General features: G+C 35.6%; 2 protein-coding genes and 1 non-coding gene across 6 annotated transcripts in view; 2 read left to right on the forward strand and 1 right to left on the reverse strand.

Annotated features, from left to right (window-relative positions):
• The window catches only part of LOC126758887 (uncharacterized), a 4,413-nt gene extending 2,614 nt beyond the window's left edge, over positions 1-1,799 (forward strand). The window contains exon 3 of the mRNA XM_050473318.1: positions 1,409-1,799. Coding sequence (XP_050329275.1) covers positions 1,409-1,458 — 50 coding nt within the window. The 3' untranslated portion in view covers positions 1,459-1,799. The remainder of the gene's footprint in view (positions 1-1,408) is intronic.
• A 43,396-nt stretch (positions 1,800-45,195) lies between these two features.
• LOC126758870 (glutamate receptor ionotropic, NMDA 2B) lies at positions 45,196-243,488 on the forward strand. Of its 4 annotated transcripts, none has more exons than XM_050473285.1 (11): positions 45,196-45,504; positions 89,956-92,312; positions 211,957-212,728; positions 212,795-212,945; positions 213,227-213,820; positions 213,894-214,183; positions 214,272-214,424; positions 214,522-214,673; positions 214,785-215,292; positions 215,367-215,471; positions 240,439-243,488. In XM_050473285.1, exons 2-11 carry the CDS (start codon positions 91,301-91,303, stop codon positions 240,479-240,481), a joined length of 3,780 nt encoding a protein of 1,259 aa, XP_050329242.1. In that variant the 5' UTR covers positions 45,196-45,504; positions 89,956-91,300; the 3' UTR covers positions 240,482-243,488. The 4 variants fall into 4 exon arrangements, with proteins under 4 accessions (XP_050329242.1, XP_050329244.1, XP_050329243.1 ...); XM_050473287.1 differs by having other exon boundaries at positions 215,367-215,468; XM_050473286.1 differs by lacking the exon at positions 45,196-45,504 and adding an exon at positions 49,585-49,655.
• Positions 156,500-156,571, reverse strand: Trnac-gca (transfer RNA cysteine (anticodon GCA)). The gene has a single exon. It is a non-coding gene; the product is annotated as a tRNA-Cys (tRNA).
• Positions 243,489-243,793: the final 305 nt, after the last annotated feature.

The raw sequence follows: 243,793 nt of genomic DNA on the forward strand, positions 1-243,793 counted from the left end.
GACCCGCCGCCAGGGCGTATGCGTGACATTCAAATGCCTACACTTGTGTGAACAATTTGCAAGCCTACGCGCCGCGCCTGCTCATGATTGGCACACAAGCAAAAAAATACAAAGAAAAATTGTAGAAATAAAAAATAGAAAATGTAAAAGTGCTGATTGCAAATAGTTGAAGTCAAGCGTTAGAAATGAATTAAATAAAGCAATAAGTCGCACTGCCGACGGCCTCAAGACAGAAGGTTAAATAAGTTTGGCGCTGCGGCTCTCCGAAATTGTTTTGCCAATAAAATTTGGCGTAGGATGGCTTGAATTTATGTCTATTTGAGACGCCAGTTCTAGTATTTGAATTGAAGTCTTTATGAAGTTCACTTGCTTTGATTATCGGCGCTTTTTTATTTTATGTTTTACGGCTTTTTATACCCTGAATAGGATATATTAGGTTGACACAAAATATATATTAAACAGAAGTAAACTTCGGAGAATATTAATTAAAATATATACATAGTATGTATGTATATATATAAATGTTCAGTATGTGGAGCTGAGTCGATTAAGCCATTTTCGTCGGCTTGTCGTCTGTTGGTGAATCCACAAACCAGCACTTCAGTTTCTGAGATATCGATCTGAAATTTCGCTCAGTTTATTTTCTCTCCAAGAAGCTGCTCATTTGTCGAAATCGCCGATATCGGCGAACTATAGCATATAGCCGCCATTCCAACTTATCCAACCGAATCAAGTTCTTCTAAGGAAAACTTTTTTATTTGATGAAATATCTCCAAGAAATTTGATATGGATTGTTATCCAACACAGCTACCATCTCCGAACAAATTATTCAGGTCGAACTATTAAAACATATACATACATAGCTGCCATACAAACTGATAGATTCAAATTAAGTTCTTGTATAGAGACATACTTTATTTGTCGAGATATCTTCATGAAATTTGTAGTGGATTATTCTCCGTAGTTGCGGTGTAAACTCTGCAAAAATTTCACGGATCGAAGCACTTATAACATATAGCTGTTATACAAACTGATTGAGAAAAATCAAGATAAAGATTATTTTATACCTTCTATGCTATAAAAATTGCGCCTGTGCAGGGTATATAGCTTCAGTTCAGCCATAGTTAACGGTTTTTCTTGTTTTCTTATTATTTATTTTATTTGTCTTGCTCACAGAGTTTATGACTTTGACGTTAAAGTTTGCACAAGTTGCATTTAAGCGCTTTCATGCTTGTTGTTAGTGTGTTTTTGTTTGTGCAAGTGTGCGAGTGTACGCTAGAAACTCGCTTTTCGGAGCCAACATGCTCGTTTCTTCTAATTCATTGATGGTCTTTTTCGTTTTTCATATTCTGCTTTCGCAATGGTTATGCGCGCGCTACACTTTGACATATTTTTTCCTACTTTCCAGTAAAAAAGAAACATAACGACACCAATAAAGCCAAAGTCAAGGGCATCTAAAGCAATTGCAGATGACAACGATGACACGGCGGCAGCGAGCAACGAGCAGCGTTATATGTACAGCGTGGCGACGACATTAAACTACATCAGCAAAACACAATAATAATAACAAAACGCCAAAACAGCGCAGACAACCGAGATGGCAGTGGGAAGATTTGAGAGTAAGCTTGCTAGCTAGCTATACTGAAGTGAGCACTTAGCTGATGACGGCCAGTGTTTTAGATGGTGTATGCTGTTTGACTGTTTTTTGTTGTTTTACTTTTTATGTTTTTTATATATACATATATATTTTTTTTTAATTTTTTGGTTTTTTTAAATATTGTTTTGTGTTTCTTCCTTATTTTTTTGGTCGTTTTTTTATTTCTATCTTTTTTTACATCTTATGGAGTGTTCCTCCGTTTTATTTTTAATTTTTTTAGGTCTTTCTTTAAATTGTTTGGTTACTCTTTTAACTTTTTTAAATTTAAAATTTTTTTTTAATGTTTAAAATTTTTTATTTTTATTTCTTTCTTTAAATTTTTTTAAATTTTATTTTTTAATTTTTAAATTGTTTTTTTTTTTAATTATTTAATTTTTTTATTTTTTTTAATTATTTAATTTTTTATTTTTTTTAATTATTTAATTTTTTTATTTTTTTTTTAATTATTTTTTTTTTTTTTAATTTTTTTATTTTTTTTAAATTTTTTTATTTTTTTTATTAATTTTTTTTATTTTATTTTATTTTTTTTTTGTGGGTGCTCCTCCATCTCTTAAGTGCATTGCTGGCTGTCTGTCGCACAATCTGTTTTCAGCTGCAATCATCGATGATGTCACTAAGCTTTGACACCGTTCACGTTTGTGTTTGCGCGCTCAGTGTATAAAAAATAATATTGGTTTTTGTTTTTGCCCCTCGGACTTCGCCGGCCATCAAATGCTCGCGCGCCCCCGCCATACTCAAATTTATATCAACAACTCTTAGCTGTTTTTACTAACTTGCCTTTCTGTTTTGGTTCAATCTCGGTTTAACTAACCTTTTTGCTGTGTGCTGCCGTTACCGTTAGTTGCACACACACGCATAATCATACTTTTGTACATACTAACCGCCATATTCATAAAATTCGAAATTTATTGAAATTAGCTTGACTGCATTCGAACGCCGTGAAACTGTAAAATTTATGTATATTTATATATATGTAAATATGTTATATATAATTTTATGCATTAAATATATATGTATATGTATATAGAATACTAAAAATCTGGTGACAAATAAAATATCGAAGCATTAAAATTCGTAAATCAATGCAGATCCATTATTTTCTGACACTTGTGAAATTCTACACTAGTTTTAGTTATACAGTTATAAAGCCATTATACTCCATGTACATGCATATATGGTACATATATGCCCAAATTAAACTTATATATTCGTATATTTGTAACTATTATAACATACACATACATAAAAATCTATTTTTTGTTTACGCAATAAATATGTTCACACACACACACAAACATATACTTACAAATAAAGAAAATATATTTATTTTTGGCATTCCTTCCGATTGTGTGTCATTTTTGCCACATCTGCGACATTGATGCATGGGTTATTTGCCCAAAATGGGAGTACTCAACTACATATGTATATGTATATATTTACATACTCTTTTTATGTGCGAATATGTATGTACATATATACATATATGTATGTATGTATATTTGTATTTGAGGCATGTAAAAACATATATGTGAGTCTGTGGCAGCTCCTCCTTTTTCGACATTTCTTTGCTTAATCAGTCATTTAGTAATTGTGTTGGACGTTGACTGCTTTTTTCTACTTTTTATTCTTTTGCTGGTCATCTCTCAAATGGTAAATGACCTTAAAGAGAAGTTTGACTAGTGTCGGATTTCGCCATTTTAGTGATTTTGTGAGACAAGCTTCCATATTCATTACTTAAATTTAGTTTAATGCCCAAATTCGTTTCGAAAGCTGCAAAGCCAAATTTTGAAATTTGCATAAGTCGATAAAAATAATACTGATGAGTCATTTTTTTTCAAATGTTAGGCGAAATGAGAATTAAGAACATGCTTTAAAGTCGACTTTATATATTGGCTATTTGTTAGCGCAAATAAAGCCAGTGAAAAAGTTGAGTTTATATTCTTATACATACTCGAACAATCTAAAAGTTTTAAGGGGTTATATACAGTTAGAAGATTCTATAAAATATATATACATATATATTCTTAAATATCTGCACATTAAGAAAATGGTATTAAAAAATCAATTTTTCGAAAATTCTAACTGTATGTACATATATACATATATATATATGAAGGTCCTAAGTTTGACTTCGATCGGCTTGTTTGAATTGCAGTTATATGCTGTGGTAATCCGATTTAAAACGGTGATTCCAGCGTTGCCTTGGACAATAATCTAAGCCAAATTACGTGAAGATATCTTTCAAATAAACAAATTTTCTTAGGGTGACTTGAGTTTTACCTATTAATTTGTATGACAATTACAGCGATTACGGCAAGTGGGCAAGTGGTTTTTGGGAAAAAAACCGTGGGCAAAATTTCAGTTCCATATCTAAACAAGAAAAAACGTTAAGCTGCACCGAAGCTGATATACCCTTCACAGGTGCATTTCTTTGTATATGCTATAGTAATCCGATCTGAACAATCTTTTCGGAGATTATATTATTACCTTAAGCAGTAATCCATGTCAAATTTCGTGAATATACTACGTTTCCATACAAGCCCTTGATTCCGATCGTTCGTTTTGTATGGCAGCTATATGCTATAGTAAGCCGATCTGAACAATCTCTTCGGAGATTACATTGCAGCCCTAAAAAAAAACCTGTGCCAACTTTTGTGAAGATATATGTATGTTATAGTGGTCCGATATCGGCAGTTCCGACAAATGAGCAGCTTCTTGAAGAGAAAATGACGTTTGCAAACGATATCTTAAAAACGGAGGGACTAGTTCCTATATGTATATACAGACGGGCGGACGGACAGACAGACAGACGGACATCGACTCAGCTCAATATACTGATCATTTATGTATGTATATACTTTATAGGGTCTCCGACGCTTCCTTCTGGGTGTTACAAACTTCGTGACAAACTTAATATACCCTGTTCAGGGTATAAAAACTTAGGGATTTACAACCGGCCAGATAGAAGAACATGACTAAATCGACTAAGCTAGCCACGCTGATCTTTTATATATTTTGTTTTTTTTTTTGGCAATCGCTCGTTTCAATTTGAGGAGTTGTTTTGAAAGCTTGTAATGACGTCATGGCTTTTCAGCTTTGTCATTGATTTGGCTGTTTGGGCAAGTTTCACATATGATTTTTAAGGTTTAAAGTTGTTAAAATGGATCCGTTTTTCATCACCACACACAATCCGATGTACAAACGGCTGTTTGTCGTACCGTTAAAGCAGCATTTCTGTCATCTATAATTGCCTTTCCAAGTCCCTTGGCTTCAATTCATAAGTATATCACTCAATTTTCTTGCATTTAATCATGTATTGAATGCATCCGAGTCATTATTATTATTTTTTATTTGCTAATCATTATTTCTAGGTATTACATTAGAGGTGACATTGTTCTAGACATTCCTTTCTTTCGTTTTTGACTGCTTGCATGCAATTTTTTGTAAATTTTATAGAAACTGTATACATAGTGAAACAGTACAGATTAAACATCAAGTTTGCTTAACTTTAGTAGTTTTGAAAGTCCAAAGCAGCGTATTGTGGGATTATTTTTGGATAACATAGTACCGAATCACAACTTTCAAGTTTTCGTCAGGCAAGGTTGTTTATCTGAAATGGTTAACCAAAGTGTCCAAATTATCCTTCTACCTTCTTTTCAACTGTAAGTGACAGCTGATAAAGCAGTATAATATTGAATGTCTTCATTTATAGCAGTCATTATTTATAAAGTCAACTTCATAAGCTTGTCAAATTGGAGTTTCCTTTTTGATTAAGTTCATCAAGAAATTGAATAAATTGGAAAAGTTTCGCAACGAATCCCGCAGACATTTCTATATTGTTGTTTACAGGATTACATTTCAACTACTGATTTTTGCTATATATATGTACCAGGTTTTCCAATAGGGATGATATGATTTGCTTTACATAAGTATTCGAGTGCGAATAAGATAAAAAACCGCTCGAGGTATGAAAATATTGCTGCCGTTCAAGGAAGTGTTGCGTTCTCAAGAATTTATCGATAATGCGTTTTACATTCAGAACTTAAATTCATCGAAAAATAAATAAATAAAAAAAATTAATTTCTTAACAATTGAAGTCGATTTTTTCTTGAAAAGAAATCATCTCACTCTTATTGGAAACCCCTGTACAAGTGTGTCTGTAATGGTGGCGCTCATACTTTTTTATTGCGACATTAAAAATCTACTTCTTGAAGTATTTTCCTTCTTATTATATGCTTCTCCTGTAATAAGAAGGAAATAAAATCGGCATAAATAACTTCTGAAGAAGATTTTCCACAAAGAAAATAAAATAAAATATGGTCTACACTCAAGCATGTCACTGACCTTGAATGCTTTACAGGCCGCCATATTTACTTGATAAATGTTTGACCGTGTACAAATTTTGATTTTGATATATGCGATTTTACGGAAACCCAGCAGCGTTAGCGCCCGGTTTATAGCCGGCATAAAGATTACGGATGAATTATAATAATTTTGTTGTTGTGTGGCTTTTATCTGCAGGGGAGTTGTAGATATGTATGCCTTCTTTTGCTGGATATGAGTTATGACCAATTGTATGTGCAGTAAATGTCAGCAATTGCCAGCTGTAAGAAGGTGCTTATATTTGAAAGGTCTGCTGCTCGTGCCTACAAATGAGCGAAAACTGAAAAACTTTGTTTAGTTGCTTTATATAAAGTTTTTTCATTATATTTGAATGTGAATTGTTGAAATATGCTGCCTTTTTGACATGTCAATAATTTTTCTCTATAATAAACCTTTAAACTCAGTAACGGTGTTTTGCTCATAATCACTTTTCCGCTTACTGCCGGGGACAATATGCTTAAAAGCTGCATGTCACTCATTTTATGCTTTTGTTTATATGTACTATGTACGGATGTCAAATAAATATATACATATAGGGTGATCCATTTCGAGGTTCCCTGCTTTTCTTTAAAGAAAAAACAAAGAAACTTAAAATTTAATGGAGAATTTTTATTATCATTCGAAATAACATTCTTTGGCATATATTTTTTGCCACGGATACGTCTCAGATGGTCCATCCGTTGAGCCAATTTTCGATGACTCGTTCGAGATTGCGAGATCGACTTAAGATTTTACATATCCCATATCCCAACATTGAAATTGTCTGAAAAGTGGCACCGTCTTGTTGAAAACAAATGTCGCCGAGATCACGAACTTCAATTTCAGGCATCAAATAGTCAGTTATTCATAGCGCGATAACGATCGCCATTAACGGTTACGTTCTTACCGACATATTTTTTGAAGAAATATGGACCGATGATTCCACCGGCCCACAAACCACATCAATCCGTGGTTTTTTCTGGATGAAATGGCAGCCCTCGAATCTCTTCAACTTGCTTCTCGTCCCAAATGCGCCAATTTTGCTTGTTTACATACCCATTGAGCCAGAAATTGCAAAAAAAAATTGGCTGGAAAACATTGGATCTGCTTGGAACATTTCAAAAGCCCATAGGGAAGGTCAAGCGCCTTAAGTTCTTAAACAAGCTGTATTTTGTTTACTTTTAATTTAAGTTCTCGACTTAAAATGCGGCAAGTGGTTCCATACGTTAATCCGAGTTGCTGGGAATGGCGACGAATCGACTCTCCACGATCTTCGTGTGCACTCTTAGCTACGGCTGCTATACTTTCTTCATTGCCTGCTGGACGTAGTCTATTCGGCTTGCTACGACTCACACGTGCTCTGTCAAAAAGACTATTGACAAAAATACCTCTGCTTGGATCACCCCTTCTATATGTATGTATGGATGTCATATAAATATATATATACTATATATACATACATATGTATTTGTTTATTTCAACTTTTAGCACCACCGAGATTATAAAAAATCGCTAGGACAAATGTGTGACATAAATTTTATTTCACACTTTTATTTTACTTCCTTCGCCCGTAGCAATTTCGACTTTCTTGAAGTAGCGTCCGCGATTTCGCTCGTATTTTAACATTGCTTTTGCCCCTCCGCCCACTTTTCTGCAGCATTTGTGACACTTGAACGGTTCTTCCCTTTCATTTGACTTATTGCAGTTCGAGTTGTCATAAACTTGTATGCGTTTGGTGTGTTGTTATTGTAATTGAGGTAATTTTATGGCCACTTATCGTCGTCCTCCTTGTGATTCTCAATCATCCTTAAGTGGCCATCAATGCCACAATTGATATGCTCGATTCCGTTAAAAGTTTCAACGCTAAATGTTTTGTAGGTGACGAAAACTATTTAAAGTTGCATTATCCGCGCGAAGGAGGAGAGAGGTGTTGGGTGTTGAGTGTATTATTTGTGGTTAGGTTTATGTCACTGTAATGAACTTGCTTTCATAAATGTGCTGACAGTTTTTGTTGAGTGAGTGAATGCTTTTGTGTTATACACACACATACCTATCGGCATATGCCGTAGAGAAAATTATTTAAAATATATGTAATAAAAAATATTCTTTCTTTGGTTTTAGCGGCAAATTGTTTCCATTAATCAACATTTCAATTACACTTTATGAGCTTAATTAATTGCACTGTTGTAGTTAAGGTAATGAACTCTATTGAATATATAATTTGAAATATGTTTAAGGAAGGATATAATAGTAATTATGTAAAAAGCCAGTGGCTTCGCAACTAACGTGTTGTGGTTGCTAGATTACTCAATTCAGTTAAATATACGACCAAGACAATTTTTTTTATAACTGCTACTCGCAAGTTTAGTAGTTTTAGAAGTGACTATGCCAGCTGTTTTACTTTCTGAAATTTCCTCTCTGTGGAATTGCGTTTGGATAACATTTTCTCAATGATTAAATAAACGATTTTTTTAAGAAAATCGTTTTATCCGATGAGAATCCCATTCATCTATAACAGTTTAGTGTGGTTTTTGGTTCGATAGAATCATCGATCTTCTTTCGAAATGAAGCTGTGGCACACTTTGTGGAAAACCCTGGCATATATTGAAGTATACAAGTATGTATACTATAAAATTGCTGAAGTTTATGTTTAGCGACCCCATAAAATGAAAGAGCATTTAAGTCTCAAAAAATGAGCAGCGTCTCGAAGAGAGAAGGGTGTATGCAAAATTTCAGTTCGGTATATCAAAAATTAGGAACTATTTCGCGTATATACAGACAGACAAAGATACTAAGAGACAGACGAACATAACTAAATTGACAAATTCTATGACATTTTCCTGTGGGTGTTACAAACTTCGTGGCAAATTTAAGGGGGAACACTGCTTTAGAGACAACGAAATCGATTTTTTTGACAAGTTTTTTGGGAGGGAAAGAAATAATTGATTAAAGCGAAATTTCTAGGACTTATAGTTATATATTTAAACATCATTTGCAATTTTTTTGGATACTTTTATATTCTGCCTTTGAGAAGCAATTGCCCGAAGCATCCTTCATGTGCTTTTTTTGGACGGATTCAAAGAGATTCATATTTATTATTAACTTATTTTCTATGTAGTTAAACTAAGAAATTTCGAAAAATAGTGAAAAATTCTACAATTTATTAAAAATTAAAAAAACTGGTTTTTGACCAAAATTTTACATTATGTTGTAACTTGACTTTTCCTAGTTAGAAGATAATTTAATGCCAAAGATAATAAACTTTGCCCCACTTCCATACGACGTTTAGTTTTTTTTCCTATCCTGCCCTCCAATTAAGGAAAGTCGTAAAAATGAAAAACCGAGAAATCGCACAGCAAAGTTTTCGCTTTCTGCCCAAGCGCATATACATATGTATTTGCTAGACGCTCGGTCACTATTTCCCTTCTAGCTTCGACAATGTTTCGAATCCCCATTTATAACTTTGGGGACATATTCTTAGATAGTTTTTAAAGAGATTTAAACAAAAAAAAATCGATTTTTTAGTCTAAGAAAAAAAAACATGATTTTTTTTTGCCAATATTTACACTTTTTGCGGAAAATAAATACTTTAAATGATGACCATATGGGTATATAGGTATTATAGGTTCATACAATGAAGGCGGAATTACTGTCAATTAAAAAAAAGACGATTGGTTGATAAAATTTTGAACTAGGATCTGTCGCAAGTTCACAAAAATCGTTATTCAGAGCTTAAAGAAAGGTCCTTACTTTAATAGCCTAGAACAATAATATGAATCTGGATTTTTTTCAGCATGTGTGGTACATATTTTCACTACTTTTACCAATAAATTTTGAAGAAAAAACATTATTTCTACCATTTAACCCTATTTTCCCCGATTTCGCTATGTTATATGTCATGAGGCATGGAGTCATTAGGTGCATTATTCGGGTACACTTTAGGTAGGAAATTAATCCGTATGATTTTACGATATGGTTTTTGTATATTTATGTATGTTATTTTCCTTCCTTGGGCAACAACAACAGCAAAAGGTGTTTGAACTCATATGTACTTTATATTTTTTAGTTTCAAGTAAAATATTTATCACAACGTTTTGTAAGAGCTTTAATATACATATTTTGACTTTTATTTCTAAGTGAACGGGAAATATCTAGGTATTAATCAAATACATTAGCCAATATTTCCAAAAAAGAAAAAATTAAACACACACACACAACGTTGCATACTTGTAGACATATTTTATGCAATTTGACAAATATCGCATGGTTTATGCATAAGATAAATATGGAAGTGGTAGATAATTCGAAATGGACTTCCTTTCCATAACTCGCAGTTTAGTTGTGTTTGCATCGCTTGAGATATTATTTAAGTAAAATAAAAATTTAGTGACGTGATCTTTTTTAATTTATTATTAAATAAGTGCATATTTTATTTAATAACGCTTAAAATTTGTTTTGGGGTAAAAGTATAGTCAAGTTGTTTAACTCTGATAAATTTGCAAGCTGGCCACTCGCCGTGGAACCGCAAGTGCCTTGCACAGCAAGAAATGTGCGAATGCCACAACCGTCAGATGAGCCGCGCAGCCATATTGTTTACTACTCGTTATTTTTACTCATTTGAATTACTTTGCGTACGTATATACATATGTATTTATATATTTTTCATATTAAACTCCTATTATTATTTATTATCATATTGCAAGTTTCAACATACATATAAGAAAACTGAATGATTTTTAATGCGCGACTCTACTATTACTGCCGCTGAAGTTGATATTTGTTGTTGTTGAATTTGCCTTATACTTCGGAACTTAACTAAGAGGAAAATTGTACGCGCGATAAATATTTCATTTATGATTGAGCTATTTTCCAATTTTTTTATTTAAGTTATTAATCTAGGCAGGCCATTGAAGAGCTATAAAACTGAAAACAATTGCTTGTGACAGCTTTCAATTTAACAAATTTAAACAATTTAACTTTAATCTCATTCAAAACAGTAATTCCATGCATGTAAAAACTACAAAATATAACAATTTTTAATTTGAATCCAAAAAGTTGGGAAGGTTTTATTCGGCATAATTAGAATGATCAGATTAAGGTGAAATATGTACCGTTTTGTTCGTTGCCATTTTGTATGTAAATTCTTAATGCCACTCTCATAGAAGCTCTCCTTCTTATTGGCAAAAAATTGGGGCATTCGATTTTCTCAAGCTTCTCTTGAGCCGAATTTTTATCCAGGCAAATCATTCACCTTAGTTAGGAACTGGTTGCCAAATCCGAAAAATGAGGGGGATACGTATGGTCTACTCAACCAAGCTCATGGGCTTCTCGCGTGTCACTATCCCGGTGTGTGGCCTTACGTTGTCCTGATGAAACACAATTCTTCGATATTAACTAAAGCTGGTCACTTTTGTACGATTGCTTCCTTCAGACGGTCCCATTGTTGACATTACAGGTCCGAATTAAGTCCGGATTAAGAGTTTCGCCATCTGTGCCAAATGTCACATAAAAATAATCGTTAGTGTTTGGTATAAACTTGTTGTTCTGAAGTACATATAGTTCAATCGGCGATTTTTACAATGAGTGAAATTATTAAAAGGCCTTCGGTGATAATTGTTTGTTAAAGTCAACCGAAAAAACCAAGATCCATGTGATTAAATTTCCCTCAGACTGATCCGCTTCGATATTTTTTTGTCCACGTTTTTTATGAAAAGCTTGTCTGGCGAGTTTTACCAGGAAAACATAAATTGAACCACGAGTTTGCTTGAAATTTTGTGTCACGGCTACGGATTCATTGAAAATATTACTGAAGTAACATCGAAAAAGTTAAGGAAACAGTGCTTGAAAGTCATCATGTTGGGATCGACCCATAAAAAATCCATAACGTATAAATATAAAATATAAATTGATCAGGTCCACGATCATCATTCTCAAATGAAAGCATCTACGTCAAATTTTTTACTAAGTTTCTCATTGCTCGAACGGACAAACCTCGTGTTTCATTAGTCTTTTCTCATTGATGTACATTTAGGGATTTATTTTATAAATTGCATAAAAACTCTTGTTCAACATATGTATGTATGTACATATGTATATAATAATACATATTAATTGCCCTCGAAAATCTGTGTCTACTTTTTGCTATTATTTTTAATTCAACATGAATAATGAGAAGTTATTATTTCCAAAGTTGCTGCACGATTATACCAATAATATTCCAGTGATTAAAGATTACACTGGGGACGAAAAAAACATGCACATTTTGTTGCCTCCCCAATTTTGAAATCCGTTTGCGTGGCAACGTGTGTACTCGCATGGTTGTGTGGCTTTGTTCGAGTACTGTCAGGAAACAATTACCTCCACCCGGCAACTTTGCAATGTTATCGGCTTTCTGTAAGTGTGGGCAATAAAGTTGTATTACAAGCACTTCCTCTTTAAATTTCCACGAAAGGTAAAAGAGCAAGCCGACAATGCTGATAATAAAGTTTACGTGAAGATGAAGAAGACAAATGTGAAGCATTTAAACCTCCACACACACTCTTATGTATACCCATACATACGAAATATATGTACTTGGATGCAGGAATAAACGAATTTCAAATTTCTGAATGTATGTTTGACTTCAAATTCTCATGAAGCACTTTTGGTATATGTAGCCCCACTCTAAAACAGATTCATTCAAACAAATACTAATGCATATCTGGAAAAATGATTGAACGTCCGCACTGTGAGACATTATGTCGAATGCAGACACATATTAAAAAACCCCAAGGACAAATATGCGAGTCAAACCAGAGCTAACCACAGGAAACCATTTTGATTGCAAGCTCACACTCACTTACAGCCGAACAAACTGAAGCAAAGACAACAGAAATACCGAATCTTCAACCAAAATAGCCAAAGCGTTTGACAAGCACTTTCACTACATCCCTTAGCAATACATATAATATGTATATATATAATACTTATATCAGAAATTTTTCTGATAATGACAATAGCGACGAAGCGCACATCAAACGCGGCATATACAGAACGGATGTGTCAATAAAAGTGAAATGAAATTGAAATGAAAACGAAATCAAATCAAAATAAATATATATATATATATACCAACAAATAAATGGCTAGCAAGGACTCGGCAAGGACGAGAATATTCTGTGCTCACTTTGAAGAAAGCGACAGCAAAAAATGCTATCAAATACTGAGGCGGCAAAGCGAAATAAGTGAAATGCAATGAAAGAGAATTGTCCATAAAAAGTTCATGCAAGTGTGAAGATAGAGAAACTCATACGTACATAGTTAGTGAACTTGATAAATGTATTTATTCATAGAAAAACTATAAATGGGCAAGCATAGACGATAGATTTTTAATTATCGGTGATGTTTAGACATATAAAATAAAAAGTTATTTCAGTTCAAGGTCATTATCTCAAGAAAGCGCTGTTGGATAGCTTCAAGTTCAAGAACATCAGAAAATGAAACTTAGAAAACAGATGATTACATTTTTATTAAATATACTATACAATATAATCCAATACCATAATCCAGAATGTCAGAAATTAATATGCTTGATTATTAACTTAAATACCTAGCGATTTTTTCTGCTGAGATTGATTGTGAAATTACAACCATAAAAGAAAATATGTCCCTCATCTCAATATGAAGCTTATTTTTTTCTAGTACTTTACCATCTGATCAAATTTGCCTCAGACTGCGCTAACGGAGTCGTACATCGAAACACATCATTACTGGTGATGAAACGTTGTTTACAAATGTGCCGATTAAACTGTCCAAGAATCTATCGAATGTCACTGCAAAAATTTGCCCAAACAGAAAATTTCAACTCAAAGTCGGCCAAAAATCAAGGTTATGCTAACCATTTTCTTTGATTACCGGGGTGTAGTTCACCATCAATTCTTTCCATCGGGACAAACAAAACAATAAATTGTGATATATGTGAACACCGGCAGTTGATGGCCTAACCTGTCAGTGCATAATAGCACATCGATCAAAACAATGCGTTGATCAGCGCCACAAATAATACATGCTTTTTGCAAGTATTGGGTAGTCGAAAAAGTCTTTTCGTATTTCTAATCAAACTTCAACTTTTTGAATTTATAATTATTATTTTTTATATATTTTTTTATATTTATAATGAACTTTAATGAACCAAATATGTGCCATTATGGTCGACCACTTTTTGCCATTTTTCCGCTAGAGACATTATTCCATCAGTGTAAAACTTTTCTGATTTCTCGGCGAAAAACTGCGACAAGCAATTTTCACACGTTTCTCTTGTAGCCAACTTTACTCCATTAAGGGAGTTCTGCATTGACTGAAACAAATGGTTGATCGATGGTGCAAGGTCAGGGCTAAATGGTAGATGCATTAAATCTAGCCCAGCCAAGCTCTCCCAGTTTTTGAAGAGCCGTCAAAGATGTGTGTGGTCTAGCGTTGTCCTGATGGAAGACGAAGCCCTTTCTGTTGATCTGTTCGGGCCGTTTTTTTCGATTGCTTCCTTCAATCTCATCAGTTGTTGACAGTAAAATGTGGAATCAATCGTTCCACCAGTAGGCTCATAGTGGATGATTCCTTTCCAATCCCCCTAAATACTCAGCATAACATTTCGAGGAGTCAATCCTTAGCGACCATTTGTTGAGCCACGCTTGGATCATGATTTCTTTCACACATTATTGTTGTATTTGATCCACTATTCGTCTCCTGTTACCATTTGCTTCGGAAATGGTTCGACTTCATTTCGTTTCAGCACAGAATCGCAAATGTTAATTTGGTCACAGACAATTCATGTGGTACCCAAATATCGAGCTTCTTTTTGTAACCAACCTTTTTTAAATGGTTCAAAACCGTTTGATAATGAATGTTAAGTTCCTTGGCGCTATCATGGCTGCTAATGTGGCAGTCCTGGTCAATTTTTCCATAATTTCATCGACTTTTTCAACGAAAGGTCGACCAGAGCGATGTGTATCTTTTACATCGAAATTTGAAAAATAAAGCTTAAAATCTCACCTTTCCAACACTACATATATGGTATGACACAATGTGGTTGGTAGCTCTGAAGATGTTACAGTGCTATATTCATCTATTGACAAAATACGAAAATACTTTTTCGACTACCCAATATTGGTTCCAATTAGTCGGGTGGAAGGAACACCTTTTCCACCTTTGTCGGGTTCGAGGCCGATCTAAAACCTTTGCCGTGCTGTGGGTTCTCCCGCAGTGCGACTCCATACTGAATTATCAATCCTACCTACCACAGCCACCACGAATCTTCAAAAGGGTCAAACCCATTCAATAGATTGGAAGGAACTTCAAGGGCTAACTGCTCCCAGTGGTACCAGATTTAAGTCTCCGGTGACACCTTGTAGCTTTTGCTACTACCAGTTGAGCACCCATCAAACTCAATTACTGGTGACATTTGTCGCTTGAACTTCAAATGTCTTTTCATTAAAAGGAGACTCACTCAAAGTCTATAATATCAGTTCAAGCTGAGCATTATAGCTCTATTTCTGACATGGCTATGCTGAAATTCATTCTAGCTGGACAGTGACTGACTTTTTGGCCAAACACGAAACTGTAACTTTTTGCTATTTTCGAAAGTGTAAAATACGCTTCAGAGAACGCGCCAAGAGTCTATTGAATCCCCTCCGAGGCTTCTAACAAGTGCATAGAAAATTGGATTAAAAATTGGCATGTTAGTATTGGGCATAAGCCTACTTTGAAGTCGATAATTAAGATTTTCATTAAAAGTCCTGAAAATTTTATTTCGTAAGTTCTGATCAAATTTGATCATATGGTATTCCTCATATTTATAGTATATGAAGTTCAGTTACTCTACTCCCAATCACTATTTTCATATAAAAACTGCTTTAAATCTAATGCGAGATCAGTATCCAAGACGATTGATCTACTTTTAGTAATCACTTTAGTAACTTGTGATAAAGTTCTCGATATTTGTTTACTAAATAAATAAGTGAACATAAATAAAATTTCACTGTGCATTTCCCTTTGTTAAAGAGAGAACAATAACAGCAATGACTTTAATACATTGATAATAAGCTATTAGATATATTTATTATTTAAGTATTGGCATTTTAGGCTATACAATCGCATTTTCGCATAATTTTCTAAGCAATCCAACAGCTAATTACTTTGCAACATGCTGCATGAAGCACACAAGTTTTGTTTAGCTAACAACTGTTGCTAAATACCTAAAATAATCGAGATAAATATGAAGTAATATGTATCCAAATTCACTGAACGAAGGCAGCTCGGTTTCGCCACACATTTGATTATTTAATAATTGTGCTAAGGAGGGAAAACTGGTGTTGCACTCACTCAGGATCTTACCCATTTCGATTCTGAGAGTACTGGTTATGTAGTGGCAAATTCAGTGTCGTTTGATTATTGGTCACCGCATTGTTTTGGACTTTACTAATCAAATGCTCAGTCAGATTTCGTTTTACGGCCTCTAATCCAGACTTTCTAGCACTGAAATGCTTCACACAGATTATTTCAGAGAAATTAGATGTTTTATAAATGTCTCTCAAATTATGGCAAATATAGAGAATTACTTAATATTGTTTATTGCTATTAGTTTCAAGCATCTTAAGAGCTTAGATCAGTCTAGAATTTTCAAAAAATCATAATTTTCTTTTTTTTTAACTTAAAGTAGATTTTATGGTCCTAAAAACAATACTCAAGTGGTAGAATAGTCCAGCATTTGTTTTCCTGATTTAATTCACTGTAGTAGGTCAGTCGTTTCAAACCTAAAATACAGGATTTCGATTAATTTTTCCTTATTTCCATAATAAATTTTGGAAGTTAGGCATCTTTAGGTATCTAAGGCGGATTAATCCCTTATTTTCAGTTCCGCACGAACTTATAACTCTCTCACTTGTTCAGCTTTAATGCAAAGTTCAGTAAAAGCGATTTCGAGTTCCAATATAAAACATCTTAAAGTTGGAAAATTTTCTTATATGTCATGTTTGCTTTTGTTGTTAAATCTTTAACCTTAAATTCCATAACTAACGTCTGATCAAAATTTGTATACATACATAACCATAAGGACGGATTACTCCAATATTACCCAGACATCCCGCCAAATATAAACAGGCTCAGAATAGGTTCGCAAATATGTTTTGTCACAATGGAATTGTGTTTATTCAAGAGATTACTACGGGATATACGAGGAGTACATATATTATGAATCAATAATAAAAACGTACAGGGCGCACTGCTCGCATTCACCACCCCCCACTTAGCAACTAATCGCCAATTTATTTAATGATTTTTGCGCATTTTCACGCCAAACACCAGACGGCGCACAAAAAATATACACACATACATTTATGAACAGACATTCTTAACGGTTTTTATACCCTGAACAGGATATCTTCTGTTTGTCACAAAGTTTGAGAGACCCAAAAGAAAACGTCGTAGAGCATATCAATTGAATTTAGTTATATGCGTATGTGCGTAGGTATGTATTTAATTTTGAGATATCGATCTGACATTTTCGTCCTTTCCTCCCCAAAAATCTGTTGCTTTGTAGGAATCATATATGTCGGAACATTATAACTTAACAGGTCAATTGAAAAGTCCCCGACCTACCATACTAAAACGCATTTTTTATTGCAGTCTTTTTTTTTATTCAACATAGCTCTTTTCAAGGATAATACACTGATTTTTGCGACACTCCAGCTTTTCGATACCATTTTTGTATTACTATTTTTCCTTTGCTAATAGGCCTCAGTTTCGGCGATCATCTCTTCATTCGATGAAAATTTCTTACCAGCGAGCATTTTTTTGGAGATCTGAGGACAGGAAATAGTCGCTGGGGCTAGATCTGAAGAGTAGGGTGGATGCGAAAGCAATTCGAAGCCCAATCCATGGAGTTTTGCCATCATTCTTCCTGACCCTTGTGACACGGTGCATTGCCCTGGCGAAACAGCACTTTCCTTTACTTCAAATGCGGCAGTTTTTCAGCAAATCGTCTTTCAAACATTCCAATAATGTTATGCAATAGTCGCTGTTGACGGTCCTTCCTTTCTCAAGGTAGTCAATAAAAATTACATATAAAAATAACCTACCAACTCGTCGTTGTTTTTTACAGAGCTTACTCATACCCAAATATTCGTGAAGAATATGATGTACAGCTTCTGTTGATATCTTTAGAGTGTCTGCTATCTCGAACAACTTCACTTTACGGTCATCCCAAATTATTTTCTGAATTTTTTTGTGTTTCCGTCGGTAATAACCTCTTTTGGGCGTCCAGAGCGTTCACCGTCTTTGGTGCTTATTTCACCACGTCTAAACTCAGCACACCAATCCTTCATGGTTGATTTTCCTGGGGTAATGGCCGGAAACTGATGATGAGTTTTTGCTTCAACTGTATTTTTTTTATCAACAAGTGAAATTCGTTCTTATTCTTTTTTTCCTTTTGAAGGTTAGGGCTAACTAAAAATCATATGGATTTAATTCTAGTAGAGCCTTGTATGTAGTGTATGTGTCAGGTCGCGACTTTTCAATTGACCTTATTGCTACCATTTAACTGACCAATCAAATCAAGTTCTTGTATGGAAAACTTTTTTAATTGACACTAGGCAACACTACAATGTTCGAACATATTGTTCAGATCGGACCATAGCATGTATAGCATGTAGCTGTCTTACAAAATAACAAATCTAGATAATATAACATAAAAAACCCTTTTACTCTATAAATTTTACCTGTAAAGGGTATTTTAGCTGCATTGAAGTTAAGGTTTGTTTGTTATTTCTTTTTGTTGCTCGCATATCTACATCTATCTGCACTTATATGAACTCATACGCGTAGAAATGGTGCGATAGGGAAATAAAAGGCGATCAAGGAGTGTGGTGCAAGGTAAACACGGCTGTCTGTCGCAATATGAGTATCAACACGACAGCCCTGTAACAGTACCAAGGAAATGCCTGCTCAGTGCGTTTGTGTTTGCAAAAAAAAGTATTATTAACTCAATTTAAAATTGATGACATTCCAACATGAACGGCCGACCAGACAAGCTGTGGAGGCTTGCAAGCACACACACTTTTGTATAGGTGTGTAAGTACATGTTTAGCTGTATGTGCGTTTATATCCCCAGACAAACTAAAGCATTTACTTAGTTTAGATGATGATAGCTATTGAATTAACCACATGCTATTGCGGTTACACACGAGTATGTGGACGGTTACACACACACCAGCAAGCATTTGTAGATTTCGAAGAGACAAGAGACTAGCGCGCCAGGGAGAAGATAGCATCTTATACATATTTATGTATATATGTGTGTATATATTTAATATGCATGTCCTTACAGCCTAACCGTTAAACGCAGCGTCAGCTCTGAATCCTTAAGACAAATAGACAGCCATTCAAGCAGATAGACACATATTCATACTTACATACCCACAGACCCAGATAAACACCCAGCTATACATAAATATGTATGTATGTATTAGTAAGTCACATTGATAGTTCTTCAAGCAGTCCATTCAGTTAGTCCGTGCGTCTTCCCATTGACACACTTACTTGCTCAGGCAGCGTCGCACTTAAAGAGTCAACGATTACCTTGTTGAGTGGAGTGTCTGTATGCTGCCTTATGGCTTGTAGTTGTTTATACCCTTTCATAAGCAAACCCACTTACTTGCTTGAAAACATAAATATTAGTCTGTTTGTAAGCGTGTGCGCCAATTTAGTTAGCTTCTTGTAAATGTGCCAATGAATGGAAAATACACTCGTTATATATGAAGGGGTGCATATGTGTGTGTGTGTGTGCGTGTATTGCTAAGTGAATAATGTAAGCGTAAAGTGAGTGACTGTAAGTGCAGCCAATGTGTTGCCAATAATGTAATTATTCAAATATGCTTAGCTACACTTTTTTGTGCCGGAATGCTTATGCGTGTTAAGTATCGATTGAAGGCACTCAACTGCAGACAGACGAGATAAACGCGTCCACTTAACGGGTTTGGGAAAAATGTTATCAGCCAATATAATTATATAGGCGTTAGGTATAGAATTGTATATACATATTTATATGTACACATATATATTTCGTAAGCTGATTTTATACACTGTTGAAGTATCCAGTGGCTTTATTAGTTAAAAAATTATCAAATAAAGTAAATTAGAATTAATTCGACGCTTTCTTTTTTGAAATGAATTCAGTGAGTGGATGGCGAAGTTAAGATTGAATTTTCAAATTTAAGTTAAGCAAGATTTTGGTTGCAATTTTATGATGTAAGATTAACACTAAACCTATAAAATTTATCGATTTTATTATTCATTGCGGATAATTGTTGATTTATTGCTAAATGTGTGTAAAATAAAACTAGATTTTTATCTTGTTAATCTTCGTTACATTGTTTACAAATTATTTTAGTCTGGAATATGGATTTTCGGCAAAAAAATTTTTCGCACTTCGAACAAATTTTTGTTGTTTTATAACCTTTACAAAAATTGATTTGAAAAGTTTTTCGTACAGTCAAATCGTAGCTTGAGGACGGCGTAGATAAAAGCTTTTTTTATTGAAATCAACGTCTAATGTCTTAAAAGGTCAATCTTTGATAAATTTATTATGTAGACCATTGACGTCAAGAAAAAGAACTTTAATTTGCCTGGTTTGTTTGGCATATGTTGTGTAAACCTACACCTAGTCTTCGACGAAAACAACTGTTCATCAACAGCAATATATGTAACAGGTTTATAACAATATTGTGAATTTTCATATTGTAGACATCATGGCAAATTTATTAGTTTGTAAACGCTGACTTCTTTCGCTCTTCTTATCAAATCGTATAAGCTTCAGAATTTCAGTAACGTCGTTTCGGCTCATTGGTTTTGAAAAAAAGCGGGTCCCCAATTTTTATTTCACAAATATGAGATATCCAAATTTTTTGTCTCATATGCGCCACGAGCAAACAACAAAGCAATGAATGCATCTATTTTTGCAGCATTTAGCTCCCACTCTGATCAATGATAAGAGCAAATGCCGTATTGGCTTGTCCTTTCATTATATGCCGTTTAGCATATCCTATTGGCCCTGACGTACATAGCTGTTTCGATAGGTTGATCCTCTAAATCTGTCTCACTTTCGGATGTCAATAAAATAATGGACACTTATTTATAATATTCTCTTCTTCACTACCGCTTTCTGTTTCCAATTCTCTTGTTGTAAATATCTCTGTTTCCATGTTTTTTTTTTCATTTCGAAAAGTTTCTTGTTCATCATATTCTGAATCCTTTTCTTCTATTTCCGTTATATTTCTTAGGAAATTTGTAATTTTCCAAGCTTTGACATTTGTAAGTTTATTATCTACAACAAATTCATTACAATATGTAAGGAATATATTTACATCCAAGTATTGATGCTTTACATTATCTCCTTCAAATAAATAGTTGTAAAAAATTGCAAAAGAAACTCTTTAGAAGTGCACTACTTGACACTGTAATCAATAATATTTATTGTCTACTACTTTCTATTGAAACCCGCGCTGAGATAATTATAAAACAATTTATTCTGAGATGTAGGTTGGCCACATAACAAATTTTTCTTGGAAAATATAACAAATAACTGATAACTATATAAGAAAATATTATATGCATATTCTAAGAATTATGATACAGTTTGGTATTATAACGTTTAAGAATTATCGTTTGAAAACGGTTTTGACCGGCACTGGTAATGTTAAGCGATTTATTAAAGATTTACAGGTCAAACCTATGCTTAAAAATATGTTCCAAAAAACAAAAAAATAATGTCAAGCCTTGATGTATTATTCAAAACATTCTTCAAAAATTGTTTGAGACTATACCAGATAAAATTCCAACAACAGCAAGATCTCTTTTCTAACTGTCAATTGGTTTTCAAGCCTTTGCATTTTTGGACCTGGCCCTTGTCTTCAACGTGTTCTAGACCCGCTTTGAACTCTTTGCACCAATTATAACACTTATAAACATTTTTTGTGTCATAGTTTGATCACGAAGAGCCTTCCGCAGTATTTTCAGCATATTCCCACAAAAATATTTGTAACGCATATCAAATTCGTGTTTCCTGAATAAAATCAATTAAAAATTGGAGAATAATAATATAGGTAGGGTCTTCTAAAAAACTTCATTATTTTTGCATAAAATTAATGGTTTTATTTAGAGTGGTTAGAATCGGGCCAAATATGCACCGTTTTGTTTACTAACTTGTTGCCAATGTAAAGATACTTCATAACGCCACTCTTAAAGAATCTTTCGTCATTATTGGCTAAGAACTGGGACCAGTGGTTTTCACAAGATTCTCTGGAAAAGAATTTTTCATCAGCAGAATCATTCGCCAGTAGTAATAACTTAGTGCCAGGTCCGTAATAGAAGGTGGATGCATAAGAACCTCCCAACTAAGCTACCGGAGCTTCCTGGTTCGAAAGTTGTATTGCTTCTGGCAAACGCCTTCGATGTGTGTGGCCTTGTTTTTTCCTGATAGAACAAATTCACTTTCTATTGCCTAAATCTCGCCGCTTCTGAGCAAATGCTTCCTTCGCAGGGGCGCAGATACTTTTCTGCCAATCCCATCAAACACATTTCCGACCTGAGCTACTATCTATGGAAAGAATTTAGGATTTCTTTTTACTAAAAATGGATTTTTTTTAACTATGCATGAAGGAGAGCCTGTTACAAAACTATCCAGAGAAACTGTGTCACACAAATATTAAGCGAAATCATAAATCAAATGTGTCGGTAATGTTGATTAATTTCATTTTAGTGTCATGTAAAATAATTATACTTAATCTAGTGAAGCCTTCTACTTTATTTGCCTTTTTTTTTCAAGAAAACTATAGTTCAAATCTTGTCGAATGCTAGTCGCCCAATCTGAATAGAGGAAGATGAGATGGAATCATCTAGGCACTTACTGCGCTACTGTCCTGACTGTTTGATATCACTATGGACCAACTTTCACAGCTATCAAAATGGGATTGGGGATCTACCTACCTTTGGTGAAATGATGCGTCACACGACCTAATCTAACCATAATAGCAAATGCTTAAATGTTTAGCAACGGTCTTTTTTCCCCTTAGATTAAGTTTTGAGCATCCTTTTTTTTACGGGGAAGCATCAAAAGCCGAAATGCGAAACTTCAATCCGCTAAACCTAACCTACTTCAATAAACAACTTCAATACATTTAAGTCTCCTATATGGCACGGACTGACGGACACCTAATCTGCTCTATATATCTCAGTTTTTTCATGATTGAGGCTACCGCTTAGCTGACAGTTTTCAAATTCTCAGTGGACTGACACATCGTGGCAAATTTTCCACCGCAAAACTACCACCGAGTGTAGTTTTAAGTTTTTCCCTTGTACTTAAAAAGCGAGAGCAATAAAATAATATATTCTCTGAGTGCTTAAAGCACTCTGAACACGTCGGACAATTCAGACTAATGTCGTGCTGGAATCTGTACAGATATGTCATCTGTCGGTCTACGAATGGTATCAGTATGTGATTCCACCGTCATTAGAGTGAGGTCTGCCACCGCTGCTGCCATATTGTTAAGCTTTGGACACTCTCTTCTCTTTTGGCTTCTATAGACGGCTCTGATAACTTGTTTACCCGATCGTATTCGTCACCCTGGATGTCAATGGGCATCATTCTAGATATTACTTCACCAGCATCGCTGATAACTTTTAGTGCCGACATCCTGTGCACTATGCTTATTTGTTTGGCATTTGCTTTAATGCCTAGCGCCTGGATCCATATTGGAGCCGCATATAATACAACCAATCTCATTTTGCGAGTAAAAAATCGCCGGCTGAAACACACGCATCCTTTATTTGCCTTTATTCGCTTTACCTGCAGTGTATTCTAGGTGAAATTTAAGCATTGAGCCTATTCAGATACTTTAGTTATGGCTGTGAATGAATCTCACACTCCCCTGTTGCGAAAGATATACTTTCCTCCATTTTTCTAGTATTTATGAGCAAGACTTCTGTACTATGCTTAACCTGTTCCAAACTTAACTTATTGAGAAAAACCATTTGCGCGGACCAAATGCAATGAGTACATAAACACTCATTGCATTTGCTCTGGAGGTCGTCTGAGGGTTTAGCCACTGTTACTAAAATAAGGTCGTCTGCGTATGCAATTATTTTAACAGCTTTTGGTTCGTGTCTCCTTAGCACCCCATTATACATTAAGTTCCATGAAAGGAGACCTAGAATCGAGCCTTGCGGTACTCCACTCGAAATAGAGTAGCTCCTGGTGCCTTTATCAGTATCGAATAATAGTCGCCTGTCTTCAAAATAATTTATAATAATTTTCATAAGCTATCTAAGCTAAGCAGTGTTAATCATTATCTCCATTTTGTTGGGATGTTTCTCCTTAAATCAAGAACTTCTGCATTTCGAAAAATAAATATTTACAAGTAGAATTTTCAATAGATTTGTGTACAACGTTGAAACATCTAAACAAGCTTATGTGCTCGAAAAAGTTATTTCAGTGGCATTTCAGCGAAAGTTGTGCTGCGAAGGACACATACATTAGTGCAGCAAAGTGACCAAAGCAGCACGGTGTGTGGCTGACAACAGTAGCGAAAGCGTTGCATTTCAACATATTCAACATATCAAATGCCTCACACATTCTCCTTTATACTATACATATCCACATATACAATAAGCACATAACTGTATGTATTACATATGCCTGCTAAATGCTTAAACCACTCGTCTTCACCCACAAACGCTTATGCGCAGTCAAGCTTACACTTGGCTGTGCTTGCGCCTGGCTGCCTTGCCGCTTAACTGGCCACTTTGATTGTAGCAAATTCATGTCGGTGTGTCAAAATCAAAATGTCCTGCAATCAGTAGATATCATCATCAACGTCATTCACCAACATTCCAGGTATGACAACTTTATTGTTTGTTGGTGCTATCGTCGTGTTCTTGTTGTGACGGTGACGGGTAAATGTGCTGCTGCCATTATTGTTGTTATTACCGCCAGCGTCGGCTCCAAGTAGCGCTATTTTTGTACTTATATATTTGTATTTATTTGTATGTGTTCATCGCGTCGTAAATGTCACTTTGCTTGGTTTTGCTTGGTTTCTCACTCTTCCAGTATTTCGTTTTTCAGCTAAGTTTTTTTGTTGTTGCATTTATAAATGACTATAAGCGTTATCATTTTCTGCTGGTTTGTTGACAGCATTTTTGCTGAAACCAACATTTGTGGTGTAACTGTCAAACTTAGAAATCACTGAAGCGCTTCAACTTGCTTTAAGGACACGGACGTCGTGGAAGAAAAATTTTAAATTTCGGTCCTTGATTGACCAATATAATGTGATATCTCATGTATATTAATACATTGAGATGGTTTGAAATATATTTAATTTTGTATATTTGGAGGTAATATTTGTGAGATAGCTAAAACTCTTAGAGATCAGCTGGCTTTTTTACGTTGACCACCCTTTTTTCTTTTATCAAACATTTGTAATTTTTATTTATTAGCCTCTACAAGCATTCACTTTTGGTTGTGATATTTTTTAATCGCCTGAAATTTGGCAGTAACCGTCAATGAGAATGTACTACAAGGTTATAACTAAAGGGGATCCATTTTGAGGTTCCCTACTTTTTCAAAGAAAAAACACAGAAACTTCAAATTTAAGGGACAATGTTTACTATCATTCGAGAAAACATTCTTTGGCATTTATTTTTTGAAGATAATCTCTTTCGAATGTTGGCCGCGGCTACGTCACAGATGATTCATTCATTGAGTCCAATTTTCGAAACTAGCGAATGGCAAAGCCTGAACCGAAGCGAGATTGTCCCCATAGACTTTAGACTTTACATATCCTCACAGGAAAACGGTGTGATGTCACACCATCTTGATGGCCAATCGTTTGGCCCAAAAATTTTCTGTTCAAAGAAGTGTTCCCTCAATAAATCCATTGATTGATGGGATCTGTGGGAAGTGGCGCCGTCTTGTTGAAATCAAATGTTGCCGAGGTCACGAGTTTACAATTTCACGCATCAAATAGTCGGTTATCATGGCGCGATAACGATCGCCATTGACAGTAACATTTTCATCTTCATCATTTTTGAAGAAAAATTTACCCATGATTTCACCGACCCACAAACCACTCCAAATTGTTGTTTTTTCTGGATGAACCATCGCTAAACAAAATTGGTTTCGAAAACGTCGGATTTTTTTGGTTTTTTTCAAGGCCGCATAGAGCAAAGCGATGTCGCTTGAGAAGGTCGAGTGGCTTCAGTTCTTGCACAAGGTTTATTCTGTACGCTTTTAATTTAAAATTTCGACATAAAATGCGCCAAGTCGTTCCGTACATCAGTCCGTGTTGCTGCGAACGGCGCCGAATCGACTCTCCACGGTCTTAATATGAAGTACAATTGATACAATTAAGTTCCGAATATAACATCATTCAAATAACCTCCACGACTTCTTTTGTAGAAACAAATTCGATGAACTCAATTTTCGAGTTTTTTTTTTTTACTAAATCAAGTCGTATGTCATGAATAGCATGTTCAATATTGACATCTAAATCTTGAAGAGAGTCTTGTTTATTGCTAAATAAAAAATACTTTAAATAACTCCATAAGAAGTAGTCTAATGGTCACAATTTTTTGGAGGCCATTCAATGTCACAATTTCTTGAAATAATCGAATCTTCAAACTTTTCTCGCAATAATTTGGTTGTTGCACATGCTGCGGGGCCCGTAATTTCGTCTTATTGAAATCAGCTGTTGTTCAGATCAATTTGGCTTGGTTTTGAAAAAAAAAACATAAAATAATTTATCAATTGCGTTGTGGGAAATGTTTCGTTAAAATCTATGTGTCGGTTAGATCTTAGTACTTCGAGAATTTTTCGTTGATTCTATCTTAAAGTGTTTGTTAAAAATACCTTTTTATATTCTGAACAGGGCATATTAAGTTTGCAACACCCAGAAAGAAACGTCGGAGACCCTTTGGAATATATAAAGAATCGAGATCAAATTTCACTCGGACTGATCCATATAAGCTGTGCGCGCAAACCTGATCACTAAAAAATATTCTTCCATTGTTGCAACCTTTTTTATGTATATCCGTGTGGGGTTGCTGTCCACATGTTAACTATCGTGTGTTTGGTAGCAATTTGCTTTTGACGGGAAAAGCTTGCCTGCCGATTTTTACGATAAAAAAATTTAAAAACGAGTTTCCTTGAATATTTGTGCTTCCAATCTTGGCTACCAAAGCGTTGAAAATATTGCGGAGTTGCTTTGGGGAGTCTACTTTATCAATATCTCTAATGGATCCATAAAACATTTGGGCTCATATTTTGATTTAGAAAAAAATATTTATCGATTCTGATCTATTGATCGTACTTCCCTTCTTGTTGTATGGATATATTTTTTATTAGATAAGGTATTTTCACAAAATTTAGCATGGATTATTATTTTATACAGTCCTACAATCTCCGAACAAATTGTTCAGATCGATCCACTCTACCATATAGCTGCCATATAAGCTGACTATTCAATATTAAAATTTTCATATTCTTTTTACTTTGCTAAAAGCAATGCACCTGTAAAGGGTATTTTAGTTTCTGTGTAGCCGAAATTAAAATTGTTTCTTGTTTTTACACGACATATTCACTAACTTAAACATCTTTCATTAGAAAACGATTTTGTATCAGGGTAACAACAACCATTGTTATGATATGAGTGTACTATATTTAGTTAGGTGAAGTTTTAAGATTGACCGATTAATTCCTAACAGTTAAAAACAACTTCCTTCTGATTTCAAAAACTCCTGAATTTGATTTTTAACCCTCTTATATCCAGAAAGCGCTTTGAGCTTAGGAGATTGATTTCGGTTCGTGCTGATCACTGTGCCTAGGCCTAAGGAACACACCTATTAGGCCCGACCGCGTTAAAAAAGGGCCTCCACTGCTGAAGTGGTTCCAGCCTTATCCGTGAACGGAAATTAAAAAAAAAAAATTTAACTTACAGTCGAAGAAAATTGAGAAACTGGCGACGCTTATAACAAAAAGATGAAGTTGACCCAAAATTTTGGTCGCTTTTACCTCCCAAAATCGACTTTTCATTATATCAAAATCATGTGTCGATTTGTCAATTCTCTTCGAATAATTACATCAGGAAATTTGGAAAATTCTGTTAAAAAAAACGCGTTTATAGATGAACTGATAGAGCGGATTAAACAGAGCGACTGCACTGTAGAAGCCTGAAATTCAAAAAATATTTAAAATTTTAAGTTTTACTGAGGTATTTTTACATACTGCTGTTGAAATATGAAAATAATATAAAATTTATTTCAAAAATTCACTATATGTGTGACCTTAATTAAAGGATTATATACAATTAGAAGGCCCAAAAAAGTGAATTTTCCAGAATTTTTTCTAAGAAAACTTTTAAATTTATTGATCCAAAAATTTGTACACATGTTATGGTATCTTTTAACTGTCTTTTAAGACTTAGTATTGGTAAAAATATTTATTTGTAAAAGAACTACAGCTGATCTCCGGGAGCTCCTCTCAGATGACGTTTTGCGGTGACCACTATATCTCTGAACTGGATCCTCTTAAATTTAAAAAACAAATAGATTTCGTTAAAGTAATGTTAAATCTAGTAAAGCAAATCGAAGGAATAAGCAGAATCAAGTTTTTTGACAAAATCTCGGTTCCTAAAAAAAATCGATTTTTGACGAAAACTTCGGCGTTAAATAGTTTATAAAAAAAAAAATTTATCGGTGCGAAAAAATCTTCAATTAATTAATAAAAAATATATTTAGAAGCTCGTTTTAAAATTGGATTCTTATCGGTCTAGCCATTTTCGCGTAATGTTGGTCACCGATTTCAAAAACACCATTTTGCGTATAAAGTGTGGAGTGCACTTCTAAGCGCTCTGAGACGTTCTTTTTAACTTCACCGGAACGATATGTAATTTTCTGTGAGTTCTCTTAAAAAAAGGAAATAAAAAAAAATTGATTTTTTGAAAATACTAACTGTATATAACCCCTTAAGGCAAGCAGCCCACTAGATCTCTTATGATTTACTGCGAGTAAAAAGAGAATTTTGAAAGGAAGTTAAGCGGGTATTGCTCAGTTATGATAATTATAATTGAGTCAGATAATGTATATTTTGAAACTCACGCCACAACATTCAAGGGACACCGGGCATTTGGGGAGCATACATACATACATATAGAATGTAAATATGTAAAGCGCAGCCATAAATGGGACAAAAATACGTGATGGACGGTTGACTTAACAACCCTTAATGCACTGCGTTTACTTTTTATATTCCCACTTGTAATAAAACTACACTCTATTTGACCAATGTTGAAGCTTTAAGCAGGAAAAAGGAATAACCTCAATACAGGGTTATATCGTATGCACATATGTTAAATAAAAAACTCTCTCCGTAGTTTAAGTACCAATGCATTTGACTTTTTCTTAACAGCAAGTTTGCGTTAAAATATAAATCAAATTTAGTTAGCTGAGTCCTGCTATTTGGAAACTACTGAGCTGCTTTTCTCAACAATACTGAAAACTCACCATTCTGCACCCTGTAGATAACGTCATACCCACTTTTTTATTGCTGCCAAAAAAGGCGAAAAGAGTTTTATTTCTTGACTTAAATCCCTTTGACAACACTATGCGTCATTTAGACAACCAACTAAGCTAAAGATGCTTAGAACGCACTCACGCGCAGACACACACGATACATATATGCACACGATACTCATCCTCACACGATACGCGTATACTCAGACATGCACGCACACAAACTTAAGCAGCACAACAGAACATAATACTTGTCCAATAGCTCAGAGCATATCGCAGCGCTGACAACGACGACTAACTCGCACACTTGACTAACTTCACATCGATACTTTGCGCGCACGAATACTTTCCCTTATATTGCCATTTTTCAATTCCTCAAACTCACACCACAGCTCGCACAACTACATGCACGCCTGCCCGCCTGCTCGCCTGCTCATATGTGTATGTGTTATGTAAAAGTGCGTTTTATCGTTTCCGCTGTTATAAGAAGCTGTCAAGTTTTCTATTTTTTGACATCACTTACAAGGACTATGCCTGTGTCTACCCAACTCAAGTTGCAGGGTCTCAGCGGCGGCGGGAGGGAATTTCCAATCCACTCACTGCCGGTGTGGCTGTTGATAGCGAACTGGTGACAGTGTTAGTTGTCTGATTGCCAACATAAAGCAGTTTGTATGCATGTTCGTCTCTACATATGTACATATGTGTGTGTATATGTGTTTGTCGAGAAAGTCGCACAGTTTGGCACGCTTGATGACGCATGATGCACGCACTGCCTTCACATTTGCCATGCACTCGATTTTTCAATTTCTCAATTCCCCGGCAGAAGTGCTTGTCTGCTGAATATGCATGCTTAGGCGGGGATGTGTTGCCTCAACAACTTTCCTACAGTTATCAGATAGGTATATGCACATTGTCGCTTAAGTGCGCTTATAATATTTCTATTAGCATTTGCATCTAATCTATATCTACGTGTTTATAGTTTGCTGCTTACTTACTTTCATATTTTACTTTCTCAGTATTACTTCTCAGTATTTTCTTATATTTTCTGATCAATTTTTAGTATTATTAGCATAGACTATCGTTTGTCAGGATTAATTTAGATACTAATAAGTAGCGCTAGTTTGGATTAGATATTAATACTAACAACTTTTTTGGGGAATATAAAAATTATTTGATCAATTCTTTTGTTCAACTTTTGTGGTATTTTTTTTAGTAAGAGTTACCTTTGACCTTTGAATTGGTCGCAGCTTCGAAAATTACCGCTTCGTTGCCACAAAATTGTTTTCCATTGATCATTTTCTTCACATTTGAGGATTATGTCGCTGAGGACCGGATTCTGTTTTCTAGCATCTTTTGGACATCCACTTGTTTCCTACGGTGGTCATATAGCATATACTGGATTTAGTAAACCACTTACAAATGGCTGCTTTGGTGGGGTAGAGTCTGTACAAAATCACTTTCTTTCCACATACTTATAAACTGATCGATCAAAATCGAGTACTTGTATGGAAATATTTTATGTGACAATATAGGTTAGGTTAGGTTAATCTGGTAGGCTAATAAGCCATGCATAATCACAGTTTGGTCCTTTGCGGTAGCAGATGGAGTTCACTTGGTAAATTCAAGAAAAGTAGTCGCCCTTTAGGATACCTGCGCTTGAATTTAACAGCCTCTGCGACCTCACTGTCGATACTTCCTCCAGTGTATAATACCGTGGGGACCCCAGATGCGTTCAGCGTAGTCTTGCCAATGCGAGGACAAGAGCACAAGAGATGCTCATTGTTTCCCTGGTTCCTCGGTTCTAGACATTTCTGCAGTCTTCTCGATCTGTCAGCGCCATGACCAGTTAGCGGGCACATCATGTTCCTACAACTCTTCTATCGAGTGTCATCGTGATTTACTTCACAATGCTTCTGTCGAGATCGTCGTATAGGCAATGCATGGGTTTCCCTATGTTGTTACGGATGTAAACCGTACACCATTCTTAGCAATGTAGATATTGACTCTTCAATTGCCGGCAGGTGCATTAGAGGCCAGCTCCGTGGATAACAAAGACCTCAGCTTGAAATATACTGTGCAGTGGTACGGCAACTTAATAGGTTGCGTTATGCCTAACTCTGGACACTACTATAGCTTAGAGTTTTGCGCAAAGCTAACTTACCTTTACGCCAGCCATCTTTTTCTATGTTTACTTTGAACCTTCTTTCCCAGTTGAAAAGTGCGGTCATGTAGTAAGTGTTTACCCACCGAGCTATGCCCGAATAAATTAAAATAAAATTTACTTATTTGAGGGCAGAGTGCAAAGGGACTCCAGTGCAAGGTCCATGCCTTCCCACATACTAGAAGACTTAGTAAAAACATCCATTATTTAAGCTTTTACTTAGCATGGTTAAAATAATCTGATATTAGTTCCGCACTACAAGGAGGATGTATAAGAAACTCCCAACTAGACTATCTGGCGAGCCACTACCGAAGAGTGTTGTTTGGTTTTGTCCTTATGGAACACAATTCTTCTTATAATGACCAAATGTGACTGCTTGTGGAAATTGCTTCCTACTTTATTCGCGTAGAAACTCGTTTCTTTTTCGTTTTTTTATTCATAGTTCTCTTCAAGGGTTCTTCTCAAAGTTGCACTTATAGCAACTCTGCAACTTTTCGATACCATTTTTGTAGTACGATTTGTAATTTTTTTCACCCTTTGGAGTGGGTTCACTCGGATGACCGATTGAGCTGTGGAGTGAAATGATGTAGCTATATTTCATCCATTATCACATAACGACAAAGTCTCAGGCTTATTACTCTTGACCATCTCCAAACACTGCTCCGAGTCATCAACTCGTCGTGCTTTTTGGTCAAAAGTGAGCTCGCACAGCTACCACTTTTTTCAGAGCTTCCTCATACCCAATATTCGTGAATGATATGATGCAGGCATTCAGTTGATATCTCTAGAGTGTATGCTATCTCAAACAGCATCACTTTACGGTCATCCAAATCTATTTTATAAACTTTTGTTACTTTGCTTTACACTCTGTGCTCATTTTAACACGTCTAAACTTAGCACTCCAAACCTTGATGGTTGATTTTCCTGGGGCAGTATCCGGAAACTGGTCATCAAGTCAAGTTCTTGCTTTAACTGCATTTTGCTTATTCAAAAAGCAATATTTTATCAACACGCGAGATTCCTTTTTAACCCTTTTTTATTTCACAAAAGTTGTTGCACTCAGAATGATATAATTAATAAGAACAACTCGAATGTTGAACTATTAGCGTTTTTTTCGCTGTTTGACTAAATGCCTTCTCATCGTATGAACTCGCGTCTTTGTATCCTTTACCCCTCATGAAAACAAACGATTGCTGTTTGTATGCGTGATACAAATTACTGCATAATTACCATGACTGACGCATTTTTCCACTTATAAATGCATATTTAACTGTGTTTACATTTGATGTGAATGTGCTCACTCTTTTATTGCAGCATAGTTCAAGTGTTCTACGCTTGCACTTCGCAGTTTGCTACTTTGCTACGCGTTCGTGCCGCCAGCATAAGTATTAGTTGAGCTTTGCTTTGCTACGGCGACCTCGCGCACATACAACTATTCATACACACACACACTCAAACGAATATATGTTAGATATCAGCTATTCATGGAAAATTGCTCGATTTTGTTGCACAGTCAAGCGTTTTGCAGCACATTTATGGTTGTGTCGGCGGCGCTTTGCATGGCTTCGCCGCTGCTCGCTTTGTGTGCTTTTGCAACGCCTTTAAGGCGTTAATGTGCAATAATAGAGTTTATTTTTAAACAATCTTCAGCGACCCATAAAACAACACCTCGCACGCCGGGCTAAACGTAAACGCTCATGCGCTTAAAAGTATGCTTCAGTCGCGGCTTCTTTCAGCATCGTCGGCTGCGGCATTATCATTCGCCTCCATAGAAGATGGAGAAGTAGGGGAAAATGATGTCAATGTTTGTATGTTGTCATGAATGTGCGCGCTTTTAATTGATAATTTAAATTTCATGAAATCTCTTCTCTTCTGTTGCGGCACAAAAAGGTTCTTTGTGTTTCGCCGGCATTTTAACGAACAGCGTTGTATTAATTAAAACTTTTTAAAGACACACATTTTTGGGTACATTATAGTGTAGCCATACACTTACGAGTATATAACTAGTACACTTTGAGAGACAAAATCTTTAGACGCTTATATACATACATATGTATGTATTTTGAGAGTTTTGCGCACTGATTATATAGCCGGCAGCGTTCCATTAACCCAGTCTCGGCGTGTACTCTTAATTTGACTTGAGAAATAATTAAGTAACCTCTTTTCTTGCAAAATTTTTATAATCTTTTCTTATTAGTCATTAAGTGTTGCATAATTTATTCAGTTGAATTTGCGTTTATGACACTTTAAGCGGAGCTCTTTGCTCTCAAATTAGTCGGGAAAAAACTCTAATGAAATCCAAATAAAAGTCTATGCAAAGATTTGCCTCATTAGTAGTTAAACAAGCAGAACTAAATGAATAAAAGATAGCACTACTACATACTATTTGATTGATGCATTGTCGAAGAACACAAATATTTACCGTAATGCCCTTCAAAAATACAAACGATTTTTTGAAAGAAATTGCATTGTTGCAAATTTGGTGAATAAAAAAGAAATAGTTCTCACAAGCGCTTGATTCCGATCGTTCAGTTTCTATGGCAACTACATACTATAGTGGTCGTTTATCAGAGTTTCCAAAGGAACAAACAGCTTCTAAAGGAGAAAAGAACGTGTGCAAAATAACAAATCAATATCTCAAAAACTCGTCGTTCGTCGTGTATATATAGACGGACATACACTCCTTACTAAATCAAGTCATGCTTTTGTTTTATAGTAGGGGGAAACATCGAGAGCCGAACTTTTAATATTTAACGCGCTAAACTTAACCTACTCCCAAATCAAGACTTCCACGGAACCACCAGATAAGGTCTTACTTCTTGGGAGTGACAAAACATTACACTACATTACACATTAAACTACCACCTAGTGCAGTTTCTAACTTTTTCCTTATGTTTAGATGCTGAAGACAATGGACTCCATACACATCGAAAAATACGGACTGACTGGTCATTTTGAAATTTGTATAGATAGTGCTCTTTCAATTTCAGTTTGGGATCCAATATTACCCCTAAATACTTAAATTGTGGCTGTAAAGTAATTGCAACCTTTCAAATAGTGAGAGTTATTTTTCCTCAATTTTCCTGGTGCTTATGAGCAATAGTACCTCTTTTTTGTGCTCACTCAGTTCCAAAATCATGGAAGAAAACGATTGGCCCAGACCATTTATGCATTCATTATTTTGGAGGTCATCAAGTTGTTTAGCTGCTGTTACCGCTATAAAGTCGTCCGCGTATGCGATTACCTTTACGTTTTTTGTTGTTGTATTCTCTTAAACACACCATCTGTTATAAAAGAGGGCCTCCGTCGAATAGGTTCTAAGCCGTATTGTCTTTCTGTTAATTCGTCGACTTTCTAGATTGCAAACGCCAAGCGGTTTCTTATTATGCTTTCGTAAACTTTGCCACACTTTGTGTGGAACATACATAAAGGTCGATACGATGAAGGTTGACCTGGTGTTTTTTTTTTGTTTTGGGATTAAAACCAGGCGCGTGACTTTTCAGAGATCGTGGAACACCCCTTCTTTTATACATGCCATGTACATTTTTGTGAAAAGAGTAGGCTTTGAAATTATAGCTACCTTTATGTAGAGCTCTGTTTGGTACGCCATCGATTCCAGGCGCTTTGTTGTTGTTGATTTTTTTTTAGCTGTGGCCAATTGTTCTTCTTCTGTAGCCAGCAGAGGTGATTCTTATATATGTACAAGAAAGTATCGGGAATTTATAAATACTTGTATACAAATATTTTGAAAGTAAGAAAAAAGAAATAGGATTTCTAACTTTTAGGCTCAAGTATTTGAGTATGGAAAACATTTATATCCTTATTTTGATAAATAATGGCGACTACTGGGCCTTCCTTCGGAGTACACAAACAGAAGAATAAAATAGAAATGAACGGTTTTTGCTTTGAAACTGCAATTAAAAATTGAATCGAATGCTTGCCATAGTATCAGAGTACCGTCGTCGGCCAATTTGTTTTACGAGCTTAAGTCAGTTCGATACCACAGCCAATTGATCAGGGAAAGAATTTGTTTTTTTTACTATTTTACGAAGTTCTTTTTCATAAATGCTAGACTGGCCTAGTCCCTTAAGTAAAGGTTCGAAGTTAATATTAACTTTCAAACAATCAAGCCGAGTATAAGCTGAAGTGCAGATAAACTCAACTATATGTGATTGCTTTCTTCTCAGTGAATAGATTGAATAGATTGAATTTTGCTTAGAAGCCAACTTTAAAGAGCTGCATTAGAACACAATTTTCTCGATTGAAAAATTTTGTATAACTTTATTTTGAAAGAGATATTTAGTAGATTGTTTCTCCATCCGCACTCTAACAGCACAATTTAGCGGAAAGTACTTTTTGTCTACGTATTCCCTAATCGTTAGCTCACTTTTCTGTTTGCTGGGTTGCTACTTCCTCAGTACAGTTCACTACACATTTATCTTAAAATGATTGATGTGGTGTCGTTTTTTGTTTAGAATGAAATTTTCCCAAAAAAATAAATAAAATTGGCGTGAAATTGTTTACCGATTTTTTCTTTATCCAATTTGAAAGTTGCTTGCAAATACATTTTTATTGATTGGCCATTGTTTTTGTTTACGTTTTTTAGTTCTGTTATGTTTTGCTTCCACTGACTTAGATAAGAGGACTAACCAAATGAGTTGCCTGTTTTTCACATGAAGTTGATCATACGCCCCTGCGTGCGACACACAACAGCGCTTTATCATTCATAATAAATGGCAAATTAGTGAAGCCGTATATTACTACACCGCTAATGTTGCATAACTCGTTTCAAGCGATTATATAATAATTGCCAATTAATTACTGCTTATTAACATAAACAGACAGACAATGGCGCAAGCTCGAAGCCAACTTTTTTATGCAACATTTAATGCTAATAATGTGCATTATGCGTGAACATTTTTAAGTATTAATAATTTGAAGCTAAATTCATGCAGTTTATAGATTTAAAGTGAATATGTTGACAATTTAAATTTGAAAGGCATTTTAGAAATTCAAGCTTATGTAAATACATATATAATAAATAATAAACAAACAATCAATGCATTCGAGAAACAACAAAAAATAACTAAAATTAAATAAATACTGGTTATATTACATAATATCCCTTAATTACTTGCTTTGTCATGTTTTCAATATTTTTGTTATTTTTTTTCATATTTAATTTTTATATATTTGTTTTTTTTCACATTTGTTTCATTTTTTGTTATTTTTTCATTTTTTTACATTTTAATCAGTGAAATCATTACGTTCATTCCACCAAAAATTCTGTTGACAACTCAACCGTTTCTATTTGCTTACTCATGTAAGTGCAAAAATATTTTCGAATTTAATATAGTTAATCTCATGTTAGCCTTTGTGTAAAACTAAAACATGTAAATAACGCATAACGGCACAAATGAAAACAATTTTAATGAACTGGCCACAAAATTAGAATTTGTCCGCCGTTATTTAATTATGTGGCGAAATAGCGGCTCTTAATTGCAATAAAAAGTGCAGTTATGCATAGGCTGATAAGCAAGTTAATTTTATGTACCGTTAAAATAAACAATGACGTTAATCTATGAGTGTTAATTGCGTCAGTAAAACTATTATATTAATTTCCATAATTTTTAATACTTTTTTTACCACAAATCGTTAATTTGAAGTAGACAGAAAATTTAATAAATTCCAGTTTTTCGAGTGATCGCGTAATTAAGTGTGATAAGTTGAGTTAAAATTGATTTTATTATTGATTCTTTAATGTACTTGTGTATGTTAAAACATTTTGGCTCTCCTTCATATTGTAGCTGATTACCAGAAGAGCCTTCGAAAAGTTGTCTGGCTAAGAGGGAAAATTTTCTGCTTAAAATTACTTCAAATCTATAAACCAAAAAATATAATTATTACTTTAGATGAATAGAAGTAATCGTCAAGATCATGATTTTTAAAAACTGGCGGCTTCGCCAAAAAGAATTAATTTGTATGTGGAAAAATTTACACTTCGTAGTGACTTAAAAAATCGAAATTATCATAAAAATCCTATTCGTTCGGTCGTTATCTGACAAATATATTTAAGAAAGTTGTACAACCATTTCAGCATAGTTATCTTCACCTAATCTGTAAATAGCTTTCCAAGAAAAATGTTTTCATACTTTAAAATTTAGGACCCGATTACACTAAATTGAAATTGAAAAATTTAAAAAATCCGGACATTTTGCCGGACGAGCTTCAAATTTGTGAAACCTATGTAAGCTAAAAATATAATAACTTCAGTGTTTTGAAATTTAAAAGTAGATACAAAACCTTAAATAATGTTTGAAGCTTAAAAAAATATTTATTGGAAAATACCTCACGGTTTATAAATATACATTCTTCTATAAGGCAACGAAGACAGCACTAAGAGTGAGGAAATCTTCCTATTAGTCGCCTGTAATAAGATCAGCCTAAGCTAACAGATCAATTGAAAAGTCCACGGCCTAACACATAGAGTCCAAACCTTCAAAAGACGCTCGTATAAATTTGACAGCTCTCGAAACATTAATTTGTGAATTATATCATTTTAAGAGAAGCAACTTTCGTTATTTTGAAAAAAATGGGTGAATAGAAATATCGCGAGTTGATAAAATATTGAGTTTTGAAGGCAAAAAATACATTTGAAGCAAAAACTTGGCTTGTTGACAATTTTCGGACACTGCCCGAGGAAAAACAGCCAGCAAGGATGCAAAGTTTAGACGTGGTGAAATGAGCACCAAAGACGATGAACGCAGTGGAAACCCACGAATATTTTCATATGAGAATGCTATGCAAAGCGCGAGATTACTTTAAATCAAAAACAACGACGAATGGATGATTCGGAGCAGCGTTTTGGGATGACCAAGTCTAATAAACACGAGTTTTGCGTCGATATTTTATAATGGATGAAACGTAGCTGCATCATTTTACACTGAAGCCCATTCGACAATCATCCGAATGCACTCGATAAACCCGCTCCAAAGCGCGGGAAAACACAACAGTCGGCTGGCAAGGTTATAGCGCATGGAATAATTTTCATTGATGATCTTAAAAAGATAGGACCATCAAAAGCGACTATCACACTACACTATTGGGCCGTTTAAAGGACGAAAAACTAACGCACTTAAAGAAACATAAAGTGTTGTTTCTCCAAGACAATTAACCGTGTTACAAGTCAGTGAAAACGATGGCAAAAATCTATGAATTGGAATTGAATCGATCCAAAAACTTGGATTTTCGTAGTCTTATAGAATTGAAATTTACTTCCCAATATTGTTTTCCAAGAATTTATACGGATGTGTCCAAACTAGATAACCCAGTAAGAGGTGGAGGTGCCTATTCTGGTTTTGTTTTTTGTTGTATTTTCAGAAAACTTAGACTCCAAAATCTAAAAGACAACTGCACAGTCTTTCAAGCAAGAATCACAGTAATAATATAGCCAAACGGCTTTAAAATCACTAAAGCCTCTTAGAGTTTCGTCAAAGATTGTGAAGGAATGCCTTGATACCAGAGAAACTAGAAAGAATGAACTAGAATGAACAGGACATTAGACTCCGGAAAGGGGAAATTTATAGGGCTCTGGCTACTTGTAGATATTTACTTGACAAACATGTTATGTTTCGGTGGCGTCAACCCTTAATTTACTCAACAAAGCCGACAAACGTAGCGTGAATGGAATATGAGCGGTCTATTAAAATTCAAAGAGAATAACATAAGAACTCTTGTAAGAGCGCTAACAGGTCACTGTCAAATAGGCCGATATGCCAGCAGACAAGGAACATCATATAATGGTTATTGTAGAATCTGTCAGAAGGTAGAAGAAGCGGAAACTATAAAACATCTACTGTGCGAATGTAAAGCTCTGTAGTGGAAAGAATCGCAACTATCGGCCTGTGGTTTCTTAGCGATTTTTCAGATGTTGCAGATATACAACTTTTTTTACTGATGAACTTCATCACAACCATTGGCCTCCTAATGGCTCCTAAAGCCACTCTGCCAACTTACATATCTATCTTTTAAATATAAAAATAAAAAAATATAAAAATTTGGCTCACACATACGTACTTCTAGATAAATTAATAACTGTACTAAAATAAGTTTTATTGGCAATTTCATGCATGAAATTTAATTGTTTAATTCTCAGCACACTATTTACTCGCAGCACAATGTCTGCAATCACATGTGACTTTTACGACAGAAAGACAGAGCTACAACAACTACAACAAAAAGACAAGTTCCTTGAACTTTTATACTCGTATAAATATTGAATTAACCTACTGCTCTTTTGCGTTTGTTTGTAAGAGAGCATGTTCTTCTACACATACATACAAAGTTACAAATGTAGCAGTATTAATATAAATCCCTACAGGACATTATTTGATATTGCCTCTCTGCACTGGTACTTATAAATAATTACCTTATATATTTCTATCGAAATTTTCTATGGTTGATACAGTGTTTCCCAAATTTTTTTTTTTTTTTGTTTAATTTTAATCGATTTTCAAGCACTTTTATCTAACCTTTCAAATCACTAGTATCCCTACTGGGCATGAAATTTTTCATCCGCCACTCAAACTCGCAGCGGACAATGTGTTTTGCATAATTGAATTGAAATTATTTAAATTTAGCATTTTGAGAGTCACTTCATTATTGGCTAAGTGCAACGAAAGAGTGCTGCTAGACAAAAACAGTACAATCAAATGCTATACAAAGGCGCTTAGATTGTAAGCAAGCAAAAAACAACAGAATTTACGAAAACAACTAAATATAAAACAACAACAACTACATCAGTCATTTCTTATAAGAGCAAACAAAACGCAGCTGTGCTCAAGTAAACAATAAATGGTGGCATCATTGAGTTCGCCATAAAATCAGAGCAAATAAAGAAGTTTCTTGAAATTGAAAATAAAGAAGAAGAAGAAGAACTTAATTTAATGGCACTAACTCCGCAGTGTACACGCGATGATATGTTAAGTTTTGTTTAGTATCTACTATAGTATACTTGTATAAGTGGGTCACAGGAAAATAATGCTGAAATATGCACCGAAAATATTTCTTCTTCTTTATTGGCGTAGACACCGCTTACGCGATTATAACCGATTATAACCTTCTCCACTTGATTTTTACAACGCAGTCGAGGTCTTTCTCTTCCTCTGCTTCAGACGGGTACTGCGTCGAATACTCTCAGAGATGGAGTGTTTTCATCCATTTGGACGACGTAGCCGCTGTCTCTTAATTCGCTTCCATCAACTGACTTATTAACCGCTTCTTTGTCCAACCTTGAGAAAGCAGAGCTATCGATGTGATCCGCGTACGGCAGCAGTTGTACACTCTTGTAGAAGATTGTACCGTCTCTCTTCAGCTCTGCAGCTCGAAATATTTTCTTCAGGAGTAGATTCAAGAAATCGTACGATAGGGATTTGCCTTGATTCCTTCCCGAACTTGACGGAGCTTTCGATATAGCTCAACGTCAATTTACAAAGACGTATTCGTTTTGCGGGGATAGAAAGTTCAGGCATAGCGGCATAAAGGCATTTTTTTCGTATTGTCAAAAGCAGCTTTACAATCGACGAAGAAGTGATCGATCCTTTTTTCACAGGTATTTTCCAAGATTTGGCGCATAGTGAATATCTGGTCAGTTGTTGATTTTCCAGGCGGTAAGCTTAATCTTTCACCTCGATATAACCTTATATGCGATGTTGAGGATGCTTATCATTTGATATTTATCGATTGGGGTATCGGGTTCGCCTTCTCCTGACGTTATGCTTTCACTGCCATTCAGCAGGCTGGAGAAGTGTTCCCTCCATTATTTCAGTATGCCCTGGGTATCAGTCATTAGATCACCTCTGGGTGTTCTACAAGAACCGGTCTTAAAACTTTCTGTTAGTCGCCGCATTTTTCGCACTTTGGAAAGTAGAAGCCATTTTCTCAAAACAAAATTTTTTTCCTAGTTTTTGATGATTATCATCTCATCTATTGTAGCAATATCTGTCCTTTCCGCCAAATAACTTCTTTGTTTCGCGGTCCTTCTGGAGGTCGGCTTCGGTCTCAACAATAATCCAAAATTTTTCAAAATAAATCACCGATTATTAAAATACATTAAATGAGAAATACGGTCAGAACTTCGCTCTCTCCAACGAAAGCGTATCTTTGATTTCAATATCACATTCAACGCGAACATGATACATTTGTCTTATCTGGACATTATATTGCATTGTATATTATCGTTCAGGCAGTAAAGACAGAAAGAGCAGATTTCAAATTTCAGATCGATATCTCAAAACCTGAGAAGTTCTCATATATACAGGCAGACAGAGCAGCGGACATGATCAAATCGATTTAGCTCGGTCTACGACGTTTTTTTTTCTGGATGTTACAAATTTTGTGACAAACTCGATATACCTTGTTCCGGGTATAAAAAATATAAATGTATTCAAGAGTGGTGTGTTTTACTCCTTCGAAAAAAAAAACAATCAAAATTTTTCATATTTCATCCCGCAAACTTTAATTTATTCATGTTTTTCATTTCTCCGCATAAAAACAGAGAAAACCATATTTTTTGTATATCAAAAACAAACGAAAACGACAAAAAACTAAAACAAAAAATATCCATTTCGTAATTATTTACGGCCAAAATATGTAAATACCAGAGATGGGACACAACGAAGTCTAAACTTTCTTAAGTCATCGAACCACAACAGCAATTTTTCAATAATATTTGAGCAGCTGTGCAGCGTTTACGTCATACAACCATTAACAGCAGGCAGCACTGGAAGCAGTGCAGCATCAATAGCAGTGCAGTCGGCTGCGCAGCAAACGCCAAGGCAGCATTAGCATTTTGTGAATGTCAAGCATTTGTTTATTTCGAGTCACACTCGAGAGAGCGTACTAACAGCTGGTGATACACAAGTGCGTGAATGAGAGGCAGAAGGCTGAGCGCCGAAATGTATGCTGGCCTGCTGACGCCTGCGCGCCTACTATGGGTGTGTTAATTAATAACACTCAATTTAGTACAAACAGCATGTGTGGAGTACTAAAACTAAAAACTTCGGAGCACTCATTATTGCAGCGAGCTAAGATAGACGCAACGCGTGTTCTGTCATACTCTCTCTTGTTTTGTGCTGCTCGTTAGAACACTTCGTGTTTGAATCTGCTGCCGAATCTAAAGTTGCAATACTGCGCAAAATCAAAACAAATCAACACGTGGTTTTTCACAAGCTACAAAAAAACAGTGATGCTGTGAAATGAAGTCTAGCGAAGACTAAGTAGTGCCTTCGTCAACGCAATCTCTCGAACAATTTCAAGTAAACAGCTTTCGACGAACATTTATTTGTTTTGTTTCTGCGCTTTTCATATTTTTTTTTTGTATGTGGTTTTCTTGTTTCTCGCTTCCTTCGTGGTTTCTCACAGAGCGCGCTCGCACAAGTCTGCTGCGTTATTCCTCTGTCTCACTGCCTCACTTCAACGCTGTGATGACCGAACTTTGTTTACACAACATTTACTTTTGTGATTATCTCTCTTCGTTGTTGTTTGCTATTACCAGTTGTTGTTGCTGTTGTTGTGCAGAACTTTATGCTGTGCTAAGCATGAAAGTACTAACTGTCAAATCTGACACTTGCGGCAACTGCTCGTGCCATTAAAGTGAGAAAGGGATGCAATTAGTAGTTGGGGAGTAAATAAGGTTCAAGAAAAGTGGCAAACTGATAAAGCAAGAAAACACAGCGCAGAAAAGTAATAGAAAAGCAATCGTCACTTTGCTGTGGTTTTGTAGAAGACGGCGCTGCTAACCATAACCATAGAGTTAATGATCATTAGAGTGTGGAAGAGAGCTAAATTTGTTGCTTTTGTTGTTGACCTTCTGTGTTGTTATTTGTTTTACATCGTCCTTTTTTTTTAGGTCAGCAGTGACAACGCCGCACGCCCGTTTTGTAGCATTTATGGATTACCCAAAAAGAAAGTAAAAACAAATATGTACATATATAGAAGTAGTATATAGAATACTGTTATCAGTGGAGTCAGGCGCAGCGCAATCCCAGCTGCTGCGTTCGTGTGCTAAGAAATGGAGCACGCAGCGCGCAATATCTAACTGATGCTACTGAAATGTGTTGTTTCTTTCTTGGGCGTGTGTCTTTGAATTTTGTATTATGTATTGATAAGTTGTGATGCTTGGCATGTTAAACATGCTAAGGTTTTATTGCAGTAGACAGTGGTTCAATTGCATGAAAATCGAAATTACAGTTTTTCTCGTATTATTTTTAGATATCGGAGGTGTGCTATTCATAAAATTATTATTCTTTTTTATGCTCTTGCAACATGTTGAGTACAGAGTACGTATCACCTAAAATATGATCGAGACAGATATAATATGGTAGTCGAAAAAGTCTTTTCGTATTTTGTCAATAGATGTCGTTGCAGTCGTATATCGCCAGTGCTACCAATCACATTGTGTCATACCATATAGTGTTGGAAAGGTGAGATTTTAAGTTTTATTTAACAAAAAAAATTAAATTCGGGGAAGTTGAAAAAAGTGCTACAGCTGTTAAAAAATGAGTGAAAAAATAATGAAGAAATTCGCTTTATTTTGAAATTTTTGTATAAAAAAGGGAAGAATGCCACGCAAGCCACCAATGAAATTTGTGAAGTTTACAGAGACGATGCTGTATCAGTTCGTGTAGCACAACAATGGTTCGCTCGCTTCCGTTCTGGAAATTTCGAAATTTCGCTTTGCACTGATGGAATAATGTCTGTAGCGAAAAAATTGTACATATTTGTTTATTTATTTATAATTACACATAAAATTAAAAAAATAAGTTAAAATTTGATTAGAAATACGAAAATACTTTTTCGACTACTCAAAATTTTTCAAAAGACTTTCTTGTTTATATTTTGATGTTTTCAGTCTTCAACAATCTATTCGTATCAGTTTTCACTCAAAGCATACATATTTTTTGGAATATTTCTTAAACTTAAAAAGAAAGCAAAACAGCTGATTTTGACTTTATGAGTGTTAGGATTAATATAAAATTATTTTTTTTTGTTAGCGTCGCAATTTTATGTTATTAATGTTATGTTTTATAATTATAAAAATATATATCTGTATTTTATAAACTTAAATTTTATTATTTATTCTATTTTACGAAAATATTTCAATCTTCCACTGAAAATTCACTACCCCTTTCTTTTTTTTTTAATTTAGGTATCATAACGAAAAAAAAATCGAACCAAAAATCATCAAACATACAAAGAACCTCGAATCAACTATAATTACGGTAAATTAAATTAAATAAATATTAAAATAAATTATTGTAAATTATAAATCAAAATAAATATGTGCCTGCATCGGTGAAATAGTTTTTGTCGAAATATAAAAGCATAAAAAAGTATCAAAACGTGTCTGAAACCACAATAAAATATTAATTAAAGTGCTGAAAGTGTTTTCGAAAAGTAAATTGTGAAATTTTTTTGCTTGTGATATTTAAAAACAACAATTCAATATGAGTGATCCACATTATGAAAGTGCTAATAATCTACAAACAGCAACAAATTTTAACTCTGCACTACCTCGTCGCTTTTCTTTAACAAGTTTAGTGGTGTTTTGCTGCATCTTTTCGCACATTCATTCAATCTGGAGAATCGTTTGCCAATAGTCACGTATGGACCACATGCGAATGCATATTTTAGCTATTTCATAGCAACACGAATACAATTAGAATAACATAAAATGGTGAGTGAAAATTGAGATATATAATTTTTTAAAGAATATTAGATATATCCTAGTATAATTGGTATGTTCTAAACTGTCAGCGTGTTGGTGCTTCCTAATGAGAAATTCAATGGAACTTGTCTAGTTGGATTTTTATTTAGACGACTGACCAGTTTTTAAGTACTAAGCAGGGGAACGTAGTTTGATTAACTTATTTGAGACTGAACTTTATTTGTCTAAATATGTACTTCAAAATCGATTGCTTAAATTTACCTTAAAGTACAAATAAGCAAAATGTCAGTAGTTTTTGTGTAAGTCCACTTAAATGTCTCAAATTTAATCGAAAGAAATATTATCCTGAATACATAGTATGTACTATTTTGTCCATTTCATCTCCTTCAAAGTAATCCTCTCCCGCTGCAATACACTTATGCCAACGAATTTTCCAGTCATCGTAGCACTTAAAAATCCTCGTCGTGATGGCCATCAGAGCCTTCTTCGATTCAGCTTTTATATCCTCAATTGAGTCTAAACGGTGACTTCAGAGTAGTCATGTGAATTTGCTGAACAGCCAAAGTACCCCAGTACCTATAGTTAATTTTTGACCTAAAATATTAGTCAATGTATGGAATATACAATTAAAATTGAGAGATAATCCATTCCTGACAATACTAACTCTGTGTATTAAAAATTGGTTGAATCGGGTTAGTACTTCCCTAAGCCTCCATATAATTAATATGAAGATTTTCGAACTTCCGGGTGACTTTATACCGCATATATCGGCCAACATGTGAGTTATCTGAATGAAAATACAGAGCTTGATTTGCTCATAACAGTGTATCTTTGTGCTTAAAATGGACAAAATGGGGCGAAGACGATCTAGCTTCCATATAACTAATATCAGGATTTTCGAACATGCAGTTGAATTTACTCCATATGATTGGTGATTGTATATGGGGTACCTTAATGAATCTCATGATTTAACTGAGAAGATTTAAATAATATTTTGAATATCTTCCTTAACATGAAACATATGTATATTATTTATTAATATGCTAATATTTATTGTGGACTGCTAACAGATAAGCTTTCGCTAATTAGGCAACCTTGAGCTAACCAAAACATGACCTCATTTCTCTTATCGACAGTGTCCATAATCTTGATTTCCTGTTTTGACTTTTCTTTAACTCAATGAAAATAACTTTTATACCCTAATAGGGTATGTTATATTTACGTTGTAGTTTTTTTACACCCAAAAGGAGACGTCTGAGACCCCATCTTCTTCTTCTTTGACACTACAGCCGTGGATCGGTCTGGCCAGAGACCTTGCTTCCGTTGTCTACCCATGGATTTCGAGTCGAACGAGTTTTTTGCTGGAGCGTCATTTTCCATATGTACTGCCATTAGGACATTCTGCGCATAACTACATATATCCATGTCCCCGTAGAGCATAAACAGTTCGTGGTTCCATCTTCTTCGATATTCAGCGCTCACACGTACGGTTCCAAAGATCTTGCAGATAATAGTTTTTTCGAAAGCGCCAATTGCTTTCGTCGGTTCGGCATCGTCCATGTTTCTGCGCCGTATAATAGAATGGAAATATGGAGAGACTTATGTATATAACATAATTTTTGTTCGTCGAGAGTATGAGAGAGGTCTGTTTCTCAACCTGTTGGAAAGACTTATTCTGTGCTTGATCTTCAGGGTTAGATTTAAGCTGACTTCGTGATATACAATGTCCTTAACTTTTTCAAACTTAGAGCTGACGACAGTGACTCAGTTTGAAAGACTCTATGGAATCCTTGTGTGTGACGTCCAACTTTGACTTGTTCTCGTTCACACCAAGACCAACCTCTTTCGTTTATTTTTCAAGGCTGGAAAAGGCTACACTGACGACTCGCTTGATAGGGCCTAGGTTGTCAATTTCATCTGCGAACCCCAGTAGCATCGTATTTTTAAGTAGATAGTGCCACTAAGGTTCACATATTACTTTTATTATTATACTGACTTATACATTATATTGAAAAAGAGTTATCACAAAAGAGAATCACCCTGACTGGTGTCGAACGGCTGTGAGAGGACCTTTCCGATTTTGACGGAGCTGGTAGTTGTGCTCAAAGTCATTCTTCACAAAATTTATTTATTTTTGTCCAACAAAATTATATACATAATATCCGGATATACATATGTACATCCGAATTTTCATATAGCAATATACAGACTTTTTCGACTCTTTTATGCTATAGGCAACGCACCTATGAAGGGTATTACTTCTTCGGTGTTGTTTAAAATAACTTCATTACAGTAGTTTAAAAAATAACAGTAAAATAAGAATCTGAGAAACAAAATAATATTTTCTACGGTTCACTAAAAATATTTCATTTGTCCTTCAAATTCTATAATTTCCTGATGATGCATCATGCCACACTGTGCTGTAATGTGCATAAGAATTTTTTCAAACATTACAATGAATAATATTTCAATGCTACAGCAGCTAAAACATGAGGTATGTCAAGGGCGCACAGGGTGAAAGGACACAACTCACTCATTTACGAGAGTTAAATTGAAGAAAAAAAAAACAAAAGCAACCAGAAAGCGGGCAGAGAGGCCGAGCGTAATAATGCTGGAAACAAAAGTTACGTATACGCAGTGGAGCAGCGACACAGCATGAAACTGATTTCAACAGCAGAAGTGCTAACAGCAAACGAAGCGGCAACAGAGATGAGCAGAGAGATGCTGTAACAGCGCTGTACAACCAACTCGTGCAGTGAAGTGACGACACAGCAGCCGAGCATAGGCTGTGGCCACTTGCAACGTTAGTAGGCAACCGAAGTCGCAGTCAGTCATTCGCAGACGCACAGCGTTGGTGCAACATTTGCCACTGTCGCGGAAAACGCCTCTTGCAAGCGATTTAAGCGCGAGTTCAAAACATTGTAATTGACAGCTATGTTGCAAGGCAAAAGTGTGTTTGCACAGCTAGTAATGTGGTTTTCAGAGTGAAAAGTGAGAGTGAACGGTAATTGGAAAGTGAAAGTAGAAAATTTTCTTTGAGCTAAACTAAAAGTGAGTTTATTGTGACGCAGCATTTTTGTTTAATATAATATTTTTTTTTTTATTTTAATATTTTTATATAACTTTAAAACCACTCACTTTGCTTTCATTTCTTGTTTGCACAAATTTTTGCAAATACTCTCACACACACACACACGTATACACGCGTCGTACAAACATTTATTTGTATGTGCGCCAGTTTGTGTATGCGTATGTGTACTTTTGGGTGTGGACTTTCTTTATTGCTTTTTTTCGCAGCACACTTTCTTGCGCTAGTCTCAAATGATTCTACACATCTTCGTGGCTAGACGTGCTCGTAAATGTCGCAGTCGTCGTTGTCGTCGTCGTCGTCGGCGCTGTTATCCTCATCGTTCCCGCGTCGGGTTATTGTTTTTATTGCTCTTTTTTCGCCTGCTACTCGTTTGCTTGTTGTTATTGTCGCTTTGTTCGCGTCATCGGCCGCGCGTTCGCGTACACGTCGCCTCAGCATCGCAATGTCAGCAACTACATACACACGTACATGCAGACATACATACATATGTCTATATTTATATATATTTGCATTAGTTTGTGTGTTTATGAGACATTCCAGCATGCTAGTAGCAGCATCGTCATCATCGGCTACTGTTGCCGCTTCGGCTGCTGCAGCTGCTGTTGCTGTTGCTCCCATTGCGGCTGTTTGTGTACGCAATGCCATTGCCACAGCTGGATTCGCCAAGCAGCCAGCCAGCGCCGTTATCGTAATCGTTGACTCGCCCTGCATGCGTGCGTTCGTCAGTCGTGTGTGGCGCTGTGCCGTGGCGGTTGTTAACCAAAATTTTTGCTTACGCTCTGAAACGAAATATGCAACAAAGTTTTTAAAAAAATTATTATGTAAGCAACGCGCTGTGACAACAAACGGTATTCGCAGTGCTATGTGTAGTACTCTACACAATTATAGTTTCATTTAAAGCTAATTTCCATATTTCCCCAATCCGTTTGTGTATTTTGCTAAAATGTGCGCTTGCCTGGCCAACCAAAGCCTGTGATTACGAAAGTCCAGTGGCGTTGTAAGGAAAAACGCGAAAAGAGTCTGAAACCTTAAAAGCAGCAGCATTTCGAATTGAATGCGCAAATTAAATGTGAGCAAATAGCCAAAATCACCGTTAAATCCCACTTAAATGCTATCGAATGCTTTTAAAGCCTGAAAGTAGGCAACGATTTTGTTTACTCCCGTTTTTTTGTTCTTTTTTTTGCAAAATTTAATTGCAGCTTAAGCTTTTTGAGCAAACACAGTCAAGCATGCTGGCGTGTGTCATTGTATATATGTATATATATATGTATATATATGTATCTGTATGTATATTTTTGCATTTATCGTGTGCACATAAATTAAACTCTTCGTTATTTATGCATGCGTGCAATTTATGCGCTTTTACGCAAACAGCCAAGCAAATAAAAAATAATAAAAAATTTAAAAGCAAAAAGCGAAATGTGTGCGAAATAAAGTAGCAAACACGACAGCTAATAAAACAGCGCAGATATAAAATTTAAAATCAAAAATCACAAAAAAAAAATTTTTAACTGTGTAAATTGCAATAAACGAGTACGTGCTGAACAATAACAACAACAAAATACAAAACGCAAAGCAGAAAAGTAAAAGTGAACACACGACAACGACCACGAAAGTCAAACCGAAAGCAGCGGCAGCAGCATAAGCGCGACTAGTCCTTGAAATCTTTTAAGCGTCCTCGCCGCCGCGGTTGCCGTTCGTCACAGTTAAACGGGCCATATGAGTTAGATGGGGCGTGTTAGTGCGTCGTCAGCTATTGTCGTGCATTAAGCTTGGCCAAACAAGCAGCAGCAAAGAAAAAAGAAACACGCGCAAAAGAGTGAAACAAATAAGTAAAAGCAAAAAATTTGTTATTACATATCATGTACAAGCTGTAGCACAAGCAGCGCGCCCATGTAAGCATATCCATAACAGCAGCAATGCCAGCAACAGCAGCGAATGCGTAAGAAATTGCCGGAGCAGCAGACAGCAGCAAGGCATACGAATCAGTGCACACAGATCAGTCGCAGCGTGGTAGACAAAATAATGGAAAATGTGTGTGTGTGTTTGTGCGTGTGTCTGCTGAGGCTGTGAAAGCGAAACGCTTCCAAGAAATTTCGCAAAAAAAAACAAAAATTGCCAAATCAGCAAAGTGTATGATTGTGTGTGTGTGTGTATGACTGTGCTGAAAAGTGGCACTGAAAATGTAGCAAGAATAGCAACATTTACTTTGAACACTTTACCTGCGTTCACTTTAGTGTAAAAACAAGAAAAAAAACATTAGTTTCTACTGCACCGAAGCTATAATGCCCTACACAGGTGCATTTCCTATAGCATAAAAGGGTATAAAAAGTTCTTTAACTTGATGTTGATCAGTCTATGAAAGCTGTTTACTACAGTGATCCGATCGGCTACTTTATACCGTAGCCTTGGAGAATAATCCATGCCAAATTTTTTGAAGATATCTCGTCAAATAAAATAATTTTCTAAGAGCTTGATTTGGATCTATCAGTTTGTCTGGCGGCTTTTGACTATAGTGATCCGATCTGTACAATTTGTTTGGTGATTGTACCGTAGCCCTGAATAATAATGCTCGCGAAATTTCGTAAAGATATTTTGTCAAATAATTTATTTATCCATTCAAGCACTTGATTTTAATCAAACACTTTGTAAAGCAGCTATATGCTGTAGTGATCCGATTCTAACGAAATCCAATGAGATTATAGCTTGGCCTCGGAAAAAGTTCTCTGCAAAATTATGTGAAGCTATCTTGTCAAGAATTAAATTTTTCGAAATCAAGAAAATTGAAAGGCTTTTTATCATGAAAAGAATATGTATAAAATTTCAAATTGTTATCTCAAAAACTGAATGTCCACAGCTGTTGACAGTTAATTAGAAACGAAACTTCTTCTGAAGTAAATGATGTTATTTAACAATAACACATATATGTATTGTATTTTCACTTATTTCATTGAAAGCTTTGTTAAACTTAAACTCCAATAGTAAATTTTTTTTAATTCGTTTTTGTTTTGAAGATTTTAACAAAAACATATGGAATCAACGATTTGAGTGCGACAACTAATTAGAAACGAAAATATTTTAACAACAAAAAATAATTATATTACACAAACTTGCTTACTTTCAGTTAGTATTTTGTTGGTTATCTCGTTTACTTTAATATTGCTTTACATCCATTCCAAATTTACGTTATAAGACTCTGATAGCGCACCAATGGTGAAGCTTGCCATGCCGTTCTAATTTCATCACAACGAACATCCATATTTGAGACATGTATTTTTAGTGCATATGGCTCTTTTGACATCACCCAGAGATGTTCTATAGGGTTTAGGTCTGGGCTGGACGATTCCCACTCCAAAACATTGATAGAATTTTCATTAAAAAAAAACTTAGACGTATGCTTTAAATTGTTATCTTTGTTATCTTCCTTATAACAAGCAAACTTTCCTCAGCCCATGGCAACATGACATTTTTAATGATGTCGACGTATTTCTCCTTGTTTGAAATTCCATCATTCTTATGGAGTGGACCTACACCGTTCCAAATAAAACATTCCCATACCATGATTGATCCTCCACCATACTCAACTACGCGTGGAACATAGCGAGAATCAAATTCTTGAATTATTGAACGGCGAACATACCTTCGACCATCAGGACCAAAGTGATTAATTTTTGTCACATCGTTCCAAACGACGTACCTCCGTTGATTTGTTGTCTTAGACCAATAAGAGTTGGCAAAGTTACACGTCGTTTCTACGAATTTTAGTCAGAAGTGGGTTCCTATGTACTGCCCAGCCGTCAAGTCCAGATTCGACCAAACAATATTTCTCTTGGATATTTGGGTATTGTATTCGCCTTCAATTTCATATAGAATGTCAGTGGAACTCTTTTTTGGGTCTCTTCGCTAGATACTATTAATTCTGCGGTCTATTTCTGTTGCAGTTTTTCGAGTTTTTTCTTTGCGTGCACATTGGAAATAGTTTTAAAATTCTGTATATGCTTAAAGGCAATGAAATTTTTGTTGAGCATTTGATCTGATTCACAATTTTTACGTCTTTCCAGACTGACAAAAGTCAAAAATGTAACTACATAGGGCAGATGTACATCTGCAGCTTTTTTTCATTAAAAAAACTTGTGAATATGTCTCGAACGTTCGACGAGTCACTCGCGGACGATGCGTCGATCGTTGAGAATATGAAACAGGAAAAAGGGAGTGTATTAGTAAATGAAACCACAAAGTTTGTGTTTAATATAGCAAATTAAAGTGTTGGTTCTTTATTAAATCGTGATTACCAAAAATTACTTACTGGTTTGTGCTTGTGGTGAAGCTGGTTGTGGTGGCCGGTGGACGACGTCTTACTTCCTTCGCTCTCTAGAAAAAAGTAAAAGTGCGCGACTAGCAGGATCGCTTGCTAAGCGGGAGTTTTCAACGAAACCATTGCCAGTTGAGTGAAAGTTATTAACAGTTGAGTGAAAACTATTAACAGCTAACTGGCAATGGTTTGTTATATACTCACTAGGGGTGGTAAAAAGAAATTAGGCGCTGGCCTAAACAACTTGAATAATACATTTTAATATATTTTAAACCACAACTTTGACACACGCTTACTATAAATCAGTAATATTATTACTAAATATTAACACCTTGAGGAATTTTAATTCTTTAAACAACTGTTTCTAATTAGCTGTCGCACTTAATTCGCCTTCTACTCGTAACGCATTTACTATTTGGGGAAAAAATTAACAGAACTTTAACTCCACATCTACAAAACAGAGCGAATTTAGTAGTAAATAGAGTAACATGAACAATGCAAGACTTTTAGGAATATAAATAACGGTATATCAAACATTTTTATCATTATACTCATCAGCCACCTACAGAAAAAGGGAGCGTTTCTAATTAGTCAACAGCTGTATATGTATGTATATAGACATACTACCAGTCGGACAGAAAGATGTTAATGTATAAAGAAATGATTTTTCGCTGTATTTTATAGTGTGCGTTTAGGAGCTTACTTTTTAGAATTTATTGCAACGAAATTTTGGTAAAAGTTGTTGTTCATACTCCTGAGCTGAACGTTTGTCGGTGCATCTGCTCCTGTTTGTGTTGTGCTCTTTAATTATAGCCCCCTAATTAAGAGTACCAGAGGTCTAAGGCCAATTTCTAGTCACTGATCGATGTCTTGAGGGAATGATCAAAAAAAAAGGACGACTTGGCAATGCCTGCCAAAAACTGATCGGAAGATTTTTTAAAGAAAAATATTTTTATTTTATTTTCAAAGTTGAAGCCAAGAGCTTTTGAATCGATTAGTTTTTGGACTGCAAATGTCCAAATTATATTTTTTATACCTTAATCATATAATTTGTGCCAAAGGCAGTTGGTTCGCCGAAACCTACGTAATTTGCTTTCATCTGAAAAAAGTTCGGTCAAAGGATGTTTCATAGGTAACAAGACCAACTCCAACCATTTAGTCTGACAAAGTCTAATATTGCTGCAAACAATGGATCACTAACAGCAGCGTCAATAGTATCACGAACTTTTGAAAAAAAGTTAAATTATCAGCAGTCAGATCAATATTTGGCATTCTGACATTAGTCGCATGTCGCTTAAACCATTTTTGCTTTCAGTTCAGTGCTGAGGTTCGTTGCTGGATGGTACGTTTCATTATGAAAAATTGTCTTCAGATATTTATAAAAGAGCGAGAAAATTAACAGTTCGGTGTTGTTGTTGTTATTGTAATAGCAGCAAAAAAAATGTAATAATTTAGAAAACTTCTGTCTTGTTGACAGTCTGTAGTATGATACAAATCCGGCTTTACTATAGATCATGTTTACCAAATTTTTCGGATATGCTTGTAGGGTCCAAGATTTTTAAGTGAGTTAAAAAGCTCCTTAATTATAAAGTGCAGAATGAAGAATACTACTAATTTCGAAATGAAAAATATTTCTCAAAATTCTTTAAACATTTTTTTTTTCCATTCCCACCTCAATCTTTTGAAGAAATTGTTCAACTGTAAAATTATTGCTGGCAATTTATTTAACACTCAGTTTTCAAGATGTTTTTTACTTCACCTATTTTCATAAGATAAATTCTAAAATATCGACAAACGAATCTTAAATTTTCTATATATCAAAGAAGCAACCACATCATATTTTGAATGTCGCTCCACCTTCCAACAGACACCAAAGTGTCAGCGATTGGCTCCAAAGCCCGACATTTTCTTTGATCCATCTGCCAGCATCGTCACCTAAACACTTACAAACGAGCAATCTGCAATTTAGCTAAATCATCTCTTATCGCCAGACTAGCTCGCCAGCATTTTTTTTTTCATTTTTTTATTTGCACTTTCTTGTTTTGTTTTTCCATTTTTTTGTTTTGTTTTTCCATTTTTTTGTTTTGTTTTTCCATTTTTTTTCATTTTTTGTTTTTCCATTTTTTTTGTTTTCAGTTTTCTTTCTTGTTCCCCCGCTTGGCCTCAAGCGCGCCATTTTCTTCGCTAAGCAATTCCCCCAACATGCACAAAATATCGCGCAGACAGTCTCAGCAGTTGGTTGCAAGGCTATTTCTTTCCAATTCCGTATACATACCCAACACTGACAAATACACGCTCTGTATGTTGCTTAGAGTGTGTGTGTGTGTGCATGGCAGTAGAAAATAGCTACTGACGACACCAAGGATAATAGGGCGGTGGCACTCTAAGGCATTACACATGCCCGCACACATACACACACACATGTACACCAGCAGTTTGCTCGAACTGATAATGAGTTGCCATTAAATTTTAATGTTTGTCAGTTACCATCACAATTTCTATTCTCTCTCTTTAATATTCTTAATGCAGAGTATAAATAAATTAAAGTTCAGCATTGTTTTTGACATTCGTGTCTCCTTGCTGACGAATTGCTTAAGTGTGGGTGTGCTTGGTTTGCAGCGTGTGTATGTAAAAGTTTTCTAAACCTCTTAGTGAAATATCAATTGTTATTAATAGCCTTGACAAATTGCATGAAACTTTTTCCAACTTCAGTCGCTCTTAAGTAATAATTACTCTTCATTTATTCACAACAGTTTAAAGTGGCAGAACTTTGTTGATATACAAATTTATTATTAATTTATATAAGTAAAAGCTCCAGTGTTCGAAAGTTTGGTATCACAGGTGTGTTACTAAGTAACTGATAATTGCAGCTGAACTCTAGTTTTCTTTCTATAATACATATTAAAGAACTGGTTCTGTTTCTGTTCACGCGTCTGCTAGTCTATATGTAAGCGATCGAAATATGTATATCTCACCTACTACACAACATTCTTTATTATTAATTAATTATTTTAAATAAATTATTTTACTTTTTTCATGTATTTAATATTGAATTTTTTGATATTTTGCATTAAATTTTTTATCTCCAAAGCAAATAAACTTACAACTTTGATAAAATTATATTATAATAAAAAAAACTTAGCGACCCACAAAAATAATAAATTTGGTCATAAAGGATTCCTTTTAAATATACGCAGTTAAAGTTATACATCTAGTGTACTGCATTTATACGTACACCATGTCGTATGAGCAATACAGCATTTCCAAGGCACTTGTATGAATGCACATTTTGCATGAGCTTCTCTTAGTTTACAATTAATAAATGAAGTTTCAGGGGCAGTAGGGTAATCTTTTCTGAAAAAAATTATTTTTATACTCTGAACAGGGTATATTAAGTTTGTCACGTAGTTTGTAACACCCAGAAGGAAGCGTCGTAGTATATTTATAAATGATCAGTATGTGTATGGTATGGAAAAGTTTTGCATTTGACAAGACATATTCACGAAATTTAGTATAGATTATTTTCTAAGGCAACAATGTAATATCCAAAAAAATTGTTCAGATCGGATTACTATAGCATATAGCTTCCAAAAAAACTGGGCACATAGTTATTTTCCCTTAGAATTAATGTAGAAACACACTTTACCATTGGAAGGTTTCGAAAAAAGCCCAAAAATAATAATACCGCTTGACGTTCGGAGCGCTCGGAGTGCACACCTCAAACTTCAAACGCTTTTTCTCAAAACACACTGTTTTAAACTGGCGGACATGATTCCGGTCAAACTACTCAACCGATTTGCTTAATTTTTTTTTAAATGTTTGCAAGACGCCTGGCTCTCGTCTCTATAATTTTTTAGAATTTATTGACAATGTTATGAAAAAATTTGTGTAAAAACATGGGGAAAAATTAACAAAAAAAAAAACGTGAATTACTTTTTTATTTGTCAACATTTTTTCATGATTTTAGTAGAGACGATAACCATTCACGTACTTTTTAAGAATAAATTGGGTTTTTGTGTTTCAGATGATCCAAACGTGAGAAATCGTGTCCGCCAGTGAAAAAACGCATCTCATTCACTCAGCCATTTCTCCGACAGATGTTATCAAAAAATTCCGAAAAATTTGTTTATACACTCCACGACATACATACCTCATGATATGTGAAAAAAGTTCTATTGTAAAATAAAAATTTCTATGAAAAAAAATTTCAAAAAAACAAGCCAGATTACCCTACTGACCCCTTAAATGAGAAGTCGAAACAAAGTTCGTGCTTATTTTGTAATTTTTGTCGTATTAAATAGCACAATATGTGTAAAATATCCTCCCAAAATTTTAAATCGATCCGAGTCGAATTCTAAGAGATAGACCCTCCGGAAGTTCCGCTCATCAGGCCACGTCGATGTAGCGTAAAACTAAATGCTCTTTTCTCAAAACTCCATTTTTGAAGCCGTTGGACACAATTTTTCAAAAGTTATGAACCGATTTAGTTCGAATTGTGTACACATCTTTAAAATAACATTATCTAGCTATTAAACGAAGGATTTTTTTCATTACATTTTATTTTGTAAGCCAATAAATGGCGAAAAATTTACCAAAAAATTAGTCTGAGAAAAATTAAAATTTTAATTTTTTTCTTTACTTCGTTCGAACACGAGATTTATATATCTATGTATGTACTAACGAAATAGTTTTGGTTTTTTTTTTTTAATTTTAAATGAACCAATAATAAGTTATACTATACACGGCGGGAGTACTTTTTTTGTGAGACACCCAGGGAGTTGAGGCCTCAACGCCTGAATTTTCGACATTATTATATCAAAATTTCTGGAGACATTGCTCAAATATGTACCGTTGAGATGTCATATTATATTTTGGAAATATTATATGATTGTTTATATTGAAAAAAAAAAATCGTAAAAATACCTTTTTTTATCTCTGAAACCCACCTCCCTTTAATGAAACTAAGTATTCATATAAATTTGTGCCCAGAACATATTGATTCCAGCGTCTGTTTCCCCATGTCTCAAGGTATGTATATAAGGTATATTTTTTTGAGCGAAAATTGAAGGAAATCGATCCATTTTTAGAAATATGTATGTATATCTTCGGTTTTTTCAAATTTCGATTATAACTATTGTTCGACTGTAGTCGCACTTAGGTATTCTGCACTTTATTTTAATTTCTTTAATTTATTTCTAATTTGTGTTAAGTCTCTCAAAGTTTATTTCTCAACTTGAAGTGTGCACTTGATCATAAGATCTTTTGTTTGAAGGAATGTTTTTTTTTTCAAAAATAAGTTAAATTTTTTTGTAGGCAATTTCCGTATTTGAGTTAGTTTTGACGTGAACTGAAGCCATCGCGCGTAGGAAACTATTTCTTCTTTTATTACCTATCTACCATTTCTTTTAATGAACTTTGGGTTCTCGGCCAATGTAATTGGTACCTCAAGCTCCATGATTAAGACCAGCCTTTCAGAAACTTGCAAAATAAGATATTTATTTATTTAAAAGAAGAATGATGATTATTCGAAATAGTATACCACCATACAGATTTGTTAACGATTAAATATCCTGTCGCCTTATATTCGATTTTCTACATTTGATTGATATATATAGTATAGTATGTAGGCGTGACCATGCTCTCTATTTGTCTGTTCCTCACGCAGAGGTAGTGACACTTAATATAACAAGACACTCGAGTCTAGAATCCAGAATGTTGAGTGTTGATATTAATATTATTGTTTCATAATTTTTTTTATTTATTTATATTTCATGAGTACCCGAAATACATTTCTTTCAAAATTCTTTCGCTTGTACTTTTTGCAAAACTCAATGACGAATTGCTCGAAAATAAGGACCGATTTTTTCATACATTTGTTTCTTACTCGATATTATTAAAAATATTACAAATTACATTCGGTTTTTGCTAGTTCATAAAATGGAGTAATATTTTAAATATATGCATACCAAATTTTAAATTAATCTGCTGCTAAGAATTTGAAATATTGTGACTACTATATCGAAAAAAGTAGTTTCGAGAAAAATGCGTCGTCCCCTATTCGCTCTAATCACCGACATGACATCATTAGACATTAAAACGGCTATCATTAAGTATTTAATATGAGTTTTAAAACACTCCTTTTAAATAATTTTTGAAGATCTAAACTACCAAAAACCGGAAAAATTACTTGACTAGAATTCTCCCATAAGAAGTTATATACAGTAAAAGCCGAAAAACCCGAATTTTCCTGAACTTTTTTTGCGAAAATTTTTAAATTTATTGAGCCAAAAATTTGTACACATATTATGGCATGTTTTAGCTGTATTTTAAGCTCAGCATTAATAAAAATATTTATTTGGAAAGGAAGTACATCTGATTTCCGAGAGCTCCTCTCTCTGAACTGGATCTTTTGAAATTAAAAAACAAAACAGATTTCGTTAAAGAAATATTAAATCTAGTAATCAATCGAAGGAAAAAGCAGAAAAAAATTTTGGACAAAATGACGGTTCAATGTTTTACTAAAATTTCGGCCTTAAATTGTTTATAAAAAAATTTAGCAGTGAAAAAAAAAATCTTCGATTAACTACTCAAAAATGTAATTAAGCAGCTCGTGTTAAAATTTGATACTAATCGGTCTAGCCGTTTTCCAGTAACTTTGGTCATCGAAGAAAAACGCGTTTAAAGTTTGGTCTTGTACTTTCAAGCACTCTGAAACGCCATTTCAAATTTTGCGTGTAACTTCGAAAATATACCCGGAACGATATGAAATTTTCTGTGCGTATTCTTAAATATATATGCACTAAGTTAAAATTAATTTTAAGTTTAAAATAAATAAAAAAATCGATTTTTTGAAAATTTTAACTGTATATAACCTCTTAAGAAAATAATTTTAGTTTAAAAAAAAAACCTTTTAAATATTTAAAACATTATTTTTCAAAATTACTAGACAAGAGTCCTCCTTTAGTTTCATTTACAGACAAAACAATTCATTTTTATACTCTCGCAACAAAGTTGCTAAGGAGAGTATTATAGTTTTGTTGTTTGTAAGTCCTAAAACTAAAAGAGTCAGATATTGGGTTATATATGTATACCAAAGTGATCAGGGTGACGAGTAGAGTTGAAATCCGGATGTCTGTCTGTCCGTCCGTCCGTCTCACTGTGTTGCGGCTAGTGGAAAAGTAACTTTTCTGAGATTATTTTTTTCAGTGTTTTTAATGATGCAATTTTGTCACAGACATTCCAAGTAAACAAAAAACACATAAAGCTTATTTTTATGTTGGCCCGTTGATTTTTAATTGATTTTAGAAGTCAAATATACAAAATTTCCACGAAAAGAGGGGATTTCAGGGCTGTATTCAAAATGATCTCATTTGATTTTGGTGACATATATTTTGATTCGGAAAAAAAATCTGCCTTCGGACAAGTATCTTCTGAATAACAAAGGAATGTTGTTCGAGACATTTTCATATGCACCTTTTTTAGAGCGAAAACCCGACTAAAGGTCCATTTTTCCTTTAAATTTGGGTTAGGTAAGCAATATCTAAAAAGTCCCAGAGAGTCCCAGTTCCAATCCACTACAGAAATGTTACATAATTTGTTTTCAACGAACTGTGAAAAAATCAGCTGCCCATACCTGCCCTCCTGAGAGTTATAGCGATTTTAGTATATCACTCTCAGTATTTATTCCATAGAAATAGAACGGAAATTCTCGGAATCACTTATTGAATAATTTAATCACATTGGTTTTCGGGTAACTTTCCGTCATCCCACGTCAAATTTTTATTTTTTTCAGACCGGTTTCGGCTAATCGCCATCTTTTCTTTTTTGTCACTAATTAGTCCGCATGTGTGTCCGTCTTTATATAGTGTTTTCTTTTAGCTTGTGGTGGTACCTTTCTCTCTCTCTGTTGTTTTACTATTTTATTCTCTCTCTTTCGCTCTCTCTTTCTCCCTCTTTGTTTTTACGTCTAGGTAGGTGAGTGAAATAATCCGTTATTGCGCGCTTATTTTTATTATCAAAGGAAACAATGAACTTATTGGTAGATGACTGATAATTTGAAATTTTTCTGTAGAATGCAATAAAAAATCCCTGTGTTATAAAATAGTATCTTCAAATTTTTTTTTTATTCTACATCTAGCACTCCACAAAAATGAGCATAACTCTCTTAAAACTGAAGCTATTGACTTCAAAGCGGTATCAAATTAAAGCTTTTATTGCCACCTTTCATGAAAATATTCAATAAGAAATTAAATAGATTTTGGTTTTATATAAAATTTCGGAGTTTTTCAACAAATATCGAAAAATCATGAAAATTTGACGTTTATAATTCTTGTTCGGACCACCCTATACTTTATTTAAAAAACTAATCATAGGGTATTTATCAGAAATAAAAGAAGAATTAAAATAAATTTTTTTTATAAATTTTTCGAACAACTTTTTTTTTTTGACTTTTGTTGAAAATTTGACCCAACAATTTTTTTCGGTGTAAATTTTTTTTTCACTCATTCTGTTTGGGATTTCATTCTGACCAATCTGTAGAAGTTTCCCATCGATACATTAAAAATTACAGTTTAGGCAATATGATTTCCAAAAAATTCCGGTTTCGCAACACTGTGCGTCTGTCCGTGCAAGCTGTAACTTGAGTAAAAATTGAGATATCGTCATGAAACTTGGTACACGTATTTATTGGCTCCATTGGTTAAGTTCGAAGATGGGCAAAATCGGCCCACTGCCACGCCCACAAAATTGAGGAAACCGAAAACCTATAAAGCGTCATAACTAAGCCATAAATAAAGATATTAAAGTGAAATTTGGCACAAAGGATCGCATTAGGGAGCGGCATATTTGGACGTAATTTTTTTGGCGTGGCTCCGCCCCCTACTAAGTTTTTTGTACATATCTCGGAAACTACTATAGCTATGTCAACCAAACTCTACAGAGTCGTTTTCTTCAGGCATTTTCATATACAGTTCAAAAAAGAAATCGGATAATAACCACGCCCACCTTCCATACAAAGGTTATGTTGAAAATCACTAAAAGTGCGTTAACCGACTAACAAAAAACGTCAGAAACACCAAATTTTACGGAAGAAATGGCAGAAGGAAGCTGCACTCAGGCTTTTTTTTTAAATTGAAAATGGGCGTGGCGTCGCCCACTTATGGACAAAAAACCATATCTCAGGAACTACTAGACCGATTTCAATGAAATTCGGGATATAATATTTTCTTAACACCCTGATGACACGTACGAAATATGGGTGAAATCGGTTCACAACCACGCCTTCTTCCAATATAACGCTATTTTAAATTCCATCTGATGCCTTCTCTGTATAATACGAGTATATACATTAGGAACTAATGATGATAGCGGAATAAAACTTTACACAAATACGGTATTTAAAAAATATGTAAATGATGGATAATGGAATCTCGATTATCACTTTATCATGCGAGAGTATAAAATGTTCGGTGACACCCAAACTTAGCCCTTCCTTACTTGTTTTTTTTAATTTTGGTTTTAGAATAAGTAACACTAGGTAAATAAGTATACAGTTATTTTAAAAGGTATATTTTAGATTATATCTGAAAGTTTTTTAAACGGTGGCATACCCTTTTGCTATCCCGACTCTTTTTGATTATGCCAGTTTCAAGCTAGTTGTGTGTTCTATTCGCCACTAGTGCAAAAATACTCTTAAATACTTTTTACTAATGTTGTTAAGTAAATTAACATCGGTCCAAAAACTTGTGTCCTAGACCTTTATGGCCTATAAAAATTTCGGTAATAACGACAGATTGAAATATTTCTGTTAATAAAAGTCCAAGCAATAAGCTCTACTACAAATTATTTTTGTGTTATGGTGATGACGAGGATTTCAGCTTTAAACATTTTCTCCAAATACATTTTATATCTTCATCGATTCGATTCAACTCACATTTGCCATACGCACTTGCTTGCTTTCCTCTGCGGCTATGTTGGAATCCAATTCAATTGACAATTGCACTTTTATGGCGGCATAAAAACCTGAAAACGATTCGCTTGGCTTTACTTGAGTGCCCAAAAGACACTTTGCACTTAAATTCAAATTAAACGCGTTGACCAGAAAATACAATTTATAGCGACAAAACGCCGTAACAACACCAACACAACCGACACAACAACAGAAAGAAACAATGAAATTTATAGTTGAGCTGAGAAAGAGCAGTGCACAGCTATTTAAATGGCGATTTTCACGCATTTTCAATAACATAAACTCTAATTTAACCGCTGCCCGCCTGCCACAGGCAGCAAATAATTATGACAACGCCAACGAAAACAAAAACAAAGCGGGTTAGCACGCGCATTGACGCGCAAGTAGCAAGGGAAGCGGAAGGGAGGTAGAAGGGCAGGCGGAAGTGAGGCAGTAGAAATGCAAGGGCTGAAGTAGAATTCGTAGGAGCAACATAATAACAACTAAGCTAGCAAACAATAAATGTGGCAGAAATTGCTGGCAACAAAAATTTGTGATTTTACCAAACAAACATACCACTACATAAATGTGTATATATGTATATGTGTGTGTCAGTACATTGCGTGTTTGCCTTGCCATCTGCGGCTGCTGTGCGTGAGCATAGCGAATGAAACAACAAACCCGAAAATGTAATAAAATTACAAACTAAAGTCGCAACAAAACTCGGCCAAGTGGTCCGTCCGGCTGGCGGAACCCGAAGCAGAACATTGCTAGAACAAGCCACATCAGCACAGACACACGTACACTCATACACACATACACATATTGAAGGGAGTAATAAAATTACTCGTTGAGCTTTTATGCTTATGGCGGAGAATATGGAAAAGTAATTTCGGTGTATTTATGTGTGTGAACATATAAAAGTGTGTGTGTTTGTGTGTGCGCTTGTGTTCGTCGCTGGTAGCCAGTGGGTGTGTAGCTGGTGTACGCTGGGTGTACAACCTCACTATCGGCCGTAGAGCAATGTGCGCTTATATATACATACATACAAATATATATTTGTGTGTGTGCATGTTTGTTGGGCAACATTAACCGAAATACCGTTATGCAACTGACACAATAACCGTAACGAACATAAACAATGTCAATGGCAGTCGACAGCAGTTGAATAATATAATAATAAAAACAAATAATATAAATAAGGAGTTGCCAAAAACAACAATGCCAGTTCGGCAGGCTGAATAAATTGCACTTGGAAATATTAATTTTGATAAAAGTCTATGAATTTGATGTAAACTCGTTTCGAGCAAATGTATTTGGCATAATATTTAATATTTTAATACACATACACACACACTCTCACACATACAGAAATTGTGGTGGATGGCAGCCGGCGTGCCGAACTTAAACATTAAATAGTAAATACTAAAATTTCAGTCGTAATCCCGATGAAGAATAGGTGGTCTGTTTGCTCAGCAAGTGCTACATAATCTAAATCCATGAAGCCAGCAAGCCGAAAAAAGTAGAATGGAATTTGATTGTGAAAAAAATATTTTATATGCCTGTACATTTTGCGCTCCAGCATTAATATCTCAAAATGTGTGCATACATTATATACATATTTACAAATAAATTAATATTTCTTTTCGTAGTAAATTTTTGCAATTCTGGAAATTGTTCATAAAGTCGTTCATGCTCCCACTCTCTCTCATTCCTCTTCGTGTTTTTGTGCGCCAAAAGTTCATTGCGGCTTCAGTTGCAAATATTTTGCCATTTGTCTTCTTACTTTCTATTATGATTTTGTTCTACGGAAAATAGGAATTGGAATTAGTTAAGCTTAATAGTACAGCTAGCAATGCCTCTTGCTACATATGCCGATTATAATGAACTTACTACTCACACAATGACAAATTTGGCATTTTAATATCTTACTTGTTTTTTACCTTCCTTCCATATTTGTGTACATTCTATATACTTAAAATAGTAGTAAACAAATATTCTAATGAAATCAAATAATTCCACTGAATGAACGAACGATATTTTTATTTTTTTATTAGGTCGAGAAAAATTTAACCATAAAGGTAAAGAATGTAGCAAATGTAGAAATGAAACCTTTAAGCGGTATACTGTGGGCAAAAAATAGTAAGACTTTTTTTCTGGGTTAATATGACTGTTAGTTATATCTTTGCCAAATGTCACATCAAAATAATCATTAGTGCTTGCCATACGCCTGTCTTTCTGAAGTACATAAAGTGCATACGGCAATTTTTACGATGAGTGAAATTATTCAAAAAAGAAGTTCCATTAAATTTTGTGAGCACAATCAAATTTCTGGTGCCGAAATGTTTAGGATATTGGAAAAGGTCTTCGCTGTTAATTCTTTATCGCGAGCAAGTGTTTTTGATTGGTGCAAATTATTCACAGAGGGTCGAGAACGCGTAGACGACGAACTAAGTCCAGGAAGGTCATCAGCATCAACTGATGATCAACACGTCAATAAAATGAAAGAATTGGTGCTTGAGAATCGACGATTAGCAATCAGAGATCTTATTGGCATCTTAGGAATATCAAAAAGATCAGTGAAAACCATACTGAAAGATCATTTAGACTTGAAAAAAGTGAAAGCACAGTTGGCTCCAAAGTCACTAAATTTTTTCGAAAAACAGCGATGAAATGACATGATGTCATAGGCGATGAGTATTGGATCTATGCTTACGACCCCGGAAACAGACTATCAATCAGCCGTGCCAACGGTGAGTCGAAGCCGAAATAACTACGTTAAAGCAAATCAAAAAACAAGGTTGTCTTGACAGTTTTCTTCGATTATCGAGATGTGGTGCACTCCAATTCCTTCCGACCGGCCAAACTGTCAACAAGGAATGTTATAAGTCGCTTGCGCGAAGATATTCATACAAAGAGGCGGGAATTACGAGCCGACAAATCTTGATTTTTGCACCACCATAATGCACCGATTCTTCGTGAGATTTTCACCAAATTTTGAACCAATATCGCATCGCACCAACCAATTTAGCTCCCTGTGCCTTCTGGCGATATTCAACTCCAACGATCGGTCCCTGAAAACTGTTTTGCGTCAACTGAAAACATTAAAGACATTGAGGGCTATTCCGGAAATTGACTTTAACAACTGTTTTGGGGATTGTAAGAAACGTTGGCACAAGTGTATGTATTAGGGACAAGGGAGATTACACTCAAGGGGACGACATAGATTTTTTAGAATAAATTGGGAATTTTAAAATTATGGACAAAGTTTTCCTATTTTTTGCTCATAGTAGTAAGCTTACAGAAAATGTTTCACAAGTAAACGAATTTCAGGAATTTATGACTTTTTTACTTTCAATGCGTAATCTTCTTGGAACTGAGTGAATGTTTTATAGTTTTGTTTGTGATTTTATTTAGCTTAAAACATTTGTCTTTCTTCCTTTAAGTCACACGATATTCCTTAATATTGACATACATGCAGTATAAGTAGTACTTATATGCCCTAGTATACACGTATGAATGAGTGTCCATTTTGTCCCTTTATAATAACTATTTGCTATTAAATATAAAAATAAAATTATTATGATACAAACTTCAGAAAACTTGAAAGAAAACTTTTTATACTTAGTAAGCTAATTTATTTAGTATTTGCTAATATATCGTCAAAATAGCTAACATAGCAGACTAAGATTTCAAATTAATCACTATATTCTTTAACAAATCAGCACCAATATGCCATCTTTAGTAAACAAATCGAAGCTTGACTTTTGACTCCGGCACAAATTCAATGCATTTCGTTCGGAATTCTGAAAGGTAGTGATAAATGACAGCTATTTTTCCGAGCATATAACATGCCAGCCCTTTTTTGTAGCACATGTATCGACACTCCCATTCATTATTTACACATTTATCCTCTTTTACACATGTGCTATTGGATTCTGGCATCAACATAACCGTTGCTCATAGCTAATGATAGAAGTGTAATAAAATTAAGCAGCATGAAAATTCAACATCTATTTTGGCCTATGCACTTTAAGCTTCGAAAGTATCGGTAACTATTTCCGTTATTTGAAATCGGAGTTTCTAGTAAGGGGTGTCAGTGTGAATCGAACAAACTATATCAGTTGTCCAAATAGACTGGTAGCACTCTCCATCCTATTAATTGTGCTCCTTTTTTAGCGGAGAAGAACTTCTTTCATAATAATACTCTAGTGTGATACTAAGTAATTTAACTTTTTTTTTAAACTTCGCCATTTTATCATTTTTTGAACTTTTCGGCCTTAGGTCATCTTACAGACAATACTACTCCTTATTATAAAAACACGCTCTCGTAATTTTATTAAAAATAACTCAGACATTTGATTATTTCGTATAGAGATGTTCGAAAATCTTTATACCATGTTAGGTATATTTTTGACAATACAGGCATAAAATTATTAGCAGAGGATTTTTTTCGAATTTCCATAATATATCACACAGATTGATCGATATTTTCGATAAAGAGTTCACAAACGAAGTTTTGACCCACATATTCGGTATCTAGGGACTTGAATAGTTTTAACCCGATTTTGATACTTTTTGGACATAAGGCGGCCTATCATAAGCGCACTATTCGGGCAAAGTTGTTTCCCGATGCATTTATTGCTGTTTGATTCGCATTTTGGAAAATGAAAGAATCAGATGGAATTAACAATTTCGTTATATAGGAAGTATACCTGGTTGTAGTTCGATTTTGTTTTCGCACTGGAACATACGTAGAAATGACAAGATAACATTATATACCAAATTTTGTCGATATTGGTTGAGTAGTTGCAGAGATATGACTTTTCACAGAAATGTGAACGGTGCCACGCCCATCATTTTTGACCCCGGCTGCTATAAAATCCTCTTTTAACATCACAGGTGTAAAATTTAATGTCTCTGACTTGTTTTGTTATTGATTTATCACGATTTTTGTAGTTTTAAGAGTGCCGTTATATGAGGGGTTTCGCACTGTAAGCGTTTCTGTCAAAATACATCCCAGTTTAGTGCTTAGTTATGGTACTTTATAGGTTCCCGTTTAATGAAGTTTTTCGAGTGTTACAACGGTCCGATTAGGCCCATCTACGAACTCGTCTTATCTTTTTTGCCAAGGAAACCGTATACAAGGTTTCATTACAATATCTCAATTTTAAGTTATCGCTTGCTCAGACATACAGACGGTAACTAAAACTCAAAAGCTATTAGATTCTTCTTAAAAAATTTTACTGTTATTTCTTAAAGTATCTATAAATATACGCTAAGCGTGTTTCTTAAAATCAATACCAAAAAACATCTTTGTACTTCTTTAGCAAAAGTTATCATTGAAACATTCACAATAGTAAAATATAAGAAAAAAATTGTACAACAGAGCTTGGTAACAATGAAAGAACCGCTTTCTTCATACCGCATACTCCTTTGTGTCGAATTAAACTCGTTATCTTTTTTGTTGCTTTTTCTTGAATTTGTTTGTTACAAAAAAAGCAGCGAATAGAGACATGGTGAATCGATGATGGCTAAAATTATTAGATCTGGTTGGTTGTTGCTTTACTGTAATTTTGGAAAAATTGTGAGTCAGTAAGAAGAATAAGACAATGTCTTGATAAAATGTGTTAATTGAATTTAGTGAATGAGTCGCAAATAAGAAAAAATCCAAAATTTTTAAGCTTAACTTTGATTAAGATTTGAACTCAAATAACCCTGTTTAAGAGAGTTACCTACCTTGATCCCATCCAACCTCAAACAGCTATTCATATACACAAATTCTTGATTGAAAAAGAAACTTATACATGGCTGCACTGCTAAACTGACAAAGCTCAAAACATTTTTAATCAAATTATTATATTTCCAACACTTTTCTAGCTATAAGCTATAATAATTCCGACCACAAAGGGATAACGCTTCGAATGCTATGCTAATACTTTGACACTTTACTATAATTTCCGAGCCAACAAAGTAAATAGCGAACCTTTACTGCCAATTTTAATATGCTTCACAAAGAAGCATGTAATTTTTGAGTGGAATCATGTTCTCCATAATTCAAATTGCCAACCCTTTCTTCTCAAAATGCAGATTTCATTTAAGGCCACTCAGAATTTGGAAATCTGATTACATTTCTGTGTGTTTTATTCGGCCATTTTTTTATTTTTTACTACACCTGAGCTGCTTAGAAGAATTTCCAAAGGTGAACTGCATCATCTGTGCTCTTGGCGCTGCTTAGGCAAGCAGCAATTTTAAATTTCCTTTAACTGCCACCTGCGCACCAAGCGAAGGACACAACGAAAATGGCTACAACAGCAAAAGCAATAAAAACAACAACGACATGGTTGTAGAATGCATGGCCAACTGTTGTTGTGCTTTCTGCTCGGTTGGGTAATTGGCATTTCCAAGTGAAAAGATCGAGGCGAAGCCTTAACGCTCTACATAACTATGAGTACTCTATGGCACGGCATTGCAATCAACAGTACAACCAACGGCAGAGAAATGACAATAATGGCAGAAACAAAATTACATTAACAAAAGCAACAACAAAAACAAAACATACACCGTGTTCCATATGAGTTAGTGCCACGCTAGATCTACTTATATATACCTTTATGTGTGTGAGTGTGGCTGCGTTGCCTAAACACCGCATGCCCATTAAGTTGAAGGGTCAAAAAAGGCAGAAACAAAAACAACAAAAAACGGTGCTGCTGTGTGGCAACAAATTTGAGTGGCGAACGAATGGACCTACACAATTTCGTATGTGTGTGTTTATGTTTGTATGTATTTAAGCGCTTATGTTGACGCATGTGGAAGTAAAGTCAGGCATACGAGCGTGTGATAAGCGCATTACAGGTTAAGTTGGACTCCACTATGAAGCGAAGTGGAGTGGTGTGAAGTGGCGTAGAGTAGAGTGCGGTGAAGGGCAATGCGTTAGCGCGTGTGCTGCGTGTGTTGCTGCCATAAGCATGACTACGTTTTCAATCAAAAGTTTAATAAAGCGTGGAATCATTTCCGCACACACGCACACATACATTTGTGTACTTAAACATACATATATGTATATACAAGTGTGCATATGTAAGTGTGTGCTCTTATCTATGTTTGTATATACATATATAAATAAGTTTGAAGAGGCATTTATGATGTAAACATAAACTAACAAATGAACACGCAAGCTAATATGACACGGCGTATACGCAACCAACCCAACCGCACTACAGATCACACACAAACACAACAACATATTTGCATGCTCGCACCAACACACTGTCGCTCCAGCATTAAATGCATGCGTGTAACCGAATGAAAATGTCAGCCAATACGCCATAACTTCATTCGCCGCCACCCGCTTCGGTGATTGCGTGCGTACGCCTGTTTGCTTTTTACAAGATAAAATTTATCGCCACAAAGTGACATAAAAAGTATACAACGGAAACCGAATTCAACGCAAAAGTAAACGCAACACATAAGCCATAACCGTACCAGCAGCATCCTGTATATCGGTGATGACTGTGTGGCAGGTACGGTTGCTACAGCGTTGTTGGGTTGGGTGGAAGGTGTAGAGGTTGTGGTGGTGGTGGTGGTGTAAGGTCAGCGTACAAGTTCAACAAAAGCGAAAACTATAGACTATTGGCTTGTGTAAGCACCCCCACACACATATATACACACACATATTCGCTATACATATGTATATGCGCAAACACACACACACACATACATTCTACCACAACCACATGACAACCCGAAAACTTGTGTGCTGGCATGCGTTGGCTTGTTGGCTCTAGTTGGTGTGCTTGTTTATGCATTTTTATTTATATGTGTTTAAGTATGCCGTGGCATTAGTCAAAATTCCACGCTTGGTTTGCTGGCATTTTTATGTTGTTTCATTGTTCATAGTTTCATAGCTACACATATACAAATATATAGATAGACCCTGAACAGCATATATCAAAATTTGTAAAATCCAGAAGGAAATGTGGGAGGCATTATAAAATATATATCTAAGTGATCAGCTGATGATCTAAGTCGGTTTAGCCATGTCCATTCGTTTGTCTGTCTCCCTGTATATACGCGAACTGCTCCCTCAGTTCTTGTGGTATCAAACAGAACTTTACCACACGTCCTTTTCTCAAGAAAGAGCTGTTCATTTGTCGAAACCGCCGTTATCGGATCACTATAGCATATAGCTGCCATACAAACTGGTCGATCAAAGTCCAGTTCTTGTAAGAAAAACGTTTTTATTTGACGAGATATCTTCACGAAATTTAGTACAGAGTACTGTTGTTGACAACGGTACAATCTCCGAAGAAATTGCTTAGATCAGAAAACTATTGCTTATAGCTGCCATACAAACTGACCGATTAAAATCCAGTGCTTGTAGGAAAAAATTTTTCATTTGGCGAAATATCTATTAAATATTTGGCGAGAATTATTCTCAAAAGTAATAGTACAATCCCTGAGGAAACTGTTCAGATCGCACCACTCTAACATATAGCTGCCATACAAAACGATATCAAAATCCACTCCTTGTATTATAAAAATGCAACATTTTGATTTGTGAAGGGTATTATAGTTTCGGTGCAATCGTAGTTATTATTATTTTTTGTTGTTTTTTCCACATACTCTGCTCATTTTGTTTCGTTTCGCTACCTTAATATAGTGGTCGCTTCCGGGTTTTTGTTGTTATCTCAACGTACTCACTTATACGCTATTTCACACGGTTTGTTGCTACATATACTACTACATAGTATATATTATATGTACATAATATATGTTATGTACCATAAACGTATGTATGTATGTATGTATGCATGTCTGTCGATATATTTCCCAAATATAGTGCTGTCCACCGAGTCAGCGGAAAAAGTTGTCACAAAACCATAAATATGTCGCGTTTATGAGAATATTTATATGTTGTTATGTATGTGTGTACATGTCTGAATAGCGTAACAAATTACATAATGTTATTCGAAAAGTTTCGTAAACTTTTTTGACCTGTCACAATTTGCTGAGCACAAGTGATACTAATTTTTGACAAAATATTTGCGTTAAATACTTTATCTGATGAAGTTGTTTAGTTAGTAATGAAGTACGTATGCTATAAGCTCGGCCTCAGGTTGTTCCAACGTTATTTTTACATTTATATCATTTTAATTGGAATTTTAAATAATTCTTTCCATTTTCATTTTTCCATTGACCCTCATACTAAAATCCCTGCTGTAATTATAATATATATAAAATATCGGTTCTTTATTTGAAACGTTAGATTGGTTCATGACATTTACTTTTTGAAGATAATTTCATTTAAATGTTGACCGCGGCTGTGTCTTAGGTGGTCCATTCGGAAAGTCAAATTTTGGGCAACTTTTTCGAGCATTTCGGCCGGAATAGCCCGAATTTCTTCGGAAATGTTGTCTTTCAAAGCTGGAATAGCTGGCTTATTTTTAGACTTTAGAGACGTAGCCCCACAAAAAATAGTCTAAAGGCGTTAAATCGCATGATCTTGGTGGCCAACTTACGGGTCCATTTCTTGAGATGAATTGATCTCCGAAGTTTTCCCTCAAAATGGCCATAGAATCGCGAGCTGTGTGGCATGTAGCGCCATCTTGTTGAAACCACATGTCAACCACGTTCAGTTCTTCCATTTTTGGCAACCAAAAGTTTGTTAGCATCGACCGATAGCGATCGCCATTCACCGTAACGTTGCGTCCAACAGCATCTTTGAAAAAATACGGTCCAATGATTCCACCAGCGTACAAACCACACCAAACAGTGCATTTTTCGGGATGCATGGGCAGTTCTTGAACGGCTTCTGTTGCTCTTCACCCCAAATGCGGCAATTTTGCTTATTTACGTAGCCATTCAACCAGAAATGAGCCTCATCGCTGAACAAAATTTGTCGATAAAAAAGCGGATTTTCTGCCAACTTTTCTAGGGCCCATTCACTGAAAATTCGACGTTGTGGCAGATCGTTCGGCTTCAGTTCTTGCACGAGCTGTATTTTATACGGTTTTACACCAAGATCTTTGCGTAAAATCTTCCATGTGGTCGAATAACACAATGACGCAATATTCTCTTCTGTACGCACTGTACGCATTCGTGTGGTTGGTTTAATGTCCAATAGAGTAAACTGAGTGCGAAACTTGGTCACAATCGCATTAATTGTTTGCTCACTTGGTCGATTATGTAGACCATAAATCGGACGTAAAGCGCGAAACACATTTCGAACCGAACACTGATTTTGGTAATAAAATTCATGATTTGCAAGCGTTGCTCGTTAGTAAGTCTATTCATGATGAAATGTCAAAGCATACTGAGCATCTTTCTCTTTGACACCATGTCTGAAATCCCACGTGATCTGTCAAATACTAATGCATGAAAATCCTAACCTCAAAAAAATCACCCGATATAAAATATTGTCAGGAACTCTCTATCAACTTCAGTTTCACACCCTCTAACTACTGTAGCATTTTTTAAGCAGCCACGGAGTGCAGCCACCTTTAGAGATCCACTCTTATAGCCAGCTCTCCAGTAATCGAACACAGGAGGAGAGTGAACCAACCCATTCCCATTCTACTGATAGCGGTGCTAGGCTACCGCACTGACGCACGCTCAAGGCTGGTTAAGAAATGTCGTTGTCAATGGCATCAAGCCTCTTTGAGATAAGACGAATATGGGTGCTAAGCCACAGCGGAATCATAGGTAACCGTAAAGCGGATGAGATGGCAAGGAAAGGTACGCTAACATCGGTATCAGTAGACTCCAATATCCTCCTGTGTTCTATTACTGAATATCTGGCCTTCCTGAGAACTTAACCAGTGTTAGGCTACACTCGGTTCATAAGCTTTCACAACATCCTTTTGGCTCCAGATGGATTATAAATATCAAGTGAGCTCTTTGCCCTCAGTAAAACTAGCATCTCCCTAGTTGTGAGGGCCATTGCCATATCGGTGTTCTCTCTGTAAAGTTCAGAATCCTAATGGATGTAGAAGCTGAATGGAAGAAGCAGAGATGGAAACATCTCAGACTACCTTCTAGATTGACCCGCCTTTACGAAATCAAATCTTAAACATTTGGGAGCTCATACTTATAAATATCCCACCGAACTGATGGGAATAAAACTCAAACAACTAAGCAAATTTTTATTGGTCACAAGACGCTTCGCCAACTTATAAGATCGCATACGGAAGTCAATTTTTATGCCTTCACAAAAGACAGTGCGATCTCTGGATCAGCCATCGAACCTAACCTACATATGTACATATATAAAATATTCTTTGCATTCCATATTCGACGTCGTAATTATCGGTATATCCTTGACATATCCAAATCATCTAAATGTTTAGTTCTCTCTTTTTTAACATACATCAACTAATACTAAAACAATTAGAAAGATTAGAGAAGATTGTTTTTCATCACTATATAATCTGCTTCTAAAGTAGTCCCGCAAGGGAAGGCATTTCAGAGTTCTGTTGATGACCTTTTTGCTATTAGTCAGCATATTTGTCAATCCAGATAATACTGGGCCTCTCCTCGAGATGAAAATTAGTACTTGGAATAATTTTCTTTTTCACCTATCAGTCCTGGAATTAAACCATCTGCTTTCGAGTATTAATGAAATGGTAGTAATGTTCCACGCAGAGACAGATTTGATCAACTTTTCGAAGCACCTCAAGCCAACCCTTCGCCTAGATATTATGTAGAGCATTGTTGAGCCTTTAAAAAGTTCTATTGCTGGTCTTTATAACAACCTCTGTACCGTTGATTATGACATATTTAAAAATTTGAGTCATTTTGATGTAAGACCGATCATTTTTCTCGAACTCGATATATGTAGATCTATGCGCAAATTTGGTAATAAGTTAGAACTGGTAATCCATTATAGATGTACTGAAATATTTCGACGAATGTTTTTTCACGCGAAATTTAAATTAAAAAGTCTGACCAATTTTTACAGTATTTTCTTAAGAAGCTTATAAAACTTTTACGAAAGGAGACTGAAAAATCACATATTTCTTTATGATGATTAAAAAGAAGAACAAGAAGGCTTTTCCACTTACATGTTTTCAGCTATTATATTTTGGCAAAATATTGGGAACGAAAACCACTCCAAACCGACAAGCATAATAAAAGCACGCACACACACAGCTAATACTTGTGCACTCGCACACATATAAATATGAACATTCTTCGGCATACGAAGTTCAAAATCCTCTAGCAGGCTCATAAATTCAAATCAAATTTGTTTGCTTAGTTCTTAGGCTGACAAAAACAGTCTCGCTTGCTAGTAATTAAATTACATTATTACTTAATACCCTTTGGCCTCAATTAAATCATGACCTTTTTTGTGCTTAAGATTAATATACACACATACATATATTACGAGTATCAAATACAGCACACCCAGTTTTATTCGACTAAGAAGTTAATTAAATTAACAATAGCTTCAAAAAAGATTTACCCGAAAAAGGAATTATTGCGCCTTCATAGAAATTCAACCGCTTATTTGATTATGATATTTTATTCTATTAGCCTTTTATTGTGCAGTTTTGGGACATACAGCGTTTTTAATTGGAAGATATTTCAACTGGGAAAAATAGGAAACCCGCTTTTTTGGAAACTCTCAGTATGTAGAAGTGGGGAAACGCAGAACATTATATCACAAAAGTAAAAATAAATTGAAGTTTGGCTGCCATTAATAAAACGAAGCTCTGATATTTATCGATAGCTAAGAAGTGTTAGCATATAGGGTGCGAAATCGTCATGGATTATGTAAATATTAGCTTTCGCATTTACAAACTGATTGAGTTGGTTAGACGGGTTTTGCATCTAGTTTCAATTACAGTTGACTTCTAACTTATCTTAAGTTTCTGAAATCTCTATCTAGTTTAGTTCTAACTAGGAATAGCTTCATACTTTAGCAATTTGATGAAATACTGATCATTTTTTCTTTCGATGAGCCAAAAAGTCCAGTTTACACTTCCGACCGTTTTTTTTTTCAAAAAGGATCTCTAAAAGATTCTGTGTAAACTTTCGCTCGATATAAATCAGATATGATTCAAACCACCGATATAACGCAGAAAATATAGTTGTATCGCCTTTTATAGAGTCTTTAAGGTTATGTTAGGTTAATAATTGACGTAAAATTCCTTTAATAAAAATTGGTGTCACATAAAGCCAGTTTATGTATGTACATATATATATTGAATTGAAAAAAACGTGTTTGATTTCCGAAGTGGAGATTTTTTTTATTGGAAAAAGGTTTTAGTAACAGAAAATACATTGGTTTGTTATAGATGACGTTTATTCAATACTTACTCCAATCTTCTTCTTCATATTTTGGATTTAATAAAAGTCCAAACATTTGCTATTGGATTGGCGTCTAATGGCTGTGATGGCCAATCTAAATTAACAATATGGTTTTCTTGTCTCCACTGAGTACAGAGTCTGCTTCTATGCTTCCGATCCTTGTCTTCTTGCAGTACTCAATAGTGGTTATTATGTATTTCCGTTAAGTATTTTCACTGTCGGCAGTAAACATTTCTAATACATTTAGTGATTCTAAGAACATACAGATTTCCTTTGAAGCACCTCCACGAGTAGAGTGAATGCTTCCTTTCGAGAGTGCTTAAATCACCTTTGAATAAATGTTTGTTCTTTTCTTAGCTACACACAAACTGCCATACTAACCGAACGATCGGATTCAATGTCTTGTATGGAAAACTTTGACATTTGACGTGGTATTTTCAAGAAATTTGAGATGGATAACTGCTTAAGATAATAATATAATCTCCGAAAAAATTGTTCAGATCGGATTACTATAGCATATAGCTTACATTCAAACTGACACATAGTTACTAAAAGAAATGCACCTGTGAAGGGTATATTAGCTTCCGCGCAGCCGAAATTAACGTTTTTTTTGTTAAGAAAAATTTTCGGCATTTTTTGAGGTAGTTCCGCCAATTGGCGACGAACAGTTTCGACAAATTCGTTATGGATGACTTTGGTTCATACGCCAGTTGAATACAAAAAAATTAATTAAAATTTAATACTGCCATTATTTTATGCATTACTGTACCTTGCCTTGCTCACACTTCTGGCTTAATTGAATGTTCCAAGAAACAGAAGAAACAATTTCATCAGAAAATTCAAATATAGCAATACTACTAAAATGTTTGAGTAAATCACTACCGTTAGTGCATGCATTTGCATACCCTTCCGAGAAAAGTCTTAATCTAATTATGGCAAAAACCAGCAAACTACATTTCTTTTCTGAGAAGAAATCGTGCAAAAAATCGCAGTTCTTTTCTTGTTTAATAAACAAGCGAAAATAAGTAATTAATTATTTTCAATTGCTTTTTGTTGTATTCTTCTTTTCGTGATATGCACTAATTAATTAATGTATTTTTCTTGCTCTACGTTCCTTTTTTTTGTTTTTTTTTTATATACTATTGTACATGCTTAATTTTTTCTGTTGACGACTTAAAGCGCTATCAATTTTCGCACATTTTTTTCTCATGCGACCTTTGTCACTTCAGCTTCCTCATCCCAGGCCACTTTATGTCGGCTGCGTGAATTTTATGCCGAAATGCGACAACAAAAAAGAAGAGGCTAGCAAACAACCAAACAAGCGACACATTGCTTATCTCCATCAATGTTGACGGCTGTCACATATTCGCAAACACATAAAATTTGTCGCTATCACACTATTGACACTTTCTCATTAAGCATGTGACCTTTTTAGCCCGCACAAAGCAGTAACCGTAACAACAAAAAACCAAAAACAGAACGAAATAAGTGGATACATCGTGCCTACTAAGTAATGCAATAATAACAGCACTAAGCGAATGAGCGTAACGAGTTCGAACCGAATGTTTAGTGAAGTGCAAACGAAAAGCAAATAAAGTGTAGCCTACGAAAGTGCAAACGGAGAGCACAAGAAAAATATGAGATGGAAAATTTTTGTGAATTGTAACGAGTGGGTGTGCACATACACACACACATGCAAGAAATATGTGTTTAAGTTTATGCGCATAGCAAATGAAGGACAAATACTTGCAAAGCTCATTTGTTGCAAGTACATTGCGAACAGCGGCTGCTGGAGTATTTCATGATGTGCTATACAAGTGGATGTGTATGTGTATAGTGTTTGCGAGTAGCGTGTGTGTGTTGGTGTATGCATTTCCTGTGTCTTCATTTGAAGGGGTTAACATAGCGACACAAAGCAACGGCAATTACGTAAACCGTAAGCGAAATATTGCGGACTTTCTGCCACAAAATGGTTGAGAATGTGCTGACAATAGCAAATACTAAAACAATTTCAATTTAAAATTCAATTTCAATTGTGCTATATGACAGCCAATCGAAAGCAATTGGAATTTTCAACGAAATCAGTGAACATATACATACGTATAAATGTATGTTTATATACATATATGTGTATTTGTATACATGCATTTCATATCTCTAATCAAGCAACGGCATGCAGTTTGTAGGTAACGAGCATCCTTCGAATATCACTTAAAAATCCCACAAATGCGAGTAACTAGAACCCAATACAGCCGTCGCGGCGACCTTCACGCTGTGTGGCAGTGGATCTCGGTAAAAGGTCAATATGCAGCACATTCATGCACACCCACCCATACATACAAAAGGCAATAAAGTCATTGTGAGCACTAAGCAAGAAGAAACGTTAACTGCATGGAAAATATAATACCCTACACAAATAAAAAAGTTGACTCGCGAAAACTTTAGTTTGATCGTTCAGTTTGTATGGCAGCTGTATGATATAGTAGTGCGATCTGAACATTTTTTTCGGAGATTGTACTGTTGCTTTTTCCCCCTGCGGGTACGGGGGGACCCCTCCGGGTTCGAGGGGAAACCGAATATACCCGCGGTAAGGCATGCCTGTCGTAAGAGGCGACTAAGATCCTGGCCACCAGTCCAGGGCTGTATGGAAGCTCAACTGGTCGTAGCTTCGGCTACAAGGTCAATACCAAAGACTTTAACCTGGTACCACGGGGAGCAGTAGCCCCTGGAGTTCGCTCCAGTCTGCTCATTGGGTTTGGCCCTTTGTGGAGATTCGTGGTGGCTGTGGTTAAAACCCAAATCGCGGGAAGAACTGACTTTGTCAGTCGAATGTGGAGTTGCGTTGCAACCGGGTGCCGGACCCAAAGTACGGCAGAGGTTTTAGATGGGCCTCGAGCCCTACCAAGGTGGTTAGTGTGTCCATGCCACACTGCCGATTGGTCCTGAAAATCGTTACCCAATTTTCTGGGCGCTGATCGACGCATTGTATTGATCCGTTGTGCTTTTGAGCACCGTGGAGTTAAGCTGTCGCCAGTAGGATCCCACGTTAAACACTGTCACATTGTTGTCACATTGTTGCTTTGTACAATAATCTGGGGAGAATTTCGCGTAGAAATCTTTTCGAATGAAAAAGTTTTCCATACAAAGACATGATTTTGACCGATCAGTTTGTATGACAGCTATATGCTATAGGAGTGCGATTTTAATCATTTGCTTGGAGATTGTGCCGTTGTCATGTACAATAGTCTATGGTGAATTTCGTGAAGAAATCTTGTCAAATAAAAAAATTGTCCATATAAGAACTTGATTTTGAACGATCGGTTCATATGACAGCTATATGTTTTAGTTGTCCGATCCAATTAAAATGTTCAGAGATTGTAGCCTTTCCTTGAAAAATAATCTATGCTATATTACCTGTAGATATCTGCTCAAATTAAGAAAAATTTTAATGCCGCTGGTTTCGACAAATGACAGCTTTTTTGGGATCTAAAAGACGTTTACTAGATTTAAGGTCGATATCGCAAAGAATTAGGTGCCTACTTTGACTATCTACAGACAGACTGACATGGCTAAAACAACTCAGCTCCTCAACTGTTCATTTATATACAAAACAATAATATATATGGTCTCTGGCGTTTCTTTGTGGGTTTTACAAACCGCGGCAAACTTAACATACCCTACACAGGGTATAAGAAGCACATGGTTAGCGCTGAATAGTCGAGCATGTGTGATTGTGCAGGCATTTGAAACGTTAGCAACGCCATTGCCGACATCAGCAACACCGTTATCATTAAGGGTAGCCGCAGCAACGTAAATGAAAAAGTGAAAACACCCATAGCATTTAATAGCTATCTCTTTATGCCTCTGTATGCGGGTGTGTCTGTGTGGCAACTCAATGACAAAACGAGGCAGCCGCACATAGCCGTGCACATAGTATGTAGAAATAAGCGACCAGCCATCCACCAGTCGAACAATGTTGCATGCACTAATGCGCACATCAGCAATGTCCATTGTGTCCAATGGCAATGCCAACAACAAAAAACACAACAACCACAATTCCAATGCCACAAAAAAAGTTTAATAAGAATTAAAGCAAAAATAGCAACAACGCTTGTAATGCAACAAAATCCACACACACACACACACGCACACACACACATGTACATATGCATATATGTATATACCAAGTTAACAAACGTCTATATAAGTCCAGTCCCTTAGTTTTGTTGTGCTATAAGGCATCAGCCAATATATAGCCAACGGCAATCGAAGATAATTTTATGTTTGCTAGCCTTCAAGCAACGGCCACGTTGCACAAGCTTCAGCGAATTAATGAAAAAGTTGATATGAAGCGCATGCACCCATATACCCATAATATGTACTGTTGTTACTATATACATACAGGGATATGAGCGCAGCAAGTGTTTAAAGCTCAGCACTTGCCGTTGCCGCCATGAATTCGCTGTGATATATAAATGCCAATAACGGCTTTGAGTGGACACTAACAATTGAAGGTTTAAAATTCCCACACTTTTTATATTGAGCGCTCCGCCGGGTGTTGAAACACAATATCGATAGCTGGTTGTATGGCATGTTTGGCTGCTCCCAAGCGCCAGTAAATCCTCGTTGTATTGAGACTTTATTTTATTTTATTTTTTGTGTGCTTGAAGCAGAAGGTGTATCGGGTGCATGAGGTGTACGGCAGCTGAAATTGTACGTGATATTTCGCTGGTATTGAATTTCAGTCTAAAGCGCCAAAGAAAAAACGGGCAACAAAAAAAAAAAAAAACTGTAAGCTTTCAATAACAATATCGGCAACCACAAACGCTTCTATTGTAAACTCAAATTGATTGTCTAAACATTTTACTAGGGAGCAGCGCTGTGTTATGAAATTAGTACTCGAGACAATAGACTACAAAAGCAGAGTATTATAGCTTAGAATACAGTAGTCATATTCTTATAATTAATTAAGAACTGGATATATGATATATGAGCTACACAAATGGATGAGACTTTAAATCCGCGATTATTGTTACACAAACGAGCTGAAGAAGCTCTGTGTTCTTAAAATTAATAGTGTCTAAATTAAGGGTTTACATGGGTTTCCTCGGGTAAAAAACAGTATTTTTTCAATTTTTTCTCATATAAAAAATTAAGTATTTTATGAGAATTTTTATCATTACAAACATACACTATTAACAAAGAAATTCTAAAATTTTTGAAAACAAATTTAAACTCGGCCATTGCGACGCCATTTCCAGTGATCTCTCAGAAAAAGATGCGCCCGCTTTCGTAAAATACCTCCTTCTCCTTACAGGACCATTTAAAGTGAAAAATGCGTTTTTTAGTTAAAACCTTAACTTAAAACACGGACGAAGGAAAAAAAATTTAATTAGATTTTTGGCAGACATTTTTACAAAAAAAAAAAAAAATTTCAGCGAAAATTTCACTTTTCGAGATTTTTTTTTCAAATATGTAGTTGTAATTGAAAAAAATCCTTTGAGGTTTCCGCGATTTTATCTCATTTCAATATTTTTATATCTGGTTTGATCGCCCGAGCAACTAGTTTCGATATGAGTTATTCCACATAAACTAAACTTTCATTATTATTTTAATTATTTTAAAAAATATAGCCGATAAATTACTAATTTAACCGATTTAAATCTCACCGATATAGTGGATCTGCTGTTGAAATTTTTAATATCGTAAGTTGTCTATACCTATAAAATCTCGGTAACTTCTTTATCAAAGATAATTTAATTTTCAAAAACCGTTAGGAAATATGAATTGGACTTTAGTTTTTCTTAGTTAAACAGCAGGTCGAGATTAATCGTTATATTTGTTCCACTTCTTTGTATTAATTTCACAATTTTAATATTGTTTTAACTTTTTTTAAAGTTATATATAATAAAAAAGTTTAGTTTTTTCGATCCTAAATTTTTATTTTTTTTTTAAGTTGTCCGAACGTTATATTTAAACGAAATTCGGTAAAAGGCAACGGTACATCTCCGAACAAATGGTTCAGACCGCACTACTATAGCATATATGTATTTAGGTGCCATACAAACTGAACAATCAAACAAAAGTTCTTGCAAGTCAACTTTTTTATTTGTGAAGGGTATTATAGCTTCAGTGCAGCCCAAATTTCTTCTTGTTTGGTGCTCACAACGCCTTTGTTGCCTTTTGTATATGATCGCGGATTTTACAGCGAACTACTGCCGGACAGGCACCAATTGGAGAGTTCAAATGTAGCCAGGTCCTTCTCCACTTGGTCCACTTCCTCTGTGTGTTTTCATCCATTCGGACGACATGACTTAGCCAGCGTAGCCGATGTCTCTTAATTTGCTGAACTATGCCAATGTTGTTGTATACTTCGTACAGCTCATCGTTACATCCAATGCTATATTCGCCGTGGCCAATGCGCAAAGGTCCATAAATCTTCCACAGAACCTTTCTCTCGAAAACTTGTAACGTCGACTTATCAGATGTTGTCATCATCTGCCTTTGCACCATATAGTAGGACGGGAATATTAAGTGACTTATAAACTTTGGTTTTCATTCATCGAGAGTTAATCTGCTTTGGATTTCGAGCCTGACGTTGTTGTTGGTGTTTATGCTGTTTCAAAGATAGACGGAATTAACTACGACTTCGAAGTTATGACTGTCAACGTCAGTTTACACAGCCGTATTAGTTTTGTGGGGATACAAAATTCAGACATCACGGCATAAAGGCAGCTCCTTTTCGTGCTGTCAAAAGTAGCTTTGAAATCGACGACGGGGTGGTGTGTGTCGATCCTCTTTCCCGGTTTTTATACTCTCGCAACAAAGTTGCTAAGGAGAGTATTATAGTTTTGTTCACATAACGGTTGTTTGTAAGTCCTAAAACTAATAGAGTCAGATATAGGGTTATATATACCAAAGTGATCAGAGTGACGAGTAGAGTTGAAATCCGGATATCTGTCTGTCCGTCCGTCCTGTCCGTCCGTCCGTGCAAGCTGTAACTTGAGTAAAAATTGAGATATCATGATGAAATTTGGTACACGTATTTCTTGGCTGCATAAGAATGTTCAGTTCGAAGATGGGCAAAATCGGCCCACTGCCACGCCACAAAATGGCGAAAACCGAAAACCCATAAAGTGTCATAACTAAGCATAAATAAATAATGAAATTTGGCACAAAGGATCGCATTTCGGAGGGGCATATTTGGACGTAATTTTTTTTGGAAAAGTGGGCGTGGCCCCGCCCCCTACTAAGTTTTTTGTACATATCTCGGAAACAACTCTAGCTATGTCAACCAAACTCTATAGAGTCGCTTTCTTCAGACATTTTCATATACAGTTCAAAAATGGAAGAAATCGGATAATAACCACGCCCACCTCCCATACAAAGGTTATGTTGAAAATTACTAAAAGTGCGTTAACCGACTAACAAAAAACTCAGAAACACTAAATTTTACGGTAGAAATGGCAAAAGGAAGCTGCACCCAGGCTTTTTTTAAAAATTGAAAATGGGCGTTGCGTCGCCCACTTATGGACCAAAAACCATATCTCAGAAACTACTACACCGATTTCAATGAAATTCGGTAGATAATATTTTCTTAAAACCCTGATGACATGTACGAAATATGAGTAAAATCGGTTCACAACCACGCCTTCTTCCAATATAACGCTATTTTGAATTCCATCTGATGCCTTCTCTGTATAATATATATGTACATTAGGAACCAATGATGATAGCGGAATAAAACTTTACACAAATACGTTGTTTGAAAAATATGTAAATGACTGATAATGAAATCTCGATTATCACTTTATCGCGAGAGTATAAAATGTTCGGTGACACCCGAACTTAGCCCTTCCTTACTTGTTTTTCCAAGATTTGATGCATGGTGAAAATCTGGTCGATTGTAGATTTTCCACACTGCTAAGGTCCAATCATAAGGTTATATGCGACGTTCAGGAGGCTTGTCCCACGGAAGTTGGTTATCGCCGTACTTGAATAGCTCGGCCGGCAAACCATCGGCCCCGCCATTTTGTTGTTGTTCAGTTAGGTAATAGCTATTCGAATTTCTTCATGATCGGGTAATGAAACGTCCGTTCCAACGTCATGGATTGGAAAGTCGGGTTCACCATCTCCTGGTTTTCTGCTTTTACTGACATTCAGCAGGCTGGAGCAGTGTTCCCTCCATACTTTCAATATGCTCTGGACATCAGTCTCTAGATCTCCTCTGGGGATTCTACACGAGTATGCTCTGGTCTTAAAACCTTATGTTAGTCGCCGCTTCTTTTCGTATGATTTTCGAGCATTACCCCTGTCGGCCAGCTTGTTAAGCTCTTCAAACTCACGCATTTCGTTCTCTCTCTCTTTTTTGTCAAGTGCGTATCGCTTACCACTCCTTATCGTACCACATGGTTACCTACTTACTAAATTTCAATAAAATAATCTTTTATCCTCTCTTGGTATCATCGCACTAGAATTTCTTAAAATATCTACCTCTGGAAATTCTTTCAGTGAAAAGAATTCGCATATTAAAAAATCTGTTGAAAAGAAAACCGATTTGACTGAACCTAATATTTACTCCAATAGCTTTCACTCATTCGTTTTAGGCTGTGTTTTTCGCTACTTCCACTTTCACTATGTTCCTTTGTCAAACTTAAGCGCTACATACTTTTAAGGAATTAGAGTGAATAAGTGAAACAAGTGTTAATTGCCATTAAGTTAACTAGAATCAGTTTATCCTAACCGGCTTAAGTGTGCTCCAATGCCTTAATTTTGCTTATAATACACTTTAGTTATTAAATCTAAAGCAATGCTAGTGTCCGCGGCAACTTTGGCAAATGTGCTTGTATTGCCCCGACATCTACAGTCAACAACTCTTCGCTTGCGTGGCACTTGCCTAGTGCTGACAACTTCAAACTAGGAAAAACTGTGAACTGAACTTAAACTAAAGAACACACGCAGAAAGTTTGAAGCAGCTGGTGTGGGTGGAGTGGGCGCCTGATCCCAAGCAAAGTAGGCAGAGGAGCGCTGTAGCCGGCAGCGCTTGGTGAAAAGTACTTCAAGTTGAATTTGGAGCAAGTGCTGTAGCAGAAGATATCGCTACTTCTTTGCCTACTGCTTGATACAGAAACCAAATGGGTACGCACGCATATACATATACTCGTTTATACACACATATATACATATACATATGTAAATAAAAAAAAAACACTCGGGCGTATAATTTATCACAGCGCAGCTGCAGCGTAAAACCAACAGCAGTGGTGGCAGCAGCGGCAGCGCGGTAGTAGCCGTCTAAAGTGGAAATGTTGCTGACGTCAGCCTGCGGCAACATCATGTTGCTGTTCCCACTTTTTCGTTCGTTTTGTTTGCTGTGTCATCGTCATTTTCGTGGTTGTCATCGTAGACGTGGTTCCCATCCTCACTCTCTCACCGCATCCTCATCCTCATCCTTGTCGTCGGTGTCAGTTGTAGTTTCAGCGTTGTTACACATATTGTTATTGTTATTTGTTGCGTCTTACAAATGCAATGCGAACAACTGCTGACAAGCTGAAAGACGTAGCGTTAAAAGAAGTTTGCTTGTTGCATGCCCCATTTTGCTGTGCGCAAGCGTTGCTCGACTGGCAGCTTGCAGCAGCAACGTGGAAATCTGAACTAACAACAAATTCGAAAATAACCGGAAACCACAGTTATGACAACAAAAATATCAAAAACAACGAAATTATAAAGTTCGTAGAATTGTTGCAGAAAAAAAGGGGGGAAAATGCAATACACAGAACAAACTGACAAGCAAAACAATTAATAACAAACTTTCGCTGAAACAAAAGTGCATAAATACTATATGCATTGTTTTTGTTATCAGCATGCGAAAAAATAGCGATATTTGCAAGCCAAGTGCAACAACAACACCTATTTGTTTAAAGGTTGCAATTGGCATTGCTATATGCGGCCACCACATTAAACCCTGTGGCAGCGGGAGTTCGGTCGGATTTGAGCAGCCTCACGGGAAATCATAATACAGAAGTCCAACATGCTGCGGCATAAAGCTGATTTTCTCTGAACTGAGGCAGAATGTTCAGAAATTACACAATTCCAGTAAATCGAAATTTCCTGTGAATTCCATTAAAAAGTTGCATGGCTTTGAAGCTTTCAGTCGATGTGTGCGAGCTAGGATCGTCGTGATGAAAAGTGATCCGTCTTCATCGTTTGGGTTTCCTGATTTCCTGAAAGAGTACTGGCAAACAAATGATTGTGTACCACTCAGAATTTATTGTTCTGCATTGCTCTGGTGGTGTAGTTATGATATGTCCAGAAATCAGGTAACCATTTTCTTGGAAGTGCTTCGTGCTTTTGTAGAATTCGTGAATCGCCCATACAGTCGACTATTGTTTACTTTTGGGTTCATCCACGTAAACCCACGTTTCATAATCGCTTACGATTACATAAACGTATTTCAAAGCACAGCTATCGTATTTTTTTAACACTTCTCTCGACCAATCAGCACATTTCTTGTTTTGAACGATTGAAAAATTGTGTGGGATCCGACGTGAACAATGTTTTTAGTCAAATTTGTATGCAATATTCAGAATGTCTAATTTTGGCTTGGTCCACCGATGTTGGCCATTACTCTTGATATGCTTTTTTCGATGAACTAAGTCTATTGTCAATAAGCACTCCTAGGTACTTTAGTGCCTTCTGAACTCAATATTTAATTTTACGTCAGCTTTTCCAAGTTATCAGTCACATACGACGATCTGGCTATATTAATTTGTGCACAGCGTCGATAATTTCCGGATTTTGGACGACCTTCCCGAAATTCATCTTAGAGTGATCTATGGCCTCCATTGAATATGGTGGATTCATCAATAAACATTGGTCTGTGATGCAGCTTTATCGCTAAGAATTGAATTAAGCTCATCTATGCACTATTGATGACTTAAACCACGTTGAAAATTATAAAAAAAAACAACTGATTTTGGACGATATTCTCGAAATTCATCTTGGAGCATACCTTCACCATACAAGTTTCATACTGAGTTAAGCCACGTCGAAAGTTTTAAAATATAATTGCGCCTAGATATTCGCGTTTTAATTCCATTTTTTGGTGGAGAAGAATATTATAAGTTACTGTAAACAACACACATAGCGATCGTATGTCAAAATTGTCTGAGCATGCATACCATCAAAATTGTCAAACTTTATGATAAAATGGTGAGCTTTTAGATTGCAACATCAGTGTTGCCAAATCCCGAAATATAAAAGGCAACCTACGTAAAATCAACTTTCGTGGTCTAGATTCACTTTTAGGGTTGCATTTGTTCATTCAAGATCAAGCTTTGCAGTCATTGTTTTTAAAACGTTGGAGGTTATTTAACAAAAATCAAGCTTAAAGATTCGTTTTAAAAAAAGAATAGTGTTTTTGGTAAAAATTTAGTTGTACTATTCAAATGCAACTACTTTATACTTAACGACACAATTTTATAGTAATTAGTGCATGCCTAATTTCCTTGCAACGAATATAGTCAAAAACAGGAAAAATATATTTAGGCTAGATTATTAAGTAAGCATAAAGAAATGCACATAAAAAATGTCGATTCTTGATTAGAACTTGAAATTTTAGCAAAATTACGTGTTCTATAGAAAAAAGTTATATAGCAATGTTGTAAGTATTGATAAAATTTACAATTTTTGTAACAGCACTATTTGAACATAACCTAAAAATGAATGGAAAAATTCAAATAAGCTATTTTTCTTTCACAGAATTTTGTGTAAACTTACCTGTTCTCTCTCCCTTCTAGAGCGCAGATCGATAAATTCTATTATTCCTTTCATTTTTGTCATTTTATCTTTAGTTCCTTAGGGGTTACATCTTACTATGATTGTATTTTGTTTTTTTTTTTTGCTTTCAAAAATTATATTATATACCTTGTTTCAAACAGTTAAGCTGTCAAAATATGAAAGAAAAATTTTCAATTTAAGGGAATACCTGGGTTTCCTCTGGTAAAAAACAGCCTTTTTTTAAACAATTTTTTCTCATATAAAAAATTAAATATTTTATTAGAATTTTTTATTGTTACAAACAAACACCTAACAAAGAAATTCTGAAACTTTTGGAAAAAAATATTTGAACTCGGCCATTGCGACGTTATTTTAGGTGACCCTTCGGAAAAGAGATGCGCCCGCCTTGATAGGATAACTCCTTACAGAGTAAAAAAATACGTTTTTAGTTAAAACCTTAACTTAGAACTTGGACAGAAAAAAACTGAAAATTTGATTTTTGGCAGACATTTTTGCAAACAAATCAAAATTTCAGTGAAAATTTCGCGACTTTTTTTTCAAATAGTTGTAATCGAAAAAAAAAAGAATTCGTTCAAGTCTTTAAGAATTGTATGTCAAAGACCTGTGTAAAATTTCATGAAGATTGGTTGAGTAGTTCTCGAGAAATCTTGCCAACCGACTTCAAAAACACAGTTTCTAGAAAAACACGTTAAGGATGGTGCACTTAGCCCAGCTAGCCTCAAGCACACAAGTTTTCAAGACTGAATCTCCGAAACTATTACCCGGATCAACCTGAAAATTTAGTGCAATATTCTAGAGGTGTTGTAGAATTTAATAAAACAATAAAAAATTCGATTTTTTAAAACCCCTAAACCCATATAACCCCTTAAAAAGCTTAACCTCACAAATTATGGATAATCCGAACACAAAATTTTCCAATCGATAACCAACAGCGGCAAACCCACACTAATTGTCATAGCGACATCGAACATCACATGAAAATAAAAAAAATTTAACAATCTAGCAGAATTCTAGAAAAAGAAATTTGTTATCAAGGCTCCGTTTGCCTCAGTCCGGATCATATTCCGTGTATATTGAGGTTTTCATTTAATTTTTCAAACTTTCGTGCTAATTTAAAAGTACACGGATTCCACGTTGAAGTATAAACAAGCATATTAAACGCTTTTTTTTATTCTGTTTTGCTAATAATCGACCAAGAAACCGATATGCTCATTATCAGAATCCTTCAGAAAACGATAAGAGAGTGGCGCGGGGAGTGTGAACATATGTATAATATGTGTGAAGATAATTTTCACAGTGAATTAATCAACGACACTCGCACTGGCGCCCAAAATGCCGCTGTAACCGAAAACTTTCCAAAAGCGAAAAACTCACTCCCCAAAACCCTGATAGCAAAGTCACAACTCACAAACAAACACATACACCGCTAGCATGCACTAATCTCCTCGATATGTTTGTAGGTATGTACATATGTACATATGTATGTACGTGTGTGTATGTGCATATACACTTCGTCGCTTTTAGCTTTCGCTTACACAATCGTGCGCTGCGCCCTCATCGCGCTCGTGTCAACGCTTACACACCACGCCCCTTGCTTTCCTGCGGTAGCGTACGCGCGATGTATTTAACGAATTTAAAAAGCGGAAAATTGAAATAATTTAAAACGGAAACCGTATTTCTGATAAGATTTCAGCATTTGCGCGTTGCATAACGGCACTGCGCCAGCGTAGGCAGCAACTCAAGCGCACACACCCATAAACTGATATGTATGTATGTCATAATCATTAAGCAGATAAGTCTCACTTTCATTATCAAGTGCGCCACATTGCAGTATCCGTTTCCGCACTAACGCGCTGACAGCGTTTCCCGTTCGCACAAGACCGAGAAGAAGAAGAAGAAGAAAAATTATATACAAATATAGAAATAACTTCATATAATCTCACTCAAGCTCACACTTGACAATTATATTTTATTGTTGTTGTTTTTGTTTTCTACTTGCAGCCCCACCCAAGTAACGAGAGCGCACCGGAATGCCCACATAAACACACGTATACGACGGGCAATAACAACAACAACTAAAACAATTACAAAAATTCAAAATAAAGCTCAGTCAGAGATAGCGACGATGACAACAATAATAATGAACATTAAAACAGCAACTAGAACCCACCATTAAAACCAGCAACACGAACAGTGCAACAACAAATACGACAACGACACCAACGAACCAACACGTAGATGACAGAAATCCACGAGAAGCTCACAACTCACAACGACCGCAGCGATAGAGCATAAAGCAAAACAACAAAAACAAAAGTGAAAGCAAAACAACAAAAACAAAAGCGAAAGCAAAAAATCGAAAAAAAAACAAACAAACGGAAGTGCCTCACATAGCAGGAGTGGGAAGGAAAAACAGCAAAATAACCACGCAGCGCAGCGTAAATGTAATCCTAGACTCGATTATTCGATGCTAGAAACACTGGTGGCGGCAGCAGGTCTAGTAGTCTGTGGAAAGGGAATAAGGGGAGCCATAGATAACAGCACAAGCAGTTGAGTGCAAGCTGCGGTGGGGGTGCGGAGCTACAGTGAAAGGAGTGACAGACAGGAGTAAGGAAAGCGGCAGGCAGCCAATAGGATGAGCAGGCAAAACTGAGTGACGGGCATTCTTGTAGAAATCCAGCAGCAAAAACCAGCCAAGTAAACAAATTAAAGTGCTGTCTAAAAGCAGAGAGCGAAAGCGAATGAGAATGGCGATAAAAATTTAACAATACCGAAATACAACAAAAAAGGAGATTACAGAAATCAAAGCCAACGGGCTCAAAGCAAAGATACAATGATAATTTACTTAAATTAACCCAATCCATCCATTAAAAGGTATTAAAGGAACGAAAACGGACGCAAAAAAAAAAAACACAAAAACAAAAACGAGCATGCAAACAGAATGCCAGAAGTGAGAGACAAGCGAACGAGGCACGGAGTGTAAAAGTACGGTGAAAAAGATGTCAAAGTAAAGCGATAAGCAGACACGGAATCTGGATCTATAGATACGCTGCGCATAGTAGTGAAGTGCTTGAAAGCAAGAATACGAGCAACAGCAGCAACAAAAACAATATCAGTATTAGCTGATGAACAAAATAATTCTACGAAAAAGTGGACGTAGCACGGACGTAAAACAAGCGGTAAAGCTTAACGGCGTCAAAGCAGAAGCAGAGTGCCGTTAACGGTTCTGAGAGAAGGTGGCGCAGAGAGGCAAGGTTGTAGAGGAGGTTGCATAGAGAGGCAAAGCTTGAAAGCGGAAGCTGATGCTGACGCTGATTGACAGCGCACAACCAGCGGAAGCAGTCATATGATCCGCAAAATGAAGGGATTAAGTTTTAGTCAAAAAGCAAACAAGCGACGAAAAAACGTTCAAACCAACGACCAAACACCAAGCGGCAACACAGCATTGCCAACACGCGCAGCGTGCACCAACAACAACAACAAGGTGAACAAGCTGAAAATATGCAAAACGACAACAATAACACAAGCTCATAACGGTAACGCCGCACAGCTGACAACACCATTAATATGTCGGAACAATAACAAGAAAAACAGCTGCAACAGCGTAGGTAGCCAGCGCCGCTACTGCAGCAACAGCAGCAATTCAACACCACCACCGCCCACCTTCAACCAGCACCACAACCACCAACACCAGCATTGCCTCGCCTCGGGCCAGCTGACGTACAAAATGCCATTGCCACTGCTGTCAATATGTAAAACAACAACAACAACTACAATGGCTTTCGATGTGTCCGCGGACGAGCAGCTGGAAAGTGTTCAAAATCGTTGCCTTGCCCATTACAAAGAGCAACAACGTCAGCGAAAAACAACAACAACAACATGCGCACCCACCAAACTCACCCAAAACCATCGCCAACACCAACAACCAGCAACCACTCGCACATTGTCTTGTTTCAGCAAATCTTTGGCAACTTTGTCATTGCGCTCACTGTTGTCTCGCCATCATCAGCTCTTCCATTTGCAGCAACACCTCCGACAGCTGCACCTCCACCTCCACTTTGGCATCGCCGTCATTGTGCTGGCCTCCATTTTAATGTATTCATGCCCATGCGCGTCGGCCTTGCGTCTCACAAATGGCGGCAACACTAAAACTTTATCCGCTAATAAGGAGCAATTAAATATTGGCCTAATTGCACCGCACACAAATTTTGGCAAACGTGAATATTTACGCGCCATTAACACCGCCGTACAGGGTCTGGCGAAGACACGCGGTGCCAAGCTGACGTTCCTGAAAGACTATTCATTTGAACCGCGTAATATACATTTTGATATGATGTCGCTGACGCCGAGTCCGACAGGTGAGTTCGCCGCTATTCGTTTTATTTTAATTTTATTTGCTCCTCTGGTTTGTGAGACATTTTATTTGCCACGGTGATCTTTGTAAATGTGCTCTTTAATAATGTAAATAATTTTTATTACCAAGTCGTAAAAATATTAGGACTTTACTACATTTCACCCGGCTGTATAAAAAAGTAATAATAATAATACGATTATGACAATTTTACTCGTTGCTTGACCGAGCTTCTTCTCCCCTTTGTGCTGAGTGTCCTAATTTTTAATGGCGACTGTCTTGTTTTTGGTCTTGAATCTCAGGATATTTACAAGAAGTTTATTATTTGGCTTTCTATAAGTTTAAATTCTTCGGATATAATAATAATGGGTCCACAAGCGTCATCCATTTCGAGGATTCTTTGACTTTTATTTTTTGAAAATTATATCTTTCAAATGTTGACCAACCTTAGATGGTCAATTCGTTGAGTACAACTTTCGATGACTCGTTCGAGCATTTTGTTCCAAGGCCAGAATCCAAGCGGGATTATCCGCATAAACTTTAGACTTTACATATTCCCACAGGAGAAAGTTTAACGGTGTGATATCACTCGATCTGACGGCGTTAAAAAACGGTCCTCCACTGCTGTATAATCTGACGTTAACCGTGTACGAAAAATAATTATAAACTAGAAGATATTGTTCTTTTGAAAGGTCGAAAAAGAAAAAAATATTTTTTGAAATTTCACACTAGGAATACGCCTTAAAATGTAAACAAGGGTTTATTCTTCGGCATTGTATCCACCTTTCTTCGGCAGAATCAATAGCCTGAACGACATGTCAATGAAATTTTACTCCGAACTAAATCTCCTACCGTCATGAAACGATGCTCCGGTACCGCCGTTAAGTATTACGTCGAGAAGATGCTTCAGCAATGCTCATACGTTTGTAATGGTCGGAATGCATTTAGTGCCAAGTTGCATTTACTTGACTCCACCTATGTTGGTCTCTGATCCCGCGCTGTTCGATGTTGCCGTATCCTTCTCGTATGCTCTACACATTTTGCTATGCATTTGTTTGGTTCGTTCAATATTAGAGTTCTCTTCTTCGCTGCAGTTCTAGGTCTCTTGGGTTTTCAAAACTTTTGTCTTACACGTTTTGGAATAGATAAATTTTGTGTTAAGTGCAAATAGATCTTCTAATGTGGTCTTTTTTAGCCGTGACTCAATGCTTGTAAGCAATCGAAATGTCCAACGTCCATTTCGACTGACTTCCCAACGTCTTTGTCGGCTCTTCACCGTCTCTGCTGGAGCATTTTCTTTATGGGTTCTACGACCCAAGTCGCTGGGAGCCTGCAGAGTTCGAAATTTGTTCTTATCACAGCTGTCTACCCTCTGCTAGTCACAAAAATCTCTTCATATAAATTGAACACTTATTCTTAGTAATAATCCCAATGACTTGTCAGCGAATGTATTCATTATTGTGAAAATTTATTTGGACTTAAAAAACAATAGAAAGTAGTACATATTTAATTTTCTTATGATACATATCGGCCGATGAATAGAACAACTGATTTTCGCGAAAATTACCCGATAATCAATACTCAATACTACTCACAAATGGTGAAATATACATGGAAAAATCGTGTTTGGGATAATTGTTCAGAGTATAAAACAAAGTGATCATATCAATTTCATATCAGAAGTTCCAATAAACGCAAAAGTTAGCTATCGACTGGAGACTGGTTCTATAACTAGTCTCCTTTTCTCATCTCCAACGTCATCGAATAACAATAGAGATAATTGCAGTGTTCTCAACCAAAAGCAAATAGGTAGAGTGAATGTCTGAAGACGCACTCAGGTCTCTAGTACGCCCATTGCGGTCTAAAACCCCTCACTCTATTAAATACTCTCTGAACCACTCTGTACTTCTGATGAAGTTAAAATTTCAAAGTTTTATTGATGCAACTTCCGGGGCAACGTTAAAAAATTCCGGACCGCTAGTTGCGATGCATTTCCTATACAAAACCTTGCATTTCTGGCTTGGCTGCCAATTAGACAACGACCGATTAACACTTCTCCAAGAGTCCTTTTGTCATTCCATTTGAATTTTAATAGTCAGCATGTGTGGCCCATATTATACATTATATATACATTAATGCCACGATTGCTTTCTTGTTAAGCAAGTTGGGGTTTGACTACATGGAGCTATATTTATAGAATGTTTTGCAATTAAATATTTACAAGCAGCCAGAGCCTAATTGTAGGGTGGTGCCTTTTCTGGCTAGTTCATCTGCTTCCAAGTTATCAGGAGTATCACTAAGTGCTGGAACCCATTATACCACTATCTTCGATACTAATAGGAGGAATCCCCTCATTCTAAGAGCTGATTTCGTTAGCAGTTGCAGTACCAGATTTGTAAAATAACCTTTAGTGGGTAACGTGGCGTTGTTCTAAGAGCGCCACTGTTGAATATACTGAATGATCTTTTTATGCTTTCCATATGTCATACGTATTTCGTTTGCATTACTGCTTTTTGTAGCTTACATACCATACCAATATACTGTAGCTGTACTGTCTAAGTGTGGTTTCCAAGAAATCTTCCTGTCTAAAACTGATCTCAAGTAGCTTGCTTTCTCACCTATATTTATTAATGGCGGCATAACTTCTGTAATTCTGTGGTACCTGGTGCACAATACGGCCCATCGATTTATGACGTTTAATGCGAAACAAAACGAAATAATATTATTCAATCGAAGATATCATAGAACCATCTTATTTATTCAACTTCTTAATTCACTGCACTATGTCCATGTTGTCGTATAACTCATATATCGAATGCAATATTCGCCGTTGCCAATACGCAAAGGACCATAAATCTTCCACAGAACCTTTCTCTCGAAAACTCATAACGTCGACTCATCACATGTTGTCATCATCCATGCCTCTTCACCATATAGCAGTACAATGATGATGACTAACTTGTAGAATTTAGTCTTTGTTCATCGAAAGAGTACTTTACTTCTCATTTGCCTGTTTTCAGTCCGAAGTAGCACCTGTTGGCAAGAGTTATTCTGCGTTGGATTTCGAGGCTGCAGTTGTAAACTCATGTAGAAGATCGTACCTTCTCGATTCAGCTCTGCAACTCGAATTATTTTCTCCAGGAGTTTATTGAAGAAGTCGCACGATAGGAATTTGCCTTCTCTGAAACCTTGTTTGGTATCGATCGACTCAGAGAGGTCCTTCCCGATCCTGACGGAGCTTTTGGTATTGCTCAACATTAGTTTACACAGCCGTACTAGTTATGAGTAGATACCAAATTCAGACATAGCGGCATAAAGCCAGCTCCTTTTCGTGCTTCAGCACCGCTTTTATAATTTCGATTTAATATATCTATTGGCAAAGTTGTTATGAATTTACATAGACCATACTTAAAGCTCCGAAAAAATGCATAGCCTCTTAAATAGTTTTCGACTTTGAAAGCTCTTTCCTTTAAATTATTATTGAAGCTTATACGCTATATTATTACATAGTCCATTTAATCTTTAAAACCAAACGTTCAAATCTCAGTTTTTTCATTTAAATATTTACACAATACACAAATTTTCGCGAATATGTTTTCAAAAGCATAAAAAAACATACTTACATACAAGCTCTACACATAAAAACATTTGGGCATTGCAACAATTATGAAATAGTATAAAAGCAAATATCCAGCGGCGCGACAGCATGCAAACAAATGCAACCCTGTGTGTTGATATTAAATCCACAAAAAATACGCAAAGCAACAAATCTGCGCATTTAATTGCGCAACCAATCGAATTTTTTCATGGGAGGCGTTGAAAAGGATGCACGCGCTAAAATCAAATTTTGCTGGAATTCGCTACAAAATTTCAACTTACATACATACCTATGCGTAGCTGTGGAATTTAAGGACCACACGAGTGTAGAAAAATGTGCACGCACGTGGCACTAAATTTTCACATTTTTCTCAGCCATATTAAATTTCCAACTAAAAATCTCAGCCTGCCATAGCAGTGTGGCAGTAGATAGTGTGTATATGTATTACGTAACAGCCGGACGGCAAGCAAATAAAAGTTTTTTGGCAACATGAGCTGTGAAATAATCCCATTTTCTTTTCATATGTATTTAGTAAGTCTGCCAAATCAAAGCCAATATCCCAGCATTATTTGTCTACTTCCAGCTAAGAATAAAATACGAAATTCCATTTATCAAATCGCATATCTTCCTGCCACGGCCATGCACAAATAATAAAAGTAAAAGTAAAAAACAAAAAGTAGAAACAAAATGCAGGTAGTTTATATTTTAAATTGGCAACGTAAAGTCTATATATATTTTTTTTTTTTTATTTCTGCTCCTCCTTTTACAGTTTTATTCATTTTTCTTCGCAAACAAATATCCTTTGGTAAACTTTGAAGTCGTGCCGTAGCAGGTGATGTAGAAATTAGAGTAAGGATAAATAGATTGCCTTTGAACTCTGTAGAAAAGCAGCAGCAGCGCTTTGGGTCAAGCGAAATGTTGCGCAAAGATGATTTCACTTTTGTTTCAAGTTTTACAGTTAGTTCGCCAGTGATTGTGTACATACCTAGACGCTTTGCTAGATTTTTTGGCTGTATATTTTTAATCCTTATTCTCTATTGGTTAGTAAGTTGAATTAATTTAATTTTAGCTTGTCAGTTGACAATACGTTTAAAATATGTCCAGTTACTCAGTCTAATATTCACACCAAATATCGTTGGGAGATTTAAGCGGTTATATCTACTTTTGATATGATTTTGTACACTCATGTAGAGGATCGTACCTTCTCGATTCAGCTCTGCAGCTCGAATTATTTTCTCCAGGAGTTTATTGAAGAAGTCGCACGATAGGAATTTGCCTTATCTGAAACCTTGTTTGGTATCGCTAAACATCATTTGGTATTGCTCAACATCAGTTTACACAGCCGTACGAGTTATGAGGAGATACCAAATTCAGACATAGCGGCATAAAGTCAGCTCCTTTTCGTGCTTCAGCACCGCTTTTATAATTTCGATTTAATATATCTATTGGCAGAGTTGTTATGAATTTACATAGATCATACTTAAAGCTCCGAAAAAGGATTTTGCATATCAAAATGCAAGTATATTTCTAATATAATATATATCGAATATAAATTAATTTGAAAATAATCTCCAAAATTTTCACTTCATCCGCCAAATCGTTCCAATTATTCGATCGTATTTGTACCAACTTTTTCATTTATTGTAATCGCTCTTCCAGAATTAAAATTAAAGAACTTTTGGGGCTTCATACAAATTACTGTAGACTGTGGTGTCATCTGCAGAGATTAAAGTACTGTTTCACAGACACTTTTCGCTTTTGTGACCAAAGAGCAGAGACACCAGAACACATATTCCCTGATTTTGCCAATTTTTTTTTTTTTAATTTGAATGTGTTTTTCTCAAAGAAGTGATTTCAGAGTTGGAAAGGAAAATTTCTCCGAAACGGCTTGAACGATCGGCTCGAAATTTCCGCACAATCTTCTTATGTATATATGTGAAGTAATCATCGAAGGAATAGATTTTCCAATAAAACCAACAAATTGATTTTATAAGCCACTCTGAAGTGTTGTTTTGTCACAAAAACAACTTTTTTATGTAAACCATCCTTTTTGTCAAAAATTTAAATTTTGACTAATCCTTCGTTCGTTAGTTGTATTCATCTATAGTAATAATACATTATTTTGGCTTTTGGATTTCAGATAATTTTAAGTAGAAAACTCTCACATTTTTTCGGGGGTTCTCCTAGAGATCGGCTACGTGATCAAGGGAATCCAGATTTTTTCAAAATCTTTCACAAAAAAAAAAACAAGCAAATTTATACTTGCACATGGATAAGACCGCTTAATTCTTTGCTCAAGTTATTGTCCCTCATATGAATGTTTTTCCACATTTTAGCACTGATAAGCCTATTTATTGAATGCAAAGAGAATTTTATAAGCCGAATTATAGACGATGTCTTAACTTTATTTGGTCGCCAAACACTTTACCCGAATACCTTTGAGAAATTCTGCTGAGATAATTTTTAGTAGTGTCTAAAACCTTTTGCGCTCACGTTATTTTGAGCCGACCTTATATGTAATAGGTTTATTTTAGACTTTTAATTTTGCCTTAAACTAAATATACAGTTTGCCACGAATTTGGTAGTTCTTCAGTTTTCGAGGTATCAATATGAAATTTTGCGCACATTCTTTTTTTTCTCAAGAAAATGCTCATTTGTCGGAGCCGTCGAAATCGTATCACTACAAAAAATAGTAAGACTTTTTTAATTTAAATTTCGCGTGAAAACCTATTTGTCGACATATTTTTTTTTCTGGTTTGGTGTGACTGTCAGGGAGTAGTAGCTATATATTATATATAGATGCCATGCAAACTGATCGATCGGAATAAAGTGGTTTTTCATTTGGAGAGATATCCGCACGGAATTTGCATGGTATATTTCCTAAGGCAATGAATTTCACGGAACTTGTTTAGATCTGATCACTATAGCATATATCTCTCATAAAAACTAATTAATCAACTCAAGACCTTGAAACCAAATTTGCCCAGCTCGAATATTATAGGAACTACCGATAGTGTGAAAATGGATGAAACCCCGCTCACTCCTAATATAACGGTACTGTTGAAAACTACTAAATGTGTGATAAATCAATAACTAAATGCGCCACAAACGTAAAAAATTGTCGCCGAGATAGTATGAGAACACTTTATTGGGTAAAAATTGGACGGTGCGCGTGGCACCACCCACTTTTTGGTGAAATCCCATAACTCAGGACTCGTCTGACCGATTTCGATAAAATTTGGAATGTGGCATTCTTTTCATACTCCTAGGTCACTTTGTGAAAATGAGTGAAATCGGACAATAATCACGCCTACTTCTCATATAGCACAGTTTTAAATTGATTAAAACTTGTACGAATAATGCGTTTAGAGTATACCACCTTATGACAAAAGATTGTTCAAATCCAACTAAAACTGTTCAAGACCCTAGGTTCCGAATATGTGGACCCCAGTATCTGTAGTTGACTTTCTTTCTAAAATATCGGTCAATGTGTGAGATATACAATAAAAATTCAGACAAAATCCGACAGACAGTAGTAATTCTGTGTATCCAAAATGGGTGGAATCGGGTCAATACTTCCCTGAGCGCCCATATATTAGATTGGAAAATATCTCCCTTCCGCTTTTTTGCTCTTAATTCAATGCTTTATAAAAAGTGTTACAGTGATCGAATTTAGTTCAAATATGCCAAATATGCGCCGTTTCGTTCGATAATCTGCTTCCATCTAGACGGCAACTTCATAATACCTCCTCCTAGAAGCCCCCTTCCTTATTTGCGAAGAACTCAGGCCTAATATAAAGATTTTTGAACTGCCTGGTGACTTTATGCTGGATACATCGGTCAATATTTGAGTTATCTCAATGAAAATTTCAGAACGCATTTTACTCATAACAATAAATCATTGAGCCTAAAATAGATACAATTGGGCGAAAACTTAGCCTAGCCCTTATATAACCATTACCAGAATTTTCAAACATCCGGCTGATTTTGTATAATGACTAAGTATAATGATTTTGGTTTTTCTAAGAAATCTTATGCCGAATATATAAGTAGGTCAGTGTAGAAATTATATAAGGTGTAAGTATATATAAAATTACTTAGATTCCGATCCTCTGGTTGACGTTTTACATCGTGAGGTATTTCCCTGGCTTTGATCCCTGCAAGTTGCAAGAGTTGCACCCGAACTTAGCCCTTGTTTTTTGTTTCTGGTTGTTTGCAACTCAAACTTCGAAACGAAGTTTTTTAATTTTTTGCTCTTTATTTTTCTTTTGTAAATCATACCTACTTTTTGATCCATTTCTTCCACCCGCATATTTTTATCAGGTCAGTCGATGAAACCTTAGACCGCTGAAATCTTAGCAAGAACATACCGAGCACCGCTCAGAAATGATAACAATTGCAAGCCGCCGCCATTAGCTTTTGTTCTGCTTGAGCGATCAAAGCCGCTGTCTGCCAACTGCTCAAGCAAGCCGTGCTATCAGACCGCCATAAATTGACCAAGCATGCCAAAAGAAGAACGAAAAATAATTAAGAAAATGAACAAAAGCAATTTCAAGCGAGCGCATTGCTGAGAAATGCGAAGCATTTTCGAGATGAAAAAGAAAATCGCCATAGATCAACCTACCTGTGTTTTTTCTATCTTCTCTTAAATATTTACTAAATGCTTCCTGCTGCAACTGCCGTCTGTCGCAAAGCCCGCTATCTGTATGCTGGCGCGCTGAGCCGCTCTTATCGCGCAAATTTATCGTTTGCCGGGCGAACAGGTCAACGTTTTCGCGTTCGCAATTCACCTCGACTCGAGTGGCAGCACGAGCACCGTGTCTCACCCCACGACCGTTCAACCAAACGGTGATTCAGCCAAACCGCCAGTAAACCAACACGCCGTTATGTTGTAGACAAAAGCGTCCATCGTAGACGCGGCCTCGCAATTTACTGACTGAAAAATTTGTCCACAATTACCGGCATTGCAGCGGCTTTCCAGCTTCCGTTGCTTCCGCAGCGTCTTTCATTTATATGTGTGTGTGTAAGCGTTTGCTTGGGTCAGCTTCTGCGTGTCCTGACACCGCCTGTTTGTGTTTAGTTTGTTGTTTTCGCGGTTCAGCGACTCTGCGCCGCCTGTCACTTCCGTTGCGTTGGCATTCGCCGTCCACTAAGTGACGCAGATGGCGCTTGCAATTTCTTTCGCATTAATTTGCGTTTCCTTCCGCCCACATGGCGTAGTGTGCTGCTGTCTACACTGGCACTGTCTTAGTTGGTTTTCAATTCCCAAAGCCTAATAAATTATATAAATTAATTTCTGTTTACTTGCGCAATTTTTATGTTTATCTTCGTAACAGCAGGATAAAGATTTGCTTGTTACTTAACTAGTTAATGCTATTGTAATATTTGTTCTAATTTTCCCCAAATCTCGATCAAATGCTGGATACATTAAAGTCTCTTATTTCTGCCCTCTTTCAATCTAGATAATGACCGAATTGTAAAACAGAACGCACCGAAGTGGTCGATGGTAGTATAAATATTTAAGCATTGTAAGTCTTTAGTGTCATTTGACCAATTTTCGAATACGAATTACATTGCCACAAAAAAAAAAAATAAAATTATCCCATTCGAACTCATTCAATTATCGCCTTCAAGCTCAATCAAAATTCAGCTTCAGTTTTCAGCTGTTGCAGAGGTCTGATGCCAACATTCTATGCGAAGCATACAACTGCGGGCGCCCTCTTTTGAAGATATTTTCTGTTAATCGTCCCTTTTCTACCACCTCCAAGTTTCATGAGGTGGTTTGAACAAAAGAGTTTTTACAAAATATCTTCGATATTAAGTATATAAAATTTCAGAAGCCACGAAATTCTGAAATCCAAAATTCCTACGTTTTTGAATTGATTCAATTTAGGACATCTTTTTAAAATATAGAAAAATATCACCATTTTCGCCTATATCTTGTATACTTTGGACACAATTTTTAGGAATTTTTGCCCGAATTGGAGTTTCTAAATATCATTTTTGAAAATTTGGAGTAATAAAGTATTTGTTACATTCAGAGCATAGGGTAACTGTGAGAGTGACACGTCGCTAGACAAAGCTAGAAAAGTGCATCTTTAAATTCTATCACTATTTTTAATAAAGATGTAAGCCAAAAGATTTAAGACAAATTCAAAGACTGAAGAGTATTTAAAAATTAATGGCGAAAAATTTCGTTGTTATTCAGATTACAATTCATTCGTGAATCTTACTCGTGTAATAATCTATACCTTTATCTTTTATAATATCCATGTTTGCGGCCTAAAAAATCCTGATGAAAAAAATTCTTTTCTTTTGAGCAATTGCTTTCTTCAGACGATTGGACGGACAATACTGCTCTGAATTAAGCCAATCCCACCAAACACATCGCGTTTTTGTAATCTTAAGACTCGAAGCAGTGTGTTTTTAAATATGGAATCTTGTTTCCCTGACGCTATGACGATTTGTGCAGTTTTAATGATATAAAATATGAGATTAATATCGATTCAACAAATAATTTGTGGCACCCTGCGAAGGATTTCGTCAAAAATTCTTGGCAGTCAATGTGTAAAATATGTCTTGAGTATTTCTCGCAACGCTGTTTGCAGAGTCGGTAAGCAAAATTTCTCCGAGAGACATTTACTAATATTTTTTTGATTTTGTGGATTTCACTGTTGAGATAATTTTAAGGAGCCATGTAGGTTTCGTCGAGCAAAAAACAGCAATTTTTTTAAATTTTTTTCTCATATAAAAAATTAATTATTTTATTAGATTTTTTTATTGTTAAAAACATACACTATTAACAAACAATTTTTGAAATTTTTTGGAAAATATATTTTAAACTCGGCCATTGTGACGCGGAACACTCGGAAAAAGATGCGCCCGAGTTGGCAGGAAATTCCTTACAGGATCATCTTAAGTGAAAAAATACGTTTAGTTAAAACCTTTACTTTGAACTTAGACGAAAGAAAAAAAAAACAAAATTTGTATTTATGGCAGACATTTTTACAAAAATATTAAAATTTCCTTCGTCCAAGTCTTAAAGAATTGTATCTCAAAGACCTGTGTAAAATTTCATGAAGATCGGTTTAGTAGTTCTCGGCGCCTAGCTCTAGCCTCGAGCACACAAGTTCTCAAGGCTGTTTCTCCGAAACTATTACTCGGATGAACTTTAAAATTTAGGACAATATTCTAGAGATGTAATAGAATTTAATAAGACACTAAAAATTTTTCGATTTTTTGAAACCCGTAAACCCATGTAACCCCTTAAGCAGCAAAATCTTCTTCATCGGCCGATATCTTTCTTCGGGAGTCCTCCTGGAGATTGGATACAGAATCAAGAGCATCCAACATTTTTAAAACTGAAATTTTAAATTCTGTAAATTTGCATCATTTTTGTTTATTTCTTAAACAACAAAAAATTTCTTTCCTCTGAATTCAACTTTTGACTTTTTGGCTAGTAAAATAGCTAAAATTAATTTGATTTATCTTGTATTTGGCATGAAATATGATCGATTATTCATATCACTTTGTAAATTGACCAGGCCAGTTGATAAAGTTTTTGTTTAAAAAATTAACGATATTTTTCAGAAAAGTTTAAATTGCCTTATGTTGTTACGAACAGCTAAGCAGCAATACATGAAAAATGATAGTAATAAATTAAATAAGCTGAAATAAGTCTTCAACAATATTCGCAGCTTCTCTCTATCTCTCTTATCCAGCAATTTGTACGCTATTGTGGTTACTTCATTTATTAAGCGTTGATATAGCGTGGCGAGTAAGATTTATATATTTTGTTACTCTATTGAAGCCGTGCACAGACTAAAAATATATTGTTGAAAATTTATCAAGCTGACCACTTACTGATGGCCAAAGCAAAGTTGCTCCTTAACTAACAACCACCCATACATACTATATGTATACATGTGTATGTGTGTGTGCACATCTACGTGTGTACTTATATTTATTGTTAATGTTATTATGGCACTTAAGCGCATACTCTCGCTCTGTGACTAACTCCCACAAGTCCCATCATAACTCATTTGAGTCACAATTGAGCGGCGCTGTCAACCCAACTGTTTTGTTCCGTTATTCAAAGTGTGACGTTCGCAACCATCCCCACGGCTGCAAAGACCGCCACCAAGCAAAAGCACGCGCAGCACAGTTTTGGCGGCCAACAAAGGCACCAACACGACCTTTGATGTTCAACGCCTCTGCTTCTGTTGCCTTGCGGCTATTTACTTTGGACCATTTCGCTTGCGCGCTACTGTCACCAAAGTGCTCACGAGGTCGCCCAAAACCTCCAACACTGAAAGTGTCCACGCCAACACCAACAGCAGCAGCAACAACATCAGTATAAGCAACAACAACACGAATGTAAGCGACAAATGGATGCGCTTGTCACATAACAACAGTTTGCCGCTTAATGCTGCTTTCGTTTTGCTTATCTCTTTCCATTCTCGGTGCTTTTGCTGGCAGCTGCCAAATTGCTCTAAGCAGCCACATAAGGCGCTTGGGTCGACTTTTCGAGATTTCAATTTCTACTGTCCTTTTTCGTCAATACACCGACTGCCGGTGTTGCTAATGCCTGGCAGTGTTGACGCGCGTAGGACGTGTGTGCGATTAGGTTTGTTGTATGTGACAAAAATATGGTCATTTCTGCATAGGTGGATATTGAAATTCCACTATAGATAGATACCTTTTATATTTTTGGGCATTCTGAAAACATTTTGTCAGCTACTTCCAAGAGATTATTTACTCTATGTATCCGTATCCCTGCATATACAACCAGTTTACCTCTGGCGTTTATGACCTTCGAGCGTTTGTTTGTCAGCTTTATTTTGTCACCTCTCATCAAGTGCAGAGACTTTGCACAGTTGTTTGTCTTTCTGAAATTGAAGTACCTTTTACCATTAATCTCACCTTGACCCTCGATATGACGCTTTGTTTTGAAAGTTACTAAATTATGCAAACTTATAGGTAGTAGCGGTTAAGTGTTGTGGAATTAATTGGAAACTTCAAACTTCACTTAGAAAATATTTCTAAAACAAAATGAAAGAGTGGTTCGACGGCTTCATGGGCCAAAACCAATTTAATTGCTCCAAAATCATTCATATACAGAACGATACAGGCTTTCTCCGGAAAGTAATAGGACTGAGCCGATTTAAAAAAATTAATTGAACCAATCGTTACAATTTTTAAAAACTTTAAAAATAGGCTCCTTCTGCGTCGATACAATGTTGCCAGCGCGATTTCCGAGCATTGAAGGCGTCACGGATATTTCCACATTCCTTCTTGAAGTTCTTTTTATCCATTTCCGTCAATTATATTATGCTACGTTTTCCTTTTGTCCTGAGTCTCCTTCCGCATTGGCGCTTGAAGTTTCACTATATCAACTTTAAGCACTAGTCTTTGATTGTTTCAATGAGGCCATAAACTGTTTTGCATTACCATACATCTCTTCATATAAATCTTTCGTTTTCAATTTGTCCTAAAGATTCAATTTGCTTTAGGCAAACATTTGATCTTTGGAAAACCATACTATTATTTTTGGAAAAACTCAAATCACTGCAATGCAATGAACAAAATTATGCAAGGGCTGACACCTTAATTGACACCTTTCGATTAATTGACATTAAGTTGTCAGTACAAACAATTATAATATCTTTTAAAATCCAAAATTCCATTTTCAGATCTTAACTCGCAATTGCGATATGGAATGCATGCTACAGTTTCTTTTGAGATAGAGCTTATCAGAGGTTTCAGGGTTTCCCATAGTATATTGAATCTTCTAGAGTAAGATAATTAATAAACCACAAGATCATACTAAACCTGAACGAAAGTACAGTGGCTATAAACTTATTGTTTGAAAGTATAACTAGAGATAAAGAACTTAAGAATACCTTATCCGATTAAAAAAATGTGGATCGGAAAACTCCAACTATAACGGACCTATTTAAATACTATTTCAAATTCTAAAGATAATTATGCAAAGATTATTTTTAGACATGTGATTTTTAATGAGGCGTTTGCCATGGCCGTCATCAAATAGGGAGTCTCTCATCCAAGACTGTTTGTGCTTTTTCATTGGGGGCGTTTTTTACGTGAAGGGTCCCAAACTTAGCACACAACCCTATGGGGAAGATGTTTCGCCTTCTCACTTTAGTTTGCCTTCAAACAGATGTTCTTTGGCTACCCAGAGGATACCTGGTCTTGGACCGGAAGTCGTGAACTGTTTCAGCCATATGCAAAAGAATCGTTTCTGGCCACTCCCAAGTGAATGGCAATCAGAGAAGTTTACTCACTTGTGTGAACTTCTACACGTGACTCCATCCTCCTTGAGCTCGTAATGGCTTCTTAAAGTTTATTCAGGTTCACAATGCCCTGAAAAATGATATTTACTTCGTAAACTTGTTATTCCAAAACGAATTTCAAGACTTTTGAAATGGTTGCATATGTTAGTATAGATTATAGTCGTGGAACAAGTTACTTATACACATACTTTTCTCTAGCCTTTAATCCGTCTATTAAATAATACCATAAAGGTTGTTTAAACTGACATGAGTGATTTCTTTACTCTAAACTACCTAACCTGTCGAGAATACTTGTGGTTGGGCAAACAAAAAATATTTAAATGCTCTTCACTTTCACTCTCATTTCACAGCTTACAAAGTAAGTCATTTTTTTTTCTGTGGAAAAACCAACTTAAAAAGTTCCACGTCTCGTTTGCCCACTTCAACAAGTGAAATTTTACCCCAAACCAGCTTATCTTATGCCCCCAACTCACTTCGGCACGGGCGTAAGTGAAAGTCGCTCCTTTGCACATACACTCGAGCGGCTGATAAAAGCATAGTCGGCTGGGGCGCGTAACGTGTGAAATTTCGCATTTGTTATTTTGAAGTTCACTTTTGTGGCAAAGCAGGAATTTGCAGCAGCCGGTGCATGCCACATACCAACATTTTATTATGCTCCACCTTGAAGTTATTTTATGGTGTGCCTAAGTACCTTTTATTGTTATTTGTCAATGCCTTTGTTGCCTCGTCGCTTACCTTGTTGATGATTTTATGATGCGACATTAATTCTGTCACTCACACACGTACAGTATGCACATGTGTATATGTATGTGAAAATATACATATGTATACTTTCCCTCTCGCCGCACGAATTTGTAAGTAAATTTTTAATATGTCGGTGAATTGGGACTTTAAAAGTGGGTCGTGTAAATACCTGTAGTAAGCTGTTTAAGTACGAGGGTTGTTAAATAATTATTTAGCATACGAAAGGAAAACGAAAATTTTGAAAAATTAAGTTTTATTTTTCAACATAATTTCCTTTCTGCACGATACACTTGACCCAGTGATACTCCAATTTCATTCGCCCGAGTTCCAGAATTCATTCAGCTAAAATTTGTCAGAATACGTTGAAGGAGTCGTTAACGCGTAGTCTAGTTGCACCATTTCTATCGTGGCAACGAAGAAGGTGTGACCCGATTTTAATGTCGTCGACTTTTTCTTCGTCACATATAACCGTTTTTTCTGCAGTTCTGTTGCGTATCAAGCCCAAAAAGACGGTATAATAAAGGCCTATTATCGTTCAGTTCTTCTTAAATGCATCATACTTTTGAATCTCAGAATATGGTGGTCAAAAGCTTTCCGGTATGTCTTCTCGTTGATGTTATATGGAGAAATGATGCTTAGTTGACAGTCCTTGGCTGGATGGTTCGACTGACGTGGGGACGGAGGACAGACTTCGCCTTCTTCAGAGCATGTTCGACCGTGAAGTCCATTGTTTCGGCTGTTCGTTAACCTCTGAAGTTTACCAGTGGTTCCATTTTTCGTCGACACACTTTTACTAAATTCCACCGACTCAAGCTCTTCTCCACGTGGTCAAAAATACACTACAAGTCCGACTCGGCTGAAATTTTTACTGGAATCTTTTCAGAGTATGTCTGGAAAGTAATAGGAGTGATTTTCGACTGTACCTCGGAGTGTGCGCGCACTGACTGGATTCGGCAGAGGGCCGTCCTAGCTAACGAACGAGCGGCTGGTCAGTTGTCTCCGAGCACCTGGAGGGTCAGGACAAAAATTTTGCGCGACGTGTTTCTGTGATTGCTGCAAGCCGAAAATGCAGCGTTCGTTAGAGCAGAGATACGCGATTAAACTCCGTGTGAAACTCGGCAAATCTGCGACAGACGTTTGATATGATCAAGCAGGCATACTCAGATGTTGATTTAGCAAGAAGTGGTGTGTTTCGATGAGAGCATCAGCCGTGTTAATTTTCATCGGTCGGAGTAAGCGATACAATCATGCTGCATCGTTTACCTTGCTCGCTTACCAATGTCTACCATATCCCGCTGGAAGGTTGCTGATGAAAAAGAGAAGAATGAACAAATCCAAAGTGAAAACGATGCTCATTGTCTTTTTTGACATCAAAGGCATCGTCCACCATGAGTTTGTTTCTTCTGGACAAACCGTCAACGCTAAGTTTTACGTGGAAGTCCTTAAGAGATTCAAACGAAGGGTCAATCGGGTCCGACAAGACATCGCAGTCGATTGGAAGTTGCACCACGACAACGCCCCGGCTCACAGCGCCTTTCTTGTGAACAGCTACCTAACTAAGGCCGGCATCCCAACGCTTCTGCAATCGCCCTACAGCCCAGATGTGGCCCTTTTTTGTTTCCTGCACCTCGGTTCTCAAGGTTATTCCGAAGAATGCCTTCCGTGACGCCTTCAATACTTGAAAATCGCGCTGGTAACACTGTATCGACGCAGAAGGAGCCTATTTTGAAAGTTTTTAAAGAATTGTAACGTTTGGTTTAATAAATTTTTTTAATCGATTCAGTCCTATTACTTTCCGGACAAACCCTGTACTCCTGTAGTACTGATTACTGATAATTATTTTCTGATGTCGGGTGGTGAAGCTAAGTCATCGGACCACCCTCGTATATGCAAGTTTGCATGTCATAAGAAGAGAGCATAAAATTTTATTACATTTTAATACCTGTCCAAATTATGCAAGTAGCACTTAGTTAACAAATTTGTCAGCAACCCCACATATGCAGTCTCAAACCCATATATGAGTATGTATGCACGCCAGAAGACCTCATGGACCCACTATATAAGCGCTTATGCGTAACGACATATTAATGATGTTTAAAGCTATCAAAAAAATTAGTGAACGTGTATACAATTTTACGTGACAGTGATTCAAACTTGTACAAGCGATTAACGGAGCAAACAGGACAGCAGCAGACACATTCACACAAACACACATATAGACAACTTTGCACTCATACCCACTTAGGTCCACTTACAAGTAAGCTTACCTATACTTTTATTGCACATTGGAGAGCACACTTACACTTATGCGCTCAAGTGCCTGCTGCTTGGTTGTTTGTACGATAAGTTTTCCACTCTCACTCTCAATCGGTGGCTTTGACTGGTTTTCGTCGTGTGTGTGCGAGTATATAGTCCTGTCAATCCTGCTAGGCATTTGATGAATTAAACTTGCGTTGCTGGGCTGTCAACGACGGCGAAACAGCAATAAGTACCACAACAACAACTATGACGACGACAACAACAACAATAATAATATGTCAATTATATTAAAGTGCAGCAGCAACATTGAGTTGAAGTGACAGCAACAGTCGCCACAAAGCTTGAGCCCAACTTGATAAAGTGTGCTGACAGCAAACTCTTTTTCGCCACTTTTTTTTTACTATTATTATAGTACAAGGTTTTGCTTTCTTTGTTTTTGTTGTGATTTTTTCTTTGCTTATGTCCCTCCACATTGTGTAACGAAACAATTTCATCACTCGAGTAAGTAAGTTGTTGGCTAAGTTTGTGCCAAATTGCTTAACTTTGTGTTTAAGGTTTGGATCTCTTACCCCGCTCCTCTCCGCACTTACGTCATGGGTACATACGCGCACTTGTGGCTGTGTGCTGCTACTCAACTGTTGCTGCTGTTGGCACTTTTCTACGATCCCCTCATCGCCGCTTTTTGCCACTTCCATGCAAATGTAGCGGCTTGCGAATGTTTGCGAGCACACATACTCTCTCTTATGTATGTGTGGGGTGGTGTGTGTGTGTGTGCATATATTGACGTATATGCTTTAAAAACTTTCGTCCTCTATTCTGTAATTATATTGCAAAGGCGTAAAGGCCTTCAGGTTGTAGGCAATATGGTTTGACTGCTGCTTGCGGCACACACTCTGTCAATCGAAGTGACGACATTAGACAAGAGGCGTGTCACACGGCAATTTAATTATTTTCTCTGACGAAATATAAACTTTTGGTTTCTGTTTAATATTTCGACTACAAAAACGTTAAACCAAAGCATGGCTTCATAAGGCTTTTATAATGATGATGATAAAATTTGTGCAGTGATTTGGTGGTGCAATACAAAAAATTTTGAGAGGTCATCAACATTTGTGCGGAGATTTGAATTGTAGGTAAGACTTAATTAAAATGCATAGATATTTGCAGTCATTAAGCATTTTCGAACTCTTTTTTTCTTATGGTTCCACGCACAGACCACATCATCAAATTTACTAGTCAAAATGGCGGCTTTAGGCTCTTTATCAATGAAATTCAATTTTAGATCCTGACATAAAGTCGGGTTTTAAAATAGATTTAGTCGAAAGAAATGCGTTATTTTTGCATTAAATTAGAGGCTTCATTTAGCATGATTAAAATTATCCGTTTAAGGTCAAAAATGCACAAAATTCAGAAACGAAAAAACAATTTTCATAAGCATCCCTTGAGGTGAATTTGGCACTTGCAAAATCATTTGCAATAGACAAAACCAGGTACGTCGGTTGGTGTCAAGTACGGACAAAAGCTGGATGTATAGCACCTCTCAACAAGCTTTTAGAGCATTTGGCGAGCAATTACCGACCCATGTTGCCTGGTGCTGTCTTGATGGCACGCAATTCCTATCCTATTGGCCAAGGCCTGTATCTTCTGCGCGATTGCTTCCTTCTTACGATTCAACCGTTTACATTTTAAGTCCAAATTAAGAGTTTGGCTGTAAGAAAGCAGGTCATAGTTCACAATTCCCTCTAAAACCGCAGCAAAACCGCCCTAACCGTCAATTCTGGCTTGGCCAACGTTTCCGCGGGATCACAGTGATTCAAACACGTGCGGTTTTATTTTACGTTGTTATAAGTGACCCACTTCTCTTCACCAGTAACCAATCGCTTCAAAAATGGTTCAAATTTTTCGCACATCAAAATTCGGTGGATTTCCATCAGGTTTTTTTCTTAACCCCTGGGGCAGCTATTCATCGAGTTTCTTTTTGTATTCAGCTTTATTTAAATGGATATTTGTTTGGCTCCTGAAAAATCGAAACAGTACTCATAAGACGGTAGGACTCGGCTATTCCAATTATTTTATCGATATTTTCGACAATTGGCATTTTAGATTGTGCTTCATCAAAATTACCGGAACGGAACAACGAATAATATTACTGGTTCTAAGTTAGACAAAATTATCTACGACTTGGAAGTTATAACTGTCAACAGTGACGTGGAAGACAAGTCGACGACTGTTTGTTCGATGACAGGAGATATTTCGTCTTTCGTTCACCACTAGACCCATTTAGTTCTTATCCATTCTGGAGAAAGCAAAACTAACGACGCAGGTGCTGAGGCTAATGATATCAATATCATCGGAGTACGCTAGTAGCTGTATACTCTTATAAAATATTGTGCCTTCTCGATTCAGCTCTGCGGCTCGAATTATTTTATCCAGCAGTAGATTAAGAAAGTCGCCCGGTAGGGAGTCGGCTTGTCTGAAGCCTCGTTTGGTATCGAAGGGCCCGATCTTTACAGAGCTTTTGATATTGCTCAACGTCAGTTTACACAGACGTATTAGTTTCGCGGGGATACCAAATTCAGACATCTCGGCATAAAGGCAGCTCTTTTACTTTATGCTGTAAAAAGCAGCTTTGAAATCGAGGAATATGTGGTGTGTGTCGATTCTCTTTTCATTGGTCTTTGCTAAGATTTACCGCATGGTGAATATCTGGTCGGTTGTTGATTTGTCTAGTCGTAAGCCACACTGATAAGGTCCAATCAGTTTGACGATGGGCTGTAATCTTTCTCACAATACGCTTGATATGACCTTATATGCGATGTTGAGAAGGCTAATCCCACGATAGTTGGCGCAGATTGTGGGATCCCCCTATTTGGGGATTGAGCAGAGCACACTTAAATTCCAATCGTCGGGCATGATTTCGTTCGACCATATTCTTCAAAGAAACTGATGCATGCTCCTTATCAGTTCTTCGCTGCCGTATTTGAATAGCTCGGCCGGCAATATATCAGCCCCGCCGCTTTGTTGTTCTTCAGGCGGGTAATTGCTATTCGAATTTCTTCATGGTCGGGCAATGGAACGTCCCCTCCATCGTCATTTATTGGAGAATCGTGTCCACCATCTATTCGTGTTATGCTTTCACTGCTATTCAGCAAGCTGGAGAAGTGTTCCCTCCATAATTTTAGTATGCTCTAGTCAACAGTCACTAGATTACCCCTGGGGGTTCTACAAGTACTTTACTATAAGTAAATGTACAAATATAATAATAAAGATTTCTAGAAAGATTGCCAATTCCTGCCAGCTTCTTCACTGTTGGCTTTCTGATCATGTTTCCTTCCACTTAAATGGAGTATTGCTGACAAAGCATTTCATAATCATTAATTGATTTTTGGGAAGACATATTGAAAATATTTTTAAGAGTTAGTTAAAAGAGGGTAAAGGGTTGAGGGCGTTTCTCTAACGTCTCAAACGCAGCTCCTAATATATTAAAAAAGTCTCTTCTTGGCTAAAGGCTGTTTTACGGTCAATTGGAATGAGATATATGTATGGGTTCAAGCCTGGATCTTAAAATGTTGAATTCAGCATTATGTACAGATTAAAAGATCATTACAATGATTCGACTTTCCATCTCCGCTACCGAGAATATTTAAAATAAAAGAGAAAATATAGTGGATTGTGTTACCAACATCTCAATTTTATTTACCCTAAAAACTATTTTTGATCCCTTGCATATGAACCTTCCAACTGCCGGACTATTTGCGAAAAACTTCATTTTTATAAAACATTACAGTAAAACATTATAAACATTAATTCCTCAAGATCAAATATCTGCTATGGTACAAGCTACTCATAATTCTATAAAATATCAAGTATAAATAGATTGTTGTCATTTTGTAAGTTAACAACTGACTAGATGAATAGCAAAGTTTCTTTTCCGTTCAAATTTACAAGAGTAGTTTTGAGGCACCTTCAATGGGATGGTTGATTTATTTGAATATCCTCCATGGCAGAAATATACTCGAATATTTGCCATTCTCGTTTAGGACTCACTAATAACTATAAGATACCGCTTGCCTACCCAGACTAACAGCTTAAACAACTTCTTACTTTGAATTTACATTTGAACTTGAAACCTGAACTCTGCGCAACATATTTGTGAAACCTTTTTTGCACTTGTTCGTAAACCTCTGTTTCCTCTTCCGCTCGGTGCACGTGCAAAACGTGAGCTTGTGCATTCTGACATCTAAGGCACCTTTCAATTATGAGCACATACAAACGTTTCAGCGCGAATCTGACTCCTATTTTTATCCGAAGGTTTATAATTTACATACCCACACAACATACTACATACTTGGGTATGTGAATCACATCATTTGTCGCTCATGAGTTGAGTTGTATGAATATTTTACAAACTTTTCTTAATATCCTGCCGTCTCAACTAAAAAACTTGCTGCGCTCACATTTTTAGCCACTGTCACTTGAGCTGCTTTTACATCCCAGCAATATTTTAGTGAAAGTATAAACCGTGATTTGAATACCGTATGATATGAGTTAGCTCTGGCACATGTTTACGCATAAATTATAACTAAATCGACATTCGAGTAGATTTTCTCAACATTCGTGCTAGCTGGCTACACGAGTGCGCTCTCATATGCTCGAATTTACATAGCTTTAATCTAAAAATTTCCTTTGCCAAGCATTTTATTATAACGTAACGTCACATCCTTGTTGGAAATATATTCACTTCCATGCAACCGGTCGTGTGGTAATCCCTTTTGAATAGCATAAGCCATTTAAAACATTTTTGAAACGCGATTATTTAAGGAAGATAAAGGCATTTTTTTAGTGAACAGTGAGTATGTAATACATACGTACATAAGTATAGCTAATATTGTAGAGAAACATATAATATTTAATATTAGTAATAATTGATGTGAGTTTGATATAAAATTTTGTGTGAGCTTTTTGTTTATGCGTTTTAACATTGTTACTGAATTAGATTTATCTGGTACACCATCTGTCACGTTAAGCTCATTGTAAAGTCATCTTCATTGGCTTTTGGTATTATTGTAGATTATTTAGGGCATCAGAAAACAGCAGCTTTACTAAGTAACGAAGCTTAGGATTGATGTCAATGTTCGGAGTAATGAACTCATTTCTCTTAAATAATTAAATGTGATATATTGGGGTTAGTGTAATTCGCGGGCTAATTTCACCTATTTTCACCTCCAAGTTATGGTGTACGCAAAATAAAATGCTCACTTAATTTCGCTTAGATATCTTACACATTGACCAATATATGCGGTATACAGCCAACCGGAAGTTCGAAATTTGTATGTTAGTTATATGGTGGTTGGAGTAGTATTGGCATGGCTTTGTCCGTGTTTGGTATCATATCATACTATTGCCAGAAAAAGATGCTCTCTGAGTTTCATAAAGATAGCTAACAATTTACTAACCGACATATGTACTTATATGGTAAAAAGTCTGCCGCAAATATATTATCCTTAAGGTGCATATGTATATACATATATATGGAGGCTTGAGGAAATATTGAAAAAATTTTATACATTTTTAGCATTAGACATAATATTTCCATAAATAGAAATTTTCTGAATTTATGGATATGAATATTTTACCTTACCATATCTTCTTCTCTGGTGTAGACACCGCTTGCGAGGTTATAGCCGACGACTCATCAGATGTCTTCATTCATGCCTCTGCACCATATGTATGGCAGGACGGGGAAGATGAGTGACTTGTAGAATTTGGTTTTTGTTCGTCGAGAGAGCACCTCTTTAGTATTTCTCAATTGCCTACTCAGTCCCAAGTAGCACCAGTTGGCAAGAGTTATTCTGAGTTGGATTTCAAGACTGACATTGTTGTGTTAATACTCGTTCCTTGATGGACGAAAATTATAAATGACTTCGAACAGTGTCGTGGGAGCCAAGTCGGATGTGCCATGACTGTTTGTTTGATGACAAAAGATATTTCGTCTTGCCCTCGTTCACTGCCAGACCCATTTGCTTCGCTTTTCCTTATTAAGTTTGCATTGGTCGTCATCAAAAGGGGTATCTCTCATCCGAGGCTGTTGCACCCTTTTTATTTGTGGGAGCTTTTTTTCGTAGCGGGTCCCAAACCTAGTTTATATCTCTGGATAGGGATGATTCGCCTTCGCACTTTAGCTCGTGAATGGCATTCGGAGAACTTTCCTCACTTGGGTGAACTTGTACACATGGATCCATCCACCTTACCACATATGTATCGATACATATACAACATAAACGCAACCGGCTTTTGGAAATCCTTATATTAGGTATTTGGAGGCTAGAGAAAGTATTAACCCGTTTTATGCAAATTTGGCACCAGAGCACAAAATTATCGAAAAAAGGCTCTGAAGTTCATTAAGGTATCTCGCAGATAAACCAATATTTTCAGTAAAAAGTGATTCAAAGGCATATTCGATATTAGCAAGTTTGATAAGTTATGAGTTATGATTTCAAAAAATTTTCGATGAGAAGCACCACACCTTGAATACTATTTGTGTATATTTTTTATTTCAATACCTTTGTTGATCATTGTTTCCTCTATTGCCAAGTAAAAGAAGCAGATGAAATTAAAAATTGTGTTGTAATGTATGCTTCGTGGCTGCTGATGATCTGGTTTATATTGGTCGTGTAGTAGCTGAGATATGGGATTTCATCTAAAAATGGACGGTGTCACACCTATTGCCCCATATTTATACCGATTTACACTTCAATTGTTTTTTAAAATTCCTGTTCGTTATTGGCGTAGCCGCTTACACGGTTATAGCCGAGTTTTTTAATACCGATGCATTTTTTAACGAAGAATTTTACTCTCGAAGCATTTCCTTTTCGGCATATTTTTAATTATCAGTTAATTATAATTTGACACACTAACGATTTAATATAATGTAAGCAAACCCCAAATTTGTAAAAAAAAGATGGTATATGCAATCTATATATTTATTAGGGTGTGTCAAGAAAATTTTAAACTTTTTTGGACTTTTACTCTTTCAAATATTTCTGTTTAATATAAAAACTTTACTATTACTCAACTCTAAGAAACCGAAATTTGTATTTTTATTTTTCATTTAATTAACATAGGAAACATTTTTGTCTTTTATGAACCATTTTACAAGTATGTCCTTTAAGTTGAGTCTTTGGGCTTTACTAAACTCTTAGAAAAATGCAAAATCTACGCAAAATTATGACAAACATTATAATTACAAGAAGAGTAGTTACATCCATTTAATGATTACCAAATTTGAGTTGCTAAGTGTAGGAAACAGTTTAAATTTTTTTATTGATTACCCTATGGTAATATATTCACATTCGCACGTATATCCAAAATGTTCGCGTTAAAAGCGCGCTCAACAATTGCACGCGACGAATTAATGCGTTAAGGATTATTCATAAGCGAATATTGTCGAGTGCCTCGCAGTGATTTACAATGAGTTTTTTATACGCCACATTTACGAGCACGCATTGGATTTCAATAAATTAATTGTAACTTAACAAGTAAATTACGGGAATTTCATTTAAGTTTTCAATATAAAATTAATGCGAACAAAGAGCGCCCGGAACGAACACAAGAAAAAGCGGAAATACGAAAATATGCATTCAATACATACATATCTACAATATATTTTTAAAAATATGTTACATGAAGAAATTAATACTAAACTTGTGCCTACAAATTTTAAGAATGTTTCTCTTAAGGAGGGATAAAATACGTAATAAGTACAGCGTTTTCTCAGTGAAGTTCACGATTTTTTTTAAATAAATTTTTTTGTACTTGGTATAGAAGAAATATATAGAGGTTAATGAAATTTTGGTAATATTTATACATATTTACATATGTATAAAATTCATATTTTCAATATATATATTTTATATTTGGACTCGTACGTTGTGGAAGCCGCAGGTTTCATCTGCAATGAAATGAGGTTGAAATTGTTTCTACTTTCTATTAGATATATGAAATCAGCCAGAAATTCGAACACCTTTTTCTTAGATTTACGGGGGGTTAAGAGAAGTACTGACTTGATTCAAACCATTTGTGACAAATCGATATACCAAATTATCAGGAAAGAATTCTCTTCGAATTTTAATTATTTATATGTCTTAGACATTGATCGATGAATGTTAATCATACGCACTGGGTTCAATATATAGAATATGGGGTCTTGACCAATTTTATACCGATTTTGGCAATATATGGTCATTATATAACATCTTAAATACCCCCTTTGTTCAGTTTCATCGCGACATATTCATCGATGCTTGAGTTGTATACTGGAAAGTGATAGAATCAGATGCAATTAAAAGTTGTATTACATGGGAAGTAGGCGTAGTTGTAGTCCGATTTGGACCATTTGCGTACAGTGACACGGGAATGTGCCAAATTTGGTTAAAATTTAAGATAATGATATGTCACGTAAAGCTGGGTGGCGCCACGCCCATTGTTCAATTTTGACACTTCTTCTTTATTGGCGTAGACACCGCTTACGCGATTATAGCCGAGTTAACAACAGCGCGCCAGTCGTTTCTTCTTTTCGCTACGTGGCGCCAATTGGATATTCCAAGCGAAGCCAGGTCCTTCTCCACCTGGTCCTTCCAACGGAGTGGAGATCTTCCTCTTCCTCTGCTTCCCCCGGCGGGTATTGCGTCGAATACTTTCAGTGCTGGAGTGTTTTCGTCCATTCGGACAGCATGACCTAGCCAGCGTAGCCGCGGTCTTTTAATTCGCTGAACTATGTCAATGTCGTCATATATCTCATACAGCTCATCGTTCCATCGAATGCGAACTTTTCTCTCAAAAAATCGCAACGTCGACTCATCAGTTGTTGTCATCGTCCAAGCCTCTGCACCATATAGCAGGGCGGGATTTATGAGTGACTTATAGAGTTTGGTTTTTGTTCGTCGAGAGAGGACTTTACTTCTCAATTGCCTACTCAGTCCGAAGTAGCACCTGTTGGCAAGAGTTATCCTGCGTTGGATTTCCAGGCTGACATTGTTGGTGGTCCAAAATAGACGAAATTATGTATCTACGACTTCAAAGCTATGACTGTCAACAGTGAGGACTGTTTGTTTGATGACAGAAGATATTTCGTCTTGCCCTCGTTCACTACCAGACCCATTTGCTTTGCTTCCTTGTCCAGTCTGGAGAAAGCCGAACTAACGGCGCGAGTGTTGAAGCCGATGATGTCAATATCATCAGAGTGTACCCTTTCGATTAAGTTCTGCAGCTCGAATTATTTTCTCCAGCAGCAGATTGAAGAAGTCGCACGATAGGGAGTTGCCTTGTCTGAAACCTCGTTTGGTATCGAACGGCTCGGAGAGGTCCTTACCGATCCTGACGGAGCTGTTGATGTTGCTCAACTTCAGTTTACACAGCCGTATTAGTTTCGCGGGGATACCAAATTCAGACATCGCGGCATAAAAGCAGCTCCTTTTCGTGCTGTCAAAAGCAGCTTTGAAATTGACGAAGAGGTGGTGTGTGTCGATTCTCTTTTCACGGGTCTTTTCCAAGATTTGGCGCATGGTGAATATCTGGTCAGTTGTAGATTTTCCAGGTCTAACGCCACACTGATAAGGTCCAATCAGTTTGTTGACGATGGACCTTAATCTTTCACACAGTACGCTCGATAAAACCTTATATGCGATGTAAAGGAAGCTTATCCCACGGTAGTTGGCGCAGATTGTGGGGTCTCCCTTTTTGTGGATTGGGCAGAGCACACTTAAATTCCAATCGTTGGGCATGCTTTCGTCCGACCATATTCTACAAAGAAGCTGATGCATGCTACTTATCAGTTCTTCGCCGCCGTGTTTGAATAGCTCGGCCGGCAATCCATCGGCTCCCGCCGCTTTGTTGTTCTTCAGGCGGGTAATTGCTATTCGAACTTCTTCATGGTCGGGCAATGGAACGTCTGCTCCATCGTCATCGATTGGAGAATCGGGTTCGCCTTCTCCTGGCGTTGTACGTTCACTGCCATTCAGCAGGCTGGAGAGTGTTCCCTCCATAATTTTAGTATGCTCTAGTCATCAGTCACAAGATCACCTTTGGGAGCCGCCGCATTTTTTCGTAGGATTTTCGAGCATTACCCCCGTCGGCCAGCTTATCAAGCTCTTCATACTCACGCATTTCGGCCTCTTTCTTTTTCTGTCTGCAAATGCGTCTCGCTTCCCTCTTCAACTCTCGGTATCTATCCCATCCCGCACGTGTTGTGGTCGATCGTAACGCTGCGAGGTGGGCAGCCAGTTTTCTCTCCGCTGCGAGACGACACTCCTCGTCGTACCAGCTGTTCTTTTGCATTTTCCGAAAACCAATGGTTTCGGTTGCAGCTGTACGTAAGAAGCTTGAAATGCCGTCCCACAGTTCCCTTATACCGAGTTGTTGAGAGCAGGAGTGCAGGAGTGCAAGTCGAGTAGAAAATCGTTCGGCTATCTGTTGTGTTTGCAGCTTCTCGACGTCGAACCTTTTTTGTGTTTGTTGGCGTGCGTTTTTGGCTGCACAGAGGCTGATGCGAATCTTGGCTGCAAGAAGATAATGGTTCGATTCGATGTTAGGACTTCGGAGCGCACGCACATCTAAAAGACTAGAGACGTGTCTTCCGTCTATCACAACATGATCGATCTGGTTGGTAGTTTTTCGAACCGGTGACAGCGAGGTGGCTTGATGGATTTTCTTATGCTGGAATCTAGTACTACAGCTAACCATATTTCGTGCCACGGCGAAGTCGATAAGCCTCAAACAATTTGGGGATGTTTCCTCGAGGAGGCTGAAATTGCCGACTGTTGCGCCAAAGATACCTTCCTTTCCGTCGGGGCGTGGGCGCAGATCAGCGATATGTTGAAGAATTACAGTACTCCGCTATTTTGACACCATCCCAGTTGGAAAATTTAATGCCTTTGATCAAGGAACACATGTAAAAAGTTTCATGACGATATCTTAATTCTTACTCAAGTTACAGCTTGGACATATAGATGAACGAATGCACGGACAGACAGTCACCCGGATTTCAACTCGTCTCATCATTCTGAACATTTATTTACATAAATAAACCTATATCTATCTCTTTTAGTTTTAGTTGATGCAAACGCTGTGAACAAAACCATTATACTCTGTAGCAACATGTTGCAAGAGTATACAAAAGTCGGTTTTTTTGACTTTGACAACTTAACCTCATCCTATTTCCCCCCTTAACAACTATAAAGTTCACTTTTCAAATATATGTATACTAACTTATTGCCCAGCCATCTACAGTATGTATGCCTATGTATGCATATAACTTTCTTTTATGTCGACAAGTATCATATTGTCATGTGCGCATGCATTAGCTTTATTGCTTTCGAAAGTTTCATAGTCTACAGCAAAGTTTAATAAATTTCAATTTGCTACGATATACATACATACATACTTATATGTCTATTCATTACGATACATTCCCACAGAATAGACATGGTCACATTGCTGAGCATTTGAGTAAATACAAAAGGAGATGTCGACATTGTCAAGACTCAGCAAACATAATTGAAAATGCCTAACCTGACATTTGCACTTTGTGCCATCGGTTTGATACCGTTACGCCAAAACACCCGGCAAAATGTCTATGCTTTAGCATGTTAAGCGCGTTTATTATGCCTTCTAGAGATTAATATTGTCGTAAAGCAAACAAATAATATTTCAGTGCATTCATGCTAAGTTGAATTCATTGAAATTTGATTGATTATTCGATTCATTTTCGAAAATGAGTAATGATTTCATAGTTTTATAAGATTATCTTAGGACAACTGAGGTTTCATTTTTTGAATGGTGCTTTTTATGCTTGTAAAGCTGATATTGAATTATATGGGGTGATTAATTTCGACGTTCCCTACTTTTTTCAAACATAAACACAAAAACTTCAAATTTAATAGGGAATGTTTATTATTATTCAAATAACATTCTTTGGCATTTATTTTTTTAAAAATATCTCTTTAAAATTTTTGCCGCGGCTACGCCTCAGATGTTCCTTCCGTTAAGCTCAATTTTCGATAACGCGTTCCAGCATTTCGACTGGTAACTGGGGACACGCTTGATGTTTTGCTCCGAGACCTGGATCGAAGCAAGACCGCCCGCATAGACTTTAGACTTTACATATCCCCATATAACGGTGTGGTATCACACGATCTTGGTAGCCACTTGATCGGACCAAAACGTGGAATTATCTGCTCGCCAAAGTGTTCTCTCAATAAATCCATTGATCGATGCGATGTGTGGTAAGTGGCGCCATTTTGTTGAAACCAAATGTCACCGAAATCGTGAGCCTCAATTTCAGGTATCAAATGGTCGGTTATCATGGTGCGATTACGGCCATCGGCCCATAAACCACACCAAACCGTTGTTTTTTCTGGATGAAATGGCAGCTTTTGAATATTTTCAGATTGTTCCTCGCCCCAAAAGCGACTATTTCGCTTGTTTACATATCCATTAAGCCAGAAATGTACCAAGACGTTCCATACCTCAGTCCGAGTTGCTGCGAACGCGCCGAATCGACTCTCCATGGACTTCGTGTACACTCTCAGCTACGGCAAACAAAAATAGCATGACAGTGTGACAAGACTCACGCTTGATGTGTCAAAAAGAGGCTATGGAAAAAAGTACATCTACCCTTTTCTTGTACTCTTAGCAACTTCTACTAAGTTACAGATTTGTAACATTTTGTGTATTTTTTTAATAACTTTGAGCTTTTTTCTGAAGGCAGATATTCTAAGTAGAGTGACCGCTGATTCTGCTACGTCGAACATCAGGCAGATTATATAATAATAGATAGGTATTTGTCATAATATTTGAAGATTTCACTTTATAAAATCGTATGATTTTCGATAGTCAGGATTGTCCTATATCCAAGTTGGTTTCCCACTTAACTGTCTACCAGGGAACAATTTACCTCTATTCTTGCTCTATTATAGAAGGTTGTTTCGAATATTCTTCTTCTGTTAATTTTATTAGACTTATAGTATATTTATCTAACATCCGGAAATCGCTTATTTATACAAACAATTGTCACCTGAAACTGTAACATTTTCCCATCTTAGAGGCAGTTTGAGGAATTTATCCCAAGAGAACTGCGTCTACTTGGCAGAGAAGAAAAAGATAAAGCCAATTTTTGTTACAATGTTATCACTTCCCAGCCGTTGTTTTCTAACTAGAGAGACCGAGCTTGGTCAGGATGGAAAATTATTGCTGTTTCTCTAGTCGCGCGTTTTTCGTTTGATAAATTGTTGTCGGTAGCGTTTCCCATTAGTAGTTTCACTCGGTTTTAGAAGCTCATAATACAGCACGCCTTTCTAATCCCAGCAAATATATGTAGAGCATTTCTTTTGTCATAGCTATTTGGCTTTGCCGTTGATTTTACTGTTTAACCAGATTTCACCTATGATTTTTTGCGTTTACGGTTGTCGGTATAGATCCATTTTTCATCGCCACGTATAGTCCGTTGCTATGCCGACTTCTTTTTATTGTTTTCAAACAGCATTTCTGACATGCAAAATCGTGTTTCCCCGTTTCTAGGCTTCAACTCGAATTACACTCAATTTTCTTGCATTAGAATGTATCCGGCTGCTTTTAAATAACTGCTTGAGTGACTCCTGAAGATTCCGGGATATCTTCTTGTGTTTGGCTACAATCTTTATCGCGAAATACTGCGAGTTCTTGCTCTTCAAATTTTTTAGCCCGCCAAAGACACTCTTTATGTTCCAAAACAAAATCACCTCTTTTTAAAGTGTGCATAGCACTTTTGGCACATTTGCTTAGCAAGAGCATGTTCACCATAAACTTCCACCAAAGTACGACGACTTTCGGCTTTGGTTTTCTTTATATTAAAGCGATGAAGAAATCCCCGATAGTACCTTTTTCATGCACAATGTTCGATATATGTGAGTAAAAAAGAATTATTGTTGATTATGTTTCAAATCAATGGCATATCCAGAAAAAGATGCACAAGGCAGTAGCTTGCCAACGCATATTCCCTTGTTGGTGTAAAGTAGAACTCAAAAGAGGCTTGTGAAAAGTGGCTGTTGAGTTCTTCGCAAATAAGGAGGGGGGCTTCAACGACAGGGGTATTATGAAGTTGCCGTCTAGATTGAAACAGATTATCGAACGAAATATTTGAACTAAATCCGATCACTGTAAAACTTTTTATAAAGCATTGAAGAAAGAGCAAAAAAGCGGAAGGGAGATATTTGACAATATTATATTATATAATATTATCAATATTAGAGTGCCGATACCATAAGCTTCTATAGGTAGAAAACTCGTTCACAAAACTTCACTTTCCCCATTTTCAAACCATCGCTTAAGTAGTTTTGGATTGACACGAGGATCCAGGCTCAAAGTTCATTGCAGTCATTGATATATGGTAATAGCTTCCTAATAAGCTAGGCAATAACGATTCATCTCGCCGTTTTTTTATAGCTTCACTTAACCTGTAACGAAGTTTATAAAGTCAGCTGAAAATAATTCCATGTCAGTGAAAGGATCAGTGTTTTCGTGGTTACTGTCTTTCTCATGCTTTGCTCGAATACGCCAGTAATAACTTTGTTTTCAATAATAAAATGTGTAAGTCAATACACAAGTACTTAAGTGGTTTCGAAAAACCAGCAGCTACGGCTACAAGGGTATTTAAAAAGCTCACAATGTTGTGGTTATATTGTTAGGTTATGAATATTTCTTGGGAAAAAATTAAGCTTAATTTTTTATGTATTTAAAACACCAAATAAAAATGTTAAAACGTTTAAATTTTATACCAAGTTTTGCGGCTTCTTCATGCCATTAACTCTGGCTTTTACAAGCTTGAACCCAATTTTGCTTGATTTTACCACATCAAATATGCGAATATGTTCTTAATCATACAGCGTTTTTCGACATTTACATACGCATTAACATTAAGAGTAATATTATCATCATTTGCATCATCAGTCAGCGCGCAAATACCTTCATACAAGCATCCCTACACACGTACACACTTATTTATACTTATTTAGAATCAAGGCAAGCCGAGAGTAGTCGTAGAAACCTATCGCAAGCAGCCGCAATCTTTCCCATCACAGACTTCATCTTCATTTGCATATAAACGTAAGCAAAACGCCGCATGACAGTGTACAAAAATGCAACAATAACAACAGTCGAATAGCTTTGCAATGCCACAGCAACCTTAAGATGCTTGAATAAGACGGTCCCTAAGGACCCAAGGGGCCACCAGTGCGGCGCACCAACGAAATTTGCCGCACCGTTCTTTCGCCTGCTATGCAAAAGCAACAAAAATATTCATGTTTACTTCAACAATTTATCCGAATATTTAGCATATGCATGAATTTCAAGGGACGAACAGCATCGGCAAAATACTCGCACTTCCGCAGGCAATATCTTTCTGCTTTTAAGTCGCCGAGAGTCGAGTTCACTGTCTTCGATTTATTTTACATTGCGGTTGGCGCTCCATGGGCGATGATGAGTTTATCCAAAACATATTGTAACTGTCTATATGTATATTATCAATTATATAACCATAATCAGGTGTGTATATGTATGGTATATAATATCAATATATCCTCTAGGAAAAATCTGTGAGCTTAGGAAAATATTCCATGACTTGCGGCAAATGCTGGATTTGCGCTGTTTAGAGTTCTGGGTTTTTGCTTAGACAAACTCCTAGCATTGAAATTTTGATAATTAGTTAGCTAGATTTAGAAACTGCCTATTAGGCCAAGCCATGGCCGCTTTTTTTTTTGTTAGTGAACACGCCAATCTTACGCTTCTTTACTGCACTTTGAGCTACATAATTGAGCTTATCTAAGCAATAGAGACACCCAAAACTATTGAAGTTATTTCAAAATATTTTATTTAATTTCCGTTGTAACACGCTCAGTTGGCAAGATTTTCAGTCGATGAAAAACGAAGTTGAAAATGTCCGGATATGTTAGTATTAGTATTAAAAGTAGGCTTTCAACTCGTCATTTTTAAGTATAATTTTGGAAAGACCTAAAAAAGACCATCATGCCATTATACCCAAGCTCATACCCAAATATTTGTAAATGATATGATGTACACCTTTAGTTGATATCCTTAGGGGGGTACTCTCATGTGAACGGATACATTTTACCACTTTTTAGGAAAATTTTTTTATGCGACCAAAAATTTCATTTTCAGGTTTTTAATATATTTTTCTTTACATTTTGAATTTCGGGGAAACCATGTGATTCTTTTTTTCGAAATTTTACATTTTTCAATATTTTTTTTTTCTGAGAACAGAAAATAGTCGCTGGGAGCCAGATGTGGAGAATACGGTACATGCGAAAACAATTCACATCCTAATTCATGGATTTTTGCCATCGTTTGTTTTCACTGACTTCTGACACGATGCATTGTCTTGGTGAAACAGTCTTTTTTTTCGAATGCGTCTTCTTCGGCAATTTCGTCCTACAAACGGTCCAATAACGCTATGTAATAGTCGCTGTGGATAAGTAGTTCTTTTATTTTCAAGACAGTCAATAAAAATAATTCCATGCGCATCCCAAAATACAGAAGCCATTACTTTGTTAGCCGACTTTTATGTCCTTCCACACTTTGGAGCGGGTCCAACATGTGCAGTAGTCTACTCGAATGACTGTCAATTTAACTTCGGACTGAAATAGTGGTTCCGTGTTTAATTCATTGTCACATATCGACGCGAAAATTTTAACGATTTTATAACTCGATTTTTTTTGAAATGCATTCCAAATACTGTTTCGAATCATGTAACTTTTAAAGCAATCGGCTCAAAATCGTTTTTTAAACCACGACTTTCATAAAATATTTGTAAATGAAAAATGTACACCTTTAGTTGATATCCTTAGGGGGTACTCATGTGAACAGATACATTTTACACGTTTTAGGAAACTTTTTTTAGCGACAACAAAATTCAATCATTTCGGTCTGCATTTTTCGATATATTTTTATTTACATTTTGAAATGTAGAAAAAACATTTATTTTTTTCGTTCTTTACATTTTTAATATATAGTTTTTTTAAATAAAAGTAGTCCCCATCAAAAAAAAGTAGTTAACTAGTCATGGTGTTCATGTTGTCTGAAATAAAAAAATCTAATGGATTATTACTCAGTAGTTCTGTTTATCGTCCCAAATATAATCAATTTTTAAAAAAAATGCGAACTTAAGAAAAAAGTTTTCACGAAAAAAAAGTGTTTTTTTCAATAAAAATCGTTTTAAAAATCCGACAGCTTTTTGAAAATATTTTCGAAAATAAACAATTCTGGTAAGGACGATAACTGTAAATGAGTAGAAGAACATATGTAAATTTTAAAGCAATCGGTTGAATACTTTTTTTTTGGACCATGACAGTTTCAGAAAATGATGATTCGAGAAAAATGCGTTTAGAAACGTAGCAGCTGCAGACTTGTCATGGCGCCTGACAGACAGACTTACGACACGTCGGCGACTATGAGCTGTAACTTATCAAATACTATGAATTTCGGTCTGCATTTTTCGCAGCATGTTTTCAATATAATAGGTTTTACTGTCAAAATATAATTAATTCTGCTATCTCGAACAACTTCACCTTACGGTCATCCAAAACTAAAATAAAAATATTTTGTTGTCCTGCGGTGCTCATTTCACGACATTTAAACTAGCATACTAATCCTCGATGAATGATTTTTGCTACAGTTTTACTGTTTTTTCTTCAAAAGCACAATTTTTTTAATAGGCGAAATTCCTCTCTATATATTTTTTCACAATAAAAAAAGTTGCTGCAATCAAAATAATATAATTCAAAACATCCGACAGCTTTTTGAACGGTCCAGCTAACTAAAAATCATGTGGATTTAATTCTAGTAGAGCCATCTATGTATCGGGCTGGGAATTCAATTGACCTGCTAAGGATATATATTCAGATTAAGCTCATGAGCAAGCGTTCCTGCTTCAGTATCGTAATATTGTCTTGTCTGGGGCCATATAATTATTGCTCGAAACGGAGTTCATGTATGCATGCATAAATATATACGAATTCCTAAAATGTTATTTATATAAATTTAAAAAATATACACACTATAAGCATGTGTATAAGTAATAAATCTAAATTTTTAATTCTACCGATAACCAATATTAACCGGTTCAACAGTTTTCGCCACAGGGTCGATTCTCTCATTGTTTATATATTTTATATGTACTTGTGACAGCGCGTGTTTCGCATGTTAGTATTAGTATGAATTGGAATTTAAAATGGAATTACAAATCAAATATGCCGATATGCATTACAACAAAAAATGTATTCAAATCATGGTTAAGAGCCTTATGTTTATAGCAATGAATTTGACACGCGTAGTCGCAATTACTTGTACATACTTACAAACGCAGTGACACACTTATTAAATCATGTACGTACATATGTATGTATATGTATGTTCATATGTACATATTGCTGCGTTAGATGTCAATAATAGAAAATTAAATTATCAAAATTATAAACACACTTCGCCATAAGTATGTATATTTTAGTATTTTTTTCAGTTTTTGAGTTTTCATTTCTAATTTTTGATTAAAAGAGCTCTATTCGCTTTCGCTTTCGTTTGTTGAAATCGTTCATTTGTAAAACAATTATTAATAATTATAAATTATAAAACTGACTGAACTAAATGAGCAAGAACGGCTAAGGTAATTTTAGGAAATATAAAGAGCGTAAAGTACATCTAGATCGATCGTATCAGACTTATTATCAGATATATTCACATTGGCATGGAAACAAGTGAAGAGTGATTGGGGTAGTCCTTGACTGACTTTATCCATTTTTGATTTTTGTTTTGAGCCACAGGATTTCGAGGTGCAGTTTCTTTCAGTTTTCAAAATGTTGATTATTTTCAACCAAGTAATTTTGGATAGACTTTTAAAGAGATGAGAAATGTATTCCTCTTCTGGTTACCGTGAAACTTATTAATTTGAATATATTACAAGTTCATGAAGTGAGCTTTTTTATTGATTAGAGCTACGTTATTTACCTCATACAATTAATACTTTTCTTGTTTACGAACCTTTGAGTAAATTTTTGAGGCTTTAATTTTGAATAACACTGATTAATATTGGATAGTCGAAAAAGTCGTTTCGTATTTTGTCAATAGATGTCGTTGCAGTCGCGATGTAATAATGTCTCTAGCGTAAAAATGGCAAAAAGTAGTCGACCAAAATGGTACATAAATGTTTATTATTTTATTATTATAAATATGAAAAAAAAATAAGTTGGAGTTTGATTAAAAATACGAAAAGACTTTTTCGACTACCCAATAACTACTTTGTATAGTTTATACGTTTCTTTTTTGCGAACCTTTGAGTAAATTTTTGAGGCTTTAATTGTGAATAACACCAATAATTTAATAGCTCAATTCGCCAATCCATACATCTCGTAATTTTGTAACGCAATGCGAATCAAACCGAAAGCTGAACTGAACTGAAAACAAGTTGTTTGATTTAGATACAGATTTCTCTTTAAATGGAAAAGGTATCCTAAAAAGTTATCCAAACACTGTTAATATATTCACTTCAAACAAAATAATTTCACTTATATAATTTAATAAACCTTGCTCTGAATATCCATTTTGACTCGGACTGAGAAAAAAAACAACAACAACATCTGCTTGTAATAGGTCAAGTGAAAAGTCCCCAGCCAGACACCTAGATGGAGAATTCATATGATTTAGTACACGGACACTGCCCCAGGAAATTCAATCATAACGGATAGGTATGCTAAGTTAGGCGTGGTAAAATTAGCACCGAAGATCGTGGACGCCCAAAATAGGTTGTTGTCGAGCAAAAAAGTCTACAAAATAATTTTAGATGATAGGAAGACCCATCTACATTGACTTTTATATAGCGTTATTGGACCATTTGAAGAATTAAATCGCCGATAATCGGCAGCGTTCGAAGAAAAAGAAAGTCTCGTTTCCTGAAGAAAATACACCGAGTCACAAGTTAATGAAAACGATGGCAAAACTTGTCCAGATCTGGCTCCCAGTGACTATTTCCAGTTCTGAAACCTCAAAATAATGCTCTTGCAAATTGCAAGGATAAAAGTTAGGGAAATACCTTCAGGTACATAAGGCCTGCTAGTTATATGGGGTCTAGGGGGAACTTCCCTAAATTTCAATTATAAATCTGAAACATTGCCCAATATTGCCGGTAAAAGGTCAGCTATTGATGCTGGGGTTCAAATATTCGGTACCTAGGGGCTTAAACAGTTTTTATAGGATTTGAGCAACTTTTGGCCATAGTGGGGCATATACTAAAGGCATTATTCTTACGAAGTTTTATCCCGTTATATTAATTGCTTGTTGATTTGTACACTCGAAAGTAAAGAATCATATGGAATTTAAAATTGTCTTATGTGCGAAGTAAGCGTAGTTCGATTCCGCCAATTTTTACGCTGTTATATAAGACTTTTGAAAGAATGAAGTTTTAGTAGCTAAAGCAGTTTAAGAGATGTATACCTTAAAATTAAAGAGGGCGGGGTCACGCCCATTTTTTTCAAAAAAAAATTCCCGAAGGTGCCCCTTGCTACTGAACCTGTGTACTAAATTAGTTTTATATCTTAATTTAGTGCTTAGTTATGTCACTTTATAGATTTCCGGTTAATGGCGTCACGCCCATCTGCGAGCTCGTACGTTTTTTCTTTTAAACTCGCATACCAAGTTTCATCAAAATATCTCAATTTTTACAAGTTACAACTTGCACGGACGGATGGCTGAGTGACAGACAGTCACCCGGATTCCAACTCGTCTTGTCATTCTGATTATTTATATACTATATGTATATATTTATAACCCTATATCTATCACGATGAGTTTTAGGTGATACGTACAATCGTGAACAAAATTATTATACTCTGTAGCAATATCTTGCTATATTTAGTATATTTAGTGTATAAAACAATATGCTTTACTATCCTAGACCAGAGACTTTTGAATTGACCTGCTATTTTTTTTATACAAATCTTCATTACCACCTTCAAAATAGTCTCCTTTTGAGCCAATACGTCTCTTTGACCAAATCAATCATCTGAATTTGCTTAATATACATTTCTGGGTTTCGTTCAGCAAGACGTTTGGAACATTTCTGTATACATTTTATGATTATACTTTTGCTTAAGAAAAGTCTAATTATTCGTCTATGTATGCCGATCGCTTCATATCATGACAGAAATAAAACCTAATTTAAACAACCCGGTATAATTTGCCTTTTTATGTATGTATGTATATAATAGAAACATATTCATTATTACCTATTTCAAAAGCAACTATCGTCCTAATATTATCGAGGGTTAGTTATTTGTTGTTTCGCGGACTTGTGTCGTTGAAAGATGAAATGCTGTGCTTGCTAATATTATAACTGTCAGCAGTGGCGTGTTGAACGCGTTGACAGAACCCATTTCAGTTATTTCACATTAGACAGTGTCAATTGTGGGCTCTTTTGAGCTCTGTGATATCGATGTCACTAACATTCGACGACAACTGGATTACTTTAGCAAATACTAGGCATATCAAGACCGAACTTTATTTGCTGTTCGTTTATGAATAAAATTACCAAAATTACCAATTACCAAATTTTAATCAAACCGAATGAACTCAACATTTTTTTTGTCAAACTTTAAAATTTTTTAAGGGTCTTAATACATAATTAAGCTAGTTATTAGAAAGATTCGGAAAAAAAAACTTTAGACTCATTTAACTTAGTTGCACACCTAATATAACTCAGAAGACTATTGCTTTCCAAGGATTCAAAGAAATCAAACTCTCAAATACCAAATAAATATTTCATCGAGCCACCTTTTCTTGTAAGTTTATATACTCTTCTATTTGTTGAATATATTTCGACCCTTCGCAAACGCTTAACTCGCCGCCTACATGATGATAAAGTGATTTATAGAACTCAATAAATTCCACATAAATGACTACAGATTCAATTAAAGCAAATCAACATTACACGCTACGGTGAAATCTGGGCGTTTTCTCTCGAATTATGCAAAATTATTAACATACTTTAAATGTTCATATATATATTTTGCTTTGTAACTCTGAACAATAGCCGCCATTTATGGCTGCTCACCGCTGTGAATCATTGCAAGAATCATAAGGCAGCCACATCTACGAAACAAACATTTCGTTTGGCTGCTGAGTAATGAAAAACGCGCCATTCATGCCACATTTGCGAGCTGTAAAGTTCGAATATTGCAACGTGCGTGTTTATACTATGGAAATGCAAATAATACTGTGTAATAAACCGTTACTTCACATATTTCAAGCGTCCTTCCAAACGCATTTGTGTGTTTGTGTGTATGTGTGTACAAATATTTAAATTAGGGTGTGCCAAAAACTAAGCTATCGAGTTAATGGGTGAAAATGAGAGAAAAAAATATCTGTCAGACAGGATTTTTTGGCATAATTTTTTTTTAATTTTAAGGTTTCGGTGAACATTCAAAGTCTCAGATATTAAAACAAGTAAAAAAGTTTGTGTTTATTAAAAAACTATATCTTTAGAGCCATTTGCGATAAATTTTTTTACATTGCGGATTCTTGTAGAACATAAAATATTCTTAAAATCTAAAATGAAACGTCGGTGATCCTATAGCATATGTAGATTTTTAGCATTGTGAGTAGGGTTACCATATTCCCTGATTTGTCAGGGAATTCCCTGATTTTGATCATCGGCACTGGTTCACTGATTTTCATGAAAATTCCCTGATTTGTACATATACAAACTGATTTTGACTGAGATCGATATGGTAACCCTAGTTATGTGCTAAGTCGATTTAGCTGAGTCCATCTGCTTGTGCGTGAAAATATCCCTTAATGTTTGAGATTTCAATATGAAATTTTGCACACGTTCTTTGCTCCTTAAAAAGCCGCTCATTTGTCAAATTCGCCGATATCGGACCATTGTTGCACATAGCTGCCATACAAACTGACCCATCTAAATAAAGTTCTTGTATGGAAATCTGTTTTATTTGACAAGATATCTTCACAAAATTTGGAGCGGATTATTATCCAAGGCAGTACTACAACCTCCGAACCAGTTGTTCAGATCGAATCACTATAGCACATAGCTGTCATACAAACTGACCTATAAAAATCAAATTGTTGTATGAAAAGTTGTTTATTTGTGCAGGATATTCTATCTTCGGTGCAATCGATGTCAACGTTTTTTCTTGTTTTCTCTTTATACAGGTTCATTTTAACGCATGACCACTAGCGATTAATTTTTAGATTCACCCTAATGCATATGCAAGTATGCGCTTAAAACGAATCTACACGCTTACATGCTTTCATTGCAAATCATGACAACGTACGAAAATGACTGCTGTAATGGTGGCATTTCGTTTAACATTTTGGCAACATCATCATCAAAGCCATCAGCTTTGCTACACAAATCGAAATTCGTTGACGCTATGCGGGGATTGAGTGCCAAGCATAAAGTATGAATAACAAAAATTTGAGCAATGGAATGTCTAGCTGACATTGCGGCGGCGAATAGCTCATGTTTCATGCCACTGGCTACATTTACATGCAAAAACACACAAACACATACATTAGATAAGTATTTTTATGGTATATATACAGACGACCAGCTGGTTGCTTGAAATTGCACACACTGTGTAGAAATGAAATCCCAGTCAAATAAAATAATCAATGCTATGAAAATAATATATTACGTGATAAATAAGTCGTAGCACTGACATTAATAACGAATATTTTATTAACGCATGCATACGTGTGGCATGCATACAACACCTTCGCGGCACACACACACACACGCAAACACACCCAGCGGCTGTCATTACGCCACCAACTGCCAATCATATGCCTTTTTCTACTTTTGAATTAATGAAGAAGAGAAAACGAAATCCTTGTTGCTGTTCGCTGGCAAACAGTTTTCCGAACGGAAATGCTTGCAGCAAAATAACCAAATATTATGCATACAAGCATGTATGTGTGTACATATTTATGTGTGAATGAATGTGTGTGGGTGGTTGTCTGCTTCAATGGAAAGTCGCACGCCAAATGGCAAGTGGCATGTGGCAAATACACTTTGACCTTGCAATCATTGGCACACATACACACTCATAATCGTACTCTTACTTGGTTTTTTTTGTTATTTTTTTCCTCTTTTTTTGACTTTTTGACGAACGGTACAACCCATAAATAAACAAAAGGTTGAATATCTTCTGATTTATGGGTATTTCCAGTCGACTTACATGCAAGTCAAAAAGACATGTCACTCACGCACGCACAGCGCACACACACACATGCAGCAAAAATGCAAAAATAATCGAATATATTAAAGCATACGGGCTACTCCTGTATTTATGCATACACATCTATAGGCGTGTGTATGTATGTGTGTTTTCGCATGGAATCAAAGTAAAGCCTCAAAATTAATATCGACTCATCTACGACTCGCACACATCAATGCAATTATTTATTTATTTATTTGTTACTATGCGTATTTGCGCATGTGTGTGATTTAGTGTGCTTATTGAGTCGTTCGACTTCAATAATTTGGGGTAATAAAGATTTGTTGAGTAATTTATCGCCACATCAACGCTTGGCGCCACCCCAGATTCGGCTTTCACCATAGCACTTACAGCGGCCTTTAGTAGGTCAAATAAGCGTCCGAAGTCGAAACAGTTATATGAGGTCACTACACAAACTTGTTACTCGTTTAGGAAATAGTACGTTGCTGCTTAGCTGAATTCATTATTTTATGGGAAGATGATATTTACATAACTACACACTAATTTGTGTCAGCTTGTGCCAACGTCACTGTCTGACTAAATAATGATTTAACCAATATGATCCCCAATGTTCATGGATTCAAGCATCTCTTGCCTTAATGACTGTGCTTCCATTAAACAGCGAAGATTTTTTAAATAAGTGCTCAGAAGAGTGCACAACTCTTGGATATCGATAAAGTGTTGTATTCAAATTTGTATCCTCACGAAAGTTCAGGACTCAACCCCAAATAACATATTTCTGTATTTGATAACTAAAAGTTCATATCGTAGGGTTAATCTGGTAAGCCAATAAACCACGCATAGACCAGTTTGGTCCTTTGCGATACCAGATCGTCGTATAGACAATCCATGGATTTCCCAATGTTTGATCCAATATATGTATCGCACGTGGCGTTAAAAAGATAAGATTTCATGCCAAAAACTTGTCAGAGAGTTAGTGATTGCTCGACTCCCTATTGTTTGAGCACGCCGCAAAGGTGGGCCCCAGCAAAGAGGAACTATGCAATATTTCACAATTTTTTTGCGAAAATTTTGATGTCCCTGAAACACTATGCTCTGTCGACAATATCGTTAGAATAATGGAATCGAGTCCAACTTTCATGCAAACACTATTTCGACCTTGTGCTAACCAAAACACCGCTTGGGAAATGGCTCCAAAGGCTGGATACACGAGTTAACGCTTTCTTAGCTGATAGTAACTATTAATGAAAAGTGGATTAATTACGACAACATCAAACGAAAACGGTCGCAGTTGAATCGCGATGAACCCCGGCGCAGACGTTGACAAAACCAGGTTTAACGAACAGGGAGAATTTCGTATGTGTCTGGTGGGATATACAGAGAATTTTGTACTATGAGTAGATTACCTACCAAAAGCTATGTTACTTTCTTAATCGGCCTTAAATAGTATACAATTTTTGCCTGCAAAAAACATTTTCCGCGCAAAAAGTTCATTATATCGGATCAGTGCTTTCAAACAATCTGCGCGCTGGCCAAACAAATTTAGCGTAAATGTAAAAACATAGGTTGTCTTCGATACGCCAAGCGTTACTCTCCAGCAAATCGATCTATTTTTACGCGTTAAAAAACAATACTGTAACCATATAAAATGGTTAATAGGGACTCTACAAAACTAGATCAATAGGGTCAGCAAACGACGAATCGAAATTATTAAAATTTACTACCGAAATTCTGAGTCAGTGGCCTCAACTTTTAGAGTGCTACGCCCACTTTGTGGTCGTCATAATCGTCCTGTCAGATCAACAATTGAACTTCTCTTGGAAAAATTTTAATCCACAGACACAGTACAAAATGTGCCGTGCCAGTGAGACAAAGAAGTGCCCATAAGGTCGAGAATATTGCTGCCACTAGCGCATCAATTGAGGTAGAGCCAAATCAGTCTTTCACACGTAGTTCTCAAGCGTTGGGCATCTCAGTGACGTCCTTGCGGCGAACTTTATGAAAAGATCTTAGCCTTCATTCTTATACGTACAAAATAAAATTGACGCAAGAACTGAAGCCGCTTGACCACCAGAATCGTCGTATGTTCGTGAATTGGGTTGAGCAACAACTTGAAAATGATCCGGATTTTCATCGAAAAATCATCTTCAGCGATGAGGCTCATTTCTGGCTGAATGGCTTCGTAAATAAGTATCGCTACCGCTCAATGATAACCGCATATTTTTGGCCCGAATTGTATGTCATGGACTTGCACAATGTGTGATTCCACAAGCCACACAGCGAGTGTCACAATCGATTTATTGAAAACCAAGTTTGGTGAACGTGTTATCTCATGAAATGGCCCAGTCAATTGGGTTGGTCGTGCGATTTGACGCCGTTAGGCTATTTCCTGTGGGGCTACGTCAAGTCTATGGTCTATACCAGCAAACCAACGACGATTGAAGAACTTTGTACGAATATCGAACGAATTGCAGCAGCATCTTCCGAATTATGCTTGCAAACCGCCAAAAATTAAGTTCAGCGTTTGGACTTCTGCAAGCGTGCTCGTGCTCTGCAAAGAAATCGACGGCATTGAAGATAGAACTAATACCATCTAAGTGAGGTATTCGCATACTCTCTTGCTTAAATTCAACAAGAGAGCAAAGGAATGACCAACTGAAGACTGCTACATATATATATTTATTCAATAGATATCAATTAAAGAGCAAGAGATGTGTATCCTTTTAGTTCACCCATATTACGACAATTTAATTAATTTATACCAGTTGTGTGTTCGATTCGACAAAACTTTGCCTGTTGTTGGCTTCACAAAAATGTCCGCATTCTTATGAAATCATCTTGCTTTCTTATCTACAGTTCATGGGACATTAAACACATGCCATAGATTCTTTACTATTGAATTGTTTTTAGATTCCTAAATACAACTTCTGAAACCCATTGATCAATTAGAACTGGCATTTTTGGCATAAAAGCTGAATGGAATGACAGCTGACGTCCGGCATAAGTCCATTAACACACTATATTATAGTTATATGGTTCATATGTATATGCTTACATCTCTATTATTATACATATATGCGACATACAAAGATATATTTACATACATATATAGTACCACCGTGTGTACTCGTATCCGCGCCTTTCTGTTTATTTATGCACACGCACTTTACTTCGCATTTAAGTGGAAACCGCAAATCAATGACACCAATAATTTAGATGGCTTCACTTTGCACCAACCTTTCCGTCTAGCCTCCCCAACGACTTTAGTCCGACCGCCTGTTAAACAAGCGGTTGGGGGTATATCTTGCTTTGCTTTGACTTCGTCATTTATTGTCATCAAGTGAGAATTGTTTGTCAATGCTTTTGATGCTCTTTTCATTACATTCTGAGGTTTCTTCGTTTCTATAGGGGTGTGTGTGTATGTATGTCTGGAGAACAAATGAAAGTAATGTGAAAAAAAGTATAAAAAATGTCAATACCATTTATAGATGCCTTCGCTATTTGTCAATGATGATTATTGTGAAATAAAAATGAAAAGGAAAATAAACAGGACAACAAAGCACATAATGATGACAATGAAACAATAGAGTAATTCGTATTTGCCGCTGCCGCGCTGTGTGCGCTGATGGCTCAATTGATTGTTATTTACCAATTTAAAGGCAAATATTTTTCCAATAAACAAACAAATCCGCTGTAATTTTTCAAACAATGTCCACAAAAGTGAGTTATGCTTGTGCCAATTATTTCGAGCTGGAAAAGTATTTGTGTATTAACAGACATTTACATACATACATACGTAGTAGTATATATTAATGCACCGAATTTTCGATTTCGTCCTTGCTGTCTGGCATTATAAAAATTAATGGCGTAAACTGTGACAGGAAATTAAATGCAAAAATAATTTTTTTTAATTAAAGTTCTAAGACAAAGCGAAACTAGCACAAAAGCCAAGACGCGTTCTACTTTTTAAATCAAAGAAAATTTAAAGTTGTTATTTAGAAAATGTGCCAATATTATTTATTCTTTTTTTCACATTTGCTTTGCTGCATCTACTGACTGTGATGACAATAATTAAATGACATAGACGTTTTGCATTTGTTGTGCAAAAGTCTCTTTATTGAAGTGCTTATCATTAATGGGTTACATGGGTTTCCTCGGGTAAAAAACAGCCTCTTTTTCAACAATTTTTTTCTCATATAAAAAATTAAATATTTTATTAGAATTTTTATTGCTACAAACACTAAACAAAGAAATTCTGAAATTTTTAGTAAAACATTTTAAACTCGGCCATTGTGACGCCATTTCCGGTGGCCCCTCGAAAAAAAGATGTGCCCGCGTTGGCAGGGTAACTCCTTACAGGATCAGCTAAAGTGAAAAAATAAATGTTTTAGTTAAAGCCTTAATTTAGGACTTGAACGAAGGGTAAAAACTGAATATTGGATTTTTGGCTGACATTTTTGCAGAAAAATGAAAATTTCGCGATATTGTATTAAGAATTGTATCTCAAAGAGCTGTATAAAATTCCATGAAGATCGGTTGAGCAATTCTCGAGAAATATTGCCAACCGACTTCAAAAACACAGTTTCGAGAAAAACGCATTTGTAGACGGCGCACTTAGCCTCGAGCACACAAGTTCTCAAGACTGTATCTCCGAAACTGTTACTCGGTTCAACTTGAAAATTTAGGATAATATTCTAGATGTGTAGTAGAATTTAATATTACAATAAAAAAATTTATTTTTTTGAAACCCGTAAACCCCTGTAACCCCTTAAAAATTAATTTTTCGAACACTTAGCTGACTTTTACTATTTCCAGAAGCTGATAATTGTTAAAAAATCAAGATCATTCAAGTTAATTTTATACTCTTTGCTGCCTTGTACTTTAATACTTTTGTCTCTTTAACGAAAATTTAAATCTTATAAAATAATGTGTTATATGCACTTTTTGCAGCTATGATAGTAACAGGTACAAGCTCGATATCATAGAATTTTTATGCTTTCCATACTTCAACAAACCAAATATTTCAAAAATCATAAAATGAAACTGCATTTTTTATTATATCATGCTACAATGCAGGTTTACCTTCGGCAGCACTTTGTTATGGGTAAAATGTGGCAACTTCTGACTGAGAGAGAAAATTATTTTCTCTCACAATTGTTCCCTCGACTCTCACAACTGGACTTTCATATAAAAAGTGAAGCATATATGACTTCGGTGGCATATTAGTATTAAGTTCAACACTTTTCTCTCAGATCACTGTGCAAAAAATAAATATCATATCGTAACCAAGTATTACTGACGTGAAATCAGAAGGTAACGGCTTACTGAAACACGTTACAGTTAGGTAATGATCTTGAATCCATGAAATTATTGCTCATTTAGGAATATTTTGAAGATTATGGTGTGGCAAATTGCTATTGTAGGTCATTATATAAGCATGGCCATAAAGATTAACAGCCTTTTTTTCTTATGGTGAAGTCCGCAATCACTGCCCCTTAATACTAGTAATCCTACTTGAAGGTTGCTTCTATGGTACAAGTACATGGATTCGTTTCTTTTTCGTTTAGTTCACAATAATAAATTATACAATTGTGAAATCCAAAATATTTTATCAATAGCAGGGTTACATTTTATGATTAGGGATTTCAGAAAAAAACCATTAAAAATAATGATCATCGAAAATAGCTTTATTTTTTTTTTTTTTTCAAAATATTCTCCATTAAGATCTTACACTTCTGCACTTTAATGAAGAACATGCGTTCTAAACGTATCAACGGTATCAGGTGTCGAAAAAAATTGACCTATATTTTTTACATTCGAGAATAAACAGAAGTCAGTATTATACGTTGTTGACTCATAAATTCGATATTTAGAGCGTTCAAAAATGCAGTTATTTCAGATTGTTTGAAAGACAACTGGCAAACAAATGGTTGTATGTCACTCAGAATTTACTGTTCTACGTAGTTCTAGTGCGATATGTGCAGTTTTCCCTAAAAACGAGACTACCATTTGCTTGGAAGTGCTTCGTACGCGAATAACGTGTTTTGAATTCGAATCATCTAAAAACACCCATACAGTCGACTGCTATTAACTTCTGGGCTCATACGCGTAAATCCACGCTTCAACAACTGGCACGTCTGTCATGTGTCTTGAAGCACCGTGTCAATTTTTTTTTAATATATCTCTCGACCAATCTGTATGAGCCTTTTTTTGAGCGATTTACAAACGTGAACAAAATTTTATTACAAAAAAATGTTCAAGCGAAATTGAAAGTATAGGTCCCTATAATGCTTACAGTTGCCTCAATCTCATGATAGATCACATGACGATCTTCCAATATCAGTATGCGCAAAATCTATAGTTTCCGTTGAAAACAATTGATTTTGGATGATGTTCACGGAATTCAACTTGGAGTGAAAATGTTCATGTTTTAATTTCATTATTGTCCGAGATGAAAATTTTAAGTTACTGTAAACAACAGAAATAGTGCTCTTATGTCAAATCTTTCTATAGCCATAGACTTAGACATAATTTATTTCATAAACTTATGAAGATATCTCAGGAAAATTCTCTTGAAATATTCGCTATAACAACTATCTGGATTTTTTATCTATCAACTAAGGTTTGAAATAGTTACTTGGAATATGGAAAGAAAGTTTGCATATTGTTCAGGACCATAAATTATTGGCATCCCCTATCCTTCGCCAACCACATAAACAGCCCTATTTTAGACAGAAGTATCCTACAATAATGTATGAATATCTTTCAATTTACTATTTCTTTATACTCTTGCAACATGTTGCGACAGATTATAAAAATTGTGAGACGAGTTGAAATCCGGGTGACTCTGTTTGTCCGCCCGTAAAGTTGAAATAGTAGTACATAGAGTTAAAATAGAGATAACTTGATGAAACTTGGTATACGTATGCCTTGGCAAAAAAGTGAGGACGAGTTTGTAGATAGGCGTAATCGGATCACTACCACACCCATAAAACGCTATTAACCGAAAAGACCCATAACTAAGCATGAAAGTAATATATGGAACTCTAATTTGGCGCGGAGTCCACAGTAGCAAGGGCACCTGTAAGCAAAAAAGTTTAGAAAAGTGGGCATGGCCCCACACTCTAATAAGTTTAATGTACATAACTAAATTTTACACCGAGATGGTAGGACCCGCAGTCAAATTGGACAATGAGGAACCTGCTCGATCGATTACACTAACGTTTTGTTCTTTCACTTTGCAGTAAACAAATCAAGAATCGGTTTATATATCGGGATAAAATTTTGCATGAATAGTGTCTTTGAGGAGTGTCACCTTCGAACCAAAACTTTTACCGATCTACATGACTAACGAAACTTATGTACCTGAAGGAATTTTCCGGGCTTTGATTTTTGCAAGTTGCAAGAATATAAAATGTTCGGTTATACTCGAACTTAGCTCGCCCTTCCTTACTTGTTAAATTTTTATAAATTGTCAGAATATCCGCCGGATTTTAGTCGTTGATTATTTCCTCTTGTTTTCAACAGCACGTTGACAAAGTTCACCGGCATCGAGTGTACACAGTAATTAGATCAAAAAGAAACAAGTAAAAGATTTTACAAGATTTTTCACTACAAACTTGGTCCAAGTCGAAGAAATGCAGACTGCGGCCTTGCCGTGAAATTAAGCACGTTTTTGTTATTGTTTTAGTCTTAATTGATATTTTAAACGCCTCGGCGATTTAGCGAAGTTCAGCAGGAGTAAGACAGTACATTTTGTAATTAATATTATTATTATATACGAGTATATATTTGTTTGTTTGTTAATGAGCTGCTAACTTTAGATTTCTAAATTTCGTATGCATTACACATACATGTATACGTATATATGTATATAAATGTGTGTGCTTGTGTGCGGTAGGAGTAAGGCCAAACTTTGAAGAATTTAATTAAGGATGACAATGAGAGCGCACAGAGATTGAGTTGGCAGCCAGCAGCAGCGTCAGTGTCAACCGAACAGTAACAGGAAAATCCACTTGTGTTGGGAAAAGCGATTTCGCGAGCACTTTTGCTACAGTAAGCCACCAACTGTTAAACTCACATACCGAAACCATATACATGTACAGTTATGTTCGCAAAAATAGCAGTGCTAATGAGGAATAAGAAAATATTTCTTTTGTATCTTATGACTCCGTGGGGGAGCAAAAGGCCAGAATGAAGCTTTTCCTTTTATTCCAATCTTGAGCTAGACTCTTTATTTGATTTCAATTTTCTTGGACCTTAAATATTTCCGTTTGTGTGGGTGTATCATAGTTTAAGGTAGAAAATTTGTATGGTTTTATGGCTTTTTAATTGAGATCGAACCAATTTAATTTTATTGTCTTTATTGAAGTCATCCTGTACCCTCTGTGTGTTGATATTCGTAAACTGCAAAGTCCGAGAGCTTGCTAGAGAGCACACCATTACTCCATTACACCGTACTCTCTGGAATTGTCTTAAGAGCCGAGGTGCATGCTGCTTGGATCCCCTCTGTCTTCTCAAAGGAAAAGGAAGATTGCCTCTTTGTCTCAAGATCATATTCATAGATCCATGACGCATATTCATAGATCCATGACCTATGATTACGTTATTAAAAAATTGGGGATCACTTTCACACATGTTCAAATTTTCTTGGCACACTTCCACTCGCCGCAATTTCTGGTCGTCAGTGAGCACTTTTGGAACCATCTTCGCGCACACCTTGCGCTTGCTCAACTGCTCCGTTACAATGTCATGAACCACAGATTTTGATAAATTTAATATCTGGGCAATTAAACGAATACTTAGTCGACGGTCTGAGTTCAAAACTTTGTGCACACGAGTCGGTTTTTGACGAAGTCGCAAGTCTCCCAGCACGCTCTTCATCAGCGACCACTTCCCGGCCCTCCAAAAAGACCTGGTACCACCGAAACACACCACTTCTTGCTAAAGCAACATCTGGGTCAGCCTGCTTGATCATATCAAACGTCTCTGTAGCAGATTTACCTCTTCGAAGACAACTGACCAGCCGCTCGTTCGTTAGCTAGCAACGCCCGAAGTACAGTCGCGTAGGAAGAAAATCAGTCCTATTACTTTCCGGACAAACTCTGCACTGTCCATCCAACATACGCACATAAGGATCATCTAAATCATCTTCTCAACTACAAATAAATATTTCTTTGCTTAGAAGCATATTCCAACTCGCACTGCTATTCATATGAACATAACTGTATATGCAAGCCTGTCACGAGGAACATCTGCTTTTGAATGCTGGTGTGTCGGTTTGCTAATTTAATCCACGAGACACTTTTCGTAATTTTCTAATTAAATAATGACTTTGAAAATTAAATTCTTTTGCTCCCTGCCGCGTCGACTAAATGTTCTAAATGTTCGAAATTGCTTAAAAGTGAAAAGTCATTGAATTAAATTCGGTCAGTCAAACCAAAAGTAATACGCTCACAATTTGCACAACTTGCACTTTAGCTCAAAACTAACTCGCCCCAAACCGACGCCCGAATGTTTGCCGATACCAATGACTACATATGTAAGCATGTGTGTGTGTGTAGTGGTATGGGTTTGCCCCGAAGCTGTTCGAATGAGGTCACTTGAGTTGCTGTGGCTGCGAACTCTTATGAAGTTTGGCAAAAGTGCGGCTGAAAGTTTTTTGCACTCGACACACTCTCACTCACTCGCACTCGCATCCACTCATTCTCACTCATTTTGGCTCCGTCAGTTGCATTGCAAATTTATTTAATTCTCAAGTAAATAATTTCAAGTTCTTCTTACCAAGTTTCTTACGAAAACTCTCGGCAAACACTTGTTAAGTGTGTTGGTTGTTTGGCAAAATTGCTGGTTTCCCGCTGTGCTGCTGCTTTTGGGCAATAGAAATTGCTGGTTGCTGCGGTAGCACTCATAAGTATGCAATTAGAATAAGTTGCTTGCGTGCGTTGAAGTTGTGCAGACATATACATATATTTTTCGACTTCAAATTAATTATCACCGTTGAGTTGGAAATTCTCGAAATTTTATACCTGCAATTTATTTTGTAATTCCAGCAAATAATTGATTTTAGTCGATGAGAGTACTCACTTTTTAATTAGGTTAAATGCAATCAAATAGAATGAGCGAACTATATTATTTATTTATTTTAGACCATTCGATTTGAAACTTATATCAGGCAGTTGGAAAAGTTTGTATCGGTAATATTTTTTGTTTGCACTTGATGCCATTAACTCCCATGGCAATACACTGATTATAACAATTTATTTTAAAACTTCGATAAGATTTTTATCGTCTGATTTGCCTTTCAAAATAAACTTTGACATTTGATGGATTGAAATCTAGGCTTTCAGACTCGATTTTAACTCAATTTTTGCAGAAGTGTGAGGCCTTTACATAAAACTCCATTACAGCAACAGGATGAAGTCGTTGAAACTTTGGAATAACATTTTTTAACATAATTTGCTTGAAGCGCGTTGTCATAAGATGACCAATCGAGGTCTTCATGTGTAGATCATCTCGAATAAGTCTTTACAGTAATCTAAAATTTATTTCCCTTGACATAATGGACATTCAAAGAACATTTTTTGACATTTATTTTTTTGATAATTATCTCGTTTAAATGTTGGCCGGGGCTACGTCTTACGTGGCACATTCGTTGAGTCAAATTTTCGATGACACGCGAATAACACGCGTGATGTTTTGCTCCAAGGCCTGAATCGAAGTGCGATTATCCACATTAGATTTTACGTATCCCCACATGTAAAAGTCTAACGGTGTGATATCATACGATCTTGGTGGCCGGCCAAAAACGTGCAGTTATCTGCTCACCGAAGTGTTGTCTCTATAAATCCAATATGTGGGAAGTGGCGGCCTGTTGTTGAAACCAAATGTCGCTGAGATCAGGAGCTTCAATTTCTTGCATCAAATAGTCAGCTATCAAGCCGTGATAATGGTCGCCATTGACGGTAACTTTTTCACCGGCGTCATTTGTGCAGAAATATTTATCGATGATTCCACCGACCCACAAATCACACCAAACTGTTCTTTTTTCTGAATGGCAGCACTTTGTCTCAAATGCGGAAAATTTTTCTGAACAAAATTTGACTCGAAAACGTCGGATCTTCTTGGAGCTATTGAAAAGCTGTATTTAGTAAGCGTTAAATTTAAGATCTCGACGTGAAATGCGCCAAATCGTTAAATAGTCGGTCTGATGCTATATTTTCTTCACTGCGTGTTGAACGTGGTCCATTCGGTCGAATATTATCCAATAATAAATGCCGGGCCTCAAGATTGGTGATGGTACGCTCAGTCGACCGTTTATGTTGAGCATAAGTTGAGACAATTGAGTCCTTTATAGAATGTGAATTTTCGTAATAAACTTTAAAGATCTGTAAATATTGTTCAGGCGTAAGTCTTTCCATGATGGAATGCCAAACATTACTGACTCACGCGTGATCTGTCAAAAAAGGCTATTGAAAAAGTACCTCAACTCTAAGCACTCGTTATCAAGCTTTTTTTTTTAGAAATTCACTTGGGGTTTTCGCACTTTTGTAAAGAAATCAGCGCAATCATAGATTTTCAAAGCTATATGAAGAAGAGAAGCTTAGTTGAATTTTAAATTTTATCAATGACAATAAAAAATCCACAAAATTTTTATTTCTGGAAATGAAATATGGTACTTTTCACCCCAGAACACAGTTTAAATTAAACAGGGCTTTCAACTTTCCAGAAATTTCGGAAAGCTTTTGACTTCAACAAAATTCAGAACTTAACGGCCTCAAACCTATTCACATTCCACCCATTTTAATCAACTAAGCGAGCGCCAACAATTAATATTAATGAAGGCTTCACTAAACTATCACGTGCCATTTCTATTTTCACGAACAAAAAAAAGCGAAATTGCCACATTAATGTATGGATGCCAGTTAAATAAAGCAACCAGCAAATGAAGCACTTTAATGAATATTTCTTTCTTTAGCCAATCGAATTTAAGCCCATTGCCAGACTTTTGCTGACCTCAGCACGCAAGTGACTGACCTAAAATGCCATGGGCTTTCGGTTCTCACCCCAAATGTCCAGCGTCCCAACTGATCAACAAACCACCGAACACCCAATTGACCGAACGAACAGGCATGCGACTGCCAACTAGCACACAGTGCGCCCTTGAGGCGTGTGAATTCTGTAGCAGCTACTCCATACACCATATGTACATATATACAACCAGAGCAACGCTTATCCATAGTTGCTCTAAATCTCAATTTCAATCTCGAATGTATTAACACCACATTCAATATTTGCAATTCGACAATAAATAGAACAACACGCAATAGCTAATATACCCGCTACTACAGAGAGCAGCAAGCGTTTTTCTTCCAATATACGAATATATATATGAAATAGTCGCTTTACACTAGTCACTGGCGCCAAATACTTACTTATGTTTACTTGTAAAAACATACATATACATATATATTCATATATGTACATATGTCGCAGTTTTGTATGCTTGAGTGTCGTGTGGCAGCAATTTCGTTCGAACTTAACTCAAAGGCGTTGCTTTGTAGAAAGTTTGAGTCAAAACATTTTACAATTTGGTACTATTAAATAAATTGAAAGCAATTTAAAAACATATATTCAGATGTCAATACTTTTTGGTAATCAAATATACATTAAATTTTTTGGAAATTAGAGTTCTCTCAACTGCCAATCATTTCACTCTGCTGCACAAATGTTGTAAAAGTAACGAATGTAGTGATTGAACGCCTATATAATTGCATATGAACTGATTATACAAATATGCACATATTAAGCACTAAATTATAAGGTAATAAATATGCATCTAAATTTAGTAGTTCTTTGACAGTTCAGTAAGAAGTTACTCATACGACCCGCCCAACCTATAGTGTGAAATATCAAAGAGTGCAATGGCGCGAAATTTCATTTTAGCAAGGCTTTAAATAACTATCTATATTTTCACAATTAAATTTATAGATCTCTGTATCTTTTCGGTGTGGTTCTCTCATGAAGTGGAAAATTAACTAATATAAGTAATGACATTGAAAAAGGTTTCTTGTTTCTCTTTTTCATTTAAGAAGTGACTGCATTAATTTCAAGCAAATATCTCAGTAAGAACTCATTCTACTGAATAATAAGAAAATATGGCATGTCAAAATGTGTAACTATTTTAAAAACTACATACATTGTGACAAAAAAGTACCCGGAAATTGTGGATAAAACGCAAAATATTTAATTATCCAGATGTAATACGCTCATTCAAATGATTTTCCCAGTCCTCGAAACACTTTTCATGAGCATTTTTCGGTATGGCCTTCAGCTCCTTCAGAAGTAAAGGAGAAGTGCAATTCCAGTTTGGGAAACAAGAAAAAATCACACGGAGTCAAATCTGGTGAATACGGTGGTTGATTGATGTTATTCATTGTGTTTTTGGCTTTAAATTTGTTCGCAATCATGGCTCAAGACGATGGTGCTTTATCATCGTGTAAAATTCATGAATTGTTCTTCCACATTTCTGGCGACGGATGTTCTCACACAAACACTTCAATACGGCCAAATGGTACTTCATATTGACCGCCTATACCTTCAGAACAAATTATTTACGCATCAAACCACGAATATCGAAATCATAATGAGAATAACCTTTATTTTTGAGCGGCTTTGGCGTGGTTTTCTTGATTTTGGCCCATTTTTTTCCCTTCATTCCGACGACTGTAGTCTTGTTTGCATGTCAAACTCATAAACCCATGAATGTAGGATCGGAATTTCCGTGATCAAGCAAGTCCAAAGAGACCTGTTTATGGTAGGTACTCTTTAAAAAAAAATTCAGCTTTATCGGGACGAGTCGAGCAAGCACGCGTTTCTTACCCAAAATATCCACCAAAATCATTCGAACAGACCCGACAGAGATGTGGAGAGCTCTTGCCATCTCCCTAACAATTCCCTGATGATTTTCGAGCACCTTTTTTAATATTTTCATCAGTTGAAGAGGTCGAAGGTCGTCCAGAACGATGCATGTTTTCAACAATCTCTCGACCGTCTTTGAAGGCTTTTTAGACAAATTTTTTGTTCGATATTTTTGTCCATTGGTAAAAATCGCAACGCACTACTGAGGTATACCGACTTAAGCAGCTGCTGTAAGCAAACTGGTTGACAGATCGCGCCCATATTTGGCACAGTAATTAAGAAAAGTCCTACCAACTCATTATAGTTGTCAAAATGTATCACGATTTTAAGAATGCCAGATATTTTACTATATATTCCATGCTCTCAGCTTACTTTGTTTTTGCACTTTTTATCATTGTTGTTATCCGTTTACTCTGCGACTTCCGAACAACAAATTCAATGTTGTTGTCATATAAAAACTTTTGAAAGGATGACGCATCGGCAAAGACCTAAATTTCCAAATATTGATGAGTCTACTAATACCAAGAGCTTGTAACTTGGATTTGAGTTATTTCCTTTACTCCCCGAACCTTTGATTAAAAATATTTATATAGAAACATGTTCCTTCAAACAGGCCAGTATGTGATTTTAAAATAAATTCCGCTAAACTTGACCTTCTCTGCGACTAAAGTTACACTTATTTCATTGTTTTTAAGCTCTGATTCCATTACTGAGGACAGAGCAAGTGCCACTATATAAAGGGTAAATTTGTGTCACTTTTGTAAATATATCTGCCAAGATTTTTTGTAATTATAACAACAATTATGACTTTTAATATTACCATATGATGTTATTGTTCTATATCTGAACTCGTTAAAAAAAGCGAAACTAATTACCTTTCTTCTCTTTTCAGGTATGTGAAATTTAATGTACTACTCTAACTTTAAACACAAAACTGTAAGTGAAAATTTATATAATAAGATAATAGATAGAATAAGTAGGCATTTTTACGAACCTTTATGAAGATTAGCATAATTTATAGCATAAGAATCGGTTTAAAGAAAATCACATTTTTTTGACAACATCGTTTTTTTTTTTTTGTTTTGAGGCAGCTGCCATTTTAAACGATACAGTAATTAAAACAACCTTCAACTTTTTGATACCATTTTTGTAGTACAAATTCTCTTTCGCTTTAAAGTAAGCCTCAGTCGCGATTTCTATTTCATTGTCACTGAATAACTTTCCAGCGATCATTCTCGTGATAACTGAGAACAATACTGCCTCTCTCTCTCTACTCCAGAATTTAAGAAACGATAAATACTTAGATATTTCTAAACCAAATTAATGCCATTGTGCTATAATTTCCATTGATTTTCATATGAAGAAAATATTTTCTTTCCTCAAATGGGAATGATTTAATATTTCCAATGCTGCTATATAATAGTCGCAGCTCTATACATTCATTCGATACTTTTGGCATAACTAAATTTTCAAGACCAATAAGCCTAAACGATATCTTGATATGAATTAAATATTTATCTCTCCTCTTTTGAACGGAACGGCTCAAAACCTCTTTTTGCTATCACTAGTACTTTGTTTTGTGAAAAAAGTAAAGAAGTTTCAAAACTCTTTATTTCACGAATCAATTGTTCACCAGCTCCGGAAATATATATACACGTCTTTTGAAGGTTAGGTCTATCTTAAAAGCATATGGTTTAATTTATCTCATAGAAACGTTTTGAACTTTTCATCTTAAACTTTCAGTTATAATTAATTTTTTCACAAACGATGTTGCTGACTTTATTACTGATCATATTGGTATACTATATATGGAAATATATTTAAAATTAATTGAAGACCAACCTTCTCAATGATAACAACAGGATTAAATTCCTTTGACCATCGCTGAACGCCGCCTCAAACAGGTTCTGTTGCTCCACCGACATGTTCCCTCCGGGTCTGACACTGTCGATTATGGGGTAGTTGAAGTTAGGAGTCGCCTTTGCGTAAGACTCCCAATTCCCCTCTGTCTCATTAGTAATGATTTTATTTTTATTCTTCAATCAAGCTTGATAGTCTTTGCTGTTCCGCTCAGTCAGTTCCTTGAAAGAGGGGTGATGCTGCGCTCTGTTGTTGTTGTTGTAGCAACGCCTTCTTGTCACATGGTAGTAACCTAGAGTGGTAGAAGTAGTTTATCTGGCTCCAGAGGTTTCTTATTTTCGGGGAAGACTACACTGCACTTAGAGCTGGATTCCGCAGCCAGTATTCGTTGTTTGCGTGCTGCGCTTCTAGCGACCTCGAAGCGTTTGCCAGTCTCTCGGACAGGATTGCCATTTCCAACAAAAGTGGTGCTTGATGCACTTTTTCGTTTATTTGAGAGCCTCCAGAATCCGTGGTCCTGTCGCAGCCAAAGCTGTGGGTGGACTACCACTTGCGTGGTTACCCCCTGAAGTATGAATCCTTTGATATCTTCTTCGCTCATATTGGCTCTGTGCATGTTTTCCTCATGCTGAAAGTGGATGTATTTTTCAAAGGGAAGAAGCGAACAATCTTCCTCATACTTACCGCGGCTAGTATATAACCAAATATTTACAAGAAAGAAACCGCTCCGCACGTGTGTGCAGATTATAAAAGGTTTCCTACTTCTGAGAACTCAACTTCTTTGATCGTCATTCAGGTCGTAAACCTTTCAATTCAGACTGAAAAGAGGAGTTTAAGGCATCTGTTAGTGAGAAATGTTGTTGTGGGGGAATAACTAAAATGACACAGCATTTATGCGAGCTATTTGAAACACTACACGCTTGTACCAACACAACAAATTGATCGAATTCTTCCTGAGCAAAGCAAATATGCAACTTTCGGAGCGCAGTGTACCCAGCTTCTCTTCAGCAAAGTGCTGACGCGAGTTTTTAATAAGATTTACTAGAAAAACATTTTCTAAAGTATGCGCCACAGGCGAGAAGCGGCACTAACGAAGCATAGTCCACGTAGTAGTAGAAGAGTTTATGTAAAAGAGAAGCGAGATGCTGCTATACACGTACATACCATCCTTATTATCTCATCTAACATCAACGCAAAGCAATATTATGCGCTGTTAACGACAACCTCAAGCATAACCAGCCAAACTTTTCCGAACTCAAATACCACAACTTAAAAAGCAGGCAGTGGCAGCACTGGCAGCAGCCACCAGTCCACCAAACGGCTGGCCGCACAGGCAGCCCACAGCGTTGGCAACCGGTATTGAGGTCATCCGTTCACAAATTGAGGGCGAGCGAAAGTGAATGAAGAATAAGGAGCAAAGTAAATGCGTGTAAATGCCGATGATAGAGCAAAAAAAAAAAAACGGAAGTGTGGAAGGAGTTTGGAAATAGTGAAGTGGAGTATTGGTAATATTATTATCAAAGTTTTCAGTTTGCTGCTTTCAGCTACGCGCCACTACCGTCCCAACTAACGGCAATTCGCTGTCAACTCATGCACAAGTGCCATCTTCTTCTTCTACTACCACTTCCACTACTGTTTGTATATCTTCTTGATTGGCTCAAAGTGTGTGCTGATCGAATCAGTAGATATTTGTGGCAGTGTGTGTGTGTGTGTGACAAGGCACTTTGAGCTTCGTCTGTAAATTCCATTTATTTCTTGAAAATTTGGCCCACTAAAAATTAGTATTTGAACACAAATATACACACGCAAATTTCAGTTTATAAGTGGGTATCGAATGTGCGAAAAATTGCTCCTGATTGAAGCGCCAACCTGGAGCTGAGTGCCAACAAAGCGCTCTGGCGTTGACGCTTTCTGCGCTTGATGCTTCGTGTATTTGTAAGTGTGTGTGTGTGTGTGCGTCATGTGCACTCTGCCGTGCTGTCAGCATAACGACTTGTTAATGAGAGCGAAAAAAAGCTGTCTGCAGACATTTTATGTGGCGCGAAAGCTAAAAAGCACTTGCGCGCAACCAACTCGAAACCAAGGCCATAACTCACTTACCCACACCTCACCGCTTCGCACCCGTTGCACAAGTCAACAAGTGCAAAATTTGTAGCGTCTCACTCAACCTGAAAATGCCCGATAATTTTGGCCAACTAAGGCGCCAAAGCACTAAGCGACTAAGACAACCGCAACGAAAGCATTTTGGGGTCCATCAACGGGAACATGCCGTCAGTGCAGAGCCTACGCTCAAAGCTGGCAAGTAGATATGTATGTAATATTTTATGGTTGAATGGCGCATTTCATGTTGTGATTACTAAAATATTTATTGAAAATTGTGTAAAAACGAACTGCGCAAAAGGGCGAAGTCTAAAATATGAAATTTACTCATAAAATTGCACCCAAAGTGTGGTTGTGGCTACCTTTTTTGCGCTTGTTTGGTGGCATTTTTACTTGCACATTTATTTGCATTTTCACTTTTCGCAGGAATTCTTACGTCCATCTGACGCTGGTCAACTCCTACGCTTGTGACTAAGCTGTTTTTTTTTTTTGTGGCCATTGGCTTGCTAATATTGCTAATGGTTTCTCAAAATAGGCGACGCGGACTATTACGTCACAGGTCATTGTACGAAAGCAAGTACCATTAAGTGTGGCAATTGCAAAAGGATATTTAGAGCTCAATTTAAGTACAATAAAGTTTTTCGATAAGACGAAATTATGTATAAGCGACAAGCATCCGAAATTATTTAAATTACTATCATTAAAATTGCGATACTTATAAAAATACATACTGAAGGGTTTGTCCGGAAAGTAATAGGACTGAGTGGATTTAAAAAAATTATTGAACCAATCGTTACAATTCTTTAAAAACTTTAAAATTTGGCTCCTTCTGCGTCGATATAGCGCTGCCAGCGCGATTTTCAAGCATTGAAGGCGTCACGGAAGGCATTCTGCGGAATAGTCTTGAGAGGTGATTAGATCCCCTCTGTCGTCTCAAAATGCTTGCCACATCTGGGCTATAAGGCGGCTTCGGATCCGTTGGGATGCGTCCTTGGTTAGATAGCTGTTCACAAAAAAGGCGGTGTAAGCCGGGGCGTTGTCGTGATGCAACTTCCAATCGGCTGCGATGTCTTGTCGGACCCGATTGACCCTTCGTTTCAGTCTTTTGAGGACTTCCACGTTAAACTTGGCGTTGACGGTTTGTCTAGGAGGAACAGGTTCATAGGGGACGATGCCTTTGGTTTCAAAAAATACAATGAGCATCGTTTCCACTTTGGATTTGCTCTCCAAAAAGACATGGTGATCATATCAAACATCTGTCGCAGATTTACCGAGTTTTACACAGAATTTAATCGTGTACCTCTGCTCTAACGAACGCTGCATTTTCGGCTTGCACCACTCACAGAAACGCTCTCCAGGTGCTCGGAGACAACTGACCAGCCACTCGTTTGTTAGCTAGGAACGCCCTCTACCGAATCCAGTCGGTGCGCGTATGCTCCGAAGTACAGTCGCAGCAGAAGAAAATCAGTCATTTATTTTCCAAACAAAAACCCTGTATTAATGAGAGATTTATGCGGAAATTCAATTCGATGGCCTAAAAATATTTTTCTGAAACCAGATTTGTTTGTGTTTTTTGTTGCCATTTTAATGTAATTTTAATGGCTTTAAACTGAAATAATCAATTTTCACTACAACCTTATTAAGTATAAGTTATTAAGTTTATAAAAAAAATATGTTTTAATTGTTTATATCATTGATGTTTTTACCTATTCACAAGAGCTGTGTAATGTCTTACATGAAAAAACTCATTAATTTCAATGGGACATTTTTCCAAGAGAACAGAAGAAAGTAATTGAAATGAGTAGAGAAATGGAGATCGAAGAAAAAATAGGGAACTTTCTCATAAATATCAGTATCGAAAATCTGCAGGAAACGCATGTTCATATTTAATTTTTGGGGGCACATCTACTGTGAAAATTTTAAACTTTTTCTCCATAGGTTATTCAGTTGAAAATGATATACTAAAATTTTTAATTGGTTTTTCAAGTAGTTTCTAAGTTATCGCCCCTAGCTAGCTTAGTTCAAACAGCTCTATATGTTTATCTTTAAACACGATTTTCTCAAAACTACGCAACTAAAAATTTTTTCCAGTGTTTCTGTCGTCCATTTTATTATTTACCTTTTTTCTTCAAATATTGACAACCTTCTTTCTACCTTGTTTTGCATTATTTTTGAATAAAAATGTTTAATTTAATTAAACTAATTTATTGGCTTAAATAAGTAGAAAAGAGTTATTGCTTCAAAAGTATTCCCACTCTTTTCCAATGCCAGCGAAATCAAATTGCAGCAAGTTTGTGCCAGATTTGTAGTTGATTGCAATTAATTTCAAATTTTCGTTTTCATTTGTGTTGGTTCGCACACAAACTTGCACCTAGCCGACGCGATGATTACATACTCTCATTCACATGCTTTCCACCGAGAGAAGATACATACATACATACATACATACTTATGTAGTTGAACAAATTATAATAGGAAAGAGTGTGTTTCGTTGTGGAAACTTTCCTCTACCGTACTTATCTAATTGTTTGTCAAAGATAAATGAATGCACGTTCACTGGAATTGTGGATAGTGTTTGAAAAGGCTCTCCAAGGATAATGCCGAAATGTATGCAATAAATGTTTCTGTTGAGTAAATAGATCGAACATTTTAAGCCAAGAACGTAAAAATTAGGAACGTACGGTATTTTGCATTTAATATTTTTAGCATTTTGTAGCATACTTTTGTGCTGGTTAGTCTAGAAATCTACCAGCTTTCCAATGATTTATTATGAACTTCACTCGCTATATCCGCAACTGTTACTTTATTTCCTCAGTCTCGTTTGCGCATCAGCAGTGTTAAGTTCTATTTGTTTGAGCGTGTTGCAATTTGCTTGATTCAGTGTTAAAATAATTTTTTGATTGTGATTTTAATTATTGAATTGTGCTTTTACACTATTTATAACTAGTTTATACGCATACTTATTGAAAATAAGAAGGTATGTTAAGTATTTCAATTATCTCCTAACATATTTTAATTATGCATACAAAATTGCAATGCAGCTTCACAAGATGGCCGACATTTGACGAGTCGTAGCACTAAATGCATCAAAAATTGTGAAAACTGAAAAAATGTTGCTAACGAAAAAGTAACGAGTAGCTCAAAGTAAGAAGCCATTTTGGAGAAGAAATGTGGGAGTAAATTTGAGTAAATGATATTTCAGTTAATAGGAAAAATAGGGTGAGTCAAGTTTTGTTTTTTATTTTTCTTATTTTTTATTTTTCATTTTCTTTTGTATTATTGTGCTTTATTTTTATTGAATTTCGCTTTTTTATTATTTTATATTTATTTTATACTATTGTTTTTGACAGTTCAAAAAATTTTAATAAATTAATTTTATTTAACATAAATATTTATCGTAAGCTAATAAAATGTACGTTCTGTTGCGATATTTTCCTGAAATTTTTAAATTTCATTCAGTCAGATTTACTATTGAGCAATTTACAACCTGTCGTAAAGCATCGTAAAATCGTAAAATTATAAAAAAACAAGTGTAAAAATTTATAATTTTACGATTTTACGATGCTTTACGACAGGTTGTGAATTGAACATATGTATGTTTCAATTTGGTTAAATGTTCGATTCACTATTAAAGTTAAAAATTTAGATATTTTCTTAAAAAAATGAATTTTTTCATAGAGCTTACGGGAACACTTTGACTGTTTATCAGTTTAATTTTAAAGACAAATAAATTGATAGAATGTCAATTAGTCTCTCTACTTTGTCATTTTAAAGGGCACACAAACATATGTATGTATGTATGATAGTCTAACAGCCTAAAAAGTTGATTTTTAAGAATTAAACAAAAACTTTACTGTATCAATTGTTTAAATTTAAATGTATTCATATTTATACATGTTTTGGGACTACACAGCTTTCGTGTTGTCGAGAACTACATATGTACTAGAGCGCTAAGAAATTGCCGTCCGGTGCTGCAGAGACTGAAACCTAAAACTAACTCTCACGGGAAGGAATTGTGCATAAAATGACCTAAGAGTGAAAAGGTATAAAAATTTACAAAATGGTGACGTTTTTAAAAAATCAAGTTGAATTGGACGTGGATGGGGAACTGTACACAGAACATGCAGCAATTAATTTAATAGTGATCGAATCACTTTGCACATAGTAATCGCTAAAGTAAATTTAAAAATATAATTTGGAGAGAGAATGCGTTTAAAGACAAATCAATTAATTTAGTTGAACTAAGGAGGCTGTAACTATCGAAATATCGAAAAAATCATTTTTTTTTTATTTGAAACTAGGTGTGGTTCTTACATCTTCTCAAAGTTGTATGAAATTCTACTATTATAACCAGAATCCGCCAGGGCGGTCTGCAAACAATAATTAGTTAATTAGTTACTTTATTTTTTCAACAAACAATAGTTCTATTTTACGACATATTGTGTTTTATTCTGATAAAAGCTCAATGCCAACTTTTAAGCCAAAGTTATCTTTCATTTGCCTTGCGGTAATATTTACATAGAATAAAAATAATTTTTAACTCTTCATCACTTAATGTCCTTGCATAAGATTCAGATTTCTGTGTTTTTGAGTAAATAAAACTTTGGTTGAGTGTTTTTCATACGAAACATTGAAATCTAAATCAACAATTCACAGTGTTTTTCAAATATGTGTAATATTCATATTTAATTTAAGCCTTGTAGTAACACAATAATATTTATTTCAAAACACAAACGTATTATAAAATTGTGTCTATTGAATATTCTATTTTATTTGTGAGTTTTGAATTATTTCATTTTTACACCAACAAAAACGCAGTTTGTTACTTATTTATTTATTTATTTATTTATTTATTTATTTATTTTATTTATTTTATTTTATTTATTTATTTATTTTATTTTATTTTATTTTATTTTATTTTATTTTATTTTATTTTATTTTATTTTATTTTATTTTATTTTATTTTATTTTATTTTATTTTATTTTTTTTTATTTTATTTTATTTTATATACAATATTTATCTCCTACATTTTAGTTTAAATTTTATAAATTCAAATAGCAAAAAAAAAGCTTCCTTTAAAACAAATATGAAACAAAAAATTTATTTAGGGGACACCCGGGTTTGAACCGGGGACCTCTCGATCTGCAGTCGAATGCTCTACCACTGAGCTATATCCCCACATACCAAAAATGCGCTAAATGCACAAAACACTACGCTTGCTAGCAAACGTTCTATCAATAAGCACTCACAATTCTTTGTTCACACATGTGGGTGTGTGTGTAGATATGTGTTTATTTGTTATTTGTTCTACAAGCTGGGTGCATAGTACCAATTAATTTTTAGTTTGTACAAACAAAATCACTGATAAATTGGAAATTTTAGTTGACATTATCAGAATTAAAATTATCATCAGCGCATATGTTGTACTTATGTATGTAAAAATATATGTATGGATGAAGCTTTTTTGTAATTATTTTGCATACATACGTACATACTTAACGGCAATTTTTAAAGCGTTCCGCTGTTTTTTTTTTGGTCATATAACTTTATCTTTGAATTTTAAGGAAGGAGACGAAAACTTAAAATATTTAATTTTGTACATAAACATATGGACATACATACATACATGTATGGACATACATTTGTATGTTCGTATGTTTCAATTGATTAATATTAGATGACGTAATGTGGCAGACGTATTTTAACATTTTAGACATATTGCGTTGATTAGATATAGTGCATACATATGTACATATGTACATAGTATGTATAAACTCACATCATAAGTTCATGTTAGCGTTTGCATTCATATTAGGGTGCTTCAAAAATAATTTTATTATACTCTGAACAGGGTATATTGAGTATGCCACAAAGTTTGTAACTCCCCGAAGGAAAATTCGGAGACCTTATAAAATATTTATATGTATGTACATATATGTTCATACATTGTGACAAAAAAGTTCGGGAAAAATGTAAATAAAACGCAAAATATTTAATTATTCATCAATATTTATTTTGTCGCCTTCAAAGTAATCCCCACCAGATGTAATACACTTAAGCCAACCATTTTCCAGTCCTCGGAAACACTTTTCATAAGCACTTTCTATGGTGGTATACAGCTCCTTCAGCGAATTTTTTTTTTTTTATCTTTGCGAACGACTGAAAACGGGTTCCATTTCGATGATTGTTGACTTGTTTGCATGTCAAACTCATAAACCCATGTCTTATAGTTATAATGCTCTCCATAAATGTGGAATCGGAATTCGCGCTATCAAGCATGTCCAAAGATACCGGTTTACGGGACTCATTTTGGAAAAATTCAGTTTTATCGGGACGATTCGAGCAAGAAGTTTCATACCCAAAATATCCACATAAATCATTATAACGGACTAGCGAGAGATGCCGAGCTCTCTTGCCATCTCTCTAACACTTGCCTGCGATTATCATGCTCCATATTCTTCACTTTTTTTGTTAGTATTTCCATCAGTTGAAGAAGTCGATGGTCGTCCAGAACGAGGCATGTAGTCAACGATCTCTCGACCGTCTTTGAAGGCTATGTCCCACTCGTAGGGCTTGTGTTTTTAATAAAACTGAATCACCATTAGCCTTTTCCAACATTCGCAATAATTCCGCACAGAAAATTTGGTTAGAAATACAAAATTTGAGACAAATTCTTTATTCAATATTTTAATTCATTGCAATAATCGCAACGCACTACTGAGGTGTACCGACTTGAGCAGCTGCTATAAACAAACTGGTTAACAGATCGCGCTCATATTTGTCACAGCAATTAAGAAGAGTCCTGCCAACATAGCAAAATACATTTTTTTGAGATATCATTTACCCGGGGAATATAATTTACAATTTCAGGGTACTCTTTTGTCGCAATTTATAGTTGAAAAGTAGTCCTTAGTCGGAAAATTTGAAGCTGGTCCAACAAATAGTTTCGGGGATACGATTTTCAGGATTTTTGACTAAGAGGTTTCGAAAATTCTTAAACTCGTTTTAACGCCGTTTTTATACAGTCGGAAACTCCGAAAGGGTTAGACTGATCGATTTGATATGTTTGAAATTTTCACACGAAGTTTTTAGATATTATTTTAGATTAGTGATTTTTTTTTTTTTTTTTTTTTTTTTTTTTACGAGATATACGACGACATCGACATAGTTCAGCGAATTAGCAGACAGGTCATGTTGTCCGGATGGACGAAAACACTCCATCTCTGAAAGTATTCGACGCAGTACCCGCCGGGGGAAGCAGAGGAAGACTTCCACTCCGTTGGAAGGACCAAGTGGAGAAGGACCTGGCTTCGCTTCGCTTGGAATATCCAATTGGCGCCACGTAGCGAAAAGAAGAAACGACTGGCGCGCTGTTGTTAACTCGGCTATAATCGCGTAAGCGGTGTCTACGCCAATTAAGAAGAAGAAGATAGTATTTTAAATGAGCCACACTGAAGTGTAAATATATAAAATTCTTCACTACCAAAAATCATTATACGAAGGTCCACTTGGAAATCCGCTAGGGCAAAGGGGTATCCAAAATTTTTCACAATTATTAAAGTAATTTTTTTATTTATTAATTAAATAAATGGCTCCCCAAAAACAAAAAAAAAAACGAAATTACTAAAAAATTCGTTTACTTGCAAGTGAATATCTAGCAACCAAAAACCTGCCCTGATTTATTTGCACAAAATTTTTCGAATGGCTACTTAACCAATGAAACTCAATATAAAATAAATTATGTGAGAGTTTTCGTCTTTCCCATGAATGCATCACATTCTCTTTTAAATAGTTTTACTTACTATAAATCACTTTAAAGTTCCACTTCGACGAAAATAGAGTAAGGCCATTTCTTAATATTACTTCACACACCTTTCTTTGAAACTGACACTTTTAAGGATTTAAATACATACATACATACTCGTATGTACATTGCAAGAGCATACTTAAGTTCAAATAAAGTTTTTCTTTGTGGTAATTTTTTTTCTTTGCTCCACAAAGATTATTGCCCTCCCAAGAATGGGCCGTATGCAAGCGGCGCATTTTAGAGGCCATTATATAAAACTTTCGAAATGAATGAAAATTGCATAAAAATGCATTGCCATGAAAATTTAAAAAAGTTACCAAGAAGCCAAGTGCTTTAGGCGCACAGCAAAGCCGCTTCAGGCACTTGTGGCGTTAAGCTAAAGGTGCCCCAAGTAAATCACCTTTTGCTGAGGGTGAACACATATGTATTTATGGTATATAAATTTGTATATACATATGTATGTATGTGCATTAGAGTGATTCAAAAAAAAAAAATTTTTTTTTTCGTTTGGTACTCGGAAAAATAGGTTCTTAGACACCTCTAAGAAAGCCTCTCCAAACGTGAGTTTTTAATTGTAACGGGAAGGTCCTCCTACATACAGTTTTCTATTTTTTCTTATTATTAGATAGAAAAGTTTATATATCGCTTCCAACTACTGAAAAAAATATCTTGTTCCTTAGATTTTGTAGGAAATTAAATGCTCTACAAAAAAGGTCTATTATGATTTTTTCGTAAACCCAAACGTTTAAAAGATTTTAACGGTTGAAGTTTGAATATTTTTGGAAAATTTTTTTATTTCTTATGAATTTTATAACTCAATGAAAAAAAATTATATATTATGAATAGATTTTTGGAGAGGCTTTCTTAGAGGTGTCTAGGAATCTATTTTTCAGAGTACCAAACGAAAAAAAAAAAAATTTATTTTGAATCACTCTAATGTATGTACATATACATATATGTTTGTATATATATGCATTTTAGATATTACTTGGTGGAAATGAACGTTATCACCGTGAATATTTCGCAAGCAGTGTAAAGACCAACCGAAAAACCAACAACGCCAACCGGATGTGCACGTTTCTTTTTCGCACTTAATTCACAAGCCTCTTGTGGGCCTCTGTCAAGTTGCTTGTTTGCCGGCTGCTGTGAGTATTTTATTAAGGCTCGTTGTCTTATGCTTACTTTATCATTTTTGTTATGATATGTGCATACTATGTATATTAGGGTGAGTCAAAAATTAACACATCGCATTCATTTGTTAACATGCCCTCATCAGTAAGAAAAAAACCGTTAACTTTGAGTGCACCCGAACTTTTTCCCAGATATATACCTTTCACAAGTGAAATTGTCATAGCAAAAAGGATATTTCTTGTTTTTGGTTGGTCAGTATGGTAGCTCTATGTTATAGTGGTCCGATCTGAATAATATATCTGGAGATTACAGTGTTGCCTTGTCTCTTTATGGTCGTCATAACCGTCCTGTCAGATCAACAATTGAGCGTCTAGAGACAAAGAAGTGCCCCTAGTGTGGAGAATCAATTGAGGAAGACCCAAATCAGTCTCTCACACGCCGTTCTCAATTGTTGAACATCGCTGTGACATCGTTGTGGCGAATTTTGCGAAAAGATCTTGGCCTACATCCCTACAATATCAAATTGACTTAACCCTTTCGGGAACTACTGGGATAATACATCCCACCAAATTTCTAACTTTCGTATTTTCTTTACTGTGCATGCGATAGCCTATATAATTAGTACCACAAACAGATTTATTTAAATTTTAGCGCATAGACGCCAATAATATAAATTTGATTTGTCTTCACTAATTTGCTGGGAGAAAGTGTTCGGTTTGTTACATTTAATTGTTTAGTGGTGTTTTTTCTAAATGTTCCTTTTTCAAAATTGGGACATATAATCCCAATAAGTTTTTACGGGGATTACTTGTCCCAATATGTTTTTAGATGACGAAAATATCTAACTCAACTCCTGTATGTCTGAATCAACTCGGACGTATTAGGTCTCTGGGAGTAATATTTTTGAGAGTTCCGAAAGCACTGAATCTGCATCAGAAACTGACGATAACATCAATGGGGCGGATAAGCCCACAAAAATAAACGACGATATACTGCCAGTTGCCCAGTGGGTAAATGTTGCTGCGGACGATTCTCAGAACTTTAATCCAAAGTATGAAATCCCAACTGAGAGAGACTGCAAAATCCTTTTTGATTTTTTTGTCACGATTGCACCGAGCCAAAGTCACTTTTCCACGATATTTCAACAGAATTGCTGAATATACTAATCATCTGACAGCTATGAATCATCGGGCTCAGCAAATGAAATTTTGAAATTTCATGCTCAAATTTAAATGTTGGACATCTCTGAAGACATCGTTGTGCAATGCGACAAACATTTGCAGCTTGATTGACGAAAAATTCAAAGGTAGATCAAGTATGAAGCAATATTGCCAATGAAACCAATAAACAATCAAAAATTTGGATGCGATGTGACTCAAAGACAGGATACGCTTACGATCTTAATCTTTATACTAGTAAGGAACCAAACGCTGTACAGTCTGTACCTACCACTCTTTGAGAAAAAGTCGTTTTGAAATTGGTTTCTTCAATTCGTGAGAAGGAAGTTTGTTTAGCCTTTGACCGCTTTTTTACCTCAATTAAACTGTTAGAAACTATCCCATATCCCGCACTTGGGACATACATGCAAAAAGAAAGAATACCCTAAATTTGTGGCAAGAGGAGAAAGTCAGCTTCAAATCAGCTCTGGTGGCATTTTGTCAGCCCGATGGATGGATTCAAAAAGAAGTCCTCTTAGCTTCGAATTGTCAAGCCATCGCCTGTAATGACCAAAAGATTTTCAAATGTATCAGTGAAAAATCGTCTTTAAAAAGGTTTCGAATGGTTAGCGTCACAAATTCATGGATAGTTTATACTGAACACAAGAAGCAAAAGTTATCACTAAAAGACTTTCTTGTGCCCCTTGCTGAAGCAATGATTTTCGAAGGAAATCGGCGTGAATAAAACGCAAAATATGCGTTAACGTTGGAGATCACTTGGTGGAGCAATCACTTGGAATCGAAAAGCGAACTAAAAATGATCTACTCCAACAACGCGTGAATAGTTACATCACATTATATTAAAATTATCACTCAAATTGAAATCATTACGAAAAGATTTTATTTATTTCGGTTTAGTCGTCAAAAAACTCTTATTGGGATTTATATATATTATATTGTCCCAGATAAAAGGACGATTTTAGGATTTCTGAGTATGCAGGACATAATTTTTTAGCCCGATCTTTCAGTATGAGCAGAAATTTTTTTTGAGAATATTTCCGATTTTCAAATAAAACTCCGTCCCGAAAGGGTTAAGAACTGAAGCCCCTTGTCCACCAGAATCCTCATAGGTTCGTGAAGCAGAGCAACAGCTTGAAAATGACCCAGATTTTCATCGAAAAATCGTCTTTATCGATGAGGCTCATTTCTGGCTGAATGGCTTCGTCAATAAGCAAAATATGCGTTATTGGTCAGGGAGCAATCCACACGTACTCCATGAGTCACCATTGCATCCCGAAAAAATTACGGTTTGGTACGGTTTATATATAGGTCGGCGTCTACATATTGCCGTACTTCTTCCGTGATGATGGAGACCGACATGTTACTGTGAATGGGAATCGCTACCGCTCAATAAGAACCGAATATTTGTGGCCCGAATTCGATGATATGATTGGACAATGGTCCCAACAGGACGGCGCCACAAGCCACACAGCGAATGTCACAATCGATTTATTGAAAACCAAGTTTGCTGAACGTGTTATCTCCCGAAATGGCCGAGTCAATTGGCCGCCTCGGTCGGGCAATTTGACGCCTTTGACTTTTGTAGCGCACTTATTGAAAAACTCGTTATTTTACAGGGTCTCCGACGTTTCCTTCTGGGTATTACAAACTTCGTGGCAAATTTAATAAAAATATCCCTGCAAGCAAACATTTTTTGGTTAACTTTAGAAGGTGCCTCTCTGAGTTTGAAGTTCTTACATAAATAACACATAAACGAAACCTATTTTCATAAAAACTTTAACTTTTAAAGTGATCTCTTTGGGATAAAACTTTTTACATTGTGGATTCTTGTAGAACAGAAAATTTCTTAAAAAAACTATCTGGGAAATTCATTTCAATTTTTGATTCAAAAACTCCTACATAAATTTGAAAGCTTTGAAAAGCGATATTTTTTCTACAAATATGTAGGTTTATTTTAACTCATAAATTCGACAGTTTAGCTTTTGGCACACCCTAATGTTGATTGAAATATATGGGTGTAAGTATGCGTATACCGTTTCGCATATCTTTATTCAACTCACTTCTGCAGTAAGGCCAATGAGTAAATCCCTAAAGTAACACACATGGGGCTTGACTGACAAAAAAGGAACAACAACAAAAAATGAAGAAAGAAAATGATTGTGCATAAGAAATATGGAAATTCGTTATTTAACCTGGAAACGACACAAGGCTTGAAGAAGCTAAAGAAAAAAGTCGCATTGAAGCAAAATCAACAGTTGCAACAGCAATCAGTGCTATGGTGGGAAAAAAGAATAACAATAATAAAGCACAGGAAAAAACAACAAAAACAGAAACAACCTCACTGCAAACGATACATTAGTAATATTCGTCGTATTGGCAACATCCATGCAGACTTTCCGCCTCAATTGCTGCCATCCGTTGTGCCATCTTCCATTCATCTTTCGCCCAGTCATGCGTTTACCCTTGGGAATTTCGCCGGCTTTGGCTTTGGCTTTTCTCTTTTGCCACTTCTGTAGTTGCCTGCAACTTATACTTGCTTTGTGTTGTTGTTCTTGTTTTTGTTGAAATTCTTGTTGTTGTATGCAAGGTGTGCACACCGTTACTCATTGACAATAGGTGGTAATGATGTTGCTGATGTTGGTAATATTCATAGTTGTTGCCACTTTTATGTACTTGCTTGTTTATATTTCCTTTTAACTGTCATGCATCATTGAGTAAGCGACTAAGTGAGCGAGTTAGTGTGACTAGCGCGTGCCTCTTGCGACTACATTGTCGATATTTGTCTCAATTTGCTTTTATTTTGACTTGTAAAGGTGTATTTTGTATATGTAATAAGTATTTTAGGTATTGTTTTTTTTTGTTTTGTTGTGGAATGTTATACCTTGGGGAGACGGTAATTGTGGTTAGCTCACTTGTGGAAGAGCAAGCAAACACAGGTGAAGTGGAAAGTTTTAGAGTAAATCAGCTGAGAGGATTATTGTTGGTTTCCGACCTAATAGCGATAGTGGCGCCTAATATACAGGGCTCCGAATGTTTTGGTTAAACTTTTTTGGATTTAAAATTCAATTTTCATTTTTTTGATCGCGATAAATTAATTGATTGCGATGTTGGAATTAAAATTCATTTCTTTATCCACGATGTTTGAGATTAAAAATTTGAAATTGAGAATATAATTTTTTTTTGATTTGAATCAAATACGCAAACGTGAAAAAATGTTAATTCTAAAGCAAATTCTTTTCATTTTTTAATTATTTGCATGGGACTAAATTTTTAAATTTTTGTTTTTTAATCCGGTAGTTGGGGTTAAAATTAAAAATAATAAATTATTTAATTTATTTTTTAGTCCGGTAAGCGAAATTAAAAAATCGTTTCTGGGATTACAAACGAATAAAAATTATTCAAGAACATAAGTCTTTCCCTTTTCATGAATTTTCCTTCCAGGTTTTGATAAGAAAAATGTTTTTTGTAATTGTTCCCCTAATTTTTAAATTAAAAACTATTTTGTCAATTTTAAGTTTTGATTTTGCAATCAAAAGTTTCTTTAGTAAGAGTATTTAGGATTTTTTAAAATAAATTTTTAATCTGAATTTTTTTAATTAGAAAATTCGGATATTATTATTTTTTACCTTTATGACGAATGACCAAAGTTGCAAATAATGTATTATAAATACAATTAAATTAACAGTTAAATTAATTTTTTTTGTTCTGCATTTCTAAAAATTATTTCTAAATTTATAATCCCCAAAATCAGATAAAAATTAAAAATTTAACTAAATGCACAATAGAAAAAAAAATTGGTTATCTTTGTAAAAGAAAAACTTAAATTAAAAGAAGTTTAACATACTTTGTCTTTTTAGATTAAACTATTTTTAATTATAGTGTTTCAATTAAAAATATGTAAGTCTTTCCCTTTTCATCAATTTTCATTCCAGGTTTTGATACGGAAGATTTTTTTTGGTGTTCTAATTTTAAAATTAAAAACTATTTTATCAATTTTTAGTTTTGATTTTAAAATTTTTTGTAATTAAAAAATTTTGGATTAATAAAAAAACTTGATGTATTAAATAAATTTAATAAATTAAAAAAATAATTACAAAATTCGCATGCCTGGTTATGACCAAGAATTTAAGGGGCTTTGAAGGTAAAAAAAGACATTTGTTGCGAATTTATTTCCTGTATATGGATTGATTAATTTTATTCGGATCTTTTGTACATTATAGAGCATATTTTTGACAATCTAGGGTATTTTTTTCAAGCAGAAATATTGAAACATAAGCCGGTAACAAAGCTTTTCCCAAAACGTCTAGGGAAAAAAACATTTTGCGGTGTTCACCATAAGTCGGCTGAAAATTATCCGAAAATAAAAAACCAAAAAACAATTATTCATATTGAAATCAAATCTTCCTCCCATTGTTCTCTGATAATTTTTTTTATTTAATAATGTTTGACGGGCATTTTAAATGAAAACTGCATTTTTTGGGTGGAAAACATCCTTAATGTAAAAAGACAAAAATTTAAAATACGATGGGGGAGATATTTTATATGGCAAAAATGTGTATAATGTTGAAATAAATCGGTCAAGTAGTTTCGAAATGAAAGTAAACACGGACTATCAAAAAGTAGTTTTGAGAAAAACGCGGCTAAAATTTATGAACTAAAAAAGTTACAAAAATAAAAACTACCCTATATTATCAAAAGTGTGCTCAATAATATACAAATGGTCCAAATAAAATTAATTAATCCATATTTATTAAGAAATACATTCGCAACAAATGTCACTTTTTATACCCTGAACAGGGTATATTAAGTTTGCGAAGAGGTTTGTAACACATAGAAGGAAGCGTCAGAGACCCTATAAAGTATATATATAAATGATCAGTATGTTGAGTTCAGTCGATTTAACCATGTCCGTCTGTCTGTATATATACGAACTAGTCCCTCAGTTTTTAAGATATCGTTTTGAAATTTTGCAAACGTCATTTTCTCTTCAAGAAGCTGCTCATTTGTCGGAACTGCCGATATCGGATCACTATAACATATATAACTGCCATACAAACTGAACGATCGGAATCAAGTTCTTGTATGGAAAACTTTTGCATTTGACAATGTATCTTCACAAAAGTTGGCACAGGTTATTTTTTAAGATAATAATGTAATATACGAAGAAATTGTTCAGATCGGTTAACTATAGCATATAGCCGTCATACAAACGGAATGATGGGAATCTAGTGCTGGTATGGAAAACTTTTGCATTTGACATAGTATCTTCACGAAATTTGACATCGATTACTGTTTAAGGTAATAATATAAACTCCGAAAAAATTGTTCAGATCGGATTACTATAGCATATAGCTTCCATACAAACTGAACACATAGTTACTAAAAGAAATGCACCTGTGAGGATATATTAGCTTCGGTGCAGCCGAAGTTAACTTTTTTTTCTTGTTTTAGCCTGAAATTTATTGAGAAGTGTATGGAAAATATTTATATACTATACCATAGATGAGTGTGTTAGAAGGGAGCGATTTTTTTTCTATAAAATCGGGTATGCGGGCGATGTTCTAATAAAATGATGTTCTTCTAAAATCTTCGGTTATGTGGGAGATATGTGATGTAGTTATCCGATCTGAACGATTCCGACAAATAATCAATAGAATATCAAACTGAACCTATGTATTAAATTTCTTTCTGATATCACAAAAACTAACGAACAAATTTTTTGATCCCTAAAAACCTTTGCTTTTAAAGTCGCCGGTTTTAGACCCAAAATCCCTAGCGCAAAGTTGTTCAAAATGATCCGCAGAACATTTCCCGCATACACGATTTTCCGTTTTTTTAACCCTCCAAATAAACCCGCTCTAATGTGTGTATACATCATATATATTGAAAAAAGTAATACTAATAAACTGGCGAGCAACAAGCAGCAATATTGATATTCTTATACATACACCTAGTACGAACCACTAGAAATTGGCCAGCAGACAGCTTTTTTCTAATGAAGCAATTCATAATTCTTTATTATTTATATAAGACATGATCTCGCTTGTCATATTTCAGTCAGAAATCTGCTAGTTCCATACTAGTTCTAAACTTTTTCCTTGACTTTATGTTCTTAGGAACATTTCTAATAAGGATCCTCTTCAGATTAAACATGTCATTAATGAACTTTAAAAAATATTGATTAATATAAGTTATTTATTTTCATTGTTTTTTAAAGAGTTTTCCAAAAATTCTTATAGATAAATCTTAAGTTAGAATTAGTATACAGAAGAGGCCCGCTAATCCGGACATGGCCTAATCCGGATTCCGCTGTAATCCGGGCAGGGTTAAAAAACTCAAAATTTCTATTATGTCCCTTGTAATCCGGACCGCCATTCTCTATCCGTATTCTCTAATCAGGATCACATGTTTATTATTCACTACATTCGCTTTTATGCTTTATTGGTTTAAGGTTTTTTTTGTTTTTTTTGGAACATGTGTATTATTTGTTATAATAAACAAACAGAAATTTATAAATATTTTTTCATAATACATAGTTCTGATATGTCTTTGGTAATCCGGATTTTCTTATATTCCGGATAGGGGCCGGTTTTAATTGATCCGGATTAGCGGGCCTCTACTGTATATATAAAAGATCAGCCGGACGAGCTGAGTGGTTTTAGACTGTCTGTCTGTAAATACGCCAACTAGTTGCTCAATTTTCGAGATATCGATATCTGAAATATTGCACATGTTATTTTCCCTCCTAGAAGCTGCTCATTTACCGGAACCACCGATATCGGACCACTATAAGGTGTTACTGTCCTACAAACGGATCGATCAAAATCAAGTTCTTGTATGAAAAAACTTTGTATTTGACAAGATATATTCACGAAATTATGGAGTTACTATTTAGTTTTGGTGTAGCAGTTTTTTCTTGTTTCAAAAATTGATAAAAATAATACTGTCTTTCTTTTGCAACTGGTTTGCTTTTAGTCAATAACCTCCTTTATTAAACTAATATTTTGCCTCAGTCGTTTGCTCTTTCACTGTAGGTTGAGTTATGTGTTGATATTTGCCATCTCCGTTATAATCAAGAATTGCGCAAATACCCCACCCCGCGTTGCAGCGTGTATCGTGTGCCACGACCGAAGAAACTCAGTCAATATGTTGCGAAAGTTACTCACACAAACAAACCTTAAGCACATTTACCGAAATACCGGCACACACACATGCAACTATGTATGTGCACATACCCATACATGTTTTACCAACACATGTGTTTGTGTGTACATGTTTATGTATGCATGTGTGCATAGCTAAAGGTAAATTATGTTACGGTTTTGGTAACGCTTGTGGTTTAAAATATTGCTCTTGGCCATGTGAAGCAGCTGCCGTTGCCGGCTACTGGTTGCTGCTTACACTGCTGGTCGCTCTACCTGGCCGAAGGCGTTGATATGCAATATTATTGCATATCGTTGGTATTTCAAGTTAAGGCAGCGTTTGTTCGTTTGTTTACCGAGACACACACACACACCGGCATACATACATCGTGCGTGCTTCTGTGTGCAACGTAAATTCCTTTCCGCTTAATTGGCATTGGCAAGAATTCCAGGCAGAACTATGGCAAGAACAGCAGCAACATCAGCAACAGCAACTATAATAACAACAATAATATACACGGCAATAGTAGGTCAGGCGTTTGAACACAAGCAAGAAGACTTCTGAACTTGGACTGATTTCTCATTAGTCAACCAAACGGCCAACCCCAGCCAGCCTTCTGCAGCAAGTTTTTCCATATGTGGTTTTGTTAGCCTTTGTGGCTCTCGGTAAATTTCCTGACTCGACGGCGAGACACGTTGCTTCGGTCTGCTGCCGCTTGGTTTGGCATACATTCGCCAGCTTTTCATTTTCACTTGTGCCCCATTAACTTTTACATTCTCATTTCATGCTCTTGTTTGTATTTGTGTTTCTGCTACTTTGTTGCGTTTGGTTTATCCCAGTGTGCGTTGCTATTTTTATAAACAGTTATGAGAGTATGTGTGTGCGAAGTTACTCACGTTTAGACTTTGTGATTAAATTTGCTTTTGACTTGCCATAATTGGAAGATGTTGCTTTTAATATACTCGCATGATTTTAAAATTCCAATCGCTCCTTTCTTAAGAAACGATCTTTTTCTTCTTCTTTATTGGCGTAGACACCGCTACGTGGTTGTAGTCGAGTTTACAACAGTGCGCCAGTCGTTCTTTGAGAAATTCCAAATGTAGCCAGGTCCTTCTCCATCTGGTCTTTCCAACGGAGTAGAGGTCTTCTTCTACTTCCCTCTGCGTGTACTGCGTCGAATACTCTCTGAGCTGGAGTGTTTTCATCCATACGGACAACATGACCTAGCCAGTGTAGCCGCTGACTCTTAATTCGCTGAGCTATGTCAATGTCGTCGTATATCTCGATCCATCGACCGCGGTATTCGCCGTTGCCAACGCGCAAAGGACATAAATCTTTCGCAGAACCTTTCTCTCGAAAACTCATAACGTCGACTAATCTGATGTACTGATAATCCATGTCTCTGCACCATACAGCAAGACGGGAATAATGAGTGACTTGCCTACTACGAGGCTAAAATTGTTGTTGGTGTTAATACTGATTCCAAGATAGACGAAATTAAGTCGCGAGTGCGGGTCCAGGTTTGATGTTTTACTAATCTCTTAAGTGAACCCAAGTTTTTTCAACCATGAATATTTCGACTGCCTGCGGCAAATATCGCTAAGCACGGGAATTTCATGTTTTGCAGCCGTATAGAACTGGAATGGACTTAACATAGAAATTAAATATTCCAGGCCGCATTGACTGCGTAACTGGCTTGGTCTTCTTTATACGGTTGGTGTGCTCAGCTTATTCCTTTCTTTTAACGAGTAACTATTTTTCATTACTATATCACATATGATGGTAAACAGCATATATCACTGACAAACTAACACTTCTACTTTTATTCGTTTACTGATTTTTTTGTACAAACCGACAACCCGTATCTAAGTATAACGTCCACAAATAATTTTGGGGGACGCTTCTGTAAACTAAAGCGTTCTAGATTGCTTGAGGATGATATGTAATTGCCTTTTAGAAGTCGAGTGCTTTCGACTGTTTGTCGAACACAATAATGTTACCTGGTCAATGAAGGAGGATTCTGGATGAAAACCTGCTTGTTCTTTTCTCAACCTCGGAACCAAAACAATCGAAAGACGTATGTTGATAATATGCCCCATTACTTTATTCACCATGCTCAATAGCATAATACCTCACCTGTCGTTACACTCCTACTGATCGCCCTTTCTTCGTAGGATTGATGATGGTTTCTTCTTTTAGCTCTGGGTATAAATGTTCTTTGGCACCGATGTCCGCGATTATGAGGCCGATCAGGCGAGCTGTGTGGCTATGAATCGAACTTGAAAAGTTCGGCTGAGATGTCGACTAATCCTAAAGAATACCAAATTTTTATTTACGAGAGAATTACAGAATACTACTTATCAAGCTTTATTATAATAGGAAGAACTGGAAAAATCAGGAAACTGCTCATGAGCAGTTGTATAAATTTTACATTTTTAATACCTTTAAAGAAAATATGTGTATTATTTTTTGTTTATTTACGATATTTTCTGACTGAATAATTTACCAATATTGATCGTTACTCTTAAACTCTTTAAACAGTTTATGAATTCTTTAAGTAATTTTCACTTTCACACTTTTTGGTTCTGAAAAATTGTTCTATTTTTTGTGGCTTTTCAAGTAGCCTCGCTTCTCTGGCCTTCCGCAAATAACAATACTGTTCTAGTTTACAACGCAAGTTTAACAGCAACCATGGTCAAATAGCCTCTGGCAATATAGTTGTTATAATCCTTTAAAATAACTTCCGGCTTTGTTGAGTTCAAATCATACATTTCACTTTAAAACATATCAAAGTGTCCATTGGAAACAATAGCTGGTACATTGGTGATAAGTACAGCAGTATTTTTGATTTGAGGAAATTTTTCAAAGGAGTATTTAAATTTGTTTTCTAATGCTTTCCTACAATTACATATGTGCAGACTCAATAACTTAGAGCTCTGTCGTTTTCTAACAATACCATTCCAAAAAGAATGCTCCAAACGTTATTAAAGATTTGCTAAATCATACTAGAGTACCATACACTTCTTTTTTTCTCCTCTGACCATAGTTTTTTTTTACATTTTAATTGTTTACGTACATTATTAATAAAATAATATTTATTAGATATTCATACATACATATATGTATTTTACCTTAAGACACTTTACCTTGGGACACTTTTCCTTAAGACACACATGCGCAATGCTTATAAAATACAATATTCTTGGAAATTATGCAGTCTTCAGTTGCTCCATGGAGAAAATACTTAAATAATAAAATATTTTTCTTACACTAATGTGTACCAACTACAAGCCAGAAAGAACCACATACAAAAATTTCGCTTGTATATATGTTTTACCACACACATACATACATATGCATGTATTTATGTATGTTCGTAGTTTGCATGGATGCACACTTTTTAGTTGTTTACTGTTTTGGTTATTGTCTCGGAAAATTTATTGCGTTGTTTTCATTGGGCTCTATGTGGCTTCTGCGGCATTCTGTTTGGTTTTGGTTTCCTTTGAGCTTCTCAGAAAACAATATTTATTGTATTAAATTTATATTTTTAATATTCTTTCCTTGGTTGACTATGTTAAATCTTAATTTCACATACTGTTTCTATAATTTAATCGTCAAATATTTTTACAGAATTTTCTAAAGATAACGTGGAGTTGGTACATTTGATATGTAAACTAACTCTGAAATTAGCTTATGAAGACTTAATTATTTCTGCTGAATCTGCTTTTTCAGTGTTATCCCTCTAATTATCGGTAATATTACAACATCTTCAATTTTTCTTCATTGTTCTCGAACTTTCTTGGTCAGCGTAAAAGGGTCTATATAAGTTCTAGTGTTTCTAATAGTAAAAATCCGTTCCACAGAGCGGCAATTTCAGTTTGGAGAGCAAGAAAAAAATCACACGGAGCCAAATCTGGTGAATACGGTGGTTGATCGATAGTATTCATTGCGTTTTTGACTTTAAATTTGGTCACAATCGTGGCTCGATGCAATGATGCCATATCACCGTGTAAATCCATGAATTGTTCTTCCATAATTCCGACCGTTTTCGACGTTCTCACGCAAACGTCTCAAAATGGCCAAATATAACTCCTTATTAACCGTCTGTCCTTCCGGTACAAATTCATGATGCACCAAACCACGAATATCGAAGATAACAATGAGCATCACCTTGATTTTTGAGCGGCCTTAGCGTGTTCTTTTTTGTTTCGGCTTGTTCTTTCCCTCCATTCCGATGATTGTTGACTTGTTTGTTGCATGTCAAACTCATAAACCCATGTCTCATCGGCAGTTATAATACTCTCCATGAATGTGCGATCGGAATTCGCACGATCAAGCATGTCCAAAGAGACCCGTTTACGGTACTCTCTTTGAAAAAAAATTTATATTTATCTGGACGACTTGAGCAAAACCGCGTTCCATACCCAAAATCATTCGAACGGACTCGCGAGAGATGTCGAACTCTCTTTTTATTTCTCTAATATTTTCCTGACAATTTTTAAGCACTATACCCTTCACTTTTTTAATATTTTCATTAGTTGAAGAGGTCGAAGGTCGTCCAGAACGAGGCATGTCTTCAACGATCTCTCGACCGTCTTTGAAAGCTTTGTACCACTCGTAGGCTTGTGTTTTTGATGAAACTGAATTACTGAATTGCACACGAAATCTGGTTAGAAATATAAAATTAGAGACAAATTCTTTGTTCGACATTTTTATCCACTGTAAAAATCGCAACGCACTACAGAGGTATACCGACTTAAGCAGCCTCTGCAAACAAACCGGTTGACAGATTGCGCTTATATTTGACATAGTAATTAAGGACAGTCCTACCACCTTTTTTTTTTTTTTGAATATATCGTTTACTCATTTTATTTTAATTACAATTTCCGGATATTTTTTTTTCTGATGTAAATGGTGCTGGAATTGCTTTCGCATCCACTGTTTTCTCCCGATCTCTTTTTCTGCCAACAAACGTCAAGGAAATAATTTATTTAACAAATTTTTCAATAATTAAGAGGTAATGGCCGACACTGTGGTCTATTTTGAAGCGAAAGACAAAGCATTCTACAAGTATTATATCCAAAAGTTGGTTTTAATAAGACCATCTCCATGGCTCGCAACTATGTAGAATATGAAAAGCGAATTTTCTCAAAACAAAACAAAAAAAACTGCCTTCAAAATCAATACGGATCTTTCAGCATATTAACTAGGTTAGGAACTTCAACAAGAATTTCAAGATCACTATTTTTTCCCCTATAAAATTCAATGTAGCAGAATAACGAAAATATGTCCTCAATCAACCTAACCTACAAATAGCAATTTGAATTGTTTAGTCGTTATCGCATTGCTTTCAGAATTTGCCATTTTCCTTTCTTTTTCAATTTGCCCATATTGCTGAAATTCTTGCCACTGCCATTTCGGCAATCGTGTACATGACCATTGTGGATTTGTTGATGGCCGTATTTTAAGTTTTATGCGCTTGTTATCAATTCCGTGCGCCGCATGACTAGCAATACGATTTCAACCTGTCACGCCATTGCACGTTCCTCCGACTACTCAGCGCACAGTTCGCCCCACTTCCGCTCTTGACGCTAGCGTGTGATTTCGGTATTTGTCCATGCCATTTCCGATGCTAAAATTTTTGTTTTGTTTTGCACTTTGTGCCATTTCATGTTTTCCCATTTTGTTTTTATCCACTTTTAGTTGTTTCCGCCGTTGTAAATGTGACAAAACTGTTTTTAGGCCTCCACGTACGTTGGAGCAAAATCCAAATTGCCAAATAACAAATGGTCATGTAATTTAATTTGCGACATGACTTTTTGACATTAGTAAAATAACAAAAAACAAAATCCGCAAAATAAATACAAACAATGCACTACGACGAGCGTGCAACAAATGAACCATTCTACCAACTCAACCGGATTACAACCACCCGCACAAGTGCTCTCACCGCAGTTTAATCTGAAACGATTTGAAAGTTTCGTTTAGAATTAAGTGAGGGCCAACCAGCGACGTACTTTATGCATAGAACTATAGGTAAGCAGCAACAAGGCGAACCATTACTCAACCACAAAAAAAAGAAACGCAACAAAAAAATTTACAAAATATTTCAAAAACTTCTAATCCACCAGCAAAAGTAAAATTTCATTGCATGCTTTTCTTTTTTGCATTGGAAGAAGCAACAAAATGAAACCTAAATTCTCCAGCCCATTTGCAAATGCCCTATAATGATCTCACTCTGAACTCCCCACAGAGTTTGTGGCTGCGCGGTCAAGCGTTTCAGCTGTCAGCGCCGCAGGGTTGCCTTTAGAATGACGGCCGCCCAGCTTGAGTTTATGACATAACATAATTTTGTGGTCACCGTGCAGAGACAAAGCCTTTAAAGTGGGTGGTGGGAGGTGAAAATTGTGATAAAAGCGCGGTGCCGTACTCTCTGTCGGAAATCACAGCAACCACAAATCTTAATTGTTTTACTTCCCGTAGTCACTTAAATTGTCCATTGAGTCGTGAAATAATTTATTACTTCGGTGAATTGACATCACCTCGCAAATATACTGGAGCATATGTATGTATGTATGTATATATGTCTAGGGAACTTCGTTTATTTGTTTGTACTATACATTTCGTTGCTTTAACGTTCCTCAGTGGTTATACAGGTTTGGCATGCAACAGTATTTAAATATTTTTATCGAAACATTTGTAACTTTTGGACAATGGCAATTCCACGCTGCTTAGTGACAGCGAGCATCAGTTACAAAATTTACTGTTCTTAGGCTTTTTATTAGTCGTAATCTCTCTAGATATCAAGTGAATTGTTCCAGAGAAATGTGGCAGTGGAAAATCCAGAGATAATTTTTTAAGTGTTGTAACAAAAAAGCTGTACATTGGGGGAAAGTTGTTGGTTTCACTTCATTCGAAAAATAAGTTCCGGCTCGATATTAGATTACTATCAAGATAATCGAATACTTCCTCAAAGTAATAAATATGATTTATACAGTTATATTACTCATTCTCTTCTATGTACTACAGGTTCAATAGATGTTGTCAGCAGAGAAGAAATATTGAGGGTAAATTAAAAATATATGTACACAGAAAACCCTTATACTATAAACAGATAAGTAGGGGTGTTTAAAAACACTGTAATTTTCTTCTTCTTTATTGGCGTAGACAGCGCTTACGCGGTTATAGCCGAGTTTACATGAGCGCGCTAGTCGTTCTTCCGTTTCACTGTTTGGCGCTAAATGGAAATTCAAAGTATAATCAGGTCCCACTCCACCTAGTCGTTCCAACTGAGTGGAGGTTTTCCTCTTCCTCTGCTTCTCTCTTCAGTTATTGCGTCGCATACTCTCAGAGCTGGAGTGTTTTCATCCATTCGGACGACATGACCTAGCCAGCGCAGTCGCTGTCTCTTAACTCGTTGAACTAGGTCAATGTCGTCATATATTTCGTACAGCTCATCGTTCCATCAACTGCTGACAACCTTTCTCTCAAAAACTCGAGATACTCATCAAATGTTGTCATCGTCCATGCCTCTGCACTATATAGCAGGATGATGACTGTATTGTATAATCTGGTCTTAGTTCGTCGAAATAGGACTTTACTTCTCACTTGCCTACTCAGTCCGTAGTAGCGCCTGTTGGCAAGAGTTATTCTGCGTTGAATTTCGAAGCTGACATTATTGTTTGTGTTATAATGCTGGTTCTAAGTTAGACGAAATTATCTACAACTTCAAAGTTATGACTGTCAACAGTGACGTGAGAGCTCAAGTCGCGAGTGCGACGAAAGTTTGTTTGAGGACACTAGGCATTTCGTCTTGCCCTCGTTCACTGCCAGACCCATTTCCTTCGCTTCTTTGTCCAACCTGGAGAAAGCAGAACTAACGGTACGGTTGTTATAGCCAGCAGATTGTACCTTCTCTTTTCAGCTTCGCAGCTGGAATTATTTTCTCCAACAGCAGATTGAAGAAGGTGTGACTCATTGTCAGAATCCTCGTTTGCTATAGAACGGCGGGGGGAGGTCCGGACGGCGGTTTTGGTATTGCTCAACTTCAGTTTATTTCAGACATAGTGGCATAAAGTCAGCTCCTTTTCGTGCTGTCAAAAGCAGCTTTGAAATCGACGAAGAGGTGGTGTGTGTGGATCCTCTTTTCACCGATATTTTCCAAGATTTTTGTGAATATCTGGTCAGTTGTTGATATTTCACGTCTAAAGCCACACTGCTAAGGTGCAATAAGATTCTGTATGGAGGTCTTCAGTCCTTCACACACCACGCACGATATAACCTAATATGCGATGTTTAGAAGGCTTATCCCACGGTAGTTGACGCAGATTGTGGGTTCTGCCTTTATTGTGGATTGGGCGGTGCACTCTTAAGTTCGAATCGTTGGACATGCTTTCGTGTGACCATATTCTATAAAAAAGCTGATGCTCCTTATCAGTTCTTCGCCGCCGTATAGCTCGGCCGGCAATCCATCGACCTTGTCTTGCTTGTCTCCATCACTATTCCGAACTACTCCGTTCTCAAATAATTATGTGTATGAATTAAAATTTTTATTAATTCTGCGAATATTTTAGTTGCTCGCTTTCTGTATTGCTCCCAAAATTGCTCACCAGGAGCACAAGACCTCACATCCAGCTGCCATTTCCTCTCCATAAAATTCTTAGCTTTATAGTTCCTGAAGTTCTTCACCAGTGCCAGTGTTCTCCGGCGATAGTTATGATCTAAATCGTAATTTTGTTGTTATTTTTTATTTCACTGCTTTTAGGAAACATAAAGCAGCAGTTTTTCGCAACGTTTCCATTTTCTGACATTTTACGAGTAGTTTGGGAATTGAAATAAAAAAATAATTCGCAAAGATGGCTTAACGTGGAAAATGTCATTAAAACGGCTACTGGTACGAACAAAATAATTTGCAGTAAACTGCACAAAAAAGAGCGAAACCGAAGTCGTAAAATTGAAGCTAGCGCGAGCAGCATCGATACTACTCATGTGTACACGCTCATTACGTAAGCGTGTATAGTAAAACGATTGCCACATTACTGCGTCGGTTTTACGATAAAGCAAAATTGCAAGACAATGAAGCGTAGTTTGCCACGGGCTTAAATCTATGGTATATGTGATACCATACATGTAAATAATAAACAACGTTAAGCGCAGTTGTTGTAACTTTAGTCAAATAGCTTAACGTTTTCCATAAATTCGTTGTAATTTTCATCACTTCTTTCATTAAGTATGGATGTCAGAAAATATCGAAAACGGAACATAAGGTTCCACATTTGCAATATTCCTATCTACGTTGACATTTGACCGTCTTCGAATCATTATTTTGAACTCCACAACTTAAGACTAAACACATAGGGACACCATGAAGAATAAAGTCAAAAACTATTGGAATAAGTAAGGAATTTATACTCTTGCAACTAGCAAGCATCAAAGCCAGGGAAATACTTACAGGCGTAAAATCAATCACATAAAGTAAAGTCAGCGGGATGTTCGAAAATCCTAATATTAGTTATATAGAGGCTAGGCCAAGTTTTCGCTTGAATTTATCTATTTTAAACACAAAGATACACTGTTATAATAAAACACGCTCTCTTATTTTCATTTGGATAACTCACATATTGGCTGATATATGCGGTAAAAAGTCATAAGGAAGTTCGAAAATCTTTATATTAGTTATATGGCTACTAAGGGAAGTATTGGCCCGATTCAGTCCATTTTTGATATACAGACGTACCATTATAAGAGAAAGATTATCCCTTAATTTCAGTTATATACATATATCACACATTGACCGACTTTTTCGATCAAAAGTCAAATATTCGGTATATAGGGGCTTGAACAGTTTTTATTAGATTTTAACAGTTTTTGGTCGTAAGGTGGCACACACGAAGACATTATTCGTGCAAAGTTGTATCCCGTTATAATAATTCCTTTTTGATATGTGTATTGGAAACTAAACGGATCAAGTGGAATTTAAAATTGTGTTATATGGGAAGTAGGCGTGGTTGTAGTCCGATTTCGTCCATTTTCACACCGATGATAGAAGTTCGTACTCAGCAAATTTGGTTGTTGTAGCTTAAGTAGTTTAGGAGATATCTACATTAAATTTGTTAGAGGGCGTACCCACGCCCACTTTTTTTTTTTAATTTTGCCCACAGATGCCCCTTGCTAGTGCGATCCTCTGTATTAAATTACAGTTTTATATCTTACTTTGGTGCTTAGTTATAGCACTTTATAGGTTTTCGGTTAATGGCGATTTGTGGGCGTGGCAGTGTTCCGATTACGGCCATCTACGAACTCGAAATTTTTTTTGTACTAAGGAACTTACACACCATGTTTCATCGAGATATCTCAATTGTTGCTTAAGTTACAGCTTGCTCGGGCGAACGGACGGACGGACAGACAGACAGTCAACCGGTTTTCAACTTTTCTCATCATCCTGATAATTTATATATATATATAACCCTATATCTATCTCGTTTAGTTTTAGGTGATACGTGAAACTATAATACTCTAGCAACTGGTTTCAAGAGTATAAAAATACCTGCAAACTCACACATCTTTTAAATTTTAGTAAATATGAAATAATCTATTGAAACTAAATAGTGAAAAATTGGGCTATTGAAATACAAAATTCTTCAAATTCCATACTATTACTATACTTTATGAAAAGTGTACAATTGTATTTCCCTTTAGAAAGTAACTTTGACTCAGCCTCGACTGCAGCAATTCGAATAATAAAACTACCTACTCTGACAGGGCTTTTATTCTTCATATTTCGGCCCAATTCACTTTTTTTCCTCATTTGCCTCAAAAACTAGAAATTTATACTACAACTGTAGAGAATATTTTTTTGTAAACAGGGATTTCTGATATGTATGTATGCTCGGTAGAAAATTTACAAAGAATATCAGTGATTCGTTTATATTTTCGATTACCCGAAAGATGTAACACAATTATGCCAACGATTTTTCCAGTCCTCGAAACACTTTCCATAAGCACTTTTTTAGATGGCTTCAGCGAATTTTGTTTTATCTCTTCGATCACCTGAAAACGGGCTCCACGGAGCCAAATCTGTTGAATACGGTGGTTGATCGATGATATTCATTGCGGTCACAATCCTATTATTTTTGAAAATCAGCTTTATTTGGACGAGTCGAGCAAGAACGCGTTTCATACCCAAAATATCCACCAAACTCATTCGAACGGACTCGCGAGAGATGCCGAGCTCTCTTGCCATCTTTCTAACCCTTTTTTTTAATATTTTCATCAGTTGAAGAGGTCGATGGTCGCCAAGAACGAGGCGTCTTAGCTTTCATAACGATTCCGCACACGAAATTTTATTAGAAATACAAAATTTAAACAAATTCTTTATCTGATATTTTTATCCATTGTAAAAATCGCAACGCACTACTGAGGTAAACAAACTGAGACACAGATCGCGCTCATACTTGGCATAGTAATTAAGGACAGTCTTACCGACTTAATGAAATACATTTTTTTGAAATATCGTTTACCTGGGGAATTTAATTACAATTTCCAGGTGCTTTTTTGTCTCAAGTATAACAATTAGCTGATTTCGATTCGCCAAACATTCAAACCGATTTGTATGCAGCACTCGAAATGCAACATAGCGCTAACATGTACTCTGACGCCTTCTTTAATGTAATTGTGTTCCGCTTCTCCATTCTTCTTTTCGCGCCAATGTTTTTTTTTAGTTTTCCGAAAACGACGAAAACATGATGGTAATTTCATAAGAAAACCTGTAGAAACTCTATCCTAATTGACAAAAAATTGGGAAAGTCATTTTCGGAAGGTTCTATTGAGACGGGTTTTCCGCAGCAAAATCATTTGGTTATTAATTGGTGCCACGTCCGGACTATAAGGTGGTTCCTCCCAACTAAGGTCGCTGGCGTTGCCCAAATGGAACACTATTTCTCTACTCAAAAACGTACAAAACTGACCGCTTTTGGACGATTTCTAGCTTCAGTCAGACCAATTGTTGAGGTACGGGTCCAAATTAAGAATTTGGACTTACTGGAGTAGACAATTACAGCAAACACTAAGCAGAATAGCCCACACATAGCCCTCATGATCCGTTTCAGAAACAGTTTGATTTTGTTATGATTTGTTGTTTTAAGCTTCTTTGTGCATACAGCCTTATTTAAATGGTTGAAAATGGTTTTTTGATTTACCGATATTTTCGAGACTATTATTTTGGCCGTTCAGAGCAGAGTGCATCTTTTACTTCAAAGTTATAGGACCGAAATCAAAGAAACCAAAATTCTTCGTGATTGGTGTTAAAGTCCTAAAGACTACTAAACCTAATAATATGAAATGTGTCCTCTCTAACATTTTTTTACAATTTTTGGGACCACTGAAAATATTTATTTTGTTTTATGAATGAATCTGTAGAAGTTAGATGATTCATGACACAAAGAGATTATTGAGATATTCGTTCCAACATTTTAGGCAAAAAAAGCTCAGTTGTGATTTTATTGCATATACCATGTGTGAGTATAAAAGTGTCCTCCTCTAATCATATCACAAATGATGAATTTTTTCACTTTTGTTGAGCATTCCAATGACCACTTTAGAGCAACTTACAAACATACATAAATACTCAACCATAAATAAGTGGCAACTGAATCCGGGACATGTGTAACACTTATCCAGCGTCTAAGTAACCGCGCGCTCACGCTTTATTCGCATTGTATGTGGATAAAGTCATTTGTTTTGTCAACAAAACGCTCGCCAAGCACACTTTTGTTCCCAAATTCAGTTCGACACGCAGAAGGTCGCCATAAACGTGGAGTCAAACCTAGTGGTCAGACAGTCAAGGCTGTTGGTGTCGCCTATTGTGTCCACATAAAAGAGCCAGCGCCAATAGATGGGGTTGACGCGCACAAATCGAGGAGTACGCTCTCAAACACAGGCAACTGTGTGCGACATTAAGCGAAATTCCATTGAATTGTCATCATGCAGGGACACACGCATACACATGCATATTTGTGTATGTATGTCGTACCTACATTAACGTTTTAGTAACTAAAACGGACTTTCAATCTGATGCCTTAATGCACACACATACTCACACATATATACTCACCTACACACATATGCATGTATTGCAGGTATGTGCGCTTGCGTATAGCTGTAAGTTAGTGCAAACAGCTGCAACTGCTTCACACCTTATTGCCCGCTGATTTATGGGATATTTCGTACATGAAGTGCTTAGGTTACGAGTTGAATTGAGTTGAGTTCCAACTCGTAAAACTTATTTAATATTTTAGGTGCAAGTTGACGCCAACACTACGTCAATGGCAAAACGGACAGCTTTGCCACCTATTAGAGGTGTTAGTTTGTGCGTGTGTGTGTACATTGGTTGGCTCCGTGTCGCAACTCAAAGTCTCACATGTCTTTTTTCGTATTTTATTACATTTTTATTTTGATTTTGATCCGACATTGGCTTACGCGACTATTTCACGCCATTTTGGATTCACGCGCAAGTCACTCACACACACACACCTCAATGCAAACTTGTATGAACTTATGTGAACTACTTGTAAGTTTATATCCACTTTTCTCACCATGACCATTCACTGCCGGAGCAGCTGAGGCGTAAATAGAAATATTCGGCTTTAACAAATGATCCGTAGCCCAAAACACGTGTTTAAGTTTAAGCAGAAAGCAACGCCCGTACAGAAAAGGTCCACTATGCCGTAACCAAATATGCTACAATAGGGTGAGCTAAAAACTAAACTATTGAATTCAGGGGTAAAATTAACTGAGAAAAAAACATAACTGCAATGAAAAATTGTGATTATATAATATATATATATTTTTTTTGGAATATTTTCTGTCAGAATCGGCAATGAAAAAAGATTCGAAAATTATGTATTTTTATGCCTTCAACTAGTCTGTCTGTATGTACGAGAACTATTCTCTCAGTGTTTGAGCTATTCATCTTTTTTTCGTATGTACTTTTCTCCTCAAGAAACTGCTTATTTGCTGAAACCGTCGATATCGGACTTATATAACTTATTGCTGTCATACAAACTGAACAATCAAAATTAAGTTCTTTTATGGTAAACATTTTTATTTAACAAGATATGTTCACGAAATTCGGCATGGCTTATTCTCTAAGCCACCATCATAATCTCCAAAAATTTTTTTCAAATCGGACCTCTTTAACTTATTGCTGCCATACAAACTGAACGATCAAAATCAAGTCCTTGTATGGAAAACTTTTTCATTTGGGGAGATGTCTTCGCGAAATATTGACTATTGTTATGGCAACACTATAATCTCCGAAAAAATTTTTCAGATCAGACAACTATAACATATACATATGTAGCTGTCATACAAACTAAACGAAAAAAATGAAGTCCTGGTATGGAAAACTTTTTCATTTGACGAGATATCTTCACGAAATTTGACATACAAAATTGTTTACAACACTATAATCTCCGAAAAAAATTTTCATATTGGACAACTATATGTAACATATAGTCAACGTTTTTTTTTTTTGTTTTAATTATTTATAAGTAAAACACTAAATGCTTCCGAACCTCTTTCAAAATAAAAATTAAAATTTTTCGTTGTATGAATATTTTTTTCTATATATAGGTGCATTTTTATACATAAATTCGTTATCAATATTTTTGGCTCACCCTAATGCACAGGGTTTGCTTTAGTAGTCGCTGGCAGAAGAAAATGTGCTAATGAAAATTCATGTCCATGCTCTTTGGTTATGACGCACTTACAATCGCCTACGTTTATGCCCGACAAACAAAACAATATCATAAATACCAAAAATATCTACAAACATTCATACATACATAAATATCGAAATACTTAGTATAGCAAACGGTGTGTGTATTTGTTTTTGAAATGTTTTTAGTCACAACTACAATAATATGAATATTGTAAGTTATTTTGCAAACATAACCTCTAACACACCTCAGGCCAAAGAAGTCATCTCATACATATTCGTTTACATACTGACATATATTCACTTGCCAAACATACACATACTTAAAGAAAACGTAAAAATAAAATATAAAATTATAACAGGGAACAAAGGCATTTGCTCAAGCTGCTGTGCAAGTCAGCAGTAAATATAGTTCAGTGGCCGTAAAAGCAATCAAATGCGCGGCAGGAGCTTTTATATTACTTATGTGCGCTTATACGCATAACCATCCCACATACATTCACATGTACATATGTACTGCCGACACAGTCCTTTTCAGACACACTTGACTTACCTCGCAAAATAACGCTTGAATGCTTCGTAGTTAAACTTTGTATGTGGTTACTAGTAAAACCTTAAATAGGTCTAACATATGTTTACACATATTGTAAATTGTAAATATATTTAAATGTGTGCTAACATTAATATGCATGAGGGTACTTGGTTGCTTTTTATACACGCACGACACCCTCGTATATTTTTGAATGGCACAAATTAGAGAAAGTCATAATTTAAGTAGTTTGAAATTGAAGAGCAGCATAAGCGAAATAACGAATTCCTAAAAGCAGTTGGACGAATATTTTCGTGCGAAAAATTTCAATAAATTAATTAGCAAGACTTTCTACAAAAATGTATGCAAAGGAATAGTGGTCTGAAATATTTTTGATTAAAGAGAAACTATTAATTTTATTATTATTTACATTAAAATTATAACATTATATTACATACATATAAGTAGAATTTGATTATTGTATAATATAAAATATTTTAAAATTATATTTTTGTAAAAAAAACGAAATATTTCTACGATATTTTTCCGAAAAATTTCTCCAAAATTTCTACGCCGTTTTTTTTAACGTTTTTTTTCGTCTACCGCATCGTTTTTACTACTCTAAAAGTTCTACTTCCCTCCAAAGGCCACCAGTGCAGAAAGAAGTTCGACACAAAAGAACTATGAATACCCCGCCAAATATATTATATATATTTTTTATTTTCTTCAAATCTTTGAAATCGTTTTCATATAAAATTTATGACATATGGCCAACCGACTCTCCACGCCACTTGGCAACTGTATTCTGCGTCACTAAACATATATCCAACAGATCTCTCTTCAATTTTCCGACCATTCGTGAGCTCATCTAACATATTAGGAAACTTAATCAAAAATTTGTATATATTATTCCAAGAAATATAAGTCAAAGCAACTCTTTACATGATTTTTTCAGATCATGACTGTTGCTGTGCTTTGTCTTCATAATTCGCTTGAGGACTTTACTGTGCGAATAAATTTGCTCATTATTGCATTGTATAAGAATGAATGTATGCCTACTTTTAAGGGTTTACATTGGTTTTCTCGGGTAAAAAACAGCATTTTTTCAAAATGTTTTTCTTATATAAAATATTTTATAACAATTCTTTATTGTTAGAAACATACATTAACAATTAACAAAGAAATTTTGCTATTTTTGGAAAAAAATATTTTAAACGCTGCCATTGCGACGACATTTCCGGTGACCCCTCGGTAAAAACAGTCGACCGCGATTGGCAGGATAACTCTTTGCATGATCAGCTAAAGTGAAAAAATACATGTTTAAGTTAAAGAATTAACTTAGAACTTGGACGAAAGAAAAACTGAAAATTGAATTTTTTTTGAAAAACTGAAATTCCATTGAATTTTTGAAATATTTTTTTTCGCCCAAGCCTTTAAGATTTGCATCTCAAAGACCTGTGTAAAAAAAGATCGAAGAATTTCCAACGACTACAAAAACACAATGAAAAAATTTTAAAGACGCGACATTTTTTTTTCCGAAATAATTGTAATGGAAAAAAGTGGAAATAAAGATAATAAAAATTTTAAATTTTCTTAAACTCGGTATCCTTTTGCTTGGCCTTCTGTACCTTTACCGAATCACTTTTAATGCCTTCAAGCGTCTCATAGTGCTTTTCGTCAAGTATCAGTTTCGAAAGTTGAAAAGAGTCACAGAGTCTCAATCTAGCGAATACGGTGGCTGAGCGATATCTATGTTTAGTGTTTGGCCAAAAATTCAATGACAATGATACAAGAATTCCTTAACGTATACGCCTGAGAGTTGTCAAGTATTAATCCTTATTAGCCGTTTAACACTTTGGAATGAATTCGTGGGGAAACACACCTTGGTAATTAAAATAATGATTGATTTTGATTTTTGACCGACTTTGGCGTGGTCTTTTCGGCTCATTTTTGAGCATCATTGTCTAGATAGTCTCGTCACAAGTAATTACATATATTTTGCGAACCCTACTCGATGTCATTTTGGACAACCTCCGTACCAAAAACATTAGCCAGACATCAAAATTTTGAGATCCTCTGCTATCTCAAATACAAAATTTCAAACAAACTGAAGCTTTTGTGTTTACTTTTTTCATGTTAAAAATCGCCGCACAAACTTTTCGTATCGTAAAAAACAGCTGACAGACAATCATAAAAAAACGACGTACCAAAAAAAAATTATCATTTCCGTTTATGTTCGCACTTTAAATTGACCAATCCGAGTTGTATTTGATCAGATGATGGAATATTCCCAAAAATGTTTGGTAGAATTATGTACTATCCTTCGCCAAGATCGCCTTTAAAAATCACGGAATTTCGACTGAGGTGGTAATTGTGGCTGCTTCTCGATAGTTAATGGAGGAGACTGCCGTAGAGGCTTCAAAAAGTTGATTTTTTCAAGGATTTTTTTTGGGAAGGAAAGAAATAATTGATTAAAGCGGAAAGGGTTTATAGTTATAAATTTAAACATCATCCGAAAATATTTGGATACGAAATCTTTGATATTCTGCCTTTGGTAAGCAATTGCCCGATGCATCTCGCATGTGCATTTGTCGTACGGCGGGCAGGATGCAGGCCGCAATTTCTATCGGAAACAAAAAATATCAAAGAGATTCGTATTTGTTAATAACTTATCTTCTAGTTAAACTAAGAAAATTCCAAAAAAAAGTGTAAAATTCTACATTTTTTTTTAAAATTGAAAAAAAGTTTGTTTTGACCAAAAAAATTTTACTTTGTGTTGTTTAAAAGTATGTTCAAACTTGGCTTTTCCTGGTTTTTTTTTAGTTTAAATATTTAATGCCAAACATAATAAACTTTGCGCCAATCCCATACGACGTTTAGTTTTTTTTTCTATCCTGCCCGCCAATTAAGAAAAATCGTAAAAATGAAAAACAGAGAAATCGCGCGTCAAAGTTTTCGCTTTCTGTCCAAGCGCTCATATATCTGCTAGATGCTCGGTCACTATTTCCCTTCTAGCCTCGACGATATTTCGAATTTCCATCCATAACTTTAGGGATATTCTTATATAATTTTTAAAGAGATTTAAGCAAAAAAAAAAACAATCGATTTTTTGAAGCTTCTAAAGCAGGCTGCTCCCTTAATGGAGAACTTCGGACTGCATATGTTATATGAACATGCGTCTGATAAAAGGGCATCGTATTTTCGAAGTTGACTTTAAACTTTTAAAGGAATTCCTTTTAGAAAAACATTAATCTTAAACTAGAGGCAGTCATTCATTATTCAGTATAAGCGCCATGTAAGCGTCACTTAATATAACTTACAACTAAAATTACTTCATTTCAGTTCTCATAAAAGATTAGTAAATTCACCTCAAAGTCAGGGTAAATATTTAACTTCAGACTTAATTTCAATATTTTTTTTACTCACAACCCAAATCAGATTTCATTTCGATTACCTCTCACAGCTTACAAATGTTACTTTCGAACGAATTAATATGAAAAGCAGAGCTATCAATTTCCCGGTAAAAACTTTCTTTACCATTTCAATTCACCAAACCTACTGAATGGAGGACCAACGAGAAAAAGCTTTGAAGGCAAAGCAAGTTTTTATTTTTCCATTTCTTTTATCTTAAAGTCAGCCATGGCATTGCACTCTCGACGCTCACGTGCTCAACATATGTGTGAGTACGTACTTACATATGCGTGTGTGTAGTCGGCGGCGAGTGTTTGCGTTTCCATTCAACCATCGGTGGCCGTAAAACGGATACGAATTTGAAAAGGTTTTGTCGGCGACGCCGATGACGACAACGACGGCGGTGCTTCAATGGAAATGTAAATATCCTGTTCAATTTCCTTCAGCAGCCAGTTAACACAGACAACAATTCAAAACGCTTGTGAGCGTCACGTCGCTTTTGCAATTGCTGCTGTTTTGCCACAAGCATCAGATGTGCTAACACACACACACACACATATGTACACACATGCCTATTTACATTTCATATATGACGGCAAAACTTGGTTTTTGGCTGGCATATGGGTGCAGTGACGAACAAGGTTGACATGGTGAGCATACCTAACGGCATTAGTGCAACCAAAACTCACAGCTGCTCACCGTTACATACTATATATAGATATGCACATATGAACCATTCTCATTTCCCTTTTTACTTAGCTGAAGCAGCATGGCGCTTGCTGGCGAAACATAATGCCCAAAATGGTGACATTCTCCTGCGGAGCAAAACAGCTAATTTCGATTTGGTTCTGGACTATTATTAGTCTGAGCTCTAGTTTTGTTTTGAAGTAGCTTTGGGTTTCTTACTTTGTAAGGGCTTATTTAGCTCTGTTAGTCCGCCGCTCTTGTCCTCGTTTATGATACAGAAATTGATGGGTTGATATAGATTTCTTTCGAAGGTATGACGTTTGCTAAAATGATCCGATATAGGTCAAATACACACCGTTTTTCGATAAATTCTTGCCATTTTGAAGCTAATTTCATAAATTCACTCTTAAAGAAACCCGGGTATCTGTTGTATCAGTGAATTTTCGTCTCTTTTGAGACGAACTTTTTATCATCAAAACCATTTGCTGTTGACAGGAACGGTTAATAATTACTTGGTGCCAGATCAAGACTATAAGGTGGGGGGATAAGAACCACCTATTCAAGCTCTCGGAGCTTTTGGCGAGTCACTATCGTTTTATGTGGCCTGGCGTTTTTCTGATGGACAACAATACCTCTCTTTTTGGTGAAAGCTGGCCAATTTCTGAGCGATTGCTTACATTCAGAGGTTCAATTGTGGGATGTATAGGTGTGAATTAAGAGTTTCACCGTATGAGCGCAACTCATAGTAAATAAACTCCTGTCAACCCTACCAAACATATGGCAGAATCTTCCTGTTCATCAATCCTAGCGCTGGAATGGATAAATTACCTTTTACCAAATCTATTATTTGCTAAAAAGTTGCCTACACTTTTGAGTATATTTTAAGATATACCCCAGGTTTTTTCCAGTTTACCTTTAAAATAGGGCAATCATCTTTCTGCCGCTCTTATTTATGCCATCTGCCAAAGGAGCTCAGTTCTAAGTTGACAAATTTATTACTATCTCGTTTAGAAACACTTTTCATAAGCACTTTTTGAGATGATCAGCTTCTTCAAACACAGGAAGCCAAATTCGGTGAATATGGTGGTTGATCGATGGTATTCAATGAGCTTTTGGCTTTAAATTCGGTCACAATCGTGACTCCACGCGATGGTGCATTTCCATCGTGTAAAATCCATGAATTGTTGTTATTCCACCAACCAAACGACAAATATTGAAAAAAAAACAATGAGCACCACCTTGATTTTTGAGCGAATCGGCTCGTTTTTTCCCTCCGTTCCGATGATTGTTAACTTATGTGCTTGTCAAACTCATAAACATATCTCATCGGCAGTTATAATGCTCTTCATGAATCTGGGATCGGAATTCGCACGATCAAGCATGTCCAAAGAGACCGTTTTAGGGTACTTACTTTGAAAAAAAAATCAGTTTTATCCGAACGAGTCGAGCAAGAAGGCGTGTCATACCTAAAATATCTACCAAAATCATTCGAACGAACTCGCGAGAGATCCCGAACTCTCCCGCCAACTCTCTAACATTTGCCTGACGATTGTCAAGCACGATATTCTTCACTTTTTTAATCGTCATCACCGATCGCTCTATCGTCTTTGATGGCTTTGTACTACTTTCTCCTCTATAGGCAATGCAAAATAAGCATTCCCAAAAACTATACTCGTAAAGAAGTCCCTAGAGCATAGGTACGTATACAGTTACATATAACCCTTTCTAATATGAAAGTACGTATATCATTGTTCCGCAGACTTCAAGAACGCTTACTAAAATAATATGCTCAAGCACCAGTGATAATAATAACCTTTATCTAACCTTACTGTATTATACGAAACGTTTAGAAGAAGATGATGATAAAATATGATGAGTAAGAGAAATTTGGGGGTTTTCGGCTGGATTAACGTAAGCCACTCATTCGCACAAGCAAGCTGTTGGCATACACAGACAGTTGGGGGACTTGTCTGAATGCCATACACTTGATTGAAAATCATGTTTGAAAGTGATAATTGTTGTTGTACGTCTATCATTTTACAGATAGAGTTGCACAGGAAGGAGAATTGTGAATACAAAAATGAAGTAGACAGCTTGATTTTACATTTATAGAATGTAATTGATTTATTGGGGTGAATGAAAGAAACCAAAAATCATAGTCTCTGTAATAACTCTTGAAATTGAGGACTGCGAATAAATTGTAAAGACCATTTTTATATAATATAAGGGACGGGATATTTTTTTTTAATTATTGATATGCATCTTTCTTTCTCATAATAAGCAAAAGAATCTTCCTACAAATATTTATTAATACTCTTATTTGTGGAAAAAAAATTTTGAGTTGTCTAAAAACGAATTTTTCCAATATAAAGTGAAAAAAGTAATCGTTTTTTTGACGCACCCTAATTTATATATTTATGTATGTATATTTAAATGTATATTTCCCTGTCATGATGGATGTCTGCCTGCTTGCCCGTGCTTTGTTGACTTTATTTCAAGTAATACACTCACGCCAGTTAGAGCACACAGCATTTTAAAACTGTAAAGGTGTGGGTATTGGTGGGTTCGGGCGTAAAGAACTTTAGTCGAATTCCGGATAATCCAATTTCAAAGTGTTGTTAATATGATTTCCGGTTTTATGTAGTTTTAAATGGGATTTACACGTGAGCTTTTTACAATATCGCACCCCATCAGTGGCGCATCATCATCAGCACCAGCAGCAACACCAGAAACACCAGCAAATACAATACACTGCTAGTACTAGCAGTCGGCAGATAGACAGATCTATACATCTACATGAACAACAACGACAACAAGAACAATCTCAAACACAATCGGCGTTAACACACGCACCGCTTCGTGCGCTGATAACAGAGCAAGCATGAATTGTAAATGCATGAAAATCACTTTCCCCACAGCGCAGTGTACACATATTTGCTTTGAAACTGGCTTTTTGCCGCAGCAGCGGGTAACTTAAGGCCTTGGCAATAACTTGCCACTAACTGAGGCGGGCGTGTATCGCAGAATATCTAAAACAAACCCAACGCTTGGCTAAGCGAGGCAAATGTGCATGGAAAATATGACTAAAAACAAACAAGCAAACAAATACTTAAAGCACGATATGCTCGTCCACACACACACATACGCATATGTAGGCCACATAGGCATGCGTGCGTGTTACGTATACGCCCCATCGGGCAACTTCATTCACATGCTTGTGTACCTTCGTTTGTGTGTGCATGTGTGTGTGTGTGAGTCATATAACGGCGCGCAAAACAAACTGCTGTTCGTTTGAGTATTTTTCGTGATTCGTGCTTCGATGCTGTGATTGTTCAAACGCATGCTAGTTATTGAAAACAAAACAGCAACAACGACAACAGCAGCAGCATCTACTAAAAGAACTAGAAATAACTGTGTTTCGGTGCAATCACTGACGTCGTTACCGTGGCTCAATCAGTGCCGTTAGCCTAATAGCCTACCGAAAACAACCACGACAGCAACAGCTAAAATAGTCAAACCGCTACCCACAATTGTTTCGCCGCTGCCATTGTCAGGCTGCTGCCGCTTGCCGCTTTGCATGTATTCTCCCTTTTTCTGCCGTTAACTGTGCGATGGCATTATTATTACTTTTTCGTGCCATTCCATTCGATTTCATTTACAACTTTTCGCATTCCTCTTCATTTCGCTTGTACTTTTTCGGTTTAAGAAAAGTTTTTTTCAGTTTGTCGTTTTATTTTTTTGTTATATAACCAACAATAATTTCCAATTTTTTCACCACTCTATTTCTTTCACTCTTTATTTGACCATTCACTACTTTTTCTTACTTTTTGTGTTGTTTTTTATTGTGGAAAAACTTTTAACAATTGGCTTGCATTAAAAATATAAATCAACCATAATTTCTTTTGCTCTCCACAAAAGTACTCAAGTAAAGTCAATTGCAAATTGCACTACGTCAAATGCATATTCATTTTGTAAATGAATTGTATATTGTCGTTGGCTAAATTGAATTTCCTGGATTTTATTAAAATTTTTAAATTGAAACCATTTAGTTCTGTTGATTTTTATCAATAATTCTTTAATTATATTATTGGTTATATGCAAGTATAAGTATTTTATTATAGTATACTACTGCCATACTAACTGACTGATCCGCTTTAAGTCTTGTATAAAAAACAAACTCAAAATTTTTCTAAAGTTATTTTAAGGCTTACAGTTGGTTTAAGGGGTTATATACCTTCTTTAACGAAGAAAAAAGGAAAGTTTGGATTTTTTTTTAGGTATGTAGCAATTATATCATTACACGAATGTTTTTAATTTTTGATAGTACACTTTATTAACAATGTTTGTGCCAAATTTCGTGGAAAAATATCAAATAGTTTTTAAGGGGTGGCTGTTTTCCTTAGAGGCCTTTTTTTGGCTGAGCCTTGTGGTGACAATTCCCCAGGTCGAACAAGTCAACTGAAACCATAAAAGTAAACAAATTTCGTTAGTTTAGTGTAATTCCTTGTGCTTGAACGATCGTTGTTATGATTTTTTTTTGTGCACACGGGAACGTTTTATGCAAGAAATGAGCTTTTTGGTCACTAGAAATTTCACTAAAAAATTCATTTCAGCGAAAAAAAGTTTGTGCGTTAAAAGTCGATCGATCAAGCACAGAAAAATTTCATTACGAACATTTAAAAAAAAAATTTGAAGAAAATCAGGTCAGTAGTTTTCCGCCAATCCATGTCACCGCAAAGTCATTTTTCAAAAAACACCATTTCGAGATATTCGCGTTTAAAGTTTCGCGCTCGGGTTTGGGGCCGCGACGAGGCGCGCGGTTAGAAGTGCTGTAACTTTTTTTCCACTGCTCGAATTCTATGAAAATTTGAGAAAATGTTCTCAAGGAGTTGTTCTTTAAGATAAAGCAATAAAATAATTTCGATTTTTTTTTAATTAAAAAAGGTATATAACCCCTTAACAGAAAAAAATAGTAACAATATGTGAAATATTTTTAGATATCATTATCAATGCATTTGTCTCTTCTATACTCTATTTTATGTAAAATTTTGATCTAAATTGTCTAAACACTGCAGGTACTATTGGACGGTGCGTATACGTAACATATGCGGTTAATTAGTTTAGATAAATATTGGGTAGTCGAATTTCGTATTTCTAATCAAACTTCAACTTATATTTTTTACATTTATTATGAACTTTAATGAACCAAATACAATATATACCATTTTGGTCGACCACCTTTTGCCATTTTTTCGATAGAGACATTATTCCAACAGTGTAAAACTTTTCTGGTTTCTCGGCGAAAAACAGCGACAAGTAATTTTCACAGGCTTTTCTTGAAGCCAACTTTACTCCATTAAGAAATTTCTGCATTGACCGAAACAAATGCAAGATCAGGACTATGTGTTAGATGCACCAAAACTTCCGCCAAGCTCTCGCAATTTTTGGTGAGTCATCAAATATGTGTGTGGTCTAGCTTTGTCCTCATGGAAGACGAAGCCTTTTCTGCTGATTAGTTCTGGCCGTTTTTATCGATTGCTTGCTTCAATCTCATCAGTTGTTGACAATAAAATGTAGATCCTTCGACCAGGCTGCAGCATAGTGAATCCAATCCCACCACACACTCAGCATAACATTTCGAGGTGCTAATCCTGGCTTTGCGACCATTTGTTGAGCTTCACCATGCTTGGACTATGATCTTTTTCGCACATTATTGTCGTATTTGATCCACTTTTCGACTCCTGTTACGATTCGCTTCAGAAATGGTTCAATTTCATTTCGTTTCAGCAAAGAATCGCAGATATTAATTCGGTCCATTAAAGTTTTCACATACAATGCACGTTGTTCCCAAACATCGAGCTTCTTTTTGTAGCCAGCCTTTTTCAAATGGTTCAAACCCGTTTTATGATAAATGGAAGGAACTCATCCTTAGCAATGTCATGGCTGCATCTTTCATATCGAAATTTCCAGAACGGAAGCGAGTGAACCATTGTTGTGCTACCCGAACTGATACAGCATCGTCTCCGTAAACTTCAAAAATTTCATTGGTGGCCTTCTTCCCTTTTAATTCAAAAATTTCAAATTATAGCGAATTTCTTCCTAATTTTCACTCATTATGGAACAGCTGTAAGTTTATTTTGAACTACACCAAATTTAATTTTATTTTTTGGTTAAGGGGTATTCTACTCTAGAAGCATGAATTTCAGGTAATTTTTAAAGTGTCGTAAAAAAAGGCAATTAATATTTTACTATCCATTTTTTATGGTGTTTTTATTGATATCTTAAGAATACAGAAAAAAATTTTACAAAAAAAAATTAAAAATTAAAATAATTAGAGGGGGGAGAGACAGGTGTAAAAAAAATGGCGCATCCTGGTGACATTGATCCTGACTCTCCTGGTGGTCTGAAAAAAAATCAAAAGAAATTCTTAATCAGTAAGGATGCTGTATAGTATTTTCAGGGAACACGAAAAAAAATTTTTTTTGAAAAATGGCGACTGCCTGAAAACAAAAATCATTTTTTACGCTTTTTTTTTGAAATTCCAGAATTTTTTTAAAAACAAAAATTTTGACACGATGCTGGTAGGAACGATAGAGGATTATATAGAGAAGGTTCACACAAAATTTCAAGTAAATCGGTTGTATAGAACTTGAGATAATGCCGGTACCGTGTGGAAAAAAGTAGTTTCGAGAAAAACGCGTTTAAAAAATTCGATACGGCCGAACCGGGCTAGGTACTGCGTCACTAAAGTAACTGTAGCTCTTAAAATAATTTTAATTTTTAAAAATCCTTTGGAGGATATGTTCTTAAGGGTCTAAACTTTAAATATATGAAAAAATAAAATCGATTTTTTCAAAATTCTAGAGTAGAATACCCCCTTAAATGAAGCTTAAATCCCACCTTTACAACACTATATGGTATGGTATGACACAAAATACGAAAAGACTTTTTGGACTTCCTAATAAATTGCATAAACACTGTACGTACCATTGAACGGTGCGTATACGTAACATATACATATTAATTTGTATAAATACATACTTCAATTAAATCAATTTCGTATACCATTTCGATAGAGGCTTAGAATAACTATCAGCCTCTGATGACAAATATGAATATGTTGAAAAAATATATTTGAAGAATAGTTTATTATTGGAGTTTACATAAATTTGCATCAAAACGAACTCCGGCATTTCTCAAACAATTTTCCCATTTTTTGTTCTCTCGATAGGGTGTTGAAAGATTAAATTAGTTAAATCTCAGCTCGAAAGGAGAAATTTTAATTAATTTTTCAAAACGCACCAAAAATCAATTAAATTTTACTCAACCCTTCCACGTACAATAAAAATTGCATGACCTGATGGCGAAGTCTTTAAAAAAAATGACACTCAATCATTTATGCAAACTGTAAATACGATTTAAAGAAACAGTTATAATAAATGTTTTTATTTTTCATATGCGTAAAATTTATTTCGTTTAAAAAACCGAATTATATTTAATATAGTATTAATCCTTCATTCGTAATTTCCTGCTTGGTAGCTCTGTAATTACAAGGATTTATGTCCCATAAATAAGATATATTTATGTCATCATAATTATCATAAAACATCAACTTAAATCGCCTACTTTATAAAAGCTTTAAAAAAAAAATCAATTTTCGCAATTTTCCCATTTTTTATATATACCATCCATGTGTGTGTGTAATTGCGCTCTTGCTTTCATTATTAAATGCATTTTTTTGTATCTGCGTCTGTACGTCATGGATTGTTGCAGAGAATTCATATTGTGACGCATACGAGGTGTGTTCAAAAAGTATCGCGAATTTTGTGTTTTTTCAAAAATTATTTATTTATTCATGAATATCTATTTTGTCCCCTTCAAAGTAATCCCCATGAGATAGTATACACTTGTGCCAACGATTTTTCCAATCTTCGAAGCACTTCAAAAAAATCATTTTTTTATCTTCTTCAGCTCCTCCTTCGATGCCGTTTTTATCTCGTCAAGAGAAGCGTCCTTTCATGGGCCTCTTCAGTTTAGGGAACAAGAAAAAGTCACAGGGGGCCAGATCTGGGGAATACGGTGGCTGCGGCATCAAGGATGTGTGAGCAGGGGCGTTATCGTGGTGCAAAAGCCAATTTTTGTTCTTCCACAAATCCGGGCGTTTCTGGCGGATTGCTTCGCGCAAATTGCGCATAACTTGCCAATCGATATGTTTAGGTCCTCAGCAACTTCTCTAACGGTGATTCGACGATTGGCCAATACCATTTTCTCCACTTCATTAATTTTTTCGTCTGCTGTTGAAGTGCTCGGGCGTCCGGCACGCTCTTCGTCTGAGAACATTTTGTACCACCGATAAACGTTGCTTCGGTCCAAGGTAGCTTCTCCGTATGCCACAGTCAACATTCGGAATGCATCCGCGCACTTAATTTCGTTTTTCACACAAAATTTGATACAGGTTCTTTGATCAATTTTTTTGAATTGGTAAAAATCGAAGACGATCCAAAACACATGCAAGCAAAGCAGCTGTCAACAATTAAATGAACATTCAAAATGGCCGAGCTTGTCGGCATAAGTGAGAGACATAAGTACCAACATAACGCCACAAAAAATTCGAAATTCGAATATACGTAACCCGCGAAAATTCAAAATTCGCGATACTTTTTGAACACACCTCGTATGCACGAATTTTATTGCTTTTTGCACAACAACGCTTCAAACATTGAGTCAAGTCAACCTTCTGTTAGTGTACCGTTAGCTGAAGTTCCTTAAATTGGACGTGATCATACTTATTTGAGAGTATAAATATTTCAGTTTGATTGATGGCAATCGAAAAGTGATTAATTCTTTCAAATTTGTGTCATCCACTGAATTGATCGCTTATTAATGAAAAAAACAACTTTTATTTTCTGTACACAGTCACCTTTAAATAATAGCAAGTGAATGATATATGCTATTATATATTCATGTTAAATATGTATAAATTAATTGTGGGATGACATAAGACTACTTGCCGTCATATAAAAAACTATATATATACACTTCTGCTTGAATCCTCATATTTTATATATGAATAAACAAAATAGAAATGTGTTTCAACAGTTTCTAGAACTCCTTGTCTTACGCTATTTGTATTTTGTATATATGTACATATCTTCATTGAATTTTAAATTAAAAATAAATAAAGTTAGGGCGTTATGTGGGAAATATGCGGACAAACTAATGCCATTTCAACAATCTATTCACCATCTTCTACATCAAACGGATGTATTTCAAATATTATGAAAAAACTATAAATAAATTAACTTCCTTTGCACAGAAGCTATAATACCCTTCACAATAAAAAAAGTTTCCACAACTTGATTCTTATCGTTCAGTTTGTATAGCAGCTAAATACTATAGTCCGATCTGGAAAAATGTTTCAAGTATTATTGTAGTTAGCTAATAATCCATAAGAAACTTCGTGTAAATACCTTAGCTTAATTATGATGATAGCTATATGCTGTAGTGGTCCGATATCGGCGGTTCCGAGAGTTTCTTGTGGAGAAAAGGATGTGTGCTAAACCAAGTCAGCTCGTCACGCTGATTATTTATATATATATATATTTTATAGTGTCTCCGAGGTTACCTTCCTTTTTTGAAAACAAATGAATTTTACCCACAACTTGGGTTGTTTTTTTCCTAAAAAAAAATTTTTGATCAGAACAAAAAATTTGAAAGTCATTAAATGCAGAAATATGCACAGAATTTGCAGAAAGTTTTTACTGATCGGAACATTTGTCTCCGAATTCGAAAGATGCTATTTCGAGAAAAGCTGATTGTGCTGATTAAACTAAGCTGCTACACTTTACAAAGCTGTTACTCAAAAACTATTTGAAATATCGATTCAAAATTTTACTAAGCCGGGGTAATACCTTCAAGTGCATAAGTCTTGTTAGTTATATGGGATCTACGACATGTTTACCTCGGGTTTATTAATTTTAAGCACAAAAACTGTGCCACAATCATAACAAAAAACGGTCTCTTCGGAATATCTTTATATTAGGTATATGGTGGCTCAGGGTATTATTGACCCGATTCAACCCATTTTTGACAAACAGACATAATTTTATCAGGAAATAATTTTCTCTGAATTCTATTATAATGAAATGTCAACTATAAACTCTGAGGTCCATATATTCGGTACCCAGAGGCTTCAAGAGTTTTTGTTCGATTTGGACACCGTCCCACAAACCCCACCAAACCTTTTTTTATGAAATGGCAGATCTAGAATCTCTTCAGGTTGCTTTTCGTTCTTCTTGGAACTTTTCAAGTTCCCATAGAGCGAAGCGGTATTTCCTGGGAAAGTCGAGCGCCTTCAGTTTTGATCAAGCTGTATTTTGTGCGCTTTCACTTTCAGATCTCGACGTAAAATGCGCCAAGTCGTTCTATACGTCAGTCCGAGTTGCTGCGAACGGCGCCAAATCAAGTCCCCACGGTCTTCGTGTACACTACGGATGCAATATTTTGTTATCTGCATGCTAGACGTGGAGTATTCGCTCGAAAATTATTCAATAATGAATGCCGGGTCTCACGATAGGTGATGGTGTTGCGAATAGTACGTTCAGTAGTCGATTATGTTGACCATAAGTTAAGCGAAGCGCGCGAAACACATTCTGCAGAGAACGTGAATTTTTATAAAATAGTTGAACGGTTTGTTATTTTGTTCAGACATATGTAAGTCTTTCCATGATGAAATGCCAAATAATACTGAACAAAAAGAAGAGAAAACCCTTCACAGGTGCATTTCTTTTAGTAACTATGTGTCCAGTTTGTATGGCAGCTATATGCTATAGTGAGCCGATCTGAACAATTTCTTTCGATATTACATTATTTCTATAAAAATGAGGAAGTTTCCCATGCAAGCATTTGATTCCGATCATTCAGTTTTTATGGCAGCTATACTCGTATGCCATAGTTAACTGATCTGAACAATTTCTTCGAAGATTACATTGTTGCCTTAGAAAATAATCTATACCAAATTTGGTGAAGATACATTGTCAAATGTGAAAGTTTTCCATACAAGAACTTGATTCCGATCGTTCAGCTTTTATGGCAGCTATATGTTATAGTGGTCCGATATCGGCAGTTCCGACAAATGAGCAGCTTCTTAAAGAGAAAATGATGTTTACAAAATTTCAAAACGATATCTTAAAAACTGAGGGATTAGTTCGTATATATACAGACAGACAGACGGACAAACAGACAGACAGACGGACATGGCTAAATCGACTCAGCTCAACATACTGATCATTTATATATATATTATATGGGGTCTCCGATGCTTCCTTCTGGGTGTTACAAACTTAGTGACAAACTTAATATACCCTGTTCAGGGTATAATATAATAACACGACAGCTTGCCACGTCACACACGTGATCTGTCAAAAAAAGGCAAAAGCAAAGTACCTCTACTAGTATCACCCGTTATACACTTTATAGGATCTCTGACGTTTCCTTATGGGTGTTACAAACTTTGTGCTTACCATGTTGAGGGTATACAAATTTATTAGCGTGATTTGAGAGCTAATTCGTTAGGAGGGATTAATTGTGTAAAATTGAACATATTCTTAGCACATGAAATTGGTTTAATTCAGATTAAATCACTGATTCATTAATAAAAGCAAAAAAAAAAAAATATTTTTCCGTCATTGAGTGTATAAGGATATATAACACAATATTTCCTTTTGTTAGTTAGCTGCTGCGCTGACAGCTGCTCGATCATTTCTCGCCTCATTTTGCTATTGATTTCTTTCTTTTTATATCACAATGTTTCGAATTTCTTTTTACATAAATTTTATGATTCATTTTTGCTTTTATTCCTTTTGTATTTGAATACGCGTGTTTTTGCACATACTCTCATACATATGTACAAACATATGGGCGTGCTGGGATTCTCTGCCACCAGCAGACACTGCAAGTTTGCCACACGAATGACAGTTGCCAAGCCGGCTATGACTGCCAGCCGTGCTAATGTCATTACTACTACACACATTTATTTCTTTTTTTTGCTGCTGTACCACAGCTGCTACCAAGCGCTGGTGCTGAAGATTTTTCAGCGAAGCGATGATGAATGCCAGTTGTGGATGTGTATGTGTGCAGCAGCAAGCGCATTTACATAAAAGCCATTATATTGTGCATAAACATATGTACATATATTATAAGTATGTGTGTATGTATATATATAAGTCTGTTGTTGCATGTGTGGTGTGCAAATTTGTGATAACGATAGAGCTGAAAGTAATTGAATGCTGCTTAAATGAAATTAATGAGTCTTATAAAAACTTGTGAGACTTGCGGGCGTCAACCACTTTGCACACCACACGCCAATGCCTTTTGCCTTTTATTGCGTCTAAATAGCGTCGTGAAATGCCGAATGCTTCTACATATACATATGTACATATGCATAAACGAGCGTATGTATGTATATGGATTTAAAAAGCGTGTATGTGTGTGTGTTCGTGGGTGCTGCCGTTTGGTGTTGTGCAAAATATGAATCCTAATAGGCCCTAAGGGGAGGTGGCAGTATAGACTATTATAATGAACACGCGACTGCAAATGATATTCAAAGGATATTAACCCATTTTCAGCCATGCTGTTTTTCGATTATTTTGTTTAATTTTTAGTAACGGAAATTGCTGACTCTATTTTATGTTCTTACTTAAGCAATATTGTTTTTTTTTTCAAAATGGTCCTATTTTGTTAGTAAAAACGTATTTTTGTCTAATAAAATTTTGAATATACTTTGAAAATAGCACTCAATTTCACCCTAAGTGAATTTTTTTTAAATTTTATTGTTTAAGTTCTTAAAATATACCAGACCCGAAAAGCATTTTAAAAAATACTTTCTGCATTTTTTTAATTTAAAAAACAACTTTTAAAATTAATAAAAATTGAAAAGGTTGTTTTTTGCGTTTTTTTTTTTTGAAAATTAAAAAAATTAAAATTGAAAACAACTATTCTTAAAACATTTGGCGTTTTTTTTTAGTTTTCAACAACAAAACATCTTTTAATGTTCAAAGCACAACTTTTTTTGCTTTTTTATTTGTTAACAAAATTTTCAGTTTTTTTAATAAAAAAAAGATTTGAAAACAACTTTTTTCAACATTGAGAATTTTTTTATTAATTTTCAAAAATAAAAAACAAATTCTTTTAGTTTTCAAAGCAAAACTTTTTTGCTTTCTTATTTAAATTTTCAGTTTTTTTATAAAAAAAAGTTTTGAAAACAACTTTTTTCACAGTGAAATTTTTTTTTTTATTAATTTTCAAAGTTAATAAATAAACTTTTTTTAATTTTCAAAACAAAAATATTTTTGAATTTTCAAAACACAACTCGTTTTTGATTCATTTATTTATTAAACTATGTAGTTTGTTTTTTTGTAAAAAAAATGTAGAAACTTGAAAATAACTTTGCAGAAAAGTTTTTTTAATAAAAAAAGTATGTATTTCACAGTTGAAGCAAAAATTAGTTTTGTCGAAAAACTAAATTTTTTTATATTCGCATAGATTTATTTACATAAATTAACCGGGTTTTCTACACTTTTTATTCGAACTAGTGCTTACCTTTATTTAATTTTGTAATTTTAATCTGAAAAATCTATATTCCTCACTATTATTGAACACACAGTTGCAGGCAGTAACGGGTTAAACAGCCCCATCTAATGAGTAGCTCAGTGACTCTTGAACATACATTAACGCACATTGCGAACACATGCACATACTCGTTTGTACACACGCATGCTAATGAATGAATGAGCGTCGCGAAATATGTGGCGTAAATGATTGAAATCCGCGCCTGAATGATGGAATAATAGGCTTCCTGCTGCTTGCTATTATCGACCGCTGCCACATTGGCCACCGCAACAACCCACGCTACACGTCACTGCAATTATTTGCGCTGAATGCGTTACACTAAAGCGCTGACTGCCGCCGACTGCTATTAGCAGCGCATAGCGGCACAGCGCCCGCATGGCAGGCGTTTGTGAAGCGTCAGCCGTTTATGACACATTTTAGCACATCGCACCCCCACCCGCCGCATGGCGTTCAGGCATTTTAGAAATGTTTAGATATTCATCGAAATTGTGCGCGCTGAACATTATAGCTAGTGAAAATCCTGCTGAAAACGAGGCGACAAGACAGCAGCCGGTGAAACTGCTTAAATTGCTTGATGACAGTATCATAATTGAATTTATGAGTTTCCACACCTACTCAACTCGCTGCCTTTTGTCAAGATTTTCTATTCATTTACATAAATATTTGCCAACCTTTTTTCGTTGCTCTGCATATATCAACTACGTAGCGGCGAAAATTGTTTTACTACTGTTAATGCATACACCCACACACACACACACACACAGAAATATTAATGAAATGGGAAAGTGGCAACAGTGATAGAAGTGGCAGTGGCAGCAACAGCGGGCAAAGATTGCTCATTCTAATTTCAACTAAAACGAAGCTTTTTAGTGTGCCTCTTCTTCTTCTTGTTCTTCTGTAATATTTACTTGTTAATTGAATTTTGTGCGCTTTCACAGAGAGAATACTATAGCAATTTGAAATCTAATTTCAGAGTTTATGTGCGACAACTAAGCTTTGGCAATTTTTCATAGCCAGGTGTATATATTCGACTATAGCGTATATACTCGGGTGGCCAAATTGATTTAAAATTTAAACTGGGCATATTTTTGTGCACTATGCCAGAATAAAGTCGAGCAAAATTTTAGTGTGAACTATTTTTGTATATATTTATATTAATCCATACAACAGGAATTTTTCGGTAAAATACTTCAAATATTGCTGTTCAACAGACATAAAATGTTCTGAAAATAGTTTTTAGGAAATCTGTGGAGTTTGCAATCCTTGGTTGGATTTTATAACGATTCCGCCTTTAACAACCCTTCTTACATGTAAAAGTGTCCAGACAAGAACTGAAATTATATCGGTCAGTTTGCATGGCAGCTATATGATATTATGGTTCGATCCGAATAATTTGTTCAGATATTATACCTTTACCATGCAAACAAAGAAGTTTTCTAAAGGAGAACTTGCATTTGATCGTTCAGATTCAATGGAAACTATATGCTATCCTGGTCCGATATCGATGGTTCCGAGAAATGAGTAGACTCTGGGTGAGAAATGGGTGCGTGCAAAATTTCAAATTGATATCTCAAAAACTGAGGGACTAGGGAGTAAATTGCATGGATGATTTTATCCGGAGTGTCCCCTAAGTAAATCCAAAAGTTTAGCACAACAAATTGGTAGCTTTGTTAGTTAAAAGAGACTTCGAAACGCTATGGCATAATGAATGTGAGGTTTCTAGCAAGTTTTAACCACTACGCCCATGTGTGCATTGTAGGGTGTTTTTTTTTTTTTTTTTTTTGAACTATTCATTTTTTTTAGTCCCATCATGAAATTTCCTTGGAAATACCCTAAAAAAAATTCCCTGAAAATTTGAGCCCTTAATATGAACATTTAGGACTGGACCAAGGCACGTAAAAATTTTCCATGGAAAATACACGACAATCGTGATTTTTTATCTTTAAATTTCTATAGCTCAGAGGTATTTTATGGCATCGCTTTGACTTTAGACACATATTCCTCAGAATTGAACACTCTACAAAAGTGCCCATTGCGACAAAGTCGAAACTCACACCGGCGAGGTAGTAAGGAGCTCTAAACCTGATTTTTCCACTAAATTCGCATTTTTTGTAACTCGTAAGTGACAAGAGCTATAGAAAAAATGTACATGACAAACTTGTAGGAAATTTTATTTGCTACAAAAAAGGTCCGAGGTCGCAAAATAGCTAATCTCGAGATATTCGGCTTTTTAAGTAAGGCTGTATCTATTTTCATAGATTTTTTATTACACACCATTACATGCCTAATAGTGTAAAATTTCATGAAGATCGGTTGCGTAGTTCTCGAGAAATCTTGCCAACCGACTTCAAAAACACAGTTTCGACAAAAACGCGTTTAAAGACGGCGCACTTAGCCTAGCTAGTCTCGAGCGCACAAGTTCTCAAGGCTGTATCTCCGAAACTATTACTCGGATCAACTTGAAAATTTAGGACAATATTCTAGAGATGTTGTAGAATTTAATAAGATAACAAAAAAATTTTGAAACCCGTAAACACATGTAATCCCTTAAGCTTACACGTTATCTCTCAAGTCATCTAGTCACGTCTGATTAGATGGTAATCACTAGAACTTGTTAAGTAGAAAAGTAAGAGTTGTCAATAATAAAAAAGTAATTACAGCCCTTCCTTTGAGCACAAAACTCGATCGTCGAACTTTTTCTGATTATGAAGTGTGTCGGTATAGACTTTCAAAGATAACACTCCTAGAAAAATGTGCTAAGAATAATTATAAAAATAGTTTTCAAGAGATCCGTAAAATTCTAAGATGCTTACTATATATTCTCTCAATTTGATGATTTCTTTATTTTTTAAGTTTAATTGGCATTTTAGCAATTTTAACTGCTACCTATTAGTGTGCACTACCACCCAGCTGGTTCGTTGTTAGATTTCACTTTTTTAACCAACAATAAAAAGATTGGCTCTTTAGTACCTAGAAATTCAATAATAAACCTGTAAAGTTTGTAGAATTTTGATTTTTAAGGAAATATGTAGAACCATCAATTTGTCGGTGAGCACCTTAAATATAAAAAAAAATCTGGCATAAATGTGAAAACATAATTATATTTTAAATGATAGACTAGTGGATCCGGCCACGCATTGCTGTGGTATACATTTTATACTATTATTCATATAATAAACTATTCAATGCAGTGAACATTTTTTTTACGAATGAAAGCGAAAACGTTTTTGTAGGTTCAAGAATCCTAGGGATTGTACTTGAGGTTTAATTTTGAATATGTTCATATAAATAAGTTTCATTGGAAAAAATAACGACTTTAAAGCTGCTTTCTCAATGTCTGGTTACCAGCCTTTCTGTCCAGTTAATAGAGTTATCCGCTTAATAGATTGTACTTAATAAACATCAACAAATTGTGGGTCCAGACAATGTACATGGTTAATGGAGATGACCGCTTAATAGAGCGTCCATTTAATAGAGCTTTCACTTGTATTTTTTATTGTTTTTACTATCCTATCACTAAGTTGGTTTGAGCTGGACTCAGTGTGCTAAATTTCGCTAAAATGGGTACAGTAGTTTAGGAGTCCATCGCGGACAAACAACGTGACAAGTAATTTTTATATAAAAAGATGTTTGGTCACTTTATTCGTTCCCAACTTATCGATTGTAGTTTGAAACTAAAATGGTTAAATAAAAAAAATTATCAGAGACCGTTAGAAACTTCTTCCTTTTAATTTACTTATAACATTATCCAATCTCAATATTATTCCTGCCACATTTTTTTGCTAGAGAGTCTATTTGAGAACCATTCCTTAATAGTTATTCAAAAAATCAAACCAACTAAAGTTTTCGTTAATATTGAAAAACGATTCCCATCAAAAATATGTTTTTAACACTCTCACTAAGACATGGCAGCGCAGTAATTTGCTTTCAAACACTTTCGTATTTCACTCACATTTCTGTTTGAGCACATTTTAATAAGCTGACGATGAAAAAAATTACGGAAAATATTACAATCCACACTGGACGTGTTGAGTAATGTTGGCGGCTGCTGCGGTGGTTGTTAATGACAGTACGAGTACTGGCGCTCGCCACGCTTGGCATTACTGCGTACTAGTTATTTAATTAAAATATTAACCTTGCCACAGCTTAGGAAAATGGCGAAAAAAGCTAGCTGCTAAGGCCGACAGCGAATTACTATACATGGCATTAACGGTACACCGCCTGCTGGCACTAGTGAGAGAAGGGAAATGTAAGAAAATCTAGCGCAGAGAATAATTGACAGCAGCCGCAGCAGCATCCCTTAATGTCACTTTGACAAGCAGTGTGCGGTTAAAATGCTTTAAGTAGTTGATTTCTTCCTCTCTGTACGCTTTATTACGTACTTTGCTGATATTTTCTTATTCGTCTTATTCCTATTTTTGCTGCTCTTAATTTCTCAACCACAACACCAGTAAATGAGCGCAATTTAACGGTTGATTTTTGCTAGAAAAAAGTACAGTTAATTAAGCCACTTACAATTCCCCAACTTCACTGCTTCAATTGGTGAAGAAGTCAAGACTTAATCGATAAATAAATCCCAGTTGAATTAGTTTAAAATCCCCATCATGCTCGAACATTTGTTTTTAGTGTTGCATAATGAACTTTCTACATGTTCGACACGCTTGTACACATTGGCAGCCCTGCAAAAAATTGTTGTACACAATGGTAACCCTGCCAAAAATTCGACAGGTCCGATATGAATCTGCGATTAGTCGCAAAGGAACAGGTGTCGAATAGCATTTTTGATGTTTGTATATGAAACGAACTGTTTCCTTTTGTTTGAGCATTAGCTGATGTTCCAATTGTACCCAAAAAGCCTGGTAGTATTAAGGGGTTACATGGGTTTCCTCGAGTAAATAATAGGCTTTTTCAACAATTTTTTGTCGTATAAAAAATGGAATATCGGAAAAAATGCGGCCACGTTGGCAGGATAACTCTTAAAAGGATCATCAACCAAAGTTAAAAAATACGGGTTTTAGTTAAAATTTTAACTTATAACTTAGATGAAGGATAAAAGAACTGAAAATTGGATTTTTGGCATACATTTTTACAAAAAAATTTCAAATAGTTATAATAGAAAAAATCCTTCTTCTAAGTCTTTTAGAATTGCACTCAAAGACCTGTGTAAAATTGCATGAAGATCGGTTGAGTAGTTCTCGAGAAATCTTCAAAATTTAGGAAAATATTCTAGATGTGTTGTAGAATTTAATAATACAATAAAAAAATCGATTTTTTGAACCCCGTAAACCCACGTAACGCCTTAATGAGAAATGTAAGCAGAGACTTCACTAATTTACATCCAACCATACCCTAAAGATATTCATTAGGGACTAACTAATAACTAATTGTATCTTAAAGACACGTGTTGGATACTAATTCATTCCAAATTGTACCGTATAGAGAGTTATCCGTGTATACTCTCTTAAGCATTACTCTCAAAATTTCTTGCTGGGATATGTACGAATTTAAATGTGTGTCTGTATATTCGTGTTTTTACTGTTTAGTGGTTTCTCAGCTAAAATTTTACCCAATGAACAAGTTGTATTGGATTTTAAAGTATACATGTCAGGGTACTAATTGTAACGGTTTTGACTCCGTAAAGTGAAAAAAAAATACTAAGCGGATAATTGTGACTTGCTATTGCTGTTGTAGTGACAAAAAACATTCCCAAAATTTATTTAAGAAAGGCTTGATACTTGGCCGGTTTGAATCCGCGTCCATTACAGAAACGTAGCTTGGAAACTAAAACTGGAAAGCAAAACTGGAAACTTTAACTGAAGAGTACGAATGAGGAAATTTAGTGTTTATATTCACTTATAAGTCAAATCTTGGCGTAGTCTTTGCAAGCGTTCTAAGAAACTTCGATAGAACCAACTTCGATAGAACCAAACGTGTGCTGGGTGTAAGAAATTTGGTTCCGCCAGAACTTAGATATTCCAAACAAGTTAGTGCTTTGCTTAATAAGTTTCGCGGTTAATCGACAGTTAAATAGCCAACGAAAATAATAAACTCACAATCACACAAATACCATAGTACCTAAATAATTTATATACTTCGGTTGCGCTCGATGGTAAATCGTGCAGAATATTGTGCACTTAACTGCACGTTTTATATGTTTATCTGGTGGTAAATTAATTAGCACGTAGTCCAGTGAGAAATGAGCTTTCACGATTAGTGCTAATCCAATAATGAAAGTAGGGCGCTCAAGCAGTCTAGATACATTCATAAAACATCTATTTACAATAGATTTTCGAAATTTCAGAAAAATTCAAATTAAAACAATGGAATGCTAGTTTTGTTCATGATTATGTACAATTTGAGGTTAAAACTCCCTCTTGACTTTGACAACATAACTTTGTACACCCACACATATTTTTACCCCAGATATGTACACTTCAATTCAGACAACCAAACAAATCAACCGATACTGCAATCCAAAGTAATTAAGCAACCGGCAATCCAAACGAATTTTGCTGCAATGTCATCGTTTGTCTATTTGTCCGCCCATTCGGATTCATTATCGTGCTGAGTCATTAGCCTTCTGCTTTTACAACAGCACATCGGACTCTGCTGTTGTCTTCGTTACGCAATTCTTGCTGCTCTTCTTTCCTCGTAAACTATGGTCTAGCTAAACGCTCGCTAGCACGGCGAAATTTATTACTGCCTCAGTGGAATTTAATTACCATAAAACCACGCTAAATTTTTGAACTAGTTGCTGAATATCCGAGTGCTGGAATATCAGTGGCATTCCTGCTGTGGTTGAAGAGCGCAAAGAAGCTGCCGGCGTAAATGAACTCAGGTTGCAAAATAAAGCTACGTTTAAAAAAAACCACTCGCAATAGGAAAAATCATGCTTCCAGCCACAAAATTCACTAGCGCATTCGAGAATTCAGCTTATTAATTCGAAAAATGGCAGCCTTCAACTGGTTTCATGTAGTGGCGCTGAAAGCGAAATTCATATTTTTTTCATACAATGTTGAAATATTAAATGTATGGATAGCTGTGTATGTACCTGTATTTATAGAGGGTTATCCATTTCGAGGTTCCCTAGTTAAAAAAAAAAAACGCAACAACTTTAAATTTAAACAGGAATATTTATTATCATTCTAAAGAGCATTCTTTGGCAATTATTTTTTAAAGATTATTTCCTTCAAATGTTGGCCGCGACTACGTCTCAGATGGTCCATCCGTTGAGTCCAATTTTCGATGACTCATTCGAGCGTTTCGACTGGTAACTGGCGAACGACACGCGTGACGTTTTGTTCCAAGGCCTGAATCGAAGCGGAATTGTCCGCATAGACACAAGAAAAAGTCTAACGGTGTGATATCACGCGGTCTTGGTGGCCAATCGACCGACCCAAAACATGAAACGGCGCCGTCTTGTTGAAACCAAATGTCGGAGAGATCACGAACTTCATGGCGCGATAACTGTCGCCATTGACGATTACGTTCTCACTGGCAACATTTTTGAAAAAATATGTACCGGGGCCCACACACCACACCAAACCGTTGTTTTTTCAGTATGAAATGACAGCTCTTGATTATCTTCTGGTTGCTATTCGTCTCAAATGCAGCAATTTTGCTTGTGAAGCCAAAAATAGGCCTCATCGTTGAACAAAATTTGGCTCGAAAACGTCGGATCTTCTTCAAGAGCCCATAGAGCGAAGCGCTATCGTTTGGGAAGGTCGGACGCCTTCAGTTCTAGCACAAGCTGTATTTTCAATTTAAAATCAATTTCAATCCGAGTCCGAGTTGCTGCAAACGGCACCGAATCGACTCCCCACGATCTTCGTGTACACTCTCAGCTCAGTCTCAAGATGGGTGACGATGTTGCGAATAGTACGCTACGTGGGCCGATTATGCTGACCATAAGTTGAGCGAAGCGCTAAACAAATTCTTTACAGAACTGAACACGTTTTTCTCGAAAAGTTCTAATCACTCAATTTACTTGAACTTTGTTATGAATACTATATAAATATCTCTTTCATCATACACAAAGCATTGAGAAAGTTAAAAATTAGTGAAAAGTCGATATTTACATTTGAGTAGCGGCCTATTTAGAAAATTTCGAAATTTTTTCGATTTTTTTGTAATCAAGTACCCATGATTGTTAAATTTTCAAAATTACCGCAAGCATACAAGTATAAATCGTGGCAAACGAGAACTCGGCCTCTCTTCTTTAACGATGAAAATGACATGTTTTTAAAAATTATTTTGTATACACCTGAAATGTGTTTGTTAATAGCCAAATAATATTGGATATTTGTGCCTCTAGACAAAATGAACCCCATTTTTACAACACTGAAGGTCATAATTTCTATCTTTAACAGCATGAAAAAGACACCACTTTTTGAGGAGATTCATTCAAAGGTACATAAACGCAATTTTAAATATTGGTAGATGCTTCGCTAATGAAAACGGTTTGCTTCCACTCAATTTGTCACATAATTTTATTCTGATTTTTCTAGACTAGTGCCCCCTAGAATTCTAGTTAGTTAGTCTAACCATCTAACCTTATAATTTATTAATTGGCATTGCAAAGACTAATTTTAACTAATTTTATTTAGTTCGACTTTATCATGCTGAGCGAGGTGTGGAGGAGTTATATGGGGGATGAGAAGAGCTTTTCCATACGCATTAAATTTTGATATACTCACTTAAGTGAATTTCCACTCAAGTCCCGGCAATTAAGTCCTGTTACGCTTAACAGATTTCCAATTAACATAATTACAGCGTTTTTCTGTAAATCAAAGTATTAGATTATCGCAATTTCAGTAAAGTAAAGGGGTTAATGACTTGATTAATTAATTGAAAAAGTGAACCGAAAATTTAACATTTATTTTTATACTCTAACAGAGTATTACTATACCTCGATGTTTGTTATATTCAAAAGGAAACGTTAGAGACGCTGATGAGCTAAGTCCAGTTAGCCATGTCCGTCTGTTCGTCCGTCCGTTCATCTGTATATATGTTGTATATAAATTAGTCCCTCAGTTTCTGAGAAATCGATTTGAACTTTTACACCCATCCTTTTCTCACCAAGAAGCTGCTCATTTGTCTGATCGGCCGACATCGGATAACTATAGCATATAGCTGTCATACAAACTGAACGATCGGAATTAAGAATGTAAGGAAAACTGTTTCAATTTGCATAGGTTATTGCCTAAGACAATGATGCAAACTCTAAAAAAATTGTTGAGATCAAGTCACTATAGCATATATGTATATAGCTGTCTTACAAACTTACCGATCAAAGTCAAGTTCTTGTAAGGAATCTTTTGTATTTTTGAAGTATATTATAGCTTCGGTGCAACCAAAATTAAGGGGTTACAAGGATTACCTCGTGAAAAAACAGCATTTTTTCAAAAATTGTTTTCTCACATAAGGAATGAAATATTTTATTATAATTTTTAATTGTTACATACATACACTATTAACAAAGAAATTCTGAAATTTTTAGAAAAAATATTTTAAAACTTGGCCATTGCGACGCCATTTCCGGTGACCCCTCCGAAAAAAGATGCGCACGCGTTGGCAGGATATGACTGGATTTTTGGCAGACATTTTTACAAAAAAAAAAATAAAAAATGGCGCTTACATACTTATTTTAAGGAAAGCATTAAAATTTGGTAAATTAGGAGACGTTAAATATGTATAATAAATATGTATATTAATTGACATGCGGAGATCAAATTTCACACGAACGTAAAAAAAGGTAGTATCAGTCTGGGAAAAGTTTGTTACAATACGGTTTGCGCGTGCAGTTTATATGAACTAGTCCGGGTCAGTTTTGATCTTAAAGGTATCCTATTTGTTTGTTCTATAATGAACTTCGAAAGTTCTTTTAGACCCTACCTTAAATTATATTGATGCTGAAATTGAAAACCGATGCGTTGTTAATGCTTATGAACCAACTAACTCGAGCCCAATTCTACATTTTAGGTGGCAATGTTTAAATTGAGCAATTGACTTGACGAGACGTAGAATCGCGAACTTATTTACTTTGATAATTGGGAAGAACGACGTATAATACACTTAGCGAAGTAAATATGAAATATCTATTCAAAAAATGCAGTTAGTAAATTGCGATAAACCGGTTATATATCTAGTATCTAAAATTATTAATATTAATAAATTTATATATACTTTTAAATGAATTAGAATTAATGATAAGTATTATATGGTATATGTATGTACGTCAAACAAGTTATTTCTTTCGAAAATACTTTGACATTTACTAATATTTTTCTCAAATTTTTCTCTTTTCTCCCAAACACTAAAAAATTATTACAGCCATTTTGAGTACACTCTGTAAAGAGTTCTTACAAGCGAATGTCTCTGCCATACTATATATGATGAATAATGAACAATTCGGCCATAGCACTGCCTCCGCTCAATATTTTCTACAATTGGCCGGCTATCTTGGCATACCGGTAATCTCATGGAATGCCGACAACTCGGGTCTGGAGAGACGCGCCTCTCAATCGACACTTCAACTTCAGTTAGCTCCAAGTATAGAACATCAAAGTGCTGCTATGTTGAGCATTCTAGAGCGTTACAAATGGCATCAATTTTCGGTTGTCACCTCTCAGATAGCCGGACACGATGATTTTGTACAGGCTGTAAGGGAGCGTGTCGCCGAAATGCAAGACCATTTCAAATTCACGATACTCAATTCGATTGTGGTAACGCGCACCAGCGACTTGATGGAATTAGTGAATAGCGAGGCTAGAGTGATGCTCCTCTATGCCACACAAAGCGAAGCGGTTACTATTCTTAGAGCTGCTGAAGAAATGAAGTTAACTGGCGAAAATTATGTGTGGGTCGTCAGTCAATCGGTTATCGAGAAGAAGGATGCACAAACACAATTTCCCATTGGCATGTTGGGCGTACACTTCGACACAAGTAGTGCGGCGCTGATGAATGAAATATCGAATGCGATTAAAATTTATGCGTTCGGCGTTGAAACATACCTCACAGATCCGGCAAATCGGGGGCGACGTCTCACAACACAATCACTTTCGTGTGAGGATGAGGGACGTGGACGTTGGGATAACGGTGAAATGTAAGAGCACAGCTTTGACACAACTGTTTTCAAGCTTTATTAATGATTTTATTTTATACCGAATAGCTTCTTCCGTTATTTGCGCAACGTATCCATAGAGGGTGATCTGAATAAACCCAACATAGAATTCACTGCCGATGGCGATCTCAAATCTGCTGAATTGAAAATCATGAATTTACGTCCTGGAGCAAACAATAAGAATCTCGTTTGGGAAGAGGTAAGTGGCATAACTATTCGCTTGATTTACTTGCACCACAAAAGTTTCCACTATTCTTTATTTTTTTGTTTTTGTGTACAACCTTATTACGTTTACTTATCTGGCCATTCGATTTAGTGTATCCTTCTTTTATTACATACCATTTTATTTGCTAAAAAAAACCCTCTCTGATTTTTCATATTTTCACATTTCCTTCCTTTACATTACTATCCTTCTCTTTATTCCTATGCACTTCTTTGCTCTTACTATTGCTTTCCACTTTCCTAATCTCCACTAATTAGATTGGCGTGTGGAAGTCATGGGAGACGCAAAAGCTTGATATACGTGACATTGCCTGGCCGGGTAACTCGCATGCTCCACCACAGGGTGTACCCGAAAAATTCCATTTAAAGATAACATTCCTCGAAGAGGCACCCTATATCAATCTCTCGCCCGCCGACCCAATCAGTGGCAAATGTCTAATGGATCGCGGCGTCCTTTGTCGGGTCGCGGCCGATCACGAGATGGCCGCTGACATCGATGTCGGGCAAGCGCATCGCAATGAATCGTTCTATCAGTGTTGTAGTGGCTTTTGCATCGATCTACTGGAAAAATTTGCCGACGAATTGGGTTTCACATACGAATTGGTGCGGGTCGAAGATGGTAAATGGGGTACACTTGAGAATGGTAAATGGAATGGGCTGATTGCGGATTTGGTAAATCGTAAAACCGACATGGTATTGACATCGCTGATGATCAATACCGAACGCGAAGCTGTGGTGGACTTCAGTGAGCCATTCATGGAAACTGGTATTGCGATAGTAGTGGCTAAGCGTACGGGTATTATATCACCAACAGCTTTTCTAGAACCATTCGATACCGCCTCTTGGATGTTGGTAAGTTGTCATAGCACTGCGAGTTATCTTATATTTTTGACACGAAAACATTTTCTCTAAAAACTAAAAATAGGTCGGTATTGTGGCGATACATGCTGCCACATTTATGATATTCCTTTTCGAATGGCTTTCGCCAAGCGGTTACAATATGAAACTTTATCTACAAAATGCTAGTGTAACGCCATACCGTTTCTCGCTTTGTCGCACCTATTGGCTTGTGTGGGCGGTACTCTTTCAGGCTGCTGTACATGTGGACTCACCGCGCGGTTTCACCTCACGATTCATGACGAACGTGTGGGCTCTATTCGCTGTGGTCTTCTTGGCCATCTACACTGCTAACTTGGCTGCCTTCATGATAACGCGGTAAGTGTTGCTCGTTCCAAACGAAAATTTTGTTTGTTGTTTGTTTGTATATATTTTCTAATTTTTGTTTTCTGTTTATTTTCAACAGAGAGGAATTTCATGAATTCAGCGGTCTGAACGACAGCCGTTTGGTACATCCCTACTCGCACAAACCCTCATTTAAGTTCGGTACAATACCTTACAGTCACACCGACTCGACTATACACCAATATTTTAAGGAAATGCATCACTACATGAGACAGTAAGTAAACGGTGTCATGAAAATGCAATAATATACATTTTTATATTCATATTTCTACTCAAATATCACAATTTTCTTTTTCTTTATAATTTCATAGATACAACAAAACTAGCGTCGCTGAAGGCGTAGCCGCCGTACTCAATGGCAATCTCGACTCGTTCATCTACGATGGCACTGTGCTCGATTATTTGGTGGCACAAGATGAGGACTGCCGCTTAATGACCGTCGGCAGCTGGTATGCCATGACAGGTTAGTAAACAATAGCAATATATTTTAGAAATTTCCCACAAAATATTTAAAAAACTGCGGACAACTTAACCAAAAAATATATTGTATACATATTATTTTCAATACTTTTAGGTTATGGTCTCGCATTTAGTCGCAATTCAAAATACGTCCAAATGTTCAACAAACGTCTATTAGAATTTCGCGCCAATGGCGATCTGGAGCGTCTACGTCGTTACTGGATGACGGGCACATGTCGTCCCGGCAAACAGGAGCATAAATCCTCCGATCCACTTGCGCTAGAACAGTTCTTATCCGCTTTCCTACTACTTATGGCTGGTATTCTCTTTGCCGCATTACTACTTCTGCTCGAACACATCTATTTCAAGTATGTACGAAAACGTTTAGCCAAAAAAGATGGCTGTCATTGTTGTGCGCTGTTGTCACTGTCAATGGGCAAAGCTTTGACATTTCGCGGTGCAGTTTTTGAGGCAACGGAAATACTGAAAAAACATCGCTGCAATGATCCCATTTGTGATACACATCTGTGGAAAGTAAAGCATGAATTGGATATGTCACGTTTACGTGTACGACAATTGGAGAAAGCGTTGGATCAGCATGGCATTAAGCCGCCGCAATTGAGGTGAGTAAAAGCCGTGCATGATTTATTAATGTGTCCATAAATGCAATGAATTACTTGGCTTTTATCATTTGCAGATTGACGTCATCGACGGATATGTTGAATCATCATCATCTGAAAGAACGGCCACCGTTGTTGGGCAATTTGAGTTTAGCTGCGAGTGCACAAGATTTATACAGGTGGTAAGTTTTTTATGAACATATAAATGTGCCCTCTCCCCTAGTGCCCCATAGTAATCCAAACATAATAATAACCCCAGTGCCCAGTGAGTGAGTCAATTTTCCACCAATGTATTTGCTTTTATGATTATATCTCCTGCATGCGACAACATCACAAACTCATAGCCATTACACACGTATGCACTATATACCCATACATATTAATTTGTGATATCATTCAACTACCAATTTTGAATTTAAGTGCACACGTGTGATTTTGACAGCCAAAAATTGAGTTGAATTCAGTAATCTATATGTATCTGAATCTCCTCATTATCTGCCAACTCAAAAAGGCTTAGTAGAAGACTGACTTATTAACTGACCCGTTTGTGTTGAGCCATTAGTAAAATTGCAATTTAATAGTAAAGTTATTATTTTTATTTCTCCTATACTTTCAAAATCGTTTTTTTCTTTCTGATTTTTGCTTATGAACTATTGTTTGACTTTTTCTACCCTGCCCAGGGTATATTACGCTTGACACGAAGTTTCTAATACCCAGAAGCAAACGTCGGAGAACCAATGAATGATTAGCGTGAACTGAATTGATTTAGCCATGTCCCTCTGTCTGAAATTATACGCGAGTTTTTTATCTCCAAGCAGCTGGCCATCCTCGGAATCGCCGATATCGGACATACAAACTGACCGGTCAAGATCAAATACTTGTATGGGAAACTTTTTTATTTGACTAGAAATCTTCACGAAATTTAACTTGCATTTTGCCAGAGGCTATACTATAGTTTGCAAACATATTGTTCAGATCGGATCAATATAGCTTATAGCTGCCATACAAACTGAACAGTCTAAATCAAATACTTGTGCAGAAAACTTCTTTATTTGAGAAGATATCTTCACGAAGTTAAGCATGGATTCTTGTTCAAAGCAATGCCACAATCTCCAAATATATTGTTCAGATCGAACCACTAGATCATATAGCTGCCATACACACTGAATGATCAAAATCATGTTTCTGTAGGGCAACTTTTTTATTATACTTCGTTGCAGCCGAAATTGACTTTTTCTGTTTTATTTTCCTAATGTTTTTGTTTTTGTTGTTTTTATTTTTGCTCTGTACTTCTTTTCCTATTATTCTCTTGATTATTTCGATAACAAACGAAGCTAAAAATAGCAGCGTCACAGAACTTGTTTGCTCTGTTTTGTTTTTTTTTTTTACTTTTTCTTTTATTTTCAATTGCTTTAACACAAAATCGGATTATGGAATTTCCACTGGACTCAATTGTTTGGCTCATACTCAATCATACCTACCACACATTCATTCATTCATACATTTGAAAAGGAAATCAAACTACAACTCTGCCTATACTACTCTATGCCAGTACCTATTTTAATATATACTAAATACACCTACATTTGTAGATATTAAACACATACAGATACATTCACCACACCCACAAGTTTACTTATTGCTTGGAAATTTATTCTGGAGTGTTGTTTACTTATGCTTTTTAGTACATTTTTTTGTTTTTATAACACCTGTTCCTCTTTAAACTGGTCATGTCACGAAACTGGTCGGACCATCTTATAACATAAACTTATTATTCCAAAAATCAATCCTCCACAACTTTGAGGATGTGCCTGGGGTCATTGACATGTTGAAACTGCCAATCAGGCAGCATTTTTTGGATAGCGTGAGGAAACATTTGGGTTGGCAGTATATTTTTATATTGAACCCATCCATGTTCCCTTCTATTCTGTATACACCCTGACCAGAAAAGCATACATTGTATTCTCCTGTTGTTTTTATCGCTATCGTTCTGTTGTCGATGCAAAAAAAAACGCAAAAAAGTCCAATGCAAATATTTAACACAACAAAACAGAACCAAATTCTAAGGAACTAGGGTGTATGAGCGCTTAAGTGTTCACAAATGATTTAGCAAACTTTATTGGTATATGCCATACATAGTTACATACATACATATGTATGGAATGTACACAGTTACATACCGCATTTTTATACATGTACTGTTTGATGTAGTTCTGAGTATAGTGTTCACTAAAAGTTGTGTATTTAGCAGCATTTTAGTTTCCTTTTTAGTAATTTTTTTTGGTGTTCCTTCAGACCACTTTGAAAAATATGAAAAAAACGTTTATTTTACTTTTTCCGGCGCGGTCTAAATATCATTTCCGCTTATGATTTTAAGTGAGGATTGAAGCTCTGTTCTATAATGAACAATCAATGACAGCAAAATTTGCTCCAATCTAAGTTAGCAGCATTAGAATATAAATATTTTTTAGACAAATAAAGAGTATTTATACAATTTTACTGCTCTCATTAGCATAAGTTGGAAGGTGTCGAATCGAACAGACTATATTAGTTGTTCTAAAAGATATTAATATGCTCTCTGATATTCTGTATATCTGCGAACCAATCATTTAGTTTTTGAGATATCGACCAGAAATTTTGCACTCGACCTTTTCTCCTCAAGAAACTGTTTATTAGTCGGAACTGCACTTATCTGATCAATATAGCAACAGCTGCCATACAAACTGAACGATCGGAATCAAATTCTTGTATGAGAAATTTTTTTATTTGACGAGATATCGTCACGAAATTTGCGAAGAATTATTATCAAAGGCAGCTGTGCAATATCCGAAGAAATTTTTCAGATCGGGCTAATATAACATAAAGATGAAAATCAAGTTTTTATGCGGAAACTTTTTTTTACTTGTGAAGGGTATATAGTAAAAAATTCGGTGCTATCGAGCTTACCCGTTTTGTTTATTTTTTTGCTTTTTTTTAAGAGCACGACGCGCGAAATTAGCTGGCAAATCGAAGGCAGCTTCTCTTCTTATTGTTAGATTGCTCATACGCAGCGTAGCACCCTATTTAATACCAGCGCACATATTTAATGCATACAATCAATTTATGCGCAATAAATACTTTCTTAGGCACACAGGCACACATATGTAAATGGATGCAAATGTTAATACCAGCAATTTATTTGTATCCTTATTGAATTTATGAGTGCAAATGTATGAGGCTTATAGCCTGATGTACAAACATGGCACCTTCGCACTTACATACTATACATACTTAACAAAACGTGTTTGCATGAATTAGGCTGGCTGACAATATGGAAATGACTTCATTAAATTACTTTATCATGATTTGGGTAACTGTCGAGACTGCTAACTGGCTTGATGCCTGCCTGCAACTAATGCTCTCATTGATTGTTTGACTGGGGCTAGAGGAGGTGTAGTGATTTTATTGAGGGCTTAAGAAAGATCGCTATACACACAAATATTCTCATCGATGTAATTGCATTTACATAACGCCCCCAAACTCATACTCATATACATATTTATAGATACAAAATTTACTATTGCCATATGACGAATATATTAATGGAGCAGCACATTGTTCGCTTAATATGGTTAGCATATTCTAGAATATGTATATTTTTATAAACTGAAGTTGGTAGCACACAATATATACGTCGGGGACCCAAAGAGGTATATCCATACATATGTAAATGATCAGCACGAGCGGCTGAGTTCGGTAGTAAAACGAACTAGTCGCTCAATTTTTGTGATATCGTTTCGAAAATTGGCACACGTTGTTTTCTTTTTAAAAGGGTCTTCGGAACCGCCGATATCGGACAACTTTAGCATATGGCTGTTATACAAACTGAACACTCAAAATTAAGTTTTTATATGGAACACTTTTTTATTTGAAGAGATATCTTCACCAAATTTAGTATGGAGTTTGGTCCAAAGCAACAGTACAATCTCTGAACAAATTATTCAGATCGGAGCGATAATGCATATATGTGCTGTCATACAAATTGACCGACCGAAATCAAATCCTTATATGAAAATTGTCTCATTTTTGAAAGGTATTATAGCACGGTGTGAAGTTAATGCACTACATGTATTGTTGTGTTTTCCGATTTCTGTGAACCGCACTCTACACACACTACCACAACGCGCGTTGACAATCTCTTCGCTTCACAAAACTCATGCACGAGCTAAAAGCAAACTCGCGCTTATGTGACATTAAGCACACTCCTCCTACTCAAATTGTTTTCATAACTTAATCACACGTGATCCGTATATATAGAATACATATGTATGTATATATAAATCCATATCTATGATGTATGAATATACATATGTATGTACAAACTCTGATTAAACCCGTAGTAAGCTCTTACTCTTAGTGTGCGCATTATATTTTATTTACAACAACTTAATCACTACTTATTATTAAACATTCATCTGCGTATGCAAGAACAACAATAGCAATAACAATCTCACAATTCGTATGTGCAATAAATACCGCATACCACAACAATAGATGTAGAACCTTCAGAATGTGGGTTTTCAGGTTGAGCGAAGATGTGTATTTTTGCGCATATATGTACATACATACGTATGTATATATAATATATGTAAATACATATGTGCATATGTAATTGTATTTTGTATTGCTACAAGGAACACAAGTATGGTTTTATCAATTTCCCTATCAATTATGTATGCGCAAAGTTGTATCCGGTCCCATTAACATATTTACATATTCAATTTAAATGCAGTCATACATACATATGTACTTGGATTTGTGTATTGGGATAATTTTAATTTGTATTTACTGTATTGGCCTCAGCATAGTTTGCTTTAATTCACTTTTGCTTAACTTTTAAAATACATTATCGAATATCCGGATTGATAGAGAAATCTTAATTGATTAAAACAGAGGCAGCCATTTAAATGAATAAGAGTATATATAGAATATATTCATACAAAGACAATTAAGCTAATTGAATATAAATCACATGCTTAAGAATTTTTGTATGAATGTCGACCTTTTTGTTTAAGCGAAGAATTTAATTTAATTTGAGTATATTCCAAAATGTGCTTACTTAAGGGTTTATGCCAATCTTTCTTCTTATTTACTGGTATAGACACCGCGGTTATAGCCGTTTTATCAACAACGCACCAGTCGTTTCTTCTTTTCGCTTTTTGGCGTCAATTCGAGATACCAAGTGCAGCCAGGTCCTTCTCCTCCTAATCTCTCGAACGGAGTGAAGGTCTTTCTCTTCCTCTGCTTTCACGGACGGGTAGTGAATCGAAAACCTTCAAAGCTGGAGAGTTCTCTTCCATCCAAACAACATGACCTAGCCAGCGGAGCTGCTGTCTCTTGATTCGCTGAACTACATATGTCAATGTCGGCCAATCTAGAACCCTAAAAACAGGGATAACTTTAACAATATATTCAGGGAGTAAAGAAAAGAAATCAAAATCCATGCTTAAGGCTGTTGTTACGAAATAAACCGATTCAACTGTTGACAGTACAGGTTCGAATTAAGACTATTTGGACCTAAATGTCCTCCATGCTCAGCCACACATATGCGACACCTAATTGGAAAATTATTCATTGCGGCCTGAAAGGTTGAAGTCGAGATTGCCGCAATTATTGATTTAGTGGACTGCTTCAATTCAGTCAGATTTCTTGATTTTGTTTTGTACATCTCTTGCTTGACGTAACCCCATAAAAAAAGTCTGATGCGTTCTATTACACCGTTTTCTTCAAAGAAGTATGCCCGACCGTATACCTTGATGAAACTGCGCACCTCACAATGACTTGGGTGGAAAAAAATTCCGTCTCTTGGGTTATTCCAATCTTTTTGAAAATTCCAGGCGATTAGGCGAATCTAGAGGGATTTAACTGTCTTGTTTTTTGAACTTTGTATTTTTGATAAAATCCGTTGTATTGACCCTCGTCAGGTTGCGCTGAAAAAAATTGCGAAGTCATTGTCTTTTGGATTTTCCAATCATTTTTTGAAAACGAACATTAGGAATCTCAATGGCACCACAAAAAGGTTTCTTGCGTTACTTCCAGATTCGGCAAAAAAAGGTTTACCAACCTCATAGTGGTCCATCTACTCGGGGGAGTGCCGCCAAAATCTCGTCTGAATTCTCTTTAGACGGAAATGATGGACAGCAAATCATAGTACCGCTGCACTATCCAAACTCTCCTTTCGTTGTCCCAAGCATTCATTAAAAAAAATAAAAAATAACCTGCCAAATCAAAAAAAAAGTAAGTCGATTACTCACATAGAAAAACGTTATAACGTTTATTATTCAAGCCACCCTGTACTTTTGTTTAGTTTTTTCTACTGCTTAGGAAAACTAACAATCATAACATAACCTCTTAATATTAATTTGTTTAAACGATGACACTTAAGCCTAATCGACATCCCTTTCAGTCCAAATGCGTTTTTTTTTGATTTTTTTTCTCTTTTCCAAAAAAAGTCTCTCTCTAGTTTCAGGTCAAAATAGGAACGTGTTTCCCACAAGAGGTGTTGCATTTGTTTGTGCAGTCACAGTGAATATTTGCAATTATTTAATAAAAGTTTCTCTTAGAAATTATTTTTGGCTTAATTTAATTGGTATTTGTATATTTTCATTTGCACGTTCGTGAGTGCATTTCATTAATAACGCACGCGTGCAAATTTTTAAAATCGGGAGCACAGGTGCATACTTTGTCACATGCCGGCATGCACACGAGTACTATACAATATACATACATACACACATACATATCGTCACCTGAAATGCAAAATAACGAAACATCAAAAATTTCGAAATTGAGTGCCTTATTGATTATGATTCACTGCTACAAATTGCATTCATAATATTACATATGTCCAACATTTTCAGGTTCTGCCCTCAGAAATAAACCAGTTTTAACCAATATTAAAAATTTTTTTCACTAACGTTCCATTTTATTTCGTTTTTCATTCATGCCACTGTAAAATTCCGAAAATGTTGTTACGTTATTTTGGATTTCAGGTGGCGATATGCACTTTCAACAATAATATGACTAAAATGGAAAAATATACACATACATTTGTATGTATGCGAGTATATTAGTTGTGCATCGCTTAATTAAGAGTGCAACGAATCTAATATACTCAATTAAAAATGCTGTGCATTACTGTTTTAGCGCGCACATACATACATATGTATGAATTTAATCAAACACGTGCGAAAATATACTCGTGTGCAGGAATTAAAATTTCAACTGCACATTCTGTATCACAATTTAATTATCTTGTTATGTTATCATGCGCTTATTACTATTTTTAGAACTTAAATTTTGTTATTTTTGCTTAGGTTGTAGCGATTATAAAACTTGCATTTAATTACCGAGATTATAGCAAAATATTTAAATAGCCAAGGATGCGTCAAGTACATACATACATTCATTCGGGTATGTTTCTCTAACCGAATACATAATATTGTGGTTGTATTTTTTTGGTAATAAGGGGAAATATAGCATAATCCATTTCGAGGTTCCATACTTTTTAAAGAAAAACTTCAAATTTAATAAGTAATGTTTCTTATCATTCGAAAGAACACCATTTGGTATTTATTTCTTGAAGATTATCTCTTTCAAATGTTGGCCGCAGCTACGCCTCAAATGGTTTATCCGTTGAGTCCAATTTTCGATGACTAGTTAGAGCATTTTGACTGGTAACGAACTGGCCTGAATTGAAAGGGTATTGTCCGCATAGACTTTAGACTTTACATATCCCTACAGGAAAAAGTGTAATGGTTTGATATCACACTATCTTGGTGGCCAATCGACCGTGAAATTATCTGCTCACCGAAGTGTTCTCTCGATAAGTCCATTGATTGATGCGATGTATGGGAAGTGTCGCCGTCTTGTTAAAACCAAATTTCGCCGCGATCACGAGCTTCAATTTCAGGCATCAAATAGGCGGTTATCATGGCGCGATAACGGTCTCCATTGTCGGTTACTGTCTCACCGGCATCAACTTTGAAGAAATATGGATCGATGATTCCACCGTCCCACAAACCATACCAAAACGTTGTTTTTTCTGGATGAAATGAGAGCTCTTGAATCTCTTCAACAAATCCTTTCAAATCCGTTCCAATATCACAAGCGATGCTCCTTGAAGGTTTCTAGCAAATCGAGTTTCTTTTTCTCGACGAATATTCCGATAGTAACACTCAAAACCGCCATATCCATCTAAATTAAACTTTTTCGCGACACAAAATATGACGAATTACCACTCGGTGTCCCAAAAAGGTACTTTTCAGCCCACTGAAGTCGCACCAACTTGTGACTTTGCAAAAGCCTATATTTAGCACTTCTATTTTCATATCGATTGGTGTTATCTTGGGATTCTTTAAGAAATTTTCGATCAATTGATCCTTTTCATTTTCGTTCGTTCTCGTCGATACTTTGCATTCTCGTTGCAATTTTTCGTCTTTCGGTATTTTTGAATGCCAGCATAAGAGAATGCTCCACAATAGTGAGTTTGTTTCCGCTTGACATTTCAACTGTATTCAGCAACAAAGTACTCGACATAGCGGTAAAATCAACATATTACTTTTGCATTGAAGCATTGTCCTATACAATTATTTCGCTAACTCTATATCACGCGTTATACAAGTGCGATCGGGCTACGGTATGTGGCGTCAGAAATATAAGATTTCGTACCAAACAAACTTCTCAGACAGTTATTTGATTGTATGACTCGGTATTCTTGAGGCTGTCGTATCCTTTTCTCGGCTATAGCCGCGTAAGCGTTGGCTACGCCAATAACGGAGAAGATTGTTTGAGAAATTGAAATCGTTGAACCCGACCTGGTTTGATAGCCCAGAAGCTAAGCATTCCACAAAAATCCGTTTCGAACCATTTAAATCAGCCTGGATACAAAAATAAGTTCAATGTTTGGGTGCCTCACAAGTTCACACAAAAAAGCTCATGGACTGCATTTCTATTGTCCAATCGCTGCTGAATCGCATCGAAACCAAATCATTTACGAAGTGTTAGTCGGTTTTGAGAAGTTAGCTACTTGCGACAACGTCAAGAGGCGAATCGCTGTGAGCCGGCGAAAACAACAGCAAAGTCAGGACTGACATTTGACGAGGGTTTATATGAGAGCGACATTATGAAATTACTTTGAAAAGTAAATTTTGTCGAAGGAAACGGAGCAAATTTGATCTAAGTCGGATCTTTCTAACTATGTTAAGTAAGACCTTCAATTTAATGGAAAAATAATGGATTTATTTTTTACCAGACTAGTTTTCATATATGTATGTATGTATGATTTAGGGACTTTGTCTTCGAAAGGAAATACATACTTCCTCTGTAAGGAATATACTCACAATGCAATTAATGGAAAACTCAACTTCACACAGTTAATTGAATTGTAGACAAAGGTCTTAATGAATACAGATTATTTCGGCAAAAGAATCAGTATCAAATATAAGAAATTTAGACAAATTTAATAATTGAATGGGGTTTCATATAACATATTATATAAGTTACATATACATATGTACATACTTATGTACATCATATGTATGTATGCTTACCACATTTTTCGAAGAAAAACAAAAGAAACAATGGGGGCCGCTTTTATAGTAAATAAAAACAAAAATAAATAAAATGTTTCCAAAGCCGGCAGAATTTCTTTTAGAAAATGAATACAATACATACTCTAATGCTCATAGAAATGTGTAAGAGCGTGTGCGTTGAGTGAAAATTTGTCAACAACAGACTTCAATAGCAGAATATTGAAAATGTAGACTAAAGCTTACCAAGCCGGCACACTCGTACGCACATATACAAATGCATGTGAGAGATTCTATGCGCCCACAAATTTGCCAATATACACACACATACATATGTACATACGTGTACTAACTGCATGAATGGCAATTCTCGTCTCTAATGAGCCCTTACGTGTATTTGTATATGTATGAGTACTTCGGACATTCTTCCGTTTCCAAAGGCGATATTGTTGCTAAAACAAGAGGAGTAATTGCGTATGTATATGTATGCTCAGATAAACATACTTATGTACATAAAAATATACCGATTCTAGTGCTTATGTGCCTTCTTTGTGCTCCGGTTCGTTGTTGGTTGTAAAGGAAATTACAACTAATTGTCTTCTGATTTGAAAAGAAATTTAAAAATTACTTCATAAATGTTGCCTGACAAATAACAACAACAACTGGTGAATATTTCTCAGTTTCTGTTGCAAATTACAAACCTACAAAAACATTTAGGTTTACACTCACTTCCTTCATTGTATAAATGTATGTTGTGTAGGTGCTTTAATTTGTATGTGTGCGCTATATTTATATGCATATCTGTATGTTTGGTTGGGTGGGCGCGTACAAAAATTCGTGCGTTTACTTTGCTTTTATGTTCTGAACATATACATACATACTTGTATAAAAACATATGCATTTGCTCACAAACATACTATAGATACAATGTACATATGTAAGGTTGTAAATTGCAAAAAATGTGTGATGCCATCAGTGAAAGTGTTTTTACACTAAAAGTGTGAACAGTTGTGAAACAAGAGTAAAATGAAGGCAACACAAAAATTCCAATGACTTTCTTTTGTAACTATACTATATGTACATATCTTTGTAGTGTACGGATTCTGAGAAATGCGCTGTTTGATAACTAGTTCTTTTTGAGAACATTTTATGCTAAGACTGGTTTATAGCAACTTTATATAGAAATAAGCATCTAGCGATTTTAATGCGGTCTTATCTCAATTACTACATTTTGGGACTGAGATCTTATATGTACATACATATGTATATCTAATTCTCGTTTTTTGAGTTTGCTAATTTTTATTCGCTAAAATTAATCCAATCTTAAATTTTTTATAGGAATTTAACACTTTTGACGAAAACTATTCACTTTGGTTGAATATCGTAGAGAGAAATAATTCCTTTCAATCGAAAGAAAGGCTACAGCTCCCAGTAGCGCAGATTCCAGTTCTATAAGACATTTTTAAAACAATTTCTTCTTCAATGACTTCATCTACATAACCAACAGATTGTGTTATCGAAAACTTGAATAATATAATATTTGAGCTGTAGAGAACATTTTGCAATACTTTGAGAGTACACTCTGACCTGTCATTCGAACTATTTTTCCATAAACATTCATCGCACTCTATCTTTGATTACTGCAAACGATTTAAATGCAAACACTCCACATTATCGAACCTCTGGATTATATTAGCTTAATGGTTTCAGGTAAATTTTGATCTTTAGCATTATTATTATTGATCTTTTAAAACTAAATTCCTAAAACAAAGAGTGTTTGTTAGTTTAGTTTTCATTGAGGGCGTTTTTTACGTGGCGGGTTTTAATCCCAGCGCAAAACCTTGTAGAGGGATGTTTCCTCTTCTCATTTTTGCTCTTACTTGGTCTAGCACCGGAAGTCGTGAGCTGCAATATGTAAAACAATCGTTTCTGGCCACTCCCAAGTGAATGGCGATGAGAGAACTTTCCTTACTTGCGTAAACTTCTACCCATGAATCCATCCAAGAGTGTTTAGAGACTGAAAATATATGCGAACCGAGGTGGCATCTTAAGCGCCATAATTATTCTGACAAGAGATTCATGGTCATGTGTCTTATATGTCAGTTCCGCTCATTCAATATCCCATAAGTGTTTTCGTAATGGTACGACGTAGGCAAAATCCTTATAGATATAGTCCTTTTAACGCTATCTTCAAAGCATCAGCTGTGCTATCTTACAGTTTTGAGTTTTACTGAAATTATTTGTAGAGTGCTTTTAATCAAATCCTTATCTTATACATGTTTATACCCTGAACAGGTTATATTAGTTGCTACGACGTTTGTAACGCCCAAAAGTAAGCGTCGGATAACCTATGTATATAATACCATATACTAGTATATCAGTATAACAAGCTGAATGGATTTAGCCTCGTCCGTTTGTCTGTCTGTATATACGCGAACTAGTCCCTCAGTTTTTCAGATATCCATCTGAAATTTTGCATACATCCTTTTACTCCCAAGAAACTGCAATTTGTTAGATATCGGACTACTTTAGCATAGAGCTAGAATACAAACTGAACAAAAAGAATTAAGTGCCTGTAAGGAACACTTTTTTATTTGGCCAGATCTTCGCGAAATTTGGCACAGATTATTATCTAAGGCACTGGTGCGTTCTCCGAAGAAATTGGATCAGTTCGGATTCCTATAGTACATACGTGACATATAAACTTATCGATCAGAATTAATTGCTTGTATGGGTATTCTAGCTTCCGTGCCACCGAAGTTAACATTTTTCTTGCTTTTAACTTGATCCAGCCCATGGAAAAAATATTGTTTTTGAAGTACCTATTTGAAATAGATACTAATATAGCCTGTGTTCCATATATAAAATTACAATATATCGTTATATATATATATACTTATTTCTATTTAATCTTACGAGAATTCAGGGATTCAAAAATCTATAAATTTTCGTAATTCAAAAGTAAAATTGTGGCTAGACGTTTTGCTGAATCGCACTTCTCTTCATTACAATACAAACTAAGTGCACCATAAAATTAAAATACAAGGTGCCTTCCAAAGTAAACAGGCCGGTATGGTCGCCAGTATGCCGATGCAAGCCTTTTGAATGGCCTCTAATTCTGCATAACGCTTTCCTTTCATGGACAAATGCATATTTTCCGAATATGAAGAAGTCGCACGGTGCCGTGTCAGGTGATTTTTGATCAAATAATCGGTAACAATGACGTCCTTCTAATGTTGGATTCTGAGCAATTTTTGTGCGGAACAAACCGTGCAAACCTTTCATAAGCCCAAATGTTTGGTCAAAATGCGATAAATCCATGTTTTGGAGATGTTCAATTCCATTTGCATGAATTTCAATGATGATTTCGTCTGATTTTTGATGAATTCACCCACAGTTTCGATGGAATTTCCGGTGATCACGGATTTTGATTGGCCCACATGTTGATCGTCATTTATGTTCTCACGACCACTTTGAAAACGTTGAAACCACACGTACACTCTGCTACGGCATAGGCGATTATCGCCATAAACTTGTTTCATCAATTGAAACGTTTCGGTAAAAGTTTTACCAATTTCAAAACAAAATTTAATGTTGGCACTTTGTTCAAAGCTCATTTTCGCATCGATAACACAAACATACTGACACTTAAAACGCAATAACTTCACTCAATCCAATCAATGAAATGTCATGAAATTCTCACTGGACAATCCATAAAGATAGCAGATTCTAACGCACCAGTCGACATATAGATGGCGCAACAAGGGGCGCTAGATTCAAAAAGTCCTGTTTACTTTAGAACACATCTTGTATATCATTTTATTACTTAATATTAAAAATTAGCTTTACATTTAAAAAGTTATATGATATAAACCAGAAATGTCTAAAATAGTTGTAATCCTATCATTAAACATAATTTTCGCTCAAATTTGTGCAACTTTTTTCACTAATCTTAGTCTTGATATTAAACAAACTCCACTCCATCTATTTGCTCATACAATATTTTACTTCATCTCAGTCTTTATTTGAATCCACGTATCTGTAGATTCATTTGATTGTTTTTGTTTACAAAAATCGTATGCCCGATCCCAAGGATATATAGTTGGCTCCTTTTTATGTGAAGGCCTCTTTCTTCTTGATCTTGATTTTTCCTCAATCGGAGCAAATGTCACCGTTTTACGCACTGCTTTCTTCTTCACACGATCACTTAGCGGAGGTGTCACAGCATCGCCATCAAACACAGGATCTGTGGCTATCAAATCCGGAGTTGTGGCACTATATTTGTCGATACCGATATCAGGAGCTTGTGTAAAGGAAGCACATTTTTTTGATTGTTGAATGCCCATGTTTTTGGAAATTATTCTAGTGCTTTAAATTCAAATTTTCTTAACGCGATGCGGCTTTACGAAATTGCGGAAGTTGACTGAAACACTCCTCATGATCACTGAACCTTTTATAGCTGTAGAATTTAGTAGGCGGTAAGGTTTTAATATTTTTAAAAACGTTAAATATGCGCAGGCAACAATAAACTTAGGCAAAACTTAAGAATAACCTACTTAATGCAGTTAACTAGTTTTCCACGAAGTGATTAAAATAGGTTAAATTTTTCTTTATACCTGCTTGGGTATTACTACATAGCGGATGACGGGATAACTATATGTAAACAAAAGCAATACCATCTATTATCTAAAAGGTGTACCACCCCTTTTTAAAATATGTAAAATAGTTTCGGATCATTCTTTGTTCTTCCATTTCCCTAATTTTCCACATGATAAAACCATCAAAAGAAATTTTATCCCCATTATTTTTTCAAAAGAGAAAAAATAATTATATGAATTTACTTTAAAACTGGAGAAGGTACTGCGATATAAAGGCAACAAAGTCAAAGAGTTTTATGGGATGATGTCGTGGTAATTGTAAGGTCGCTCAATTGCAGTACTTAAAACTAGCAGAACCCCTCCAGAGCCTGCTCATTGGAAGAGAACTTTTTTAGCGTATCAATTTTAAAGCATTTCTCTTCTTACATACATCTCAATCATGTAAGGCTGTTAGAAATTAGCCTTTGAGGTTAAGACACTTGACATATCTAACAAAAATTGTTTGAAAGAGTATTAAAAGATTACTTGGGTTTCTTCGAGTAAAAAACAGCCTTTTTCAAAAATTATATTTTTTCATATAAAAAATTAAATATTTTATTAGAATTTTTTATTGTTACAAATATACATTATTAACAAAGAAATTCTGAAATTTTTGGAAAAAAATGTTTTAAACTCGGCCATTGCGACGCCAATTCCGGTGACCCCTCAGAAAAAAGATGCGACCGCGTTGGCAGGATACTTAACGGACCATCTAAAGTGAAAAAATACGTGTTTTAGTAAAACCTTAACATAGAACTTGGGCGAAGGAAAAAATGAACTGAATATGTTTACAAAAAAATTTAAATTTCAGTGAAAGTTTCACGACATTTTTTTTTTTTCAAATAGTTTTAATCGAAAAAAATCCTTCGTCCAAGTCTTTAAGGATTGTATCTCAAAGATCTGTGTAAAATTGCATCAAGATCTGTTTAGTAATGCTCGTGAAATCTTGTCAACCGACTTCAAAAACACTATTTCGAGAAGAACGCGTTTGAAGACGGCGCCTAGCCTAGCTAATCTCAAGCGCAAAAGTATTTTCGAAACTATTACTCGGATAAACTTGAAAATTTAGGACAATATTCTACAGATTTGATACGAAAAATTTTCGATTCTTTGAAACCTGTAAATCCATATAACCCCTTACGAAAAACTTCCTTTGACAAACAGAGTCAGTTAATTTACAATGTGCACCAGTCGAGGTTGTCTAATTTCTTACAACTTCAACTAATTCTGAAGGAAGGTTTCTAGGTCTCCTATCACCGCACTACATTAAAATTCTTAAAAGGAAACTATTTAAAATAGATAAGGTAACAGTTTTAGCACAGCTTAATCATGTAAGACTGACAGAAATGGGTCCTTGAGGTGAAGAATCTTGACTTATGTTATGTAAGTATGTAACAAATATTTTTTTAACGAACATTTGGCAACTATCCATATGTACTGTAATAACCTGATTTCGGAGGTTCCGACAAATAACCAGCTTCTTGGGGAGAAAAGGACGAGTCCAAATTTTAATTTTAATAATTACTTTAATCGCTTCATAAGGGCCAGTATTGAAAATTATTGGAAGCTTCCCGAAATTTGAGACCCTAACCAGTGTTAGGTCAGTGCTTTTCATTACATTTTTATGAAGATCTTAAATCAATGTTAGTTTTTCGAAAATTTTCCTCGAAATTTCCATGAACAAAATCAACAGTTCTTATAACTTTTTTAAATCGCAATAATCTTTATATAACTTTTCTGCTGGGAAACTATTTAACATAAAAAAGGAAATAATAAAGACACACTTTTCTAATGCATATGTGTAGGTATGTAAATATATATGATTGCATACCAGTATGTAAATTTACCCAAATTCTTAAACGGAAATTAATGAAGTGTACAACCGACAATGATTGACGTAATGAAGTTTTGTGGTTGCAATGATTTGCTTGCTGCATACTTTCACCCACATATAATTAGCCTTATGTACACATATGTACTTGTTTACATTAAGAAACGGCCAGTTGCACATATAAATTGTTGTTTCAAAATTTCTATTAACGAATCTTTTAAAATTTTCATTTCGAAATGTTTACCAGGAATTTTGTAAGTTCGCAATTTCTATTCGGAAGTCATGAAATTATGTATATTAAAAGTAATTTTATTGAGTTTAGTGAGGTTTCATCAGTAGGTACATATGTATACATATGTTTAAGTGCACAAATACACATAAACATTATTTATGTGCACATACACACTTTTTAATTGCTTTCAAAATCATTGCCCAATAATGCAATTGCTTTCATCGCAAAGCCGCATATTTTATTTATTTTGTCCATAAATTAATTCTGATTTTTGCCTTTATATTTTTTACGCCTACATATTTAATGAAGTGTTGATATTTGGTCGACACACTCGCATTTGTGCATATGTTTTGACCATAAATGTGCAAAAAGCATGTGGGCAAAGTGTGACTGTAATTGTGGTTCGCATGAAACCGCAACATTAAAGCTAAGGGCTTATAGGCAAATACCATTTTGCAAATATTACATGAAAAAGCTTTAAATTTCAATAACAAAATTGAACCAATCGGTTGATGGAATATTTTTGATGCTAATATAATATGCATGCATTAAGTAGAAAATGCATATAAAATTAGTTATATTTCACTATTTTATTAATTATTTTTAATTGATTTATTTATAATAGTGTTCCTTTTTTTTACTGAAGTATTAATGATATACCGAAAATTATTTTTAAAAGCAATGATTTCAGTATAACTTTCAAATAAATATTGGTCTGATATTGAGATAGCACAATCAGATAATTCCCCAAATATAGAACCAAGGGGGCCGTCGCCCCGGGCGCAACGTCTTGGGGCGGCAAAACGATCTTCGCTGTTTTTTAATATTCAGAAAAATACTTCAACAATTTTTTTACAAAATTTCTTATAAAAGATAAAGGGTTGTACACTCAATATAATGGGTGATTTTTTAAGAGCTTGATAACTTTTTTAAAAAAAAACGCATAAAATTTGCAAAATCTCATCGGTTCTTTATTTGAAACGTTAGATTGGTTCATGACATTTACTTTTTGAAGATAATTTCATTTAAATGTTGACCGCGGCTGCGTCTTAGGTGGTCCATTCGGAAAGTCCAATTTTGGGCAACTTTTTCGAGCATTTCGGCCGGAATAGCCCGAATTTCTTCGGAAATGTTGTCTTCCAAAGCTGGAATAGTTGCTGGCTTATTTCTGTAGACTTTAGACTTGACGTAGCCCCACCAAAAATAGTCTAAAGGCGTTAAATCGCATGATCTTGGTGGCCAACTTACGGGTCCATTTCTTGAGATGAATTGTTCTCCGAAGTTTTCCCTCAAAATGGCCATAGAATCGCGAGCTGTGTGGCATGTAGCGCCATCTTGTTGAAACCACATGTCAACCAAGTTCAGTTCTTCCATTTTTGGCAACAAAAAGTTTGTTAGCATCGAACGATAGCGATCGCCATTCACCGTAACGTTGCGTCCAACAGCATCTTTGAAAAAATACGGTACAATGATTCCACCAGCGTACAAACCACACCAAACAGTGCATTTTTCGGGATGCATGGGCAGTTGGCCACCAAGATCATGCGATTTAACGCCTTTAGACTATTTTTTGTGGGGCTACGTCAAGTCTAAAGTCTACAGAAATAAGCCAGCAACTATTCCAGCTTTGGAAGACAACATTTCCGAAGAAATTCGGGCTATTCCGGCCGAAATGCTCGAAAAAGTTGCCCAAAATTGGACTTTCCGAATGGACCACCTAAGACGCAGCCGCGGTCAACATTTAAATGAAATTATCTTCAAAAAGTAAATGTCATGAACCAATCTAACGTTTCAAATAAAGAACCGATGAGATTTTGCAAATTTTATGGGTTTTTTTTTAAAAAAAAGTTATCAAGCTCTTAAAAAATCACCCGATATAATAATCTGAATAACAATGAAAAATATTAATTTTTACTCGAATACTCTTCAATCTTTGAATTTGTCTTATATCTTTTGGCTTATATTTTTCTTAAAAATAGTGATAGAGCTTAGAGATGTACTTTTCTAGCTTTGTCTAGCGACGTGTCACCCTATGCTTTGAATGTAACAAATACTTTTATTTCTCCAAATTTTCAAAAATTGTGTTTAAAAACTCCAATTCGTGCAAAAATTCCTGCAAATTGTGTCAAAAGTATACAAGATATAGGGCGAAAATGGGTTTTTTCTATGGCTTTTAATAAGATGTCTTGTAAATTTGCTATCAATTTCCTCAAAAACCGTATTGTGAGAATTTTGGAACTTCAGAATTTGCGTGGCTTCTAGTTCCTAAATTTTATATATTTAATATCGAAGATATTTTGTAAAAATTCTGTTCGAACCACCTCATTAAACTTGTAGGTGGGTAGATAAAGGGGGGCGGCAGAACATCCTTGGCCCCGGGCGCCCGAAGTTGTAGCTACGCCACTGCTCGTCACTTTTTTTGCGTTATGTATTACCACCACTTCTTGTTATAATGAAGAATAATTATGTAATTGGCCTTGAGCAGAACTATGCGAATTTTGTTCAATATTATCATTTATACCTAATTTATTTATTTATGATCGTTTTCAATTGAATAATTTAACAAAATTGATATTCAAAACAAGCAGGATTGTTGTCTGTATGTAGTAGCCAAGACAAGTAGACCGGCAACTACTAGCGCTAATTTCATTACATTGGTCACATATTAAAACAATCTATTACATACAGATAGATACTAGACCAGTATTCAGATGCGTCTAGTTGAATTTCATTAAACTATTCCGTTTAAAGTTCTGTTAAAGACTTTCAATAGCTTTAAGGCGTTACATAGGTTTCCTCGGGTACAAAACAGCATTTTTTCAACAATTTTTTTCTCATATAAAAAATTGAATATTTAATTAGAATTTTTATTATTACAAACATGTACTATTAACAAAGAAATTCGTTAATTTTTTGGAAAAAAATATTTTAAACTCAGCCATTGCGACGCCATTTCGAGGTTTATTGTTAAATCACGAGTTAATATCCTATTAAATTACTAAAATTCGGATGATCATGACGTCAACAATAATCGATCGTTGGCTACAGTACATAAACTATCTACATTTACGCACACTCATGCCTTCATATATGTAAGTATATATATATATGTACATACATATGTATGCACACTATATGAGAATGTATTTCCTCAATTGACCTAAATAAATATTAATGTTATACCTTATGTTTAGCATTAATTTAATAGCACAACAATGAATAAGTTATTTGCGAAGATACTTAAAGGCTTGCTAAGGGATTTCCGTTTTACTGAGCTATCGATTATTATTGATTTGGGTATTTACCATAGTTAGGCCGTTTATGTGTAGTGCAGTGAACGATAAACAAATCCCTGTTTACACAATACAATTAGTTAAAAGCGAGTGAAACCCAAAGGATATTTAACAGCTCACATGTGAGATTGCAGAAGGCCTTTGAGCAAAGCATAAATTAAGTAAAATGAAGGCATTAAGTGGAAGTTCATGTTATAATATTAAGTTAACATGGTTATGTAAATACATGCATATACTTTTCTGGGAGCGTAAAGTTTTTATTTCATAAATTATTGAAAACTTACTTTGTTAATTCTACTCCAGTCAAACGCAGTATCAAACATTGGAAAATGTTCGTATATAGATACATACAATATATTGTTTCTTGCTTTATGAGAATGCTCCGAGTGAGTTTCATAAACTATTTGTTACCATCCAGTGTTATAAAACTTATACATTTCTACTTTCATTTTGAAAAAATCTCAGATATGCTCCATATCCTTCTCTCTCCTACATATTGGGATGCACTAAACTTCGGATCCACATCATCCACATATAAAGACTAAATTATCAAACATCTCCTCCTATATTTCATTGGCAAACACATTGCTTCTTTAAATATCAACGTTTTTTTTTATTAAAAAATACAAAAATAATAGCATAGCTTCACAAGTAATAATACTCGTTGGGCATGGGATAGGATGGAGCTGAATGATCGTCTGACGGATCGCTGAAATAATTGCGTTGGCTAAATGTCTGCTCACATCCGTACAGACTCCTTCCATCATTGTCAATATCGTCTAATATCAGTGTAGGACCTAAGGAATCCAAACATGTCTCCTTAGTACTCTCCTTGCATTCACGCTTCGGCCGAATTAAATTGCTCTGAACTTTCATTTCGAAATTTCCACTGACATCTTGAGGCTTCACTGTGCTCTTTCGACGCATACTATCCCTCAACTCAGTATATGATGGGAATATCCTAGGCGTATGCTGATCGCTTGCTGCATCTGTCATATCTTGCGAGGCGGCATTCTCTTCTTTTATCGGTAAAATAGCACGTGGATTCCGTATTGAAATAGTAGAATCGCGTTTTTGACGTTTCTGCCGTAGCTTGGCAGAACGGGCACTTAAAGAAATTTTCTTCGTGTCTGGTGGACCAGCGCCAACAGGCTTGTCTTTAAATGCGTTACTTCCGAGAGCTTCTTCAATATATGTTTTACCATATTCATCTGGTGCTGTTTGCATATATGAATCGCGCCTCCTTGATTGCATTCCACCCATGCTTAGAATAAATAAACTTTCAAAGAAATTGCGTAAAAAGAACGGAGTAGCTGTCGATGATATGTTATGTTGTGGAATGACTGAACCAGACTAAGCTAACTTTGAAAAGTTGTTTCCTTTTTATACTAAAAAATCTTGATTTTTGCTAATATTTTTAGAGAACTAGGAAGCGCAGGTAGCCTGATTAACAAAGGCACAACTTAATAACTTCAATGTTGACCATTTTACCTGCGGTTCTACAAAAGTCTAACAATTTAGGTATACATTTGTAAACATGTATCTTTTATAGTTATTAACACCAAACAAAAGGAATACCGAATAAACTCCTTAAAAGAGTTTATGTGAAGGGATATACTATTTCTTTAAAAATAAACATCTACATATAATTTAAAGGATCTCAGAGATAGATTTAGTATATTCCACCTTGAAAAATTACATTAGTGAGGTTCTGGTTCTGGCATAAAAGAATAACTGGAACGAAATAATGAAATTATTAAAAGAAATAGTTTCGTAAAAAGTTAATAACATAACATTTTTGGGAGTATAAGGGAGCTAAATAACCCAACCAATTAATTTTAGGGAAAAACCATAATCTACTCTAAGAAACATGGCTGAGATATATTGACATATGGTCAATCATAAAGATGAAATGTATTTGGGAAAAATGTGGCGAAATTCTGAAATTCCCAAAATTACTCTTATACCATGTTCCGGCCGACACTTAATAACGATATTTAAGCTGTAGATTATTTCACTAATTTTTTTTAAATATTGTATTTCTTTTTTTTTATACCTTCTTTTGAATGTTTTACTACCGTGAACAAAAAATAGTAAGACTTTGTTCGCTTATTTTATTCTTCAAAGTCTATGCAACGAAACGTTGTTAAAGTAAATTTCTGAAATAGCCTTCAATGCGCGTAGGATTGACGTTTAATATCTTCAATTGATTCAAACTATCCACACTGACAGGGCTTTTATTCTTCATATTCGTCGGTTCAATTCACTTATTCTTCTTCTTTTGTCTCATAAACTGAAAATTTGTACTACGAGTATATAAAATATTTTTTGTAAACAGAGATTTCTGATATATATTTTGTAAAAAATTTTAGAAAAAATTATCAGTGATTCCTTCATATTTTCGATTATCCGACTTATAACATTAGCTGTGTTCTATTCACCAATCGTTCGAACTCTATTCTCTTCTATACCCTTGCAACCTGTTATTACAGAGTACAAGGAGCGTTCCAAAGTAAACAGGACTTTCTGCTATCTTTATCGATTTTCCAGTGAGAATTTCATGACATTTCATCGATTGGAAGTGAAGTTATTGCGTTTTAAGTGTCAGTATGTTTGTGTTATCGGTGCGAAAATGAGCTTCGAACAAAGTGCCAACATTAAATTTTCTTTTAAAATTGGTAAAACTTTTACCGAAACGTTTCAATTGATGAACCATATATATACGTTTATGGCGATGATTGCCTATCCCGTAGCAGAGTGCACGAGTGGTTTCAACGTTTTCAAAGTGGTCGTGAGGACATAAATGACAATCAACATGTGGGCCAATCAAAATCCGTGATCACTGGAAATTCCATCGAAACTGTGCGTGAATTCATCAAAAATCAGCCGAAATCATCATTGAAATTCATGGAAATGGAATTGAACATCTCCAAAACATCGACTTATCGCGTTTTGACCGAACATTTGGGCTTACGAAAGGTGTGTGCACAGTTTGTTCCGCACAAATTGACTGACGACCAAAAATTTCTCAGAATCCAACATTCGAAGGACGATTATTTGACCAAAAATCACATTTTAACCATTAACCACTCCCCGTATTCACCTTATATGGTACCATGCGACTTCTTCCTTTTCGGAAAAATGCATTTGCCCACGAAAGGAGAGCGTTATGCAAAGGCAGAGGCCATTCAAAAGGCTTGCATCGGCATACTGGCGGCCATACCGGCCAACGAGCTAAAACACTCGTTCGTCATGCTTTTGGACCGTGCAAAAAGATGTATTGAAGCATAAAAAACCATTTGTTCTGTTTTTTTAAGTCCTGTTTACTTTGGAACACTCCTTGTATTATAGTTTTGTTCGCCTAACGGTTGTACATATCACCTAAAACTAAGCAATATAGCGATAATCCTATATAAATACATATAAAAATGATCAGGATGACGAGAAAACTTGAAATCCGGGGGATGTGTAAAAATGCAAATATTTTGATGAAACTTGGTATTCGGGTTCCTTAGTAAAAAAGAAGATTACGTGTACAAAACGCATAACTAATCACTAAATTAAAATATAAAACTGTAATTTGGTACAGGCGATCACAGGAGCAAAGGGCATCTATGGTCAACAAATTTTTGAAAAGTGGGCGTGGCCCCGCCATCTAATAAGTTTAATGAACATATCTCCAAAACCACTAAAGCTACAATAACCAAATTCACCCAGCACAAATATTATAAGAACTCCTACCGACAGTGTGAAAATGGATGAAATCGGAAGATAACACCGCTCACTCCCCATACATGGTACTGTTAAAAACTACCAAAGGCGCAATAAATCAATAACTAAATACGGCAGAGACATTAAATTTTATGGGCTTGGTGGCACCGCCCGTGAAATCCCACATCTCAGGACCCGACCGACCGATTTCGACTAAATTTAGCACTTGGCATTCCTCTCATATTCATATTTCACAGTGCGAACATGATAAAAATCGGCTCGATACTAACCCAACTCCTATATATGTATTTCTTAAAATGATTTTCGCTTTTATAATTGTACCTAAACCTTATAGCAAATATGTCGGCCAGTGTCTATATACAGTATACATATGTATGACGTTTTACACCTTAAAGTATTTCCTTGGCTTTGATTCTTGTATGTTGCAAGAGTATAAAATAATGGGTTGCACCCGAACTTAGCCCTTCCCTACTTGTTCTTTCTTCATTTTGTAAAAAAGTAAAAAATATATATATATTTAGTTTATGCATATACATATAATATTTTTGTATTTATTTTAATGTAATATTTCTATATAAAATATGTTTGTATATACACATGTGCAAAATCGGATTGCTCAGGAAAGAATTTTAATTAACCGCTTTAAATTAAATTTGACAACAAAGAAACTTTTTAAATATATATATTTTTTTTAATTTTTTTTTTTTTGCTTTTATATTTTATGTGTATGGTACATGTAGCAATTTAATATTTTTTTGTAATTTTTCATACTTTTTCATTCATACACAATGGATATTTTATATAATTAGCAATATACAAAATATATTGTACATATTTATATGTATGCACGGCTGCGTTCATTGAAATAGCAGTGCAGCTAGCTATTAACTAACGAAAGGGAATATGCAAAAAACCGTTTTATATATTTTCGCTTCTGCTCCACTGCTATTTCAATAAACAGAACAGTATATGTATGGTCATGACACACACATCATTCTATACTATACAAAATAGTTAACAGTTAATTTTCAAGGAAAACACATTTTGAATCATTTAATCTGTCTACCCGTGTTTGTACTGCGTAATTTGAAACAACTTTACTCAAAAAATATAAATACAAGCCAATTTGTTTGCAATACACATTGTGGATGCACCCATACCGCCGTCAAATTATATATACATACATATGTAGCTACACTTGTAGTATCATTTATGTAAAATATTACGAAAAAATATGCGCGTTTCCCTTAAAAAAAAATACTGCAAAAACAAAAACAGCCGCAAATCCATCAGTTTCATTACCACCACTGACAACATACACACACACATGGCCAGCCAAATAGGCCATCAATCAAAACATTTCCACAAGGATTTTCACGAATAGGCAAATTGGCTTGAACGAACAAAGAGAGGGACACGTGAACAATGGCGGAGATGCGGGTACACACAGGCTTACTAATCCTTCAACAGATACACGCGTACATATATATGTATATATGTATACATATATGATTATAGTTGAGGCATCCAGCCAGCCAGTTAGAGACTGCGAAAGTATGCAAATACAAACAAATAAACTCACACAGACACACCTCCCGAGCACATATGCAACTAATCAATCCAGCAGCCATGTGAATCAGTCAGTCAGTCACCCAGTCAGTAAGCACATCAGTCACTCCATGCACAGGCGACGACACAACCCAGTTATGTTTAATCACCGACACCACCTCCAATACCAACAACAACACGACACGCGCCAAAACTTAATAATCAATATATGGCTAAGCCGTTAGCGTTTTGCCTTTACATGTTTTCCATTTTTCTTAAAATCTAATAATAAATTGTATTCATTAAGGTCTTACAAAACGGAAATTGCGGAAATGGAGACGGTGCTGTAAGAGACCACACACCGCAACAAATACCACCGCACGCCACCACATGCCAACAACATCAACACCACCAATATACATACATACATGTAGGAACTGGGCGACCGCCACCACCACACAAGACGCGCTGTCTGAAGATGAGCCACCACTAACTAATGCTTCAAAGCAAATGAGTGATGCTGCCTGTCTGCCTTGCTGGCTTCTAACCAATAACTCGACGGCATGCGGAAGCAATAGATTTCAGTAGGAAATGAGCACAAATGCTAATAACGGTATGATATTTGAATCCCATGTAAAAAGTGTTTAGGAAATATCAGGTGGCAAGGAGCAAAGCGCAACGAACGGAAGGCAGCGGGCAGCGCAGCTGTCGATGAAGCGAAATCTTGCTCGTTTTGCAAGGATCCACAGCAATAAGTTAACAATGCCAGCAACAGTTGTAAAGAGTAATACATGCACACACAAATATACATGCATCTATTTGTGTGTATATGCGGGCAAAGCTTGGAATTTGAATAATGATTGAGCTGAGAAAAAACAAACAAAAATAAATAAATATGAACCAACAACAGCAGCAACGCATCAAAAATAAACATTGTATGTAGTATTTATATATATATATGTATATGTATGAGTGTGAATAATATTAAGAGCCAAAGGAGAAATTCAAATTCAAACACGAACTTAATGATTACAAGTAATAATTATCAATAATTAATAATAATAACGAATAATACTAACAAGATGACATGCTAAACACAGTTATAAATCAAAATAGTTTTATTGAACATAAAAAACTCTAAAAAAATAATGCAAACGAACAATAAAAGCGAGCGAGATTTATTGCGAAAGGCAACAAAAACATTGAAATGCGCAAAGCAAAGGTTTAAGGGGTTCTAACCACTTGTAAGTACGAAAAAGTTAGTTTTTTGTGATTTTTTTTTTGAAGAAATTACTTAATGAAATAAATTTAAACAATTTCTTGTACTTTAATAATCGGTGATTCATTTTTAAAAAAATGGAGTAACTTGCTTCCTGGCGGTGAGGAAAAATTTTCGGCTTAAAACTAACTCAAATTCAAAATCAAAAAAATATTTTTAATATTGCTGAATTGCAAGTATTAATCGAAGGACTTGTCCATATTTTGATTTTTTTTTGTCAAAATGACGGCTTCACAAAAGTAAAAGGTGCTTTTATACCCTGAACAGGGATCTTAAGTTTACAAAAAAGTTTGTAACAAATAGCTGGAAACGTTTGAGACCACATAAAGTATATATGTATATATATTAGAAATGATCCGTTTTACGAGCTAAGTCGGTTAAGCCATGTCCGTCTGTGTGTCTGTCTGTATATGAACTAGTCACTCAGTTTTTTAAATCTGAAATTTTCCACCCACACCACTATAACATATAGCTGTCATACAAACTGAACAATCGGTATCGATTGCTTGTATGGAAAATTTTTTTCATTTGACGAGATGTCTTCGAAAAAAAATTTCTTACCGACTCTAGAAACAGTGTTTTGAGAAAAAACGCTTTAAAATTTTGGGAGCCGATTAAAAGTTCTTGCAATTCTTTTTTATTTAATTTTAAAATTCTTACATATACGCTTCTATATCCGAAACTGTTTGCGAGAAATAACCCCTTAATACAAACGTTGAATAAAAAGTTCAGTGAAATACAACCTTAAAATGCGCGCAAGATTTAAACAAAAACATTTTAAATAAAAAATATAAACTAAAAAAATTGAAATGTCTTAAGAAATAATTGTTTAGATTAATAATGCAAACAATAAATATTAATAATAATAATTATAAAAAAATGTAAACGGCCAACAAGCCACACAGCTATGTACTATATGCACTAAACAGAACTTTTAAACTGTACACACAGGTCCACGCACACGCATTAGATAAGTCCACCTTTAAAGCTTTACAAAGTGCAAGCAGGTGTGTACAGTTTAGCGGTTGTGTGCGCTTCACCAGTACACTTCCATGCTTAAGGCAACAAAAACAAACACTAAATTCACTAAATTTAATAACACTAGTTTAATGTATGAAAAATAAAAAGAAAAAAACAACAAAACAAAAAATTAATATAAAAAATAAAAACAAGAAACGAAAATAAAAAAGAAAACCAGAGACAAAAACAAAAAAACCAAAGCAAAAAATTAAAACTCAATTACAATTAAGGCAAACCCAACTCATACTCGTAAATGCCTCAAATTTGTTATTCATTTGTTATTACATATGTACATACATATATGTGTAAAGGTTTTCGAGTGTAATTAAGCTTAATTAAAATTAGCATACATACACATAACTAAATGTATGTATAAAAAGCTACATAATTTGTCATTAAATTACTTGAAAATCGTTTTTAAAAAAACCGAAGTGAAAATTGACTGACAAATACTAAAAATTGCAAAGCACAAAGTAAACAACTAAAATTCAAGATGTTGAAAAGCACAAAACAGACAAGTGGGCTCTAATAAGACAGCAGTATTTTAAAATAGATTTAAAAAATGGCATAAAACATGTCGTAAATTGTAGATACAACACAAGCCATATTTTATGGCAAATTGTGCACTAAATGAAGACGTTAACAGATGTATAAACTGCTTGCTAGGTAAATCACGTGGTAGAAGTAAAAAGTCTCAAGCAGTAAATGAGCGATAACGGTATTCTAAAATCAAACTTGAAAGCACTCTGCAAGAAGCTTTGACATTCTCTACAATATTTTGTGCTTAAACTGCTTTAAATGCTGCAATTCAATTTTCACACAGCTGTTGCTCGGTTTTCTGTAGTCGCAGGTACCTAACACAAGTCAAAATTATTTAATAGTTTCTATAAAAGAAATATAGAGAATATAATTGTTATATATGCAAGTCGAACAAACAGTAAAGTTTGTGTAAGAAATGTTTAAAGTTTAAGAAATGGAGTTACAGCGAAATGTTTGTTTGTTTTTTTTTTGTCGTTTAAAAACTTTATGCGATAGTAAATTTGATATGATTTAACATGTATACTATATATGTATGTATGTACATTAGGGTGTCTGTTATTTTCCAAGCATTTTATTTTTTTTTGCAAACGCTGAAGTTTCAGTTTTTGCCATGAAAAATCCATCTCTACAATCTCCTTGCTTTCAACTTAAATCAGGAATAAATCATTTTACTTTTCCCATATATTTTTTTGTTTTTTGTATTGAATCTTTTAGCATTAATTTAAAATATATGATAATAAATTTAAATAATAAAAAATTTAAATTTAATAAATTTAAAAATCATTATAACTTTTATCTCCAAAGAAAATTCATCTACAACTTA

Source organism: Bactrocera neohumeralis, chromosome 5 (assembly GCF_024586455.1).
Source record: "Bactrocera neohumeralis isolate Rockhampton chromosome 5, APGP_CSIRO_Bneo_wtdbg2-racon-allhic-juicebox.fasta_v2, whole genome shotgun sequence".
Lineage (NCBI taxonomy): Eukaryota > Metazoa > Arthropoda > Insecta > Diptera > Tephritidae > Bactrocera > Bactrocera neohumeralis.

Bases quoted from the DNA above. Each gene is read 5' to 3' on its own strand.
- LOC126758870 (XM_050473285.1), top strand. From the start codon at position 91,301: ATGATCCGCAAAATGAAGGGATTAAGTTTTAGTCAAAAAGCAAACAAG. The intron at 212,729-212,794 runs GTAAGAGCACAG...TATACCGAATAG, and splicing joins CGTTGGGATAACGGTGAAAT to CTTCTTCCGTTATTTGCGCA. The intron at 214,425-214,521 runs GTAAGTAAACGG...ATAATTTCATAG, and splicing joins ATGCATCACTACATGAGACA to ATACAACAAAACTAGCGTCG.